Genomic DNA, 288358 nt, shown 5'->3' with positions numbered 1-288358 from the left:
AATCCTGATGCCTTTATTGTAAGATTTTTACTAACTTCAATTTCTTTACTGGTCATAGGACTTACTTCTTCTTGAAGTATGTTTTCCTAGGATTTTGTTCATCTAAGTTTAAAAAAAAATTTTTTTTTCTCTCTGCTCCATCTGTAGTTCTGTCCCCCTTTGCATTACTAATATTTTTTCTCTCCCTCTCTTCTCCCCCTGCCACCACAGTTTGTCAATTTTATTAGTTTCTCCCCTATATAACAAGCTTTTGGATTTGTTGGTTCCTCTATTGTACTTTTAAAAATAATTTTAAATGTAATTTATTTTAAAAATAATTTTTGAAAGTACCTCATTTTATTTTATTTTTATAGATGGCGTCTCACTGTGTTGTCCAGACTGGACTCAGATTTCTGGGCTTTAATGATCCTCTTGCCTCAGCCTCCCAAGTAGTCAGGACTACAGGTATATACTACTGTGCCTGGCTATTGTATTTTCTTGATTGTTGCTTTAATAATTTTTATATGCTTCCTTTTACTTTCTTTGAGCTCATTCTTTATTTTCTCCTGTCTTCAGTCGAATGGTTAATTATGTAATTTTCAGGCTTTCTTAATTTAAAATATAAGCATAGAAAGCTATATAAGTTTACCTTGAATTACCACCATTATTTTGTTTCCCACATCTTGATACATAGTATTTTTATTATTGTTCATTTCTTAATTTTTTTTTTTTTTTGAGACGGAGTTTCACTCTTGTTACCCAGGCTGGAGTGCGATGGCACGATCTCGGCTCACTGCAACCTCTGCCTGCTGCGTTCAGGCGATTCTCCTGCCTCAGCCTCCTGAGTAGCTGGGATTACAGGCACGCGCCACCATGCCCAGCTAATTTTTGTATTTTTAGTAGAGACGGGGTTTCACCATGTTGACCAGGATGGTCTCCATCTCTTGACCTCATGATCCACCCGCCTCGGCCTCCCAAAGTGCTGGGATTACAGGCTTGAGCCACCGCGCCCAGCCTCATTTCTAAATATTTTTAATACTTCTATTACAATTTCCTCTTTGATTCAAGTGTTGTTTCAGAAGTATGTTTAATTAAATTTTGAGGTAATTTTAGATTCACATTCAGCTGTAAGAAATAATAGAGATTCTGTGTACACTTGACCCAGTTTCTCCCAATTTGTAAAATTTCTCCCATTTGTAAAACTATAGAAAATATCACAATCAAGATATTGACATTAATGAGAAATCGGCTGTTAGTTTTACTGAGGATCCCTTGTATGTGATGAATTACTTCTCTCTCACTGCTTTCAAGATTCTCTGTCCTTTGCTTTCAACAATTTGATTATTATGTGTCTAGATGCAAATCTTTCTGAGTTTATCATATTTTGAGATTGCTGAGCTTCTTAAATGTATAGATTAATGTTTTTCATAAAATTTGAGGAGTTTTGGCCTTTTTTTCCTCCAGTATTCTTTTTGGGTGTCTCTTCTATTTCTTTGAGTTCCTTTATGTGTATGATAGTACACTTCATGGTGTTCCACAGATGTCTGAAGCTCTGTTCGTTTTCTTTATTCGTTTTCTCTCTGTTGGGGAGTCTCAACTGACCTTTCTTCCAGTTTGTTTTTTCTTTCTTCTAGCTTGAATCTACTATTGAGCTCTTCCAGTGAATTTTTTCATTTCAGTTATTGTACTTTTTAACTCTGGAATTTCTATTTGGTCCTCTTTTATAAATGTATCTTTTTTTATCAATATTTTCTTTATAGTGAGACAGTATTCTCATGCTCTTCTTTAGTTCTCTAGATATGGTTTCCTTCCCTTATTTGAATATATGTATACTATCTTATTTTAAATCTTTGTCTAGTAAATCCAGCTTTGGGGCTTCCTGGCGTTTCTATTCATTGCTTCCCCCCACCCAGGCCCCCACCAGCCCCAACTGTGTATAGGTTATTTTTCCTGTTTCTTTGCATGTCTTATAAGCTTTTATTGGAAACCAGATGTTTCAAATAATAAAATGTGGCAACTCTGGAAATCAGATTCCCCCTACTCCTCAGAATTTCTTGTTGCAGTTACTGTTGCTGCTGTTTGTCTAGTTACTGTCCTAAACTAATTCTGTAAAGTCTGTATTCTTTGTAATGTGTGTCCACTATAGCCTCTGCTCGGTTAGCTTAGTGATCAGGTAATGAATGGACAGATATTTTCTTAAATGCTTTGAATTGATAAGTCTCCCAGCTTTTGCCAAAAGTCTCTGTGTGTGTTAGGACATATCTATAAAGCTCCACCACACACTGGAAAACTCTGCTTTAGTTTTTACTTTCTTCTTGTGCAGACCCTCAAGGTCAGCCAATAGTGAGAGATTGAGGTCTTCTCAAACCTTTCCTGAGTACACACATAGTTCTGGGCAGGGACACAGCCTATACATGCCTGTGGTCTTCTGCATGTCCAGGAATATGATTAAGCTTTCCAAACACACTTACAAACTTCTTATTCCAGCTGGGCACGGTAGCCCATGCCTGTAATCCCAGCACTTTGGGAGGCTGAGGTGGGCAGATCATTTGAGGCCAGGAGTTCAAGACCAGCCTGGCCAACATAGCAAAACTCTGTCTCCACTAAAAATACAACAGTTGGGCATGGTGGTGTGTTCCTGTAATCCCAGCGACTCAGGAGTCTGAGGCAGGAGAATCACTTGAACCCAGGAGGCAGAGGTTTGCAGTGAGCAAAAATCATGCCACTGCACTGCAGCCTGGGCAACAAAGCAAGACTCCATCTTAAAAAAGAAAAATCTCATTCCTCACTTTTTCCTTGTAATCTTCTTTCCCCCAGTTGTTGTCACCTGAGGCACCTGAGATGTTAAACAATTGCCACTAATCGTTTTCAATAAACACTGCAGAGAAAAGGCTGTTCACAGTGAATGACCTCTGAGTCAGTTCCAATAAAGACCCGCTCTGAGAGCCCTTGTGGTTTCCAGGAAGCTGCCAGGCAAGTCAAAGAATAACTCATAGAAGATGAGCGTTTAGGGGAACTCCAATCCCATTCTGATCCCTTCAGTGACTGCTAGGTTGCTGGTTTTCAGGGTTACCGTGATTGCAAGGTTGTTGCTTTCCAAGGCTACCATTGAACTGCAGAAAGAGGGATGGCAATAGGACAAGTTAAAATGCCACAAAGCTTGCTCTTATGAGATTTAGCCAGTGTGTGTGTGTGTGTGTGTGTGTGTGTGTGTGTGTGTGTGAGAGAGAGAGAGAGAGAGAGAGAGAGAGAGAGAGAGAGAAAATGCTCCCCAGACTGTTGTGAGTCTTTGGTTAATTTTCAGAGTTCTAAAAATGTTGATTTTAACAATTTTTGGCCAGTGCTATCATTGCTTTTCTGGAGAAATCAATTTTCGGCAATCCATACCCCACCAATCTGAATGCAGCTCCTGTCATATTGACATTAATACAGTCAAGATACAGAACAATTCAATCACCACAAGGATCTCTTGTGTTTGTTCTTCTACAGCTATATGCATTTCCTTCCTATAACTGTTTTAAGCCCGGAAACTACTAATCTGTTCTCTTGTTATCTCAAGAATTGTATAAATGGAACTATGCAGTATATAACCTTTTGGGCTTTTTTTTATTCAGCATGATTCCCTGGAGGTTTATCCAGATTATTACCTTGATCAATAATTTGTTATTATTGCTAAGGAGTAGTCCATAATATGGATGTACCACTCTTTATTCACCCACTGAAGAACATCTGAGTTGTTTCCAGTTTAAGGACTTATGGATAAAGCTGCTATGAATATTCACGTACAGGCTATTATGTGACTATAAGTCTTTATTTCTCTGAGATAAATGCCAAGGAGTGCAATCGTTGAGTCATATGCCATGTACATATTTCATTTATTTAATTTTTTAAAACTGCCAATCTGTTTTTCAATTCAGTTCTACTATTTTACATTCCCATCAGCAATATATGAATGATTTGGTTTCTCTGCATACTTGCTAGCATTTGATGTTGTCAAAATTTTTTATTTTAACTAGTTTGAGAGGTATATGTTAATATTTTATTGTGGCTTAATTTGTACTTACGTAATGGCTAATGATATTAAACATCCCAACATGTGCTCATTTCCCAGGTAATTGGATTATCTTTTACTGTTGAGTTTTGAGAGTTCTTTGAAGAGTATATTCTGGATACTAGTCCTTTGTTAGATAAGTGGTTTTCTTCAGTTTTTAGCCTTTCTTTTAATTTTGTTAACAGGATTTAGTAGAAACAGTTTTTAATTTTTATAGAGTCCAATTTATCAATCTCTCCCTTTATTAATTATGTTTTGTTGTCAAGTCTAAGAAATTTTGCTAGTGCTAGATCTCAAATGTTTTCTCCTTTTTTTCTTAAAGTTTTGTAGCTTTATGCTTTACACTTAAGTATGTGATCTATTTTGAGTCAATATTTGTAGAAAGTATGAGACATATGTCAAAGTTCATGGGTTTTTATTTGTTTTGCCTATGGATCTTCAATTACTCCAGCACCATATGTTGAAAAGACTTTTTGTCATTGAATTGGTTTTGTACCTTTGTCAAAAATCAGACATTTTTATGTAGGTCTATTTTCTGTATACAGGATATAGAACTCAGAAACAGACCTGCATAAAAATGTCTAACTAGTTTTTGACAAAGGTGCAAAACCAATCACCAGGATACAGAACTCAGAAATAGACCTATATAAAAATGTCTAACTGATTTTTGACAAAGGTGCAAAACCAATTCAATGTATCCTGTTTCATTGTAATCATTCAGTGTAACCTGTATCCTGTTGATACAGGATACAGATCTGTATCTATCCTTCTCCCAATACCACACAGTCATGATTAGTGTAACTCTGTAAAAAGTCTTGAAGTTGGGTATACTGGTTTCCGCACTTTATTCTTTTTTCCAAATTATTCTGGCTATTCTAGTTCCTTCATCTTTCCATATAAATTTGGGAATAATTTTCTACCTTGCTGGGATTTTAGTAGAAATTTTATTAAACCTATATAAGAATTTGGGAAGTATTGACATTTTTAGAAGTATGTTTTTAAATTTCTAAATACATAGTTTCTTCTTCTTCTTCTTCTTTTTTTTTTTTTTTTTGAGATGGAGTCTCACTCTGTTATGCAGGCTGGAGTGCAGTGGCATGATCTCAGCTCACTGCAACCTCTGCCTCCCGGGTTCAAGCAATTCTCATGTCTCAGCCTCCCAAGTAGCTGGAATTCCAGGCACATGCCATCATGCCTGGCTAATTTTTGTATTTTTAGTAGAAATGGGGTTTCACCATGTTGACCAGGCTGCTCTTGAACTCCTGACCTATGGTGATCCACCCACCTCAGCCTCCCAAAGTGCTGAGATTACAGGCGTGAAGCCACCACAGCCAGCCTTATTTCTTTATGATTAACATCTAACTTAATTCTAGTGAAAATTAAGTGTAGTCAGAGAATGTTATCAATAATATAGCAATTATTTGAACTTTGCTGACACTTTATGGACTAGTATTTAATTTTTATAAATGTTCCACATGTGCTTGAAAAGAATGAATATTCCTTAATTTTTAGATGAAGAGTTCCATTGTGTTCTACTGTGTGATAAAAAATTAATCGTGCCAAACTGGCCCCATCTCTACCAAAAAATACAAAAATTGGCTAGGCATGGTGGCACATGCCTATTAAAGTCCAGCTACTGCAGAGGCTGAGGTGGAAGAATCACTGGAACCTGAAAGGCAGAGTTGCAGTGAGCCAAGATCGCACCACTGCACTCCAGCCTGAGTGACAGGGTGAGACCCTGTCTCCAAAAACAAAACAAAATAAAACGAATTAATTGTGTTATTCAAATCTTTTGTATATTTTTAATCAATTTTTTTGTATAGTTATAACTCCCTGGCATATTTTTTAAATTATATAAAAAACTTCTTGCTTCCTAATAATGGTTTTGTCTTAAAATCCATTTTCTCTAATGTTTGTATAACTACCTTGGCTTTCTTTTGTTAGCATTTATCTGGATTAGTCTTTTTCATCTTTTTACTTTCAACCTCTCTGTTGACTTATGTTTTAAGTGAGCCTATTGTACAGTATATTATTGGACTTTTAAATTTCATATTTCAGTGTCTCTGTCCTAAATGGCACATTTAGCTCATTAACTTTATTGTAATTATGATATATTTGGCCTTATTTCCAGCATCTTGCTTTGTGCTTTGTCCCTTTTTCACTGTATTCCCCCCACCACAGACATATACATATTTCTTGCCTCATTTTAGATTTTTGCCTCTCAATCAATCCTTCCTTCCTTTTCTTTCTTTTGTATGTATCTTCTTTCTATTGGTTTGGAAATTATACATTCTAATTTCATTCTTTTGTGGTTAAAATTAAAATTTTACCATGTGTACTTTAAAATGTCTTGAGCTAATCAAATCTGTAAGTCTTCTGAACAACGTAAGTCTCCCTCTGAGGTTCTGAATCTTCAGAGTCAACCAATTGCTGAGTTAAAATATTTGAAAAAAATTTGGCCAGACTCGGTGGCTCACGCCTATAATCCCAACACTTTGGGAGGCTGAGGCAGGTGGATCACCTGAGGTCAGGAGTTCAAGACCAGCCTGGCCAACATGGTGAAACCCCGTTTCTACTAAAAACACAAAAAGTAGCCAGGCATGGTAGTGGGCACCTGTAATACCAGCTACTTGAGAGACTGAGGCACAAGAATCTCTTGAACTAAGGAGATGGAGGTTTCAGTGAGCCGAGATCATGCCACTGTCCTCCAGCCTGGGTAACAGAGTGAGACTCTGTTAAAGAAAAAAAATTAGGCCTCAGTAAACCTGATATTTTTAAAAAGAAAAAAAAAATTGTATAATCACTTTTACATACCAAATATAAATAGTACAAGTGGGGAAGAGGATTTTAAAATTCATTAAAATGTATAAATATATACCCAACAAGGAAAGAAATATGGGAAGAGGTGACAGTCCCTATTCTGTAATTGCTTATGGGGCTGTGGTTGATATGTATGAATTTTCGTCTCTGTAACTTGTGTCATGTTCCCTTTGCCTTCACAGAGGAACTCAGTGAGTTGGAGTTTCTTACCAAACTCACCTCATAAGAATTACTTCCTTGGTAATTCTGTCTGTACAGGGATATAGCAGTCTTCCAGTAACTTTTTCCATTGGATGTGGTTGTTTAAGACCTGCTTCACAGTGGCAGACCTGAGTTCTCTAGAGATTTTTCCATCCCAAGGTAGAGGCTACAATGAGCCGTGATAGTATGGGTGAGAGAGTGAGACCCTATATAAAAATTTAAAAAAGATTTCCCCATCCTCACTTTGAAGCAGCAACCTTCTTTCCCGTGGTGGTCAAGATTATTCAGGACCAGTCATCCCAGTCATAATTATGACCTCCTTTATTTTTTTATTTTTTTATTGTTTATTTTTGCCTGTGGTATAAGAGCCCAAAATGACCAGCAGTGGAAACATTGTTTTGTCTTCTTACAGAAGCAGCTATCTCTTGCATCCCCAAATGCCAAGTCAACAGAGCCCCAAATCACGGAGAGCAGAGGCAACAATTCGATGAGTAATAAACACATTAGACTTAATCACGAAAGGCACTATCCCACCTCCACCCCATTGTTTCCATACCTGTGTATTCTAATTACAGGAGAAGCAACACATAGGCATACATTGGTTCATGATTCAGAACATGTCATACATCCTGCATGCCAGTGCCCCAACCTCATGAGGTGTTGGCCCAGGTGGAGGCACAATTGGCTCTTCAGCAGGGCCCCTGCTATTCTCTAAGGCAAGCTGCCACACTAGGCATTGTGGGAGCATGTGTTACTTATATTCAGACAATAGCTTAGTGTATCTTCAGCTATGGCTGGAGCCTCGTTCTGTGTTTTATACCTCTTACAGCTAATGCTAAAATGTTGCATAGAATGCCCAACTTCATAGCTAGGTAGCGGAGACGGTTCACAGTGGGCAGTTTTGATCTTGGCACTTGTGCATCCCCCCCAGATCCCCAGAGCAAGGCTAGAGCAGTTTTCCAAAATGAAAATAATCACTTGCTTATGAGACAATGGCTTTGCTCCATGACTCTACGGGCCTCTGCTGCAATTCCTAGTGAGGCCTGCCACAGATTCCATATGACATTCACAATTGCCACTCATTTATGGAACACCATTGGATCCACTGGCTCATAAATGCTAAGCAAAGGAGCTTCCTATGTACTACTGCATTATTTCAGGAAGCTTCTGGCACCTCAAGTTAGTGTGGTCCATTGTTAAGTGAACACCAAGGTGGGTCTGGGTTTTGGTTAACCAGCTGAGGAAATTGTTAGAACTATTCCCTGTAGCTAGCGTAATGAATCCAAAAGCGTAAGGACATCCACATCAGTAAATTCAGTCCCAAACTAAAACTACATTCCTCCTCAGTTGGTGCGTAGACACAGAATCCAGTTCTGCTATAAATGGGCAGTATCCCTATACTTATTTTTGTGTATAAAACTTTTTCTACATTTGACTTGAACTTTTATCTCTAAAAGCCTACTGGAATTTGCCTTAGTTAGGATTGTCTTTCTCTTGCAAGGAAAGGGGATAGATGGGTTTTCAAGTAGGGAAGAGACAGCTTCATCATATAAGGGAGAAGAGACTGCTTCAGTGGGTGATTAAAGTGGAAGTGAATTAAAGTTGAAGCTAAACACAGGAGGGTAATTTAAATGACAATCCCTTCCACCCAAGTCCTACTACAAATAGCACAGAATATTTTTCTAAAAAGAATAGAACACAAAGTCTGGAGGCAGCTAGTGTGATGTCGGCACCTCATCAAGCCCTCCTCATTCTGGAATTTGAGAACTTCATTGTAAAGCAAGATTCCTCCACCTTACCCAAAGCAATGTACCTGGCCCTCAGTGAGATGTCTTCTTTTCTATTTTTACAATATGAGTAGAAAACCAAGGATCACCACACATTGAGAAAGGTCTATAGTATACAAGTGGAAAATCAAAATTAAAAAATAGAAAAAAATCTGACACCAGAGACAATTCAGGAAATAGCTTAAAAACGACAACGAATAATTTGTATTCTCAAAGATACAGCTTTTTTTTAATTTAAAAAAGAGTTGGAATATTATAAAACAGTAACAAAGAACAAGAAAGATTTCTTGAGAATCAAAAACATGATTGCTGATTTTAAGAACATGATGGTAGCATAGTTTTATTAAAGTAGCTTTATTAAAGTTCACTTGGTATAAAATTATCTGCATATATTTAAAGTATATAATTTATAAACTTCGACATGTATATACCCATGAAATTGTCACAATCAAGATTATGAACACACAATCATGTCCAGAAGTTTGCTCATGTCTTTTTGTAATTCCTTTCTTTCATTCCTTTGAATCCCTGACTGGCAACCAGTGATATTCAAATGAAATGATACAGTATTACTCTGTTTTATCTGACTTATTTCACTGAGCATAATTATTTTGAGATTCATCCATATCATGTCATGTTTCAATAGTTAATTTCTTTTCATTGCTTAGTTGTGTTCAATTGTATGGTTATACCACAGTTTACTTATGCATTCACCTGTGGATACACATTTGGATTGTTTTCATATTTTGACCATTACAAATAAAGCTGCTATGAACATTCAAGAACAAGAATGGGGGATATATTGCCTTTCTCTTGGATAAATTCCTAGCAGTGAAATGGCTGAAACATATGGCAGGCTTATGATCCTTTTTTTAATAAAGAAACTTCCAAATTGTTTTCCAAAACTGTTGTTCCATTTTTACATCCCCATCAACTGTGAATCAGAGTTCTAACTTTTCTCCATCTTCACCAATACTTGGTATGGACAGTATTTTAAAAAACTTTTTGGGACAGGGTCTCTGCTATCCAGGCTGGATTGCAGTGGTGTGATCATGGCTCACTGCAGCCTAGACACCTAGGCTTAAGTGATCCTCTGCTTCAGCCTCCTGAGTAGTTGGCACTACAGGCATGTACCACCATGCCTGGCTAATGAAAAAAAAAAATTGTAGAGACAGGGTCTCATTATGTTGCCCAAGTTGGTCTCCAATTCCTGGACTCGAGCAATCCTCCCACCTTGGCTTCCCAAAGTGCTGGGATTATACAGGTGAGCCATTACACCCAGCCAGTAATTTTTAATGGTTTAAAACAACTTTATTGAATTGTTACATAATTTACATATCACAAAATCCGCTTATTTAAAATATGCAATTCAATAACTTTTTAGCATGTTCACAGAGTTGTGGAATCAACATGACTACCTAATTTTTTAGTAAAAGCCTCATCTCCATCAGCATTCACTCCCTACTCTTTCCTCTCCCTGACTCCATCTCCCATCCTAGGCAATGTCTAATCTGTGCTTTCTGTCTCTAGATCTGCTTATTCTGGACATTTCATGTAGGTTGCATAGTATACGCTCTTTTGTGTTTGGCTTCTCTCACATAGCATACTGTTTTCTTTTTCTTTATTTCTTTCTTTTTCTTATTTTTATTTTTATTTTATTATTATTTTTTTTTATTGCATTTTAGGTTTTGGGGTACATGTGAAGAACATGCAAGATTGTTGCATAGGTACACACATGGCAGCGTGATTTGCTGCCTTCCTCCCCTTCACCTATATCTGGCATTACTCCCCATGCTATCTCTCCCCAACTCCCCATCCTGCACTGGCTCTCCCTATTTCCCCCCAAAAGACCCCAGTGTGTGATGCTCCCCTCCCTGTGTCCATGTGTTCTCATTGTTCAACACCCACCTATGAGTGAGACCATGCGGTGTTTAATTTTCTGTTCTTGTGTCAGTTTTCTGAGAATGATGGTTTCCAGGTTCATCCATGTCCCTACAAAGGACATGAACTCATCGTTTTTGATGGCTGCATAGTATTCCATGGTGTATATGTGCCACATTTTCCCTGTCCAGTCTATCATCGATGGGCATTTGGGTTGGTTCCACGACTTTGCTATTGTAAGCAGTGCTGCAATGAACATTCTTGTGCATGTGTCCTTGTAGTAGAACGATTTATAATCCTTTGGATATATACCCAGTAATGGGATTGCTGGGTCAAATGGAATTTCTACTTCTAGATCCTTGAGGAATCGCCACTGTCTTCCACAATGGTTGAACTAATTTACCCTCCCACCAACAGTGTAAAGGTGTTCCTATTTCTTCACATCCTCTCCAGCATCTGTTGTCTCCAGATTTTTAAATGATTGCCATTCTAACTGGCGTGAGATGGTATCTCAATTTAGTTTTGATTGCATTTCTCTAATGACCAGTGATGATGAGCATTTTTTCATATGTTTGTTGGCCTCATGTATGTCTTCATTTGTAAAGTGTCTGTTCATATCCTTTGCCCACTTTTGAATGGGCTTGTTTGGTTTTTTCTTGTAAATCTGTTTTAGTTCTTTGTAAATTCTAGATATCGGTCCTTTGTCAGATGGGTAGACTGCAAAAATTTTTTCCCATTCTGTTGGTTGCCAATTCACTCTAATGACTGTTTCCTTTGCTGTGCAGAAGCTGTGGAGTTTGACTGGGTCCTATTTGTCTATTTTGGCTTTTGTTGCCAATGCTTTTTATGTTTTGGTCATGAAGTTCTTGCCTACGCCTATGTCCTGTATTGTTTTGCCTGGATTTTCTTCTAGGGTTTTTATGGTGTTAGGTCTTATGTTTAAGTCTTTAATCCATCTGGATTTAATTTTAGTGTAAGGTGTCAGGAAGGGGTCCAGTTTCTGCTTTCTGTACATGGTTAGCCAGTTTTCCCAACACCATTTATTAAACAGGGTATCCTTTCCCCATTGCTTGTTTTTGTCAGGTTTGTCAAAGATTGGATGGTTGTAGGTATGTTGTGGTGCCTCCGAGGCCTCTGTTCTGTTCCATTGGTCTATATGTCTGTTTTGGTACCAGTACCATGCTGTTTTGATTACTGTAGCCTTGTAGTATAGTTTGAAATCCGGTAGTGTGATGTCTCCCACTTTGTTCTTTTTGTTTAGAATTGACTTGGCTATGCGGGCTCTCTTTTGGTTCCACACGAAGTTTAAGGTGTTTTTTTTTTCCAGTTCTGTGAAGAAGGTCATTGGTAGCTTGATGGGGATAGTGTTGAATCTGTAAATTACTTTGGGCAGTATGGTCATTTTCACGATATTGATCCTTCCCATGAACATGGAATGTTTCTCCATCTGTTTGCATCCTCTCTTATTTCATTGAGCAGTGGCTTGTAGTTCTCCTTGAAGAGGTCCTTTACGTTCCTTATTAGTTGTATTCCTAGGTATTTTATTCTCTTTGTAGTAATTGTGAATGGCAGTTTGTTCTTGATTTGGCTCTAAGTCTGTTATTGGTGTATAGGAATGCTTGTGATTTTTGCACATCGATTTTGTATCCTGAGACTTTGCTGAAGTTGCTCATCAGTTTCAGGAGATTTTGGGCTGAGACGATGAGATCTTCTAGATATACAATTATGTCGTCTGCAAATAGAGACAATTTGACTTCCTCCTTTCCTATTTGAATACCCTTTATTTCTTTTTCTTTCCTGATTGCTCTGGCTAGCATACTGTTTTCAAGGCTCATCCATGTTGTTGCATGTATCAATACTTCATTCCTCTTTTAAACATTTTTAAATTTTTGAAATAATTGGCCGGGTGCAGTGGCTCATGCCTGTAATCTCAGCACTTTTGGAGGCTGAGGTGGGCAGATCACCTGAGGTTGGGAGTTTGAGACCAGCTTGACCAACATGGTGAAGTCAGGAGTTCGAGACCAGCCTGACCAACCATCTACTAAAAATACAAAAATTAGCTGGATATAGTGGTGCATGCCTGTAATCCCAGCTACTCAGGAGGCTGAGGCAGGGGAATCACTTTAATCCGGGAGGTGGAGGTTGCAGTGAGCTGAGATTGCGCCATTGCACTCCAGCCTGGGCAACAGAGTGAGACTCCATCTCAAAATAAAAAAAAAATTTTTTTGAAACAATTACAGATTCACAGAAAATTGCAAAGATAGTACAGAGAGGTCTGGTGTAACTTTCATCCAGTTTCCCCCAGTGATTACATCTTACATAATTATAGTGCAATATCAAAACCAGGAATTTGATATTGGCAAAAATAAAATGGTGTGTACCATTTTATCACATGTTTGGATTCATATAACCAGGACTGCACCCAAGATACAGAACTATTCTATCACCATCATGCTCTTCCTCATTACTTCTCTGCCCAACATTCCTTAGCTCTGGCAACCACTAATATGATTCTCATCTCCATAATTTTGTCATTTCAAGAATGTTATATAAATGGAATCACAGAATATGTGAGATTGGCATAATGAATTTCCCCTAATGTTCAAATAAAAACAGAGTAACTAGATAGTGAAACCAAAACCATGTAGATGATACTTATTACCAAACTAGGTGACAAACCCAGAAAATATCAGGGAGCAGGCCAGAACAACAACCCCAAACCTATGCAGTATCAGCATCTGTGTGAGAAGAAGCAGAGGAAAGATGGTGTTCCTGGGTGACCTGAGAAAATGAGAACCTCGAAGTGCTCCCAAAAAAAGTATTACTGGAAAGTGAACTAGGGCATTCTGAGAACAGCCACAGAAACCAGGAGGAGTTCTGCTCACTCCCCTAGCTGGCAAGTGTAAGGCCATCCCCAGAAAAGTTTGATAAGACTGTAGAAGTACAGCACCTTATTCTCATGAGACTGACCTCCCAAGACTTCCACATTGAGGAGAAACTGAGGAATGGAATTAAAATTGAGCGGGACAGGGACAATATCAGGACCCAAGAAAATAAGAAAGGGCAAAACGAAATTTGGAGGGACAGGGAGATAGAGCCAGAAAATCCAAGAAAGTAAGCTGCAATTTATTTGAACAGTACACAGAAACAGAAGAGAGAACCTTGTGAGACTGGAAAAACCTCATCTGAACCATACTGCCTTGTAAAAGTTCAGAAAAAGCAAATCTCAGATAAAAATGAGTAGCAGAGGCTGGGTGTAATGGCTCATGCCCGTAATCTTAGTGCTTTGGGAGGCTGAGACAGGAGGATCACTTGAGGCCTGGAGTTGAAGACCAACCCGGGTAACATAGCAAGGCCCTGTCTCTACCAAAAAAACAAAAATTAGTTGGGCATTGTTGCATGCACCTGTAGCCCCAACTACTTGGGATTCAGGTGGGAGGATTGCTTGAGCTAAGGAAGCCCAGGAGTTCCAAAATACATTGAGCCATGATCATGCCACTATATTTCAGCCTGGGAGCCTGGGTGACAGACCAAGACTCTGTCTCAAAAAAAAAAAAAAAAAATTGCAACAGAAAGTATCCAGATCAATTTGATACAAAATTATTATAATAAAAATGGAATAATATGTATAATAATATGCCTACAACTAACAAACACATACCAGGATGAGCCTATACAATAGATCAAAATTGTAACTTGTTCCTTTAAAACAAGCTAAAAGACATTAAAATAAAATAATACATGGGATAAAGAAAATCCTAAATCAGAACTAGAAAAACAGCATGAGTGACAAAATTCAGAAAATAATTAGAAGTAAAAGATTGTTTCATAAATGAAAACCAAATTAAAAGAGAGAATAAATATAACAGATGATGCTGTAAGATGAAAAGAAAGAACATTTGCAAATAAAAAGATAAAAAGGGATTTGAGAGAAAATAGCCAATATCGAAGATATCTCCTCTTAAAGATAAAGAAGAGCCACCATATGTGTAATAAGAGTCCCAGGGTTTTTAAAAAAAATTAGAAAATAGAGCAAGTACTAAAAGCTATAATTCAACAAAATCTTTCTGATTTTTAAAAAAATGATTTAAAGCTACATATTGAAAAGACTTCTCCATCCTCCTCTTGCACCTCTTCCAACACATGTTCTGTGTTGTGTAGTGCTGAATATTCTGAAATTCTAGGATCATGCTTTATTATTATTCCTCTGTGCCATTGCTCAGGTCAGTCCTATGCCTAAAATGTCTTTCACCATTTCTTCACTTGGCACCCTGCAATGTATCCTTCAAAACTCAATTCCAACGTCACTTTCTCTGTGATGTGTTACCTGAATCCTCTTTCCCCGCCCCATCCCCAGTTCTGGGTTACATGCCTTCCTCTGTGCCTTTATAACACTGTGTAAGTATGTTTTCAGAGTGGTGTCTATCATATCTTTACATAGAAAACTGTAATTATGTGCTTTTTTTTCCCCATACCTTCCCATGGCTAATTATGTGCTTATTGACTGTGTCCATTCCCTGTCCCTGACTGTAAGGATTCCAGGTCACAAACCTATAATTTTTTTTTAGATCCTCTTTATCTGGCACAATACTTAGCAATCTGTCACTGCAAAATGAGCAAAAGAGAATGAATTTTGTATAAGTTACTATTAGAAAGGTGAAATAGCTTGACTCTCTCATTTGTTATGATTTAAGGAGGTATGAGAAGAGAGCATGTAAATGTACATGGCCACTATAGTTGTATCAGAAACACCTTTTGCCTTAATCTAGCAAATAACATTATTACAACATTTTATCAGAAAAAGGTATTAAATAAAAACACAAAATTATGATAACATATTCTCAATGACGATGGAGGAAACAGTATGCACAAGCCAAAAGAATGGATTTTTAAATTTTTATTTTTTCCATAAGTTATCAGGGTACAGGTGGTATTTAGTTACATGAGTAAGTTCTTTAGTGGGGATTTGTGAGATTTTGGTGCATCCATCACTGGAGCAGTACACACTGCATCGTATTTGAAGCCTTTTATCCCTTGTCCCCCTCCCACTCTTTCCCCCAAGTAGCCTAGCTCACACATATCAGTGAGAACATACGAGGTTTACTTTTCCATTCCTGAGTTACTTCACTTAGAATAATAGTCTCTAATCTTAACCAGGACGCTGCAAATGCTGTTAATTCATTCCTTTTTATGGCTGAGTATTCCATCATATATATACCACAATTTCTTTATCCACTCATTGATTGGTGGGCATTTGGGTTGGTTCCACAATTTTGCAATTGTAAACATGTGTGTGAGTACCTTTTTTTTTTTTTTTTTTTTTTTTTTTTTTTTTTTTTTTTTTTTGAGATGGAGTTTTGCTCTTGTTACCCAGGCTGGAGTGCAATGGCGCAATCTCGGCTCACCGCAACCTCTGCCTCCTGGGTTCAGGCAATTCTCCTGCCTCAGCCTCCTGAGCAGCTCGGAGTACAGGCACACGCCACCATGACCAGCTAATTTTTTGTATTTTTAGTAGAGACGGGGTTTCACCATGTTGACCAGGATGGTCTTGATCTCTTGACCTTGTGATCCACCCACCTCGGCCTCCCAAAGTGCTGGGATTACAGGCTTGAGCCACCGCGCCCAGCCGTGAGTATCTTTTTAATATAATGACTTCTTTTCCTCTGGGTAGATACCCAGTAGTGAGATTGCTGGATCAAACAGTAGTTCTACTTTTAGTTATTTAAGGAATCTCCGCACTGTTTTCCATAGTGGCTGCACTAGTTTACATGCCCACCAGTGGTGTAGCATGTTCCCCATTCATTGCATCCATGCCAACATCTGTTTTTTTTTTTTTTTTTTAATTTTTTTGATCATGGCCATTCTTGCAGGAGTAAGGTGGTATCAGATTGTGGTTTTTGATTTGCATTTTCCTGATCATTAGTGATGTTGAGCATTTTTTCAGATGTTTGTTGCCTATTTGTATATCTTCTTTTGAGATTTGTCTATTCATGTCCTTAGCCCACTTTTTGACGAGACTGTTCGATTTTTTTTTCTTGCTAATTTGTTTAAGTTTGTTGTAGATTCTGGGTATTAGTCATTTGTCAGATGTATAGATTGTGAAGATTTTCTCCCACTCTGTGAGTTGTCTGTTTACTCTGCTGACTGTGCCTTTGCCATGCAAAAGCTCTTTAGTTTAAGTTCCAACAATTTATGTTTGCTTTTATTGCATTTGCTTTTAGGTTCTCGATCATGAAATCCTTGCCTAAGCCAAAGTCTAGAAGCATTTTTCCATTGTTATCTTCTAGAGTTTTTGTAGTTTCAGGTCTTAGATTTAAGTCTTTAATCTGACTTGAGTCGATTTTGTATAAGGTGAGAAATGAGGATCCAGTTTCATTCTCCTACATGGGGCTAGCCAGTTATCCCAGGACCGTGTGTTGAAAAGGGTGTCCTTTCCCCACTTTATGTTTTTGTTTGTTTTCTCAAAGATCAGCTGGCTGTAAGTATTTGGATTTATTTCTGGGTTCTCAATTCTGTTTAATTGTCCTATATGCCTGTTTTTATACCAGTACCACGCTGTTTTGGTAACTATGGCCTTATAGTATAGTTTGAAATCAGGTAGTGTGTTGCTTCCAGATTTGTTTTTTTTGCTTAGTCTTGCTTTGGCTATGCAGGCTCTTTTTTGGTTCCATATGAATTTTAGAAATATTTGGCATTGGTGTTTCTTTTCTTTCTTTTACTTTTTTTCTGGAGACAAGATCTCATTTTGTCTCCAGGCTGGAGTTTGGTGGCACAATTATAGTTGACTGCAATCTCAAACTCCTGGACTCAAGCAATCCTCCAGCCTCAGCCTGTCAAGTAGCTGGGGGCTACAGGCACGTGCTACCACACTTGCCTAACATTTGTATTTTTGTAGAGATGGGATCTCCCTATGTTGCCCAGGCTGGTCTCAAACTCCTGGCCTCAAGCAAGCCTCACCTGCCTTAGCCTCCCAAAGTGCTGGGATGACAGGAGTGAGCAACTATGCCCAGTCTGGAGAGATACTTTCACCTCTTCCCTGTTTCAGGCAGTCTTCAGTGTGGTCCATATTAAAGTCCTGCCTCCTACCTCATAAGGAAGCTTAGGAAGTCTTTGCAATAAAATAATAGGTAAGGCGTAGGTGGAAATTGGATATAGGGGGACCAGAAAAAAAATAAACCCTACTAGAACTAATAAGTGAATTTGAAAAATCTGTCAGTGCAAAAGATGATAAATTATTGCATTGTTAACTGTAATTAATTAATAACCTTTAACATTTAAAGCCACCCACTGTAATCTCCAACACCGTGAGGGAGTTGAGACACTGCAAGACCAGCAGGTTTTAGCTTCACCTTCTCAGTCATACTCAGAAGGCATAATGTCCTTGTGCAGACGCAAGGTCTTTCTCTCCACGGCACTCCCCAGGTGACTTGTGTGCTGTGACAGCACAGCCAATACTTTTGATAACTGAGCAAATGGTGGAGTGAGATGCCAATCAGTAATGTTGGTGAGAAATGTTTACCAGATGCCTGATCAATCAATAATGAAGCAAAACAGAAACAGGAACAAGATGAAACAAAAATTAAGGTATAGGCAGTTCATTGCCCCTTATTACTTCACTGGTGACTGGTCATGAGACCTCACCTCTCACATCCCACCATGTTCAGCTGCAATTATGCTTTAAACTTTTACTCTCTCTGACAGTGTCCTTTAGTTAATATTGAGGATTTGGGTTTCTTATTTTCTTAATTATTCTTTTCAAGGTTAAAGTCAAGCATATTTAGACTAAGCTTCTCTATGTATATTTGAAAGAGGCATTTTCTCACTCTGAAGCAGCCTGTCTTCAAAGCTGTAACCACACACCACGCATGCCTCCAATTGTTCTTTCTGAAGCAAGTTTTATTCTGTGTTTTTGTCTCTCTAGCATATCTCCTCTGAATTTTCTTTTTATGTCCTAGGCCTTATAGCATTGCTCTGTTGTGTGTTGAATTGAAATCCTAAACCCTAATACCTGTGGTTGTGACCTTATTTGGAAATAGGATCTTTGGAGACATAATCAAGTGAAGGTAAGGTCACACTGGAATAGGGTGGGCCCTAAATCCGATAACTAGTGTTCTTATAAGGAGAAGGAGATTTGAAGATATACACACAGAGGGAAGACAGCCATGTGCAGACAGAGATTGGAGTGATGCCGCTATAAGCCAAGAAATGCTAAGAATTACCCGCAACCACCAGAAGCTAGGAAAAGGCAAGAAAGAATTCTTCCTCCCTTCGAGCCTTCAGAAGGAGCACAACCCTGCTGACATTTGACTTCAGAATTATGTGCTCCAGAACCGTGGGTGAATACATTTCAATTGTTTCAAGCCATCCAGTTTGTAGGGATTTGTCATAGCAGCCCTAGGAAACTCATACTCACTCTTCACCTCCACTTGTCTAAATTAAACATGTCAGACAGAAACACTATGAATGATTTAGTGGGTTATCTTTATAAGAAGCATACTTAGGCTGGGTGTGGTGACTCATGCCTGTAATCCCAGTACTTTGGGAGGCCAACGCAAGCAGATCACTTGAGCTCAGGAGTTCAAGACCAGCCTAGGCAAAACCCCGCCTCTCAAAAAATACCAAAATTAGCTGGGCATCACGGTATATATGCCTCTAGTCTCAGGTATTCAGGAGGCTGGGGTGAGAAGATCACTTGAGCCTGGGAGGTTGTAGTGAGTTCAGATGGAGCCACTACACTCCAGCCTGGGTGACAGAGTGAGACCCTGTCTGAAAAAATAAATAAATAAATAAATAAATAAATAAAAGTATGCTTAATCAGAACCAGTGGTTATTTACAAAATCAATTACCTAAAAAGTCTATCAGATACATTTCTTTCTTTCTTTCTTTTTGAGATGGATGGAGTCTTACTTTGTCATCCAGGCTGGAGGACAGTATACACTTCTTACTAATACTGTTTTCAAATGAAATAAAAGTGTGATTGTTAAAACCATTCAGAACTCAAATTACTATACCTATTACTAATTCCATTTGGAACTCCATTACAGAAAGAAAAGGCAAATTGGAAGAAATTAGTTAAATTTTCTTTGATACAAGAGTTGTTGTCAGTTTAAACTCTCTAACAGAGCCAAGTGCAGTGGCTCATGCTTGTAATCCCAGCACTTTGAGAGGCCAAGGCAAGAAGATTGCATAAGTCCAGGAGTTCAAGACCAGTCTGGGCAACATAGTAGGACCCTGTTTCTACAAAACTAAAAATATTAACGAGGCATGGTGACACATGCCTGTAGCCCCAGATACTTGGGAGACTGAGGTGGGAGGATTGCTTGAGCCTGGGAGGTTGAGGCTGCAACGAGCCATGACTGTGCCATGCCCTCTGGCCTGGGTGACAGAGCAAAGCCCTGTTTTAAAAATAAAAAATAAATTCTGTAACAGAAACCTTTTCTTATAGAAGTTTCCTGGCTGGGCATGGTGGCTCACACCTGTAATCATAGCATTTTGGGAGGCTGAGGTGGGAGGATTGCTTGACGGCAAGTGTTCAGCCCAATCTGGCCAACATAGTGAGATCCTGTCTCATTAAAGAAAAAAAAAAGAGGTTTCCTTACTAAGGCTGCAAGAAAAATCAGTGAAAAAGCTATTAATTGACAAATGAGCACTGCATATAAATTTGGGCCAAACAGGCTGGAATTGTGAAGTTTGGGAAGTGTTTGCTCATCTATCTCCTGAAGTTGGTTCAGGAAATCAGCAACTGCTACCTCCATATCATTTGCTTTCCTTCTTTTTAAAACTCCATGGCAGTGTTTTGAGGATTAAAGAGGAGAGTGATGGTTATCCAAAAGTCAGAGAACACAACTATGAGACTAGGGACACTAGAAAACTAAAAATGTAATGGGCCTTTGCTGACTCAGGGAGATGATTTCCCAAGAGGGGAGAAAACTGGAACCTGAAAAATAAGTGATTTGGTAATGTGGCTGCTAAAATATGGAAAAACTAGAATGAATGGCTTACAGTTCTGTTTTTTTTAAAAAATGAAGTTAGGTGAGAGTTGTACGTGAAGAAGAATGAAAAAGCCAAACATTTCAAGTCAGGTAAGCATGTCACATAGGAGAAAATCTTGGTGACTTTGGGTTTGGCAGTGAGTTTTATTTTGTTTTGTTTTGTTTGAGATGAAGTATCACCCTTGTTGCCCAGGTGGAGTGCAGTGGCGTGATCTCAGCTCAACCCAACCTCCACCTCCTGGGTTCAAGTGATTCTCCTGCCTCAGCCTCCTGAGTAGCTGGGATTATAGGCATGTGTCACCATGCTCGGCTAATTTTGTATTTTTAGTAGAGATGGGGTTTTCCATGTTGGTCAGGCTGCAGTGAGTTTTTAGATACAACACCAAAGCACAATCCATAAAATAAAGGAAAGATAGATAAGTTGGACTTCATTAAAATTGAAAACTTCTGCTCTGCAAAGACACTGTTAAGAGAATGAAAATACAAACCACAGACTATAAGAAAATATATGCAAAACACCTATCTGATAAAGGATGTGTATCCAAAATACAAAGAGCTCTTTTTTTTTTTTTTTTGAGACAGAGTTTCGCTCTTGTTACCCAGGCTGGAGTGCAATGACGCTATCTCGGCTCACCGCAACCTCTACCTCCTGGGTTCAAGCAGTTCTGCCTCAGCCTCCCGAGTAGCTGGGATTACAGGTGTGCGCCACCATGCCCAGCTAATTTTTGTATTTTTAGTAAAGACGGGGTTTCACCATGTTGACCAGAATGGTCTCGATCTCTTGACCTCGTGATCCACCCGCCTTGGCCTCCCAAAGTGCTGGGATTACAGGCGTGAGCCACCGCGCCCGGCCTACAAAGAGCTCTTAAAACTCAGCAATAAGAACATGAACAATCTGATTAAAATACAAGCAAAAGATCTGAATGAAAACCTCATTCCATTAGCAATCATTCCAGATGGCAAATAAACATATGAAAAGATTCTTGATACATGAAAAGATTCACAACATAATATGTCACTAGAAAATTGCAAATTAAAACAGGATGCCACTATACACCTATTAGATGAGCTAAAAATCCAAAATACAGCAAATGCTGATGAGGATGTGGAGCAACAGGAGCTCTCATTCATTGCTGGTGGGAATGCAAAATGATGCAGCCACTTGGAAGACAGTTTGGCAGTTTCTTATGAGGTTAACAAAGGCTTATCAGACACTCCAGCAATTGCATTCTGTGTATGTGTGTGTGTTTTTATATATGTGTGTGTGTCTATTTATATGTGTGTGTGTGTGTGTGTGTGTGTCTGTCTGTGTGTATACAGTGATCCCTCAGTATCCACAGGGAATTGGCCCCAGAACCTTCCATGGATACCAAAATCTGAGGATGCTCAAGTTTCTTATATGAAATGGTATGAGATTTGCATATAATCTATGCACATCGTCCTGTGTGCTTTATTTTTTATTGTACTTACTTATTTTTTGAGACAGGGTCTCACTTTGTTGCCCAGGCTGGAATGCAGTGGTGTGATCACGGCTCACTGCAGCCTTCTCTGCGACTTAAGCAATTCTCCCAACTCAGCCTCCTGAATAGCTGGGACCACAAGCATGCACCACTACACCTGGCTAATGTTATTTTTTGTAGAAATGGAGGTCTCACTACTGCCCAGGCTGGGCTTCTGTATGCTTTAAGTGATTTCTAGATCACTTATAATACCTAATACAATGTAAATGTTATATAAATAGATGTTACACTGTATTTTTAACTTTTGTATTGTTTTTATTTGTTGTATTGTTATTTTTTATTGTTGTTCTTTGGAATATATTTAATCCCAGTTGGTTGAATCCATGGATGTGGAGCCCATAGATATGGACGGCCAACTATATTTATGATTTAGATCAAGATATATTTCAATATATAAATTTAAAAATCTTTCTTGAAGGCCGGGCGCGGTGGCTCAAGCCTGTAATCCCAGCACTTTGGGAGGCCGAGGCGGGTGGATCACGAGGTCAATAGATTGAGACCGTCCTGGTCAACATGATGAAACCCCGTCTCTACTAAAAATACTAAAAATTAGCTGGGCATGGTGGCACGTGCCTGTAATCCCAGCTACTCGGGAGGCTGAGGCAGGAGAATTGCCTGAACCCAGGAGGCGGAAGTTGCGGTGAGCCGAGATCGCGCCATTGCACTCCAGCCTGGGTAACAAGAGCAAAACTCCGTCTCAAAAAAAAAAAAAACAAAAAACCCCAAAAAACAAAAATCTTTCTTGAAATAAAGGAAGATTGACTCTTCTTTTCAAATCAAAGAATATACCATGGCCAGAAAATTTATTCAAACATATCCTATTAAATTATTGGACAAGTGATCTTTACTTGCTACCTGAATAAATAGTGTAAAAATATGGTTGTTGAAGATACAGAGTAATAGTATCTGTCAATTTGTTTTGATAAATTTTGGTTTTGTAAGAGTTTATATATTTTGTATATATATTTTGCATAATTTGTATATATGTATATTTTATATTATATATTTTGTATATGTGTGTGTTTTTATGTGTGTGCGTGTGTGTGTGTGTATACTTATTTGGCTCTTTATGTCCATGGATTCATCTAGCTACCTCTGCTTCTATTTAACATTGTACTGGACTGTTTTGCACTGATGTTCAGGGAATACAGTCAGGACAGTGCAGAAGTTCTGCTCTTTAGAGGAGTTGCATGGATGGATGTTGAAGAACCTCAAATCACCTTCCCAACTCTCCTACCAATATAACGTCTCCTTGACTGTTTGCAGTGAAGACTTAACCTGAAGATTGGTTTGATGTTACTGGTTTTCTGGTGCCCAGGTTTATATGGTTTGGCTGTGTCCCCACCCAAATCTCATCTTGAATTGTAGTTCATATAATCCCACGTCATGGGAGGGACCAGGTGTGAGATAAGTAACTGCATTATGGGGGCAGTTTCTCTCATGCTATTCTTGTGATAAATAATGAGTAATAGTGATGAGTAGTACTGATGAGATCTCATAAGGGGCTTTCCCCTTCACTCCGCTCTCATTCTTCTCCTTCCTGCCAGCATGTGAAGAAGGATATGTTTGCTTCCCCTTCCACCATGATTATAAGTTTCCTGAAGCCTCCCCGGCCATGCTGAACTGTGAGTCAGTTAAACCTCCTTGCTTTGTAAATTACCCAGTCTCAGGTATGTCTTTATTAGCAGCATGAGAACAAACTAATACACCAGGTATCTCTTAGTGTTTATTCTTCTGCATCACACCCTTCCCATCTTTCTCTCTCTGTCCTATCTTTCATGCACTCTCTCTCTCTCTCTCTCTCTCTCTCTCTCTCTCTCTAGCTCATTACTGTGATACTGTGGCTTCTGTCCTTCCCCAGTGTTCATTATTGGACAGAAGAGCTAGGGGATATGAGTTGACAGACCAAACTAAGACATCTGAGTAACACAACCACTTCAAAAGAGAAAAAAAACGGCCAGATGACAGATACCATCAGAAGGAGATGCATTAGAACAGATGAACCAAGAGTTTAGAATAAGCTATAATAAATACATTAGCAACATGATAATAATGGAATCAATATATTGTATATATACAATTCTGGGTTTCAGGGTTTCACTTTTAGCACATCAAATGTGGCATTCCATTGTCTTTGGCCTTCATTATTTCTGATGAGAAGTTAGCTGATTTTTCTACTCATGCTTCCCCGTATGTAGTTAGTATACACTGTTTTTCTTGGTCATTTTCCAGATTTTCTGTTTTTTAGTAGCTTGATTATGATGTGTTTTAAGAGTAGTTTTCTTTGTATTTATCAAGTTGTGTTGAGCATTTCGGATCTGTAAGCTTATATTTATCATCAAACCTATGAAATTTTTGGCCATTATTTCTCCAAATTATTTATTTCTCCAAATAATTTTTCTGTCCCGTTATTTATTTCTTCACCTTTTAGGAGCTAAATTGTGTGTATGTTAGATGATTTCATATTGTCCTATAAGTCACTGAAGCTTTGTATATCTTTTTTTTTTTTGAAACGGAGTTTCGCTCTTGTTACCCAGGCTGGAGTGCAATGGCGCGATCTTGGCTCACCGCAACCTCCGCCTCCTGGGTTCAGGCAATTCTCCTGCCTCAGCCTCCTGAGTAGCTGGGATTACAGGCACGCGCCACCATGCCCAGCTAATTTTTTGTATTTTTAGTAGAGACGGGGTTTTACCATGTTGAACAGGATGGTCTCGATCTCTTGATCTCATGATCCACCCACCTCGGCCTCCCAAAGTGCTGGGATTACAGGCTTGAGCCACCGCGCCAGGCCCCTTTGTATATCTTTTCAGATTTTTTTCTCTGTTCCTTAGATTGTTATAAATTTTATTGGTTTTTATTCAAGTTCATCTTTTCTTATTTTATCTTCAATATTCTATTAAGCCTATCTAGTGAGATTTTCACTTCATATATCATGCTTTTTAATTTTAGAATTGCCATTTGGTTCTTTTTTATAGTTTCTAGTTCTTTGTTGAAATTGTCCATCTGTTCATTCATTATGACTGTGTTTTCAAAATCTTGAAAACATTTATTATATTTGCTCTAAAATCTTTGTCTACTAATTCCAATACATGAAGTGTTTCAGGATTGGTTCTCATTGACTGCTTTTCTTTTGACTATGGATCACATTCCCCTGCTTGTTTTCAAGTTTAGAGTTTTAAAATTTTTTTTATTATACTAGTCATTATAGATAATACAATGTAGAGAATCTGGGTTCTGTTACCTTCCTCTAAAGAGCATTTATTTTCAGGCAGCTAACTTGGCAGGCATAAAATTCCAAATTCTGTGTCACCTGAGATGAGTGGCAGCTAAACTTTCTGCTCAGTTCTTTCAACTTCCTGTCTTTTACTTTCTGCTTGTTTCTTGCTGGGTTCTTTAAAGAATCCCCTATCTATGCACAGGTCAGGAGTCAGCCAAGGATTTGATTACATTTTATATGCACTTTTAAGAAGCCTCTGTGGCTTCTTTATTTCTGAGATTTTCTTTCTAAATCCCATTCTCTGACTTGTCAAACCAGTAAAACTTGCAGCTTTCTAGACATCCTGTGCTACCTGTTCTGAAGAGTACCCTCAGGCAACAGCCTCGTGATCACAAATCTTCCTCATTGCGCTCCCTTCTTCTGGTGATTTACTTGCCTCTCATTTCTGCCTGCTTTTGGTCTCTCCAGTGCCTTCCAATAGTTGTGTTTTTTATTTTGCCCAGATTCTATAAGGATTATAATACAATACTAGCGACTCTACCACTACTAGAAGCAGAACCTCTGACTTGGGATTTAAAACACTCAGGTGAAGATGTTGACTTGTCTGAAATCAAATTCAAACATCCACGGTAGAGACGTGCATTTGGTATTCATCATCATATAGATGGTATGGAAAGCCGTGAGAGTAGAAGAGACCATTTAGAGGGGAGCATGAACAGAAAAGGGCAACCAAGGAGAGAGCCACCAGCACTCCACCATTAGGAGATGCATAAGAGGAGCTGCTGGTGGAAGAGACTGAAAAGAAAAAACTGCGGTAAGAGGAAAACTTTGAGGAATTAAAAAAGAAAAGCTCTCGGCCGGGCGCCATGGTTCAAGCCTGTAATCTCAGCACTTTGGGAGGCCGAGGCGGGTGGATCACAAGGTCAAGAGATCGAGGCCATCCTGGTCAACATGGTGAAACCCCGTCTCTACTAAAAATAAAAATAAAAAAAAAATTAGCTGGGCATGGTGGTGCGTGCCTGTAATCCCAGCTACTCAGGAGGCTGAGGCAGGAGAATTGCCTGAACCCAGGAGGCGGAGGTTGCGGTGAGCCGAGATCGTGCCATTGCACTCCAGCCTGGGTAACAAGAGCGAAACTCCGTCTCAAAAAAAAAAAAAAAAAAAAGAAAAGCTCTTAAAGATTCAGTTTCTGTATTTATTAACTTGGAATAATAATTGCTGTGTAACAAAGTCCTGTTGTGTCATAGTTCCTTTTAGAACATGCATGTTCTTTATTTCTGGATTTTTTTTTAAATTCCAAACTCTTGTTCTTAGCTTTATCTGCCTATTTGTGCACAAGTATTTACCAGCGTTATGTCTCAGTATAATCACTGATAGTGCACATTATTATTGTTCTGGCTTTAATTCTCTACTAAAATTTAAATATATTTGAGGCGTTATTAGTAAGAATTTACAATGTTCTTTTGATTCTTAATATGGAACAAATTTTGCTGGATAACATTATGTAAACTGGCGATTTGATTTACTGAAAGTAAACCTAAGTAATGAAAATTCCTAAAAAATAAATAAATAATGAATGAATAATAATAATTGCTGTGTAATTAGTGTGAAGATTAGAAATTACATAAAGTAGGCCGGGCGCGGTGGCTCAAGCTTGTAATCCCAGCACTTTGGGAGGCCGAGGCGGGTGGATCACGAGGTTGAGAGATCGAGACCATCCTGGTCAACGTGGTGAAACCCCGTCTCTACTAAAAAAAATACAAAAAATTAGCTGGGCCTGGTGGCATGTGCCTGTAGTCCCAGCTACTCAGGAGGCTGAGGCAGGAGAATTGCTTGAACCCAGGAGGCGGAGGTTTCGGTCAACCGAGATCGCGCCATTGCACTCCAGCCTGGGTAACAAGAGCGACACTCTGTCTCAAAAAAAAAAAAAACAAAAAAAAAAAAAAACAGAAATTACTAAAGTACCCAGAGGAGCGCACCTAGAAAACATGCAACGAAAGGATAACTACCCGACCCATGTCTTATATCTGTTCTATTTTGCTTCCTTATTTCACGCGAATAGAATGAAGATCTCCCACATGCCTTACCAGGGGGTAGGTGGGTGCTGGGATGGAAAAGTCAGAGAGGGTCAACAAGAAGAAGCCAGATGAGATTCGGAAGGGCCTCCAGGGTGCCCATCCAAAGTGGACTCTGGATTGATCAGCATCAAAATGGGAGAAGTGAAACATGTTTCCACCACCCCCAAGACTCCATGTGTTTTCGTAACTGTTAAGTTGATTCCCTTTGGCTGTGGGCAGTACCTCCAGGTCCTTTCGGAGAAATGGCCTCAATCCACACAAAAGGAAGTAAAGCCTACAAATCAAAGTCAAAAGGCAGAGCTCTTTAAAATTTTATTTACTGGCCAGGCCCCATGACTCACGCCTGTAATCCCAGCACTTTGGGAGGCCAAGATGGGCAGATCACTGGAGGTCAGGAGTTCAAGACCAGCCTGGCCAACATGGTGAAACCCTGTCTCTACTAAAAATACAAAAATTAGCTGGGCATGGCAGCAGGCACCTGTAATCCTAGCCACTCAGGAGGCTTAGGCAGCAGTATCAGTTAAACCTGAGAGGCAGAGCTTGCAGTGAGCTGAGATCATACCACTTCACTACAGCCTGGGCAACAGAGTAAGATTCCATCTCAAAAAAAAAAAAAATGCACACACACATACACACACACACACACACACACACACACACACACAAACACACGTGTGTGTGTGTATTTACTGGCCAGGCACAGTGGCTCATGCCTTTAATCCCAGCACTCTGGAAGGCCAAGGCGGGTGGATCACTTGAGGTCAGGACTTCGAGACCAGTCTAGTCAACATAGTGAAACCCCATCTCTATTAAAAATACAAAATTAGCCGGACGTGGTGGTGGGTGCCTGTAATGCCAGCTACTTGGGAGGCTGAGACAGGAGAATTGCTTGAACTCCAGAGGCAGAGGTTGCAGTGAGCTGAGATCACGCCACTGTACTCCATCCTGGGGTTCAAGCAATTTGAGACTCCATCTCAAAAAAAAAGAAATGATTTACTATTTGTGTTAGTCTGTTTTTACACTGCTGATAAAGGCATACCCGAGACTGGATAATTTATAAAGAAAAAGGGGTTTAATGGACTCACTATTCCATGTGGCTGAGAGGCCTCACAATCATGGCGGAAGGCAAAAGGCACGTCTTACATGGCAGCAGGCAAGAGTGAGAGTGAGAGTTAAGCAAAAGGAGATGCTCCTTATCAAACCATGAGCTCTCATGAGGCTTATTCATTACCACCAGAATCACAGAGGAATCCCCTTCATGATTCAATTGTCTCCCACTGGGATCCTCCCACAACATGTGGGAATTATGGGAGCTACAATTCAAGATGAGATCTGGGTGGGGACACAGCCAAACCATATAACTATATTCCTTATTTTTATTATGTTATTTATTGGATTATAACCAAAGTATAAAATAAACACATGTGGGTCCATAGACATAAATTATTCAGAAAAATCTCCTATATAGCAATATTCCAAATAATTTATCTATGTATTCCCATCTCAGAGAATTGGAGTACACTCCCCTCCTTAAGTATGGGCTGTGCTTAGTGACTTGTTTCCAAATACTATAGTGCGGGAAGAAGGAGGAGAAAAATCACTTCACAGTGGAGAAGTCTGGCAAACACTACCTTAGCCGGGTAATCAAAGTGAACATCAGCAGGGCTAAGTCATATTAATAGGGCTGAGTCATATCATAGCCTTGATATGATGTGATGAAAAGGTTACTTTACCACTGTAGTTTTCCTCCCAAAAACACATTACCTGAGTCCAATCACAAGAAAAACATCAGACAAGCCCCAGTTGAAGGACATTTTACAAAATCCCAGACCAATACTCCTCAAAATCATCAAGGTCATTAGAAACAAGAAAAATTTGAGAAACTGTCATGCCAAGAGGAGTTTAAGGACACATGATGACTAAATGCAATGTGGCATCCTAGATGGGATCCTGGAACAGAAAATGAACATTACATAAAACTTTAGGAAGTAAGTTTTACCATAGAACTTTGGTAAAAACAAAGGAAATCTGAACAAAGTATGAACTTTAGTTAATAATAATGTATCAGGTTGGGTGCAGTGGTTCATGCCTATAATCCAGCATTTTGAGAGGCTAAGGTGGGTGAATCACCTGAGGTCAGGAGTCCGAGACCAGCCTGACCAATATGGCGAAACCCTATTTCTGCTAAAAATACAAAAATTAGCCAGGTGTGGTGGCGCATGCCTGTAATCTCAGAAGGCTGAGGCAGGAGAGTCACTTGAACCTGGGAGGCAGAGGTTGCAATGAGCTGAGATCACACCACTACATTTCAGCCTGGGTGACAGAATGAGATTCCGTCTCAAGAAAAAATATATATATATCAATATTGGTTCATTAGTTGTGACAAAAGTACTGTATTAAGATGTTAATAAAAGCCGGGCGCGGTGGCTCAAGCCTGTAATCCCAGCACTTTGGGAGGCCGAGGCGGGTGGATCACGAGGTCAACAGATCGAGACCATCCTGGTCAACATGGTGAAACCCCGTCTCTACTAAAAATACAAAAAACTAGCTGGGCGTGGTGGCGCGTGCCTGTAATCCCAGCTACGTAGGAGGCTGAGGCAGGAGAATTGCCTGAGCCCAGGAGGCGGAGGTTGCAGTGAGCTGAGATCGCGCCATTGCACTCCAGCCTGGGTAACAAGAGCGAAACTCCGTCTCAAAAAAAAAAAAAAAAAAAGATGTTAATAAGAGGCAAGCTGGGTGCAGGGTATATAGAAATTCTCTATATTCTTCTTGCAGCTATTCTATAAATTTAAAATTAAAAAGTCGTTCATTGTATAAATTTTTTTTTAAACGATGAGGTCTTGCTGTGTTGCCCAGACTGGTTTTTAACTCTTGAGCTCACGTGATTCTCCTGCTTCGGCTTCCCAAGTAGCTGGGAATACAGTCATGCCCCACTGTACCCTTAAAATAAAATAAAATATGTATATATATAATCTTAATATTGTACACAGAGAAGTTGTTTTGCGATCGTTTTATTCCTGGTTCTAAAAGAGGTAGCTGAAGTAATGGCTTCACCATTAAAAAAAAAAAAAAAAAAAAAAAAAAAAAAGGATAGGAACAGGCAGGGCTGGTGTGGACAAAGGCAAGCAAGCAGACTCCAAGGCAGGCAGAGATGGGGCCAATTAAGTGGGCAGAAACCATGGAAAGGTCTCAGAGAGAGAAGCAGAGAAACCCATATGCTATCCCCCCCATTTTCAAAAATCGATGCCTGGGCTGAACACATCGGTAGTCAGTGGGCAACACTGTTTTAAAAAAAGGAAAGATGGAAGGAAGAGGGGAGAGGCGGGAGAAAGAGAGGAGAGAATTTCCATTTATAAAAATTATTCTTATTTAAAACAGCTTTTTGGAATGTTAGCAGGATTTCACAATGCAGACATCTCAGATTGAGACAGCTTGATTGATTTCCTGATTTCCAGGAAAGCGGAGCTATCATCTTGTTCCTACTTCGTTGTTTACTGGCATAAATATGCAGTTCTTACAAAACGTGAAATGGCTGCGGAAGAAGTGAAATTTAATTCTTTTTGACGTATTGTTCCAAATCCTCTCAAAATGAAGAAATCAGTGGAGAAACTTTTTCTTTCCTTCACAAAAAAAGAACATGAATTCTGGACGATTTTGTTCCTTTGGGAGTTTGTACATGAAGTAAAAGCTCTGAGCCCATCAGTTGGGTCAGAGTCAGATGGGAATAAACAGTTCACCTCCGTGGTTTCGTGTTATACCTACATGGCCCAACCAAAAACTGGAGGGCAGAAGCCATGTTTTGTAGGTCCCAGTATTCTCAAGAGTGTTGACATAGTCCACAAGTGTTTTTGAGTATCCACTGATACAAACATAACAATAGTAAAAATCGCTTTTTTTTTTTTTTTTTTTTTTGAGACAGAGTCTTGCACTGTTGCCCGGGACGGAGTGCAATGGCGCGATCTCGGCTCACTGCAACCTCTGCCTCCCGAGTTCATGCAATTCTCCTGCCTCAGCCTCCTGAGTAACTGGGGTTACGGGCGCACACCACCACATCTGGCCAATTTTTTGTAGTTTTAGTTGAGATGGGGTTTCATTATGTTGGCCAGATTGGTATGCAACCCCAGCTCTTTTCGAATGCAAAAGACCTCGTGATCCATCTGCCTCAGCCTTCCAAAGTGCTGGGAGTACAGGTGTGAACCACTGTGCCCGGCTAAAAATAGCTAATATTTACTGTGCACTCTGTGTATGCACTTTACCCTCACTAGTCCTACAAGCTAAGCTCTTCCAACATTCCATTTTGGAGAAGAAAAATAAGGCTCAGAGGAGGAAAATACCCTGTTCCAAAATGCATAGTGTGATGAGCAGGCTTACATGCCCAGTTATTTGGTTAAATCGTCTAGATGTTGCTGCCAAGAAATTTTGTAGCTGGAATTAGCATTTACACTCAGTTGGCTGTAAGCAAAGCAGATTTACCCTCCTTATTGAGGGTGGGCCTCAACCCATCAGGAGAAGGCCTTAAGAGCAAAGCCTGAGGTTTCTAGAAGAAGGAATTCTGAGTCAAGACTACAACATAGAGATCTTGCCTGAGTTTCCAACCTACCCAGCCTATGCTATGAATTTCAGATTCAAGACAGCAACATCAACTTTTACCTGAATTGCTAGTCAGCTGGTCTGGCCTACAAATTTCAGACTTGCTAATCCCTGGCAATCTTGTGAGCCAATTCCTAAAAATAAATCATGATAGACAGATAGATGATAGGATAGATACATAGATATATAGATAGATATAGATGATAGACAAATAGATAGATACATAGATAGATAATTTTTGCAGGTTCTGCATATATCCTGTTGATTCTGTTTCTCTGGAGAACCCTGAATAATATACATGGCTAATAAGTGGCAAAGCCAGGATGCAACCCCAGCTCTTTTCGAATGCAAAGCTGAGGCTCTTAACTCCACACTCTGCAGATCTTGCCTAAAAGGCTGCAGATATCAGAGCTGTAATATAAGCAAGAACAGCTGTAACCCAGCTATGTTCCTACTGTGGAAACTGACACAGCCAGGCAGGGTATTGCATCTGGTGCTGTAAGCAAGAGGGGGCTATCTTTGGCTTTTGAGCAAGGTGATGAGGTGTCTCAGCATCATTAAGGCAGAAGAATCTGGTAGCAGAACAGATAAGCAAAGGAAACGCCTAGAAGGGGGAAATCATTGTGTATTATTAATATGATAATAGAACAGGTGAGAAGGGACCTAGAGTGGCCCACACAGAACAGCTGGGACTGGCATTATCATGGAGGGGTCCCTAGATGCGGGATGAACAGGGAAACAAGGCAGAGGCAGAGAGAGGTCTGCATGGTGACCCCGCTGAATGGCCAAGAGACAGAGGGCATCATGGGCCAGAGTAGGGGAGTCTGGTGGGAGAGCTGGTCTACAGAGGTTAGTTTAGAAAGGTTAAGTGGGAAGAGATGGGGTGGCCCAGTGGGAGGATTCCACAGAAAGCCTCCGGGGTCTAATCCAGGCTCTAGAGAAAGGATCACGCTGGAGGGCCAGTAAGGCTGCAAAGAAGGGAAAGCCACAGGCTAAAGACTTTGCTCTCTGAGCTAGGTCAAAAGCAGGAGGACGCTGGCCCAGTGGCCAAAACTGGGGAGATAGACCTGGAAGGCACTGGGAGGGGGTGGGAGTCAGTTACACCACTGAGATACAGGGGCTCCCTGTAGACCGGGGGTGGCGGGCATAGTGGAGAGGCGTAGGACCCAGGACAGGGAAATCCGTTGATCAGAGACTGTTGTGGAACATGAGAGAGTCCTTGTGGAAGAAGGGTAGATGCTGAAGGTAGATGTCAGGGTGTTTGCCAGGGAGTTGTGGGAAAACAGAGGTGACAAAACAGATGGTTTGGCAAGAAGGAAAAGAACCCAGATGGAAATAAGGCAGTAGACCCATTGAGGAAGGATTTAACTTGGAGATAAGGCGAGTGGAAAAAACAGCTACTGAGAAGGGGGAAGTAGAATGTCAGGAAGATGGAGTAATCGAGGAGGGAAGAGGATGTGGTAGAGAAAATAATAAAAAGAACAGTTAATGCTTGGCAAGCACTTCCTTTGTGCCACGCACTGTTCTGAGTACATTCTTTATCTTTATTTCTTTAGTGGTACAGTCCCCATTTTACAGATGAAGAAACTGAGGCCCCAGAGGCTAAGAACAGCATGTCATATATCTCCAGAGCTGGCACTTAACTGCTATGGTGTACCACACAGGGAGACAGCAGCATTAGAGAGGGGTGCCACTTCCTCTGATGGAGGATATAAAAGAAAGATTGCCAGCCTGGGCAACACAGCAAGATCCTTTCTCTACAAAAAATAAAAAAATTAGTTAGGTATGGTGGCATGTGTCTGTAGTCCTAGCTACTTGGGAGGCTGAGGTGGGAGGATTGCTTGAGTCCAAGAGTTTGAGGCTGTAGTGAGCTATGATTGTGCCACTGCACTCCAGCCTGGGCAACAGAGCGAGACCCTGTGTCTAAAAAAGAAACAAATAAGATTAAAAAAAACGAAAGGGTGAACTAAGCTCGAATTTCTAAAGCCAATGCCCTATCCTGCTGGCCTGGAGGAAATCCACCTGCAGTCGTTACTGGGACCCTTCCCTGGAAACTTACAAAACTTCTGCCATCTTATGGACCCCACAACCTGAAGAAAGCCCCCGTGAGCATGAGTCTGTATTGAAACCACTGAGATCCTGTGCCGGTTAAAAATGTTTGGGCCATACATACAAGCAGCCTGCCTCACAATGGCTTAAGCTAAAAAGTGATTTAGTTATTTCACATAGCAAGAGGCCTAGAGACAGGCAGTCCCAGAGAGGTTTCATAGCTCCCTGATGTATCCAAGCATTTAGGCTCTTTGCATCCTTCCGTTCCATCACACTCAGTGTGTGGGCCTTTTACCCTAGGCTTGCTACCTCATGGTTACCCCATGGCTGCCAGAGCTGCAGAGCTCATAAAACCATCTTCAGGGCAGGCAGCAGGTACAGACCGCCTGTATCTCCTTCCCAGATTTCCCCCAAGTTCACCTGGGCAGTCCTAAATGGATCCTAGCAAAGGGAAAATCACCACACTTCGTATAGAGCTTTCATGGGTCACCCTCTGGAGCTAGAGGGAAGGCCCACTTTCCCGAGCAAGCTGCATCTAGAAGAAAATGTGCGGTCTTTAAGGAAGATGGGAGATGGTTGTTGGGTGAGTAACCAATACTTCCGTCCCAGAAGACCACTGTCCCAGTCCACAGGGCTCTTTGGGGTCCATGGTCTGCCACCCCAGGTCACACTCCAGACACAGAAATTTCAGCCAAGATCAGGAGCCCCGGGCTTAAGGTCCAGCCTCCCCAAGCAACCCAGCAGCTCCCTCCTGGGCTTTGCCAGGGTGTTGTGGGGAGCTGGCACCATCCCAAATGAATATGGGGACACATGGGATTCTTTCTACCTCCTTCTGGTCAGGAGAAACATCCTATCTAAGCCACAGTGTTTCACAGCCACACCTTCCTCCCTTGCTCCCCATCTTGTCCCATCCCAGGGTCCTGGCAAAACATTCTCAATCATGAGACCTTTGGGAAAACAGAGAGGACTATCTTGTGGCAGCTCCTTCTCCTGACCAGTTAGCACAAATCTATCCCAAGGCGTAGCTACCTTTGTGCCTGTAGTGGTGGCAGGGGGAGCTCAGGAGCAGTAACAGGGAGCCAAAACCAGACATTCACCTCCATAGTGCCCATGCCACTGTGGCAGCAGGAAGAATGGTGTGGTGGTGGATTGGAGACCTGGGTCCTGGCCCTACTCTGGGCCTAAGTGTCTCCATCAGTAAACTTGTTCAGAGGGACCACTCGGGAAGAGTTCCACCCATTCTGCAAACTAGATCTAGAGGCCTCGACCAATTCCCTAACACAGGGGTCCGCAGCCCCCAGGCGGGGGGCCGATACCTGTCCGTGGCCTTTTAGGAATGAGTTGCACAGCAGGAGATGAGCCACAGGTGAGTATTACAGCCTGAGCTCTGCCTCCTGCCAGATCAGCCTTGGCACGAGATTCTCAAAGGAGCACAAACCCTGTTGTGAACTGCGCATGCGGGGAATCCAGGTTGCACGTTCCTCATGAGAATCTAATGCCTGATGATCTGAGGTGGAACAGTTTCATCCAAAACCATTCCCCACCTTCCATTCATGGAAAAATTGTCTTCCACGAAACCAGTCCCTGGAGCTGAAAAGGTTGGGGACTGCTGCCCCAGCAAAATGCCCAGTCAGACCCGTTTCTACCTGGATGGTGAGGTTGGGCAGTCCAGAGGAGTGAGGATGATGATGTGTGGGCGTCCAGGTTCAGTGCTGGGAGTTTCCAGTCTGGCTCCATGATCATAGAGGGTGGGGTTGGGGGGTTTGTTAGGAATTTGCAGAGGATATCTAAAGCCTCATTTCAGTAGCTAGAACAGGGGCTCATAACTGGGGTCCACGAACTACAGAATTCAGGCGTCTATGCACTTGGTTTGGAATAGAATACAACTTTATTTTCAGTCACTTCTATTTCCTTGGTTATGAACAAAGGTGGCAAAGTACGTTGTATCAGCAGCCCCAATAGAAACCACAGAGCTTTTCATATCCCTTTACGGTTTGCCACAGGTATCTTTAAATATCATTTAGACTCATCTCTACTTCAATTTGCCATTGCTTAATAGGCCCACCCCTAGATCTTGTTATTCAATATGTTAATAAAGAAATCTGTGTGCATAGTGTCAGGTTACGCTTTTTTTTTTTTTTTTTTTTTTTTTTTTTTTTGAGACAGAGTCTTGCTCTTGTCACCCAGGCTGGAGTGCAGTGGCATGAACTCGGCTCACTGCAACCTCTGCCTCTCAGGTTCAAGCAATTCTCCTGCCTCAGCCTCCTGAGTAGCTATTGATTACAGGCGCCCGCCACCACATCCGGCTAATTTTTAAAATATTTTTAGTAGAGACAGGGTTTCTCCATGTTGGTCAGTCTGGTCTTGAACTCCTGACCTCAGGTAATCCACTTGCCTTGGTCTCCCAAAGTGCTGGGATTACAGGTGTGAGCCGTCATGCCTGGCCCATGCGACACATTTTTAAAATATTTTGACAACTATATATCAGTATAACTAACTTTCTTTGTACTCCTACATATTTTATGTGTATGAAAATATTATTCTGAAATTATCTAGTGGTGTATGCCTGTAGTCCTAGCTACTTGGGAAGCTGAGGTGGGAGGCTCGCCTGAGCTTCAGGATGTCAAGGCTGCAGTAAGCCATGATTTCACCACTACACTCCAGCCTGGGCAATGGAGTGAGGCCCTGTCTCAAAAGAAAAGAAAATATTATTTTGAGAAGTGATCCACGGCACAAAAAATGGCCAAGAGCCCCTGGCTGAGAGGGTCCCTGTTGACACTCATGTGCCACCCACCCAGAGTGAGGACAGCTGCCCAGCTGAGCAGGGGCCTCACAGGAGGAACCAGAGCAGGAGAATCCCTGGCACCACCGTGGCTCCGGGACACACCCCTGGGTGCTCAGTGAAGAAGTGGGGACAACTTGCTGCCATCATCAGTTTGATGGAATGACCTTAGGCCTCTGCTGCCCATTGTGAAAGAGGAAAAGTCACCAGCCTCTTACCAAAAAGCTCAGGGAGATTTAGGGAGAATGTGGATATAGCACAGAGTTCACTGTGGAAAGAAGGAAGGGGAGCCTCCCAGCATTGGATCTTAGGGAATTGTTGCAACCAAATTTAAGGATGCAAAAGCCAAGAGTTGGGAAGAGATTCCTCCCTCCTCAGCTGTGGTTGCAGCACTGCTCAGGGCCATGGAAAAACAGCTTTCCACATTCCTAGCAGACAGCAAAAGCTATTTCAATGTGCCAAGTGAAAGTTGAGCCATGTCCTCATCCAAACTAGCCTCCAGCCTTGCACAGGCAGCTCAGGGCACTGGTGCACACTGGGCTCACCCTTATGGGGGCTGTTCCTCCATTTCCATCTCCCCTTGAGCTGCCCCTCACTGGGAGCAGCGCCGCCCCAATCCTCTGATCCTCTGCTGTCTGTTCTCATGGATGACTCAGGCCCCAGCAAAAACACCCTCTGTTCCTCAAAAGAGGGAATGGAGGGCACGTTTACTGTTAGGAAATGTCCCTCACCTTGCAGTCTGGCTTCCTGATCTCTCTGTTAAGATCTTTTTTTTTTTTTTTTTTTTTTTTTTTTTTTTTTTTTTTTTTGAGACGGAGTTTCACTCTTTTTACCCAGGCTGGAGTGCAATGGCGCAATCTTGGCTCACCGCAACCTCCGCCTCCTGGGTTCAGGCGATTCTCCTGCCTCAGCCTCCTGAGTAGCTGGGATTACAGGCACACGCCGCCATGCCCAGCTAATTTTTTGTATTTTTAGTAGAGACGGGGTTTCACCATATTGACCAGGATGGTCTCGATCTCCTGACCGTGTGATCCACCCACCTCTGCCTCCCAAAGTGCTGGGATTACACACTTGAGCCACCGTGCCCGGCTCTGTTAAGATCTTTTAAGCCACCCCATCAGCCACAGAACAAAGCCCATCCACCAAAGGTACCTGAGCCCAAATCCCGCCGCCCCCACCCTCTGCCCACCAGCTCCTCTGCCTCCAGGCAGTAGGAGAAGAGACTTGTTTCCTATCACACAGGCCATGTACCTAGTGGGGGTACCAAACACGTGGAACCCCCACCCCACCCCACCCCACCCCCAATCCTCCACCCCCAAACTTGCACTGAGCATCTCCACTAGGTTTTGAAGAAACTTCCCAGGTTTGAGAAAACTCTGTGGGAGGGGGCTGAGGTTTAATTCTGAAGTGGGGACGGCTTGAGAAGACACCTAGGGATGACAGGGAGGGTCTGGGAGTCTGAGAGAACAGAGATGATTCAGGACAGCAGCTCAAAGGTAAGCCTGGGGATGCCCACTTCTGCTTCCTGCTGTGTTCTCCGCCACCTTCCAGACAACATTGGCCTGGTCGGGGCAAAGAAGTGACCAACAGGCCTCTGGGACATCATTCACTCACTCATTATTCATTCATTCACGCGCAGATACTTGCTCACTGTGGGCAAAGGGAAGGGGAGGCCAAACCACACAGCACTGTAAATGCTGCCCACGGAGGGCCTGCAGCCCAGGGGGGTGATGGAGAACAGCTGCCTGGAGGGAGGCCTAAGGTAGAGCCTTGAAGGCCAAAGACAATGATGGATCATGGAGGGCCTTCCACACACAGGCACTAAAAGAAGGCTAAGCCTGCTTAGAGAGAGGCAGTATCTGGACCTGTGCACTGGGCTGCACTGGGCAAAAAAGGCTATGTGTCATGTATTGGGAGAAAATGGGTCCTGTGGTTAAGTATAGTTGGGAAGCGCTGAATTAAATGAGTTGAACGAATCTCTTTACTGCAGGACCTGCCAGGACATGTAACCTGTGAATATAGAATGAAGCTTATGATGGACTCCAGGACTAGTGTCCCATGGGCAGGCCACACTGACATAAGGACTATGGGAGGCAGTAGGAGCTGATGAGATTAAAGAGAACACAAGGGGCTTGGAATGCCAGGCCAAGAAGGCTGGACTTTTTCCTTGGGGCAGTGAGGATTCTCAGCAGGAGACTTAGAGGGAGCTGGACTCAAGGAACCTGCGGCAGTTTAGTAACCAGTAAGGTCAGGGCTGGGGCAGGACAGAGCCAGTCCCCGTCAAGGACTCCCCAACTCCTCGACAGCAGGGTCATTCTGTGGGAGAGAAAACAGAGACCCTGGACACAGCCAGCAGTAAGAGTCTCAGAGAGACTGGCGAGAAGAGGGAAGGCTGGGCAGTGGTCAAGCCTACTTGGGTTCCAGTCCTGACTCTACCACTTCCTAGCTGTGGGAATCTGACCCAATGTCTCTGGGGCCTCAGGGTATTTGTTGCTGTTGTTGAGATGGAGTCTCACTGTCACCGAGGGTGGAGTGCAGTGACGCGATCTCGGCTCACAGCAACATCCACCTCCCAGATTCAAGCGATTCTCCTGCCTCATTCTCTTAGGCTTAGGCAGGAGAATCACCACACCTGGCTAATTTTTGTACTTTTAGTAGAGACGGGGTTGATGTCACCATTTTGGCCAGGCTAGTCTTGAACTCCGGACCTCAAGTGATCCACCTGGCTCGGCCTCCCAAAGTGCTGGGATTACAGGCATGAGCCACCACAACCAGCCTTGTTGTTAATTTTTGTTGTTGTTGAGACAGAGTCTCGCTCTGTCGCCAGGCTGGAGTGCAGTGGCACGATCTTGGCTCTCACTGCAACCTTTGTCTCCTGGGTTCAAGCAATTTGCCTGCCTTAGCCTCCCACGTAGCTGGGATTACAGGCACCCGCCACCACGCTCAGCTAAGTTTTATGTTTTTCAGTAGAGACGGGGTTTCACCATGTTGGCCGGGATGGTCTAGATCTCTTGGCCTCGTGATTCGCCCACCTTAGCCTCCCAAAGTGCTGTGATTACAGACGTGAGCCACTGTGCCTGACCTTGTTTATTTTTTAGAGCAGTTTTAGGTTGACAGAAAGTACAGAGGTTCCCACGTACTCCCTCCCCTTCCCTCTCCCCAGGTTTCCTAATTAGTAGCATTTTGCATTAGTATGGCACAGTTGTTACAGTTTATAAACCAAACCAATACATTATTATTAACTGAAGTCCATAGTTTACTTGAGGGTTCACTCTGTGTTATCCAGTCCTATAGATTGTAACAAATACACGATATGTATCCACCATTACAGTGTCATACAGAAGAGTTTCAAGGCCTTAAAAACACTGTCTGGGCCTGCAGGGTAGCTCATGCCTATAATCCCAGCACTTTGGGGGGCCAAAGTGGGAGGATCACTTGAGTCCAGAATTTCAAGACCAGCCTGGGCAACATAGAGAAACCCCATCTATACAAAAAAGAAAAAAAATTGTTTTAATTAGCCACCTGCAGTCCTGGTACACCTGGGTGGCATCCACCTATAATCCCAGCTACTTAGGAGACTTGAGGTGGGAGGATGGCTTGAGCCCAGGAGGTTGAGGTTGAGTGAGCTGTGATTGTGCCACTGCGCTCCAGTCTGGGTAGCAGAGCCAGACCCAGTCTCGGAAAAAAAAAAAAAAGCTGTCTGAGCTTTTGTTTTCTCAGTTTTAACACCTGTAAGATGAGTGTGACGCTCCATCTGAAGCCCCTCAGCCTCCTACCGTAGGTTTCTGATGAAGGCCTCTCAACAAATCAAGTGGGACTGAAATCCACTAAATGTCTCGAACTATGGTCTGATATCCATCGGAATCACTAGGCTTGGGTCAGGGCTAGAGGGCCTCATTCAAATGCACATTCTAAGGTCTCAACCCTAGACCTGCTGAGTCACAAGCCCTGGGGTGGGGCCTAGGAATCTGCATTTTAACAAGTCCCCTGGTGCACAGGGAAGTTGAAACCCACTGTGCTCCTGAAGCCTCTGCACATGGAAATTTGTTCTGCCAGAGTTTCTCAGATAAAAACATAGAGGTTCTAGCCACTGGCAGGTCAAGGCTCTGGAGAGCCAGGCCATCTCCCAAAGGGAGGAGAATGGTTGCCATCAAGTCAGGCAAGAGCCCATTTCTGCCTGTGCAGCTCGCAGTCTCCAAGCCTGCTGTTGTTTCATATCTTGATTGCTTATCACTCACCCAAAATAACCTGAATGCAATCGCACCAGCTGCAGCTCTCTCCGCAATTCCCTTAATTTAGCAGCCAAACACATTTGGTTCCTTAACAGAGCGCTAGGCCTCAGCACCAGGCCCAGGAAGGGGCCCTCCCTCCCAGCTATCTGTAGTGAGTCCAACAGTTTCCCCCCCGGAATTCGTGTCCCCCTGAAACCTGAGAATGTGACTTTATTTGGAACTGGAGCCTTTGCAGGTGTGATTAATAAGGGTCGAGATGAGCTCATACAGGATTAGGGTGGGCCCCAAATCCAATGATTGTTGTTCTTAAAAGAGGAGAGAACAGAAGAGACAGAGATTGGAGGAATGCAGCCCAAGCCGGGAATGCCACGGTCTGCCCACTGCCACCATGAGCCAAAAAGAGCCGAGGAAGGATTCTTCCCTGGAGCCTTCAAAGGGACCACGGCCCTGCCAACACCTCCAGCCCAGATTTCCAGCCTCCAGAACCATGAAGGAATCAAGTTCTGCTGTTTCAAGCCACCCAGTGTGTGGTAATTGGTTAGAGCATCCCTAGGAAACCGAAGCAGCCCCCTGGCCTGGCTCAGCACCTGCTCAGCCCCACTCCAGCAGAAAGGAAAGGCCCCCCACTGCAGGCGATTCTCCAGATGGGCAGTTTAATGTGGCCCATTAGAATCAGAGCTATTTTCTCCCAACCAACATTTGAATTCTGCATCTACTAGGCTCATTTCCCACTCAAGGAGAAGGACCCTTCCTTCTGTCCTCTGCTTGAAAGCCTGTACTCCAAGAAGGGCTGAGTTTGGTCGTGACAAATAAATACTGGTCCTTGGGTAGTGTCTGGCCGGCAGTGCCGTGCGAGATGAGTCCCTACAGCTTCATGCCACTCCGGCGCCGCGAGTCCTTCCGGGCAATGGGGCTGAAGTTCACAATCTCCTTGTAGATGTGCTCTGAGAAAGGCAGCATGGTTTAAGGTGGGCAAGGAGGTGCTGAGGGCGAGAAGTCCACCCCCCTTCAGACAGAGCACCGAGAGCGAAGTCAGATCAAGGAGAAAGAAGCAGACAGGAGACAATGCCCATCAAGAAGGAAGGGGCAGGAGCCTCAGGTGGCAGGAAGGGCTGGCAGAGGCCAGGCACAAAGATGGGGGAGGCAAGGAAGAGAGTCTGTGGGTGGAGGCGAAGAAGCCCGAGGCCCCAGCTCTTACGCTTCCATTCATCCACTGTGAGTTTCTCGTGTTCTAAGGAATCATCAAACGGCTGCTGGGCTTCTGTCTCTTCCTCAGGGTCCCGGAAGGGTTCAAAGAAGGGATGGGCAAGGGCCTGAGCGGCCGTCAGGCGCTTGTCCACGTCCAGCTCCAGCATCTTCTCCAGCAGGTCCACGGCTGCAGTGGCAGAGCTGTGAGCCTCACACCAGGCCAGTGAGAGCCCACCCATGGGGGTGTGCTGAGAGGCCCCTGGGGAGGGGACCCTGAGACTCACCCTGGGGGCTGGCCTGTGGGAAGAGCTGAGTGAAATCCTTCTTGGGGCTCTGTGGCAGGGCCTGGATGTAGGATTTGGCCTGGAAGACAGAAAAGCATCAAATCCCTCAGGGCTCTGGCCTTAGCGTGTAGAGCAGGGATTTCAGAAAAGCCTCAGGGCAGGGCTGAAGGCTCAGGTCACGGTCCATGGTGAGATGAAGGTAAGAGCTCCTGCAGGGTAGGATGCTGTGGGAAGGTGCTGGCCAGCCTTCTTCCACAAAGGCCTCCAGTCCACCAGGCCCACGTCAGCCAAGCACACAGCCCAGGCCACCCTGGGTCCCATTTACCACCCACCGCTTTGTCTTTCAGCTTCTGCACGAACTCTGTGCCTGGTACCCCGGTCACTTTCAGGATCTGGGTCAGCTGGTCCAGGTCTTGATGGCAGGTTAAGGCTTAGCCTTGCTCTCCTTGTGGGTCTGAGACTGCCCCTCCCGCGACCCCACCATCACTCCACCCGGGCACTGTGGCAATGGGTTGTCCAGGCTCCAGCCCTGCCTAATCATCTCCAGCTCTCAGGAGGAGGCTCATTCTTCAGGGCTCAGGGCTCCAGAGGCCTTTCCAACATGGCAGGCTGAGCGGGGGTCCCTACTCAACAAATGCATGTGGATCATTCTTTTTTGTTTCCTTGTCTTCTGTCCAAAGGCCTGCCCTGCACACACAGGCACTCAGTTCATGTGTATGGTGCCAACATGTATTTTCCATAGTGGTAGAATTATAGGTGACTCATTTCTCACCATTTTGCTTATCCACGTTTTTTTTTTTTCCCCTTTTGAAACAGGGTCTTACTCTGTCACCCAGGCTGGAGTGCAGTGGCATGATCTTAGCTCACTGCAACCTCCACCTCCTGAGTTCAAGTGATTTTCCTGCCTCAGCCCGCTGGGATTACAGGTGTGTGCCACCACACCTGGCTAATTTTTGTGATTTTTGGCAGAGACAGGGTTTCACCATGTTGGCCAGGCTGGTCTCAAACTCCTAACCTCAGGTGATCTGCCCACCTCAGCCTCCCAAAGTGCTGGGATTACAGGCATGAGCCACCGCGCCCACCCGGCATTTTCTTTTTCTTTTTCTTTGAGTTAGGTCTCCCTCTGTCGCCCAGGCTAGAGTGCAGTGGCACAATCATAGCTCACTGTGGCCTCAACCTCCCAGGCTCAAGCAACCCTCCTACCTCAGCCTCTCTAGTAGCTGGGACTACAGGTGCATGCCACCATATCTGGCTAATTAAAAAAAAACTTTTAGAGATAGGGTCTCACTGTGTTGCCATGTCTAGTCTCAAACTCCTGGGCTCAAACCATCCTCCCACCTCAGCCTCCCAAAGTGCTGGGATTACGGGCATGAACCACCTCATCTGGCCTTATCTGCACTTACAAATTATTCTACAGGGAGTATGTATCACTCTCACATTAAGGAAAAAAAAAAAAAAAAAAAAAAAGACAGTTATTTAAAGTGTCTGCTGAAGGAAGGAATCCCTAGATGGAATCTGGCTTTTCCAGCAAAGGATACAATCTTTCCCCTTGAACAAAGTTTTCCCTGTCAGCATCTCCGCCATGATACAGCCAACAGACCAGATGTCCACTGCAGAGGGAGGAAGAGTGTCACCTGGGCTGTCTGACCGGGACCCGGCAGTCAGTCAGCACTGAGCGACCAGATGGCCCCAGGACCGCCCTCTCAGGCATTGACCACTGACCAGTCTGGTTGTAGTGCATCCAGCTGAGGATCACCTCAGGGGCCCGGTACCAGCGGGTCACCACGTAGCCAGTCATCTCGACATCTGCAGGCCGCGCCAGCCCAAAATCCAGGATCTATGGCTCAGGGGATAAATGGAAAAGGAACTTGCAGAGGGGAGGAGGCTCTGGGAGCAGCTTCCAGAGGCTCCCCTCAGGGAGGGCCCATCCCGCCTCTGGGCTGAGCCTGTGGCCCACTCACCTTCAGTTCACAATCCTCATTCACAGCCAGGTTGCCCGGCTTCAGGTCCTGGGGTGGGGGGGACAGAGAGTGCGTGCTAGGCTGAGGCAGAGATGGAGCTGGTCTTAGCTCCACTACCACCCAGGGATGTGACTTCAGCCAAGCCCCTTCCCGTTCTGGGCCTCAGTTTCCTCATGTGTAAATAAGGGTTGGACTAGGTGTTCTCTTGGGGCCCATCCAGGTCTAAAATGTTCCTGCTTCTGGAAGCCTGAAACACTCAGCTCAGGGCTCACTGTGTCTGCAGCAATTCCCCCAGGAAGTCCCCTGGGACACAGTGACTCTTTGGAGCAGGCCTTCCTGGGCCATGGCTGGGTCTGAAAATCTCCACATTCTGTGCTCCTGGGAAGCGTCCTACCCCTCCACCTTTCCCACTCCTTCCCACCCCCCTTCAGACAGAGCATGGAGAGTGAAGTCAGCTCAAGGAGAAAGAGCACCCAGGAGACGATGCCCATCAAGAAGGAAGGGGCAGGAGCCTCCGGTGGCAGGTAGGGCTGGCAGAGGCCAGGCACAAAGACGGAGAAGGCAAGGAAGAGAGGCTGCGGGTGGAGGTGAGGCAGCCCGAGGCTTCCAGAGAGTCCCCCACCCGGGGATGGGATGGAGCCTCTGAGGACCATGGCAGAGAAAGCACTCACCCTGTGCACGACCCCAGCTGAGTGGATGTACTGCATGGGAGAGAGAGAAGGGTGAGTCCATGGCCTGGCTGCCACATCGGGCACTTCAGGCTGGCTCGGAAACCTCCGACCTGTAACAGTGCGCTCCCTTCCAGCCTCCCCAAACCTCAGGTCTCGACACCCCCTCTGCCACCCTCCAAGTCCCCACCCACCTTAAGGCCTTTGAGCATCTGATACACCAGGTACTGGATCTTATCCTCACTGAACTCCATCCCCATGATCTTCTGCAGATCCGACTGCATGAAGGGCATCACCAGGTAGCTGGAAGGCATGACGGCTTCTTGGAACAGTCCCAGGTCTCACCTCAGCCCCAGGTCTGAGCTCAGAGGAGGGGCCTCAGGGCAGAACAGGGGGGCCAAAGAGACGCCCTCCAGTGTACAAAAGCCAGCCCCACCTCAGCCAGCCAGACCACTGCGTGGGCCTTTGGGCTCCTGGCTCCCAGCCTCCCGTGGCGAGCCGCCCAGCTGAAAGTTGGAGCGTGCTCTGGAAAGTCGCATGGAACTGTTTCTGCTCTTCAAAGGTACTCTCTCCTTGCCCTCTTCCACACCCCAGGGGAAGCCACAGCTAGGAGTCAGAAAATCTGCCAGTATTTCCTTCGGCTTCTGTCCAAATACTGTATCCCTCATGCCCAGCTGAGATGCCCCCACAAACAAACAACATGTCTACCTTTCCAAGAAGGAAACCGTTTCCAGGAGGGTGGAAGGGGGAGACGGGGAGGCTATTGCAGCCTCCTAGGGGATTGTACAACAGAATGAGGCCAGCAAAATGTAACCGTTTCTCAATGTAGTAAAGCAAAGTCCAGGATAAAGACAACTAATAAAAATTATAAGATAGGCCAGGGGCCATGGCTCCCACCTCCAATCCCAGTTCTTTGGGAGATGGTGTCTGGACAATAGCTTGAGGTGAAGAGTTCAAGACCAGCTTGAGCAACACAGGCACCTCATCTTTCTTTCTTTCTTTTTTTTCTCTCTTTGAGATGAAGTCTTGCTCTGTCGTCCAGACTACAGTGCAGTGGAGCAATCTCAGCTCACTGCAATCTCTGCCTCCTGGGTTTTTTTTTTTTTTTTTTTTTTTTTTTTTTTTTTTTGTATTCTTAGTAGAGATGGGTTTTATCATGTTGGCCAGACCTTAGGTCTCGAACTCCTGATCTTAGGTGATCTGCCCACCTTGGCCTCCCCAAAGTGCTGGCATTATAAGTGTGAGCGACTGTGCCTGGCCTGGACCTCATCTTTCAAAAAAAAAAAAAAAATTAGCCAGGTGTGGTGGCATGCGCCATTAGTCTCAGCTACTCAGGAGGCTGAGGTGGGAGGATCACTTGAGGCCAGGAGTTTGAGGTCAGGATGAGTAACATTGTGAGACCCCATCTCTATTTAAAAAAAAAAAAAAAAAAAAAAAAATGCTGGGCACAGTGGCTCAAGCCTGTAATCCCAGCACTTTGGGAGGCCAAGGCGGGCAGATCATCCCGGCCAACATGGTGAAACCACGTCTCTACTAAAAATGCAAAAATTAGTTGGTTATGGTGGTGTGCGCCTGTAGTCCCAGTCACTCGGGTGGCTGAGGCAGGAGAATTGCTTGAACATGGGAGGCGGAGGTTGCAGTGAGCTGAGATTGTGCCACTGCACTCCAGCCTGGTGCCTGGCAACAGAATGAGACTCTGTTTAAAAAAAAAAAAAAAAAAATCTGGACATGGTGGCATACACCTATAGGTTCACCTACTCAGGGGGCTGAGGCAGGAGATGGCTTCAGCCTAGGAGTTGGAGGCTGCAGTGTTTGTGCCACTGCACTCCAGTCTGGGGGACACAGCCCTATCTCTAGAATATCATAAATTTAAAATTTTTAAAAAGTTACCTTAAAAAATTATAAAATAGATTTTTTTTTTTTTTTTTTTTTGAGACGGAGTTTCACTCTTGTTACCCAGGCTGGAGTGCAATGGCGCGATCTCGGCTCACCGCAACCTCCGCCTCCTGGGTTCAGGCAATTCTCCTGCCTCAGCCTCCTGAGTAGCTGGGATTACAGGCACATGCCACCATGCCCAGCTAATTTTTAGCATTTTTTTAGTAGAGACGGGGTTTCACCATGTTGACCAGGATGGTCTCGATCTCTTGACCTCGTGATCCACCCGCCTCAGCCCCCCAAAGTGCTGGGATTACAGGCTTGAGCCACCGCGCCCGGCCAGATTTATTTTTTTGTAAAGGACATGCTGGAGGCATCTCCAGGAGACTTTGGGTGTTGGCAGCCCTCTCCTGCCTGACCACACACCTCCCTCGGGGCCCTCACCATGCCTGGTCCCCTGCTGTGTCTTTCACCTCCACTCAGGCACTGGTTCTTCCATCTTGGCGACAAACTTCCTGAAGCCTCTCTGTGCTACAACCACATTCCCTTTATTTTGCTTCTTCAACTGACCACCCCTTCTCCCTCTCTCACCACCAAACTTCTAGAAAGGGTGGTCCACACTCCTGGACTCACTCACTGCCTTAACTCCCAGTCCTGAGTTAACCCGGTTTCTGCTTCCCTCCTACTGCCAGACCACTCAGCTCAAGGTCACCAGTGAATACCCGACAAACATACCACGACTCTCTTTTCTTCTTATCTGACCTTTGGTCAAGCCGGAAACTCCCTCTCAATTCTCTGCTGACTCTCCTCTGCCTCCGATCAGGCCCCCTCAGCTTCTTCCACCTGCGGATCCTCTTGGATCTTCTCTTTCGTGTTGATATCTGAATCAACACTATCTTACCACGTTCTACAATTACCCGTTCCCGGGCATCAGCTATCACCCATAGGTGATTATTCCAGCGCAAATCCGCATCCCTAGCCCAGGCCTTCTTTTCCTGAGGTTCATATTTATTTGCGACTGTGATTAAGCATCGGAATGAATGTTCACAGACTCTTTAAAAGTAAAGTGTCTAAATGGAGCTCATTATCTTTCTCCCAAGACTCGTTCTTCCCCCACTTTGTATTCCAAGCAGGAACCTGCACATCCCCCCACCTCTGCCACCTCCCTCAGCTACTGCACCCCAACAGACTGAACATTGTGTCGGCCCTGCCTCCCAAATGGGGCCTCAAGTCTGCTCTCAGTGTCCCATCACCTCTACTTTAGATCCTGGTCTGGGTCACCAATGCTGACCTCCAGGCTCTCCCTCTGCCCCAGAGCTGCTTCCTACTCCTTTCTTGCTGCTACCCAAGTGCACCCCCCAAATCCCATCTGAACACATCACCTCCCTGCTCAAAATCCCCAGGTCTAGGATCAGTCTAGACTCAGCCTGGCCAAGCCAGCTGCTGGCCTCCACTCGCCACACTGACTTCTCCATCTTGTCCAAATAGTCCAGTCTCATTCAGACACTGCACAGGCAAAGCTATACATTTTGCAACTGAATGTTCTGGTTCTGTGACATTCTCTCAAACACACCCATCGGCTAGAGGCAGCCAAGGCTTCTTAATCCTTGCTTCATGCTAGAAAGAGTTCCAAGGTCCAGACTTGCGTCTGTGTCCCCAGGAAAGGCAAGTTGGTGCTAACCCTGTGAGGACTGGCAGATGTGTCTTCCTTGTTAAGTCTAGGTAAAAAGCAAAGTAGCTGTGTGGACTGCTCCCTGCCAGTCAAGCACCCCACAAAGTCCTTCCTGCCTTTTCCTGTCTGCCTTTGGCTAAAACCATCTTTCCAGAGAGAATCACACTTGACAGGCAAAGGCACAGGACTGGCAGGGAAGGAGGCTCTCCCTACCACACCCGAAACAGAGACCCTGGACCTACCCCCACCTTGCTCCCCAGCCCCGCTGATGCCCCCAAAACCAGTGCAGCTCAACTCACAAGTCGTGGAAGTTGCGCAGGGAGGATGCTGGGGTGAAGACATCCAGGAGCCCAATGACCTGGGGAAGAAGTCACCTATGAGGGCTAGAGAGATGCTACCTTCTCCTCCCACCGCCTCCTGGGCTCAGGCCATGCACAGGGCCATTCCCTCTTTCCTAATACACCACCTCCAGCAGGAGGCAGGTCTCCAACCTTCTTGGAAGCAGTAAAAAGGGCAGAGGCCTAGAGGAATCCCCTGGATTTGGAAGGAGTTTGCAATAAATGGCGACAGAGAGTCCAGCTGGAGCGAAGGGAAGGTGCGGAGAAGAATGAGGTGTGCTCATTGATCTCAAGTCTGGTATTCAGGGCAAGCAATGAGACCCACTCTCAACTCACATAGGCAGCGGGAAAGCCTGAAGGGAGGGTGGAAGGGAAAAAGGAGGGAACAGGGAAGAGGCTTTCCAGCCAGCAAACTCCCTGCCCCTGACCTTGGGTCTACAGCCACATCCATCCTTGCCTGCCACAGGGCTCGTTCAGAGCCAATGGCAAGGTCGCCCTGGCTGGAGGCCAGAAGGAAGGGGTTTGCTGGAAAGGGATGGGCTTAAAATGTACATAACATTTTGAAATCAGTCTTTGTAATGTCTGCCCTCCGATCTAGGTATCCTGGAGCAAAGCCTGGCTGCCAGGCCCTGAGCTGGGTCCCTGGTTTTCCCAGCTGCTTCTATCAGACATGATAGTCATATGCTCAGAGCCGGAGCCATGCTGCCTAGATTGAAACCCCAGCTCTGGTACTGACTTAACCACCTAACCTGTGAGCCTTGCTGGGCTTTAGTTTCCCCATCTGTGACAAGGAAGCAATAGTATTCCTACATCACCAGGACTAGACAAGTTCGTGTATGCAGAGCTCTTAGATCACAGGAAGCGCTATGTGTCCATTGCTGTTGTTGTTATCAGGGTCAGATGGACACGACACTAACCAGGATTCTAGTCCCAGCTGGCCACGAGCTCTCAGACAGGGAACCAATTACAAAGTTCTCCTGTGCCCATTTCATCGGGAGGATGAGACAGTCTGTACCTCACAAAGTGCATTCTGCCAGAAATACCCTTTGACCCCTTCCTGGAAAGTGAGCAGGGCAGGTCCCGGCACCCTCTCCTTTCAATACTGAGGTGAGAGGCACCATCAGGGGAGCAGGCAGGAGACTGTCCCGAACTCTCCCTCTCCGCTCTCTGTACCGGGAGGCCCCGCCTGCGCCGCCCCTGACTCCCCAGGGCAGCCCCCGCCCCCCTCCCCCAGGCTGCCGCCGCCGCCTACGTTCTCATGCTGCATGTGCTTCAGCAGCTGCAGCTCCCGGTAGGCGCGCTTGGCGAAGATCTCGGACTGGAAGGGCCGGCTCAGCTTCTTGATGGCCACCTTCTCCCCTGACCGCTTGTCGATGGCCGAGCTGTCGGGCACAGGCAGGTCAGCAGGCGAGGCTCTCCTCCTGGGCAATATCTCCCAGGCCGCTCTCACCCCTCCCGCTGGGCAGCTGGGCTGGGAGGGGGACGACGCCCGCCACCTAGAATATGGGGGAGCCGCGGGGCGCAGGGCAGGGGGTGGGAAGCCAGGCAGGAGCCGAGAGAGGGACACAACGCTGGGGGCAGCAACGTCTCCTCGCGACAGGATCTCCCCGGACGGGCGGGAGGCTCAGTCTCCCTGCCACTTGGCGAGCCACCTCTCCATCTTGGGGCCTCAGTGTACTCGTCTGCAACACGGAGGATCTGCCCGATGTACTCCAGGGCCTTGCAGGGGTACAGTCCTGGAGAGCCAGGCCCAGTCCCAACTCAACCCACAGAGACCTCACACAGCCGCCCGGTGAGAAAAGGGAGATGGCGGCTGGGCCGCCCCGGGGAGGGCGCTGGGCCTTGAGATTCTCGGTACAAGCGGCGCTGGCGAGGGGCCCGCCCAGGGCGGCCGGGACGGAAAGGGGAGCCCACGGCGCCCGCCCCGCCTCCCGCCGCGCCCCCCGCGCCTCCCGCGCCCCCCGCGCCCCTCGCGCCCCATTGGCCCGAGGGTCTCACCACACGGCGCCATAGGCCCCGCTGCCGACGTGCGTCGGGGACACGTAGGTCTTGGGCAGCTCCCAGACGGTCTTGTTGACGTCCTGCTTGTAGAAGCCCTTTTTCCGGATGAGGCTCATCCCGGGCACCCGATCTCCGCGGCCCCGGCGTGGCGGCTGCGTTCGCGGCCCAACGGGCTCCCAGCGCCCCGGCCCCCGCCGCGCCCGCCCCGCGCCGCCCGCTCCTCCCCCGCGCGAGGGCGGGGGCCCCGGGGCTGCGACGCTCCCACCTGCCGGCTCGTCCAGGTGCGCCAGGGCCGCCACGCCCGGGCCTGCCCAGCCCTGCGCTCCCGCGCTTCCGCCCGGCCCGACGGAGCCACCGCGGCAGGTCGCCCAGGCACCGGGTCGGGGCTGCCCTGCGGGACCCCGGTGCCTCCCGGCCGAGCGCGGGCCAGCGGCGGGGCTGATGGGTCCCAGCAGGAGCCGGGAGGCAGCGCTTCCCAGCTCCCCGCAGCCCCGGATCTCCGCAGGAAGAGCTCCCCGGGACTCTGAAGACACAGGAAAGCAAAGCAAAACCCCACAACCTCTTCCTTAGGGAACATGTCAAACATGCAGGAAAGAGGCGAACAGAGTAAGCCAGCGCTTCTCACACTTGAGTGTGCGCAGGAAGCTCCCGGGCATTTTATTCGATTAAAATGCAGATCCTGACTCGGTAGGTCTGGGGTGGAGCCGAAATTCGGCATTTTCTAGCCAGCTCCCAGATCAGAGGCTTCTGGACCACGTCTGATAAGAGGTTCTCATGAACCCCCGTGACCCCACTTCCTCAGCAACCTCAACTCATAATCGGTTTTATTTCGTCTACATTTGTCTCCCACCATCGATTTGAAGCAAAACGCAGACGTCATATCATTTTATTCATAAATATTTTTGTATCTCTAAAAGGTAAGGATTAAAAAAATATATCCACAATACATTCTTAGACCTAAAATTAATAGCACTAATTCTATAATGGCAAATATTCATGCAGGTTCAAATGTGCAGTTTTTGTTGTTGTTTGTTTTTTTGAGATGAAATTTCACTCTGTCACCCAGGCTGGAGTGTAGTGGCGCCATCTCAGCTCACTGCAACCTCTGCCTCCCGGGTTCAAGCCATTCTCCTGCCTCAGCCTCCCAAGTAGCCGAGGCTAACAGGCCACGCCACCATGCCTGGCTAATTTTTGTATTTTTAGTAGAGACAGGGTTTCACCATGTTGGCCAGGATGGTGGTCTCCAACTCCCGACCTCAGGTGATCTGTTCACCTCAGCCCCCTAAAGCGTTTGGATTATAGGCGTGAGCCACCGCGCCCAGCCCAAATGTGCAGTTTTGAACACAGTTTCTGTGGGCTTCCTAAGGCCCTTCAAGGACAATGACAAATCGGGGCCCTTGCCCCCCGTCTGGTGGCCTATGCAGCCCAAGGGAGATTCTATGCTCAAGTCGCAGAGGTCTCTGAGCAACAAAGTGGGGATGTCGGGGGAGGAAAGGGTACAAGGGCCCTGGATGCCCAGCCTTGTCCAACCCCTCTCTGGCCCAGGCATGGGGCTGTAGAAGGGGCGGGACCACTTGCTTCACTTAGTCAAAGGGATAGAAAGTGTATTGTACAAGGAAAGAAACTTGCTAGGGGCTTACAGCAAGCTGGGGGTCCACACTAGGGAGTCTGCAGCCCCCAAACTCTGTGCCCCAAACCCTCCCGGGCAGTCCTGCAGCATGGGACACAGCCTGGAAGACCATTCTGGGGTGAGGGTGGGGTGCAGGCTTCACCCAACAATGAGCGCTTTTATTTCAGGCGGGCAATCTGTCTTTTTCATTTCTGACATATGGCAGGAAATCAATAAATGTGTGGAGAATGAATGGAGGAGTCAGCCCATTAGATGTGAAAGAGTTATTTAATAAACACTTATGTTTGCCATGTGCCAGTCATTAAGTGTTTTATATAACTCACTTAATCCTGCTAAGAGGCCTATGAGTCAGTACTATGATTGTCCTCATTTTAGAGATGAGGAACCTGAGGTACAGAGAGGCTAAGTAATTTTCTCAGGGTAACACAGCTGGTAAGGGCAGCGCTGGGTGAAAGCAAGTATAGCCTGGTTCTAGGGTCCCCGCTCTTGGCTGTGAGGCTATGCAGTGGCTTCAAGTTGAGAGGATTGCTCCTCAAAGGCAATGGCCCTGCCCACATCATAAGGACATGTCTACTGATCAGACTGTGTCTCCCTCAGCCCATCCTGCCCTGGCGTATCTGATATTTTCCCCAGGCTTTTCCCTCTCTCACTCCCTGCTCTGGCCCTGAGACCCATGGGAGCCTAAGCAACAGGGTTTTGTGCCTGGGGGTGCTGCAGGAGTTTTGGACCTTTGGGTTCGGTGGCACCAGTGCAAGGTACCTTGATCTGTAGTTGGGGTGGGGTCCTGGAAGTCTGATTTTAGGCTGGACGCAGGCAAAAGAAAGGGAGTGATCTGGGAGACTCAGGTTTTCTTGGTTTGAGGATCCAGTAAAAAGGAGCTAGGATGTGGCAGCAGGTGAGGTTGGACCCTGTCGGCCGCACGTCTTCAACACCACAGCAGGGCAGAGGTGAGCCCGGGACTGTGGGGATACCCAGAGCGTGCTCATTGCCCAAGTGGATGCCATCTCCCGAGGACACGAGCAGCCACTCGGGCTGTGGCTCCAGTTGCTGTTGAGCAAGGGTCAGGAAGTGACTCAGGCCTCGACTCTGCTGACACTGACCCCTACTCTGGGCCTGACTGACCCCACGTTACTCAGCAGCCAGGCAACCTGGGGGGAGCCCTTGGAGGATCCATTCGGGGAGTCATGAAGGGGGGGGGGGAGGAGGAGAGGGTCACTCAGGTCATCCTGGATGCCCTGCCTCCTCAGCCTGAGGCTGTCTCTTTTTGAGTTCCAAGGACCCGCTTCTCCTTTCCAGACACCAACCCAACCAAGTTTGTCTTGTTGATTTCTGCGCTATGAATGTGGAGGCAGGGGTTCAAGAAATCAGCTTTGGAATGAGGCCTGCATTTGCATCCCTTCTCTGTCATTACCTGCCGTGTGACCTTGGGCAAAGTTTGGTCCCCTCTCTGAGCTTCAGAGTCCTCCTTGTGAAATGGGGATACTATTAAAGTATGACAAGCGTATTGAAAAGGCCTTAGGATTGTATCATTTCAGGTGTAGGATAAGTATATTCCTCACAACAACCCATTGAGGTAGGAACCTTCAATGCCTCCAACCAGAGATCACCAGAAACACACGTGTGGGTGAAGAAGCTGAGCAGATGACTCCTTGCAGTGAGGGAGAGCATGCACCGTGGGGATCACGGTCGTCCCAGGAAGGGTCATTAGAAAGGATTTAGTCTAATGCTGGAGTTGTGTTAGGCGATTTGGGAGGGGTGAAGGAAGCGGGGCTTTGTTCTGGGTTGATGCTGTCAGGAGTGGGGGTGACACTGTGATTGGGAGTCTTGATGCGTCTTGCCTAGAAGGAAAGCAGAGTAGAGCAAGGCTGAAGCTACTACAGCTGCTCAAGCAGCAGCCTCCACTCAGCTTAGCTCTATGGGAGGATTTGGGTCATTTCTGTGGTTTGGACAAAATTCATGTTTTGTCTGTGTTCTGATGTGATTATAGAGTAGTTTCACTTCTCTCTTGGTCTGTCCTGGTCAGGGATGGCCTTGTTCGCTGCTGATGTCTGTGAAATCATCTATGTTTAGCACAGCAAGACCGAATTGCGCCAGGCTGGACAGCTCCGAGCAACCAAGTCCTGGCTGATGGGACCAAGCAGCTCCCAGATGTCAGGGCTGCTTTGGTCTATTTCAATATGATCATTCCCCTAGTACACAGGGAGCGAACTGAGGCGCAGACAGGTTAAGTAATTTGCCCAAGGTCACACATAACTAAGAAAGTGGTGAACATGATCTTCATTCCCGGCATCTGGCTCCTAAGTCTGCACGTTTAACCACGAACTAGAATGCCTGGTGCCCAGCAAGTGCCTGAGAAGGGGCTGTTGTTGTACTGTCTTCCTAACTAGTCTGTGATCCTCTGGAGGCAGAGACATGGTGTGGGGATTGATGACTGGTTTTTTAGAGACTGAGGCAAAAGCCCCACATAACTATGAGGCTGTCGCATCCTCCATCCTGGTCTCTCGGACCCCATCTTGCCCCAGGAGCACAGCAGCCACCCTCTCTGTTCCAAATGGCAGGACGAGCATGAACATCCTCACGAGTCCTCTAAAGATTTGAGAAAGCGTGACACATCCGGGGTCCTCTGAGGGTGGGACAGGCCAGGGAGTCCTAGAGCTCTGGCCCCAGCTCTAGAGATTCCCATGCTCTTTGGGGCTTTCAGAACTCCATGAAACAAGCAAAACTGCAAGGAGGCAGAGAGACGCAGAAGAAAGACTGCACATGTTGGGGGCTCTGTGGCGTGGTGAGCTGTGTGATTTTAGACAAGTTAGTTGGCTCCTCTAAGCCTCAGTTTTCTCATTTGTAAAATGGGAGTGGGTGATAAGACCCACATCACAGCGCTGTTGTGAAGACTAAAAGAGATGACTCGAGGGCCGGGCGCGGTGGCTCACGCCTGTAATCCCAGCACTTTGGGAGGCCAAGGCGGGTGGATCACGAGGTCAAGAGATCGAGAGTGTCCTGGTCAACGTGGTGAAACCCCGTCTCTACTAAAAATACAAAAAATTAGCTGGGCATGGTGGCATGTGCCTGTAATCCCAGCTACTGAGGAGGCTGAGGAAGGAGAATTGCCTGAACCCAGGAGGCGGAGGTTGCGGTGAGCCGAGATCGCGCCATTGCACTCCAGCCTGGGTAACAAGAGTGAAACTCCATCTCAAAAAAAGAGATGACTCGAGAAGCGTCCAGTTCAGCCTGGCACACAGTAGATCTCGCCAGAGGCTCCTTCCCCAGTGGACTGTGTCAGCTCTGCCTGGGTACGCCAGCTGCCCGACCCCAGCCACTGCTCTTTGGCTGTCCAGTCCCTTCCCCAGAAATGATCCCCTCAGTGAGAGTCAGCTTAAACTCACATCCAACTCCTCTATTAAGTTTTTTTGCCAGATACTCAGCATAAGGATTCATTGACCCATTTATTCAACATATATTTGTTGGCCAGGTGTGGTAGCTCACGTCTGTAATCCCAGCATTTTGGGAGGCTGAGGCAGGAGGATCACTTGAGCCCAGAAGTTTGCGACCAACCTGGGCAATGTGGTAAAACCCAGTCTCTACTAAATTAAAAAAAAAAAAAAATTTTAGCCAGGTGTGGTGTGTGCTCCTGTGGTCCCAGCTACTTGGGAAGCTAAGGTGGGAAGATTGCTTGAGGCTGGGAGGTTGAGGCTGCAGTGAGCTGCACTCCAGCCTGGGCAACAAAGCAAGACCCTTTCTGTCTCAGTAAACAAATCAATCATTTAAAATGTTGATATTTAATACATTTGGTTGAACCAAATGTAATGGCAGGTGGTATTAGTGTTATGAAAAAATAAGGCAGAGTAAGGGTCTAAAAGACTAGTGAGTATTATTTGATCAGGGAAGGTCTTTCTGAGGAGGCAACATTTGAGCAGCCCTTGAATAGGTCTGGGAGTGAGCCCAGCAGACATCTGGGGAAAGAGCAGGTGTCTGCCTTCCAAACCCCTCAGGGGCACTTGACCCTGCAGACCAGGCCCTGCCCTGCCCCAGGCACCCAGCCTCATTCCTCCTGTGTCCATTACTTCCCTACTCCAGCAGCCTCTGGTAAGTCCCTCAGGGGACCAGCTTAAAGCACCTGGGACACTTTTCTGACCTCTGGAAAGTTTTTTTTTTGAGACAGAGTCTCACACTGTCACCCAGGCTGCAGTGCAATGGCACGATCTCAGCTTACTGCAACCTCTACCTCCAGAGTTCGTTCAATTCTCCTGCCTCAGCCTCCTGGGTAGCTGGGATTACAGGCATGCCCCGCTAATTTTTGTATTTTTAGTAGAGACGGAGTTTCACCATGTTGACCAGGCTGGTCTCAAACTCTTGGCCTCAGGTGATCCACCCGCCTTGGCCTCCCAAAGTGCTGGGATTACAGGTGTGAGCCACTGTGCTCAGCCAGCCTCTGGACACTTGACAGAGTGCCAGCCCCCTTCTGCGAGACCCTTTCCCAGACCTTGTCTCCCCATTACCTCTTTCCCTTCTCAGGGCAAGGGCTGGTCAGCAGACTTGGGGTTCAGGCAGAACATCTATCTTAGCAGCAAAAGACAAGACACCCTCTGCTGGGTGCAGTGGCTCACATTTGTGATCCCAGCATTTTGGGAGGCTGAGGTGGGCAGATCATCAGAGGTCAGGAGTTTGAGACCAGCCTGGCCAGCATGGTGAAACCCCATCTCTACTAAAAATACAAAAATTAGCCAGGCTTGGTGGTGCACGCCTGTAATACCAGCTACTCAGGAGGCAGAGGCAGGAGAATCACTTGAACTGGGGAGGCAGAGGTTGCAGTGAGCCAAGTTTGCACCATTGCACTCCAGCCTGGGTGACAAGAGGGAAACTCCATCTCAAAAAAAAAAAAAAAAAAGGCACCCTCCTTCTCAGGTACCCTTGTAAACTACAGTTTTTTTTTCCTCTGGGCCTCCACCTCCTCCTATCTCCCTGCCTCAGCTTTAGCACCCCCTGGTGGAGAATGGGGGTGGGGACCGCTCTAGGAATCGGGCGCCTCTCAGCCTTCTGGGGCCTGGAAGACAGGCTTCCCCTCTTCACACCTCCCTCCCCACAACATCCAGTACACACAACCCTTTCCACTCCACCCCTAAGGCCCGCCTCCCTTCACCCAGCCCACAGGCCAGCCCCCTCCACTCAACCCTCCAAAGATGTGGCTGGGGGAAGGTCTGGTGCCCAGGCCATTCCATTTGGTCTCTGCCTTGTCCTTGGTAGCATTCAGCATAATATTAATTAATCCTCATTGTCTCCTGTGAAATGTCCCTCTTCATTGGACAATGACTCTGTGGGGGTGAGGGAAGTATTCTGGCCACTGCTGAACCCCCTGGCACTGTGCCTTGCCCATAGTAGCTGCTCAGTAAATACGTAGTGACTGAATGAACCAAGGATTTTTGGGTGCAGGGTCCAACCCTATAGGGTTCTGTGAGCCCCTCCCGGCTGGTGCGGAGACGAGAAATTGCAGAAATAAAAGGCACAAGACATGGAGATCAAGAAAAGAGAGATTGGGCCCAGGGGTCCACTGCTACCCAAATCGGGGAGACCAGCAGTGGCCCCAAATGCTGGATGCTCTCATTTTTATTGAGCTGCAAATCTGGGGGCAGAGTAAGTAGGGCGTGGCAGTGGTAGGGTCAAGTACATCACGTGTCATTCAGGTAGGGGCTCAGGAATTTCTGGCACCCGAGGTAAGGTAAGGAGCATAATGCATCAGCACCTTTTCCACACTTACCAAGAAAGAACTAAAACATTAAGATTTACATTACTGCCGGGCGCAGTGGCTCAAGCCTGTAATCCCAGCACTTTGGGAAGCCGAGGTGGGTAGATCATGAGGTCAAGAGATCGAGAGCATCCTGGTCAACATGGTGAAACCCCGTCTCTACTAAAAATACAAAAAACTAGCTGGGCATGGTGGACGTGCCTGTAATCCCAGCTACTCAGGAGGCTGAGGCAGGAGAATTGCCTGAGCCCAGGAGGCGGAGGTTGCGGTGAGCCGAGATCGCGCCATTGCACTCCAGCCTGGGTAACAAGAGCGAAACTCCGTCTCAAAAAAAAAAAAAAAAAAAAAAAAAAAAAGATTTACATTACTATTACTGATGATCTTTTCTGAGACAAAAGGAACCAGGTGCAGAAGCAGAGCATGAGAGCGGACAGGGAGCGTGACCACTGGAGCACAGCATCACATAGGGACAGTTAAGCCCCCGGATGCCTGCGGGTCTACCTGACAGCCGCCAGGCCTTACCACAAGAGCTTGGAGAAGCGGAGTTTTCTCCCAACTCCTCTGGGGAAGGAGATGTCTCGGCCATTTTGGACACCTCCTTCCCTAGCTGGTTAAACAGCAGGCGCTTTCCCAGTGCTGGCGCTGCCGCACGGCCAACGTGCCCTCCAGCAGCCCTTACGCGGGCGTGACAGAGGGCTTAGAGCATCTGGCCTTAGTGTCATTCATTTCACAATGTCACCCCAGGTTCACACTTCCGACCTGAGAGGCATTAGTAAAGGAATTAAGATCACCTATGAATCACTAAGATCACATATGAAGACCTAATAACTACTATGGTTGTATTTCTGGTTACTTTCTTCTTCATTATTTATATGGAAATAGGCTGAGGCCTTTTGCTCCAGCCTCGGTGTTTATGGGATCTCCACCCTGCATTTGGGTACTAGCGGTAGGAAGAAGATGTGACTTGAAGACCCAAATGTGGGACCGAGTAAGCAACAGTAGGGGACTATGCCTGGCCAGCCTACCGCAGGCTGGGTATCTGGGATGTGTGGTTACTGTTTGGTCCGTTACAATCTGTCCTAGGATGTTTCTGGCTTTGCTTTCTTCTTCCCTTGCTCCCTGAGGCAAGGCCTAGAGGCGTCATCCTTGTGGGCCCTCAAGCCTGAGGCTGGACCTTGGTATGGTGGTAAAAGAACCAGAGTGTACAGGCCAGGCGCGGTGGCTCATATCTGTAATCCCAGCACTTTGGGAGGCCGAGGCGGGTGGATCATGAGGTCAAGAAATCGAGACCATCCCGGTCAAAACGATGAAATCCTGTCCCAACTAAAAATACAAAAAAAATTAGCTGGGCGTGGTGGCATGCGCCTGCAGTCCCAGCTACTCGGGAGGCTGAGGCAGGAGAATTGCCTGAACCCAGGAGGCGGAGGTTGCGGTGAGCCGAGATCGCGCCATTGCACTCCAGCCTGGGTAACGAGAGCGAAACTCCGTCTCAAAAAAAAAAAAAAAAAAAAAAAAAAGAACCAGAGTGTACAACCCGAATCTGAGGCCTCTTCTCTTGCCATGAATTCACACCAAACGTAAGCTCCAAAGCAGGATCCTCCCTGCGGACAGCCCTCCTCACCACTCCCACTGAAGATCCGCCTGAGCCAGATGCCCTCCCTTCGGAGCTGTCCTTCCCTTCCTTCCTTCCTTCCTGTCTCTCTCCCTCCTCCTCTCCCTCCCTTCCTTCTTTCCAAGCTTAACTCTAAACTCACATCTTCAAGGAAGGGTTCCAGAGTGAACTGCAGATCTGCTCACCCCAATAACCCTGTGTGTCCCTCTCTCCCCATGACCCCACCGCACACCTCTCCTTCCCCCGCACAGGCTTCGTGAGGTCCACATGCTTGAGTGTGCTTGTACCCCTGGGAGCCAGGGAAGAGGCAGGCGAGGACTGGGAGGCAGGGCTGAGTCCGAAGCTCGCGCCTCCATTTGTGGAGCACATGCCTCTGAGCTTCCTTATCAGTGAGATGGGAGAACGTCACTCACATAGCCAGGGACAGCAGGAGGGTTTCCTGAAGCAGCACCTGCCGGGTGGCAGGCATTGGGCGTGGTCCTCCCTCTGGTCCTTCAGGACTGTCGTGTGTCATCCCCCCACCGTCTCCTCATTACGAGCCACGCTCCCCTGCCTTACCTGGCCTCGTCCTCCCTCAAGTCCTGTGTACTTCCTTCCTCACATACTAGTTCACCGTCTGCGCCTCTCTACTAGAATGGCATGAGTGAGGTTGGTGATGGTAGGGCTTTTCTCTGTTGTGTTCATCACTGAATTCCAAGTAGCCGGAAGAGTGCCTGGCAGCCGGTGACTGGCTGAATGGCAGGGATGTGCCAGGGCTTTATCCACAGCAGCCTTGTCATCGCTGCGTCTGTCTGTGTGCAGCTGATATGCAGGCCCAGCTCCCCTTGGTGCCTGGGGCAGTCTCTGCCCTACTGACCTGACAAACCACAGTAATGGGGCCAGGTCCTGCCTGGACTCCTGTGCAGCCCGCCTCAGGCAAGGGAGGCTGTGCACCCCCAAGGCCACCTCCACATCCTGTCTGTCCAGGGCAGAGGCCACAGGATCTCCTGCTCCACCCTTCTGAGTAAACTATCCAATGTCAAGACACATAGATCCTCTCCAGGAGCCCTGTGAACCCTCGTCAGGGGCAGATAAATCCGAACTAGACTAGTAGGGCTACCTGCCTTAGCAGAGGTTTGGGCTCTGATTCCAGCTCTGTCTCTAATTTGCAGTGTGACCTTAGGTAAGTCAGACTGCCTCTCTGGATACATTCGTTTTCTATTACATGCATTTAATAAACATGGAAAGAGCACAAATTACTTGCCAAAAGTTGTTATAAGAGCTTTACATGTAAGGACTCTATGACATGGGTTAACAGTGTCCCCCACTTTAAGTATAACAATGAAGCACAGAGAGGTGAAGTGACTTGCCCAAGGACACACAGCTAGTACTAGAGGTGGGATTGAAGCCCAGGTAGTCTTGCCCAGGGTCAGTGCTAGTAACTGCTTTGCTCAGCTGTGCTGGCCGATCTTTTCTAAGAAACAAAATTAAATAGAAAGAACATTGGGAGACCCTATCTCTAAAAAAAATAAGAAAGAGTCACAGCAAGAGAGTGGCAGCACACACTGTCACCGTCAGCCCAAGCACAGGTGTGGCAAGAGGGGTGATAAGGGACTGTGGAGGGGAAGCCACCAGCTTGCCCCTATCCTGGTGACTACGCTTCCCTGACAAACAGCTTCTCCCTGCTTCTCAAGCCCTGCCTGGCCTTCACTCCCTCACACTTGCTCAAGGCTGCTCTTCCTAAGCCAAGGGGCATCAGATCCAACTTTGGTCACCTGGAAAGAGGGTGCACCCGCTGGGCAGCTTGAGGGCAGCACAGCTCCTGTGTGACAGGCAGTCAGCAGCAGCCCAGCTGCAATTAATCTTCCTGTTTCAGAACAGCCTTTCCCCCGCATACCGCCCCACCCCTGGTAGCGTTCAGTGGCCTCCAGGATAAAGTTTCAAGTTTTTAGTCTGTTGAAGAAGGCTTGCCGCCATCCGGACGGGCCCTGCCTTTCTTGCTGATCGGATCCTCCCAGGTGTCTGTGCCCAGGGAGCCTCCATTCCAGCCGTCCGCAAGCGTGCCTTCCTGAGCCCTGTCACCACGCCCTTGCATGAGCTGGTTGTGATCTATCTGGAATGCCATTCCTCTGCTTTGCCAAGGTTAGGGGGGATCCTCGTTCCTTACAACCTGCTCAGCAGCTCTTCCTGTGCCCTTAGACTTGGAATTGCCAGTTAACTTTCTTTTTTCTTTCTTTCTTTTCTTTTTTTAAAGACGGGGTTTCACCACGTTGGTCAGGCTGGTCTTGAACTCAGGTGACCTGCCCACCTTGGCCTCCAGAGTGCTTGGATTACAGGCGTTAGCCACTACTCCCGGCCGCCAGTTAACTTTCAAACAAACCTAAATTGTAAGCTCTTGAGGGCATGAGTGTCTTATTTTTCTCTATCCTCCTTACTTACTTGGTGACTAAGGGAAAGCCTTAATCCATTCAACCACATTTTGCCAAGCACCTGTGAAGACCCTGAGAATACATGGGCAAATGTGACAGTCCCTGCACTCAAGAAGCTCCTGCCCCAGTGAGGGAGGCAACAGGAAACAGTCACAACACTGTCTTCGGCAGGTGGGAGGGTAAACTGGGGCAAGCTTTTAGGAGAACCATTTGGCAATGCTACCAAAGTGCTAAAATGTGCACCTCGTTCATCCTGGTAATTTGATAGCCATCAATTTAGGGAAACAAAGTGAAGCAGAGGGACACACACTTATCACTGCATTGCTCATCATCAATAAAGAGAAGTTTCCAGCATCATGGGGGGTGGGGGTGCGGGGGAGAGGAGAAGGAAACACTGCCTAGATGAGTCGTCGCAGATTTGGAGAGTATGTTCGGGATGGCCTGCCTTAAAATACAAAGAGTAAGTGCTGAGGGTGAAATTCCCTTGGCCGGTGGGGGAGGCAGGAGGAGTGAAGGACCTTCTCAAGGCAGAACATTGAGCTATTTCACACATGCCATATTCACTTCCGATATTTTAAAAATAGCACATCATAGATATTCAGCATCATGACGGAAATGGTGGCAAACACATGTAGTTCTTACTATGAGCCACACACTAAGTGATCTGCATTGGTTAATGTACTTAACCCTCACCACCATCCTGTGAAGACAGCATGATTATCCATATCATCCCATTTTACAGACGTGATAACTGAAGCCCTGAATGATTAAGCAACCTGCTGAGGTTACACAGTGTCAGTGGTGGAGCCGGGACTCGAACCTAAGCTGTCCGGCTCGTGACCACTGAAGCCCTTTCGTGCCCCTCTCTTGAGTCCATGCCCTCCCTCCCTTCCTAGAGGTGACTCCCTACAAGTTGGTGTTTATTGTCCTTCTCTGTTTTAGATTTACTGTATATGTATCCATCTGTAAACGATGTCAAACTCGATCATTTCGCAGTCCCCTTTTTCACTTACGGTTGTTGGTGAGGTCTGCAAGCATGTGAGTCGTCTCAGTTTCTCAGCCTCGGCACTGCTAACATGCTTTTGCTGGATGATTCTCTGTGGTGGGGCCATCCTGTGCATTGCAAAAATGTTTAGCAGCATGCCTCACCACCCTCACCTCCAAGTGTGACAACTAAAAATGTCTCCAGACATTGCCTCATGTTCCTGGGACAGAGACAAAGTCAGGGGTCTGGGGGTGGTGGTGGTGAATCATTCTAGTTCATTTGCCTTCACTACTGTTTAATATTTTGTTGTATGAATACATACTGCCCTTTATTTCCTATTCCCCTATTGACGGACTTTGAGGTTTGTTCCCATTTTTTTCTATTATAAATGATGTTGAGTCTCTGTACTCTGTTCCTTGTGGACATATGAGAAGGCTTCTCTAGAATAATTACCTAGAACTGCAGCTATGTACAGCTTCTGCCCTCACTAAATCCTGCCAGATGGGCACCAATGTATGAAAGCTCTACAATTTTCGGATGGAAAAATTCATTTGCCTTTTCCTGAATGGCTTCTAGGTTTTGGGGCATGCTTTGAAAGCCTTTCTCCATTTAAATCTTTGATCTGTCTGGAAATGATTGTGGCTGAAGGAGGAAAGTGGCTATCCAGCTGTTTCAACACCATTTATTGACACAGATATCTGAATAATAATGCGTTTTAAAAGCGACATATTTTTCCAGATGTAGGAAATTTTCTAGGAGTTACACCAATCTGTCAACAGCTATTGTTTCCAGGTACTGCGATAATGAATGTTACCTATCCACCTTTAAAAATTTTCAACAGTAAATATGTTTTGTGTCATGAAAGAATAATAATAGACTAGTTAGACAAATTAATGTGCTAAGTGCTTTGACCCCAGTAATATCAGTACAAGTTACATAAACACTTGGAGGGGCACCTGACTCAACTGGAGGCTGGGGAGAGGGCTGGTGGGGTGGGGGCTGTTTCCTCACAGCGAAGCAGGATGGGGCTTGTTGAGGGCAGAGCGGCCACTCAGCTGTCTGCCTCCAGATAAGGACACTCCCCACCACAAACACTGTGTCAGCACCGTGATCAGATAGTCATTGCCTGTCTCACGGGGCAGAGCTGTGGGTGGCTGTTTCCATACAGGACAGTCGGCTCTGTCACGCTTGAGCAATGGCCCAGGGGAAATGGGTCTTTGTGTAATGGCGGTGGATGGTGACCGCACACCTCATGCTGGAAACACACAGTGGAGACAGCTGATCAGGTCAAGGTAACCCAAGAGGACACGCAGCCCTGGATGCCATGACAAATCCTATCGTCTGTCAGCTGAGTGCCAGGGAGGTGCATCAAAGGTGCACAGGCCCAGAAATGGCCTCCAGCAACAGGTGCTTAGAGGTTCTCTTCTAGGGGTGCCAGGGAGACGGTACAGTCATTGCTTCAGTGAACAACTCCATGGGGGCAGGGATTTGACTTTGATTGCTTCCCATATTCCCAGTGCCTGACAGATGGAAGGTACCTAAAAGATATTTGTAGAATGGCTGAATGAGGATGCAGGATACCATACGGCCTTCCAATTTTCTTTCTTTTTCCTTGATATTTTCATTTTAAAGTGGTAGACGGATGGGGAAAGAGTAGGAATTATCTGGATCATGGCCAACCATCAGCCACCTTCAATAATCTTTTGGTTCTTGTTCTAATTCATTAAATTGCTGTGCATCCAACTTGCATTACACAGCAAGACACAGCAAAGAGAATCAGAAGCCAATTCTTCTAACATGTATCTCTTCTTAAACAAGGAAATTCCGCACAGCACCATTTCTTAGGCAAGGGAGATAATCCATACATATTTAGTTTCTTTCTTCAGATGATCTTTGCTTCTAAAGACTATTGATTGTAAAAACAGGAAGCAAAAGACAAGGTGATTTGCAAGGGATTAAAAGCTGGCTTGGCCGGGCACGGTGGCTCAAGCCTGTAATCCCAGCACTTTGGGAGGCCGAGGCGGGTGGATCACGAGGTCAAGAGATCGAGACCATCCTGATCAACATGGTGAAACCCCATCTCTACTAAAAATACAAAAAATTAGCTGGGCATGGTGGCACGTGCCTGTAATCCCAGATACTCAGGAGGCTGAGGCAGGAGAATTGCCTGAACCCAGGAGGCGGAGGTTGCGGTGAGACGAGATCGCGCCATTGCACTCCAGCCTGGGTAACAAGAGTGAAACTCTGTCTCAAAAAAACAAAACAAAACAAAACAAAACAAAACAAAAAGCTGACTTAATCTCATTTACTGACTCTTGGTCAATAAGGACTGAATGCCTACTGTGGGCCAGGTACCAAGCACTGCTCTAATGGGACAAGGTCACTGGGTGCACACCAAAGTCTCCCTGGCACACCAAGGTGACAGGGCCACCATAGTGAACAAGGCATGTTCTGTCCTCAGTGACATGCAGCCTTATGCCAGTATTTGGCATTTACTGTATGCCCAGGGCTTTTCATATCTTAACTCATTTAGTCCTCACAACCCTATGAGATAGACTCCAAGAGACTAAGTAATTTGCCCAAGATTGTACCAATAGGAAACAGTGGGGTTGTGATTTGAAGAGCCCCACTGTCTGCTGCTGGTACAATCCTGGGCAAATTACTTAATCACATAAAGGTTCCAGAGCCTGTGGTCCTAACCTTTACGTGTTTTTCCTTTTTGAGCAGGTGGTACAAACAGCAGGCAATGATAAAGCAGTGTGATCGGTGCCACCACGGATCAATCCAGAAGAGTAAAGGTGCACGCAGAAGACACACCTAATTCAGCCTTGGGGATGGTCAGGGATTTGCAGAGGCAGTGAGGTCAAGGCTGAACAGAAGAATGAATACATTAGCTCAGAGGAATGAGGAAGGAGAAGGAAGAGGGTTCTAGAGAGAGGGACTCCATGCACAAAGACCAGGAGAGAAAGCGAGAGCACACAGTGACCTTGTCCCATTAGAGAGGTGCTATAGAGAAGAGCCAGAGGGAAGCATGTTAGTCTTCTGGGACATACAAAGAGAGTGCTGACTGAAGCCCTTTCGGCTGAAAGAGGGGAAAGGTAGTTTCTCTTCAGAGGACTGGAGGTGCATTTCTATCCCAGATGAGTAGAGAAGTAAGGGCAAGGGGGCTGGGACTAGGGAGAGAGACCCGGTGTGTGCACCGAGTGCCTAGCTGTGGCTGCCAGGGACTCCTCCCCAGTCTGGCCAGCAGCAGCCAAAGAGTCCTTATGGAAATTATGCTTACATTTTAAATTTTCTTTCAAAAAACCAAGAGGCATGCCTAACACCAATGCTGTAAGACTCTTTGGAACCAGGAGTCTTTCAGCATTGATACGAGGATGGTCTGTTGAATCCAGCCTGGGTTGTAACGTGGTTGCATGAGAAGGAGACATTACTTGTATCGAATACGCAAGAATGGAAATTACCTAATATGCAGCAGGAGTTCATTAGAATAACTACTTTTTAGTAGGGAGGTAAGGAAAGTACAGGGAAGGAGATGAAGGAAGGAAGGAAGACAACAGGGAGCCCGATCTGTCCTTTACTGTGGAGGTTTCACTTCTTAGGACTCCAGGTCTCCCAGAGTCATTTGGTCTGTCAGCAATTCTCAGCAGGTGCACTGAAATCTCTGGGGCCATTTTTGGTTATCACACTGATCAGGAGTATTAATGATATGAGCATGCAAGGGCCACTGTGCAGAGTGGGATTCTCAACAATAATTGCTACATATTACAAACATCCAAGAGTTGCTTACCAGTTTCAGAAAAATCATGACTGACAGCAGTCAGCCATGGTCTTTGGGTTGCCAAGACAACACAACTGTATCAGTATGCATTTGGAGCTGTCACATTCAAGGTGATGATATGAGTAAGTACAAGCATCTAACTACTTCATTATGTCTTTTATGTAATTATACTTGAGCATTTACTTTTTTTTTTTTTGAGACAGGGTCTCACTCTGTTCAGGCTGGAGTGCAGTGGCACAATCTCGGCTGACTGCAACCTCCACCTCCAGAGTTCAAGCAATTCTCCTGCCTTGGCCTCCTGAGTACCTGGGACTACAGGCATGCACCACCACAGCCGTAGAGACGGGGTTTCACCATGTTAGCCAGGCTGGTCTCGAACTCCTCATCCTAAGTGATCCACTCACCTCAGCCTCCTGAAGTGCTGGGATTACAGGTGTGAGTCACTGCATACTGCCCCAGATAACTTTTTTAAAAACTTTCTTTAGAGATGGGTTTCACCATGTTGGCCAGACTCATCTAGAACTCCCAACCTCAAGTGATCTACCCACCTCGGCCTCCCGAAGTGTTGATATTACAGGTTCGAGCCACCACGCCCAGCCAGCACTTATAAATGGAAATGAATTAGTATTTTTCTTTTGTCATTTATAATAGATATTTGAAATTGTGTGAATTATCTATGAATTTCACCTCAGGATTATAAAATAGATGTTATGAAATACTAGTTATGCAAAGGATAATGGATCTGATAAGAGTTTAGAACTACTGGTTTTTGTCAAGAATCTAGGCTGCGTCTATGGTTTTACATCTTTTTATTTTTTGCTGCAACTGACACTCAAATGTTGGTGGCATAATTTTTATTTTTAGTTGCAAAACTGAGGTTAAGGTTATTTCCTTATTTAACTTATTATAACTTCTAAACAAAGCACTTTCCTTAAACTACTCAAATAGGTCTGCAATATAACATTATCCCACTGGCTGAATACTTAGATCACACAGCCTATGGCTTCAATAATGGGTTTTTCAGAAACTGCCTCAGGACCATTTGTCCTTAGGAGCTCTATTCCCAGTTGGTTTTAGAGGTATACACTGTTCCCAGATGCAGAATGCTGCAAATTCACCCTGACAAGACAGCCTCGATGCCCAATGTCACCTCAAGTGAGATGTGGACTAACCAGTATCTTGAGGGTCCACAACATACCTGGCACATTGAAGCTTGTTATTTCATTACTGGCCTAAGAAAATCTTGTAGTCACACCCCAGTTTAATTACCAGGCTTTGTGGATAATAGCAAACAGCTTCTGAACAAAAGGTAACTTAATTTACCCAACATCTACCTCTACTGTTTGTTTTTAAAAAAACGATATGACCTTAATTCAGTACCAAACATACTTTCTTCTAACATCTTCCCTTTCCCCTAAAAATATGTATTTGAGTCTAAAAAGGCCTTTCCAATTTATACTTTCTCTCCAAAAAGTAGCTTGGCATCTTCACTCCAAGATGCCAAGCTTTAAAAAAAAATAATGGCCGGGTGCAGTGGTTCACGCCTGTAATCCCAGCACTTTGGGAGGCCGAGGTGGGTGGATCACGAGGTCAAGAGTTCGAGACCGTCCTGGTCAACATGGTGAAACCCCGTCTCTACTAAAAATACAAAAATTAGCTGGGCATGGTGGCGTGTGCCTGTAATCCCAGCTACTGAGGAGGCTGAGGCAGGAGAATTGCCTGAACTCAGGAGGTGGAGGTTGTGGTGAGCCGAGATCGCGCCATTGCACTTCAACCTGGGTAACAAGAGCGAAACTCCGTCTCAAAAAAAAAAAAAAAACAAAAAAAAAACAAAAAAAAAACAGAGTTCCACTCTTGTGGCCCAGACTGGAGTGCAGTGGCACGATCTCAGTCTGCAACCTCCACCTCCCGGGTTCAAGGGATTCTCCTGCCTCACCCTCCCAAGTAGCTGGGATTAAAGGCGCCCACCACGAAGCCCAGCTAATTTTTTGTATTTTTAGTAGAGACGGGATTTCACCATGTTGGCCCGGCTGGTTTTGAACTCCTGACCTCAGGTGATCCGACCGCCTTGGCCTCCCAAAGTGCAGAGATTGTAGGTGTGAGCCACCGTGCCCGGTCAAGCTACTTTCTTTTTTTTTGAGGTGAAGTTTCTCTTTTGTCGCCCAGACTGGAGTGCAATGGTGCAATCTCTGCTCACTGCAACCCTTGCCTCCTGAGTTCAAGCGATTCTCCGGCCTCAGCCTCCCAAGTAGCTGGGATCACAGGTATGTGCCACCACGCCCAGCTCATTTTGTATTTTTAGTAGAGATGGGGGTTTCCATATGTTGGTCAGGCTGGTCTCAAACTCCTGACCTAAGGTGACCCACCTGCCTCAGCCTCCCAAAATGCTGGGATTACAGGCGTGAGCCACTGCACCAGGCATTACTACTTTTAAGTTACAGCAGGTTAACAGGTGTTAACTTTTATTGTTTCAAGAAAAGAGGCTTTGGTGTTCTGCAAGACTAGGAGGGTCGAAGTGTTAGACTCATGGTTTTCAACCAGGGATGATTTCGTTCCCCAGAGGCCATTCGGCAACATCTCAAGACATCTCTGGCTATCCCAACTGGGGGAAGGGAGCATGTATGCTACTGCCATTAGTGGGTAGAGGCCAGGGATGTTGCTTAACACCCTGCACTGCACAGGGCAGCTTCCGCAACAAATAATTATCTGGTCTTAGATATCAATAGTGCCAAAGTTGAAAAATCCTGCTTCAGATCCTTAAAATACCCCCTTCTACTGAAGAAACCACCAAGCCCTCCCAGCTGGCTGGAGAATCTCACTACAAATTACTGGTGCAGCTTTGCTTGCCAGAGGCCTAATAGCTGGCTGCAATTTCCTTCCAGCAACTGTTCTCCTGCCTTGAAAGGTTGGGCTCTAGCCCTGGAAAACTGAAATACGAGACTGGTTCCCCAGGTCACATAGACTTTAAACACCTTTCTGATTAAAAAGCAAAAGAAAAGAAAGAAAAAGTTTCTTCTGATCACAAAACGACAACAAAAAATCCTCAGTGTTAAAAAAAAAAAAAAAAAGGTACACATTACAGAAATAGCATAAAAATGAAAGGGCACAATCCCACTACCTAGAGATGGTTAACACTTCAATGCATATTCATTTCCTTGCCATGCATTATCTATCAACAAAAAAGGGGGCCACTTACTTAGCCACTTACTTTTTCTCCTTCATGATGTATGCTGCACATCTGTCCATGCCTAGCTGCATGGCATTGCACTGCACAGATGGCCATCATATTCAATGAAATCCTTGTTGACAATTACGTGGATTACTTCCAATGTTTTGCTATACAAGGAATGTGACACTGAAAAACATACTTTGTGCACTTGGGAAGATCCCCCCCTTTTTTTTTTTTGAGATGGAGTCTTGCTCTTGTCACCCAGGCTGGAGTGCAACAGCACAATCTTGGTTCACTGCAACCTCTGCCTCCTGGGTTCAAGCAATTCTCCTGCCTCAGCCTCCCAAGTTGCTGGGATTACAGGCACCTGCCACCACACCCAGCTAATTCTTATATATATTTTTTAGTAGAGACGGGGTTTCACCATGTTGGCCAGGCTGGTCTTGAACTCCTGACCTCGTGATCTGCCTGCCTCAGCCTCCCAAAGTACTGGGATTACAGGTGTGAGCCACTGCGCTCAGCTGATCTTTTTTTTTGAGACAGGGTCTCAGTATGTTACCCAGGCCGGAGTGCAGTGGAACCACCATGGCTCACTGCAGCCTTGAACTCCTAGGCTCAAGAGATCTTCCCACCTAAGCCTCCCAAGCAGCTGGGACTACAAAGGCATGTGCCACCACATGTGGCTAATTAAAAAATTTTTTTTGAATCCCCAGCAACGTTGCTCAGGCTGAAGGCTTCTGAGAAGTGTAAATGTTAAGTTTAAAGTGCATGTATATCATTAAAACATATCTGTATTATAAATAAAAGGGGGCCTTTATTATTTGCATATTCATTAAGCAAGTCCTTGCAGCTACCAAATTGTATAGAGAAGTGAAAGTCATCCCGATGTGAAAACATTCACTTAATGAGCTATTTATAAAAAATTAGTCCCTCGTTGCTTCCTAAGTACCTGAACCCAGAGTATTTATCCTGCCCACTGTATTCTGATCTTCTGTTAGTCTCTATGGTTATATTGTAAGCATATGACAAATGACACAAATAGAATGCAACTTAATTGCAATAATCACAAATCTTGCAAATGGTGATGGATTTGCTGAAGTTGATAAATAATGCTAGAAAACTGCTCAAACCTCAAGCAAAAGCCCTGAAAAGTGAGTGACAGACTCAGACCAGTTAATAAAAGACAAGGGGAGGAGGTAATCACCAATAGATACTTATAAAAAAGAATGATGTGAGTATCCAAATATCAAGAGGCCCTCTGAAAACCGATGAAGCCCTCAAATGTTTTTGCAAAACTTCCTATTATGTTGCAAAAATCAAATGAGATTGGAAGATACAAAATCAGTTTCACTTCAAAAACAACTTGATTTCATTATTTATCAAAATACATCTTAAAACTTATGAACCTGCTTTTATCATTTTGTTCCATTTTCATGATTAAAGTCCCACTCAGACTTCCCCTATACCCCAGTATCCACCACATACTATGAAATTTTGGTCCCTGTTTTAAGTGGATTCACTTCAGGGGATCTTTCTCTGGTGTCAACTCTCTTTGAGCTGAGCAGGCTGTCTTCTCAGAAGCCTAGGAGGAAGGCTGCTCTCACGTCTGGTGTGTGAAGGCAAAATACTCCCTACAACTGTCTGATTCTTACAGGAGCTAAAGGACCCCACGTAACAACCAGGGTCCTTTTCTCTCACCTCCTTACGCAGTCACTGGGATTGGAAAGGAGTCTGTGCTTGGTCTGCCTTCTATCACTGCCTTCATTCCCAGCTGCCCGCCAGGGCCTGGGCAAAAACCCAGCCGCATGCTCTCAGTATCCTCACAGGCAGAGACCCACAATCCACCGTAGGACACCTGCTGGGTGTCATTCCAAGGACACCAAGAAAGGAAGCACATCAGCAGAGTGCCTGAGAACTCAGCTGTGAGACCCGAGGCTTTTCATCCCGTGAGGTTACTCGGTCGTTCTGAAGAGTGTTTTCAAGGACCATAGCCAGCTAAGACAAAACTGAGTCATAAAATACACCCACTTAAAAGCTTACAATACACACACACACACACACACACACACATATATATATACACACACACACACACACACACACACACAAACCCAACATTCTTTCTGGCAGTTTTGTAATAAAAATATATGGCTTATAGATAGTCTCAAATGTCAAAGATGGAAGAAAAAACTTGAACTTCACTTTATAGATGAGAAAACTGTAGCCCTGGGCCAAGGGTCAGCAGATTTCTATAAAGGGCCAGATGGTAAATGGTTGACATTTTGGAGGGTGTCTGGTCTCTGCTGCAACTCTTCATCTCTGTTACTGTAGCATAAAAGCAGCCACAGACGATACATAAACAAATGAATGTGGTTCTGTTCTCATAAAACTTTATTTATAGACACTGGAATTAAAAGTTTTACATTACTTTTCACATGCTACAGAAACTACTTCTTTTTTTTTTTTTCTCCCAATCATTAAAAAACGTAAAAGCCATTGTTAGCAGGCTATACCAAACAGGTGGTGGGCTGGATTTGGCCCTAGGCCACAGTCTGCTGGGCCCCATCTTCTCCGCCACTCTCAACACTTGAGTGTAGATAAGACAGGCCCTGGCACTTAGTATCTCATTCATTTGCTCCGGGCTTTACCCGTCCACAGCAAAGACCTAGATGCTCTTCACCGAAAAATGTACAACTAAGGAGTTTTTGATAAAGCTTCTGATAAATGTTGGGAGTAATATTAAGATCTGTCAGAAAAGTATGCCAGATCACAGTTTAAAGGATATTGATATAATGCCATACTGTGCAATAAATAAAAAACAATTAAGAGAAAAATAGAATGAACTTGAGAAACTCACTGAATTTGAAAAATAGGCTTTATTTTAACCAGTGGTATTGTTTGACATTCTATATGGCATAACTGATTACAGCCAAGTTCATGACTACAAATAAAATAGCAATTTCCCTCATTCTCTCTTTTGTTTTCTGTTCAGAGAAGTCAGGAGATGGGAGCATTATGCTCAGAAACCGAAGAGCTCTTCCGAGATCTCCAGTGTAGAGTCCAGGCTTCCGGAGCATGCAGCCTCCTAACACGTATGTGGTCACATGTGCAAAGACCTTTATTAAAAAATATTTAGAGCAGTATTTCTGTAGGAAATCACACTAGCATTTACAACCAAACATGGCTGATAAAACTGATCTTGCTGTGGATGGTGAGGATTTGAACTGCAATAAAGGAGGAGAGGCCTTTACGTTTGCTTTCCTTGAAAGGGAGAGAGTGCCAGCTGAGAGGGAATCACCATCAGTCTGCCTCCTTCCTTCTTGCTCCAGTTGACTCAGGGGGTCCACCCTGGCCCTCTGGAGTACATGTATCACTGCACTGACTGAGAAATGGGAACACCTTGGCCCAAATACAAGATTCTGTCACACAGCCAACACTGGAAGTGACTTTATACTTCCTTATTACACAAAAGGCTTAAGTATATGAGCCCTCATGAAGAACAAAATGCCTGAAATTCAGAAAGTTATGAAAACAACTCTTCTCCACCCCTGAGGATATGTCATCTTTATAAAGTTGCAAATACAAAATATTAAAATAATTTGCCCTTTCTCCCCATCAAAAGGAATCACATTCTCAAAGGATTCCTGCGATATACAAAATTCTGAAACAAAATTTATTTTTCCCCAAACCAAGAAGTCAATGTTAAGCTGCCAAGAAGACCCTTTTCCATAGAAGAGTGGAAAAGACACCTTGTTACTTTTTTTTTTCTTTTTAAAGTAACCATATTTAGAGAAAGATAGCAAAAGGAGTTTCTGGCCTCACTAGCTTTAATATTTTACTTTGATTTTCAGCATTTCTTAGCGTTAGTTATTGGGAGTGAAGAGAATAACTTGTTTCCAAAGTTTGGGATATTCCTGGGAAAAGCCCTGATCTTTCCCATGATAGCTCCCCAAAAATAGTTTGTTGAAAACAGATGGCATGAGTGAAAATGCTATACATCCATCTGTTCCTCTTTTCATGGTTTTCACATCAAAAGCACCTGAAGTATCAATTGTGTTCAACACATAACAGCACTAGGGGCTCAAGAGAGGATGATGTCACTTGCCATAACATCAGCTGAGGTGACATGGGATCTAAACTACCCAAGAAGTCTTCACTGGCAAACCTGCCTGACACCAGGGCCTCCTGAAGACAGCAGGACAAGCAGCTGTGCATGCTCAAATAGCAAGACGTGCAAAACACATCCTCACTCTGCTAGAAATAAAGAGTACACGGGAAGTACATGACATCAAGAACCTGCTTCTGACTACTGGGGCAGATATTCAAGAAACCTCTGCACCGAACGTGAAGGGTAAGCAGAGAAATGGCAACACCTGGGGGTGAGGGAGAACGAGAGACGCACATATACGCATGCGCTCACATGCACATATGGTTGCCTCTGAAGGCTGCCTGGTTACTCCAGGCCCACAAGCAGCCGTCCAATAGCCCTCTCGACTTGCCAGGCTCAGAACTTCAGCAGCTGCAGTCTTTTAGCTATCTACACTTTCTTCTCTCCTCTTAAGGCACAAACATATTTACAGTTTCAAATACATCTGTCAAGTTCTGAGAACCATACTAAGCAAGTTAATCACAGGCTAGTGCACAGAAGCTGGTTGGTCCTTTTTGGCTGTACGCGTCACTGAAGGATGGCGCCAGGTCTGAGGCAGCCAGAAGATGTGGGCCTTCTCTCCATGCCACTGTGGGATGTTGTCAAAGTCTACACCCCACCGTCAAGGTGGGGTTCCAGGAGGAGTCAAAGTGGCAAACGCAGGACTGGGACTGGGGACATTTCATATTTTTTTTACTTTGCATTGAACATATCCCTAAAAAGACAGCAGCTCTTGTCTGCCTGAGCTGACTCTCAGAAAGAAGAGCAAGGTGGAGGCTGCCCTGGAGCATCCACAACCTCATGTAAAGTCACTGTGATCATAGTTTGCTCATATTGTCTTACCCTCCCACAAAGACAGACACACACATGCACACACACTAACGCACGCACACACACCCCCTTCCACCATGGAGGAAATCTCTGCAACAAGAGGCACTTGAATGATATTTGGAGAGTTCCCGTGAAAAGGCCTTCCCCTCACAGTGAAGTGGGATCAACGGAACAGAAACCAGGTGCTCAGGACTCCATCTCTTCTTGGTCAAGGGGTGGTGGCACAAAGCTGATGACTTCGTCATACGTCAGACCTAGAAATTGGGAAGGAAAAGTAAGATGTGAGACTTCAGGCTATTCTCTTTGCTGGCAAGCACTCTGACTTGAGCTCTAAGCTCAAGATCTTTCGTCCTTGTCCAGGTAGTGGTATGATGGGCTACCTCAATGCTTGTATGTAATAAATATCCTAATGGAACATGTGGTCACACAGAAGTTCAAGGAGACATAGAAAAGAACCATTTTTTTTCTGTTTTTCATTGCTGAGTGCCTCTTTAAAGCTTTCTATGGATGTGCTCAAGAATAAAAGAGCACTCTCACAAGCTACAGCCACAGATGGTCTTGACTCTTTGGATGTAACTGTTCTGAACTTATGTTTATGGAAAGAATATGGGACTGGACACAGGATACATGGGTTCCATTCCTGGCTATGTCTCTAACTAGTTCTAAGTTAACTGATAAGACATAAATTCTCTTTGCCCCGGTTCTACTAATTGTTAAACTGTAAAAAAATCCTATTCTTTACTTAGCTCAGAGAAATGTAAATGCAAAGACTCCGAAAACCTCAAATCTCCATGCAAGCTCCTATGTGAGGGGCTGTGCATAAAATCGAACCAGATATAAGTATCTCAAAGGTCCAGAGAGTATCATTGTCTTCGACAGTTTCCACCAGAGAACATATTCATTCTGCATTAGAGACCTCAACTACAAGTGTTAGCAAGTTGATTATGACCATTCGGAGTTGTCTTCCCATTGCTTTTGGTTAGTGATTCAAGATGTTAATCCTCCCCTTAGGACTTACTTTTCCACTCATCTATAAGGAGGTCCCTGCTTTCAAAGGACTGATCGTAAGGATCGGCCACTGGTTCATCATCAGGATCATGGTACTGAGCAAAGTAGGCATGTGCCAGGGCTTGGGCTGCTGTAATTCTCTTGTCTGAGTCCAATACAAGCATCTTCTCCAGCAAGTCGACAGCTATCAGTGCCATAGATGGGAAGAAAAACAGTTTTTAACATGCTACCAAAAATGATGCCTCATTAAGTAAACAGTTTTGACCCTTCATATCCAAACAAAGAATTCTCCTCCAAAATGTCTACTCTAGGATATATTAGCCCTTTTCTCATGTGTATAGAGCTGTATTTTGTATGTCTTCAAAATTTTTATTTTTTGATTCTGGGGTACATGTGCATGGTTGTCACATGGGTCTTATCACAGACTGATGGGGACTGGGCTTCTAGTGGACCCGATATTTTTCTATCCTTGCCCTCCTCCTGTATTTTGTATTTTTAAAGAATATGTTACTAAAGAAGAATTTTTTTAATGACTGGGATTCTGTCTCAACAGGCTTTTGTGGAATGTCAATGTCAAACTGCTACCAGTGTAGTCAAGCTGTGTTAAAACAAAAGCCTACAGCTAAAGTAATCTAGAATAGGTAGGCAGGGCTGTTTTTGTGTTATTTTATTTTATTTTTTGTCCTCCTTCACTGTTTATTTACTAACATAAGGCAAATAAATGTTCATCAAACAGATCTTCAAACAGGGAATGAACTGGGGGCTTTACATGGTGATGAGGGTGAGACGTGGTATTTAAATCAAAGGGAATTTTATTTTTAAAGATTTCACTATGAAAAATTTCAAATATGCAGAAACAGTAAAGTAAAAACAATGGTAAAGCGAATATTCATATGCCCAGCATACAGATTCAACACTTAACGTTTTTATATTTCTTTATTTCTATGTATTTTTTCTGACATGACACTTTACCCTCCCCAATTATTTCAACACAAAAACATCTTCCTATATAATCATAATATCAGTTATCATCTCTGACAATTTCTAAATATCATCTAAAATCCAATTCATGTTAAAATTTCTCCAATGTTGTCTTTTAGAACTAGTTTGTTCAAACCAGGATTTAATTAGGAGCCTGCACTGCAACTAAATGGATTTCTTTAGTCTCTCGTAGTCTATAGAATAATCTCCCTACTTCTAAGCCCTGTTCTTTCCCGATTTTGATCTAAAGAGACCCTCTGGCTGTCCTGAGAATGGGCATTTCTAGGGATGTGTCCGATTTTGCTGCTTCTGCTGTCATATGTCTATACCCTGCTTTCTGCTAACCCCTGTACTTCCCCAAAACCAGAAGTTAGGTCAAAAATTTTGTTAATAATCAGGTTAAACATTTTTGGCAAAAATACAGATGATGCTGTGTATGTGACAGTGTATTCAGGCCATCTGTCCCACTACTAATGAGCTAAAATTGATCACTGGGTTAAGACGTTTCCCCTTTGAACAAACCAAGTGATCTGTGGGATATTTTGGTATCAGGTAAATATCTGTTCCTTTCACTTATGGTTTTTTGCATTCAATGGGTTTCCATCCCAAAAGCAATTATTTCATAAGGGGTTACAAAATGGTGATTTTTCTTTCTTTCTTTCTTTTTTTTAAAGACGGGGTTTCACCATGTTGGTCAGGCTGGTCTTGAACTCCTGACGTCAGGTGATCCGCCTACTTTGGCCTCCAAGGATCACGCCTTGATCCGCCTTGCTTGGATTACAGGCATGAGCCACCGCGCCCGGCCTCAAAATGGTGATTTTTCTTTTTCTTTTCTTTTCTTTTTTTTTTTTTTTGAGACAGAGTTTCACTCTTGTTACCCAGGCTGGAGTGCAATGGCGCCATCTCGGCTCACCGCAACCTCTGCCTCCTGGGTTCAGGCAATTCTCCTGCCTCAGCCTCCTGAGTAGCTGGGATTACAGGCACGCGCCACGATGCCCAGCTAATTTTTTGTATTTTTAGTAGAGACGAGGTTTCACCATGTGACCAGGATGGTCTCGATCTCTTGACCTCGTGATCCACCCGCCTCGGCCTCCCAAAGTGCTGCGATTACAGGCGTGAGCCACCGCGCCCGGCCAAAATGGTGATTTTTCTAACTCTATCTTTCAAATGAGTATGTTTTGTGTTTCAGCATGGCAACACTTGGGAGGATAAATACTGCCACATAACCAGTTATCACTATGGTGAAACAGGCTTTTGAGACTTTGCAAATTATAAATGTGGAGGGGGTGGGGGTGAGTAGTGAAGAAGACAGCTTCCTAAAGAGGTCTACTGCTATGTACACCGGAGGCCGTAAAACACCCCTGTTCCGCAGCTTGAATTCCAGAGTAAGTCATTGGAGAAATATGGGCTTCAGGAGGATACAGAAACAAAGTGAATATTCATGTGTCAATTCAAGCTCATAAGTTTACACTTTAGAGTACTAGGTGAATGCTTGGAGACTGTGTGTGTGTGTGTGTGTGTGTGTGTGTGTCTACACACACACACACATGAATATATATTCTTCTGATGGTCTTCTCAGAAAAAGAAACCTTATCAGCTGTTGACTTTATAATTAAACACAGATTATATGACAAGTCTCTGCCACCCCTAGGGAAAAAAGTACCATATTCTTATAACCAATAAGGTCAGGGGTAAGAAAAAGATTCCTCAAAGATCTTATTAGATGGGCATGGTGGTTTTTACCTGTAGTCTCAGCTACTTGGGATAGGGAAGAGGAAGGATCACTTGAACCTAAGAGGTTGAGGTTATAGTGAACTATAACTGTGCTACTGTACTCCAACCTGGGTGACAGAATGAGATGCCATTTCTTAAAAAACAAAAACAAAAACAAAACAAAAAAGATCTTGACAGATAAATATATACACTAACATCCATCAAGGGGTAATATAAGTTTTAATTCATGTTTTGGGAATAGCAGTGAAACAAAGTCAGTGGCTGACAAAATAGAGCTGTTAATATTTATATTGCTGACATGCTCCTGCTCAGTTAACATGCTGGGCACGAGCTGGTGATAGCAGCACTGTGCTCCATCTGCCCAGCAAGGGAAGCCTCATTATATGACATCACTGTTTGGCAATGGGCTGTAAGGCACATTTAAATGCTGAGAAGTACAGTGCTGAGCACCAGATGGACCAAAACCTCCATTCAACTCATTAGCAAAGTGGTATCCAGTTCTTTTGGAAGTTTAAACGTCATGATTTCAAAGAATGGGAAGACCTATCAGGACGTATGTGACCTAAATAAGCTGCTGGAACACAAATATCTCCCCTCTCCCCCCAAAAAATGAATTAACAAATCTTTTTGAGTCTGTTAACAGGGTGTCAGTGAGTACTGCCATGTTTAAAACTTAGGGGTTATAAATTGAAACAAATTCAGAACAGAATGGCAGACAACAGCTAACAAAACATCTTTTCCCAAAATCCTGTAGTAATTATGGCTCAAAGAGAGCTTCTCATAGATCCTTGAATTAGATAACAGAGCTCAAATAAATCACACAAAGCCAAGGAGAGCATGCCGGGGCAGATGCAAACCTAAACCAATCTCAGTAGAATCCTACCTACTCCTGATGAGACTGTGGATTCATCCTTGGGCAGGAGAGCGACCCTGCTGAGATATGACATACTCTCCGTCTCTGAGGCTGACAAGAACTCATCCACAACTGCCCAATATTTCAAAGAGCATGAGCATCTCTGCTATTATAAGAATTATCACAGCGACACTAAAATTCCTCTCCATAATCACTATGGGTGAAGTACTTAAAAAGGTAAAATCACCTAGCCTTCACCCCAACTTCTAAAGAGGTTAGCATGGCTGTCAGCTCTCAAAAAGATAAAACTAAACCTGAAGCATAGCTGCCAAGACCCTTAAGCAGAGAGATGATCCACACAGATGTAAAGAACTGCAGTGAGATTTTAAAACATGCCACACAATACAATCTTCAGAAAAGTGAGAAGGCGGATTATACCCATTATCATAGCATAGCTCCTTTCCCTATTGCAGGGAGGTCCCGGTCTGATCCTTCTGTGTCTGCCATTAAACAGCACTGTCCACTGTACTCTATTCTAGAGTCAGGGAATGAGAGCCTCAGGCAAAGCAGCTTTCAGGGGCCATCTGAAGCACACATCAGTCCTCCCCTTCAAAGAATATAGTCAGCCACACACAGTGGCTCATGTCTGAATCCCAGCACTTTTGGAAGTTGAGGTGGGCAGACTGCATCAGCCCAGGAGTCTGAGATTAACTTGGGTAAGATGGTGAGACCCTGTCTCTACAGAGAACTCTTTAAAAAATTAGCCAGGCATGGGGATGCATGCCTGTAGTCCTAGCTACTTGGGAGGCTGAGACAGGAGGATCACTGGAGCCCAGGAGTTCAAGCTTAAGCTATGATTGTGCCACTGCACTCTAGCCTAGGTGACAGAGCAAGACCCTGACACTACCAAAAAAAAAAAAAAAAAAAAAAAAAAAAAAAAAAAAAGAATAAAACAACTCATTTTTAGCCAAGGCAATACATATCTTCAGCTGCCACCATCACTTCCCTCTGCCAAGGATCTTGAAGGCAATATGAAGCCACTCTAAGTTTAGGCAGCAAATAACCTCCACAAAGAGGAGAGGATGGTTAAGCCTCTGAGAGGCAGAGAAAGAAGAGGGGAGAGGAAATGTACATGAGTGTGGAAAGTGACAGGATCTGCAGCAACAGCAGCTACCAGTAGAGCAGAGCACCTGCAGGGAGCTCCCGGGTGGCCCCTCTAAACACCCGCCTGCGCTTCAGTGGTTTCTACCCTCCACTCGGGGACATCATAAATCCACAGCAGTTGTGAATAAGTTATAGGCTTTCTTCTGCACCTGTTTCTTCTTGCCTCTCCAATCTTTTCTCTCAACATTCCCATTACTTTATCTCCTTTCTCCAATGTACCTGTCCACTCCCCCAACCCAAAGTTCTGTGATCATATAAACATATAAGCATCTCGTGATTAAAAACAAAATCTGACAACACAAACAGATAATAAAATCCACATTTATCACCTTCCAAGATTCAACTAATGATATTTTATTTGGTCAAAAGGAGAAAATCTTCTTCAAATCCCTAATTTATAGCATAACTAATTCAATATCCATGAGGTGAGGCTATGGTCAACTTACCCAGGGGATTGGCACCAATAAATACATTTGCAAAGTTCATCTTCGGCATCTGAGTCAAAGACTGAATATAGTTTCTTGCCTGTAAAAACAAGGGTTTTCAGAATGACTTTGTTCAATAATGTTACTGCCCTCAAAGAAAGAATCTTGGTCCTGCTAAGGAAGAAGTGTTAACTGACAAAGTCCATTAACGCCAATGTTTATAACTGTCTTTGATAAAACTTCTCCCTTGCTGCCATCCTATCTTCTCTAGTTATGATCATCACCTTCTTTATTACTGCTATCTCTCACAGTTGCATTTCAGGTGAATAAGAATATTAATCAATCAAATTCTCTTTCATTAGCTTTCTGATCACAGGATGAGTTTAAAAACCGAGGCCAAGATATATAAGAAGTGGCCCTTTCTGAGACAGCCTTCTTAAACAGCTAAAATTGGTAGAGGGGTTGGTATTCCCAAAGAAAGTCTTGGACCTGCAGTCTTTTGACAGTGCTGACTTCAGTAGGTGCTCTTAATACATCAAAGGATATCAACATTAAGCCTTGCTAACAAAGTAACACTGGCAACAAAAAAAGTTAATATAAACTTAATGTAACAGTCCTACCTCGTAATTGAGAGTGAAAATTAGAACCCACTACTTTAACACAGTACTTGGTTCCAAGTGAGAGTTCCATAAACATTACCTGCTATCCCACTATCACCTTCAGAAGCAAGGTCCGCTGTCTATCTTAACTACCTCTTTAAAATTCCTGTTTTAATACAGGCCAACAGTAAAAGTATGCATGTATATTTATGTTTATACATACACACACAGGTTATAAAAAGTTCTGGTTGCCCGGGCATGGTGGCTCACGCCTGTAATCCCAGCACTTTGGGAGGCTGAGGTGGGAGGATTGCTTGGAGGCTGAGGTGGGAGGATCGCTTGAGCCAGGAGTTTGAGACCAGCCTGGGTAACATGGTGAAACTTTGTCTTCAAAAAACAAAAAATGAGTCAGGCGTGGTGGCACATGACTGTGGTCCCAGCTATTTGGGAGGCTGAAGTGAGAGGATCACTTGAGCAGGGAGATGGAGCCCAGGAGGTGGAGGTTGCAAGTGAGCTAAGACTGTGCCACTGCACTCCAGCTGGGGTGGAGAGTGAGATCCTCTCTTAAAAAAAAAAAAAAAAAAATCTGGTTGCTCGGGCAAGTTTGCCTTCTGTATTTTATAATTTTTTTTTTAGAGACACAGTCTCTGTTCTGTTGCCTAGGCTGGAGGTCAGTGGCACAATCACAGTTCACTGCCTCAGCTTCCCAAGCAGCTGTGAGTAGAGACGTGTGCCATCATGCCCTAATTTTTAAACTTTTGTAGACCTGGAGTATTGCTGCGTTGTCAGGATGGTCTTGAACTCCTGGGCTCAACTGCTTCTCCCATCTCAGCTTTCCAAAGTGCTGAGACTGCAAGTGCATGCCACCACGCCCAGCCTTCACCTTCTAAGTTATTGCATGTTGAGTCAGGAGGAAAGGTCTGCTTTGAAAAGGAATAAAGAAGCTTTCTGATTTGAAAAGAAAGTTTTAGGAATTAAATACATAAATGGCTGTAATCCCTTTCTACTTGAACATGTAAATAAAAAGATGAAGGGAAAACAGGTAAGAGAACTAGCTCATTCAGAGAACAGTCATCCTTTAATAAAAATAAAAGGCTACCTGAATATAGCTGAAGTAGAAACAAAGCTGCTGGAAGGACCCTCTGTGATACCAACCTGGCTCCCCAAAATATTAAGGCTACCTTAGAAAGAAATAAGTGCTCCAATCTCCCCTGATAATAAAGCAAGAGTTAGACTAAATAGTTAAGAACAAAGAAGGCACCTAACCATATCAAAGTGTTCATATTTATTCTAAATTATTTTATCTTTTCTTTTAAATACAGTACCTATTTGTACTGAATACTTCAGTTTTTAATTTTTAAAAATAACCTTCTTTTGGTCATTAAAAAAAAGTGTATGAATCAGAAAGCATGCTAAACAGTTAACTACACTTCTGATGAAGGTCATGATAGTAGCACACCCTAGCTACAGGCATAGCACCTACAAAGAAACAGCCTCACGAGCACTAAATTCACAAAACCAAATATAAAAATAACAATTTTCCATTTACAAGCTTACTAGTTATATTCCCAATCTCACAGGACTGGATGACATTTTATCCCAAAAGTCAACATCTTGCAATAGCACACAGGTGGCCCTCGAGGCACATGCAGGCATTCAGTGATATTAAAAACCGTGTTGGTTATACAGTGGCAATAAAATGAGAATGTGGCTTCTGAATTCGACATCCCTGTACAGTCTCTTTGTTCTCACCTCATGGCTTGGCATCCTATTAATGAGATAAGCAGGGGGTGTTCCTGTCAGACGCATAATCTGCTGAAGCTGGTTAATATCTTAGATGCCTAGTCAAGGGCATTGTTAAACATACAGTGCAAAAAATTATTTTCAACTCAAGTTTTTAAAAAGGTCAAAAAGCCACCCCAAAACACACAAAGAAACAAAAACCCCACCCACCCTTCACCCTACCCGCGAGCCCAGGGCTGCATGTTTAAAGCATGCTTCTGTGAATGACATGAGTGACTAGGCATGTAGCCAGTGACTGGCCATGCAGATAAGAAAAATTACTTTTCTTTGGTTTTAGCATCATCTTTACTGTTAAATATTTTGGGTTCCCTGGAAACAGACTGCCCCTTGATCCAGGATGCCAGCCAGAGAACTGTTTTCAAGTACTGATGGCAAAAACCTGTTTTTTCACTCAACTTTGAACAAACAAAATATTCAACATATCCATTCCAGGAAGAGACTAAACTTTTTCAGCACAGGTTCTCCAAGGCACCACCCCTCCAAATTAAGATACAGGTGGGCATTTGGGTGAATAAGCAATGCCACATTTCAAAGGCGTTAGTTAGTGGTACATTTAAAATACTTGCCACAGACACAAAATGGTAAAGAAAGAAAGAGGAGATGGGGAGAAGGTTAGAGGCTAACGGCAAAGGCAAAATAGACGTCACAGGCTGCTGACAGTGTCATAGCATGCCCCATGATTTCCTCCGTAAGTCTCTTCAACAAGCGAACAGACTAACCTCACTTAACAAACAGCTGGAGGGAAGTCTGCAAAATACTCTGCAAGTATCTGACAAGGGCAGAGCTGAGATTTACTACATATGCAGGCACATACGTAAGCTGTTACTCTCTTTTAACTGTTCCATCAATGCTAACACAACTCGCCCTCTTTTAAAATATTGTAAGAACTGTTTATCATGTTCCTACTAAAAGCAGAAGCGATGAGATTTTAAAAATCTTCAGTGTAATTCAATAAACCCCTTTTCTCTTCCCTTTTAATTAACTACTAATTTCCTCGTTCGGGTGAAGCGTCATCTCCAATAAGCACTATGGCCAAGCAATTTTACTTCTTTGTGGCTTTCCTAAATAACTTTTCTACTTGAGTTCGTCCTCTGAACTGAACTTCCGAGTGGCCAGATGACTTAGCAGTAATCTGTTTAAGGCTGGCCATCGGAGAGTGAGAGCCATGTGCTCCACGATGCCTTTCATGCTCCCTAAGCACAAAGGCAGAGGCCAATACATTCCAAAGAGGATAGGAAATATGCTCTGATTTGTGGTCTTTTTAAGAAATTTAACAGACCAGATGATGGAATTCTTTATTTTGTCAGAAGTTTAGATAACAGAATTTAGAGTTACCTTTAACAAATCGCATAACGATCAATACTTTTCATGCCAAGAGAAATAACAAAAAGGGGCCACAAAGTAAACCAGCAATAGTAGACTACCAGTTGAGTCTTAAAATATGGAAATCCTGCCACCTCCCCCTTCCTTTCTGTGAATGATACCCGGCCTCTGTCTTTGTCTCCTTTAGTCAAACGGGTTAGTATATCCCCTTTCCTGTCAGGAGGTTAGGAAGATTATTTTTCTGGAGGAAAATGTGAATGAGCCAGGTCTTTGCTTTTTTATCTAATTTAATTAATTATTTATTTTAGAGACAAGGTCTTGCTCTGTCTCCCAGGTTGGAGTGCGGTGCACAATCACAACTCACTGCAGCCTCAAACTCCCTGCCTCAGCTTCCCAAAGTGCTGAAACGACAAACGTGAGCTACTGTGCCCAGCCTGCTTTTGCTTTAGTATGATTTTCTTGTTCTTTCACACTTTATTACAGATACTGGGACATCAACCAAATGACTTCTCTATCTTTGGCCTCCATCATGAATCATTTATACCTTTTCCTGTGGCTTATCCTAATAGGTTCTCAATCCATACTGCATTCTCTTACTCAGTGTTCAATTTCTTCATAATTATTGGCATCCCTACTTCACTCTTTCCAGGAGAATGAAAATAGCAGTTGGCTTTCTCTTTACAGCATTCCTTCACTAATGTCTTTTTTCCTTTTAATTTTAAAATCTCTGAACAGTTTTACTCACCTGGCCTTATTTTTCCATTCTGTTCCCATATATCATGTGCTTCTAAGATAAACAGGTACTTGGGCAATAAGATGAACATCAAATTAATCTTGTCTACCCCTTAGGATGTTTAAACCACTTTTATCCACTTGCCACAACTATGAAGGAGGAAAAAAAACCCCACTTTCTTACTTCTACACTCAATATGTTATTTTGATTAAGTTCTGTATTCTGGTATTCAATTTCAGTAGAGCTGTTGAAATGCATACTGTGCCTCATTTTACAGAGGGACCTACCATTATTAGGCTGTGCATCCAGTGTTTCTTTCTTAAAAATAAGTGATGGATTAATGACAGATAAATACTATTGTATTTACCCATACTTTGGTTTGAATACCTTGTGACTAATAGCACATATCTATAGGGCAGATGGTTGGGATGGAAGAAGAGACTAAGAAAGGGCTGCTAGGAGTCCCTCTCAGGAAGGAACGAATGTGCTTAGTCTCATCAGCACTACTTACTAATTGAGCTCCTTCCCAGCCCTCCCTCTGCCCTCAGGTCCTCTTACTAGCCAGTCTTTCTAAGCAAAACTTTTTTTTTTTTTTTAAGTAAGCATCAGCTGATATCTTTGATTCATTCTAATCCAGCTTCTACATATCATAAAGGGAAAAAAAATTCTTTAGGTTGACATTGTTGTAACACTGACAATGACTTTCAAAATACTGTGTAATCACATGAGATTATAGTTTGGATCATGTTATCAGAACATCTGGGATCTATACTCAGCTCTGCCACGTGACTCAGTGCATGACGTGGAAAAGTCACTGCCTTTCTGGGCTTTTGCTTATGTTAAATAAGTAAATGAAACAAAATTCAGAGTGGAGGTTGAGAAATACACTGGGTTTAGTGATCCTTTCAAGAAATGTACCAGATACATACCAGATGACGGTATTCTTTATTTTGTCAGGAAGATGATGAACAGTTCCAACTCATCTGCTTATGCCTGCCTCAAGCTACCCAGCAGTCTTCCCAACTGGGCAAAGGGCTCCTTCAGTCATAAATACTGAGAGGAGAATCCAGGAAGGCATAACCGGAGCTTGGCTCCATACCTGTTTTTTTCTTTTATTCAACTGCCTGGCAGCAGATAGAGGGAAAAGGGGAAAAGCTGGGCTTACATGGCTTCTCTTATGCCTCTGGCCCAAGAAAATGACCAAGAACAGGAAATCGTAGCAAAAGTAAGCCAGAATCACATTCCTATGGCTTCTAAGTCCCTGCTTAGAGGTAAGAAAGCACTAGTCCCAAAACCTTTCTCAGGTTATTTAACTTATAATTACAAGGCTATAGGAGGAAAATTTATAACCACATTCCTGTGGATCTCAGGTATCAGGAGTGGAGTTGTTTCTTCTAAGGGGTCTAGGGGCTGGGTAGAAAGGTACCTCTGTTGGGAACAAACACTTTACATGGCATGTGTCAGTATCTACTCTAAAACAATAAAAAGTAACTTCTGGAAAAGGGCAACAGTGTGCAGACAACGTACACTTTATTCTTTCAGCGATTAAGTTAAACTAAATACATGGTGAAGCTGAGGCTCTGAGAACACACACTAGAAAAAGTGAAAAAAGCTCTACAGTGTATGTGAAACTTCTGAGAAAGATGAAAGTCAAGGCTTGAGGACAGAGACACAGATTTTGCATTAATCTCTTGCAATTAATTAGAATCTCAAATCTCATTGCTTTACTGGGATACTATTGCCTACTAGAGGCTCCCATGATCTTAGTACGCACCCAGATAGAGAATAAAACACACTTGTGCATGCAAGTAGATACACATGCGTGCATGCACACACTCACACTCTTATACCTCACTCATCTGGGAAGTCAGCACACAAAGGGCATGTGTGCTTACAAACACAGTCAGGTCAAAGTACAGACTGGTAGAAGGCAAGTGGCAGAGGTTCCCAACAGGGCAGATAATTACAATCAAAGCATCAACTCACAGACTCTGAGGAGATTTTCTTCAAAAGCTCAGCCCCTGGGGTTCCAACGAGTCTTAAAATGAGCTTCAACTGATCAATATCTAATGGTGGACCATAAAGGAAAATGTTGGGACAAAATAAAAATGAAAAACAAACAATGACAAACAAAACAAAAACAAACAAAACATTCAGAGAACAGAAATGAAAGACCCCAAACCTAGCCAACACAGTGAATTCCTCTAGGTCAAGGCTCCTGCAGGATGATCACTTCACAGACATGCTCCTCCTGTACAAAAGATTCAAAATGCTACCACATATACATCCACCTTGTATTTATTTTGTGCATCTGTCAACAGAATGTATCAGTGAAGTGAGAGGTAGCATTAGCTGGGTTCTTAGCTGCCAAAGACAGCAGGTGAAAACACAAGAGCTTCACTCAGTCAACATGACCCTCCTCATCTGCCATCAAAGCATCAGTAACCAGTCCAGCAAAGAGCACTGGTAATTAGCGGGCCACAGATAAGAGAAAAGCAGCAAAGGCCGGGTGTGATGGCTCATGCCTGTAATCTCAGCACTTTGGGAGGCTGGGGGGGGCAGATCACCTGAGGTCAGGAGTTTGAGACCAGTCTGGCTAACATGGTGAAACCCCGTCTCTACTAAAAATACAAAAATTAGAACAGGCACGGTGGCTCATGCCTGTAATCCCAGTACTTTAGAAGGCCGAAACAGGTGGATCATGAGGTCAGGAGTTCAAGACCAGCCTGGCAAGAGACTGAAACCCCCTCTCTACTAAAAATACAAAAATTAGCCAGGCATCGTGGCAGGCACTGTAATCCCAGATACTCAGGAGGCTGAGGCAGGAGAACACTTGAACCCGGGAGGTGGAGGTTGCCATGAGCCGAGATCAGGCCATTGCACTGCAGTCTGGGCAACAAGAGTGAAACTCCATCTCAGAAAAAAAAAAAAAAAAAAAAAAAATGCAGCAGAGCACAGAAGCTAAGGAGGTACAAGTTTATTTATGAATATTCTTCCAAGTATGACCTAAAGAGCTTGTGATATGACAGTGGGAGGCCTGTGAGACCCCAAAGCCTGACCACTGGAGCACACCGTCTGGAAAGCCTCGCCTCTCACACTGGCTATAGTAGGCAGAGCACTGTGACAGTCGCCAGCAGAGGGCGCTCTCCCACTGCATGTTCTTTCAGGAGCACCGTAAGAACGCAAACACACAGGCGGTTTCAACTTTCTACAATGCAAACGAACTCACAACGCTTAACAAACTTCACACATCCCAAAGGCTCTAAATATAGGCCGCAATGCCAAAACTTTTATTCTGGTAGCCAACACTTCAATGTATGCTCAGAAGGTATGTGCATGTGTTAACCAGAAGACAAAAATTTGTTTGTTCTCTTTTAGTCTTACCTAAAAAGGAAATTAAAAAGAGGGGAAAACATGTTATAAAACAGCTTTTACTATTTCCTCTGAAAATGTTAGCCGTTTATCCAAGGGAGAAGGGGAGGATGACTGTGTTCTGACCCATCAGGTTTTTCACATGACTAAATCCTCTTGGCTTTAGGTCTCAGCTTCAACTTCACCTCCTTAGGGAAGCCTCCCCTCAACACTCTATCTACATAACCCCCCTACCCTCCAATTGTCTCTCAGCACCACGCTTGATAACATCATTATGCTTATCACAGCCTAGAATTACTTTATTTGCTTACTGTCTGCCCCCTGTACTGGTCTACAGCTCCCAGCCTAACATTTGGTACATGACGGGCAGTCAAAATATTTGAGGAAAAGGCAGAGCAGGATGAAGTAATTTTTAAATTATGATTATACATATAAAGGCAACATAGCAGCACTTAAAAACAACAGTCTCTATAAGCCATAGGTACCTACGTTATAGGAATTTCTTATGCAGTAATTTGACGCCTTGTCTTTTCTTTTAGATACGAAATCAGCTTAAATGGAAGAAAATTCTGGACTGGAGTCAGCAAACCCCAACCTCTGCCTGTTTTATATATAAAGTTTTATTAGAACACAGCGATGCCCATTCACTTATGTACAGTCTATAGATGTTTTCACATTACAACAAGCAGTTATCATATGGTTCCCAAGCCTAAAATACTTACTACCTGGCCCTTTCAGAAAAGGTGTGCTAAACCCCATCCTAGACCCAAACAACTTGTGTTCTTTAGCAAGCAAAGATAAACTAGAAACAAATCCACTCACACAAGTTATTTCTAAATTAAGAATAGTAGGGAATTTTGTCATCTGCAAATGGCAAAAATCAGTGTGTTGTGAAGGTTAAGATTTTAATACTGACTTCTCAGTTCAAGGTGTTGACAAGAAAAAAATTTTAAAGCATAAGTTCATGGGGACAGAACAGGTATGTGGGTGGGATGGATACTGTCTTGCTCTAAAATAATCAGATTAATTACAATAGAAATTAGTCAAAATATTCTTGCTGATTTAAAATGACTCAATTTACAAAAATTTGGTTCCCTCACACTAACACTCTTCAAGAATATATTTAACTGGGTAGCCAACACATGATAAAGTGAAACACATATGAGAAAAATCTTGACTACTTCAAATCTCAAACAGGTGGCTTTAAAATATATTTGCATCAAAAGTAATCTCTAAAATGAAGCTTTTGATATTGGTATTCTTGCTTAAGAGACTTCTGACTACTTACAATGACAGTCAATTTTTATACTCTCTCTAAGGAAGACAGAAGGTTCTTTGAGCTGTGAATTTCTCAGCTACCTGAACTTCACTCCAACCTACTTGTAAGAGTATGCAACTGCCATTAGTCACAGTGGCTCATTACGTCAATGAGCTGGGAAACCCTCTGTCTCCCACATCTGTTGGCATGAAACAATATCGGGCCTGAAGAATCAAGCCCCAGTTCTGCAGCCTCACACTCACAGCTGTCTGTGATTTGTCATCAAGCTTCTTTTCTGACTTTGACTCACACTATTATTCCTTAATGCACTCAATGCTTCAACTCACACTAGATATTCCAGGCACTTCTAAGCTTCCAAGTTCTTATTTATGTAACTCCGAAACCAGAATACTCCCCTCTCCTGTCCTGCCAAGCCTTTTCTATTCCTATTTACTCTTTAAAGTCCTATTCAAACAAGAACTCTGCAATGAAGTCTTCTTGGATATCCTGAGGTAGAATTAAGTTTCTACTTTTTTTTCAATAGCTTATCTATATTCTAGTGTATTTATCACTCTATCTTATTTTATAACCAGAGACAGTTGTTCAAGTAACTACTGTAACTCTCTTTCCACTGAGTCTGATCATTCTGGTTTAAAGGACAGGTCCCATCCTATCCCCAGAACCCTTCCACAGAGCGGCTTGATAAATACTGGTTGACTTGAAAAGAGGAGCCATGGCACATCCTTTTAGCACTCAGGAGGTGGAGTGTCTCCAGCCGTGGCACCGGCATCTGCTGACATTGCTGCCTCCAGCAGTTCTTTTGTCCTCTTCCCTTCGTCACCCCTACACCTTGGGGGTGAACTCTCCTGAAGGCTGTAAACACTCATTTGAAAAGGGAGAGCCGGGCCGGGTGCGGTGGCTCAAGCCTGTAATCCCAGCACTTTGGGAGGCCGAGGCTGGTGGATCACAAGGTCGAGAGATCGAGACCAACCTGGTCAACATAGTGAAACCCCGTCTCTACTAAAAATACAAAAAAAAATTAGCTGGGCATGGTGGCGCGTGCCTGTAATCCCAGCTACTCAGGAGGCTGAGGCAGGAGAATTGCCTGAACCCAGGAGGCGGAGGTTGCGGTGAGCCGAGATCGCGCCATTGCACTCCAGCCTGGGTAACAAGAGCGAAACTCTGTCTCAAAATAAATAAATAAAAATAAAAATTAAAAAAATGAAAAGGGAGAGCCACGAATCAGCAGAATCTTCTCAGAATGCCAAACAGTCTATTATTTCAGAGGAGTTAATTTCAGAAGGAAAATGGGTCAAGCCTGAACAAACAACATACACGGATCCTATTGGTAAAACTAGAACTTGGGACTCTGAAATGTACAACCAGAAAAGAACAGACTGCTGATGGCGTAGTGGTCATCCCCATGCTGCAGAGAACACTTCACTACGAGCGTATGGTTCTGGTCAAACAGTCCTGACCACCAATGGGTGGTTACTGCATAGAGTTCCCTGCAGGTCTCGCAGATGATGATGAAACCCCAGCAGCAGCTGCTATTCGGGAGCTTGAGGAAGAAACTGGCTACAAAGGGGACGATGCTGAATGCTCTCTGGTGGTCTGTATGGACACAGGTGTGTCAAACTGTACCACACCCATCATGACAGTAACCATTAACCCAGATGATGCAGAAAACGCAAGGCCCAAGCCAAAGGCAGGGGATAGAGAATTTGTGGAAGTCAGTTTTGTTTTGTTTTTTTGTTTTGTTTTGTTTTGTTTTTTTTGAGACGGAGTTTCGCTGTTGTTACCCAGGCTGGAGTGCAATGGCTCGATCTCGGCTCACCGCAACCTCCGCCTCCTGGGTTCAGGCAATTCTCCTGCCTCAGCCTCCTGAGTAGCTGGGATTACAGGCACGCGCCACCATGCCCAGCTAATGTTTTTTGTATTTTTAGTAGAGACGGGGTTTCACCATATTGACCAGGATGGTCTCGATCTCTCGACCTTGTGATCCACCCACCTCGGCCTCCCAAAGTCCTGGGATTACAGGCTTGAGCCACCGCGCCCAGCCGGAAGTCAGTCTTTTTAACCCAAGAAAGACCTATGGCACAGACTTGATGCTCTGGTAGCGGAAGAACATCTTACAGTGGACACCAGAGTCTATTCCTAGACGCTAGCACTGAAACATGCAAACGCAAAGCCATTTGAAATGCCCTTCCTGAAATTTTAAGGCCAAAGACAACACTGGCCATTTTTATAAACGAGACCACCAGGCCTTCTTCACAGACTTTATATTCAACTTAGTTTAATGTTGATTTGAAATTAGCTTCTTCATAAAAGTACAGAACACACACACACAAAAGAAAAGATGAGCCATATTATGCTTTTCAACTCAGCTCTACGCTGCTGCCTTGCCCTCAAAACCCAGAATGACCATACTCCATGGAAAAATACATAGTGTAAAATAAAAATCTTAGTAGCTAAAAGCATTTGCACGAAGGAAGTTAAAACATGCAAACCTCTGAAGAAATCACCATGGTTCTTCAAAAGCTGGCAAATCCACTGAAATACAGGCCAGTCTTCCAACAGGACCAGCTACTATAAGGCCACTGATTTGTCCAGAGTTAAGACCAGAAGGAGCTTCATGCAGCCATATAAGCAGAGCAAAGCAAAACTTACCATGTCATGACAATCAGTTATTTCCACAGTGAGCTATCCTTTATAATAGGTTTAGCCCTTCTTCCCTTAGGTAGAAAATGTTTTTACTATTAGTTTAAAATGTATTTTAATTGTAATGATCACAATGTCAAAATTTAAATCATACATCTCCTAAATCTTTCTAAAATAAATGAACAAAAGGACAACTTAGGCCTGAGATTACTCTTTTTGAGATGCTCTGTCACCCAGGCTGGAGTGCAATGGTACAGTCTCGGCTCACTGCAACCTCTGTCTCCTGGGTTCAAGTGATTCTCCTGCCTCCTGAGTACCTGGGATTACAGGTGCCCACCACCATGCCTAGCTAATTTTTGTATTTGTAGTAGAGATGAGGTTTCACCATGTTGACCAGGCTACTCTTGAACTCCTGACCTCGTGATCCCCCCCGCCTCAGCCTCCCAAAGTGCTGAAATTACAGGTGTGAGCCACCGCGCCTGGCCCAGGTTACTCTTTAGGCCAAGTCATTTTTAACAGAGCAAAAGTCAGTCAGAATGAACAAGTAAGGAAGAAAAAAAAAATCCTAAGTGTAACAGGATAATTCGAGGGAAAGTAAAAGAGGGACATTCTAGTCAGTTTTAAGTGGTCCAGGACACTCCTAGAAAACCTCCACAGGACAGAAAGTTGAAGATGAATAAAAGGACCAGTTGCAGACATATTTGCCATGAGCAGCCATTTTCAATGAAATAAATCCACACAGGGCAAAGTGGAGCACTAATCTTTGGGAAGGTAGGAAACGTTCCTGGTGATGGGCAGGATAGACAAAAATCAGACTAAGCCTAGCTTCTTATCTTCCAGGTTGTCAAAATAGCCATTTTCACTGTAACACAAAGAAAATGTCTCAAGGTACCCTTGGTTTATGGACAAATCTGAGGATTCTACTCTTTTTTGAGAAAATGTATTCGCAAGACAGAGAGGAAAAGGCAAATGATCTAATAAAATATTTTTCTTCTTCAATATTTATTAGAACACTTGCTTTTAGTGTCTCAAGTGAAACCGCTTTTTAAAAACGAGAGAATATTTGGCAGAGCACAGTGGCTCACACCTGTAATCCCAGCACTTTGGGAGGCCAAGGTGGGCAAATCACTGAGGTCTAGAGTTTGAGACCAGCCTGGCCAACACAGTAAAACCCAGTCTCTACTAAAAATACATAAAAATTAGTCAGGTATGGTGGCATGTGCCTGTAATCCCAGCTACTTGGGAGGCTGAGGTTGCAGTGAGCCGAGACTGCACTACTGCACTCCAACCTTGGTGACAGGGCAAGACTCCATCTCAAAAAACAAAAAAATAAAAAAGAGTATTTGAAACCAGTGACTCAAAGTGATGGGCAGATGTGAGAGAAGGATCTCTAGAAGCTTTACCTCTATTGCTGGTGGTTTTTTTTTTTTTTTTGAGACGGAGTTTCGCTCTTATTGCCCAGGCTGGAGTGCAATGGTGCGATCTCGGCTCACCGCAACCTCCGCCTCCTGGGTTCAGGCAATTCTCCTGCCTCAGCCTCCTGAGTAGCTGGGATTACAGGCACACGCCACCATGCCCAGCTAATTTTTTGTATTTTTAGTAGAGACGGGGTTTCACCATGTTGACCAGGATGGTCTCGATCTCTTGACCTCGTGATCCACCCGCCTCGGCCTCCCAAAGTGCTGGGATTACAGGCTTGAGCCACCGTGCCCGGCTTATTGCTGGTGTTTTAACTCACAAGCAGGACAGTATCAACAGGGGTGTTCATTATATTATTCTTTGTCTTGTAGTATGTCTGAAATATTTCAAAACATGTTTGCAAAAGACCAAAAGAAGAAATGAAAAAAAGCAGAATTAGGAAGCAAATTTAACATACGAAGAAAACTCCTGTAGACCAGGGGAGCAGCTGATAGCAAGTAGATTTCAATTTGGCTTCATTAACCCATAATATCTTAAGAGTACCATTTCTGTTAAAATGAAAGAAGGTTTAACACATAAAGGAAATTCACTTGATTATGTAGAAATGGAAAACAGCAGCAAGCCAAGGCTGTGATCTCTGGTAGGAAAACAATTATTTGATGACTAGCAGGACTATGAAATTTCCTCTCTTCCTTAGGCTGCAGAGTGTTAGTGTTGGTAGTAGAATTTTCAAAGTGGCTCATTCATTTCAAGATAGATCTATGGTATTTGAAATAGGTACTATACCTGGAAGAGACACTCTGTATCCTCCCTCCTTTCTAGTACAAAGTTCTGTTAGCTGTGTCCCCATGATATCCCTAGTCAACTAAGCTTTTAAGAAAGGGCTTCATTCTTTAGAAAATAGTAATAATATTATTAGGCCAGATAGAAGGGTTCTGCAAAATCACAAACAAGAATAATTTCTTTTTCTTTTTTTTTTTTTTTTTTTGAGATGGAGTCTTACTCTGTTGCCCAGGTTGGAGTGCAGTATTATGACCTCAGCTCCCTGCAACCTTCGCCTGCCAGGTTCCAGTGATTCTCCTGCCTCAGCCTCCTGAGTAAAGGACTGGGATTACGGGCTAATTTTTGTATTTTTAGAGTTGGGGTTTCACCATGTTGGCCAGGCTGGTCTCAAACTCCTGACCTCAGGTGATTCACCCGCCTCAGCCTCCAAAAGTGTTGAGATTACAGGCATGAGCCACTGTGCCCGGCAAGAATAATTTCTAATCTGATAATACATCTCGGCTTTAAGACAAAAATCTGTATTTCTTATATTTTTTTTAACTAAAGTTCTGGGATACATGTGCAAGATGTGCAGGTTTGTTACATAGGTAAACATGTGCCATGATGGTTTGCTGCACCTATCAACCCATCACCTAGGTGTTAAGCCCTCCACGCATTAGTTATTTATGCTAATGTTCTCCCTCTGCCTGCCCCTGCCCCCCACCAACAGGCCCCAGTGTGTGTTGTTCTCCTCCATGTGTCCATGTGTTCTTATTGCTCAGCTCTCACTTACAAGTGAGAACATGCAATGTTTGGCTTTCTGAGGAAAATGGCTTCGAGCTCCATCCTTGTCCCTGCAAAGGACATAAACTCACTCCTTTTTATGGCTGTATAATATTCCATATTATATATGTACCACATTTTCTTTATCCAGTCTATCACTGATGGGCATTTGGGTTGATTCCATGTCTTTGCTATTATGAATACTGCTGCAATCAACATACACATGCATATAATCTTTATAACAGAATGATTTATATCCTTTGAGTATATACCCAGTAATGGGATTGCTGGCTCAAATGGTATTTCTGGTTCTAAGTCTGAGGATTTCACCAAACTGTCTTCTACAATGGTTGAACTAATTTACATTCCCGCCAACAGTGTAAAAATGTTCCTATTTCTCTACAGCCTCACTAGCATCTGTTGTTTCTTGACTTTTTAATAAGCACCATTCTCACTGGCATGAGACAGTATCTCACTGTGGTTTTGATTTGTACTTCTCTAATGGTCATGTTGTAATGGTCATTACAACCATCTGTAATGGTCAGTGATGTTGAGGTTTTTTTCATGTTTGTTGGCCACATAAATGTCTACTTTTGAAAAGTGTCTGTTCATGACCTTTGTCAACTTTTTAATGGAGTTTTTCTTATAAATTTGCTTAAGTTCCTTGTAGATTCTGGATAATAGACCTTTGTCAGATGGATAGATTGCAAAAATTTTCTCCCATTCTGTAGGTTGTCTGTTCTGATGATATTCTGCCTTAATTTTATTATTTATCCAGAAACTCTGATGATAGTCTCTTTTGCTCAGCAGAAGCCCATTTGTCAATTTTTGCTTTTGTTGCCATTGCTTTTGACATTTTCATCATGAAATCTTTTCCCATGCCTATGTCTTGAATGATATTGCCCATATGTTCTTCTAGGGTTTTTATAGTTTTGAGTTTTACATTTAAGACTTTAATCCATCTTGAGTTAATTTTTGTATAAGATGTAAGGAGGGGATCCAGTTTCAATTTTCTGCATATGGCTAGCCAGTTCTCCCAACACCATTTAATAAATAGGGAATCCTTTCCCCATTGCTTGTTTCTGTCATGTTTGTTGAAGATCAGATGGTTGTGGATATGCAGTTTTATTTCTGAGATCTCTATTCTGTTCCTGTGCTAGCTTTGGGGTTTGGTTGCCTTGATTCTCTAGTTCTTTTAGTTTTGATGTTACAGCGTCAGTCTGAGACCTTTCTAGTTTTTTGACGTGGACATTTAGTACTATAAATTTCCCTCTTAACACTGCTTTAGCTGACTCCAAAAGATTCTAGTATGTTGTCTCTTTGTTCTCATTGGTTCCAAAGAATTTCTTGATTTCTGCCTTAATTTCATTATTTATCCAGGAATCACTCAGGAGCAGGCTGTCCAATTTCCATGTAGTTGTGTGGTTTTGAGTGAGTTTCTTAATCTTGAGTTCTAATTTGATTGTGCTGTGGTGTGAGAGACTGTTATAATTTCAGTTCTTCTGCAGTTACTGAGGAGTATTTTACTTCCAATTATGTGATCAATTTTGGCCTAAGTGTGATGTGCTGCCAAGAACAATGTATACTCTGTTGTTTCTGGGTGGAGAGTTCTGTAGATCTCTATCAGGTCCAGAGCTGAGTTCAAGTCCTGAATATCCTTGTTAATCTTCTGTCTCAATGATCTAATACTGACACTGGGGTGTTAAAGTCTTCCACTATTATTGTGTGGGAGTCTAAGTCTCTTTGTAGGTCCCTAAGAAGGTGATTTATGAATCTGGGTGCTCCTGTATTGGGCATATATATTTAGGATAGTTAGCTTTTCTTGATGAATTGAACCCTTTACCACTATGTAGTGTCCTTGTCTTTTTTGATCTTTGCTGGTTCAAAGTCTGTTTTGTCATAAAACAGACTTGCAACCCCTGTTTTTTTTCTGCTTTCCATTTGCTTGGTAAATTTTCCTCCATCCCTTTATTTTGGGCCTTGGTATGTCTCTGAACGTTAGATGGGTCTCTTGAATACAGCATACTGATGGGTCCTGACTCTGTATCCAGATTGCCATTCTGTGTTTTTTAATTGGGACATTTAGCCCATTTACATTTAAGGTTAATATTGTTATGTGTGAATTTGATCCTATCATGATGCTAGCTGGTTATTTTGCAGACTTGTTGATGTAGTTGCTTCATAGAGTCATCGGTCTTTGCACTTCAGTGTGTTTTTTACAGTGGCTAGTTTTTCCTTTCCATATTTAGTGCTTCCTTCAGGAGCTCTTGCAAGGCGAGCCTGGTCACAGTGATGAATTATCTCAGCATTTGCTTGTCTGAAAAGGACTTTATTTCTCCTTCACCTATGAAGCTTAGTTTGGCCAGATACGAAATTCTGGGTTGGAAATTCTTTTAAGAATATTGAATATTGGCCCCCAATCTTTTCTGGCTGAGAGGGTTTCTGCTGAGGTCCACTGTTATAGTCTGATGGGCTTCCCTTTGTATGTGACCTGGCCGTTCTCTCTGGCTGCTCTTAGTATTTTTTCCTTCATTTCAACCTTGGAGAATCATGACTATGTGTCTTGGGGTTGATCTTCTCATGGAATTTCTTACTGGGATTCTCTAGAGATTTCCTGAATTTGAATGCTGCCCTGCCTTGCTAGGTTGGGGAAGTTCTCCTGGATGATATCCTGAAGCATGTTTTCCAACTTGGTTCCATTCTCCCCAACTCTTTCAGGTACTCCTATCAATTGCAGGTTCAGTCCCTTTATATAATACCATGGTTCTCAGAGATTCTGTTCATTCCTTTTCATTCTTTTTCCTCTATAATCTTGTCTTTTTTCTCTAATCTTGTCAGCAAGACAGTCTTCAAGCTCTGAAATTCTTTCCTCCACTTGGTCTATTTGGCTATTGACACTTGTGGTTACATTGTGAAGTTCTAGTGTTGTGTTTTTCATCTCTATCATTTATGTTCCTCTCTAAACTGGTTATTCTGGTTAACAGCTCCTGTAATGTTTATCATGGTTCTTAGCTTCTTTGCATTAGGTTAGAACATGCTCCTTTAGCTCAATGAAGTTCATTATTACCTACCTTCAGAAGCCTAGTTCTGTCAATTCATCCATCTCAGCCTCAGCCCACTTCTGTGCCCTTGCTGGAGAGGTGCTGTGACCATTTGAAGGAGAAGAGGCAGTCTGGCTTTCTAAGTTTTCAGCATTTTTTCACTGATTCTTTCTCATCTTCATGAGTTTATCTAGCTTTGATCTTTGAGGTTGCTGACCTTTGGAGGGGCTTTGGTGGGGACCTTTTTGTTGATGCTGTTGTTGTTGCTTTCCATTGGTTTTGTTTTTAATAGTCCCCTCTTCTGTAGGGCTGCTGCAGTTTTCTGGGAGTCCTCTCCAGACCCTATTCGTCTGGGTCTCTCCTGTACCTGGAGGTGTCACCAGAGGAGACTGCAGAACAGCAAAGACGGCTGCCTGCTCCTTCCTCTGGGAGATCTGTCCCAGAGGGGCACCAACAGGATGCCAGCAGGAATGTTCTTATATTAGGTGTCTGGTGACCCCTGTTCAGGGGTCTCACCCAGTCAAGAGGCATGGACCCACTTAAAGAAGCATTCTGGCTGCCCTTGGGTGGAAGAGGTGTGCTGCACTGGAGTAAACACCACTCATCCAGACAGCCTGGATTCCTGAGAGCCAGCAAGGGGAAAGACTAAGTCTGATGATCTGTGAAGACCATAGCCACCCCTCCCACCAGGGGCTTCATCCCAGGGATATCAGCCTTCTGTTTGTAAAACCACTGGCTGGAGTTGCTGAAATTCCCACAGAGAGACCCCACCCCACAAAGAGGGATAGGTCAGGGTCCAGGGTCTAGCTGTCTGGCCATGATCTGCCACCACTGCTCTAGGGTTTGCACTGTGAATGGAGAATGGAGCTTCAACAATGACAGCCAACACTCCCCCAAGGAACTCAGTAGTCTTAGGTAGTCTCGAGTTAAGAGGCCCCCGAGAATCTGCATATCTCTGTGGTTCGGACCCAAGACCCTGGTGGCATGTGCTCATGAGGGTGATCTCCTGATTCACAGGTTGCACAGATCCTTGGAAAAAGAGTGATTTTCCAAACAGGGTAGCACAATTACTCACTGCCTCCCTTGGCTGGGGGTGAGAGCTCTCCTTGCCCTGTGCAGCTCCCAGGTGGGCTGTCACTCCACCCTGCTTTTCCTCACTTTCCATAGGTCACACCAACTGCCTAGTCAGTCCCATTGAGAGAACCTGAATACCTGAGCTGCCAGTACAGGATTCCTTCCCTGTTTTCATTCTTCTCGGTGGTAGCCTCTGACCGCAGTTATTTTTAGTCGGCCATCTTGTCCCCTCCCTGGTATTTCTTATGTCTTTAAAGGAAATCCAAGAATTGCTAACAATCAAGTACCAAAATAATATTTCAAGAAGGAGACTAATTACAAAACCCAAGAAAAAGTAAAACAGGAAGACAACTTGAAGAGATCTAAAAATGCATAAACCAATACCACTAGCCATGTGTAATTAAGTTTAAATGTAATCTAAATAAAATTTTAATGATATTTAAAATTCAGATTAAAATACACAGAAAACTTTGAATAGAAGGGGATATGGTTTGGATGTTTTGTCCCCTCCAAATATGTTGAAATGTGATCCCCAATGTTGTAGGTGGGGCCTGACTGAAGGTGTTAGGGTCTTGGAACCCTCAAGAATGGCTCGGTGTCCTCCCCATGTTAATGAGTGAGTTCTTGCTCTAGTAGTTCATGCAAAAGCTGGTTGTTTACAAAAGTCTGGCATCTCTTCTGCTCCCTCCCTTGCCATGTGACATGCCTGTTCCCCCTATTGCCGTAAGGGAAAGCTTCCTGAGGTCCTGACCAGAAGTAGATGCTGGCACCATGTTTCTTTTACAGCTGTGTAACTGTGAGCCAAATAAACCTCTTTTCTTGATAAATTACCTAGTCTCGGGTATTCCTCTATAGAAATGCGAAATGGACTAATACAGAAGAAAACTTCCCCAACATGATAAAGGGCATTTATAAAAACCCAAAAGCTAACATCATACTCAATGGGAAGAGACTGAAAGCTTTCCCCCTAAGACAGGAACATGACAAGGATGCCTACTTTCACTGCTGCTATTCAGCATTGTAGTGGAGTTCTAGACAGAGCCATTAGACAAGGGAAAGAATTAAGAGCATCTAAATTGGAAAGGAAGAAACAAAACTTTCTCTATTTGCAGACAACATGACCCTATATATAAATACGGAAAATCCCAAAGAATCTAGACGAAAACTGCTAGAGCTAATAAATGACTTGAGCAAATTCGCAGGGTATAAGATCAACAATCAAGAATTAGTTTTGTTTCTATATACCAACAATGAACACACCAAAGAAACTCCATTTATAATCGCAGCTAAAATAATAAAACTCCTAGGAAAAAATTTAACCAAGGTGAAAGACTTTACAACTGAAAACTACAAAACACTGCTGGAAAAAATTGAAGACTTAAATGGAAAGAAAGCCTGTGTTCGGCCGGGTAGGGTGGCTCAAGCCTGTAAACCCAGCACTTTGGGAGGCCAAGGCGGGTGGATCACGAGGTCAAGAGATCGAGACCATCCTGGTCAACATGGTGAAACCCCGTCTCTACTAAAAATACAAAAAATTAGCTGGGCATGGTGGCGCATGCCTGTAATCCCAGCCACTCGGGAGGCTGAGGCAGGAGAATTGCCTGAACCCAGGAGGCGGAGGTTGCGGTGAGCCGAGATTGCACCATTGCACTCCAGCCTGGGTAACAAGAGTGAAACTCCATCTCAAAAAAAAAAAAAAAAAAAAAAAGAAAGCCTGTGTTCATGAACAGGATGACATAATAGTGTTAAGATGTCATTATTACTTAAAATGATGTAAAAATATGACACAATCCCTATCAAAATTCTAAAGCTTTTTTTTTTTTTTTTTTTTTTTACAGAAATAAAAATGCCAATTGTCAAATTCATATGGAATTACAAAGGACCCAGAATAGTCAAAGCCATCTTGAAAAAGAAGAACAAAGCTGGAGGACTCACGCTTCCTGATTTCAAAGCTTACTATACAGCTACAGTGATCAAAACAGTGTGGTACTGCTATAAGGATAGATATATAAACCAATAGAACAGAATTGAGAGTCCAGAATTAAACCCACACATGTATTGCTAATTATATATATCAAATTTCTAAGAAACAAGTAAAAGGTGAATGAAACAAAAAACTAGGAGAAATCCTAGGGTACCATGTTGATTTGACGGGGGAAGTAATAGTCTCTTTATGCTGCTAGAATAACTGTGAGGGTTAAGAACCACTATGCCGGAACACAAGTGACTGTATAGTTCAGGCAGGAAGAGATAATGGGAAACATTTTCCTCTTTTCTTCTTGTCAGGCAACTAAAGCTGTCTTTACACAGATGGCAACTTACAAGGGAAGGTTAAGTATATTACAAATACAAATCCTTTGAATTCGACTTTTACAATTCAGGAGAGAACATCTGTCTGAAAAAGAACCAAGTAGAATACAAACAGATTACTAAAACCAAAATTTTGAAATGAATTCTCATGTACTAAAAAACGAACTCCCGGGCACGGTGGCTCACGCCTGTAATCCCAGCACTTTGGGAGGGTGAGGCCAGCAGATCACGAGGTCAAGAGATTGAGATCACCCTGGCCAACATGGTGAAACCCCGTCTCTACTAAAAATACAAAAATTAGCTGGGTGTGGTGGCATGCGCCTGTAGTCCCAGCTACCTGGGAAGCTGAGGCAGGAGAATTGCTTGAACGTGAGAGGCGGAGGTTGCAGTGAGCCGAGATCGCACCACTGCACTCCAGTCTGGCAACAGAGTGACATTCTGTATCAAAAAAAAAAAAAAAAAAAAAAGAATCCCCTATTAAAAAATTTAAACACCGGCCGGGCGCGGTGGCTCAAGCCTGTAATCCCAGCACTTTGGGAGGCTGAGGCGGGTGGATCACGAGGTTGAGAGATCAAGACCATCCTGGTCAACATGGTGAAACCCCGTCTCTACTAAAAATACAAAAAATTAGCTGGGCATGGTGGTGTGTGCCTGTAATCCCAGCTACTCAGGAGGCTGAGGCAGGAGAATTGCCTGAACCCAGGAGGCGGAGGTTGCGGTGAGCCGAGATCGTGCCATTGCACTCCAGCCTGGGTAACAAGAGAGAAACTCTGTCTCAAAAAAAAAAAAAAAAAAAAAAAAAAAAAAAAAAAATTTAAACACTACCTAGTTTAAACACTAGCTCACAGAAGAAAAAGACATAGGCACAAAGGAAAGACTTCCTACAGGCAGAAAGTTAGCGTTTAAAAAGGTCATGCCATCAGGGAATAGACAGTTAGCTGTCTATGAGACAGAATCATAAGGGCATAAGACCAACATTGCTTTGAAAACTTTTAACACTAGTCTGCCAAGGGACCCATCCTTTCCTACCTGTCAAAACAAACAAACAAAAAACCATTAATGATTCATAGGTAGACAATACAGTGGGGGGTGAAGGGGTAATGCTTTGCAAAGGCCATTACTGAAGATGATGGCTAACATTTACTGGCATGCTTGCTTTCCAGTTATTATCTGGCTGAATTCTTACAACAACCTTGTGAGTACGTATGATTATTATCATTTTATGGTTAAGGAAACTGAGAGGCGCACAGGTTAGAAAACTTGCTCAAAGTTACGTAGCTGGAAATAAAAGAGCTAAGATCTAAACCCAGGACGTCTGGCTCCAGAGCATGTGCTTAACCTGTATGCTATACTGTCTTTCTCCCTTTGCCACCTTGTGTGTCTACACAGGCATGGAGGTCTGTGACTGACTGAATGGATAGCTGGAGATACAAACACAAAAAGAGGAAAGGGAGGAGGGAACAGAGAATAGCATCAGGATAGCAGCTATTCCAGAGGACAAACCAAGGATGGGACTCTGAGATAAGTACCTGAGGAAAGGGGGAAGTATAAATTTTCCCTAATTCTCTTACCTTGGACTGTAATATATGTGTGTGTGTGTATATATACACACGTATATATACATATACACACATATATATACACACACACATACACATACACACCAAATTTGAGAAACAGATATAAGGTGAATGAAGCAAAGGACAAAGGAGAAATACTAGGTATTAAACTAACTTAAAATCCAGAGGTAGGGAGTAATAAGGTAAGCTAAGTACAGGGAGCCTGAAGTACAGGGAGCCTGTATCAATCCAGTAACATTCAGAGAGAAAGAAACAGCTTTAGCTGAGAAATAGAGGCTTTTTCAGTTCATAATGAAAGTACATTCTCTGTGACAGAAGATAGAACACAGGGGTAGGTATTACGGACATCACAGTCATTATAGAAGTATATCCCAAACTGTAAGCAAGTGAACTGACATTCTGGTTTATAAACTCAATGAATTTATTTCGGTAAGGGACTAAAATGGCTTTTAGATCTCTAGGCATAATAGATCGGAGGTAATTGTGGCATGTCTAATAGCCCAACCGAAACCACTTGAAGGCTAGTTAACTCAATTATATTTAAAAAAAAAAATCTCCAAAATTAATTCTAGACATAAGTTTTAACAATCTTTCTTACCTAAACATCTACCATAAGTAGAACTGATGAGAGTTCCAATAAATCACATTTTCATGACATTATTACTAAACCATGAAACAAGCATACTGCAGATAGAAAAGGAGCTAAAATAAAGGGGCTATGATAAACCATAAACTAGATAGTAAGTCTGGGAGTAAATTAATTGGTTTGGCTGCAATCTGAGATAAAGTTGTGCTGGGGAAAAAAAAAAAAGCACATGACAGGGTAACCTTGTCACTTCTTGCTTTTACTATTTGTTGTCAAACAACAAACATAACAAATAAATTGTATATCATTGCAGGTACCAAACATAGCCTTTTAAATACATAAAACAAACATAATAGCAAGACGCCCTTCAATTATAAACGGGTATCTTGTACTCATTAAGTGTTTATACAAGTAAACTAAACCTGTCATTGGGATCCAGAGCTTTTCATGAGTATGCTCAGGTCTCAGAACCACTGTGGGATGATTAATAAGGGTTTGTTGCAAAAAGATGACAGATTTGAAGGGTTTTTCAGCTTATGAGGAATTTTTTCCAACTCATGAAAGTAAACTGAAGCCTCTTTCTTGGCAAGGCAAGCTACTCAGTAAGAAGGAAGACCTCATAACATATTATCTGGACTATGAAAGCAAAAAACTGAGAGCCTTCCCTAGAGATAAGTAAAAGGAGTATACATCCATGGACACCGGAATACAAATAAGAAACAAGAATCCAAAACTTTTTAAAGGATACGGTCTGTGCCAGGAAACAATGTTCTTCCAGTCAACAGCTCGGCCATTATGCATCCCACTGACCAAATATCAACTGGCAATATTAAAGAGAAATAAAAGTACATGCAATGTCACTGTTAGTATACTTGGCAACAAATAAAACCATTACGAGGAGTGAAATATTCAAATTACTATTTAAAACCTCTGAGCCTCAACAATCATACTCATTTTTACAGAAATAAATGAGCTTATTAAGATCTTTACCCCACTAAAGGGCTGTTCAAAGGTGGGGTAAGTCAAAACATACTTAAGAGAACTAAGCTGTTGAAAAAGGGGCAAAAGAATGGTAGATTCTTCCAAGTAATATTGAGGGGTTAAAATTATGGACTCACTGTCTTCAGATATAAGTACTCAGAGAATAAATTCAAAATCTAAATAAATAGAAACCCAATTGCTAAATCACGAGGTTTAAAAGCTGTATATAAAACCCCACTTCCCCATCTTAGCAAGTGAAATATTTTCACTTGTAGGCTTTAAAAGGATCACTGAGGGAAGAAAAGATATTCCTTTCCCCTCCCATAATCTCTACTTCTGAGAATCCCAAATGCATCCAACATAGAATTAAATAAGGCCCTAAATAACCAGAGCAGGTAATACCTGTCTGGTTGTAATGCATCCAGTTCAGCATGATCTCAGGAGCCCTATACCACCTAGTGGCCACGTAGCCTGTCATTTCGTCATCTGTGTGCCGAGCCAGTCCAAAATCCAGGATCTAAAGGGCAGAAGAGGAACAGTCAAACTGCTAAGACTTATAAACAGGCAGGCGAAAACAACAACAACAACTCTGTTGCCTTTTAAAAAAGGAAAACAAGATAGCACTTTTATAAAGAGATTTCCTGGTCCATGCTTAGAGTGCATGGTAAACATACAGTGAGAACTCAAAAAACTGAAATTGCAAAAAGCAGAACAAAAATGTCACTCCTTGGTATTTAATCAAGCGCAATGAGAACTTATGTCCACATAAAGGTTTGCACCTGAATATTCACGGTTGCTTTACATAGTCTCAAACTCAAACTAAAGCAAATGTCCATCAGCAGGTGGATAGATTCAAAAATTCTGATATGTTCATAAAACAAAATACTATTAGCAATAAAAAGAAAAACAACATTGATACACACAAGAATAAAGAATCATTACACTAAGCAAAGGCTAGACACACAATACACACTATATGATTCCATGTACATCAAACTCCAGAAAAGATAAACCTAATCATAGTGTTAGAAGCAGATCCATAGTTGCCTTCAGCCAGAATTAGGGGTGGAGGGGTGGGGACTGACTAGGAAGGAGCACAACAGACTTTTTTAAGTAACAGAAATGTTCTTGGCCAGGAGTGGTGGCTCATGCCTGTAATCCCAGCACTTTGGGAGGCCAAGGAGAGCAGATCACAAGGTCAAGAGATGGAGACCATCCTGGCCAACATGGTGAACCCCCATCTCTACTAAAAATACAAAATTAGCTGGGCATGGTGGCATGCCCCGGTAGTCCCAGCTACTCGGGAAGCTGAGGCAGGAGAATCACTTGAACCCGGGAGGTGGAGCTGGCCATGAGCTGAGATCAAACCACTGCACTCCAGACTGGGGAACAGAGCAAGACTCCATCGCAAAAGAAAAAAAAAAGTTATTTATCATAAACGTGACAGTTAAGTGGATATATAATTTTGCCAAACTGTACACAAAACATTGCATTTTAATGGAAATTTTTTAAAGTTAAAAATGAAATGGAACAAAGCAAGTTCTAGAGCTACTTGCTCTTTAGAAACAATTCACTTATCTTTTATTTGAATTATTTTGAGTGGATAGGTTTCTGCCATTTTTCCTCTTAGAAATCTATTTAATCTAGTTATCACCTCTTCAGCATTGCTTACTTGGTATTTGACTATTATCTTCCTTTATTATGATTCATATATTAAATTTCTAATTTAACTTTATGTTAAAATAAAAACAAGTGATGCTACTTCTAATGTCACTTAGCTTACTGAGAAATGTTTTAAATTTCAAACTCTGATAATAAAAGCAATATGAATTTCAGATAGTCATGGCTCATAAATCTACTCCCTATGAAAGTTTGCCTGCTTAGTCAAACATATAATCTCAAAGTAAAGCAAACAATGACTACTGTCTCTTCATTTTACCTTCAGCTCACAGTCTTCATTCACAGCTAGATTACTAGGTTTTAGGTCCTAGGAAACAAGTACAGAGAAGACAGAATCAACTTTATAATGCATGATCAATTCTCTTCCTACAGGAAATAATGAGAAACTAGACTAAAAGACTTCATCCAGCTATCAAAAGACAATCACCATCCTACAGTCAAAATCTAGTCCACGTTAGCCTTACATAGAAAAAAACCTATACATCTTTCTTTAATCAGTCTAAACCTAGAGAAAAGTTGCAATCAATCAACATTTCAGTGGTTAAAGTAAGTTTAGATTAGGATCTTGGCTAAATGCCATTCTTCCACCCTCACCCCACTTCCCCAAAATAATGTAATAAAAGACACAATACATACCCTGTGAATTATGTCAGCTGAATGTATATACTGCAAAAGAGAAAAACTCAGTTATTCCAACCTTCTATTGTCATGTTATATATTTGCTGCATATTTTCATGAATCAGTAAGTACTACTAGTGTTAACAGTAAGATTAGAAATTAGCATAAGTAACTATCAGTATTGAGTACATTTACCATAACTATAATTTCCACAGCTACTGACTCTACTCAGTTGAGCTTTTAATCTATTTTCTGGTTGGTACTCTGGAGCTCAACAGGACTCAAAGCAGCTAAAGCTCAACAGGACTCAAAGCAGCTAAATATCAAAGATGGCTTAATTTTAAAATACTGTTTATCTGCCCCTCCAATAAATAAATAGTCTTCCTTGAGGATTTTTTAAAAATCTCAACATTACACTGACCAGATATTAGATTACATCAATAAATTACTGTTTAGATGTAAGAATGAAGAGTCCTTTTTTTTTGTTTTGTTTTGTTTTGTTTTCTTTCTATTTCTTCTCTTTTTCTGAAGAGTCCTTATCTTTTAGATATGCATACTGAAGTATCTGTGGGTGGTATTATATAATGTCTAGACTTGCTTTAAAATAATCCAGGGCTTGGGAAACATAATTGGCCATATGTCAATAACTGTTGTCAATGAGTGAATATGGCAGTTTATTGTACTATGACTTTTACTTGTGATTTTGTGTGTCTGAATTTTCCATAAAAAAGTTGTTTACTTGTTTATTTGTTTAAGCCCTAAAAGGAGGGGAGAAAGGGAGAATTCATTTTTAAAAATTATTATTTATATTATCTGTACCTTTAGACCTCGGAGAATTTGGTAGATAAGGAACTGAACGTGGTCATCCGTAAGCTTCTGACATTTCACAATGTTGTTCAGATCTGCCCCCATGAGATGGGTCACCAGATACCTAGAAATTAGTGAAAAGTTACATAACAATCTAGAACCCCTAAGAAAGCTCTTATCTTCACAAGACTTTTGTAATTTTTGTTGTTGTTGAGATGGACTCTCACTCTGTCACCAGACTGGAGTGCAGTGGTGCGACCTTGTCTCACTGCAACCTCCATCTCCCGTGTTCAAGCAATTCTCCTGCCTCAGCCTCCCAAGTAGCTGGAACTACAGGTGTGTGCCACCATGCTCAGCTAATTTTTGTATTTTTAGTAGAGACAAAGTTTCATCATTTTGGCCAGGCTGGTCTTGAACTCTTCAACTCATGATCCACCCCGCCTCCGCCTCCCAAAGTGCTGGGATTACAGGCATGCGACACTGTGCCTGGCCTGACTTTTTTAAGTTTTTAAGGGAAGGCCACCCTTCCTTTAAAATGGTAGCTGTACCACGATGACAGTTAAAAGTTAATAACCACTCATTTTTTTGGGAGGGGGGCAGGCGCTGAGGAGGGGCACCTCATTACCTCAGTTTCAACATCGCAATTTTTTTTTTTTAGAGGCAGGGTCATGCTCTGTCATGCAGTGGCATAATCATAGTGTCTCATTGCAAGCTCAAATTCCTGGGCTCAAGCGATCCTCCCACCTTAGCCTCCTGAGTAGCTAGGACTAAAGGTGTGCACCACTACACCCAGCTAACTTGAAAAACAATTTTTTTTAGAGATGGGGGTCTAACTATGTTGCCCAGGCTGGGCTCTAACTCTTATCTCAAGCAATCCTCCCAATTCAGCCTCCCACCATTACTATTCCAACTTAACTATCTGCCATCTATTCTAAACATTTCATACTCATTCCTACTTGACATCTTTTTCCAGGTTATCTCAAGAAAAAAGAAAACAGGACGAGCTTTGTGGCTCACACCTATAATCTTAGCACTTTGGGAGGTGGAAGTAGGAGTTTGAGATCAGCCTGGGCAACACAGGGAAATCCCACCTCTACAAAAAATAAAAGAGAAAAGAAAACAACAAAAGCAAAGATAGGAATTAGAAAGATACATGTGTCAATATCCGTTTTCTTAAAAATGTTATTCTTGCATGACAAATACACAGTATAACTTAGTGCACAGCTAGAATAAAGTATCTTGTAGTTTTAAATCCACCACTACATTTTTACCTCATTGTAAGCCTTCCACGTTATAGGTTCTAAAATAGGAGTATTTTTTGATTTTCAAACTCTAATTCTTTTTCAGGAATGACTGATAAAAGGATTTTGTTCATTAACAATATTCCTGCATTTACCATAAAGGAAGGAGGAACATGTTTTATCTGGAGGCAAGATGAGGCATTCCAGAACTTCTCCTCACAGGTGTGGTGCTGGTTATTAATCCCATCTTTCTGTAGTAAGATTAGGGAATGATTACATTCAAGTCCAGCAGGTTCACCACACATATTCTAGACACAATGCCTTAACCCACTCATTACTGTATGACACAGTTATGGAAAGATAAAAAGTAGATCGGTACTAAAAAGGCTGATTTTTTTTTTTTTTTTTTTTTTTTTCTCTTGTTTCTTTTTTTGGCAGACAGAGTCTTGCTCTGTCGCCCAGGCTGGAGTGCAGTGGTGCAATCTTGACTAACTGCCACCTAGGCCACCCAGGATTAAGTAATTCTCGTGCCTCAGCCTCCTGAGTAGCTAGAATTACAGGTACACACCACCACACCCGGCTCCGACTAACGTTTGTATTTTTAGTACAGGCTTCACCATGTGGCCAGGCTAGTCTCGAACTCCTGACGTCAGGCCTCCCTCAAATTCCCGCTACGGCCTCCCAAAGTTCTGGGATTACAGGCTGCACCTGGCTAAGAGGCTGAATTTTTAAAAATAAGGGTGAGGTTTTTTTGTTTTTTGTTTTTTGTTTTTTTTGTTTTTTGTTTTTGAGATGGAGTTTCGCTCTTGTTACCCAGGCTGGAGTGCAATGGCGCGATCTCGGCTCACCGCAACCTCCGCCTCCTGGGTTCAGGCAATTCTCCTGCCTCAGCCTCCTGAGTAGCTGGGATTACAGGCGTGCACCACCATGCCCAGCTAATTTTTTGTATTTTTAGTAGAGACGGGGTTTCACCATGTTGACCAGGATGGTCTTGATCTCTTGACCTCGTGATCCACCCGCCTTGGCCTCCCAAAGTGCTGGGATTACAGGCTTGAGCCACCGCGCCCGGCAGGGTGAGTTTTATTTACCGTCTAAGAATCATTTTTATTCCTGAGGTTGGGTAATAATATATATCAGCTGAACTATAAAGAATGCTGATTTCATTTCATTTCTATTTTTTTTCATGAATTTTGGAGGAAAGCAAGTCAGTAATTTAGATCTATTATTAATGTATTATAAGAATAAACATTCAGGACATAGGCATAGGCAAGGACTTCATGACCAAAACACCAAAAGCATGGGCAACAAAAGCCAAAATAGACAAATGGGACCTAATCAAACTCCACAGCTTCTGCACAGCAAAAGAAACAGTCATTAGAGTGAATCAGCAACCAACAGAATGGGAAAACATTTTTGCAGTTTACTCATCTGATAAAAGACAGATATCCAGAATTTACAAAGAACTAAAACAGATTTACAAGAAAAAAACAAACCCATTCAAAAGTGGGCAAAGGATATGGACAGATACTTTACAAAAGAAGACATACATGAGGCCAAAAAACATATGAAACAATGCTCATCATCACTGGTCATCAGAGAAATGCAAATCAAAACCACATTGAGTACCATCTCACACCAGTTAGAATGGCGATCATTAAAAAATCTGGAGACAACAGATGCTGGAGAGGATGTGGAGAAATAGGAACACTTTTACACTGTTGGTGAGAGTGTCAATTAGTTCAACCATTGTGGAAGACAAGTGTGGCGATTCCTCAAGGACCTAGAAATAGAAATTCCATTTGACCCAGCAATCCCATTACTCGGTATATATCCAAAGGATTATAAATCATTCTACTATAAGGACACGTGCACACGAATGTTCATTGCAGCACAGTTTACAATAGCAAAGACCTGGAACCAACCCAAATGCCCATCGATGATAAGACTGGACAGGGAAAATGTGGCACATACACACCATGGTATATTACGAAGCCATCAAAAATGACGAGTTAGTGTCCTTTGTAGGGACATGGATGAACCTGGAAGCCATCATTCTCAGCGAACTGACACAAGAGCAGAAATCAAACACCGCATGTTTTCACTCATGGGTGGTGTTGAACAATGAGAACACATGGATACAGGGAGGGGAGCACTACACACTGGGGTCTGTTGGAGGCAAATAGGGGAGGGACAGCGGGGGGTGGGGACTGGGGGTTGGATGGCATGGGGAGAAATGCCAGATATAGGTGAGGGAGAGGAAGGGAGCAAATCACACTGCCGCGTGTGTACCTATGCAACAATCTTGCATGTTCTTCACATGTACCCCAAAACCTAAAATGCAATTAAAAAAAAAAAAGAATAAACATGTGTGACCTACACATACAACTAATACACTATATTTATTCCTTTCTGTCCTCCAAGAGGAATGGAATTTTTTTCTCTGTCATAATTTCCCTGTAGGGCAGCCATGGTCAGTTCTCAATTTCATGAAGATCAACAGGACTTAACCTAGTGGTAACCTTAAGGGAAGATTTTAGCATTTCATATTTTTAAAACTTGCATGTTCCTACTGCCTTGAAGAAAGCATAGACTCTAAACATAATAAGTAAATGAGACTGAAATGTTTTTATTCAAGAGATGTTCCAGTCTCAACATAACATAACCAAAGGCACTAACTAGCACTTACTCTGTGTCCAGCACTGCAGTAAGCAGTTTATTATGTCCATGTCTCATGTACTCTTCCCAGTAACTCTGTGAGATAATGTCCATTCCCATTTCATTGACAAGGAAACAGAGACAGAACAAGGCTAAGCCATCTACTCATGGTCAAAAAGAGCAGGAATTTCAGGAGTTGAATCTAAAACTGTCTGACCCCACAGACCATGATCTTAATCACAGCACATATTCTTCCAACAATTCTTTCAGCTAATACAAAATTTACATCAAGGGAATGAACTTTAAAAAAATTTGTATAAATGTCACAATACTAGTGAAGCAATATATCTTGAGTAATTTCCTTAATAATTTTCAATTCTGTATTCACTGTCAAAGTTAATCTTAACTAATAAAGAAGGCTGGCAAGAACACAGCAATATTCTGCCCTAATCATAATCACTGTATTTTTTTTAACCCCAAATAGATGCATAAACTGAGGAAGAAAGAATCCAATTTCAGTCTTAAAAGACTGCTTCGCACATAATTATATTTTTTGACATTGCATAATAACAGGGTTATTCTTTCAACTTTCCTAAATAATTTTACAGAGAAGAAACAAACCTAACTTATCTTTAAATAAAATCTAAAAGTCCTAACTAATATGCCTGATCTAGTTCACAAAGGTGTTAGGCAAAATAACTAATGAAACCATAGCAACTTCAAGTACAACTATTGTGTTTAAATGGTTACCAGTGACTTAAGAAATCTCATGCAGCCAGAGGACTGACTGCATGGACCAAGTGAGAGAGCATGCTTTCAGTTAGAACATTTTACTACTATGTAATTTCTCTCAAATCCTTCCCCTCTCAGAGACCATATCCATTTTATCACTAAAACGTACAGAGTGAGGGTGAGACTGCCAAACATTATGCAAGTTTATAAGATTAATCAGTCTATACAGTAATAGTTACCAAGCATTACTACTAAGCTACGATGAAATAAATGTAAAGGCATTATTTATGGCAGAAGCATCTTGCAGGAACTAAATCACTATACATTGTTTCCGGGAGACCCAAAGACCAATCCATGACGACCGATTGTTAAATTCTAACTTCCACATAGAAAGATTTCCAAAATAAGTCTTGCAACAGGGAACAAAAACAAGCATCATGTAAAAATGCTGATGGTTTATGGAAGATGCACCAACTTCTAAAAATAATGAACAGGATGGGGGACAAGGAATATAGATGAACACATTTTAAGTAAGTACATTCCAAAAGAGGCATTAATGGAGAATCACATAGTTTCTACAGTATTTGTTTCTGGAAAGCATATTCAATTACGTTTTAGTAAAGACATGCCTAATATTGTCAATGTATGTAATACCTAAAGTAAATTAAGGAAGGTTAGACTTGAGAATGGTTGGAAAGCTATCTAGTTCTCACATCTTTACAAAGGAATTAAGTCAGCTGGACTTTATTAGGCTAAAAGTTTGAAAAGAATTTCACGGACTTATACAAATCTTGTTTTTTACTTTTCTGGTAAGGCTTGTCTCCTTTAAATTTAATCAAAGTATAGGAGAGCACAAATCACATTTCTCAAAGTGACTCCTGTAAGATGTACTGTGACAGCAAGAAGGAAGAACTCTCATAAATGCTTTTCAGTACTCTAGACACCACCCCATTCTATAGCTTCATTTCTACTTCTTGGATAATACCCAACTGTTAAGATCGGCGCCACCATCCCCGCCCATTTCCCCCAGACTCTTGGCTTTTTAAAGCATAGAAAAAATCAGACAGAACCTATGTAGAAAAAAAAGTCTTCTACATCTATAGACTGGCATCTCTTACTACTATTAATCCTATTCAAAGCAGTTACCAAAAGGCCCAAAAAAGAAAAGAAAAAAAAAAGCGTTTCGTACATAAACAGAGTACTTAAAAGAATCACAGGGATTGACAATTTGTAACCACAAGCTTCTGCAACTCACCCAGTGATCCCGGAGACTTATTACAGTCAATTCTCAACACAGGAGACAGAGTGATTCTTTTTTTTTTTTTTTTCTTTTTAAGACGGGGTTTCACCATGTTGGTCAGGCTGGTCTTGAACTCCCGACTTCAGGTGATCCGCCCGCCTTGGCCTCCAAAGTGCTTGGATTACAGGCGTGAGCCACTACGCCCGGCACAGAGTGATTCTTTAGAAATAAAAATCAGATCAGGACACTCCTTTCATCAAAAGGCTCCTTGTTTTACTGAGAGTAAAACACAAAATTCCTTTCAATGGCAGATAAAGTCCTACATAATCCAGTACACTGCCCCCAATTATGTCTCTGATTTCATAGTTTGCTCTTACTCACCTCCAATTGCTCCAGTTCCAATATATTATGCAGTCTGCCTCAGGACCTTTGCACTGACTGCCTCTTCTGCCTGGAATGCTCTTCCTCTAGTATCCCCAGGTCTAATTCTTCTACTTCTTCAAATTTTTGCTCAAAATTCATCTCAATAAGGCCTACCCTTACTACTCCATTTTAAATTCTATCTTTCTGCCGCCCTTGTACTCTTAATTCCCCCTTCCTGTTCTACCTTTTCTTTTTAGTCATAGCATTATTGTCTGCTAACACACTATGTAAATTCTCTTTTTATATGTTCACTGTTATTTATTGTTATCTACTTGCATAATGTTCATGGAGGACAGGGTTATTTTTTGTTCCCTATAGTATCTGAAGTACCAAGAACAGTGTCTGATAGATAGTAGGCACTCAATTATCACTGAATGACTCAGGACAACTCATAGAGCACTACTAGGAAGACAAGACAAGGGCTCATTTTATTGAAATATGTGTGCCAAAGATATTACCCAGAAAGCAGACCAGAGTGTTCTAATACAGGGGTAAAAGAACCATTCAGCAGCCAAGTAGGCAGCTTAGCAAGCTTATTCACAATAAATTATTCTCACTTGAAGCAAAGGTTACTAAAAGATGCCCTCTACATTACCTGCATCAATCAAACTAGACTCAATATTTTACCATACAGTCTACATACATTACAGGATGAAAACAGAAAAGCCAGTCAAAGGAGAGAGCACTGAGCATGCTTTCAGACAACCAAATCATCAACCAGTTATAAACAGTGACAGCACAAAGTCATTCATTCATTCAATCACTCCATCAACAAGTATGTATTTTTGGGCACTGGGGATGCAACAGTGGGAAAGACAGATACAGCATTTGGATGAAAGGAAGGCATCTATGAATATATAATCATAATAAAGCATGATTATAGCTATAAAAGGATATATGGTGCTAGAGAACACACAGGAGAGGTCCCCAGCACAGATTTAGGAAAGAGCAAATTAGAGATAGATTGCTGAAGGACTTAAACTCGAAGCTAGGCCTTGAAGCTTCTTTACCTTTTAAAACTAATCTGAGGGCCGGGAGCGGTGGCTCAAGCCTGTAATCCCAGCACTTTGGGAGGCCGAGGCGGGTGGATCACGAGGTCGAGAGATCGAGACCAACCTGGTCAACATGGTGAAACCCCGTCTCTACTGAAAATACAAAAAAATTAGCTGGGCATGGTGGTGCGTGCCTGTAATCCCAGCTACTCAGGAGGCTGAGGAAGGAGAATTGCCTGAACCCGGGAGGCGGAGGTTGCGGTGAGCCGAGATCATGCCATTGCACTCCTGGGTAACAAGAGCGAAACTCCGTCTCAAAAAAAAAAAAAAAACTAATCTGAGAAAAAGGTGGGATCTTATTGATCATGTCAGGCAAAAACTGAATGATATTTTCTTAGAGATATGTAACTTATTTAGATTTCAAATGTGAATTTGTAAAAATATCTACAAGGAGTTTCAACACCCACCATCCCCATTTCAGCAGACCTCTGATTAAAAAAATAAGTTGTAAATATAAATGTTAATAGTTAATTCATTAATCTTTTTCCTAGACCACTTCTCCTCCTATATTCACTATCTTGTTTGTTTTGTTTTTTTTTTTTTTTTGAGACGGAGTTTCGCTCTTGTTACCCAGGCTGGAGTGCAATGGCGCGATCTCGGCTCATCGCAACCTCCACCTCCTGGGTTCAGGCAATTCTCCTGCCTCAGCCTCCTGAGTAGCTGGGATTACAGGCATGTGCCACCATGCCCAGCTAGTTTTTTGTATTTTTAGTAGAGACGGGGTTTCACCATGTTGACCAGGATGGTCTCGATCTCTCGACCTCGTGATCCACCCGCCTCAGCCTCCCAAAGTGCTGGGATTACAGGCTTGAGCCACCACGTCCGGCCTTTATATTCACTATCTTGATCACCTAACCGAGTTTCAAGCAACTAGGCTAGGTATTTCTTTCAGCATTATTTCCAAAATGATCATGCTTATTAGCTAAATTAGGAATAGCCCTACATACATACATACATACACACACACACACACACACACACACACACGAATTCATTAATGCACAATTTTTATCTAAGTACAAAAGAAGAATAAATGGTTATTTTCACTTAACACTCCCCATTCCATACACATCTCGTTTCTGTACACTTTACATATTTCCTTCATTCTCTGTCTGAAATAAATTTCAGCTTCCACATCCCATCCCATTTGTTTCTTCAGACACAGTTATTACCTTCTTTAGAGGCTTTTCTCCACTAAGCTTCTCTAATATTCTGAGTTCATGCAGCACCCTGTTAAGTTGTCTAGACAGTACAGACTTGACTCAGCCCTTAGTTATTTAACGTAAGCGTTTCTTAATAAGAAATGCCTCATTTCTTTAATAAGACCATAGCAATTGGAAAACAGACAGGCCCTTAGTTTTGGCACCTTACATAGAACTTAACACAGTATTTACTCAATAAGAAGGAGTAGCAGACTTTCAAATAATAATCATAGCCTTAGATCAGGAAAATTTGATGAGAAATAGGTTTAGAGCCAAAAGACCAGAGAGAGATGCAACTTTGTATGTGATATTATACAATTAGGTTCATGTCTCTCAATCTCAGTTCCCTCATCTGAATATTAGAGATAATACCATCTACTTCACAGGGTTGTTGTGTCAAATGAGAAAATTTATGTGAAAGCCCTTTGTATCCTGTAAGATGTTACTGAAAAAAAGAAAGTTGGTACTATAGAACTGCCCAGCCACATGTTTTGTCAGTTTCACTCACATGCATAAGACCATGTTTTTAAAGAAAGGACATAGTTGGAATGCTGGCAAGAAGGCAAACCAAAAGAAATTAAAGTCAGATATTAACAACGAAAAGCATCACATTTCAGTTCCCAGAAAAGTCTTAAATCCATTTCAGATTTTCAGTTAGTATGCTCATCCAAAATATTTCCTAATGTGTTGAGGATCCAGGAGAAAACTGCCTCTGCTAAAATGGTATCTTTTTATCACACGTTATGGGATGTGCTGGAGTGGGGAGGAAGGGGGAAAGAGTTGTAACTATGTCATCCCACATAAAAGTAAAATCTTCCACCCTTTTTCCAATCTCACCTCCAGTTTCCAGTACCCTTTGATTTCTTCTCTCAAGCAACCTCCTTAATGAGGCTTAGCTTATAAAGGCCCAAAGACCTAGTCCCTCCCCATTCCAGCTTCATCTTTTGTCTTATACACCCTATTCCTACCAAACACACACACCTCTTCTGCCAGCTCTCTCTTGGCCCCTGAATGAACTTGCACTTTCCCCACCTTTCCAACTCTCCTTCATCCATTAAGCCCTCTGTGTACACATCTTTTTTGCAGAGGCTTTCCTGATAGATACCCCACATCTGGTTTAGGTAGCCATACCATGCAGTCCTTTAGTACTCTATACCTGCCCTATCATGGCAATTCTTGTGTTCACCTGTTTAACAAACAATGGAGTGCATATTACTGTTCTAAGTGCTCATGATTCAGCAAAGAAGAAAACAAACTCCATGCTCCAACAGAGCTTGTGAACAGAGGGAGAAGATAGACAATAACAAAATTTGCTAAGAACAAAGCAAGGTAAGGAGTAAATATTGACAGTGCAGGTACTACTTCAGTTAGAGTAGTAATGAAAGAAGAGCTTCTGATGAGAAGACCCTCGAGTAGAGTCCTGAAGGAAAGGAGACAGTCATGTAGGGTATGTGGGGAAAGTTTCAGGGCAATAACAGAAACTAGTGCAAAGGTCTTACAGCAAACATGGTTGCAATACTCAAAGAACAAAAGGCCAGAGTGACTGGGGTGGAGACAGAGTGGACAGAGGGCTAGGAGAGGTTAGATTAGAGAGTCCACAGGACACCAAATCATGCAGGACCTTTCAGATCTGACATGGCATTTTGTCTGACCATTTACATTGTTCTCTCCCATTAAGGGCCTCAAATGTTGTTTATTGCTGTATTCCTCAGAGACTATTACTGTACCTAGCATAAGGTAGATATTCAAATATTTATTGAACAATACCAAGTTAAAATATAAATCCAGAAACTTCCTTTGCCAATTCAGTGCTTTTGGCAATTTTTAAATAAAAAGCTAAACTTATTAGTTGAACACTCATTGTTATTAAGTGGAAGGAGAAGTGATCTCTCCTCATTGGCTTTTCCGGAAACAAAGGCTGCTGATTAGCCTTGTTGCAGGTCTTCTGTTCTACCCAGTAGAATCCAAAACCCCACTTCCATTTCCCTCTTCAAGAATGAAGCAGAGATAAGGAATTCAGTGTAAGAAGCCTGGGATGGGAACTTGTAAAATAAAGGAAAAAGTATCAGAATACTAATTTCCACTTAACTCATGACAATTCAGTTTCCATGAAATTTGAGGAAAAAGTTCTCAGGAGGAATCAAAAAATTCTTCATTGCCAACTATGCCTGTGCAAAGAACCACTACAGTTAAGAAAAAGGGCTGGGCATGGTGGTTCATATCCCAGCATCTGGGGAGGTCAAGGTGGGAGGATTGCTTGAGTCCAGGAGTTCAAGACCAACCAAGGCAACACAGCAAGGCCTCAACTTTACAAAAAAGTAAAAACAGCTGAGTCTAGTGGTGTGAGCCTGCAGTCCCAACTACAAGAAGGAAGAAAAAAAAAAAAAAAAAAAAAACTGCACACACACACAAAGAAAGGGCAATATTGTAGTAATATTTAATTACAGCTTGTTCTGGAGTTAGGTTCAAATATTGGCTATTTAAGATTTTTGCATTTCTACTGGTAATTATTTGCTATATACATAGGCACATATATGCGTGCAGTCTCTTGCCAAATATTACTATCAAGAAGCCAACAGAAATGTCCAAATGATTTCCAATCATTTAAGAGATCAAGATATATTATAGCTTTACAAAATTTTGCCTTCTGTAACCACATCACATGGTGGTCAAAAGCAACTCAGTATATCCATCTTTAACACTACGTTTTCCCTAAATCATCTCCATCTGTTAGATTCAGTAACTGTATATTGTTCCTAATGTTCAAAATGCACTACCTATTGGTCCTTTCTCAAAGGTATAGTCTTCATTTGTAAGAATTAAAATTTAAAACATAGGAAAAATCTGAAGTAGTCATGTACCACATAACAATGTTTCAGTCAACAGAGGACTACATGTATCACTCTGTCACCCAGGCTGGAATGTAATGGGGCAATCATGGTTCAATGAAACCACTGCCTCTGGGCTCAAGTGATCCTTCCACCTCAAACTCCCCAGTAGCTAGGACTACAGGCATGCAACACCATGCTCAGCTAATTTTTAAAAAAAATTTTAGAGAGGGGTTTTCCCTGTGTTGCTCAGGCGGGTCTCCAACTCTTGGGCTCAAGTGATCCACTCACCTCAGCCTCCCAAAGTGCTGGGATTACAGGAGTGAGCCACTGAGCCTAGCCTACAGTACCATATTTTTACTGTATGTTTTCTATGTTTAGATACACAAATACATAGCATCATGTTACAGTTGCCTACAGTATCCAATATAGTAATATGCCGTGCAGGTTTGTAGCGTAGGAACAAGAAGATATACCATATAGACGAGGTGTGTAGATCATACCATCTAGCTTTGTGGAAGTATACTCTGCTATGTCTGCACAACAACAAAATCACCTAATGACATATTTCTCAGAAGACATCCCAGTCATTAACTGATGCATGACTGTATATGACAAATTAAAAGTGCTAACTGAAACATAAAGAAACAAATACACGTACCACATGATTAAAAGCCAACTGTAGGCCAGGCACAGTGGCTCATGCCTATAATCCCAGCACTTTGGGAGGCCGAGGCAGGTGGATCACTTTTGAGGTCAATAGTTCATGACCAGTCTGGCCAAAATATAAAATCCCATCTCTACAAAAAATACAAAACTTAGCCAGGCGTGGTGGTTTGCCCCTGTAATCCCAGCTCCTCGAGAGGCTCAGGTAGAAGAATCGCTTGAAACTGGGAGGCGGAGGTTGCAATGAGCCAAGATCACCCACTGCACGCCAGCCTGGGTGACAGGATGAGACTCCACCTCAAAAAAAAAACAAAACAAAACAAACTGTAAATCTGAAAGTAATTACAGATTTTGCTAATTGGCATTTAAACATTTGTGTTCAAATTACAGCCTGCTCTAAACAGGCAGCTTACAGAATCACTCTAGCCTAAGTTATGTCTGGTTTGGCCAGAGTGTAGGTGTGTGTTTGTTCACTTGTTTTGTTTCAATGTGAATTGGAATACTTTTAGGAGGTGCAGATGTATTTTGCCACAGACCCCACCACTCCCACTTGTACAACAAGCAGCCTCATTTAGGTTCTTTGCGTGACCTTGAAGGTATTTAAATTTGCAAATCCTGCAACTGTGGGTGAAGATGTTTAGTTTCCATGCATATCCCAAAATAACTTTAGCAAACACTGAAATGGCTGGGCATGGTGGCTCATGTCTGTAATCCCAGCACTTTGGGTGGCCTAGGAGGGCAAACGCCTGAGCTCAGGAGTTTGAGACCAGCCCAGGCAACCATGGCAAAACCCTGTCACTACCAAAAATACAAAAATTAGCTGGACATGATGGCCCATGCCTGTAGTCCCAGCTACTTGGGGGACTGAGGTGGGAAGACTGCATGAGCCTGGGTGCTGGGGGTGACAGTGAGCTGAGATCTCGCCACTGCACTCCAACCTGGGTGACACAGAGCAAGACCCTGTCTCAAAAAAAAAAAAAAAAAAAAAAAAAAAAAAAACAACCCATGGAAATAACTATATTCCTGAACTACAGTGATTTTTTTTCAGTGATACAAATGTCACAAAAAAAGTAAACAATGAAATACTTTTCTAAGGGCAAACAGGTTCATTCTATTTTCAGAGACTTTCTATAATTTAAAACACTTTAGAAGTCAATGACCTCAATTTTCATCATTTTACAGGAAAATGCTGGGCCTATAATGGTAAAGTGACTTGTCTAAGGTCATACAGCCAACTGGTAACTTGGATGCAAAAGTGTTTTGAATTTGTTTACCCCAACCAGACACTTTAATCAAAAGGAAGGGAGAATATTTCTGATTATTCTGAACCTGTTCCAATACTCTGCTCAGTGTTCTGCACTTGGTAAGTACTCAACAAGTAGTAAGGAATTTGCTTCCAAGAAGTAAACTCAGTTCTTGTTTATAAAAAAATAGAATCCAGCTAGAGTTAAGTAGAAAGAACACATTCCTGCTCAACAGCCATTGTATTTGTTGAATGAATGAATGAATGAATGGTTGAATGAATGCATGAAACTTTAGTTCAAAGGTAGACTTGCAGTTGCTAGGTCCTTAATAACATTTAACCTCTTCAATAGACACTGGCCTTAATTAAGGTCTTTTCATATAGGATAAACAGGTTCTTAATCCAGTTCCAGAATGCCCAATTAGGCCAAAGTATAGCATTCTGCATTCTGCACAAGTCGGCAAATCATCATTTCCTTTGTTACCTAAGTCTATCCTCAGTATACCTAAAACTTTGGGATATAGCTCAGATCTAACTCAAATGCTTTCCAAAGTAATTCACAAACGCATTACTTTGGCATTTCTTCTACATTTAGGGAAACTATTTTTAAAAACCATTATTCTCCCGGGCTCAGTGGCTCAAGCCTGTAATCCCAGCACTTTGGGAGGCTGAGGCGGGTAGATCACGAGGTCAAGAGATCGAGACCATCCTGGTCAACATGGTAAAACCCCGTCTCTACTAAAAATACAAAAAAATTAGCTGGGCATGGTGACACGTGCCTATAATCCCAGCTACTCAGGAGGCTGAGGCAGGAGAATTGCCTGAACCCAGGAGGCGGAGGTTGCGGTGAGCCGAGATCGTGCCATTGTACTCCAGCCTGGGTAACAAGAGTGAAACTCCGTTTCAAAAACAAAACAAACAAACAAACAAAAAACCATTATTCTGCAACATTCCCTTTTCCAACTATAGCATACAGTAGGGCTCAAGAGACTGTAATAGACCTGCCCCTAGGTAGCATCCAGTAATCTCCGGAAGCCTCCATATTCTTGTACCAAGCAGGGCTGTGAGAAGAACAGTTTTTCTTAGTTACTGCCTATTTTTTTCCTTTGTTTCTAAAACTCATATTAGTAGGGTCAAGGTTAATGTGGCCGAGGAGATCTTGTAGGTGGACCAAATTCTCCTCTCTCAAATTCTACTCTCAGCCATACTATGTGCCAACTAAATTCAAATGGTGGAGAAATGTTTTTGCTGCCTTTCCTTCTTCCCTTTCCATTTCATCTTCTTTATTTCTTTCTCCCTTTCCTTAGACAAAACATACAAGTTCAAACATATCCCCTTTGTGTTCCATGGGAAAGGAGTAAGTGATGTTTGCGATCAGCCCAGGATAAGAATGGGAGAAACTGAAACCAGGATAAGGGTGAGGAGAAACTAGTTAGGTTCAGCCATGGGGACAATGCGGGAATGGAGGTTAAGGAAGAGAAGTCATGATCTTCAATTCTGTTTCAGCTTTCATAATAGTAACCCTTTCCATGTAGGAATGCCAAAATTTCAATTAGACCAAAAGTGTAACTGCATTTAAGGTTTTTTTTCTCTTTTATGGTATAGTGTATCTGTGAACTGGGGCAGACAGAGCTATGTCAATTCAGATACTAGAAAAGCTACTGGAGTAGAGCGCTCACACATGCACGGAAACACATGCTGGAATCTGTCTTGTGCTCACCAATGTGCAACCTGGGCATGTGAAGGCATTAATGACACAAGTGCCAACTCTTGCCAATGGGGTCTGGAGCCAGTGGATTAATGATCCCCATCTGAGGTGAATTATGTACAGCTTTTTAGATCTTGGCAGTTTTCAGCCCAATTGTCCATAGTAGTGACCAATTCAACAACATATCCTTATAAAAGCTTTCTCTCCTTCCCTATTTAATTTTCTCTAGCCCCCACTATTGGTTCCTGAGAATCCCAGGCTCTGCTTTCTAGGGATATCCCAGGCTAAAACAATAGAGGTGATTACAAAGCTAGGAGAAGAAGCCTTTCTCAGCATGTAGAGTCTGCCCCTTATCCCAGTGCCGAAATCTAATACTTCAAGATCAGCATGAAGTTCATCTCCAACATGCATGGGCAATAAAAGAGGAGGGAGCCTATATGGCTGGGGTTCCATTACATTCCTTGAAAAGTACCTTTAAAAGTTGGGACCGCCCAGACATAGTAGCATGTGCCTATAGTCCCAGCTCCTCAGGCGGCTGAAGTGGGAGGATCACTACAGCCCAGGAGCTTGATTCCAACCAGGGCAGTATGACAAGACCCTACATCTTTTAAAACAAAAACAACAACAACAAAAAAACCTGGGACAGACAATTTGAAAAGAAAATCCATAGTCGAAAATCCCTCTACTGCTTTCTCCATGGAACTTCTGTAAGATTTCAAGACTGACTCTTCAATGGGGTACAACCGTACCTGAAATGATGCAAATACTAACATGCACCGCCCATCACATACATCTTCTGGCATCCAACCCTACACCCAAAAAGAGTTGCATGATAGGAATAAAGAATTTTTTTTTCCAGTCTGTACGTTGCTAAATCGTTCAGGAATACAAATGGGCTATTAGTCTTCATTCTGTAGATCAGGAAGGCAAATGCAAAAGATTTACTTACACGTCATTGAATTCCTCCAGAGACCTTGCAGGTGTAAAAACATCCAACAGACCAATCACCTATAAGAAAACATAAAAATTAAACAGTAAATAAGTATTAAACTCACAATAGTACCCATCAGGTCTTAATCTTTTTTCTTTTTTTTTGAGAGTCAGGGTCTAGGCTAGGCATGGTGGCTCACAGCTGTAACCCCAGTACTTTGGGAGGCTGAGGCTGGTGGATTGCCTCAGGTCAGGAGTTCAAGCCCAGCCTGGCCAACATGGTAAAATCCCATCTCTACTAAAAATTCAAAAATTAGCTCGGTGTGGTAGCAGGCACCTGTAATCCCAGCTACTCGGGAGGCTGAGGCAAGAGAACTGCTTGAACCCAGAAGCACAGGCTGCAGTGAGCCGAGATCTTGCCACTGCACTCCAGCCTGGGTGACAGAGTAAGACTCTGTCTCAAAAAAAAGTCAGGTCTCACTCTGACACACAAGCTAGACTACAGTGACATCATCATAGTTCGCTGCAACTCAAGCAATCCTCCTGTCTCAGCCTCCCAAGTAGCTGGGACTATAAGCATGTGCCACCACCATGCCTAGCTAGTTTTTCTTTTTTTGTACAGATGTGTCTCACTAGATTGCCCAGGCTGGACTTGAACTCCTGGCCTCAAGCAATCCTCCTCCTGCCTCAGCATCCCAAAGTGCTGGGATTACAGGAGTGAGCCACCATGGCCTGCCAAGTCTCAATCATTTTAATAGGAACTAATTTGAAATCAGCTACCTCAGTTCAATAACATCACATCATATACTTAATAACTCCAACTAATTTTCTACCCAAATTATGCTTTTGATTTCTACTTGTTAACATCAATTCTCATATTAACCCACTTTACCATTAAAAATATTCACCTCTTTAGAATTTAATCATATGTAGTAAGTAGTTTATCAGAAGGCAATAAGATTTAGGGTTCCTGCCTTACATAGGTCCTAATGGTTTAATTAATTAATCAACAGGAAAAAAAAGGTCATACCTCTATGGTTATTACCATAGTATTGTTCTTAAAAAATGTAGTCTACAAAAAATTTCCATTTTAACTGTGCAGCCTTCAAAACTGACATTTTTAAAGCCTCAAAATATTCTCAGTATATTCTTGGTATTATTCACATAAAGTCTTAATGTTAAGATAATTTTCCTAATCATCAGGTATTTAACTCAGACAATTAAAAATGTTTTTTAAAAAGTCTACCTTTACACAGGGATAAAGCAAAGAGCTACGTAATACTCAATAACCCATGGTCTTTGAGTTTTTCTAATCATATATTTATACTGATTTATCCACATATAGCACCCTCCTTCCCCCATCTCCCATCCATTTTCCTTAAAACCCAGGTCATTCATTTCTTCGAAGTTAGGCATTGACAAGTCAAATACGAAATATTATAACTCATCTGCAATACGCCCAGTCATATTTGAGAGTATCTGGATATGAAACAATACTGTGGCCTCACTAGCACACTGTTCTAAACTGCCAACTTAAACACAAAGCTCTAAAAGTAAGATATGTTAACACTCAAAACATTATCATGAAAAAGATCTTCTAATTAGGATGTTACTCCACTTATCCAAATATCAGACTTTTTAAAAGCACCTTCAATTTTATAATTTGAACCTGAAAAGGGAGTGGTGGGGCACATACTTAGAATTCAAGAATAGCTTTTCAAGTCCATGCAGATTGTTCCAAAGGAAAGAGACAGAGTCACTTTCCGATCCTTACCCAGACAACAGTATACAAGAAAACCAAAATTACCCATAATTGTACCACCCATTATAACTATCATTAACACTTTCAGATATATTTCCTTTGATTCTTCCGATGTACATAAATTAAATTGGGATTATACAATGCACAGTTTATATCCTGACTTTTTACTTAATACTTAAATATTTAAATAATATTTAAATACAGCCTATCATTTGTGTATACCATAACTTAACCAATTTCCTATCTTTAGACATTTAAGAAATACTTCAAGAAAAATATATGTATTTTGCACATCTCATATTTTCTTTCAGGAATTAAATTTCAAGAAATAGAATTACAGAATCAAAGGACACCAATATGTTTAAGGATCTTAATACTGTCAAACTGTCCTCCATAGAGATAAGGTCAACTTACAATCCCACCAATAGTGTACCTGTGACCTCATTCATAATAGTGCTTTAAATTTAAGTTAAATCCATTTTCTTTTACCTTCTTCATCTAAACGGTAATTGTTTCCCTTGAATTTGGTACACTCCTGGCTTAAGACTTCTGGTCTTTTCATCACTCTTCCTTATACCCACTTCTACTTAAGGTAACTGAGGTCTAGAAGCTAACTTTATTCTCCTGTTCCAGTATTTTTTAATCAATGATTCTCGTTATCTGAGATGCTCTTCTCCTCAATATACTAAGAAAGTTTAAAACTATTTACACTGTTTTACACTGTTTGCATTGTGATTGTGAAAATCATCCTCATATGGAAATAAAATTAAATCATTAGAGATCTAACTTACACATGTAAGAGTTACCTCAAAGACAAAACAGTCAAAACTATTTCCAAATTAAAACCCCAATTTCAAAATGAAAACACAACAGACATTTTGGAACCAAACAGCTCTAAATTTTAACCCCAGTATCAGTTTGTGATTTCTTGGATCCAAGAGCTTGTATCTTCTTCATTCCAATAACCTTGACACTTAGAATGGAGACTGGCATTCAGCAGTTCAATGAATGGTTGTTACATAAATAGTAATTGCCAAATATATTTGGTTATCTTCTCTGAGTCCCGTTTTCCTCATGAAAAACATGAGGAAGTCCTTGCTTATTTTCACAGTACTGAGAGCAAGACTGAGCAGACAATGTGTCTGAAGGTGCCTAGCACAAAGGATTGACACTTTGTGGATCATCAAAATAAGTGGTGACCATAGCCCACACAGCTAAATAGAGAATTACAAAATAGCCAGGCGCAGTGGCTCACGCCTGTAATCCCAGTACTTTGGGAGGCTGAGGCGGGCGGATCACCTGAGGTCAGAAGTTCAAGACCAGCCTGACCAATATGGTGAAACCCGTCTTTAAAAAAAAAAGAGGGGGGGGGGGGAAAGAAGAGAGAGAGAGAGAGAGAATTACAAAATACAGTATTCCTAAGCAAAGTATCTGATGCAACTACTTCCATTAACAGAGTTTGAGACATAAAGCTAAACTCAATTATTCAAATGATTAAAAAGCATGACTGCAAGAAGAAAAATGAAGTAACCTGAAAAAAAAAAAAAAATACAGGAAAGCCAACTAGTAAATACCCTACCAAATTTTAAAAAGGGTAATATTTACAATATTTAATGTATTTAACATAAGCACACCAAAAATAACAATTTTGAAATCAAAACTACCCATGTTAAATCAAAGTACTTAAATTTTTGGTAAGTTTTTACAAAATACGCCTCCCTCCATTAATCATATTTATCAAGTATTAATCATAAAAAATACTGTAAAACAAAATTTCTCAGCATGAAAATAGATCTGGAAACTATTTATCTATTCATTTCTCTCTCTTTTTTAAAAAAAAATATATAATAACAGAGATTGGGTTTTGCCACGTTGCCCAGGCTAGTTCTCAAACTCCTGGGTTCGAGCAATCCACCTACCTTGGCCTCCTAAAGTGCTAGGATTACAGGCATGAGCCACTCACTGTGCCCAGCCATTTCTCACTTATTAAATGGAAATTTCCTTCTAATTGAAGTCATATTTTAGCCTATTTCTTTAACTCCTTCTGCTGTTACATGATTTCAGTCACCTCAAAGTAGCTCAGGAATCAACTTTTTTAAAAAGACATTTACAGGGCTGGGCAAGGTGGCTCACGCCTGTAATCCCAGCACTTTGGGAGGCGGGCAGATCACAAGGTCAGGAGATCGAGACTATCCTGGCCAACATGGTGAAACGACGTCTCTACTAAAAATACAAAAAAATAGCTGGGTGCAGTGGGGCATCCATGTAATCCCAGCTACTTGGGAGGCTGAGCCAGGGGAGTCACTTGAACCCGGGAGGCGTAGGGTTGCAGTGAGCTGAGATCGTGCCACTGTACTCTAGCCTCGTGACAGAGCAAAACTCTGTCTCAAAAAATAAAAAAAGAGAGAAAGAAAAAGAAAAACCATTTACAATACAAATAAGCAGCAAATATCTCTAATGATTATCCCGTGATGATCCAAAACCTGACAAATAAGTCACATTTTTATTAAATTAGCACACATCTCAAAAAACATACTTTAATTCAGTATCCAATCAAAGACAATATATAGCATATTTAACAAAAGCACACCAAAACAATCACTTGGTCTACAATGATAAGCTTAAAAATCTAAGGCTTCCTAATAAAATGTACAAAAGAATTTCTTTCATCATTTTTAAATTCTAAAATGTACAGATCTCTAGACCCACATATGGGCCATCTCTGTAGTGTCTGCCTAAACAGCAAAAGGATGCAGCTGGTAGCTGGCAGGCTGCCTCCCTTTAATCTTTCCTTAGAGTAGGTGCTAATGAGATCAAGGTCAGAAGTTCAGTCAGGAATGGGCCAACTAACTTTGCTCAGGGAGAAAATCTCACAATCACAGAGGGGATCCCCTAGCTTCAGTCACTCACCTAATAAATGTGTATCTGTCATTCATGATCACTAAGAGAAGAGACAACTCAAGATGAACTACCGATTGTAGGTCAGAGGTATTTTTGTGTAAAAGATCACATGTGCCCTCTAGCACCTGAAAATTATACTTGTTACCAACACTCAAAATGTTCACAAGTTTTAAGCTCCTATTGCTGCTGCCTGTGGGAAGTTTGGCCACCATAAAAACTGGATGATGACCCAAAACAGTAATTTTGTAAAAAAGAGGAAGAGGAGGGTAAAGGAGAGGAATTTCTCTGAAAACCCGCAATTAAACCTACTGGAAATCTTGCTTCTTTATTGGGTAAAACTACTTTTACATTGTAAACACCTAATAAATGTTTTTAAGATAGGCTAAAATGCAGGAATTTTTCTATATTGAATCAAGTCTTTTGGCTTCAAACATTTGCCAATGGAATAGAGAACTGTAAGACATTCAGCCATGTGCCTTATTTTGCTTAAATAACAAGTCACTGATATCTAGCTGACCATCTACTGTTAGAATTTAAACATCTTTATATTTAAAAATAAGACTGCTAGTAAGCAAGCCACTTATAAAACAATGTATGGAAATAAAATTTTATTTTTCCAATAACATGATCCCTAAACATTGGCTTAAACTGTTTAGAAGAAAAGCAAAACAATCAAGCATAGCATGGATAATCTCCTAAACCACGTGTTCCTAAATTAGCAGAGCCACATCAGTGAGATCCTAGGGCCTCCCAAAGGTGCTCTGGGGTTCTGTAAATGTTTGGCTTGCATTTTCTTTTCAAAATATCCTTTATACTTGCAGAGATGTGATACTGCCTCTGTCACATATAATAATTTGTAATGAAAAACAGCACACACATGCCAATGTGTTAAAAATCAAATGCAAACACATCCCTTAAAGCTGCCTGGCCACCTTGATTTTATGCAGACCTAGGAATAAAGTTTCTGCTGCCAGCTTTTTCCACATATCTCAACTTCTTGTAAACATGTCACTGATTAGGAAAGCTGCAGCTCCGAACTGAACATTCTTAAAACTCAGGTTTGCACATAGCTACTTATGTAAAATTATACTCAGGAATACAAGTGGTCTGTAGAAATAGGATTTTCTCAATAGTATACAATCAAAATAAAATGCGGAAATAAAAAGCAGAAGCTATGATTATAATGACATCCATAATCCAATTACAAATTTAAATCTTAATGTTCTCAATTTAGATGAAACTTGCACTAATGAAACAAGTGTATGCTAATGAAGAATCTCTTATCTGTGACTTTTTTTCTCACCACGAAGAAGCTAAATTACTGAAACAGTGTAGAAGTCAAACAATAAATTCACAGACTGTGAATTTTCTTCCACACAGTGACAAGCAGTACAGCCAAAGGACTCTGAAATCTCTATGGCCATTGTTTCCACAATGCTACAAACGTCACAGTACCTTTCATAAAGCAGTCACAGAAATTTTTAACTTGATTTTGAAACTCAGTAAAATAAGTGTCTTCAGTCAATTGTCTTTTTACTTTCAGTTAATATTCCAATCATATCCACTTATTTACCGTATTAGAATTTGTAAGCATCTTTGCAGAATGCAATGTTCTCCAATGACTAAATTGGTAAAAAAAGAAAAAGTTATATTTAACTTAATGTATCTGACATACTCATTAAAATACCTGAGTCTGGAAAAAAAAATTATTAACAAATACATAAAATAATAGCCATCTTTGATAGGACTTTCTGTGAGCCTAAGGCACTCTTCCTCAGATTTTTCCACTTAAAAATAGGCAAAGAATACACAACTTCTTTTAAATATTTTCTCTTAAAAATTCTTGTGAATTGGCCAGGCACGGTTGATCATGCCTGTAATCCCAGCACTTTGGGAGGCTGTGGTGGGCAGATCACCTGAGGTCAGGAGTTCGAGACCAGCCTGACCAACATGGAGAAACTCCGTCTCTACTGAAAATACAAAAAATTAGCCAGACATGGTGGCGCATGCCTGTAATCCCAGCTACACAGGAGGCTGAGGCAGGAGAATCGCTTGAACCTGGGAGGTGGAGGTTGCGGTGAGCCAACATCACCCACTGTACTCCAGCCTGGGCAACAAGAGTGAAACTCTGTCTCCAAAAAAAAAAAAATAAATAAAAATAAAAATTCTTGTGAATTTTGTGAACTTCACAATATATCCTTTTATTTTAAAATTTTAAAGTTCTTCCCCCCTCTAAAAATCCTTGAGTAAAACTAGAACTCCAGGAAGATGTGTCGTTTTTATTCCAAGTCTTCGATCTGACATAACCGAGTGGCCACTGACACCCCAGGACAAGAAGCAGGGAGCAACGTTTGATGCACTCCAATTAATTTCCATCTGCAGTAATTAAAACATTTTTCCCCAGCCTATTCAGGATCAAAATTTATTCTCCCTTGCATGAATAACTTACATTTTCATGTTTCATATGTTTAAGTAACCGCAGTTCTCTGTAGGTTCTTTTGGCATGAATGATGGACTGAAATGGTCTGGAGAGCTTCTTCACTGCCACACGTAATCCCGTTTTTGTGTCAAAAGCAGCACTAAGAAGAAAAAAAGGGGAAAAAAACTCACCATTAAAAAAGTATTCTAAATACCATTTTTGGGTATTTATAAGGCAATTTCCAAATTAAATGGGTCTAAAACAAAATACAAAAAAAGCATAAAGACAAAAAGCATTTGACCTACTATCCCACTATCCAAATAAAGCTTGTTATTTTCAGTGTTCTCTCCTTGTCTTTCTCTGCATCTAAATCAGGAGTCAGCAAATTTTTTTCTGTGAAGGGCCAGAGAGTAATATTTTCAACTTTGCAAGCCCTAAGACATGACCTCTGTCGCAACTACTCAACTCTGTGGCCGTAGCAGGAAAGCAGCCAGAAAATAAGTTTAAAAATGGGTATGGCTGTGTTCTAATAAAATTTACAATAACTGGCAGCTGCCTGATCTAGATGAGCCAACAGATTAATAAACGGAGTTGAATTCTGTCTTCCCTGCCTAGGCCTCACCGTCGCCTTGCCACATATGCTGCCTGATCAGAGTAGAAGCCCAGGAAACCGAGTCTTCAGGACAATAAATTAGCACAAGTAATTCTTTTTGTTTTTTGAGACGGAGTTTCGCTCTTGTTACCCAGGCTGGAGTGCAATGACGCGATCTCGGCTCACCGCAACCTCCGCCTCCTGGGTTCAAGCAATTCTCCTGCCTCAGCCTCCTGAGTAGCTGGGATTACAGGCACGCGCCACCATGCCCAGCTAATATTTTTTTACTTTTAGTAGAGACGGGGTTTCACCATGTTGCCCAGGATGGTCTTGATCTCTTGACCTCATGATCCACCCGCCTCGGCCTCCCAAAGTGCTGGGATTACAGGCTTGAGCCACCGCGCCCGGCCGGCACAAGTAATTCTTGAGCACCTACAAAGTACTTGGCACCTTGTAGAGCTAAAATGCAGTAGGAAACAAGTCAATAAATCCCTGCCTGCAGGGAATGGGGGAAGACTAGAACAGAACAATAAAATAATTTCAAATAGTGATGAATACTATGACTAAATAAAAGGGTAATGGATAAAGAGTGACAGAAAGCCAGTGGAGTTATGCCACTTTAGCTAGGATGGCTAGGAAGGACATTTGAGCTGGGAAGGAAATAATGTAATGATTATATTCCCTAGGTAAATATATAAGGAAAAGAGCTTAAAGCAGAAGAAATAACGATAATATTAATGTTTATTGAGTCTTTACCCACACATACAAGAAATTATTCTAAGCCCTTTACATTAATTTGTCTTAATTCAGCTTTTGTAATTCCCTAAATCCCCTATGAAATAAGTACTATTATCATTCCCCTACTTTACAAATAAGAAACTGAAGCACGGAGAGGTTAAGTAACTTGACCATTGTCACGAAGCTTAAAAGTGGCAGAGCAGGGAGTCTGGATCCAGAGCTTATGCTATGGACTGCTTGACTCTGCTACCTCTCAGAAGAGCAAGTGCAAACAAATGAAGAAAGAAACAGAGGTAGGAAAAGTATGGCATGCTGGAGTGAGTAACAGAAAGACAGAAGGCCTGTGTGGGTGGAGCACAGTGAGCAAGAGGAGAGTGGAAAGGGATGCCCTAAGAGATGCAGGCAGTGTCTAAATCATGGAGGACATCTACAGCAAAATGTGATGTGTATTTTTATTTTTAGAAATTGTCTGGGCCAGTTCCATTATGCCTCATCCTCCTGTTTGATTTGGTCTCTAATGTGTATCTAAGACTTTCTGATCATCTATTCCCCCCAGACTCTCTGCCTGCCAAACTTGCTTTTACAACTCTGTACCTACTCCAGTCCCCTTCCTTCTACTCCCAAACCTTTACACTATGCCCTCAATCTTCAAATCCCAATTTGTAATAAACTCATGTAAGTTTTTAACCTCTTTTCTGAACCTTCCCTCAATCTCTGTGAAACTAGGCCATTCCTAGAAGACACTGCTTCTCTTACACCCCTGCAATTAGAGATGCATTCTCTAATAGCACAGATACCTCCTGGCTAGCAAGTGGGTAAGAGTCTTCCTTGGCAACCATTACCACTTCAGGACCATTACTTTCTGTTTGTTCTATAAAATATCTCCTGCTCTCAACCCTGATAAACTATGCCTCTCTGCTGCTGTTATCCACTGACCTGAAATTTTCCATCATTTATTGAAAAGTTAAGTTTCTATCGGAAGATCTCTCTACAGTCCCCACTTCTGACATCATTCTTGGCAACTTCAACATCCAGGTGAAGGGCACACCCACCTGTTTCCTGACCTCTCTAAGAAACTCCACCACATCCAGCCATCGTCATGATCATACTCTAGACCTTTACTCCTACCAAAAACTGCCCCACCTACAAAATTCTGAAAGCCGGCAGCACTCACTTTTCATCACAAACCTAGTTACTTCTAGTTTATTTGTAGCCTGACTATAATAATTTGTTAACCTCATTGTCATTGCTTGTTTCCATCCTTCAGCCCTCTCCGTCTTCATTTCCCTTCCTGTTCCATGATTACAATCACTCCCTTGCCCACCCCCGACTTCTCTCTCTCTCTCTCTCTCTCTCTCTCTCTCTCTCTCTCCTTTATTTACTCATCTGGATAAAGCTTAACCTTGGGTAATCTCAATCATTTAATTCTCTGTAACTAAGGTTGAATGAAAAAGACTGCAGAAGCACATAGACTGGTTTCATTCTTAGTTTCTAACCTTAACCTCAAAGCAGCTCTCAATACTGCCATTTTCTTCTAGTAAGTTCATTTTCCTACTCGAAAATCAGCGCTTCACATGTTCTCTCTCAAACCTCCAACTCACCCTCTTTCCTCAAGAGTTGCCCTTGCCTTCACTGAGAAAACAGAAACCATCAAGAAGGGAGCTCCATTTGCCTACCCCCAAATCTATATACCCATCTTCTCCACCTTAACTCTTGCTATAACTAAGAATATGCCCCTTCTTATCAACATTCAAGACCACAACATATGCTTTGGAGCCACTCCCCTCATCTTCTCAAGCATTTCACGTCATTCCCCTTCTTCCTTGCATCATCAGTGTCTCCCTATCTACTGGACCATTCTCATCAGCACAAATGTGCTCTACTTGTTCACCACCTACAACCAACAACCAAAAGACTTCCTTTAATTGTTCTCTCTCACAGTTAAAATTCTCTCAAAAAAATTACCTACACCAGAGGTTCCCAGATCAGCAGCATCAGTTTCACCTGGGAATTTATAAGAAATGAAAATTCCAGGTACCACTCCAAGTTACTGAATAAGAAACTTTGAAGTGGGTCTAATCTGTATTTTATCAAGCCCTCCGTGTTATTCTAATGCATATTACAGTTTGAGAACCACTAATCTATACCTTTGCTACTCAAAGTGTGTTCCATCGGCCGGCAGCATTGGCATTACCTGGGAGTTCACTAGAAAATGCAGGATCTCTGCAGACAACTTAGACCAAAAAAAAAAAAAAAAAGAAGAAGAAAAGTAGGGAGAGGGGACAGGAGAGGAGAGGGGGAGGGAGAGGAGGGTGAGAGAGAAGAAGAGAGTGCGAGGAAGGGGGGAGGGGGAAAGAAGAGGAGAGGAGGAGGATCTTGGGCCCTGAAACAGAATCTACATTTTGACAAGATTTCCAAGTGATTATCTTCTCAAGGTCATTAATGACCTCTGGTACCAAATCCAGGGCCACTTTTCTAAGATTAGTAATTGACACAGTCACCACTTTCTCTAAATACTGTCCATTCCTTCCTGGAGTCTATATCGATATTTCTACTGGTTTTCTATGACCCCTCTGGCAGCTCCATCTCTGTCTCCACTGCATGTGCTTCTTCCACTCAACCTCTATACGTTGGAGTTCTTCAGGACATGGTTCTGGGCCCTCTTCTCTCTCCCACATTCTCTTTCTAGATAATCTCATCTATGCCCATGACTTTAAATTAAACGCCATCTACATATTGAAAACTCTCAAATTTATGTCTCTTGCTGAAATCTCTTCTCTGAGCCCTATGTGATGTCTCCATAAGACACATAAGCACCTGAAACATCGCAAGTTCAAAACACCCCGAACGATTCTTCTCCTTGTTTCTGTTATCTGGACTTCATCCTGCTGGAGCTAGACATTTGATTGTCATCCTTGATTTCTCCCTTTCCTCGGTCCCATTCAAATCTATTGGCAAGTCTCATGATTTTCACCTCCAAAATACATCTCAAAGTCAACTGCTCTTCATTTCACCACTACCGTATTAGTCCATGTCACCAGCCTGCTTCCTGTTTTGCCCCCTTCTAATATGCTCTCCAAATGCATCCAATACAGTCTTTTAAAAATACACATATGCCAGGCACAATGGCTCAAGTCTGCAATCCTAGCAGTTTGGGAGGCCAGAGCAGGAAGACCACTTGAGCCCAGGAGTTTGAGACCAGCCTGAGCAACATAGAAAGACCCTGTCTCTACAAAAAATGAAAAATTGGTTGGGCACAGTGGCTCATGCCTGTAATCCCAGCACTTTGGGAGGTCGAGGTGGATGGGTCACCTGAGGTCAGAAGTTTGAAACCAGCCTGGCCAACATGGTGAAAGCTTCTATTAAAAATTTAAAAAATAAACTTAAAAATTAGCTGGACGTGGTGGCAGGCACCTGAAATCCCAGGAGGCTGAGGCAGAGGTTGCAGTAAGCTCAGAGCGAGCCATTGCACTCCAGCCTGGACAACAAGAGTGAAACTCCATCTCAAAAAAAAAAAAAAAAATTAGGCATGGGCCACCATGCCCAGCTACTGGGAGGCTAAGGCAGGAGGATTACTTAAGCCCAGGAGGTTGAGGCTGCAGGGCACCATGATGACACCATTGCACTCTAGCCTGGAAGACAGAGTGAGACTCTGTCTCAGAAACGAAAAATAAAAAATAAAAATACAAATACAAATTAGATCACACCACTCCCCTGCTTCAAACCCCTCATGAAATCTCCTTGGCATATAGAGTAAAATGCAAATTTCTCATGATGGCCTACAAGGCCCAGGTGATCCGGCCACTAGTGACTATTCCACCTGCTCCTATGCTCTCTTTCCCTCTCAGCCACTATGTTCTGAATAGGCTAGCTCCTTTCAGTTCTTTTAACTATTCAGACAGGTTGCTCCTGGTTCCGATGATTTTCTTCTTCTCCACCCCCATCCCACCCCATAGCCAAATCCTCATTCTTCAAGTACAGGTTCCTGCTCAGGAACCTGTTAGGGACCTCTAAGAAGCAATTACTCTGTCATGACACTCTCACTGACTCCTTCCTTATCCCACATAAAGGAGGCTGGTAGTTCTCTTCTCTTCTACTCCCACTGTTCCTACAAACCCGTAAGTTAGTAACTTCGTCCCTCTCAAAAGTAGCAAGTATATGTATACAGTATTGATGGCCGTGCATGGTGGCTCACACCTGTAATCCCAGCACTTTGGGAGGCTGAAGCGGGTGGATTATGAGGTCAAGAAATCGAGACCATCTTGGCCAACATGGTAAAACCCTGTCTTTACTAAAAATACAAAAAATTAGCTGGGTGTGGTAGCACACACCTGTAGTCCCAGCTACTTGGGAGGCTGAGGCAGGAGAACAGATTGAACCCGGAAGGCAGAGGTTGCAATGAGCCGAGATTGCACCACTGTACTCCAGCCTGGTGACAGAGAGACTCAGTTTAAAAAAAAAAAAAGAAAGAAAGAAAGAAAACGTATAATTATCTCTAAACCCAGTTCTCTAAACTAGCTCTGGTGAGACTGAAAAAATGGCCATTGCTCCTGTGGGACCCAGCTTCTTCAACTTTCCACCTCAGTGTTTGCCTGATACCTACAAGCTGAGCACTTTTTTCTCTCCTCCATTAGAAGCCTGCTGGGGAGCAAAGAAGAGCAGCAGTTTTCTAGCTGATCTGACTGATTGAGCGTGCAAGTTCAATTAACTGGGGAAGAAGTAAGAAGCCCACTTGAGTTGCCCATCTATGCCACTTTGCATGCCAGCTTTACCAGTAATAAAGTCAGTATTTTTATCTCTGTTTGATTCCTCAATCTATTCAGCAAAAGGCAGGCTAGAATTAATCAGTACCCAACAGACCCCAACAATCACAACTTATTATTACATGTTTATGATATTCCAACAGTGATTAAATAAGAGCTGGGACTTTGGAATTAGACTATCTGGATTTTAATTCCAGTTCTGCCACTTAATAGCTATATAATCTTGAGAATGTTAATTAAATTCTTTCGTGAAATGAGTACTATGTTTATATTTAATCTGTAGGGTATTTGTTAGGATTAAATGTGATAACTTTTATAGTGGGTTTGGCAAGGAGCTTGGTCTGCAGCAAAGCTTAAATACTCCTCTCAATCACATTTGTAAAACTAGAGACACAAGTAAAACCTTGTTTTCATAAACAGCATCATAAAATGAAATTATTTTTATGATAAAGAGGTTCTCCAAACTAAAATTCAGGACATATTGTTTAACAAGGTTTTCCCCAATTGTGAATTCACATTAAGTCTTCCAAAATTATCAAATTAATTCATACTTTATAAAATCATTGGTATAGTAAAAAAAAAAACCGGAAATATAAAATTCATTAGAGGCAGTTATTACAATATTAGGATGTCACTGTCACTCATCTACTGCTGACTATGAACCCAGTAGGTAACACACAAGGATAATCATTAAATACACTTCAATATTTTGTTACACATTCATGCTTGTCTCCCCTTGTGTCACACACACATGCACACGCACACGCACACACACACACACACACACACTCATACACACAAATCTGGGTTACTAGATTCTTCATATATCCTAATATAATTCTGTTTAAACTTCTAAATTTATTAATGCATATCTTTCTTTATTCACAATGGATTTAAAGCAGACTGGAATTGTATACATAAAACCTGACAAAATGGTAAGTGATTAAGGGAAAATAAGAAAGTTTGTACAGTTAAGGTTGGCATATATCATGAAGTCCTTTCTAAATACCCATTAGAAGTAGAGCTCAAATTTGACTTGAAGTTCTTTAAAGCCATCAACAAAGAGAACACAATCAGTTAGGACATGAGTCGTAGGAGCCATACAATAAAAACCAACCAGGTACTCCAGAGAGCTAAAGGGAGGCATAATTATTCCTGTAATAAACCAGAGAAAAGTTCATTCTCTATATGTTCATGAAGGAGATGTGTAACGTGGTAAAAATGTCCTAATCAACATCTTTAAAAGAATAGTGGGTTTCAGATGATTTTCTTCTTAGAGCATCCATCAGTATAGATGGCTGTCATAAGGCTAAAATACAGTTCATTATTAGCAAAGATAGTAGTACAAAATAGTATAGTGTTGCTCTCTCTCTCTCTTTTTTTTCCTTCAAGGTCTCACTCTGTCACCCAGGCTGGAGTGCAGTGATTTAATCATGGCTCACTGCAGCCTCAACCCCCTGGGATCAAGCAATCCTCCAGCCTTAGCCTCCTGAGTAGCCAGGACTACAAGTAGTTGCCATCAAACCTGGCTAATTATTTTATTTTTTGTAGACACAGGGTCCCATTATGTTCCCCAGGTTGGTCTTGAACTCCTGAGCTAAGTGATCCTCTTGCCTTGGGCTCCCAATAAGTACCGGGGTTGTAGGCCTGCGCTACCACATCTGGTCTCTCTGACAGACTTAATCCAAAAGGAAATAAATCTTAAATACATTCAGAAAAATAGATAAGCTCCATATTCTTCAGACAATCCTCTAAAGATGACTGGAACTATCAATTAGCTTTTTGTTTGTTATGTTTTAATTTTTTTTTTTTTTGCAGAGATGGGGCCTTGCTATGTTTCCCAGGCTGGTCTCAAACACCTGTCCTCAGGTGATCCTCCCACCTCAGCCTCTCAAAGTGCTTAGGTTACAGGCATGAGCCACCATGTTCAGCTGCTAACTGAGCTTTTGGTATGTATAGAGATTTGGGAGCTTGTGTTTATATTCCATGACCGGCAGGTACCTGACTTGTAGATTTTTCTGTTGTAAGGTAATAGAAGATCAATAAGCTTAACATTAGCTGAGTAGAGAAAGGGAGACAACCTCTTAAGAAAGGTAAGGAGCTGGACAAGTGCCCATGTCTACAGAATATGAAAGTACAAATGACTGCACCATGATTTTTCTCAAAAAGCAATCTGGGTTTTCATCAACGGAATATGAAGAATAAGTAATCATTCAGCAAGTCTTTGAGTAATTTGTGGGGATAAGTGATTTTACAATTTCTTTCAATGGTCATAGATGACTTCTAAGAAGATAAATACAATTTGGTTTACTTTTGGAAGTTAATAAAAATATTTAAATATATTGAAATCTGTAGTAGACTGAATTAGCAAAGTCTCACTGATACATTAAATTCATATAAAGTGAGAAGAAATAATCTGCAAAAACATGACACCACTTCTCCAGACCACACAATTTTAGGTTTTTTTTTTCCCAACTGAATCAGGTTAATAATAGTCTTCAGCTGGGTGCGGTGGCTCACGCCTGTAATCCCAACACTTTGGGAGGCCAAGGCAGGTGGATCACAAGGTCAAGAGATCGAGACCATCCTGGTCAACATGGTGAAACTCCTTCTCTACTAAAAATACAAAAAATTAGCAGGGCATGGTGGCACGTGCCTGTAATCCCAGCTACTTGGGAGGCTGAGGCAGGAGAATTGCCTGAACCCAGGAGGCAGAGGTTGCAGTGAGCCAAGATCACGCCATTGCACTCCAGCCTGGGTAACAAGAGTGAAACTCTATCTCAAAAATTAAAAATAATAATAATAATAGTCTTCAAAACTTGCTTTCTAAATATTTCAGACCATTAACTTGGAACTTTCTCTTTACCTGTAGTACCTGGAACAAATTTCAACAAATGGCATACTGAAAATATTTTTCTGCATATATTACACTCTATTACAGAAGCCTAGGTTTTCTTCCTTCCATATTTAAGTAAATGTGTAAATATCACTGTTCTAATGTGGATGTTCTGTCCCACCATTTTGGAAATAATGTCATGAAAATAAAGGCAACTTTTATGCAAAAATTGGAACTTAAGTTTTGATTTAGGAACCTCAAAAAAAATTCTTCAAATCTAGTGAAATAAAAAAATTAAAAATTAAATAGATATATATATTCTTCAGAGTAGCAGGGGGATTTAAGATTGACTTTAAAAACTCAAAATTTAAAACAGCTTTCTTTTAATTATCTTTGTTAACTCTCAAGTATCTTGTTTCAATGTCAACATAACCATGTATTTAATCATAAAATGATTTCACCATTTGCAACTACATATACAATATTTTTAAATGAAACTTACTTTAATTTTTAATTTTTTTTTTGAGATGGGGTCTTGCTCTGTTGCCCAGGCTGGAGTGTGGTGGCATGATCATGGCTCAATGTAGCTTTGACTTCCCAGCCTCCAGTGAACCTCCTGCCCCAGCCTCCCAAGTAGCTGCTACTACAAAGGCACGCCACCATGCCTGGCTAATTTTTTTGTATTTTTGGTAGAGATGAAATTTCACCCTGTTGCCCAGGCTGACCTAGAAACCCTGAGCTCCTGAGCTCAAGCAATTCACCTGCCTCAGCCTGCCAAAGTGCTGGGATTACAGGCATGAGCCTGCAAGTTCCATATGAAAATAGAATGATTTTATAAGATATTTCTTGCTAGGCACAGTGGCTCACACCCGTAATGCTAGCACTTTGGAAGTCTGAGGCGGGATGATAGCTTGAGCTCAGAAGTTTTGAGACCAGCCTGGACAACCACGCTGGTAGTAAGACCTCATGTCTACAAAAAAATAAATTAGCCAGGTATGGGTGGCACCCACCTGTAGTCTCAGCTACTTTGTGTGGCTGAGGTAGGAGGATCACTTGAACTCAGGAGTTAGAGGCTGCAGTGAGCCACGACTGCAAAACTGCACTTCAGCCTGGGTGATAAAACAAAACTCTGTCCCCCAACCCAGCCAAAAAAAAAAAAAAAAAAAAAAAGAGGGAGAGATTTCTTCATTAAAGCTTTAAAACCTGATTGTTCCTGACCTCAGGAAACTAAGAAATCTAGCTAAGGAGTCAAAACGAACAGAGGCACACAAAATTAATTTACCAGACTTTTACAAAGCAATACATTTGTTTCCTCTAATCTATTCTTTACACTCCAACAAGACCAATTTTAAAACAATTTTCCTTAACAGTTCAAAACTCAAGAAACTCCAACAGCTCTCTAGGACCTAAAGAGCCATTTGTAGATTTTTTAGAAATGCAAACTGCCAGAGTCCCACTTCAGATCTCGTCCTTAATTTCTGGGGATATGTTTAAAAGCTCCACAGTGAGTCTGAAGCACAAGAATGAGAACCACAACTGGGTTCACCCTACCTGAGATGTTCCTCCTGTCAGGACAGTCCTTTTCATGTCTATTCTCTTGGTTTATGTTTTTTCTTGCCCGAAAATGTTCCTTTTCTCCTCTCCAAATACTCATCTTTCTAAATAATCTTCAAAATCTTTCCTCCTCCATGAAACCATACTAACCACTGTAACTCAACAATGTCTCCACTTCTCTGTAAACATCAATACCTTCATACATATATACATAATTTATTAATATTTTAGGTCTATTTCTTTTACACATTGATGGGCATTTAAAACTGTCTGATGGACAACTGGCAAATTTCCTTCACTACAGTAAATCTAAAACATATGCATCAATATTTATACCCATATATTTCAAACTTTCAAAATTATGTTGCCTTAATACCTAGAGTTACAGAAAACTTCAGGTAAATTGGTTCATTCCTCGATTGCAATTTTTATCCTACTGTCAATCATCAGTGCTAATGATGATATCAGCTTCACCTAAACTGAACCATTCAAGTTTCTAACATGAATCCCATTCCAAGGGAAGTTAGTACTACAACTCTGGGAATATAATCAAGAAGTATGCGGGATAGTAACCAAGGGAAAGCATGAAACATTACATCTCAATAGATTTAGAATCCAAAGCGCAGACATTCATGAGATTCGGTTTCAAATACAAATCTGGAAGTACAGTACATGAACAGGACCACTGTTGAGACTGTATCAGCTAATGAATTCAAAAGAATACACACAGAAAGAGAAAAGAAAATTTTAAGAATGGATTATGGAGCCGGGCGCAGTGGCTCACGCCTGTAATCCCAGCACTTTGGGAGGCCGAGGCAGGAGGATCACCTGAGGTTGGGAGTTTGAGACCAGCCTGACCAACACGGAGAAACCCCATCTCTTAAAAAAAAAAAAAAAAAAAAAAAAAAAAAAAAAAGAATGGATCATGGAGCAGAAAGGAAAAACTGACCAATGGATGAAATAGGAGAATTAGAGAAACACAAGGAAAAATCTGAATAGCAGAGTACTTTAAAGGGGTGTTTTTTTTTTAAAAAAGAACACATTAAATATTAAGATTTATACACTGTGACACTAAAGTTAATTACTGCCTCATAGCCTTAAAGTAACAAAAGCAGTAGCACTGATAATTCAGGAAACTGCATTGTATCTTCTAACGTACCAGAATAGATAATGTGCCTAAAGGACATTCTAAATCAAAGAAGGCTGATCTTCCTGAGTTACTGCTACCTGAGATCTACAAGATCTTCAAAAATGCAGTCTGTTAGTACCTATATTTTTAAAACTAAGCAAGCCTTCCCAGATGCAAGAAGCTTCAAAAACATACAGAAAATTAATTCACAATATACCACTTCTTGTTCCTTAGTTTATCCACAGCTCTCTTTGTGGTCTTCTAAATAGCATTTTATTTCTAGAAGTTTTAAAATGCTAAATACTGAAAAAGACCCGAGAGAAAGGACACAGAATACCAGAGAGACACTGGGGAAAATACTACTTATCTACCAACTTGGACCGCATGCTAATTTCTACCTACCTATCTACCTACCAACTTGGGACTTCATACTACCTACCTCCAACTTGGACTTCATGCTCATTTCTTCTCCAGAAAATTTCAAAACACCTTAAGTTGGGGCCATGATAATGACAAAAACAATTATTCATGAAAATCGGGTCTCCCTCACTAACTAGTTGTTGCTCAAATGTGCCAGTGATATACCTGGCCTCTCGTAAACATGCTTGTGCAAGTTCTCCCACACATTAAGCTTATCAAGTTATAGCCAGGACCCTGACCATTAGAAATGCTGTTACTCTCTTAGAAATAATGCAAATTGGGCCGGGCACGGTGGCTCAAGCCTGTAATCCCAGCACTTTGGGAGGCCGAGGCGGGTGGATCACGAGGTCGAGAGATTGAGACCATTCTGGTCAACATGGTGAAACCCCGTCTCTACTAAAAATACAAAAAACTAGCTGGGCGTGGTGGCGCGTGCCTGTAATCCCAGCTACTTAGGAGGCTGAGGCAGGAGAATTGCCTGAGCCCAGGAGGCGGAGGTTGCGGTGAGCCGAGATCGCGCCATTGCACTCCAGACTGGGCAACAAGAGCGAAACTCCGTCTCAAAAAAAAAAAAAAAACCAGAAATAATGCAAATCACGTTTAGGGAGGCCCAACTTATAATGCAGCAAGTATAGTATCTCTACCTTTATGCAGGTAGAAGGTTCACGTTATCCTATCTAGTTTTCACTCAGGGCCAATCAATCCAAACACATAGGGTTAAATAAGTGGTTCTCGACTAAAGGTGATTTTGCCCTCCCTACTTTCTCAAGAGATACGTGGCAACGTCTAGAGATACTTTTGGTTGTCACAACTGGGAATTGCTATTAGTATATAGTGTGTAGGAGACAGGGATGCTGCTAAACACACTACAATGCACAAGTGAGTCCAGAAATTATCCCACCTAAAATGTCAATAGGTTGAATTACTCTAGGTTTTACAGGTTGAGTATCCCTAATCTGAAAATCCAAAACCTAAATTGCTTCAAAATCAACTTTTTGGGCATCAACAATGACACTCAAGAAATATGCATTGGAGCATTTTGGATTTTGCATATTTTGAAAAAGATGCTCAACTGGGAAGTATAAGACAAATATTCTAAAATCTGAAATCCAAAATATTTGTGATTCCCAAGTATTTGGATAAGGAACACTCAACCTGTACTATATTTGGGAGTTTGCTGATGTTTTTCTGTTTGCTCTAGCATCAACATCATTTAATAGTGAGATTGCTCATTTCACAACAGATCACTCAAAGCATAAAGCACTTAGAACACTAAACTAGGAACCAGATAATGATGCAAGCCAAACTTATCATGTCAAATGAGGGAATGGCATAAGAAGTATACCAGTATAAGATGCCAATATCAACATTTCACTTCAACTTAATACTACCATCACTACTGAAGGAGGAAGACAACTAATATTTTCACCAGCATCTGGTAGCCTGGAGAAGAAAACACAAACAGAAATTATTCAAAAGCCTAAGTTCAAGAAGGTTTGAGCCAGCTAAAGTCTTAAATAAAAGATTTGACAGGGGAGAAAAAAAGAAACAGCTATTGGAGATATTAAGAATAAAGCAATTATTTCTGGGAATCAAGTTATACCTACTACAGGGATGAGAAAATACAAGAAAGATGAGTTCAATACGCACTTACATAAGCCAGACACCTCAACTGTCACAGACAAAATAAGGGTATGATTAGGGCCACAAAACTGTAGGTGAGAAGACTGTCACAACCAGAGACATAACCCCAAGTGGAAGTATAGGGATGGGTTAAGGATCTAAAGGACTTTAACCCACACAGTCCCTTATTCCTCCTAAAACATCCTCCCTGAGCCTTGGCAGATCAAAAGTTATTGTTTTGGCTTCTTGTGAACACATGCTGATGTCATCATTTCTAGAGCTGAATAATCAGATGGAAAGGCTTGTCTGACACAGATTTCCAACATACACCTTTGCATAAAATTACCTTAGATGTAAAAAGTGACCAGTATGTCAGTCTTAGTGCATTTTGTGTTGCTGTAACAGAATATCACAGATTGGGTAATTTACAAAGAAAAGAAACTTATTTTTCACAGTCCACGAGGCTAGGAAGTCCAATATCAAGGTGCTAACATCTAGTGAGGGCCTTCTTGCTGTGTCATCCAATGGTGGAAGGCAAGAGGGTGAGAGAAGATGAGAGAGGGTGACAGAGAAAGAGCAAGAGGGGACTGAACTTGCTTTAATAACAAAGCCACTCTCGTGATAACTAACCCACTTCCTTGATCATGACATCAATCCAGTCAGGAGGGCAGAGCCCTCATGACCTAATCTCTTCTTATTAGGCCTCACTCCCCAACACTGTTGCATTGGGGATTAAATTTCTAACATATGAACTTTGGAGAATACATTCAAACCACAGCAGTCACTCAATTTGAGACACAGAAAAATCTAAAAAGATCTTAAGAGAAGAATCAGCAATATAAGGTAGATTTCAAATGCCAACTTAAGTTGGAAGAATGCAGAAAAGCTGGAGGACTTCCAAAAGCCATCTTTGGAACATAAATATGTCCCCTCTAATACTTTTTTTTTTTTTTTTTTTGAGACTGAGTCTTGCTCTATTGCCCAAGCAGGAGTGCAGTGGTGTGACTGCGGCTCACTATAACACTGCAACCTCTGCCTCCCAGGTTCAAGTGATTCTTGCGCCTCAGCCTCCTGAGTAGCTGGGATTACAGGCGCATGCTAGCACACCCAGCTAATTTTTGTAGACAGTGTTTCACCATGTTGGTCAAGCTGGTCTCAAACTCCTGACCTCAAGTGATCTGCCCACTTCAGCCTCCCAAAGTGCTGGGATTACAGGTGTGAGCCACTGCGCCCAGCCTGGACTGATATTTTCAAAAGCGGGGACCTTCTTTCTTTTTTAAATGTCTGTAAACAAAACACCTACTATAGTGTACTAGAAATACTAAATTGATGAATTTATAAAAACAAAGAACACAACTGCTATGCTTTTTCTTCACATGCTCACATGTTGTGTAGTGTAGTGTCTACATTTTAAGCCATAAGCTTGGAAATGCAATCAATACATACTTTTGAGTAGAATGACAATAAGGCACACATACTCACACACCTTCCTTCATAACACAGGTATAGTGACTATACCACCAAGGCCTAAGAGAAATAAGTTTTGAGGAAAATAAGGAATCTGTAACCACTCATTCAAGTAACAGGAGCCAACATGTTCAGGGTCTAATGTTACTCAGACAGCAGGTCTAGACAAAATAAACATTTGTTCTATTACCTTTTTGTTATGTTGCCATGGGAATCTATGTGCAGGAAAACTTATTTTCTGCAACCTGATGACAGAGCAGTAACAAAGGGAGAGATCTAATGAAAAAAGGAGGGGGGTTTACATCTGTAAAGGCAGGAAGGACAATAAATAATACAGGTTTTTACAGGGTCACATGTCTGTAGGATCTTTCAATCTATACAATGAATTCAAGTTTAACAGAGAAATCCTTGGGGCCTCAAAGCCAAGACATTAATGACAGATAACAATGATCCAACCTCTACTAAAAGTATTTTAATAGGGAAAAGGCAGAGAAATGTAAAGCAGAAAAGGGGTCAAATTTTTAAAAAGGGCCAAATAAGATAATAAATGTTTAACTGTTGAAAGAAGGTAAAACTGACTTTTAAAACACGATCCAAAAGTAAGAAAAACCCTAGAAGCCAAAGAAGTTAAAAAACACTCAATCTGCCAGCAGACTAATCTTCCATTTTCAGTTAAACTCAAGAGCTAATCTCTGTTCCTTTCTTTTTGGCAATAAAATCCTGAAAAAGTAAAGTAAGCCCATGTTATTTAAAGAGCTGGACTGGAATATCCTATATTTCTAGGGCCCAACAAAAATACCGGCTCTGGCACTCTGGGACTGCTGGAATGAGAGCTGTGAGGACAGGTCAGGGCTCTGCACCAATTCATCCACAGTAGTGGTTTAGGATAGAATAGGTAAGTAACAGAAATGAGAGAATTGGGACCCTGGAGCACAGTGATCTGTTAAAACATGATTTAAGTCACAACCTTCCTCTGGTCATAACCCTCCAAGGCTTCCCCTTTCACTCAAAGGAAAAGTTACAGTCTTCATAAAGGCAAATAGGACGCTACATGATACCTGCACAACTGCAGCACCCCCTGCACACACACACTTTTCTACCTACATTTGGCCCCTGGTTCATTTAGCTGTATTGGTCTCTTAGCTATTTCCTGGAGCACTGGCCCTTGCCTCTGGGCTTTTACACTTGTAAAGTCTCAACCTAGAATGTTCTTACATCCTCACCCAGGTCCAAACAGTGTCACCTTCTTCAGGTTTTTGTTCAATTGTTATTTATCAATGATGCTTACCCTGTTCATCTTGCTTAAAAGTCCAACAGCCATCCTAGCATTCACTCTCCTTCCCTTGCTGCATTTTCTCAACAGCACTTATCTGACATACTATAATTCCCCCCCACCCCCGGAGATGGAGTTTCACTCTTGTTGCCCAGGCTGGAGTGCAATGGCATGATCTCAGCTCACTGCAACCTCCACCTCCTGGGCTCAAGCGATTCTCCTGCCTCAGCATCCCAAGTTCCTGGTATGACAGGCACCCACCACTACACCAGCTAATTTTTTGTATTTTTAGTAGAGATAGGGTTTCATCATGTTGGCCAGGCTGGTCTTGAACTCCTGACCTCAGGTGATCCACCTGCCTTGGCCTCTCAAAGTGCTGGGATTACAGGTGTGAGCCACCGTGCCCGGCCATACTATAAATTTTACTTATTTATTATCTACTTCCACTGCCATCCCCATTAGAATATAGCTTCCTTTTTTTCTTTTTGGAGACAGGGTCTCACTCTGTCACCCAGGCTGGAGTACAGTGGCAGGATCACAGTTCAATGCAACCTCAAGCTCCCAGGCTCAAGCAATCCTCCCACCTCAGCCTCCCAACTAGCTGGGACTACAAGAGTGTGCCACCAAGGTTGCATATTTTTAAATAATTTTTTAGTAGAAGAGTCTTCCCATCTTGCCCCTCTGCTGGTTTCTAACTACTGGGCTCAAGCAATCCTCCTGCCCTGGTCTCCCAAAGTGATTAACAGCGTGAGCCACTGCACCTGGCCAGAATATAGCTTCTTTAAGGTAGAAATTTTTATCTCTTTTGTTCATCTTTCATCTCCAGCACTTAGAGTAAACTATACATGGTAGGCACTCAAGGTATAATGAGTCCTGTCCTCAAGGAGACTACCATGAACCTATGTTCTTCCCCTTTCTCTCTACAATCTTGTACCCTGTAACACTCCTTTTAACTTTGTAACACAAAGTTCAAAAAAATGGCACTAAAATATATCCATTTACCCAAGGCCAAAACTTAGAAATCCTAGACTCCTCACTCTCCTATACCTCTTTCCCCACCACATTCAGCCTTGGAGCCAAGCATGCCCAAAACCCAGGATCCATTTGTCAAGTGCAGAATTTACAAACCACCGCTTCTTCTTCCCTAGAATAAACTATTAAAAGGCTTGAACACTGCACTGGAAAACTGGTTAATTTTATAAATCGTTAACACATACATACAGGCGTACCTCGGAGATACCGTTGAGTTCAGTTCCAGACCACCACAACAAAGTGAATATCACAAAAAAGAGAGTGACTGAACTTTTTGGTTTCTCAGTGCATATAAAAGTTATATTTTCGGGCCAGGTGCAGTGGCTCACGCCTGTAATCCCAGCACTTTGGGAGGCCAAGGTGGGCGGATCATGAGGTCAAGAGATCAAGACCATCCTGGCCAACATAGTGAAACCCCATCTCTACTAAAATATAAAAATTAGCTGGGCGTGGTGGTGCGCATCTGTAGGCCCAACTACTCAGGAGGCTGAGGCAGGAGAATTGCTTGAACCCGGGAGGTGGAGGTTGCAGTGAGCTGAGATCGAGCCACTGCACTCCAGCCTGGCGCCTGGCAACAGAGCGAGACTCTGTCTCAAAAGAAAAAATAAATAAATAATAAAAAAATAAAAAATAAAAGTTATATTTCCATGATACTGTAGTCTATTAAAGTATGCAATAGCAATATGTCACACACACACACACACACACACACACACACACACACATATATGCACACCTTAATTTAAAAATACTTTATTGGCTGGGCATGGTAGCTCATGCCTGTAATCCTAGCACTTTGGGAGGGCGAGGCAGGAGAATCGCTTGAGGTCAGTAGTTGGAGACCAGCCTGGCCAACATTGTGAAACCCCATCTAAAAACACAAAAATTAGCCAGGTATGGTGGTGCACGCCTGTACTCCCAGCTACTCAGAAGGCTGAGGAGGGAGAATCGCTTGAACCTGGGAGGCAGAGGGTGCCTTGAGCCAAGATCATGCCATTGCACTCCAGCCTGGGCGATACAGTGAGAGTCTGCCTCGAAAAAACAAATATTGTATTGCTAAAAAATGCTAAGGGTCACCTGAGCCTTCAGCAAGTCATTATCTTCTTGCTGGTGGAGGGTCTTGCATCAATGCTGATGGCTGCTGACTGATTAGGGTGGTAGTTGAAGGGTGGGTGACTGTAGCAATTTCTAAAAATAAGGTAACAGTGAAGTTTGCTGCACTGATTTACTACTCTTTCTTTCGTGATAGATTTCTCTGTAGCCTGCAATGGTGTTTGACAGCATCTTGCCCACAGTAGAACTACTTTCAAAACGGGAGTCAATCCTCTCAAACCTTGCGGTTGCTTTATCAACTAAGTTTATGTAATATTCTAAATCCTTTGTTGTCATTTCAACAATGTTAATAAGCATTTTCACAAAGGGAAGTTTCCACCTCAAGAAACTACATTATTTATTCATCCCTGAGAAGCAATTTCTCATCTATTAAAGTTTTTTGTTTGTTTTTTTGAGATGTAGTCTCACTCTATTGCCCAGGCTAGAGTGCAGTGGCACAATCTCGGTTGTCACTTGTTTGCCAGTGGCTCACTGTAACCTCCACTTCCCCAGTTCAAGCAATTCTCTTGCCTCAGCCTCTCGAATAGCTGGGACTACAGGTGCAAGCCACAACACCCGGCTAATTTTCGTATTTTTTGTAGAGGCAGAGTTTCACCATGTTGGCCAGGCTGGTCTCAAACTCCTGACCTCAGATGATCAGCCTCCCAAAGTGCTGGAATTACAGGTGTTAGCCACTGCGTCCTCCACTTTGCACTATCGAGTTATGCAAGGGAGACAGATTCTTTCCTTAAACCTATGAACCACCCTCTGCTGGCTTCAAAATTATCTTTTGCAGCTTTCTCACCTGTCTCAAATTTCATAAAATTAAAGAAAGTTAAGGCACTGCTCTAGATTAGGCTTCGGCTTAAGGGCATGTTATGGTTGGTTTGATCTTTTATCCAGACCACTAAAACTTTCTCCGTCTTCAGCAACAAGGCTGTTTTGCTTTCTAATCACTCATTTGTTTACTGAACTAGAACTTTTAATTTCCTTCGAAAACTTTTCCTTTGCATTCACAAATTGGCTGTTTGGTACAAGAAGCCTAGCTTTCAGCTTATCATGTCTTCCTCACTAAGCTTAATCATTTCTAGCTTTTGATTTAAGGTAAGAAACATCACCGTAACTTTCACTTGAACACTTAGAAACCACTGTAGTGTTGTTAATTGGCCTAATTTCAATATTGTTGTGTCTCAGGGAATAGGGAGGCCTTAGGAGATGGAAAGAGAGAACAGGTGGTTGGTAGAGCAGTCAGAACAAACACGTTTATCAATTAAGTCTGCCTATGGGGATGGTTCCAGACACCTCAAAACAATTACAACAGTAACATCAAAGATCAGTGATCTCAGATCTCCATAACATATAATAATAAGAAAGTTGAAATATTGTAAGAATTACCAAAATGTGACACAGAGACACGAAAGTGAACATCTGCCATTGGAAAAATGGTGCCAATAGACTTGCTCACCACAGGGTTGTCACAAACCTTCGATTTGCAAAAACAACAACAACAACAACAAAGCAATTATCTGTGAAGCACAATAAAATGAGTTGTGCCTGTACTTAATTTATGGGAGCACTGTGAAAGACAAACTACTCCTAATACTGAAAGTTTCTTTTACAAAAAACATTTCCAAGTTTAAAGAGGTTTTTGGTTATTTTCCTGATGAAACAGGTGCATGACTTCCATAGCAAGATGAAGAAATCCCTAGGTTCCATGAGAAGAAATCACTAGGTTCCAAGTCAGGGGAGCCCACTTTATAATGTGGCTTTTCTGAGCACTGCAGTAATTAAACCTCTTAGATAAGAACAAATCAGTTTTACACCAAATTTTACTGCAAAAAGCAAAATCTAATGTATTTTCAAAGGGCTGGAGAGGTAGTTATTTCTGTTTATGTCCTATACTTATGTAACACAAACATGTACAGACAGTTCCAATTTACATAAGTGTACACTAAAGAATTATAATCCAATAGGATTCATAAATTCAGGAATTAACTATTTGCACTGCCTAATAATTCCTTCAGCAAAAAATTTTAATCTGGGCAATGCGTACATTTTTGATTTATCAATTCGGAGAAAGAGACATGACTTTAATGGGTTAAGTCATTACCCCTCACATAAGCTGGGCAATGATACCAGTGGGATTGCTTTCCTATACTCACAGCTCAATTCCAAGTGACTCAGCAACCCCTTTTTCATAAGAGGAGGCAAACTGCATAGAAGGTGCCACCACATGACCTCAGCAGCCCACATCTATAGAAGAGGAGACTACTAAAGTTTTGAAACCCAAGAACCAAAACCAAAGCAGCACCGACAAGTATGCCATTCCTTTAAGGAATTAGTTCAGCTCCCCATCTATAAAATGGGGTTAATAAATATCAGCCTCCATGGAGCTAGTGAGAACTGATTAATAATGCTTTGAATGAAAATACTTTATAAACTGCAAAATCCTATAAAAATGTCAGTGAATTTGAAAGTGAGGGTGATCTACCCCAGTGAGTTCTTCCATCTTTGAATTCTAGGCCACAGGGGCTCAGCAATATCTGCACTCTTACCCATTAAAGGCAAACTCAACACAGATCATCTCCAAAACTGGGCTAGAGAGAAATCAAAAGCAGAGTACTCCTCAGCATCAAGAAATTAAAGTGGCAGAATTGAAAATCTGGAGATCCAGGATAAGAAGTTTATTTTAAATAAGAACCAGTGGAGGCTGGGTGTGGTGGCTCACGCCTGTAATTCCAACATTTTGGGAGGCCAAGGTGGGCGGATCACGAGGTCAGGAGTTCAAGATCAGCCTGACCAACATGGTGAAACCCCATTTCTACTAAAAATACAAAAATGAGCCAGGTGTGGTGACGCATGCCTGTAATCCCAGCTACTCAGGAGGCTGAGGCAGGAGAATCACTTGAACCCCAGAGATGGAGGTTGCAGTGAGCCACCAAGATCACACCACTGTACTCCATCCAGACTGGATGACAGAGCATGACTCCGTCTCAAAAAAAAGTAATGGAAAACTGTTAGTGGAAAAATGGGATTTGATAAATAAAAGAAAATGTCTTTATAGCCAACTTTGAATGAACTGTTTCTTAAAACAATCTTTATACATCAATAATACTAATGTTTGCCATCAATTATGTTTAAATACTTCTTATTGACTGACACTGGTAACATACAGGCAACTACCTTACTTTTTGGTTACAAAGAAAAGAATGGAAAGCTCAGCATGAATCCACTATCACTACTAGAAAAGTAAAGGGCATACCCTTCTCACTGATCAGGAGTCAAGAAAGTCACAGTTATACACTTAATAATAATGCAATTTTATGTATTTGTGTCCTGGGTCATTCTAAAAAAAAAACAAAGATTTAAAATGGTGAATGGCCATTAATAGTTTTAAAAAATGTTCGCTTCACTTATTTTTATTACACTAGAATAATCTTGTTCCACAAAGCACTTAGGAAGTTGGATTTGATTTCTTAGTAAATTTTGCTATCCTTTTACTGAAGCTTTTGTTATATACTTTCTACGCTGATAAATATAAAGTGCACAGCACAATGCTAGAACATAGTAAGCAACCCATAAAATGTAGTTTTTAAACCCACTAGGCTATAAGCTCCGGGAGAGAATGGATTGTCTTGTTTCTGTCTTGTTTAGCACTCTATTTCCAGAACCTAGCCTGCTACCTGGCCCATAGTTGGTATTCAATAAACACTGTTGAATAAACAGTTGAATATGATCCAAGAGTAATTCTCAACTCTCACCTCCTATTTTATGGTTACCAGTGCCCCACCTCCTCTCTAATCAACAGTAAGGTCCTGGAAAAACCATACCCCAGAGGAAAGGCACTTAAGTTCCTGTTTGTATTTCCTGAAACTCACCACAAAGATTCTCCCCTTCTGTCCCAAAACCCCAAAATCAATGCTTTGTAACAACGTATTCTTAAACAATTTTGCTTCATTTCCCCTCACAGACAATGCATAAAGTTCCTTAAAACTGCAAGACCTAGTCTAGTTCCCTTTACCCTTTAAAGAAAAGGCATATTTGTAAAATCCTATTTTGATTCACAGTTGGTTATCACACAGGCTGCTACTTGTTGTTTTACAATACTTAGTAAAAATTAAAATAATACAGGCTTAAAATAATTTGTAAATGTTACACATCAAAGCATACCACACTTTAGAGCAACAAAATTAGGAAGCTGACAAATATTTCAATGACTACTTTATTCATTGAAATATTCTATTCATTTATTTTCATTCTTGAAAATAAAATTCAGGGGCTGGGTGTGGTGGCTCACTCCTATAATCCCAGCACTTTTGGAGGCCAAGATGGAAGGACTGCTTGAGGCCAGAAGTTTAAGAGCGGCCTGGGCAACACAGTGAGACTCTGTCTCTACAAAATGAATAAATAAATATTAATAAAATAAAATTCAGAGTTTTTTTTTGGAAGCAGAGTTCAGGTCCAGTTCAAGAAGTCACACAAAAAGTTCTGTGCCATTACTTTATAGTTATAACTCCTATCTGACCTAAAACAGTAGTATCACCAACATGATTGCCTAATCCTTCTTATCAGACTTGAGTCCAAATTCCCTAAATTATTTGGATTCTAATGGACTGTTATTCCCTAAAATCAAATCTACTCTCAAAAAATGAAGATGAAGGTCCAGACACGGTGGCTCACCCCTTATCTCAGCACTTTGGGAGGCCAAGGCAGGCAGATCACCTGAGGTCAGGAGTTCAAGACCAGCCTGGCCAACATGGTGAAAAACCCTGTCTCTACTAAAAATACAAAAATCAGCCCGGCATGGTGTTGCACACCTGTAATTCCAGCTACTTGGGAGCCTGAGGCAGGAGAATCACTAGAACCCAGGAGGCAGAGATTACAGTGAGCAGAGATGGTACCATTGCACTCCAACCTAGGCAACAGAGTGAGACTCCATCTCAAAAAAAAAAAAAAAAAAAAAAAAAGTAACATATGCTCCAAAGTAGATTCTAAAAGAAGTTCCAAAAAATGTTTTCTGCCACACCTAAAAAGGTACTCGTAGAAAGAACAACTCCAGGCCAGGCACGGTGGCTCAGGCCTGTAATCCCAGAACTCTGAGAGGCCAAGGAGGGCAGATTACTTGAGGTCAGGAGTTTGAGACCAGCAGGGCCAACATGCAGAACCCTATCTCTACTAAAAATACAAAAATTAGCTGGGTATGGTGGCGGGCACCTGTTAATTCCAGCTACTCAGGAGGCTGAGGCAGGAGAATCACTTGAACCCAGGGGGCAGAAGTTTTAGTGAGCTGAGACAGTGCCACTGTACTCAAGCCTGGGTAACAGCGTGAGATTTCTTCTCAAAAAAAAAAAAAAAAAAAAAAAAGGACACTTCGAAAAACTACTCTGAATCTCTGAATAAAATAACATTTACTTGTAAATCTAAATTCTGTTATTTCATTTCAACATTAGTTATATTGGTTTATTGTCAATTGTCATATAATTTCAGTTGTATTTTCCTTCACCAATATGCTGTAGGTTACATCTTAAATTCCTTTAATAGAAATACTACTAAAGAAACAAGCAAATAACAAAACTCTGCCTCCCTGGAAAGACACACAAGGCATTTAACAGTGCTTGTCTTTAAGAAAGACAGTAGTCGCCGGGCGCGGTAGCTCAAGCCTATAATCCCAGCACTTTGGGAGGCCCAGGTGGGTGGATCACGAGGTCGAGAGTTCGAGACCATCCCGGTCAACATGGTGAAACCCCGTCTCTACTAAAAATACAAAAAATTAGCTGGGCATGGTGGCACATGCCTGTAATCCCAGCTACTCAGGAGGTTGAGGCTGGAGAATTGCCTGAACCCAGGAGGCGGAGGTTGCAGTGAGCCGAGATCGCGCCATTGCACTCTAGCCTGGGTAACAAGAGCGAAACTCCGTCTCAAAAAAAAAAAAAAAAAAGAAAGACAGTAGTCAGGCGCAGTGGCTCACGCCTGTAATCCCAGCACTTTGGGAGGCCGAGGCAGGCAGATCACGAGGTCAAGAGATTGAGCCCATCCTGGCCAACATGGTGAAACCCCCATCTCTACTAAAAATACAAAACTTAGCTGGGTGTGGTGGCATACGCCTGTAGTCCCAGCTACTCGGGAGGCTGAGGCAGGAGAATTGCTTGAACCCTGGAGGTGGAGGTTGCAGTGAACCGAGATCAGGCCACTGCACTCCAGCCTGGTGGCAGAGCGAGATTCAGTCTCAAAAAAAAAAGAGAGTAGAGTGGCTGGAGAACAAAAAGGAAAGAAGACTTTTCACTGAATACCTTTTTAAAGCTTTCAAATTTTATACAATGTCAATGTACTACCTATTTTTTAAAATCTGTTCAACAAAAGTACTAAGTGTCAGATACTGCTGGCTTCTATACCACAGAAAAGTATACCACTAAAGAAAAGTGGAGTTAATTTTAATGATACTTCACGATAAATCTGGATCTCCTGTTCCAGTTCAGAGCTAGTCACCAACAGTAGCAAACTCCTGCAAGCAATTCAACTGGAGTTTACCCAAACCCTCTATAGTTGACTTATTCTGCTGTATCGCTCCATTAAAATTTAAATAGCATTGAAAACAAAAACGTGATACTACAGAAATGAATGTGTCAATTCAAGAAAGAAAAAAATGGAAGGATATTCATGAGCCATAAAATATTAAAGGAGCAATGATCCAAATACATCTTTAAAAATTAGCAAATCAAGTAGATATATATATATATAATATGTATATACCGCATGTAAAATGCTGTAAATCAACTTCTCTCTCTCTCTCTCTCTCTCTCTCTCTCTCTCTCTCTCTGAATGTAAAATGTTGCAAATGCCTGTAAAATGTAAACTGCCATACTGTAAAAATGGGAGAAAGATGTCAGGCACGGCGCATTCTACAACATAACTTAAGCAGCTTGAACTAGAAAATGCAACATGATCTGTTGCTGGACACAATTGCACAATCTCAATTACCCAGAAGATTCTACCAAACAGGAAATTCATGATGTGACTTCAGGAAACACAGCAATCATATTTAAAGATTAGCACATCCAAAAGCCTGGAATTTGTTCCAAAACAAAAAACGATTTTACAGGCCCCTTTTCAAATCTTGCATAAAACACGAATTAGTAAAACACAGAAAAAACTAACAGTTAAATTTGATATTTAGTTTCAGATCCGTAGCTTTCAAATTATACAAAATCTAAAATACAGGGTATAAAACCTTGGAAGTTAGAGGGCAGTTAGTGAAATATTCCAAACACACTCATAGTGTAAATTAAAGCTAAAAAGTATTTCTTCCCTTCCTTTTCTATGTGAGTCCGTATCTTTACGAAAACCATCGTGTACCTCAAGCCATAAATGTAGATAATTCCCTGCAAACTCTCTGAGGAACTTTTAAACCACAGTATTCGCAGAAATTATCTCAAAAAGAAATTTACAATACCTCCCAGCACTGTTAACAACTTTTTGATCTTGAGGGCACCTTACAGATCTGAATCTTTCTTGCTCCAAATGAGAAAATTGTTTTGTCGAACAATACTTAAATGAGCAGTGGTATGTGACTAATCAGTGAGGCTGCCAGTTTCTCAAGCTGCAGTGTTCTTGCAAGCATTACCACCGCCGCCCCTCCACGGAAAGGAAATACGCTTTCAACTGAATCGGAAACACACCACTCAAGCTGGCACAGTGCTCACTGAGATAAAGTAGGTATTTTAAGCTCTATGGATCTAACTCAAGTGCGAATTCAAAAAGAACGCTTCTCAAGATGGGATTTCGACAGAGGTTTGCAAAAAAAGGAGGAAAAAAAAAAAAAAAAAGCCCGGAGAGAGCTCCCTTCCTGGTCAGTTTTGCTCAGACGACCGCAGTCTTCGGGTTGGGCTCTGCCCTTCTGCTTCTCCCGGGAGCTCCCCGAGCTCGTCTGCTCAGAGGACAGGCTCCGGCGCCCCAGCGTGGGCGCACTGCGGGAAAGGGTCCTTCCTGCTCCAGGTCGGTAGGGAGACCCCCAAGGAAGCAGCCCTTTCCCCGGCGCCTGCCGCCGAACAGCAACCTTCCGAGAGGGGCAGGCGCAGGGTGCTAACCAGAACCGAGCTCCAGCACCACCACCTACCTCTCGCAGCGGACCTGAGTGCTGCACACGGTGGACCGCATACCCGCGAGTACAAGGCGAGGGGTGCAGGAGGTGCAGAACAGGCAGGGCTCGAAGGGGCAGCAATGCCCTCCCCCGAGGAAAATTCCTGCCACTTGACGCAACGCTGAGCCGTGGGGCAGGCCTGACCCTCGGGCGCGAGGGGCCACCCTGACCACAGCAGCCCCAGCCAGACCCGGCGACACTCACCACACAGAGCCATAGGCGCCGGAGCCCACTGGAGACAGGTTCTGGTAACGCTCGGGCACCTCCCAAATTGTCTTGTTCAGCTCCTGCCGGTAGAACGTGGGCCTCTCCTGAGACATTTTCCAGCGGCAGTCGCCAGGCAAGAAGGTGGCCCTGCGGGGCCCCCGCCTGCACCCGCACCCTCTCCCCGACCCTTGCTGCCCGCCCAACCGGGCGGGGACCTCGCGCTGGTCGCCCGCGCAGGTGCGGCTGCCGCGACCCCGCACACTCCCGCGCGCGCGGCTGCTGTCAGCCGCAGCGGCTGGATGCGCCTCTGCGACAGGGGCAAGCCCCGCTAAGGGCAGGGACGCGCTCTGGCGCTCAAGGCTGCGCCCGCCGCGATCTCCCTGCACCTTCGCCCCGACAAGGCCGACTCCGGGCTGCGTCGCAGGACTTCTGTTCCAGCTGCGCCCGCTGAGGATCCAGTGGTCCCGGTTCCAGAGCCAGCAAACGAGAGCCTCCCGCTGTACTCTCGCGAGAACAGCTCCCGGGACTCTCCGCGAACCGAGATTTTACCCAATATGGAACCTCTCCGCGGGCGGGGCTTCGTGAGAAGAGAGGATGGGAGGAGCAGTTCTCGCGAGAAGAGAGCAACAACTGTTAGACCAGAGGCAGAAATTCCCAGGGACTGTCTCCTTAAGGGCGCGAAGGCGGACTAGGGAAGAAAGAGATAAGCGGGCAGCACACGCCGCGCGCGCCTCACCGTGGCGGGCAGGGCAAATACCTGGCTCTGTGGTGGGAAACGAGAGGGACAAATAGCATGTCGGGGAAAGAGCCAAAAGATCTTTAACTGAGAGTAGTTACCAGCAGCTGAGCACCTGCTCAACGGAACCCCCAAATTCCAAAAAAACACTTGCATAAAAAAGAGACAAGTTCCGGCCAGAAGGCTGTTGCATTCCCATCTGTTCAAAGACATGTGGTTACTCTTCAAGATGCTTGATGAAATCTGCCCCCAAAGACAAATGTCAACCCTGCATCAAAGCTGAGGCTCTCCATTCAAACTCTCCTAGTAGTTCTTAAACTTACATGCAGAAAAATCACTCTGGGAGTTTAAGATGCAAGTTCTCAGGACTCACAGGGAATCTAATTGGGTAGGTCAGAGGACGGCATCAAGAGCATGTATTTTTATAATACATCTTAGGTGGTTCTGATTCAGGAAAGTCTCTGATATCTCCCTTTGAGAAGCATTAAAAAAACCATTACACTAAAGACTTGAAACTGACTCCTATCCTGAAGAGCCATCAGTGAAGAGGATTTTAAGCATTTAACTTAGGCCTCTTGGAGTAAGAAGAATAGGGCAGGAGTCTCATCGAATTTAGGCAAATCAATTGACCTTTCCTGAACCCTTAGTTCCAGCTTCTGCAAAAGAATTTCTGCCCTGCATTCCCGATGAACAGAGTCATGTGTAAAAACTAAACAAGATAAATGTGAATGGGCAAGGCATTATAACCTCATGCCTACATCCATTATCAACCTACGCCTATGCTAAAGCTTGTTACAATGAGCAGAAGAATCAGATCCTGTCTCATTCTCTTAGTTTCTTGTATTAGAAATAACTGGGTCCAAGCCAGGACATTTCTCATCATTTCCCGTGATTATTCTATTTTGTGTCATACACACCTTGGAGGGCTCAGACTTTGCCTATCTTGTCCCAACATCTAGCACAGTGTCTGGAACATAAAACATGTCCCATATGTATTTGTTGAAAAATTATGAACAATGACCATGATTTCACTTTAAGAGGTGGTGCAGGATCCTCAGTCCTCCACAAGGCAAGCAACATAAAACCAAAAAACAGAGTCATGGGTGATTCATGAAAGCTGTTTTGGATCCAATGTAGCTTAGCTGGAATTCTCTTATCTATAAAAACATAATGCTTGAGAATGTTCCAAACTAGGGAGGCTAGGAAGCTTTCTAAGATGTAATGGAGGGTGAAGGGGAAGTAAGAGTAAAAACATGATTGTGAAGAAGAGAGGGATGGGGCGGGGGCATCAAGGGAATGAGGAAATGGTTACAAGGGGTGAGGAGGAAGGCTAGAAGTAAGAATCCTCAGAAATGCACGTTTTTATCCTACAAATTGGGATGATGAGGTGAGGACAAATAAAAGCGTAAAGATAAAGTAAGCAGTATATTTGTGTACTCATTCAACAAATGTGTATTAAATGCCTACTGGGTGCCAAGCACTTGTAGTTAAAAAGTAATTTAAAACTACAGTTGCTGCCTGTTTGGAGCTTACAATCAATGGAAGGGCAAATCATTCAACACAAATTTGTTGAACATTTCCTATGTCCGCCACACTGTTGTGGGCACTGATAATAAAACAGTTGTTGAAAGGGATAAAAATCCCAGCTCTCATGGGGGTAAGACAATTTACAAAAAGGAATACATAAAGTGAATAATAAGGTAGGCACTAACACAGTCATCAAACAAACAAGTGTAAAATTGTAACTGGGCCCAGCAGGAATACGAGGTGGAGTGAGAGACAGCGATGGGGACAGGGATAGAGTGCGAGGAGGGTAAAGGGAGTGAGTGCAGAGGGCAAGTCTGTGTGCAGAGCCGTGATCTGGGCAGGAGGGTGTCATCCAGTGCGGGGAACTAGGCTTGTGGGGCAGAGAGCCTATGGTTGGAGACTTAGGGTGACCCTCCTAGCCTCTATTTCCCTTTACCTCTTCTGACCTGAGGAAGGCTTAAGTCTTCCGGAGATGTTAGTGAATTACCTTCTGTGCAGTACACTTGTGCATTACTGCATGTTCAGAGCACGAGGCCGGGCACCAAGTAGGCCCTGGATCAGGAGTAGTAAAACCTCGGAGAGAGTAGCAGCGTTGGCGGACAGGTACCGAGGTTTACCAAGTACTGGCTCAGGTCTGAGGAGGGCGGCCCAGATACCCCTTTCCTGGCTCCCCAGCCCAGCTGTTTATGCTCTCCTTCCTCGTCCCCTCCCCCACTCTCATCTCCTGCCCACCCGGAACGCCGGCGGGATCGGCCGCAACGGTTCGGGAACCGCCGGTGTCCGCGTCCTCAGCGCCGCCAGCTAGGCGGGAACCGTGTGGGACCCCAGCGCCCCACTCCCGCCCCCGCCGAGGAGTCAGGTGAGCCGCTGCCGGGAGACGCCCGGGCGCCGGGAACTGAAGACGGTGAGCGCTGAGGCCAAGGCGGGTCCCCAGGCAGGGGCTGCGTCCGTCACCAGCAGGTACCCAGGTGTGCCGCATGGTCGGGCACGTCGCGGGCACTCAGTCAATATCTGTGGAATGAATGAATGAATGAATGACGGTCGTCCCTGGGAGCTTATCTCTCAGGTATTGTCTCTACTTTCAAAGGCCGTGTGGATGGCAATGACAAGACACCGTGTGCGCGTTTTGCAAGCTGCGTCCTTTCAAATTCTCCTATCTATATTGCCAAAAGCCCCAGAACTGAGGTGCTGCCTGCACCCCACCGCCTACCCCATCCGTTTCCTCCCGAGGCCTGACTGCCCAGCCGTTCCTCCTTCTTTCAGACCTCGCTCCTTTGGTTCATTTCATTCCCTGCGACTGAATCCCCACCCCCACCTCCTTACCGCTTTCTTTTCCTGTCAAATGCCATTTATGCGTCAGGGGCCCCTTCTGAAGCAGGTGCCTTCTCCAGCACCCCCACCCCAATAATGAGCATCTCTCCAACACACCCTGTTACTCTCTCCACATCGCATGGAAGGTGGTTGTCCAATGTTTGTGTGTCCAGTGGTCTCCGCTTAAGGACTGTCATTTTGTTAGTCATCCCCAGCCACTAGCCAGAGGGACTGAAGGATCTAAAGGCCAGGTTCTTTGCTCATACCTTTTCTGTACTCCCAATACATTCTCCATAAAAACATAGGTAGTAACGGGCTTAGGGTTGTTTCTGATGGAATTACAAATGCTTATTTCGAAATTTTCGAAGTGAATTTCACCTTTCCATGATTATAGAAAACATAAGAAGGCCGAGCGCAATGGCTCACGCCTGTAATCCCAGCACTTTGGGAGGCTGAGGCAGGCGGATCACCTGAGGTCAGGAGTTCAAGACCAGCCTGGCCAATATACTGAAACCCCGTCTCTACTAAAAATACAAAAAAATTAGCTGGGCGTGGTGGTGGGCACGTGTAATCCCAGCTACTTCTGGAGGATGAGGCAGGAGAATCCCTTGAACCTGAGAGGCAGAGGTTGCAGCGAGCCGAGTTTGCACCATTGCACTCCAGCCTGGACGACAAGAGCTAAACTCTGTCTCAGAGAAAAAGAAAAAGTAAAAGAGAAAGAGAGAGAGAGAGAGAGAGAGAGAGAGAGAGAGAGAGAGAGAGAGAGAAACATAAGAAAGTTAACAATATTGGGGGGAGGGGTGGGATGGGAAAGATATTTCTGCAACTAAACTAGTTTTCAGGATTTCATATCATTTGGGTCAATAGCCAAAAAATTCTATTGTATTTAAACTTTTTATTATTGACTTTTTTTTTTTTTTTTTTTTTTTTTTTGACAGAGTCTTACTCTGTCACCCAGACGGGAATGCAGTGGTGCGATCTCAGTTCACTGCAACCTCTGCCTCCCGGGTTCAAGCGATTCTCCTGCCTCAGCTTTCCAAATAGCCAGGACTACCAGCACGCCACTGCGCCCAGCTAATTTTTGTATTTTTAGTAGAGAGGGAATTTTGCCATGTTAGCCAGGCTGGTCTCGAACTCCTGACTTTGGGTGATTCAACCACCTCAGCCTTCCTAAGTTCTGGGATTACAGGCATGAGCCATGAGCCATGCCTGGCCTATTTTTTACTTTTAAAACACTCAGAACACAGATAATGTAAATTAAGAAATGGATGGATGGATGGATGGATGGATGGACGGATGGATCGATAAGTGTATATGGCAGGTGAAAGAGCTAGGCCAAAAGTGCTTGTATTTTAACAATGCCCCCAAACTTAGCACTGAAAGGCTGACTAAAGATAATCCATTATGTTTACAGTGGTATTCATACTTTAATTTTTATCAGAATCACCTGGATAGCTTCTTTTCTTTTTTTTCTACCTAGTGAGACCTACTGAATCAGAATCTCTGGGGGCCCAGCAATCTGGACAGCTTCTTAAAACAGACTGATGGGCCCCAGAGTTTCTGATTCAGTAGGTCTTGCTAAGTGGAGCGTACTCAACAGTAGGAGTTTCTGGTCATTGCATCTTGTTGGGAAGGGTCCTGCTAGTACATGAAAATGAGCCACTAGGGTTTCTTTTTTTTTTTTTTTAGACAGAGTCTCACTTTGTTGCCAGGCACCAGACTGGAGTGCAGTGGCACGATCTCAGCTCACTGCAACCTCCACCTCCCGGGTTCAAGCAATTCTTCTGCCTCAGCCTCCCTGGTAGCTGGGACTACAGGTGCACGCGACCACGCCCAACTAATTCTTTTTTTGTATTTTTAGTAGAGACGGGTTTCACCATGTTGGCCAGGATGGTCTTGATCTCTTGACCCCATGATCTTCCCGCCTCGTTCTCCCAAAGTGCTGGGATTACAGGCTTGAGCCACCACGCCCGGCCGCCACTAGGGTTTCTATGAAATCAGGAAAGACATAATGGAGCTAGAGAAATTCCAAAGAAGATTACTAAAAATAATAATAATAATAAGGAAACCATGTGTTTTCCCTTGTTGCTGTTAGCCAGACATTTGATGGTGTTCCTTAAAGACAACTTTCTACCTGCCCTTCCTATCCATCCTCACTGTGGCCACAGGAGTTTATCACTTGATAATTTCTCCTAGACTATTATAATATTAATGCTCTCCAACTGGCTGTTTTGCCTCAGTCTCTCCTACCTCCAGCACTGTCCAGTAGAACTTTTTGTGATGATGGAAGGTAACCTGCACCGTCCAGTAAGGTAACCACTAGCCATATGTTGCTGTTGAGCACTTGAAATCTAGCTAGTATCACTGAGGAACTGAATTTTTCATTTTATTTTAAGTTTAAATAGCCACATGTAGCCAGTGGCTACCACACTGGACAACTCAGCTCTAGAACATCATACTGGCACATTTCATCTTCCCAGAGTGCATCTCTGTGTGTATTACTACTCCTGCTCAAAGATTTTAAATAGGCTGGGCATGGTGGCTCAAACCTGTAATCCTGGCACTTTGGGAGGCCGAGGCACGTGGATCACCTGAGGTGGGGAGCTCAAGACCAGCTTGGCTAACATGGTGAAATCCCTGTCTCTACCAAAAATACAAAAATTAGCTGGGAGTGGTGGCAGGCACCTATAATTCCAGCTACTCAGGAGGCTGAGTAAGGAGAATCATTTGAACCTGGGAGGCGGAGGGTGCAGTGAGTCAAATTGGGCTGCTGCACTCTAGCCTGGGTGACAGTGCCAGATTCCATCTCCAAAAATAAAAATAAAATATATATATATACATATACACCTATGTATATATATATATATATATATATATATATATATATATATATACATATGTGTGTGTGTGTGTGTGTGCGTGTAAAGTAACTGATCATATTTTAAAGCCAGAAAATTCCACATAAAAATCTGGCATTATGGCTTCCCCTGGAAAAGATTAGATCTAAGCCATTCTGGGCCCCACATTGACCAATGGCAAGAATGGCTGGAGCTAAGCAGCTTCTGCTGCCTTTGCCAGCCCCACTGTTCCCATCGATCCTTGATGGTTATATTTTGCCTATTTTACACCAATCCTGCTTTAATGTCAAAAGTAAAAGGTAAAGGGATAACAATGTCCACTAATGATGGGATATAGGCGCCTGCCACCATGACAGGCTAGTATTTTTAATAAAGACAGGGTTTCACTATCTTGGCCAGGCTGGTCTTGAATTCCTGACCTTGTGATTCACCCGCCTTCGCCTCCCAAAGTCCTGGGATTACAGGCATGAGCTACCAACCTGGCCGAGTTTATGTTTTTTTTTATTGTTCAAAGCACAGAATATTAAGAATGGTTATACTTTCTGGGTTTTTTTTTTTTTTTTTTTTTTTTTGAGAGGGAGTTTCGCTCTTGTTGCCCAGGCTGGAGTGCAATGGCGTGATCTCGGCTCACTGCAACTTCCGGGTTCAAGCCATTCTCTTGCCTCAGCCTCCCGAGTAGCTGGGATTACAGGTATGCACCACCACACCTGGCTAATTTTGTATTTTCAGTAGAGACAGGGTTTCTCCATGTTGGTCAGGCTGGTCTTGTACTCCCAACCTCAGGTGATCCGCCTGCCTCGGCCTCCCAAAGTGCTAGGATTACAGGCATGAGCCACAGCGCCCGGCCAAGAATGGTTATATTTTCTCAGGGATGGATTCCTATCCATCCTCATTTACTCTACCTTTTCAATCTTTTAAAAGAGCAGGGTAATATAGGGTGTTTTTTTCTTTTTGAGATAGGGTCTTGCTCTGACACCCAGGCTGGAGTACAGTGGTACTACGATCCTGGCTCACTGTAGCCTCCACCTCCTGGGCTCAGATGATCCTCCCACCCTCATCAGTCTCCTGAGCAGCTAGGACTACAGGCCCATGCCATCACGCCCAGCTAATTTTGTTTCTATTTTTAGTAGAGACAGGGTTTCACCATGTTGCCCAGTCTAGTCTCAAACTTCTGTAGCTTTTCATTCTAGACCATGAGGCTACTAACTATATACTTGGCAGCCATTCAAGAAATATTTGTTAAGGGCCTGCAAAGTGAAAGGCATTATTTTGGGTCCTGGGGCTACTGCTGTGAACAGTCATAGTCCTGCCTCCTGGCTTTACATTTTATGGGGGGAACCAGACAATGGACAAACAGACAAATAATGAATCTAGTGCTGGCAAGGGCGTTGAAGAAAACTAAAAGGTGAAGGGTTAATGATGGCTGCTATTTTAGATGGAGGAGGAGTTAGAACACTTGTATTGAGCATTTAACCCTTCATATATGCTGGATAGTGAGCATTTTCAATGAAAATTGTTGATTGATACTGTCTACCTCTTGATCATTTTCCTGCAACATATCAACACAGTTGAATATAAAGAAAACTAGGCCTCCCAGCAGGACACCTGGGTTCTAGTCCTATCTCTAATAAGTACCAGACAGCAAACACTGTTTGAACTTCTGGGTTTTGTTGTCTCCATTTGAAAACTGAGAAGAATACACATAAAATTGTGCAACATTGAGAAAGAGTTTGGTACAACTGAAACCTGCTAGGCAAGTGTAAAGCATTTTTACAATGGAATTTTATTTCCTCAAAAATGTGCTGAGGATCTGGATTACTTAAAATGCTTTTTTATTTGATATCTTTCCACGCATCCAGGAATGGCACAACTAGAGAGGAGCGCCATCTCTGGCTTCAGCTCTAAGTCCAGGCAAAACCCGTTCGCATATGATGTTAAGCGCGAAGTGTACAATGAGGAGACCTTTCAACAGGCGCACAGAAGGAAGGCCTCCTCTTCTGGGAACATGGACATCAACATCACCACCTTCCGACACCATGTCCAGTGCCGGTGCGTGTGTCCGATCATTCAGCTGCCACTGAGCGGGGCAGGACTGAAACCTAACCTGACGCCTTTGGGGTCCACTTCTGTCTTTCTTGTCTGAGTTCTTGTAATCAGAATCCTGCAGTTTATTGTGTAATTTTTCTTCAGTCATTTTTGTGGTTTGTCTTGTAGCACCTTTTTGACTGTAAACTTCTTGGGCATAAAGACCATGGGTGTCCCTGCAGTATCTAAGGAGGATATTTTGTAATTCCATTGTTCAATCGACCACCACTACCAGACTCCTGACAAAAAATAAGAAAGCCGGCTGGGAGCGGTGGCTCACGCCTGGAATCTCAGCACTTCGGGAGGCTAAGGTGGGAGGATCACTTGAGGCCAGGAGTTTGAGACCAACCTGGGCAACATGATAAAACTCTGTCTCTACTAAAAATACAAAAATTAGCCGGCTGTGGTGGCGCGTGCCTGTAATTCCAGCTGCTTGAGAGGCTGAGGCATGAGAATTACTTGAACCTGGGAGGCGGAGGTTGCAGTGAGCTGAAATTGTGCCACTGCACTCCAGCCTGGGCAACAGCAAGATTCCATCTCAAAAAATATTAATAATAATGGCTGAGTACAGTGGCTCATGCCTGTAATCCCAGCACTTTGAGAGGCTGAGGTGGGCGAATCGCTTGAGGTTGGGAGTTCGAGACCAGCCTGACCAACTTGGAGAAACCCCGTTTCTACTAAAAATACAAAATTAGCCAGGCATGGTGGCACATGCCTGTAATCCCAGCTACTCAGGAGGCTGAGGCAGGAGAATCGCTTGAACCCAGGAGGTGGAGGTTGCAGTGAGCCGAGATTGTACCACTGCACTCCAGCCTGGCCAACAAGAGCAAAACTCCATCTCAAATAATAAAAACAACAGCAATAATAATAATAATAATAATAATAATAATAATAAGATAGCCATGATGAACTGATTAATGGTAGGGGAATGAGATTCTTCTAGTCTCATATCCAATAGTGCCCTCATGGTGGTACTCATGATCATCAAGGCAGAATCTACCACCACTACCTCTGATACACCCTGTGACTAGCTAGGTCCTGCAGTTCAGGGACTCTTAACCCGAACCTTCTAGCACTCTGATAAAGTTAACCAACCTCTTTCAGAATAATTTTTTAATGTTTTTTATTGTGGTGAAATATGTATAACATAAAATTGGCTATTTTGACCATTTTAAAATGTACAATTCAGTGGCATGATTGACATTCGCAATGTTGTGCAACCCTCACCACTATTTCCAAAACCTTTTCATCACCTCAAACAGAAATTCTGTTAAGCAATAATTCCCCATTTCCCCTACCCTCAGCCTGACTAACCTCTCTTCTGCTTTCTGTCTCTGTGAATTTGCCTATCCTAGCTATTTCATTTAAGTGGAATCGTACTATATGTTCGTCTTTTTGTGTCTGACTTATTTCACTTAGCATACTGTTTTCACGTTTCATTCACATCGTAGCATGTATTAGAACTTCATTTCACTTTATGGCTGAATAATACTCCGTTGTATTTGTATACCACATTTTGTTCATTTTGTTAATGGACATTTGAGTTGTTTCTACCTTTAGGCTACTGTAAATAATGCTGCCATGAACATTGGCACAGGAGATCTGTTTGAATCTGTTTAGGGACGTAACTAGGACTAGAATTGTTGAATCGCATCATACATCTGTAGTAAATGTAACTTTTTAAGGAGCCGCCAAACTGTTTTCCGCAGTAGCTGCACCTGCGTTTTCATTGGCAATATACAATTTCTCCATGTTCTCTCCAACATTTATTATTTTCCATTTTTAAAATTATAGCCAACCTATCAGGTGTGAAGTGGTATCTCATTGCGGTTTTTTTGTTTTTGCTTTTATCTTGCATTTTCCTGATGACTAAAGACAATGAGCATCTTTTGGTGTGTTTATCGGTTAACTGTATATCTTCTTTGGAGAAATGTCTATTCATTTCCTTTGTCCTTTGTAAAATTAGGTTGTTTGTCTTTTTGCTGTTGAGTTACAGGAGTTCTTCATATATTCTGGATATTAAACTTTTATCAGATATATGTTTGTAAATCTAATAAATTTGTAAATATTTTCTCCCATTCTGTAGGTCATCTTTTCACTCTGTTGATAGTGTCCTTTGATGTAGAAAAGTTTTTTGGTTTTTTGGTTTTGTTTTGTTTTGTTTTGTTTTGTTTTGCGATGAAGTTTCGCTCTTGTTGCCCAGGCTAGAGTGCAATGGCACGATCTCTGCTCACTGCAACCTCTGCCTCCCAGGTTCGAGCAATTCTCCTGCCTCAGCCTCCCGAGTAGCAGGGACTACAGGCATGTGGCACCACACCTGGCTAACTTTTGCATTTTTAATATAGATGGGTTTTTGCCGTGTTGGCCAGGCTGTTCTCAAACTCCTGTCCTCAGGTGATTCACCCATCTAGGCCTCCCAAAGTGGTGGGATTACAGGTGTAAGCCACCATGCCTGGCTGATGTAGAAAAGTTTTCAATTTTGATGAAATCCAATTCATCTGTATTTTCTTTTGTTGCCTGGGCTTTTGGTGCCATATTTAAGAAACTATTGTCTAACTCAAGATCATGCATATTTTCTTTTCTTTTCTTTTCTTTCTTTCTTTTCTTTTTTTTTTTTTGGAGGCAGATTCTCAATCTGTCACCCAGGTTGCAGTGCAGTGGCGCAATCTCTGATCACTGCAACCTCCGCCTCCCGGGTTCAAATGATTCTCCTGCTTCATCTCCTGAGTAGCTGGGACTACAAGTGTGTACCACCATGCCCAGCTAATTTTTGTATTTTTAATAGAGACAGAGTTTCACCCTGTTGGCCAGGCTGGTTTCAAACTCCTGACCTCAAGTGATCCACCCCACTTGGCCTCCCGAAGTGCTGGGATTACAGGCATGAACCACTACTCCCAGCTGAGATCATGCATATTTTCATCTATGGTTTCTTCTATGAATTTTACAGGCCTGGCGCGGTGGCTCACGCCTGTAATCCTAGCGCTTTGGGAAGCCAAGGTGGGTGGATCACCTGAGGTCAGGAGTTCAAGACCAGCCTGGTCTTCATGGTGAAACCCCATCTTAAAAAAAAAAAGAATTTTACAGTTTTAGCTTTAAAATGTAGATCTTTGATCCTTTTTGAATTAATTTTTGTATATAGCATAAGGTAAAGGGACAGCTTTATTCTTTTACATGTAGGCATTTGTTTTCCCAGCATAATTTGTTGAAGAGATTTTCTTCACCTAATCAATTATCTTGGCCAAATAATTTTTACTGCATAAAATAATCAGGATTATAAGGAAAACCAGTTACATTGAAATACAGTTATCTAAATATCAAAAATACCAAAATTGTGTTATTTAGTAATGTGGGTCTAATAACTACCATAATTTCAAAGGAGTGATGAATGTAACTAATATTTCAAGATCTCTGTAGCAATTGTAATGTAATATAGAAATGTTTGTGATTTCTACTGGTGAAAAAGTCAAGTTCTGCTGATACTACTGTGATTTGTTGCCAACATTCATAATTGAAGGAAATATTAAAGAGGTTAGTGAAATAAAGATGTAAGTTATCCTACATAATTTTACACATATCCCCAAATACTATCTAAAGACCACTTGGGGGTCCACAAACTTCAGGTCAAGAGTCCTTCATGACCTACATCATTATAGTAATCGTAATTATCCAAGTTGTCCTCACTCATATTCTGAATTTATGAGTCCCTCTTATCCACTGGTTTATCTCCCACAACTGGCACGTGTTGGTATGTTGACATGTTGGTGACAAGTATGGAAGGTCCCTACACAGTCCTGCTCCAGACTGTGCCCTCCTTGAGGCATTCTCCTTCGCCCATATCCTGACTTTTGCAAGTCGTGGTCTTGGATATCCCTCCCTAGTCCTCTCACTTCCTCTGCTCCAGGATGGGTCAGATACATGTGCCAAAGAGGGCATTTGGGGACAACATTGGCTTTGTCTCTGCAATGTAATAGCCTTTATTTTTTTTTTTGAGACGGAGTTCGCTCTTGTTACCCAGGCTGGAGTGCAATGGCACGATCTCGGCTCACCGCAACCTCCGTCTCCTGGGTTCAGGCAATTCTCCTGCCTCAGCCTCCTGAGTAGCTGGGATTACAAGCACCCGCCACCATGCCCAGCTAATTTTTCATATTTTTAGTGGAGACGGGGTTTCACCATGTTGACCAGGATGGTCTCGATTTCTTGACCTCGTGATTCACCCGCCTCGGCCTCCCAAAGTGCTGGGATTATAGGCGTGAGCCACCGTGCCCGGCTTTTCTTTTTTTTTGAGACGGAGTTTCACTCTTGTTACCCAGGCTGGAGTGCAATGGCCCAATCTCTGCTCACCGAAAGCTCCACCTCTTGGGTTCAGGCAATTTTCCTGCCTCAGCCTCCTGAGTAGCTGGGATTACAGGCATGCGCCACCATGCCCAGCTAATTTTTGTATTTTTAGTAGAGACGGGGTTTCACCATGTTGATCAGGATGGTCTCGATCTCTTGACCTCGCCATCCACACTCCTCGGCCTCCCAAAGTGCTGGGATTATAGGCGTGTGCCACCGCGCCCGGCCCATTTTTTTTTCTTTTGAGGTGGAATCAGCTCTGTCACCCAGGCTGGAGTGCAATGGCACAATCTCAGCTCACTGCAACCTGTGCCTCCCAGGTTCAAGCTACTCTCCTGCCTCAGCCTCCCAAGTAGCTGGGATTACAGGTGTGCACCACCACACCTGGCTAATTTTTTGTATTTTTAGTAGAGACAGGGTTTCACCATGTTGGTCAGGCTGGTCTTGAACCCCTGACCTTCTGATCCGCCTGCCTCAGCCTCCCAAAGTGCCAGGATTACAGGTGTGAGCCACCGAGCCCAGCCAATAGTCTTTTTTCCTAACTTTACCCTTATTGTAAATAAGTATTCCCAATGAAATTTCACCTTGCCTTCTTTCTACCTTCCTTACTTATTTAGCCTTGCCATCCAGACACTTAAATCTGACTCATTCTGCCTCCCATGAGCTTTATAGCAACTGTTACTCCCTACCTCTAAAACATCTCCACTTGTGAGTTTTAACCAGAAATGTAGCACAGCACAGAGGTTAAGAGCACAATTCTCAAGCCAGGCTGCCTGGTTTTGAATACTAGTTCTGTTTCTCAGCTATGTGACCTTAGGTAAGCTATTCAACCCAACCCTGCTGTGCCTCAGTTTCCTCATCTGTAAGACCAACATGATAATAGCACCTGCCTCATAAAGCTGTGAGGATTGAAAAAGTATTTGTGGCCGGGCGCGGTGGCTCAAGCCTGTAATCCCAGCACTTTGGGAGGCCGAGGCGGGTGGATCACGAGGTCAAGAGATCGAGACCATCCTGGTCAACATGGTGAAACCCCGTCTCTACTAGAAATACAAAAAATTAGCTGGGCATGGTGGCACGTGCCTATAATCCCAGCTACTCAGGAGGCTGAGGCAGGAGAATTGCCTGAACCCAGGAGGTGGAGGTTGCAGTGAGCTGAGATAGTGCCATTGCACTCCAGCCTGGGTAACAAGAGCGAAAACTCCGTCTCTAAAAAAAAAAAAAAAAAAAAAGTATTTGTAAAGCACATAGGAAATAGCACTAGATAAGTGAGTTTTTTAATGTAAATAAAATTATCTTTTAACCTCATCTCTTCCTTTCTGCAGAAAACTTATCTCTTTCCCCATTTTCTTCCTCTTTTGCAACTGCAAATCTCCACTCTTATCAAAATCTCCCCTGTGCTTTCATTTTGATTCTCCCATTTCTCACTTTTAAGATGTCTTAACTAAAATCCAGATTCATGTCTAAATCCAGATTCAAATGCTAGTACTATTCCCTCATCAGTTTCAACTTCTGTTCCTCTAATTCCCTCCTGAGTTCCTGTCAGTTTTTTTTTTTTTTTTTTTTTTAAGATGGGGTTTCACCATGTTGGTCAGGCTGGTCTTGAACTCCCGACCTCAGGTGATCCGCCCGCCTTGGCCTCCAAAGTGCTTGGATTACGGGCGTGAGCCACCACACCCAGCCAGTTCCTGTCACTCTTAAGTGACAAAGCCTCATCTCTCCATGTCTATTGTATTTTTCACCTTGGGGAAGAGCTTCAATGACTCTGCCTTGGATGGCTGGTCTTACCCTAAGTGACTGACACACGGAGAAGAAGGGAGACTGAAGCAGGTAAAGGAACAAATTGTTCCAGTACCATGCTCTACTCTCCTCCACAGAGGCTCATAATTAGAAAGAGCACACTTTGTACACCTGCCTCACACCCAACGACTCTCCTAAGAACAGCAATGTGATGTTTCTTCCAAACCAATGGTCTTGCTCATGGTTGCCGAGCAGCATTTCACAGCTGCCAATAGAAACTTTGGAGGTAGGAGAGTGGCTAGAACACTGAACCAGAAATCAAAGACTTGGTTTCTAGCCCCATGTCTGCTCACATTTATTCCTGTGACCTTGGTAAAGTCATGTTTATTTGGCATTAATTACTTTAGCAATAGTAATGCTCATAGTTGTGAGTAAAACAGGTTTTCTCAATCTCAGCATCATTGACATTTTGGACCAGAAAATTCTTTCTTGTGGAGAAATGTCCTATGCATTCTATAATGTTTAGCCTCTACCCACATGTCAATTGCAAGAATAAAAAATGTCTCTTGATTGGGCACGGTGGCTCATGCCTATCCTAGCACTTTGGGAGGCCGAGGAGAGCAGATCACCTGAGGTCAGGAGTTCAAGCCCAGCCTGGCCAACATGGTGAAACCCATTCTCTACTAAAAATACAAAAATTAGCTGGGCATGGTGGTGCATGCTGTAATCCTAGCTACTTGAGAGGCTGAAGCAGGAAAATCACTTGAACCTGGGAGTCGGAGGCTACAGTGAACCAAGATCATGCCACTCACTGCACTCCAGCCTGGGTGACAGAGCAAGACTCCATCTCAAAAAAAAAAAAAAAAAAAAAAAGTCTCTGGACATTGCCAAATGTACACAGGGGAACAAAACTGCACCTAGGAGAGATCTGCTGGGCTAAAAGATAATAAAGCCTTATTTTATAAAATTGTTTCTTTACATAAATAACACAGGACATTGTATTCCCCATTTTCTGCTAATTTCTACATGTCACAGGTCAAAGTAAGACAGAGTAAATGTTTGGTAAAAATTGTCCAGGCTGGGCGTGGTGGCTCATGCCTGTAATTCCCGCACTTTGGGAGGCTGAGGTGGGCAGATCACCAGAGACCAGAAGTTCGAGACCAGCCTGGTTAACATGGTAAAACCCGTCTCTACTGAAAATACAAAAATTAGCCAGGCGTGGAATCCCAGCTACTTGGGAGGCTGAGGCAGGAGAATAGCTTGAACTCAGGAGGCAGAGGTTGCAGCAAGCTGAGATCACTCCACTGCACTCCAGCCTGTGTGACAGAACAAGACTTGGTCTCAAAAAAAAAAAAAATAATAATAATAATAATAATTAGTGCCATGCTCTACTCTCCTCCACAGAGGGTCATAATTAGAAAATACACTCTTTGTGCACCTGCCTTGTACTTGGGGACTCTCCTAATTGGGAATGACATGAATGTGTTCACTGCCCTTCTATCTATCAATGTCCCATCTCAAAACACTGTCCTTGTCAAGAGAAAACAACAGCAGTCCATTTTTCTATTGAAAATGTGGTAGATTTAATTCTTCCCAAATATCCTATAAAAACACAGAACTGATTATATGCTGGATGTATATGACTTGGTTCTTGACATATACATAGCCCTTGCTTCTGAAGCTAAGGTGATTTAGTCCCCCAGGGAATATCTTGATGTCTGGAGACATTTTTAGCTGTTACAGCTGAAGGAGGGAGTTCTACGGATTTTGAATGGTTAGAGACAAGGGATGCTGCTAAACATCCTGTAATGCACAGGACAGCCCACCAACAAAGAATTATCTGGTCCAATATGTCAAACTGTCCGTAGTGCTGATAAGACTCTGCTATTTTTTGGCTATGTGGGCCAAATGCCTTTTCTTGGCTATGCAGGCATTTTCTTTGGAGAAACTAACCAAGTCTCTTCTCTCTCACAGCTGCTCATGGCACAGGTTTCTACGATGCATGCTTACAATCTTTCCCTTCCTAGAATGGATGTGTATGTATCGATTCAAGGATTGGCTTCTTGGAGACTTACTTGCTGGTATAAGTGTTGGCCTTGTGCAAGTTCCCCAAGGTAAGGAAGATAGAAAATCTGTTCATCCAAAGACAATAAATTAGACCTTGTCCACGTGCCCAGGGTAAAAAATTACTTGTGCTAGATGAATAGAAAAAAAAATGAATTTTATTCACAGCATTACCATTTGTTCCCTTATCTGCCAGATTTCTAACCTCTCCAGAGTGGTTCCAAAAGACTTGGTTTAGATTAAACCCCTGAATGCTTTCCACAGTACTTGCAACACCCACTCTTGGTTATTTTTTCCCTCAACTAGCTATTTCATACTTATAACTACTATACATCTCACTTGGCATTGACTTACATAGAAAGGTGAAGGATGGGCCAGGCACAGTGGCTCATGCCTGTAATCCTAGCACTCTGGGAGGCCAAGGCAAGCAGATTGCTTGAGCTCAGGAGTTCCAGACCAGCCTGGCTGACATGGTGAAACCTTGTCTCTACAAAAAGTACAAAAATTAGTGGGGCATGGTTGCACGTGCCTGTAGTCCTAGTTATGCTGGAGGTTGAGGGTGGGAGGATCACCTGAGCCCAGGAGGTTAAGGCTGTAGTGAGCAGTGATCACACCACTGTTCTCCAGCTTGGGCAACAAAGCAAGACACTGTCTCAAAAAAAAAAAAAAGTGAATAATAGGAAACATAGCATGCCAGTATCTCTTCAGCAAGTGACAAGCAATCCAGTGCCCACTCATTGGTCTTCCAAGCAGCAGTTCAGATGTAAGACAAGAAGATCACACAGATAGGAGTGGGAGCTTATCTGGGCTTTACAAACCTAATTTCCCAAATAGGAATCAACAACTCTTATAACAGTTCCATAAATATTGCTTCCAGAGTCCCACAAGGGGACATGTCCAGTTATAAGAGTCCTATTCTCAGAGAATCCCAAAGGTAGGATTTCCAACTGGATATTTATCTTTCATTCACAGTCCTCTTGGTCCAGATGGAGCATACTATTTGGGCTCATTTTTACCATAAGCAATTCTGCCTGGTAACACATCTGACATGCTACCATTATAAGGTTTCCAGGGAAACAGAGCTAGAAAGTTAACCCAAGGTCAAATTCATCCTCAAAAAATAGAATGAATTTTATAAATCCTTTACTCACAGTAGTTTATAGTTCCCTACATAGTCTTTAAACACCTCCATTTCTCTATTTTTCTGAGGCCCAACGGGCAGGGATGAAGCTTGTGATTGGGCAGGTTATAGATATCACAAAAGAGGTCAGCAAGATGGACAAGTTGTGGCTGAAATCCAAATCTAGCACAGCACTGTTAATTGGGGAAGACAGAACTTTTTAAATCTTTATTTACTTGTTTATAAATTTCAAACAGTAAAATTGCCTTTTTCCCTTTTGGTGTATAGTCAGATTAATTTTAACACATATGGCTGGGACCAGGGGCTCACACCTGTAATCCCAGCACTTTGGGAGGCCTGGGCAGGTAGATTGGTTGAGGTCAGGAGTTTAAGACCAGCCTGGGCAACATAGCGAAACCCCATTTCTACTAAAAATACAAAAATTAGCTGGGCATGGTGGAATGTGCCTGTAATCCCAGCTACTTGGGAGGTGGAGGCAGGAGAATCACTTGAACCTGGAAGATGGAGGTTGCAGCAAGCCAAGATCACACCACTGCACTCCAACCTGGGTGACAGAGTGAGCCTCTGTCTCAAAAAAAAAAAAAAAAAAAATGAGCACATATATAGACTTGTGTAACCACCACCACAATCTGGATGCAGAGCAGTTTCATCACCTCCAGAACTCTCTTGTGCCATACCTTTTGTCATATCCTCCTCCCCGATCTATAACCCCTAGCAACCACTGATCTGTTCTTCAGCACCACAATTCTGTCTTTTTGAGCACATCATATAAATGGAATCATACAGTATATGTACATTTCAAAGGCTGGCTTCTTTTATTATGCATTATGCTTTTGAGATTCACACAAATTGTTGTGTGTATCAATAGTTCATTTTTATTGCTGAGTAATATTCTACAATAGGGATATATCACAGCTTGTTTATCCATTCACTTGTTGATAGAGATTTTGTTTCCAGTTTTGGTCTGTCACAAATGAAGTTGCTATGAACATTCATATACAAGTTTTGTGTGAACATAGGTTTCATTTTACGAAAGTGGAGCTGGATTGCTGGTCATATGGTAAGTGTATGTTTAACTTTATAAGAAACCACCAAACTGTTTTCCAGAGTGGTTTTTGCTACCATTTTACACTCCCACCAGCAAAGTGTAAGAATTTCATTTCCTCCACATCCTCGTCAGCACTTGATATTGTCAATATTTTTTTAATTAAACTATTTTGAGATAATTATAGATTCACATGCACTTGTAAGAAACAACAGATAGAACCCATGTACCCTTTACCCAATTTCCCCAATGGTAATATCTTGCAAAACTGTAATTCAGTCTCACAACCAGGATATCGACATTGTTTCAAATAAGATAGAGAACACTTCGGCCACCACAAAGATCCCTCAAGTTGTCTTTTTTCTTTCTTTGTTTTTTTTTTTTTTTAAAGAGACGGGGTTTCGCCATGTTGAACAGGCTGGTTTCGAACTCCTGACCTCAAGTGATCCACCCACCATGGCTTCCCAAAATGCTGGGATTACAGGCCTGAACCACTGCGCCCGGCCAAGTTGTCTTTTTATAGCCACCACTACCTGCCTCCTGTCCTTGTCTCCTCTTACTCCCTACCTATCATGAATATGTTCCTCACTTCTATAATTTTAACATTTCAAGGAAGTTATCTAAGGGAATCATACAGCATTTAACCCTTTGTTATAGGTTTTTTTTCACTCATCATAATTCTGTGGGAATTCACCCAGATTGTTGTATATATCAGTTGTTTATGCCGGGTACGGTGGCTCACGCCTGTAATCCCAGCACTTTGGGAGGCTGAGGCAGGTGGATGACTTCAGGTCAGGAATTCAAGACCAACCTGGCCAACATGGCAAAACCCTGTCTCTGCTAAAAATACAAATATTAGCTAGGTGTGGTGGCAGGTGACTGAAATGCCAGCTATTCTGGAGGCTGAGGCAGGAGAATCGTTTGAGCCCAAGAGGTGGAGGTTACAGTGAGCCGAGATCATGCCACTGCACTCCAGCCTGGGTGGCAGAGTGAGATTCTGTCTCAAAAAAAAAAAAAAGATTGTTTATAACTTTTTTTTTTTTTTTTTTTTTTTTTTGAGATGGAGTTTCGCTCTTGTTACCCAGGCTGGAGTGCAATGGCGCGATCTCGGCTCACCGCAACCTCCGCCTCCTGGGTTCAGGCAATTCTCCTGTCTCAGCCTCCTGAGTAGCTGGGATTACAGGCACGCGCCACCATGCCCAGCTAATTTTTTGTATCTTTAGAAGAGACGGGGTTTCACCATGTTGACCAGGATGGTCTCGATCTATCGACCTCGTGATCCACCCACCTCGGCCTCCCAAAGTGCTGGGATTACAGGCTTGAGCCACCGCGCCCGGCATATAACTTTTTATTTTTGAGTAATAGACCATGATATCACAGTTCATTTAAACATCTACCCACTGAAGGATATCTGGGTTGCTTCCAGGTTTTAGTATTACACATATACATGATATGAACATTCATGTGCAGGTGTTTTTTGTTGTTGTCGTTTGTTTTGTTTTGTTTTTTTGAGAGGGAGTCTCACTCTGTCACCCAGGCTGGAGTACAGAGGCACAATTTCGGCTCACTGCAACCTCCGCCTCCTGGGTTCAAGCGATTCTCCTGCCACAGCCTCCTAAGTAGCTCGGATTACAGGCACACACCAACATGCTCAGCTAATTTTTGTATCTTAGTAGAGACAGGTTTTCACCGTGTTGGCCAGGCTGGTCGTGTACTCCTGACCTCAAGTGATCTACCTGCCTCAGCCTCCCAAAATGCTGGGATTACAGGCGTGAGCGACAGCGCCTGACCTCATATGCAGGTTTTTAAAATGAATGTTAAGTCTTCATTTATCGGGGATGAATGCTTAGGAATGTAGTTGCTGGAGTGTATAGGAGTTGCCTGTTGCCTTTTCCCACTAACCTGTTTTCCAGAGTGGCTTATCATATCACATTCCCACTAGCAATCTATGAGTGATCCGGTTGCTCTCTATCCTCACCAACATTTGCTGTTGTCACTATTTTTTATTTTAGCTATTCTGATAGTCATGCAGTGATACCTCACTGTGGTTTTAGTTTGCATTCTCTTAATGGCTAGTGATACTTACCAGCTTTGCATATGCTAATTTCCATCTGCATATTTTCATTAAATGGTTCTTCACTTCTTTTGCCCATGTTCTAGTTAAATTCTGTTTTTACTATTGAGTTCTGAGAATTCTTTGTATACTCTGGATACTAGTCCTTTTGTTTTTTGTGTTTTGCAAACATTTTCTCTTAGTCTGGAGCCTACCTTTTCATACTCTTAACAGAGTCTTTCAGAACCAAATGTTTTGATTTTCATAGTCTCATTTTTTTGTATCTTTTAATTTAGCCCTTCTAAGAAGTACGTAGTGGTATCTCATCATTGTTTCAATTCCATTTCCCTAATGGTTAATGAGGTTGATCATCTTTTTATGTGCCTAACTTGCTATCCTCACATATCTTCTTTGAAGGGTCTGTTCAAGTATTTTGCCTATTTTTCCATTGAGGTTTTATTTTTCTCTTGTTGTTAATTTTTGAGCTTTTGTTTTGTTTTGTTTTGTTTTTAGAGACAGGATCTTGCTCTGTCATGCAGACTGGAGTGCAGCGGTGTGAACATAGCTCACTGCAGTCTGGAACTCCTGGCCTCAAGTGTCCTGCCTTGGCCTCCTAACATGCTGGGATTACAGGCATGAGCCACCATGCCTGGCCTCAACACCATTTTAAAGAATATCCTCCAGTGAACTGTTTTTGCTCCTTTGTCAGAGATCAAATAGGCATCTTTTGTGTGAATCTCCTTCTAAATTCTCTTCATTATGTTACATTGATCTATGTGTCTACCCCTTTATCAATACCATGTCTTGACAGTGAGTTTTAAGGTTGGATGATGTCTTCCTCCAGCTTTTTTTTTTTTTGAAATTGTTGCAGCAATTCTTCCATATTCATTTTATAATCAGCTTATTTAAATTTGCCAAAAAAAAAAAAAAGGTTTTGTTGAAATTTTGATAGCTATTCTATTAAATCTATAGATCATTTCAGGGAGAGTTGGCATCTTTATGATGGTACTTCCAATCCACGATTATGGTGTCTCTCCATTTATTTAGGTCCCTTGATTTCTTTCATCACCCTTTTGTAGATTTCAGCATACAGATCCTATATATTTTGTTAGATTTATGCAAAAGTATTTCATTTTGGGGGTTTCAATGATGGTTCAGTCCCCAATTATTCATTGTTTGCATATAAAATATAATTGATATTTATGTGTTTTTCTTGCATGCTGAAACTCATTTATTAGTTCTAAGAATTTTTTGTAGATTTCCTGGAATTAACTACATTGACAATCATGTCATCTGCTAATAGGGACAGTTATATTTATTTCTTTTTCATGTGAATGGTCTTTATAACTTGTTATTGCTTCTTGTACCAGCTAAGACTTTCAATAATATGTTGAATAAGGGTGGTGAGAATAAACATTCTTTTTTTTTTTGAGACGGAGTTTAGCTCTTGTTACCCAGGCTGGAGTGCAATAGCACAATCTTGGCTCACCGCAACCTCTGCCTCCTGGGTTCAAGCAATTCTCCTGCCTCAGCCTCCTGAGTAGCTGGGATTACAGGCACGCGCCGCCATGCCCAGCTAATTTTTTGTATTTTTAGTAGGGACGGAGTTTCACCATGTTGACCAGGATGGTCTCGATCTCTCGACCTCGTGATCCACCTGCTTCGGCCTCCCAAAGTGCTGGGATTACAGGCTTGAGCTGCCGCGCCCGGCCTGAGAATAAACATTCTTGCCTTGTTCCTGAATTTAGAGGGAAAGAATTTAGTCTTGCACCACTATATTAGCTGTACAATTTTTGTTGATGCATTTTATTAGATGACTACTCTAGTTTGCTTAGAAATTTATCATAAATGAATGCTGTATTTTGTCAAATCATTTTTCTGCATCTATTGATGTGACCATGCAGTTTTTCTCTTTAGATGGTTAATATGGCCGGTTACATTAATTGATTTTTTTGGATATTGAACCAGCCTTACATTCTCAGAATAAGAGAGTATTCACACTAAGTTACTATATGTGCTTGTTGCATTCTTATAAAAAGAAATTTTCATGTGGCAGCTACAACCAAAATGGCCCATTTGTATTAATATAGTCACTTTATTTCTTGAATAAATTTTCTAGCATATTCCTATGGTGCTGCAATGAGACAGCTGAACTGTGGGAACTGATGCTTTAACTATGAGCCCTCTATCAGTTTCTACTTATATTTAAATAAAGATCAAAGTTGGAGGATACACACTGCTATATTAACAAGCCATCTGAGCCAGGCGCGGTGGCTCAAGCCTGTAATCCTAGCACTTTGGGAGGCCGAGGTGGGTGGATCACGAGGTTGAAAGATCGAGACCATCCTGGTCAACATGGTGAAACCCCGTCTCTACTAAAAATACAAAAAAATAGCTGGGCATGGTGGCACGTGCCTGTAATCCCAGCGACTCAGGAGGCTGAGGCAGAAAAATTGCTTGAACCCAGGAGGCGGAGGTTGCAGTGAGCCGAGATTGCGCCATTGCACTCCAGCCTGGGTAACGAGCGAAACTCCGTCTCAAAAAAAAAAAAAAAAAAAGCAACAACAAGCCATCTGTATCAAAGTAAGAATGGCATTAGAGTATACAAGTACACCTAGCATCTACCACTATACCTAGCACATAGTAGATGCTGAAAAGATATTTGTTGAATAAAAATGATTACATAGCCGGGTGTGGTGGCTCACACCTGTAATCCCAGCACTTTGGGAGGCTGAGGAAGGTGAATCACTTGAGGTCAGGAGTTTGACACCAGCCTTGCCAATATGGAGAAACCTGGTCTCTACTAAAAATATGAAAATCAGCCAGGTGTAGTGGTATGCACCTGTAATCCCAGCTACTCAGGAGGGTGAGGCAGGAGAATCACTTAGCTGCAGTGAACTGAGATCACACCACTGCATTCCAGCCTAGGTGACAGAGCAAGACTCCATCTCGAAAAAAAAAAAAAAAAAAAAAAAGACTACATAGCTCTATGAATGAATGAATCCAACCAGCTCTTAATATTTGATTAAGGAATTATATATTAGTTTAATTGATGTGAATAATAAAATAATTTATAGTGTGAATAATTCAAAAGTTGTACTTATGTTTGAATACTAATGACAAGAATTTTATTCAAATGGCACAAAAAATACAATGAAAACCTTATTAAAAGGGTGCTGGATCATGGCTGGGCACGGTGGCTCACACTTGTAATTGCAGCACTTTGGGAGGCTGAGGCGGGTGATCACAAGGTCAAGAGATTGAGATCATCCTGGCCAACATGGTGAAACCTCATATCTACTAAAAAGACATAAATTAGCTGGGCATGGTGGCGCATGCCTGTAGTCCCAGCTACTCGGGAGGCTGAGGCAGGAGAATCACTTGAACCCCAGAGGCAGAGGTTGCAGTAAGCCAAGATCACGCCACTGCACTCAGCCTGGGCGACAGAGCGAGACTCTGTCTCAGAAAAAAAAAGGTGCCGGATCTTCTTTACAGTAGAATTCCAATTTACAAATGTAGAATTAAAGAAGAATATACAAAATCACCTTTAGGGAAACACTATGGTACTAATTGTACATAAGATCTACCTAGTGGATGCTAAAACTAGTGGGTGAAAGTTTGCAAACTATGAAACAGGATTTGCATATTTTCAAAGTATCTGCCTCGAGATCTTTATTAACTACCCCATTACTTTACAATAGAAAACGTAGGAGAAAACAGCTTAACTGAGTGATCAATGTGAGCATCACCAGTAGTAAAATACATGGATATCATGAATCCTGTGATACGATGCATCAAGAAAGATACAACATCATTTCTATAGTATTCTTGCCAAAAGTGTATAACTTTAGTATAATCATGAGGAAATGTAAGACAAACCAAATTTGAGGAGCTTTTGACAAAATCACTGATCTATTAATACTCTTCCAAAGTGTGAAAGTCATGAAAGACAGGTAAAAATTGAGGAATTGTTGTAGATTGCAGGAATAAAGAGAAATAACAACTAAATAAAATGTGAGACTCTGGATAGAATCTGAGAACAAAACAAAAGACATTAGTGAAAAACCCAATGAGATTCAAATAAAGTTTTTAATTTCGAATGTTAATTTTCCGGTTCTGATCAATATACAATGATTATATAAAATGTTAACATTAGGAGAAGCTGTGGAAGGGATATACAAAAACTGCATTATTTTTCTAACTTTTCTGTAATTCTAAAATTAGTTTAAAATTTTTAAAAATTGTAAGATGTTGGGGCCGGGCGTGGTGTCTTACGCCCGTAATCCCAGCACTTTGGGAGGCTGAGGCGGTAGGATCATGAGATCAGGAGTTCAAGACCAGTCTGACCAACCTGGCAAAACCCTGTCTCTACTAAAAATACAAAACTTAGCCCGGTGTGGTGGTGCGTGCCCGTAATCCCAGCTACTCAGGAGGCTGAGGCAGGGAATCGCTGTGATTATACCACTGCACTCCAGCCTGGGCAACAGAGCAAGACTCTGTCTCAAAAAAAAAAAAAAAAAAAAAAAAAAAAGAAGCAGAAATAAAATTGTGTACAGTGTAACTATTAATATAAAGTTCAAAATGGGGACAAATTAAACTATATTGTATAGGAATATGTACACTACTGGTAAAGAAAATCAAAGAAATTATTACCATAAATGACAAAATAATGAATCCTTCTGTGGGGAGAGGTGGAGTTATAATCAAAGACCTGGGTGGTAGTTATGTGGGTGTTTGTTTTATAAACATTAAGTAAGCTTGACATCTATTAATCTATTTTAATGCATTTTCTACGAGTATGTTATATTTCACAATAAAAATGGGGATTACTAAATTAATTACCAAAACTATTACTCAACTAATTAGAGCAATTAAGACAGTACAATATTGCAAAGATAGACAATTAGGCCAATGAAACAGAAAAAAAGAGACACGTATAGGAATCACATGATGTGTATCAGATATGTCACTACAGAGACAGGCTTCTTTTCTTTTTCTTTTTCTTTTTCTTTTTCTTTTTCTTTTTCAAACGGAGTCTTGCACTGTCACTAGGCTGGAGTGCAGTGGCGCAATCCCGGCTCACTGCAACTTTGGCCTCCTGGGTTCAAGCGATTCTTCCACCTCAGCCTCCTGAGTAGCTGGGATCATAGGCGCATGCCACCATGTCTGCCTAATTTTTGTTATTTTTAGTAGAGATGGGGTTTCACCATGTTGGCCAGGATGGTCTCAATATCTTGACCTTGTGATCTGCCCACCTCGGCCTCCCAAAGTGCTGGGATTACAGGCGTGAGCCACCACACCAGGCTCTTTTCTGTTTTTTGTTTTTTTGTTTTTTTGTTTTTGTATCTTTAGTAGAGAAGGGGTTTCACTATGTTGGCCAGACTGGTCTCGAACACCTGACCTTGTGATCTACCCGCCTTGGCCTCCCGAAGTGCCAGGATTACAGATGTGAGCCACTGCCCCCCGCCCAGAGACAGGCTTTTAATGACAAATGATGTAAACCAATAGGGTCTTTACGTGTAAAAAACATTTCAGACCTCTACCTCACACCATACCCAAAAATCTACTCCTGGTTGATGAAGACCTAAATGTAAAAGTTAAAGCAAAAAAGACATTTTGGAATAACATAAGTGAATATCTTTATGATCTTCAGATAGAAAAAGATTTCTTAAACAAGACACAAAAAGCAAAAGGAAAAGTCCAAGGGAAAAAAACTGATAAATTTGAATTAAGTACAATTTAAGAACTTCTATCTATTCAAAGCTACTATAAAGTTTGAAAAACAGCTGGGTGTGGTGGTTCATGACTGTAATCCCAGCACCTTGGGAGGCCGAGGTGGGTGGATTACTTGAGGTCAGAGGTTTGAGACCAGTCTGGCCAACATAGTGAAACTGCATCTCTACTAAAAATACAAAAATTAGCCAGTCATGTTGGTGTGGACCTATAGTCCCAGCTACTTGGGAGGCTGAGGCAGGAGAATCGCTTGAACCAGAAGGTTCAAGCAATATTGTTCATAATAGCCCCAAACTGGAAACAAAGACAGGATACCATGAACCCTGGAGACAGAGAGAATGGGGAGGTAGAAACCTTGGATTCTGATGGCTTTTGAATTCTAGTTCCAGTCTTTGATGAAGTCTAACTGCCCTTTGTACTCTTTTAAATGAATTTCCTATTTTGCTTAAGCTAATTTGAGTAGGTTTTCTCTTTCTTGCAATCAGTAGAGGCTTGCCTAGAGAAAAAAAAATGTGGTGAAAAAATTCTACAGATTACAAGAGACTTAAGAGACTTATTAACCAATGTGAGGACCACATTTGGGTCCTAATTTAAACACACAGGTTGTAAAACAAAGCACAACATGTAACAGCAAATAATTTTTTAAAGGCCACCGCAAAACTCACCATACCTCTGGTTCAAGGTCTCTTGTGAGGTGGCAGTTTATCTCAGAGCTCTGCTGAGGCTGGAGAATCTGCTTCCAGGCTCACTCATGTAGCTGTTGGCAGGCCTGAGTTCCTCCTCATTTTGGCTTCTCCATATTCATAACACAGCAGCTGGCAGGACCCAATACAAAATAAAAACACAGGGCTCTTAGTTCAAAAATTATTCAGAATTTCAAGACAGCGACAGCAAAGCATTAAACCAAGTGCAGAGTCCTTCTAAGCCCAGGACTCTGTCTTGACTATATAGATTACAAACCTTTGAAGCCACCTCTGGCAGGTAGTGACCTGAATGAGAGAAAAACCAAGATGGAAACCAAAGTCTTTTTGCAACCAAATCTCGGAAGTGTCATCCAGTCATTTTTGTTACAGTCTACTCCTTAGAAACAGGTTAGGATACAACAAAGCCACAGCTCATATGAAGAAAAAAAAGAAAAGAAAGGAAGAAACAAGTTAGTAAGTTGGTTCCACACTTAAGGGGGAGGAAGTTGTACAAGGGCAAGAACACCAAATGGCCATTGTGGATCATCTTAGAGACCCTCTACAACAACAATCGTTTGTGAGATAATCAGGGAAATTTGAACGCTGAGTGGATAATGATGCTATTGCAGTTAAATTAGAAGAGTATTATCATTTAGAGACACATACCAAATTATCTACAGATTAAATAATCAAATGCCTTGGATTTGCTTCAAAGTAATATAGGGTGGGAGAGGAGTGGAGACATGGATTGGTTATGGGTTGACCATTGTTGAAGTGGGCATATATGTATTTCATTATAGTCTATTTTTGTATATGCTTGAAATGTCTTATAAAAAGGAGCCTTGCTTATCTAAGACAATAAATTGGCTCACTAAATTCATAACTGAATTTAGATGAGCATATTGGTATGATGTAAATTGAGGACAGACCCTTAGAGAAGGAAGTATGGGCTTGAAACATCATAAGGATGACACTATGCCTGTGAGTACATTCGCTTCGACATTTCCAAATTCACATGGTGCTTCTTAGAAAAGAAAGTAAGCAGTAAAGAAGGAGCTGAAGGAAGAGGTTGGAGTGATTGTGCTATAGAAGAGAACCAACACAAACCAACTTCAAGTCCGTGAAGTGTGATTCTTGCCTTGCTCTCCAGTTTTATCTTCAGCCCTGGAGAATTCCCAGGGCCTTCTTGCGCTAGACTAGGAGTAAGAATGGTGCTGCTTTTGATCTGTTGGAATTAGCGGTCTTATTGCTCTGGTATTTGCTTCACATGTTTAACATTAAGACCCTGCAGTGAAAGATGCTTGAGTCTATGATATTGAATTGAAATATAAAAGCATGTGGCAAAATAGGAAGATAAGCTGGGAATCAAAGAAGACAATAAAAAGTACTAATGAAATACCATTACCACACTCGGTCAGCTATACACATGGATCGTTTTTATTTTAAATGTTCTTTACAGTTTTTATTTAAGGTGACTTTTAAAGCCAAGCTACTTTTTCTTAAATTATCTTGCTTTTCAGGCCTGACACTTAGTTTGCTGGCAAGGCAACTGATTCCTCCTCTCAACATCGCTTATTCAGCTTTCTGTTCTTCGGTAATTTATGTAATTTTGGGATCATGTCATCAAATGTCTATTGGTGAGTTCAACACTGCAATACACATGTGGTAAATGAAGTTTCTATCCTGATCATATACTTATTGCTAAGGAACCCAACGTAATGTTATCTTTAAGACAGAAAGAAAGGAAGCAGAAGATAGACATTCTATCCATACAGTGTTCAGATTATAGAAATAAATATTTCTAGTGTATCATTATTATTGTCACCACCAGAAAACAGGCCAGCAAAATATTTCCCAAAGAAATTAAAGGGGGCCAGGCGCAGTGGCTCACGCCTGTAATCCTAGCACTTTGGGAGGCCGAGGTGGGCAGATCAAGAGGTCAGGAGTTCGAGACCAGTCTGGCCAGCATGGCAAAACCCCATCTCTACTAAAAATACAAAAATTAGCTGTGTATGGTGGCACACACCTGTAGTCCCAGCTGCTTGGGAGGCTGAGGCAGGAGAATTGCTTGAACCCAGGAGGTAGAGGTTGCAGTGGGCCAAGATCACTCCACTGCACTCCAGCCTGGGCAGTAAAGCAAGATTCAGTCTCAAAAAAAAAAAAAAAGAAAGAAAGAAAGAAAAGAAAAGAAAAAGAAATTAAAGGGCAAAGGTACCTTCCCTGAGAAATCACCACACATTGGAATCTGACTTCCCTCAACCCAGAAGATCCAGAAATGTTTGTGTCAATACTCCTAAAGTAGATGCTTCTTTAATCTGACCCATAAAAACCAAACTCCATAGGCTGACTTGTTATACAGCATGCCAGCTTATCAATTTACAATGAAAACAATTTCACAGCAATGAAAACACTGACATCCACAGGATGAGTACTTCCCTTCTCTGAGTCAAAAGTCCACCTACTAATTTGTAATTAGAAATAACTGGCCGGGTGCAGTGGCTCGTGCCTATAATCCCAGCACTTTGGGAGGCCAATGCAGGTGGATCACGAGGTCAAGAGATCGAGACCATCCTGGCCAATATGGTGAAACCCTGTCTCTACTAAAAATATTATAAAAAATTAGCTGGGCATAGTGGTGCACACCTGTAATCCCAGCTACTTGGGAAGCTGAGGCAGGAGAATCACTTGAACCTGGGAGGCAGAGGTTGCAGTGAGCTGAGATTGCACCACTGTACTCCAGCCTGGTGACAGAGTAAGACTCTGTCTCAGAGAGAGAGAGAGAGAGAGAGAGAGAGAGAGAGAGAGAGAGAGAAATAACTATTACAGAGGTCAGACTAGTTAAAGGTCATATAATCACCACATTTACCTCACCTAGGTGAGGCTGCATAGAAATCAAATCACAAAATTCCCCCATAAGTTTAGAAGGTCATTGCCAACATTTACTCAGTGATGTGCCTTTTCCTGGATTTCCCCACTGAACAAATGGCCAATACACCAACATTTACTATTCTGATTGACACATTCTTTATACATGTTTACATATTCAGTCGAATTAACATCCTGTCCTTCTAGATGTGAAGTGCTACTTTTCCTTTTTTTTTTTTTTTTTTTTTTGAGATAGAATTTTGCTCTGTCACCCGTGCTGAGCCACTGCGCCTGGCCAACCTATTCTTTATTATCATTATTATTATTATTATTATTATTATTATTATCTCTAAGTGAGAAAGTGCTTGTGGAACAAGCTACTCTTAAAAAAAGGAAAAGTACGCTGGGCACGGTGGTTCATGCCTGTAATCCCAGCACTTTGGGAGCACAAGGTGGGTGGATCACCTAAGGTTAGGAGTTCGAGATCAGCCTGGCCAACATGGTGAGACCCCATCTCTACTAAAAATACAAAACTTAGCCAGGCATGGTAGCGGGCACCAGTAGTCCCAGCTACTCGGGAGGCTGAAGCAGGAGAAGCTCTTGAACCTGTGAAGCCGAGGTTGCAGTGAGCCGATATCACGCCACTGCACTCCAGCCTGGGTGACAGAGCAAGACTCCGTCTCAAAACAAAAACAAAAACAAAAACAAAACAAACAAAAGAAGAATAGCTCGTGGCTAGACACAGTGGCACATGCCTGTAATCCCAGCACTTTGGGAAGCCGAGGCAGGTGGATCATCTGAGGTAAGGCGTTTGAGACCAGCCTGGCCAACATGGTGAAACCCTGTCGCTACTAAAAATATAAAAAATTAGCCAGGTGTGGTAGCAGGCACCTGTAATCCCAGCTACTCAGGAGGCTGAGGTGGGAAAGTTGTTTGAACCCAGGAGGCAGAGTTTGCAGTGAGCTGAGATCACGTCATTGCACTCCAGCCTGGGCAACAAGAGTGAAACTCCATCTCAAATAGTAAATAAACTGAATAAATAAAAGCTCGTGTCTTTACTCAAAATTCATTATGTGTTGATTTTACATTTGAACAACAAGAGAACAATTTTATTCCTACATTTCCAAGTTTCTGAGGAATCTCACAATCATTTCCAAGTATTCATAAGGGTTGTTAGAGATTTATTTCTGTTAGGTAAATTTTAAGTTAAGATTTGCCTTTGCTCCCATATGTGGTATGTCAATATGTGGACTAAACAAAATAACATTTGAAATAGGTTTAATTTAACTCAGCATCAGTATTCTTTGTCTCCTATTGTTATTGATTGGTTTATTTATTTATTTATTTATTTATTTATTTATTTATTATTTTTTGAGAGGCAATAGCACAATCTCTGCTCACTGCAACCCCTGCCTCCTGAGTTCAAGAGATTCTTCTGCCTCAGCCTCCCAAGTAGCTGGGATTACAGGCATGCGCCACAACACCCAGCTAATTTTGTATTTTTAGTAGAGACAGGGTTTCACCATGTTGGTCAGGCTGGTCTTGAACTCCTGACCTCAGGTGCTGCGCCCGCCTTGGCCTCCAAAGTGCTGGGATTACAGGCATGAGCCACCACACCCTGCTTGATTGGTTTGTTTTCTAATATTTTCTCTACCATCTCACTTTTAACCTTCTCTAAGAGCAGACACAGCAGCTGAGCCTGACACCCATTTCAGTCAACTTCTCATTCCACTTAACATGCCCACAATATGAAGGGACTAAATACCTAGACCACCATCATCTAAATTCCATGAGTTGGTCATGGTATGGGGAGCCACAGTTCTCTTTCCTGAACTTTCTTATTTCTCAAGAGCCACTTTCAAATGAGAAAAGTTATTCAAAGGAAGGACAATATGGAATTCAACCAAACCTTGCTTTTGTCAGTATCAGTTTATAGAAACTTCACATTCTGCCTAACGTCTTCTTCCACAGGTTCCTTCTTCCTGGTGAGTGCTCTGCTGATCAATGTTCTGAAAGTGAGCCCATTCAACAGTGGTCACCTGGTCATGGGATCTTTCATCAAGGATGATGTTTCTACCCACTCCTACCTTATGGGCTATAATAAATCCTTGAGTGTGGTGGCAACCACAACTTTTCTGACTGGGATTATCCAGGTAGGATCTGAGTCTTCAAATCCCTGAAAAGGAACTGAATAAAGGTGCTATAAACAGACCCCTTCCTTATATTGCTCCTGTGATCCACTGTAATATACCTGGACCTTCAGTGATCTGTTTTTTGAAAAATCAGAGGCTGTATGAATAGGCTGCCTCCTTAGTGACAAAGCTTCTCTCTCCTCCGAAATCATCTACCACTGATTTAGGATAAGATATTGAACATTCTCTTCAGTGCTTTCTCCTCTAAGACAAAGAGTCTAAGGGGTGATGGTCCAGAGCAGCGGTCCCCAACCTTTTTTAACCAGGGACCAGTTTCCTGGAAGACAGTTTTTCCACGAATATGGGGTCAGGACCAGGGAGGGTGGTGGTTTTGGGATGAAACTGTTCCACTTCAGATCCACAGGCATTTGATTATCATAAGGAGCATGCAACCTAGATCCCTTGCATGTGCAGTTCACAATAGGGTTTTCGCTGCTCACCTCCTGCTGCATGGCCTGGTTTCTAACAGGACATGAACCAGTATCAGTACTAGCCCGTGGCCCCAGAGGGTTGGGGACTCTCAGTCCAGAGTTCCACTTCTGACCTTATCTTTTTAAAAACTGCTTTGTATTCTTTTTTTTTGGACTGAGTTTTGCTCTTGTTGCCCAGGCTGGAGTGCAATGGCACGATCTTGGCTCACTGCAAACTCTGCCTCCTGGGTTCAAGCAGTTTTGCATCATAGCTGAGATTACAGGTGCCCACCACCATGCCCAACAAATTTTTGTATTTTTAATAGAAACAGCGTTTTACCATGTTAGCCAGGCTGCTCTTGAACTCCTGACCTCAGGTGATCCACCCACCTCGGCCTCTCAAAGTCCTGGGATTACAGGCATGAGCCACGATGCCCAGCCAAAAATTGGTTTATATTCTATCAACAAGAATAGCCTAATGTAGCTGGGCATAGTAGCATGTGCCTGTATCCTAGTTATTCAGGAAGCTAAGGTGGGAGTATTACTTGAGCCCAGGAGGTATAGGCTACAGTAAGCTGTGATCATGCCACTGCACTCCAGTCTGGATGACAGAGCGAGACTCTGTCTCAGAAATAATAATAATAATGGCCTCATAGGCTCACACACTATCTTTAGGTTAGTAAGCTATAGAGTCAGATCTGGAATCCTTTTTATGTGCTGACAAGGACCACAGCTAAAGGAATGACTCATTGAAATCTCAAAACTTATTTTGGCACTGTCTTTAATTTTTCTCTGAGGGTCTATCACCAAAAGTTCACCCACTGAACTAAAGTCACATCTTGCAGGTTTATTTCTCTTCTTTTTTTGGAGACGAAGTCTTGCTCTGTCACCCAGACTAGAGTTCAGTGGCACGATCTCGCTCACCGCAACCTCTGCCTCCCAGGTTCAAGTGATTCTCCTGCCTCAGCCTCTGGAGTAGCTGGAATTATAGGCACACACCACCACGCACAGCTAATTTTTTGTATTTTTAGTAGAGACGGTGTTTCACCATCTTGGTCAGGCTAGTCTCGACCTCCTGATCTCATTATCCACCTGCCTCGGCCTCCCAAAGTGTTAGGATTACAGATGTGAGTCACCGCGCCCAGCTTATTTCCTTCTCTCACTCTCTTTTTTTTCCCCTCAACTAACCCACTCTTTAGTTGATTTTCACTGATCTCCCGGGGACTGTCTTTCATTAGGTAAAGATTTATAGGGTACCTATAAAGGCAGGCTATCAAAGGGGGCAGACTCCAGCCCTGATGCTATGAGCTGCGTGAACTTTGGTAAATTATTTTACCTTGGTGAGCCTCAATTTCCTCATGTGTAAAGCAGGAATAATATTTGTTTTGCAGGGTTTGTAGGAGGATTAAGTGAAAAAATGCATGCAAAGTATTTAGCCTACAGTCTGTCACATCGTAAGCATGAATAGATTATAAATAGTGGCCACAGAGAAACAAATTTGATACTTACAGAGACCACATATTTAAAAAAAAAAAAGAATATATAGTTTCCTGTAGTTAAAAAGTTCAATCTTGTGGAATAAGACAAAATACAAGCAACCTTTTAATTATCAAGGGGCCTTATACATACTTTCTCTCCTCCTTCAAGCCTCAGCTTTTTTCATCTAAAAAAGGAAGAGGGCTGGGCATGGTGGCTCACATCTGTAATCCCAGCACTTTGGGAGGCTGAGTCAGGAGAATCGCTTGGGGCCAGGAGTTTGAGACCAGCCTGGGCAACAATAGGAACCCCATTTCTATATAACAAAATAAAAAATTAGCTGGGTGTGGTGGCACACGACTATAGCACACTACTACAGTCCTTATTTTAAGAAAACAAGGGCATAGAGAGGTTTTAAAAAATTGCCCAAGATTACATAGTTAGTAAGATAACAAACTGGGATTCAGTTTAGGGTTGTCTGATTATAGAATCTGTGCCCTAGAAAATCTTAAGTGCAAAGTCATATTCATATAAGAGTTTAGTGCCAAAAGAACATGAAGTAAATAAATAACCTCTAGTTGAGTTGAGGTTATCTGGGAGGGAAACATCTCTTTATTGAGCCCTCCCTTTCATTCATTCAACATTTAATACCAGCTTCCTATAAAAATGGCAGATAAAGCCAAGCGGAGTGGCTTATGACTGTAGTCCCAGCACTTTGGAAGGCTGAGGCCGGTGGATCATGAGGTCAGGAAGATAAAGACCCTCCTGGCTAACACAGTGAAACCCCGTCTCTACTTAAAATACAAAAAAAAAAAAAAAAAAAATTAGCCAGGCATGGTGGCACGCACCTGTAGTCCCAGCTACTCAGGAGGCTGAGGCAAGAGAATCCCTTGAACCCAGGAGGCAGAGGTTGCAGTGCGCCGAGATCATGCCACTATACTCCAGCCTGGGCAACAGAGGGAGACCCTGTCTCAAAACAAAAACCAAAACGAAAACAAAAAAGAATGGCAGGTAGGTTTCATTGCACAGGCCAACCCTGCCTGATTGACAGTGGCTGCCTAGAATATTATGTTAACAGGGAATGTGATGCCACATCACAGTGGGCAAGAAAGAGTTCTATGGTAATTGCAGATATTTGCCATTTACAAAGTGGAAGGCAGGGATAGTGTGAAGGTGAGGAATATATATTTGCAAATATGAGTGATATATATTTGTCACTATTTTCAGATCTGAACTAGGTATTTTACATGTGTGATGACTTTTAATCTATTCAAAACACTTTACATTCAGTATTATTCACATTTTGTAGATGAGGAAACTGAGATTCAGAAAGTTAACTTGCCCACACTCACACAACCAGTGAGTGGCTGGGCCAGGACTGAAGCCACATTCTCCAACCCCAGGAACCATGCTTTTTTTTTATCACACTCCTTAAGGAAGAGGAATTTTCCTGGGCTCTTGAAAGAGATGATGCAGGGCAGGCACAGTGGCTCACGCCTGTAATCCCAGCTCTTTGAGATGCCAAGGTGGGTAGATCACTAGAGGTCAGGAGTTCAAGACCAGCCTGGCCAACATGGTGCAGCCCTGTCTCTACTTAAAAATACAAAAATTAGCCAGGCATGGTGGTGGGCACCTATAATCCCAGCTACTCGGGAAGCTAAGGTGGGAGAATCACCTGAACCAGGGAGGTGGAGTTTGCAGTGAGCCCAGATTGTACCACTGTACTCCAGCCTGTGTGACAGAGCTAGAATGCATCTCAAAACAGAAACAAAAACAAAAACAAACACACAAACAAAATAGATAATGCACATGGATTGGCAGAGATGGGCAAAAAGGGGCTCATGCATATACACAGAAGTAGGAATCAGCCAATCATGCAAAAATAGGAAGCAGATTGGCCTGACTAGAGTGAAAGAACACAATGGGCAGCAATGACAGGAGACTAAGGGAGGCATAGTGCCTGGCTGATTGAAAGTTTTGAAACAAAAACCTTTTCAGGCAAAAGATTTATTGTTCCAAATTTGTTTGTTTTCTGAGAGCTTTTAGTGCAGTGGAGAGTGAAGTGACCATCACAGGCTATAAGACTTCTGTTTTGGGCCGGGCGCAGTAGCTCACGCCTGTAATCCCAGCACTTTGGGAGGCCGAGGCGGGTAGATCACGAGGTCGAGAGATCGAGACCATCCTGGTCAACATGGTGAAACCCCGTCTCTACTAAAAATACCAAAAAAAAAATTAGCTGGGCATGGTGGCACATGCCTGTAATCCCAGCTACTCAGGAGGCTGAGGCAGGAGAATTGCCTGAACCCAGGAGGCGGAGGTTGCGGTGAGCCGAGATCGCGCCATTGCACTCCAGCCTGGGTAACAAAGAGCGAAACTCCGCCTCAAAAAACAAAACAAACAAACAAACAAACAAAAAAATTGGCCCAGCATGTGTGCCTGTAGTCCCAGCTACTTGGGAAGCTGAGGCAGAGCATCCTTTGTGCCTAGGAGTTTGAGGTTATAGTGAGCACTGATTGTACTGCACTCCAGCCTGGTCAACAGAACAAGACCCTGTCTCATAAATAAATAAATTGGCAAAGGCTTGGTCTGATCACCTTGTCCCTGTTTTCCCCAGATTAACCTAGAGGGCAGTAGATTCTCAGGCAAGAACTTAAGTGCTCACAAAGAAGTGGGCTAGCACTTGTCGGGAGCCTCTGATCAGCACATAAGAACCCACATTATCAATTGTTGTTCGTTAGGGAGAGTTACCAAAGGAGCCTATCTTAACTTTCCTGCTGGAAACCCTTATATTCCTGGAGAGCACCATCGGTGCTACTGCTGGATTGAAGACATTCTGCCCCACTCTGGTTTTCTCTTCTCTGCAGCTAATAATGGGCGCATTGGGTTTGGGCTTCATCGCCACTTACCTTCCGGAGTCTGCAATCAGTGCTTACCTGGCTGCTGTGGCACTGCATATCATGGTGTCCCAGCTGACTTGCATCTTCGGGATTATAATTACTTTCCATGCCGGTCCCATCTCCTTCTTCTACGTGAGTAATTTCAGCTCTTACCCAGAGTTACAAATGCCACTCTTACCTCCAAAGAGAGGTGGACCTCAGTAGAGAGACTCCTGCCCATTCCGAAAGGAGACACAGCCAATAGGCAGCTCAGTCCAGAGGATACTAGAAATATTTTCCTTCATTGGAGTATTAGGGTCTTGATTAATTGCAGATACCAGTTAGACCATGCTTTCAGCTGACAAACCATTCCAGCCCTTTTTGTTTTATTTTGTTTTGTTTTTGAGATGGAGTTTCACTCTTGTTGCCCAGGCTGGAGTGCACGATCTTGGGTCACCACAACCTCTGCCTCCAGGTTCAATCGATTCTCCTGCCTCAGCCTCCTGAGTAGCTGGGATTAAAGGGATGTGCCACCACACCTGGCTAATTTTGTATTTTTATTAGAGGTGGGGTTTCTCCGTGTTTGTCAGGCTGGTCTCAAACTCCCGACCTAAGGTGATCCACCCACCTCAGCCTCCCAAAGTACTGAGATTACAGGCGTGATCCACTGTCCCTGGCCATTCTAGCCTTTTAAACTATCATTATATACATTAAAATTTGGCCTTTAAGTATTGTATCTATTACAATTCTTCTCATTACCTACCTTATAACAAACATGTATCCTAAAACATCTAAAGGATATACAATACTAAGTAGTTTTTCAATGTAAGAATAGGGCAGGAGCTAAGCTACAGTATATTATTTGAGAAAATGAATAACTATTGGCTTATAAATGGAATGTCTAGGTCCTGTTCATTATACTAAAACATACAGTGTATTCTCTCCTTATCCTTATTAAACATTAATGTCCCTCTTTTAACAAAAATGCCCACCCCCGTCATGCTTGCCCTCACTGTTCTGGTAATATCTATCAAGACCTTCGTGCCCAGAAACTCTGCTTAGGAATTTCTTTCTGAGTTAATCTACAGTGCCAGTTTCTAAACTTAGCCAATTATTATATCCCTGTCTAAGCCTCTGTAATTTTATTGTCTTTCAGAACATAATTAATTACTGTATAGCTCTCCCAAAAGCTAATTCCACCAGCATTCTGCTGTTTCTAACCGTTGTTGTTGCTCTGCGAATCAACAAATGTATAAGAATGTCTTTCAATCAGTATCCTATCGAGTTTCCCATGGAATTCTTTCTGGTAGGTGTTTTTGATGTCCCAAATTCATAGTTTGCATAATTTTAGTATTTTTTAAAAAACGTATTGAAGTGAATTGTGTAAAAGCTGAATATATTTTGTTTTCAATATATGCTTATATTTGTGAAAACATGCTTATTTTCTTTTAGCCAGGGCTGGGCGTGGTGGCTCATGCCTGTAATCCCAGCACTTTGGGAGGCCGAGGTGAGCAGATCACCTGAAGTCAGGAATTCAAGACCAGCCTGACCAACATGGTGAAACCCTGTCTCTATTAAAAAACAAAAACAAAAACAAAAAACTATAGCCAGGCGCGGTGGCTCACGCCTGTAATCCCAGCACTTTGGGAGGCTGAGGTGGGTGGATTAGAAGGACAGGAGATCCAGACCATCCTGGCTAGCACAGTGAAACCCTGTCTCTAAAAAAATAAAAATTAATAAATAAATAAAAATTAAAATTAAAAATAAAATTTAAAAACTATAGTTGACAAATAAAAATTGAATCTATAGTTTACAATGTGATATTTTGATATAGATCTACATTGTGAAATGTTAAATCAAGCTAATTATTATTTATTTATTTATTTATTTATTTATTGACAGAGTCTTGCTGTGTTGCCCAGGATGGAGTTCAGTGGTGCAATCTCAGTTCACTGCCACCTCCATCTCCTGGGTTCAAGCAATTCTCCTGCCTCAGTCTCCTGAGTAGCTGGGATTACAGGCGTGTGCCACCATGCCCAGCTAATTTTTGTATTTTTTTTAGTGCAGATAGGGTTTCACCATGTTGGCCAGGTTGGTCTCAAACTCCTGACCTCATGTGATCTGCCTGGCTTGGCCTCCCAAAGTGCTGAGATTACAGGTGTGAACCACCACACCCAGCCTAATTATCATTTTTAATTTGTTTCACCTTGCAGTCCTAGCAGCAGTTATTATTTTTGTTGTGAGAACATTGAAGACCTACTCTCTTAGCAATTTCAAGTGTACATTGTTAACTATAGTCACAATAGCACAATCGATCTCTCTCACAAAACAATTTTATCTATTGCCTCTTTCTCATAATATTTCAGAGACAAGGTTTTTTTCTCCCCTGTATCAAAGTAATATAGGCTCATTCTAAAAAGTTGAAAAAACATAAGGAAGTTTTAAAACGTGGTAGAAGCTGGGCACGGTGGCTCACACCTGTAATCCCAGCACTTTGGGAGGCAGAGGCGTGAGGATCAAGAGGTCAAGAGATCGAAACCATCCTGGTCAACATGGTGAAACCCTGTCTCCACTGAAAACACAAAAAGATTAGTTGGGCATGGTGGCACATGTAATCCCAGCTACTCAGGAGGCTGAGGCAGGAGAATTGCCTGAACCCAGGAGGCGGAGGTTGCGGTGAGCCAAGATTATACCACTGCACTCCAGCCTGGGCAACAGAGCAAGACTCCATCTCAAAATGAATGAATGAATGAATGAATGAATGAATGAATAAAAGAAATTGAGGTAGAGGAGATGTTAAATGTTTTTTCTAATCCATATCATTGGTAAGTAGCAGAGCTAGCGTTCACTGTCTAATAATAATGTTTATTGTTTCTTTCTTATTTTTATGTTTTTTTGTGACAGTCTCACTCTGTCACCCAGACTGGAGTACAATGGTGCAATCTCGGCTCACTGCAACTTCCACCTTACAGTTTTAAGCAATTCTCCTACCTCAGCCTCCCAAGTAGCTGGGACTACAGGCACTTGCCACCATGCCCAGCTGATATTTGTATTTTTAGTAAAGAAGGGGTTTCACCATGTTGACCAGGCTGGTCTGGAACTCCTGACCTCAAGTGATCCACCTGCCTCAGCCTCACAAAGTGCCAGGATTGCAGGCATGAGCCACTGTGCCCGGCCTCTTGTTTCTTCCCTAAAATCTGCTGATAAAACTTATCTTTTATAGTTATAATTAACATTTTACAGTGATAAAGATATTTTCATCAATAAAGCTCAGGTTTTCTCAGTCAGCATTTCTCATTTTAAGTTAATAGCTGAATTTTTGGGTGTCAGTGAGAATTATTTCCTTTTCAAGTGGTGGTCTGTGACAAAGATGCTTGAAGTTAACCAAGTAATCATGTGCTCCCTGCACTTCCCAGTCTCTCTTGCAATTAGGAGGACCCTGTGACTTCTGAGCCAAAGTACAGGTAAATAGGTGCAAGTCTCTTCTTCTTTCCTCCCCTGCTGTGATGATGACAGGAGCAGTATGTTAAGAAAATGGAATCCCCAGGTAAAATTAGCTCAAATACTTGGGGCATTGCTTGCAAAGAATATGCCTAAGAGACACCAACCTACCATGGACTAACTTCAATGTGTTAAAATGCTACAATCTCATGGCTTGTACATTGACACAGCATAACCCATCTTATGCTAACTAATCCAGGTCTATCCTCTTCAAGGTTGAAAAATACTGCTTTGGGACTTTAGACTAAGCTCTTTTTTTTTTGAGACCGAGTCTCACTTTGTCACCCAGGCTGGAGTGCGATGGTTTGATCTCAGCTCACTGCAACCTCCACTTCCTGAGTCAAGCAATTCTCCTGCCTCAGCCTCCTGAGTAGCTGGGCCTACAGGCGCGTACCACTATGCCTGGCTAATCTTTTTTTTTTTTTTTTTTTTTTTTTTTCAGTAGAGATGGGGTTTCACTGTATTAGCCAGGATGATCTCAATCTCCTGACATTGTGATCCACCCGCCTCAGCCTCCCAAAGTGCTGGGATTACAGGCATGAGCCACCGCGCCCAGCTAGACTGAGCTTTTTTTTTTTTTTTTTTTTTTTTGAGACGGAGTTTCACTCTTGTTACCCAGGCTGGAGTGCAATGGTGCGATCTCGGCTCACTGCAACCTCCGCCTCCTGGGTTCAGGCAATTCTCCTGCCTCAGCCTCCTGAGTAGCTGGGATTACAGGCACACGCCACCATGCCCAGCTAATTTTTTTTTATATTTTTAGTAGAGACGGGGTTTCACCATGTTGACTAGGATGGTCTCGATCTCCTGACCTCGTGATCCACCTGCCTCGGCCTCCCAAAGTGCTGGGATTACAGGCTTGAGCCACCGCACCCGGCCTTAGACTAAGCTTTTTTTTTTTTTTTTTTTTTTTTGAGACAGAGTGTCGCTCTTGTTACCCAGGCTGGAGTGCAATGGCACGATCTCGGCTCACCGCAATCTCCGCCTCCTGGGTTCAAGCAATTCTCCTGCCTCAGCCTCCTGAGTAGCTGGGATTACAGGCACGCGCCACCATGCCCAGCTAATTTTTTGTATTTTTAGTAGAGACAGGGTTTCACCACGTTGACCAGGATGGTCTCGATCTCTTGACCTCATGATCCGCCCACCTCGGCCTCCCAAAGTGCTGGGATTACAGGCTTGAGCCACCGCGCCTGGCCTAGACTAAGCTTTTTAATAACTGTTGACTACTTCTTGTAGAAGTGCATACTCTTCTCCTTTTGAATGTTTGAAAAGCTATTAATTCATAAACGTGGAAAGCTGAAAGGCTTGTTTTTCAAGACTTTTCGAAACCCTGAAGGCAGTTCCAGCAATCCCACTGTTGGGTATATATCCAAAGGAAATGAAATCTTATGTTGAATAAATATCTGCACTCTCATGTTCACTGCAGCACTATTTAAAATACTCAAGTTATGGAATCAACCTAAGTGTTCATCAATAGATAAATGGATACATGTGGTATATATAGGTATTAGTTGATAGACATGTAACAAAAAATGATTTTTAAAAATGTGGTATACATATACGATGGAATACTATTCAGCCTTTAAAAAGAAGGAAATCCTTCTCCTTAAAGTCTGGGTATTTGATTTAAAAATAACATAAAATAAAATAAAAAATAAAAAGAAGGAAATCTTGTTATTTGGGACAGCGTGGATCAACCCAGAGGACATGTTAAGTGAGGTAAGCCAGGCACAGAAAGGCAAACACTTATATGTGGAATCTAAAAAAGTTGAACTCATTGACGTGAAGAGTAAAATGGTGGTTACTAAGGGCTAGAGTTACTGGAGAGTGGTTTGGGGAGATCTTGGCCAAAGGATACAAAATTTCAGTTTGATAAGAGGAATAATTTCAAGAGAACTGCTGTACAACATAGTAACTATAGTTAGTAACAATGTATCATACTCTTGAAAATTGCCAAGAGAGTAGACTTTAAGTGTCCTCACCACACCAAAAAAGATAGGTAGGCTGGGCACGGTAGCTCACACCTGTAATCTCAGTACTTTGGGAGCTTGAGGTGGATCAGCTGAGGTCAGGAGTTCAAGACCAGCCTGGCCAACATGGTGAAACCCCACCCCTACTAAAAATACAAAATTAGCTGATCGTGGTGGTACATGCCTGTAATCCTAGCTACTCGGGAGACTGAGGCAGGAGAATCACCTGAAGCCAGAAGGCAGAGGTTGCGGTGAGCTGGGATCACACCATTATACTCCAACCTGGGCAACAACAGCAAAACTCCATTTAAAAATAAAAATAAAAATAAAAAGATATGTATGTGAAGCTCAATCCAGTCATTCTACAATGCATATATGTATTTCAAAACAACATGTTGTATATGACATATATGATTTTTATTTTTTAATTCTTAAAAATAAAACCTGGAAACAGTGCTCTAGAGCTTAGGGAACAATGTGTATATGGAGTTTGTAGGGGTGCGGCCGGAGGCAGGCAGCCTCTCCTTTTCATAGAACCCAGCCCAACTCTGGCACCTTAGGAGGCTGCAGCTTCAGAGTAACCAGCAGACAGCACCCATGAACAGTCTCGCTCTGTCACCAGGCTGGAATGCGGTGGTGCGATCTCGACTCACTGAAACCTCTGCCTCCTGGGTTCAAGAGATTCTCCAGCCTCAGCCTCCCAAGTAGCTGGGATTACAGGCGCATGCCACCATGCCCAGCTAATTTTGTATTTTTATTAGAGACAAGGTTTCACCACGTTGGCCAGGATGGTCTGATCTCCTGACCTTGTTATCTAACCGCCTCTGTCTCCCAAAGTGCTAGGATTACAGGAATGAGCCACCACACCTGGCCCAGCCCTCTCTTAAGAAACATCAGCACCAAGGATCATAGTGATGTTCCTTCGCGCAGTCTGTAAACCCAGATGTACCTGACACAGGCCTCAATCAATTCAGAAAGTTTATTTTGCTAAGGTTAAGGATGCACCCATGACACAACCTCTGGAGGGAAGTCCTGACGACATGTGCCCAAGGTGGCCAGGGTACGGCTTGCTTTTCTACATTAGGGAGACACAATAGATCAAGCAATACATGTAAGATTAACGTTGGTTTGATCTGGTAGAGGGGGACAACCTGAAGGGGTAGGAGCTTCCAGATCATAGGCAGACTTAAAATTTTTCTGATTGGTAATTGATTAAAAGAGTTATTATCAATAGAAAGGAATGACTGGGTTACGGTAAGGGGTGTGGAGACCAAAGCTGTGTCATGCCGATGACGCCTCCAAGTAGCAGGCTTCAAAGAGAATGGGTTGTAAATGTTTCTTATCAGGCTTAAGGTCTGTTTTCACATTAATGCTGGTTGGTTTTTCCTGAATTCCGAAAGGAAGGAGAGATATAATGAGACGGATCTGATCCCTGCTTTAATCATGATTTGAACTAGGTTTTTCAGGTTAACTTTGGAATTCCCTTGGCTGAGAGGAGGGGTCCATTCAGATGATTGGGGGCCTTAGAATTTTGTTTTTTAATACATTCATTTCTCCGGGTGCGGTGGCTCAAGCCTGTAACCCCAGCACTTTGGGAGGCCGAGGCGGGTGGATCACGAGGTCAGGAGATCCAGACCATCCTGGTCAACATGGTGAAACCCCGTCTCTACTAAAGATACGAAAAATTAGCTGGGCATGGTGGCACGTGCCTGTAATCCCAGCTACCCAGGAGGCTGAGGCAGGAGAATTGCCTGAACCCAGGGGAAAAAAAAAAAAAAAAAAAAAAAAAAAAAAAAAAAAAAAAAAAAAATTCATTTCATCTCAGCAGCACCAAAAAAAAATTTTTGTTTGTTTGTTTTTGGTTTATACAGCCTTGAAAGCAATCGACGTCAACCAGAGTTATAAGGGAAGGAGAGACGTGAGAGTGCAATGCATGTTGTGGGTTTGACTATGGCTGACAGATTGGTTTGTGAGCCACAGTCAGAATAGTCCTTTGAGTCCCAGGCGTGGTGGCTCATACCTGTAATCCAAACACTTTGAGAGGCCGAGGCAAGTGGATTGCTCGAGATCGGGAGTTTGAGACCACCCTAGCCAGCATGATAAAACCCCACCTCTACTAAAAATACAAAAAACTGAGCTGGGCATAGTGGTGCATGCCTGTAGTCCTAGCTACTCAGAAGGCTGAGTGAGGCAGGAGATTCACTTGAACCCAGGAGGCACAGGTTGTAAAGCAGGAAAGCGGCCACAAAACAAACCTCTGGAACACCAAACTGGGAAGGAAGGGGTGATTTATTTGGCCAGGGAGCAAGGCAGCATAGTTGCCTGACAGCTAAGCTCAGCTCACAAAGAAAGTCCCTGCCCTTTTAAAGGCTTATACTATAGAAATTACGGGTGAAAGGGTCTTGGGTGGTGGAGCAGGGTGGGGGTACAGTGACTTACGTGGGGGTTTGATTGTGTTTAAGTAAAAACAATGCCTTCCAGAAAGATTCCTCCATACCGTGCCTGCGGATCTATAGGAGGGCAATTAAAGGTGGTGTCTGGTCTGCCAGCCTTTACTTCTCCAATTGAAATGCAACGTGGACGTCAAGGGGGAGGTGGTCTTTTTTTTTTTTTTTTTTTTTTGAGACGGAGTTTCGCTCTTGTTACCCAGGCTGGAGTGCAATGGCGTGATCTCGGCTCACCGCAACCTCCGCCTCCTGGGTTCAGGCAATGCTCCTGCCTCAGCCTCCTGAGTAGCTGGGACTACAGGCACGCGCCACCATGCCCAGCTGATTTTTTGTATTTTTAGTAGAGACGGGGTTTCACCATGTTGACCAGGATGGTCTTGATCTCTTGACCTCGTGATCCACCCGCCTCGGCCTCCCAAAGTGCTGGGATTACAGGCTTGAGCCACCGCGCCCGGCCTGGGAGGTGGTCTTAAATGCTTAAGGGTGATTAAGGGTCTCCTTCCTCACTCCCCTCGCTTTAAGAATCTCACCTATAACATTAGTGAGAGTTTTCACTCTCATTCTCATTTTCATGATCCTCTGAAGAAACTTATTGATAATGATGCATATACTATATTTGTGATGTAGTTTTCTGGTTAACTACAGCAGTGATGAATCCTCTAATTATCTGAAGGAATAGGGGAAGCAAACAAGGGAGCAGCAAGCAAACACCTGTTATTATTACAACACTTATGATGAGAGTCTCAAATCCTCCTAAGGATGAGAACCAACCTCCAAACAAGGATTCAGGGTTAAATCCATGCCATACCTGCACAGGCATGTGTGCCAGTTTGGTCAGGTCTTTTACAATATCCTCAACTGCTTGATGCTGGTCATCTATGTGTAGAAAGCAGTCAGTTAGTTTGAATTTTTCACAGACTCCTCCTTCAGCTGCTAGCAGATACTCTAAGGCCAACTGGTTCTGATAAATTGCATTTCTCATTTGAGTTTCTTGTCAAGTCAAAAGGACAGAGCTTTGCCCATTTCATTAACGAGTATTTCCAAGGCAGCCTGCAGCTGGATGATCCAACTGAGCATATACATAGGAGTCTGGTGTCCCCGTGAGCCGTCCTCTGCCCATGTGGCTGGCCCATAATACTTAATAATTCTTTCCAGTGGACTACTTATCCTCCCATTCACCTGTCTTTACACTTCTTTTCTCCCAGGCAGAGTAGACTGGATGTGCTAACAGCCCACCTGTGTTGGCAGACAATAGGAAAAAGGAAGGCTTAATGATTCCCATGACACAGCTACCTGTCCATCTTTCAGGCAGCTGTACATATTCTCTATGACCACATAGCCAGTACAACCCAGCTTGGGGCCGTCCAGTCTCTCCAATATCCAGGATGATTCCAAGCATCATGTAATTTTGGAAATTTTAGGAGGGGGTTTTTCTCTGCATGGTTTGAGCTCCAGCAGGTTGCAGTGTCCACTGTTCCCTTATACAGTCGCTGCACTAGGCAGCTGAGCTTTCCAACCGGAATAGTGAAGTCTGTTCCTTCTCTGGACAAACTATTCTCCAATAATCGAAACCTTTAGAACCCAGAAACTGTTGTTCTGAATTCTTTGAACTGAGGTCAGGTCAGGAACAGGGTCAGAGGGTACTAACTCATGGGCTTCCCATGGTCACCTATCACCCCCCCCCCCATGGTAATTTCCCCACATACATAGCAAGAAGTGACATTAAGCGAATGGACCACATTTTTGGCAAGTTGAAGGAACAAGCTCTTTGTCTTTTTTGGAAGTTCCAGCACTGGCTCATTTAATATTTCATAGAAGAGCTGGTATACTGGCTGGGCTGAGCGTTTTTGGATTTTTCCCTGAATCTAGATATTGACTCTGGGATCAAGCCCTTTCCCATCAATTCCTGGCAGTACACTCTCCACTTTTTCCCATTTGGAGTCTTGAGGGTTTGTGATTATTAATTCTACTGGGTTACAAAGTCTTGAGCCTCAGGGGACATTACTCCCTGGAATGGTGTCCCCCCCTTTTACAAGGCAAATGGAATTATTTGTATTATTTTTCCAAGTGCCAGATGATGCATGACCAGAAATGCATTTACTGCACCAGCAGGTTTCCTGGCAGATGAACTTATGCTCTTTTGCATAACTTTGTTCCCATCTGAGGGAACCACAGCCCCCTGGATTGGAATGATAGACACTGATGGCTGCACAGGCATCAAACCTTAGGGTGACTTGTTTTGGGCTTCCCTTCTCCTCTGTTTTTGCTGTTAACTTAGTAGGGCTGTTCCATCGCCCTGTTAGGAGTTTAATTTCAAAAGTCGTATGCGTAGGGGGTTCTGATGGATTGTAGCAGGCTGTCCATCCCCTGGATTATACACCTTATGCTGAGTACCATTATAGAAACAGGTACCCTTCTGTGTCCCTGTACATTCATAATTACTGTAGAACAAAAGAATGGCAGTAACTTTCCACCCTACCTCAGTAACCTGGTGCACACACTGAGCATTCTCCAAAATCAGTTAATATTCCTACTGTAAAAGTCCAAATCTTGCCAGGCACGGTGGCTCAAGCCTGTAATCCCAGCACTTTGGGAGGCCGAGGTGGGCGGATCATGAGGTCAAGAGATCGAGACCATCCTGGTCAACATGGTGAAACCCCGTCTCTACTAAAAATACAAAACATTATTTGGGCACGGTGGCGCGTGCCTGTAATCCCAGCTACTCAGGAGGCTGAGGCAGGAGAATTACCTGAACCCAGGAGGTGGAGTTTGCGGTGAGCCGAGATCGCGCCATTGCACTCCAGCCTGGGTAACAAGAGCGAAACTTCATCTCAAAAAAAAAAAAACCTCCAAATCTTAAGAAGACTAAGTCCCACGATGATGAATTTCCTTATGCTTTGGCCGTGCACAGACCAGCTAGCTTCTGGGATGTGGCTGGAGCAGGGTTTGTTGTCCTTTTCAAGGTGATTCTGTAGTCGTTGTCTGGGTCTGGTCTAGCTTCCCAAGTTTCAGCTGCTGCCAGCTTGACGCAGCTGTGGTGGATCCAGGCTGTGACTCCCTCACCTTTAAGGATGTGGGAGTGGTCAGGATCACCATCTGGCATCCTTTCTGTCATGGCTTCAGAGGGACTGCATTTCAGTTCTTTATCCACATGTGATTGCCTGGTGAGAAAGGGGGAACTGGGGAGAATAAGCTTACAGGGCATCTTTCATTTACCCAGGTTGAAATATCCTGAGTGATTTTTCCTAGAGCTTGCAGCTGTTGTCTTAGCTCAGTGTTTCCCCACTCCTAAGGAGTTCCCTGGAGTGCTCGCGTATGCGAGGGGGACTATGATATAATACGACTTTATGGGGGGCTATAGGGAGTACATCTAATGTTGAATAACACCAAGGGAAGTGCCTGCACCCACTGTAATTCTGTTTCCTGACACATCTTCCCTAAGCTGTGTATCCGTTCCATCTTCTGCTTGGAGAAAGTCCTTTTCTTCCTGAATTTAACAGTCCTTTTTCTTTGTACAGCCCTCCATGTACTTGAAGAGTTAGAAAGGCATACACCAGAGGCCAGGTGTGGTGGCTCATACCTGTAATCCAAGTCCTTTGGAGGCCAAGGCGGGCGGATCACCTAAGGTCGGGAGTTCAAGACCAGCCTGACCAACATGGTGAAACCCTGTCTTTATTTAAAAAGAAAGAAAGGCATACCAGAAATTAGTATAAAAGTTCACAGTCTTTTTTTTTTTTCTTTTTCCTTTTTTTTTTTAAGATGGGGTTTCTCCATGATGGCCAGGCTGGTCTTGAACTCCTGACCTCAGGTGATCCACCCACCTTGGCCTCCCAAAGTGCTAGGATTATTATAGGTGTGAGCCACTGCGCCCGGCTAAAAATTCAGTCTTGTCTTCATTCAGTTCCAGGGCCCGGGTCAGAGCAGCAAGTTAAGCCTTCTGAGCCAAAGTACCCTGAGGCAGTGGCACAATCCCAATTACAGTGTTCAGAGTTACTGCCGCATAGCCTGCATACCCTTCTCCTTGTGGATTAACAAAACTGCCTCCATCCACACACAACTCCCAGTCTACTGCCATCCGTGGTTGATCCTGAAGAATCGGGCCTGCTGGAATAAACTGAGTCCAATACTTCAACACAGATGTGTTTAACTGGGCCTTCTGCCACTGGGGGCAAAGTGGCAGGGTTTAAGGTGTTGCAGACCTCAATGGTGATGTGGGGATTTTCACATAGCAGACTCAGGTATTTGGTTAACCTCGCATTTGTTAACCAATGATGTCCTTTGGTATTTGTTAGAGTCTATACCGCGTGGGGTGTTTTGATATTTAAATTTTGCTGCAGGGCTAGCTTGTGTTAGAAGAGCAGTTGCTGCCAGGGCCCTTGAACATGGGGCCCTCCTTTAGAAACTCCGTTCAGCTGCTTGGAGAGATAAGCTACAGGTCTGGGCCAGGGTCCCACTCTTTGTGTTAGAACTCCAACTGCCACTTTTTCCCCCTCTTTCTGACACATGCAGCGTGAGAGGTTTTGTTAAATTGGGTAACCCCAAAGCCGGGGATGACAAAAGTCTCACTTTCCTTTCCTGATAGGCCTGCCGCTGCTGGGATCCTCATTCAAAGGATTCCTTGTCTTCCTCCCCTCCCCTGCTTTGTCACTTTGTATAGGGGTTTGACCAGTGCTGCGAAGTCTGGAATCCGCAATTTACAGAAACCCACGGCTCCCAGGAGCTCTCTCACCTGCCTTCTAGTCTCAGGTTCTGGCAGGTTGCAAATGACTTATTTCCTTTCTGCTCCCAGGCTGCGATCTCCCTTCCAGATGGTGAACCCAGATATCACACTTGCTGTTGACAAATCTAGACTTTATTTTATTTTATTTTTTATTCAGACAGAGTTTTGCTCTTGTTACCCAGGCTGGAGTGCAATGGTGCGATCTCTGCTCACTTGCAACCTCCGCCTCCCGGGTTCAAGCAATTCTCCTGCCTCAGCCTCCTGAGTAGCTGGGACTACAGGCTGCATCTAATTTTTGTATTTTTACAAATACAAAATTTTACACCATGCCCAGCTAATTTTTGTATTTTTAGTAGAGACAAGGTTTCACCACACTGACCAAGGTGGTCTTGATCTCTTGACCTCATGATCCACCCTCCTCAGCCTCCCAAAGTGCTGGGATTATAGGGGTGAGCCACCGCGCCCAGCCCTGGGCTATCTTTTTAGACACTTTATTGCCACAGTCCTCCAGGTGCCGAAGTAAGGCATCTGTTCCTTTAGCACACCCGCCTGCCATGGGGTGTCCCAATAAAAGGTCACCAGCATATTGGAGCAGCATGCAGCCTAAGTCCTTAGCAAGAAACTTCTGAAGGTCACGGGCTACTGCCTTCCCGAAGGTGGTGGGAGAGTTCTTGAACCCCTGGGGAAGCCAGGTTCAGGTGTACTGGGTGGTCACACCTGTTTCTGGATTCTCCCATTGAGAATACAGAAATGCAAACAGTTCCTGACCCTCTGAGGCCAGTTCAATGCTAAAGAAAGCATTCTTTAAGTCCAAGCAAGTGAACCAACTATCCTCTGCTGACAATCCCAAAAGCATGTACAGGTTGGGTGCAAGTGGGGGCAAAGTCACTGTAGTCTGATTAATCAAACGCAAGTCCTGCACTGGCCTGTAGTCTTTGGTCCCTGGTTTAGTTAGAAAGGGTCTCCACCCCTCCCAAGGGACTGTGAGAGCCATGATAATCCCTGCCTGAGGCAGTTTTGGCTGAAGGGACCCCTTATCGGTGACGACGATAGCAGTAGCTCTTAGTTTGCCTAGCAAGTATCTCCCCAAGACGGGTAGCGGGCAGTCCGACATGTACAAGAACTGATGTATAACCTCACTGCCTCCCACCAAACAAGTTCGAGGCAGACAGAAAGACTGTTTCTCTTACACCCCAGTAGCTCCAACAATATTGGTTGTTTTCTTTGATGGGGGGGTTACAGGAATGTTATCAGGACCATGGGCTCTTTGGGGGCAAATGAGCCCAGCCCCCTTCAGTCTAGTAGCCCCTCCATTAGATTGAACAGAGCTCCTTCACTTTCACCTGAAGCCTCGTGCTTAAGATCACCCTGTTTTCCTGCTAACTGGGGGCACTTGTCCTTCCAATGTCCCACTTCCTTACAGTAAGCACACTGGTCACGCTGCAGGTGTGGGTGACTAGACTGGGTAGCTTTCCAGGAGCCCCCCTTTCCCTTCCTTTTTGGGGGCTCTCCTGTAATAGTGGCAGCTATCACAAAAAGTCAGTGTTTTGTCCAGGCTGATGCTCGTTTTCTCTAAGACTCTCTCTACGACTTACCACGTCTCTGTTCACAAACACCTGGTTAGCTATTTTCAGTAACTGTGATGTATTCATGCCTGCAAATCCTGCCTGTTTCTGCAATTTTCTCCTAGTGCCTTCTGCACATTGACTGACTAATGCCATATTTACCATACGTTGGTTTTCAGGGCTCTCAGGATCAAAAGGAGTATACATGCAATAAGCTTTACACAGCCTCTCATAGAACTGTGCCGGGCTTTCCTCTTTCCCTTGAATGACCTCAGAGACTTTATTGATGTTCGTAGCCTTCTGGGCTCCCTTTTTCAGTTCTTCCAGTAAAGCCTCTGTACTGGATTAACCTTTGCATGCCCTCTGGGATGTTTGGATCCCACTGGGAGTCAGCCCCTGGTAACTGGACCCTGGCATACTCTTGGGGGTTATGGTAATCTGCAAGAACATGCTCCTCCAGCCATTTATTTATTTATTTATTTACTTATTTTAGAATGTAGTCCTGTGTTGCTAACATCCTGTCAAAATTATTTTTGAAGTTTGAGTTTACTGTTGTCCACTTGAGTTGCCATTAAGCAGAATATATATCTCTGTGTGAATATGTCTGAGCACATATGTGAGCAAACACATGAATGAAGATTGTATGTTTAAATGGAGAGTCATTTGAATTCTAAAAGTGGCAGCACGTGTAAGGCAGTAATACAAGGAAAGCAGGCAGTTTTGAATGAAATTGGTGGTGACTGGTGAAGTCCCCCAATTTTCTATTTTTTCTATGGCAGGGGAAGAAAGGTAAGAGACTAACACTGGTTGTCTGCCTCCCACATGCCAGGCATTATGCTAGGCAATTTTCCAGTATCGTGCCTTTTAATCCTATTGGCAACACTAAATGGTAGAGTTATTATTATTTCTATTTTTTTTTCATTTATTTTTATACCTGAATCTCTTTTTTTTTTTAATAAGAAAAAGAATAAAGAAGAGGAAGAAAGAGAAAGAGGAAGAGGGAGAGAGGATGGGGGCATTGCTTTATTGCCCGGACTAGAATGCAGTCTAAATATGGGTATGCCTATAATTGTCCTTAATAATGGAGACATAAAAGAAAATGAGGGAAGAGAATAACAAACAAGGAGCCAACCAACATTTCGTTTAAACTTCTAAGTTGATATGATGTGATACTGATAAGAGTGTATATTTTGTGTATTTAAAGTGGAGAGTTCTATAAATGCTAATTACATTTACTTGTTCCAGATCTGAGTTCAAGTCCTGGATATCATTATTAATTTTCTGTCTCATTGACCTGTCTAATATTAATGTTGAAGTCTCCCACTATTATTATGTGGGAGTCTAACTCTCTTTATAAGTCTTGTATGTCTGCGTATTCCTGTATTGGGTGCGTATATATTTAGGATCTTTAGCTCTTCTTGTTGTTGCATTGATCCTTTTATCATTATATAATGTCCTTCTTTGCTTCTTTTGATCTTTGTTGCTTAATTGTAACTTCTGCTTTTTATTTATTTATTTTAGGGAACAAAAAACAACAAAAAAATATCCTCCGGCCATTTAGAAGTGGCTTGGAGTACTCTCTGCTGTTCGTCTGTGTTAAAAAGATACATAAGCAGCTGATTGCAATCAGCCCAAGTGAGGTTACGAGTCTGAATAATAGTTTGCAGTAGGTCAATGAGAGCTTGTGGCTTCTCGGTATAAGACAGGTTGTTATTTTTCCAGTTGATAAGATCAGCTGAGGTGAACGGCAGGTATGTGAAAACATGCCTTTCCACCATGTGGCTGTCCTCATCCACTCCTGTATACCTCTCCTCTCTTAAAGGCATCTGCACCCCTGCCTTAGGTCGCAGATGAGCTGCTGGAGGTGGGGCTGGAGTTCCTCCTTGGAAGCGGGCAGCTATGGGAGGAGTCTCTCTGCCTTCTCTCTTGTCTACTCTGGGTGGTTTAGGAGTGTGCAATTCTGGTGGGGGTGCTGAGGATTCAGGCCCAGGGGCAAGGAGTCCTTGAGGAGGAGTAGGTATTACCGGCAAAAACTCTTCTGCTGTCGGATTTGCCAGGCCCTTGGGAGTCTGTGTCTCTGCCACTGAATCTGCCAGGACCTTGGGAGTCTGTGTCTCTCGGTGGGTGGAGTGGGGTTTTTACCTAGCTGCCTGTCCCTTTGCCATTAGTATGGTTGCTGCCTGTCCTCTCAATCACAGTGGGGTGGGGAGGAGGCGGTGGTTTAGAATGAGCTACAGCCACGTATCTATATACAGGAATTGATCAGGGTGTCCTGGCTCACCACATGTAACCTCATGCCATAATTTGGAGACAAGAGACCTGTCTAGGCTCCCATCTGAGGGTCAATCCACCCCAAATACTGGCCAGTCTACTTCACATAAGGTCCTCAGCTTCCCTGGTGTCATAGTTACTCCATAATCCCCACTAAATCCCTTCTTGAAAATTTTCAGCATAGTCCCTAGAGGTCTATGCTCGCTATAAGTATGACCCAAGTTTTGCACCAAAAAAAAACAGTCCTCACAGAGAGTTAAGAGAGTTTACTCCACCCTCAGTTCCTGCCCAGCACGCACAACACACCGTCAATCACTTTCGCTTCAGGCTGGTTGGATCATCTCCCACTTGGGGAGTATTTCAGGTGCCTCTTGGTATCGGAGCATTCATTAATCCCCTCACAATGCCTAGATTGTGAAGGTGCCTCCTTCTAGCGGTTTGCGGATCACGCCTAATCCCGACCAACCCCACGATTCACTCAGAGCGTGGGGTCCCGTCTCATGGACCTGCAGACCCCACATTTCACAGCCGATGAGTCCAGTTGGGCCCCTCCAATCACTCACACAATCACACTCCTCCCCTGCCCAAATTGAAACCAAAAAAACAAGACTTAACAAGGTTAATTACAGAGAGAGCAAGCCAAGTACAAGAGTGCCAAATCCGGCACATGTGGGTGATCAGGCCATGCTTCCACCTAAAGGAGGTGGGCAAGTGTCCCAGAATCGATCCTACCGTGTTTCTGTTGTCTGGACACTCCAAGTACCGTTCCTTCTCGGTGTTCAGCCACCGGGTGGATCCACACTGCAGGGGCTTTCCTGCTGTTCTCTGGTGAGGCTTTCCACTGGGCCAATACCTGCCCAGGAACGCTCACCCAAGCAGGCGGGGGCATCACCCAAGCAGGCAGGAGCCCCCTGCAGGGATGCTCTGAAGGTCTAGGCAAAACTGCCTGAAAGGCTGTGCTGGCCGTCCGCCAACCAAAACTCCTGTCAACCTCTTCAACACCAAACGGGGAAGGAAGGGGTGATTTATTTGGCCAGAATCTTGGCTGTTAGGCAACCATGCCACCTTGCTCCTGGCCGAATAAATCACCCCTTCCTTCCCAGTTCGGTGTTCTAGAGGTTTTTTCGCAGCCAATTTCCTGCTTTATTTGCAGTGAGCCTAGATCCTGCCTGGTCAACAGAGTGAGGCTCCATCTCAAAAAAAAAAAAAAAATCCTGCTGGGTGTAGGGGCTCAAGCCTGTAATCCTAGCACTTTGGAAGGCAGAGATGGGTGGATTATAAGGTCGAGAGATTGAGACCATCCTGGCAAACACTGTGAAACCCCATCTCTACTAAAAATACAAAATTAGCTGGGCGTGGTGGTGCGCACCTGTAGTCCCAGCTACTCAGGAGGCTGAGGCAGGAGAATCGCTTGAACCCAGGAGGGTTGCAGTGAGCTGGGTGCAGTGGCTCATACCAGTAATCCCAGCACTTTGGGAGGCTGAGGCAGATGGATTACAAGGTCAGGAATTCGAGACCAGCCTGGCCAACACAGTGAAACCATGCCTCCACTAAAAACACAAAAAAATTAGCTGGGCATGGTGGCAGGCACCTGTAATCTCAGCTACTTGGAAGGCTGAGGCAACAGAATCGCTTCAATCTGGGAGGCAGAGGTAGCAGTGAGCCTAGACCACACCATTGCATTTCAGCCTGGGTGACAGAGTGAGACTCCATCCCAAAAATAAAAATAAAAATCCTGGGCCGGGCACGGTGGCTCATGCCTGTAATCCCAGCACTTTGGGAGGCCAAGGCAGGTGGATTACTTGAGGTCAGGAGTTCGAGACCAGCCTGGCCAACATGGTGAAACCCCATCCCATTAAAAAAAAAGAAAAGAAAGAAAACCCTTTGGAGAATGCTATAAATAATTACAATGCTCTATGGGGTGAGACAGGGGAGGAAACAGAGGTCCAGCAATAAAATAGGTGAAGGCTTAGAAAAATTCCAATTTAGGCATTAACCTTTTTTGTGACCTAATTTGTACTCATAGGCAATTGAAGCCTGCAATACACTACCTATACACATGTCAAGTCAAGTGATGGGGTCACAGTTTCTGCCATATAGCAGGGATTGGAGATGCAGATTATGTTAAAACATGCACTCTGAATAAAGAGAAAACCCAAACAGGCTTTGTGTGAGCAACATGGCTGTTTATTCACCTGGTTGCAGAAAAGGTTGTCAGCGAAGGGCAGTGGGAGAGGAGCCGGTTTTATATAGGTTTGGGGTGGGCCTTGGAAAGTTACAGTTTAGGGCGGTTCTTTGCAAGCTGGGAGAGGGTCATTAGTTTGCAAGCTGGGAAGGAGTTGTAGGGTGTGGAGTCAGGAGGTTGGCCAAGGTCAGTAACAAAGTCCAGTGGCCTTGTCAATTGGGACTGGAATAAGAAACGGTAGAGAATGTCTCGAAGCTAAGTAGGCGCTGCAGGGGTTGATCATTTCTTCCCCTTTTCATGCTCTTCCAGTTACTTTAGATTTTCCTGGAACTCATCTGGAGTGTCCCTGCAGGTCACAGAGGTTGACATGGCATCCATGGCACTATCAGTTAACCTAAAAGACTTTGCAGGTTAGAACTAGAAAAAGACCAAGCTGGGCACAGTGGCTCATGCCTATAATCCCAGCCCTTTGAGAGGCCGAGGCAGGTGGATCACTTGAGGTCAGGAGTTCGAAACCAGCCTGTCCAACATGGTGAAACCTCATCTTAAAATAAATAAATACATAAATAAAAATTTTAAAAATACATTAAAAAAAAAAAGGACTAGAAAAAGACCTCCCTGTTCCCCCCTAGCAGTGAGGAAAATGGGAGAGGGAAGATGGGGGCACCCATGGCCTAGGGTCTAAAATGCCTCTCACAGCACCCACCAAGAAACTACCAATATTAGATGTGCTGAGGAAACTGCACACATCTATCAATATGTCCTTAAGAGAGCAGACTCTGCTGGGCGAGGTGGCACATGACTGTAATCCCAGCACTTTGAGAGGCCAAGGCAGGCGGATGGCCTAAGGTCAAGAATTCAAGACCAGCCTGGCCAAGGTGGTGAAACCCTGTCTCTACTAAACATACAAAAATTAGAGGCCAGGTGCAGTGGTTCACACCTGTAATCCTAGCACTTTGGTAGTCTGAGGCGGGTGGATTACGAGGTCAGGAGATCCAGGCCATCCTGGGCAACATGGTAAAACTCTGTTGCTACTAAAAACACAAAAATTAGTTGGGTGTAGTGGCGCCTGCCTGTAATCCCAGCTACTCGGGAGGCTGAGATACAGTGAGAATTGCTTGAACCCAGGAGGTGGAGGTTGCAGTGAGCTGAGATCACGCCGCTGCACTCCAGCCTGGGTGATAGAGCCAGACTTCTCAAAAAACAAACAAGCAAACAGAAAAACAGAAACAATAATTAGCCAAGCATGGTGATGCATGCCTGTAATCCCAGCTACTCAGGAGGCTGAGGCACGAGAATCGCTTGAACCCAGAAAGTGGAGGTTGCACTCCAGCCCAGGAAACAAGACTGAAAATCCATTTCAAAATAAATAAATAAATAAAAGAGCAGACTCAAATATTTAGGAAAAATTTCAAGCCAACAACTGAGATCCAGGTAGAATATACTGACAATTCAAGGGTCCCTTGGCAATAAGAAATTATATATACTATATGTTCCTAATTTTTTTTTTCCTGAGACAGGTCTTGCTCTGTCACCCAGGCTGAAGTGCAATGGCACGATCTCTGGTCACCGCAACCTCCACCTCCCAGGTTCAAGCAATTCTCCCGCCTCAGACTCCTGAGTAGCTGGGATTACAGGCATGCACCACCAGACCTGGCTAATTTTTGTATTTTTAGTAGAGATGGGGTTTCACCGTGTTGGTCAGGCTGGCCTCAAACTCCTGACCTCAGGTGATGTGCCCACTTCGGCCTTCCAAAGTGCTGAGATTACAGGTGTGAGCCACCATGCCTGGCCACATGTTCATAATTTATGTGTATTTAAGCTGTATAGCAAACACAAAAAAAATGTCAGCAATGGTTGTCTTTGGATGCATTTGTTTTTCAGTGTTTCATGTTTTCTTCATTTTTCTCTGTGAGCAAATACTACCTTTATACTGGAAATAAAAGTTCCTTGCCATGTAAAAACCAAGGCTCTTCTTCTCTGATCCACGCTGGGATCCAGATTCTTCCTTCCATTCTAATCTGTAGGCTTCCTCGGGGTCTTCATCTGATAACAGTATCACAGGTTAGCCAACTGCTATCATTTTCAGCATCTGCTGAACTCCTACAGTAGATGCTGGGGAAAGATGTATGTGTCAGTAGGAAGAATGGGATAAAGCAACCGTATAACAGCTATTTAAAACCTGGGAATTCAGGTCTCTTGTGTCTGGTTTAATCTGCATTGATGCAGAGTCTGTATAAGCTATAACGGCTGCTAGGTTGTCTCTTTTTCCTCTAATTAAAAGTCAGGGACTAGAAGGAGAATTACCATTTTTAGCAGTAATGAAAGGATGGAAAAGCAGGTACTTGCTTTGCTACAGACTTTTTTTCTTTGTGCTATTAAATGTTGCTCCATATTATTAAGAGTTAATTATGTTTCTTTCAGGCCGGGTGCAGTGGCTCACGCCTATAATCCCAGCACTTTGGGAGGCTGAGGCGGGTGGATCACGAGGTCAAGAGATCAAGACCATCCTGGTTAACATGGTGAAATCTCGTCTCTACTAAAAATACAAAAACTAGCTGGGCATGGTGGCGTGTGCCTGTAATCCCAGCTACTCAGGAGGCTGAGGCAGGAGAATTGCTTGAACCCAGGAGGCGGAGGTTGCGGTGAGCCGAGATCGTGCCATTGCACTCCAGCCTGGGTAACAAGAATGAAACTCCATCTCAAAAAAAAAAAAAAAATTATGTTTCTTTCTCGGTATACCTCAACAAGCCCCTAAAAGGCATATCTGTATTACTACAATATGCCTGGAACTAAAAACTTTTGAAACTGAAAACTTGATACAGCCATTATCTGAAAACATGTTTATATTAATCTTCTTTGTTTTGTTTTGTTTTTTTTTTTTTTTAAGACGGGGTTTCACCATATTGGTCAGGCTGGTCTCAAACTCCTAACCTCAGAGGATCTGCCCGCCTCAGCCTCCCAAAGAGCTGGGATTATAGGCATGAGCAACATGTTTATATTAATCTAAATGTTTAAAGTTGGTGGGGAGATTCCCCACTTCCTGATAAACTCTGAAATACATTGGCCAGGCGTGGTGGCTCATACCTGTAATCCAAGCACTTTGGAGGCCAAGGTGGGCGAATCACCTGAGGTCGGGAGTTCAAGAGCAGCCTGACCAACACTGTGAAACCCCGTCTTAAAAAACGTCTGAAATACACATCTATTTATTTATTTATTTATTTATTTATTTTAAATCAGTCTCTGTAGAGACTGTCAAAAATTGCCAGTGCCGACTGTATTGCAAGTCGTCACGGCGGGGTATTGGGAAAAGTTTTCAATTAGCAATAATCGCGCCTCGGATAAACCTCATTGGCTACGATACTGCCACTGCATAAAGCTACATCTCTTTATTTAAAGAGCAGCAATGGGACAGGTTATTTCCCAAGTCATTCAGCATTTAAATGGATCAATCTACTGAAAGCCATTGAGATTCAAAGATATTAAATATTAAAACAAGAAAAAATAAATAAAGTTGGTGGGGAGTCAGAAGTTCAAGGCGTCCATTTGTTCCCATCATTATATCACAGACCAAGTTGTTTCGCACTCTGGCTACAATGTCAAAAGGAGCTTAGAGAACCAAAATAATCAGGGAAGAGCTGTGATGCGTGTTGCTCCGCTGAGCTAGCCATGCCTCCCTCTCTGACTTGCATGCACAGGGACTGCCACGTGTTTTATTTTCCGAGCTGCCAGAGGTTGGGGGCAGCTCTGCGCCTGGAAACAATGCACTATATATAGGTATTCATATGCCCCTCCCTTTTATTTATTTATTTATTTATTTTACGCCCTACAGATTATTGGCTTCACTGTGTTTGCAAACAAGATAAGCATGGCCACAGAAACCAGCGAGACGCTTATTGACATGATTCCTTATAGGTCAGTAATTCCACTTTCCAAAAGGGCTTTTCTCTTTGATACCCTCTCTTAGCCTCTGGCCACGCAGCCTGATTGATATTTTCTACTAGCAGTCTCTGGCCAAACCAAAATTCATTTGAGAACACAGAGGCTCACGAAAGGAGAAGGGTTTGGGACAACTCCTTGTGTCTTCTCTGGTCAGCCTCTGCCTCTCTTATCACAGCTGAGCCAATCCCCTTATCCAGGAAAACTGTTATATGCACTGAATACCAGAGAAACTCATATTCTTTTCATAACACCTGATAGGCCTTCCCAACTACCATGCCTCTCTGATTAACTCTCAAGGGGTGGACAAGAGATGCCTCGGGTTTTTTAGCCTCTTTCCTGCGGCTCCGAGCTCAGAAGGTGAATGTTTCTTCTGCCTTCACAAACTTAAGACTAAATTGGTGCTCTATGTTTATTTATTTATTTATTTTTGAGACAGAGTCTCATTCTGTTGCCTAGGCTGGAGTGCAGTGGTACAATCTTGGCTCACTGCACTGCTGAACTCTCAGGCTCAAGCGATCCTCCCACCTCAGCCCTCTGAATAGCTGGGACTACAGGCGCCCACCATCATGCCCAGCTAATTCTTTGCAGTTTTAATAAAGACAGCACTTTGCCATGTTGCTTGGGCTAGTCTCAAACCCCTGGGCTCAAACAGTCCTCCTGCCTCGGCCTCCTAAAGTGCTGGGATTACAGGCATGAGCCACGGTGCCTGGCCAGAATTGGTTCCCTTGAAAAATATTATTTTTTTCCTGTGGGTAGAAAGTGATCTTCAAATAGCCTAGCACATGCAGTTCTTAAGAACTCACAATCAATTTACATTATAATTCTTACCAGTGACTGTAATTTACATTATAATTCTTACCAGGTACCAAGCACCGCTCTTGCTTCTGTTAGGAATTTTTTTTTTAAACCTTAATCAGTGGTTCCCAAGTTTTCTCAGAAATCTAATTTAATTTAAAAAAAAAAAAAAAAAAAAAAACCCTTAATCAGATGAATCACATTAGCTAAGAAAGGCAATATACTGCAGTTTCTTGACTCACAGGCAGGTCTTTGAAGAGCATTGCCCATTTCCTCACATTGCATAATAAGGAATCCTGTAAAGAGTGAAGGATACTTGCTAAATTCCAGGATCACAAAATGTAGGCTTTTCTTTTTCTTTTTTCTTTTTGAGTCTTGCTATGTTATCCAGGCTGGAGTGCAGTGGCGCAATCTCAGCTCACTGCAACCTCCACCTCCTGGGTTCAAGTGATTCTCCTGCTGAGTCTCTCGAGTATCTGGAATTACAGGTGCCCGCCACCATGCCCAGCTGATTTTTGTATTTTTTGTAGAGACAGGGTTTCACCATGTTGGCCAGGTTGTTCTAGAACTCCTGGCCTCAGGTGATCCTCCTGCCTCCGCCTCCCAAAGTGCTGGAATTACAGGTATGAGTCACCACACCCTGGCAAATGTAGGCTATTTTGACATAACTAGATTAAACTAGTCTCATATCCTACCTAGTTCTCATTGAAATCTGATGATAACTGAATCAACTTGAAATTCCAGTCAATTAAAAAATGTGAGCAGACCCCACCTAGGTACTAGGGAGTACAAAGATAAGCAAGTCAGGGTCTCTGTCCTCAAGAAAAACATAGTAAGAACAGCAATGGGATTGCTGTTCTTTACACTTTACATATTTGTATTATTTCATTTGCTCCCCACAGTAATGCTTTGAAGTAGATATTGTCTTCTTTTATACGCTAAGTGAACTAAGGCTAGCCATCTTTTTTCTTTTCTTTTCTTTTTTTTAAGACGGCGTTTCACCATTTGGTCAGGCTGGTCTTGAACTCCCAACGTCAGGTGATCCGCCCACCTTGGCCTCCAAAGTGCTTGGATTACAGGCGTGAGCCACCACGCCCAGCCAGCATGCGGTCTTTAAATGACTTAGCACATTGCTCCTCAGTGGTAGAGCTACCATTTTTTTTTTTTTTAAGATGGGGTTTCACTGTGATGGCCAGACTGGTCTTGAACTCCTGACTTCAGGTGATCCACCCACCTCAGCCTCCCAAAATGCTAGGATTACAGGTGTGAGCCACTGCGCCCGGCTAGCAACCATTTGAACTCATTTCTCCTTAATTCCAAAGTCTGCAATTATAACCACTCTGTTATTCTTGCACAATATGCTTCTGTTATTAATGATGTCAAAACCACACAGCCAGGCTGGGCACAGTGCCTCATGCCTGTAATCCCAGCACTTTGAGAGGCTGAGGCAGGTGGATCACTTGATGTCAGGAGTCCAAGACTAGCCCGGTCAACATGGTGAAACCCTGTCTCTACTCAAAATACAAAAATTAGCCGGGCATGGTGGTGTGTGCCTGTAATCTCAGCTACTTGGGAGGCTAAGACATGAGAATCACTTGAACCCGGGAGTTGGAGATTGCAGTGAGCCGAGATCACACCTCTGCACTCCAGCCTGGGCAATAGAGGGAGACTATCTCAAAAAAGAAAAACATGCACAGCCAAGTTCTGCTTATCTTTTATCATAAGATTCAAAGGTACAGATGGACAAGTGAGCATTTAAAAAGTCTAATTTTAAGCATTGCTTTAAGCTTTCTCTTTCATTACGTATTTATCCAGGGTTGCTAGAGACTAGTAAGATTGAACAATTTAAGTTAGTTCCTGCTGTGTCCATGTCCCCATTTACCACCATTTGCTAACAAGAACTGAATGTTACAGAGAACAAAAAGGAAAAACAGTAGTTTATGTTGTTATCATGCTAGATATTCAAGCTTTACTAATATAGATTGGGGTATTTATTGTGTACCTCTTTGGGACAACCACATTCTTACCTAGCTTCTTATAAAGACAAAAAGGTGAAATATGGCCAGGCATGGTGGCTCAAGCCTGTAATCCAAGCACTTTGGAGGCCAAGGCAGGCGGATCACCTGAGGTCGGGAGTTCAAGACCAGCCTGACCAACATGGTGAAACCCCGTCTTTATTAAAAAAAAAAAAAAAGGTGGAATTTGATAATAACTTAAATGCCTACCTCTAAGTATTCAGTTATGCTTCTCCTTAGCTCATTACCAGGAAAATGCGAAGATGCTTGTAAGTTATAAATTATAAATAAGGAATTAAAATAGACATAGTTAGGCCACACATGGTGGCTCATGCCTCTAATCCCAGCACTGTGGGAGGCTGAGGCAGGCAGATTGCTTGAGCTCAGAATTTTGAGACCAACCTGGGAAACATGGTGAGACTCCATCTCTACAAAAAAAAAAAAAAAAAAATTAACTGGGTGTGGTGTCATGCATCCGAAATCCTAGCTACTTGGGAGGCTGAGGTGAGAGGATTTACTGAGGAAAGGTGAAGCTCCAGTGGGCCATGATCACACCGCTGCACTCCAGCCTGGGTAACAGAGCAAGACCCGGTCTCAATACCAAAAAGAAAGAAGACATAGTTGGCTGGTGAAGAAAATATTTAGCTCTTTGAAGTGTTAAAAGTAAATTCTTTTACTCAAAGAAAAAGTTTAAAATGCATAAACTAATAAGAAATTTTAATTAGATAAGGGATTATTTGCTTTGTGGAAATCTATATCACAAAATTTCTTGTAAAATAATTTTCCCAAAGATATTTACATGATTCATTTCATTGAATTTGGATTTTTTTTCTTTTTTTTTAAGACGAGGTTTCACCGTGTTGGTCAGGCTGGTCTTGAACTCCCGACCTCAGGTGATTCGCCCACCTTGGCCTCCAAAGTGCTTGGATTACAGGCGTGAGCCACCATGCGCAGCCTGAATTTGGATTTTTATATAATTCATCAGAAGTAAGTCAACTGTTGAGGCATACATATTTGTCTTTAACAAAGTGATTAAATATAAAAGAACGATAAACATTTCAAATAGCAAATCTTATCTGAAACACTTCGAAGAGTATTTTTTTCTGACTTAGAAAGTAATCTAGAGAAATGGAAAAGGAAGCATATTTGTGCTTCCAGATTCAACTTAAAGAATTACGCCAGTATGGATCTATGGAAAAACACCACTCCCCACAAATTATCAAGATTTCTTTTTCTTCTTTAGTCTGTTAATATTGTGCTTGATTTTTTTTTTCAAAATGAAATGTTTATTATTGTGCTCAAGGGTACAAAGACTACCAGTCTGTAAAAATAAAATCATTTTCAGTATTTTCGATCCAACTATTTGAATTGAGTTTCATTTAGAGGACACATTTTTAATATTATATTGCACTCAGTGGGGTTTGCATGCTGATGCTGAATCACCATGTGAATCTTTTTTAAAAAAATTTTATATATATTTTTATTGCATTTTAGGTTTGGGGGTACATGTGAAGAACATGCAAGATTGTTGCATAGGTACACACGTGGCAGTGTGATTTGCTGCCTTCTTCCCCATCACCTATATCTGGCATTTCTCCCCATGGATTTCTGACCGTTTTTGTTTTTGTGTTTGAGACGGAGTCTCGCCCTGTCGCCCAGGCTAGAGTGCAATGGTGTGATCTCAGCTCACTGCAACCTCTGCCTCCCAAGTTCAAGCAATTCTCCTGCCTCAGTTGCCTGAGTAGCTGGGATTACAGGTGCACACTACCATGACCAGCTAATTTTTTGTAGTTTTAGTAGAGATGGGATTTCACCATGTTGGCCAGGCTGGCCTTGAATTCTGGACCTCATGATCCACTGGCCTTGGCCTCCCAACGTGCTGGGATTACAGGCATGAGCCACCATGCCCAGCTGATTTCTGGCTGCTAAACGAATGCTTCATTCTGGGATAAACCCTACTTAGTCATAGTGTATTATCCTTTTATATATTAACTTGCTAAAACAATAAGAATTTTTGCATTTATGTTTATGAAGGATATTGGCCTGAGTTGTTTTTTGTCTGTTTTTTTCCTTGTACTATCTGTGTCTGGTTTTGGTATCAAAGTATGTTGATTTTTTTTTTTTTTTTTGAGCCTGAGTTTTACTCTATCACCCATGCTAGAGTGCAATGGCACAATCTTGGCTCGCTGCATCCTCTGCCTCTTGGGTTCAGGCGATTCTCATGCTTCAGTCTCCTGAGTAGCTGAGATTACAGGTGTGCACCACCACACCTGGCTAATTTTTTTGTATTTTTAGTAGAGACAGAGTTTCATCATGTTGGCCAGGCTGGTCTTGAACTCCTAACCTCAAGTGATCCACCTGCCTTGGCCTCCCAAAGTGCTGCGATTACAGGCGTGAGCCACCACACCTGGCCATATGTTGACATTATAGAAAGATTTAGAAAGTATTGCCTTATCTTCAACTTCTGGAAGAGTTTCTATAAAACAGGCATCATTTCTTCCTTAAATATCTGCCTATTGTTCACCCACTGGTATGGTCTCAAATGTCTCAAGACACCATTTTTCATGCATCCTTAAGGTTTTGCCTGTTCTGATGATTGCCATTGCAACTTGGCAAAAACATTGAACTACAAGACACAGCAGCATGTTCCCTTAATGGCTTTCATAACTTGGCTTGGTTTGCTGGCAGTTTTGGAAGGCTGCTGCCTCAATTTCTCCACTTGTCCCTATTGTCATTTAAAAAAAAAAAAAAAAAGATCAGGACTGCCCAGTAATAATAAGATGGTGGAGGTACCAAGGGTTCCTGCTATCCAGAAATAATTCCACTATTTTATTCCAGCTTCCTGTTTCCTACAACACCAGATTTCAACTTTCTTCCTGACATAATTTTACAAGCAATCTCCTTGTCTTTGGTGAGCTCCTTTGTGCTCATATTTCTGGGCAAGAAGATTGCCAGTCTTCACAACTACAGTGTCAATTCCAACCAGGTGAGAGGACTATTACCTCCTCTGATCCTTAAGTCTTTGTTCTTTAATCCAAGCCTCCTGCCAACATGAAGGCTGGAGTCTTTTTTAACCCAAGAGCAACTTGGACCATGGTTTGGACAGTAATCACAAAGAATTTTTGAGGGATGCTTAACTGCGAGGCCACTTGAATTAACTTGAGTGTTATTGCCCTAGAACAGATATGGCACAGAGAGGCCAGAAAATTATGGTATCGTGTTGTGAAGCTAAGAGAGTTTCACTTTTCTTAATTTTAGCTTGCTTTCTACCAAGTCCTCCAACCACATACTGAGGTGCGATAAGAAATGCTGCACAACATCCTGTAAAAACCCAGGGCTGCTAATATCATACAGTTGGCCTCCCAGAAATAGTTTTTGTCTTTTGCTTTTATTTTTTAGGGAAAATCTTCAACCACTCTGAATTTGGCCCTTTCCCTAGAACTCAAGAGGGAAATATGGAAGCAATAAGTGTTCCCATTTGGCGTTTAGGGTAGTACAAAAGGCACGGAGAAGAGCATTGTGCTTCTCACTGTCATCCTAAGCCCTGGTGATCACTTGAAAGAGAATAAAAATGCCAGAGTCTCATTTTCTCACCTTAAAAAAAGCACTTTCCTTGTGATGACTAGCTAAAATGATGATTCTGTTTAATCAAGAAAATCAGATGTGCCATCCTTTTGTTCTTTCTGATAATAGTTCAGTCTGTTATTTCTTTTTTCTTTTTTCTTTTTTTAGATGGAGTCTTGCTGTGTTGCCAGGCTGGAGTGCAGTGGTACAATCTTGGCTCACTGCAACCTCTGCCTTCTGGGTTCAAGTGTTTCTCCTGCCTCAGCTTCCTGAGTAGCTGGGACTACTGGCGTGCGCCAACATGCCCGGCAAATTTTTGTATTTTTTTGTAGAGACGGGGTTTCACCGTATTGGACAGTTTGGTCTCAAACTCCTGACCTCACGATCTGCCCACCTCAGCCTCCCAAAGTGCTGAGATTACAGACATGAGCCACTGCACCTGGCATCAATCTATTCTTTCAAGTGATCAAAACAACCTTATCTTCATATACAAAAAAAACAAAAAACAAAAAACAAAAAACGGTATACCTTCAGCTCAAAATAAAATCAGCATTCTTCAACAAAGAGGGGGCCTAAGACATCTGCCATTTCTTCACAGGATTTAATAGCCATCGGCCTTTGCAATGTCGTCAGTTCGTTTTTCAGATCTTGTGTGTTTACTGGTGCTGTTGCCAGGACTATTATCCAGGATAAATCTGGAGGAAGACAACAGGTGTGTTGAAATACAATTTGATCTCTAATACATAAACATATTTATATCAATTCGTATGTATATTCATAATAGGGAATTAAATGGGTTTAATTTTGTTGCTGTTTTAATGTTATGCTTAATGGGAAAGACCTCTGGGAAGAATTTCGATTCCATGCTTGCCTTAATTTTTGCTCAGATTTTGCCTTTAAAGTTTCTTGTCAATGTGAAACTTAAAGGTCATTTTCTATAGAAATATTATATGTGAGGCCGGGCGCGGTGGCTCAAGCCTGTAATCCCAGCACTTTGGGAGGCCGAGGCGGGTGGATCATGAGGTCAACAGATCGAGACCATCCTGGTCAACATAGTGAAACCCCGTCTCTACTAAAAATACAAAAAATTAGCTGGGCATGGTGGCGCGTGCCTGTAATTCCAGCTACTCAGGAGGCCGAGACAGGAGAATTGCCTGAACCCAGGAGGCGGAGGTTGCGGTAAGCCGAGATCGCGCCATTGCACTCCAGCCTGGGTAACAAGAGTGAAACTCCGTCTCAAAAAAAAAAAAAAAAAAAAAAAGAAACATTATATGTGAGAGGTTTCCATGTATTAGGTCACAAAACCCCACTTTCCACATAACATATCTAAAGGATAAGAATATTTCAAATAAACCGGCCAGGTGTGGTGGCTCATGCCTGTAATCCTGGCACTTTGGGAGGCTGAAGTGGGTGGATCACTTGAGGACAAGAGTTCAAGATCAGCCTGGCTAACATGGTGAAACCCCATCTCTACTAGAAAAAAACAAACAAAAAATAGCTGGGCGTTGTGGCACACGCCTGTAATTCCAGCTACCTAGGAGGCTGAGGCAGGAGAATCACTTGAACCCAGGAGGCAGAGATTGCAGTGAGCTGAGATGGTGCCCCTACACTCCACCCGGGTGGCAGAATGAGATTCCACCTCAATAAAACAAAATAAAAAACAAAAACAACAAAAGAATATTTCAGGTAAACTTACCATCATCTGCTAATGTTTTTCCCCACTATTGGAAGATGCATTCTCACACCTTGTCTGGGAAGCAATAATACAGCTCTACCCACCCTGGCAGCAAACAGAATTTTCATGGTTCGTCAAAGGGCATGGCAAGGGGCTTTCAGGACAAGGAGTCAGGTCTTTGTCTAGGACAGCCTAGAGAATGTTTAAATGTTCTACTTGTGTGTAAGAGAAAATTATCTAGGTCAGATTTTCTGCAGGTATTCTGTGCCAGTAAACTAAATGTTGAGGTGTGTGTTAAGCATAGCCGACTATGGTGATCGAAAAGACTGTGGAGGCAAAGTGTCTAATTGCAGGCATGAGATTTTATAAGTCTAATGTTCATGAATTTTGTTTTTTTGTTTTTGTTTTTGTTTTGAGACACAGTCTTGCTCTGTCACCCAGGCTGGAGTGCAGTGGCGTGATCTCAACTCACTGCAACCTCCGCCTCCCGGGCTCAAGTGATTTCCTGTCTCAGCCTTCTGAGTTGCTGGAATTACAGGCATGCACCATGATGCCCAGCTAATTTTTGTATTTTTGGCAAAGATGGGGTTTTACCATGTTGGCCAGGTTGGTCTCGAGCTCCTGACCTCAAGTGATCCACCTGCCTTGGTCTCCCAAAGTGCTGGGATTACAGGCATGAAGGACCATGCCTGGCCTAATGTTCCTGAGTTTTGAACTGACTAAATAAAAGTTACAACATGCTAACCCATCTCAACTATGTAGCGTGACAAAATGTCAGAGAGCTATCAGAATTGAAACAGGTTGCCCAGGGCATGAGTCAGCATTCAGATGCCAGAGAAACAGTGGCAGAGGTCAAAGACAAGCCTCTGCTGAAGAAACTCAGCAAAAGATGTAGCCATGGTCAGAAACTAATGTGTCAGCAGAATGAATAGTAAACTTTCACATGGAAAGACAAAGTGTCATAGTCCATGGGGCAAATATGTGGTGAAGCATAAGGTAAAAGCTAATACAATTCAGAAAGATTAGACAGGGGTGAGAGCATGGGTATACAGCAGGGGTATCCAATTTTTTGGCTTCCCTGGCCACATTGGAAGAAGAATTGTCTTGGGCCACACATAAAATGTACCAACACTTACAACAGCTGATGAGAAAAAAAAATTGCAAAAATATTTTATAATGTTTTAAGAAAGTTTATGAATTTGCATTGGGCTACATCTAAAGATGTCCTGGGCCACATGTGGCCTGCAGGCTGCAGGTTGGACAGATTGATCTAGAGTAGGACTACACTGGCCAGGTGCGGTGACACGTACGTGCCTATAGTCCCAGCTACTCAGGAGGCTGAGGTGGGAGGATCATTTGAGCCCAGGAGTTCTGGGCTGTAGTGCTCTGTGCCAATCGGGTGTCCGCATTAAGTCTGGCGTTAATATGGTGACCTCCTGGGAGTGGGGACCACCAGGTTGCCTAAGGAGGAGTGACCCGGCCCAGGTCGGAAACGGAGCAGGTCAAAACTCTGGTGCTGATCAGTAGTGGGATTTCGCCTGTGAATAGCCACTGCACTCCAGCCTGGGCAACATAGCGAGACCCTGTCTCTAAAAAAAAAAAAAAAGAAAGACTACATTGTACCAATTTTATGTGGACCAAGTTTTGTTTGTCACAGAGCTTCTTCCAGACACATTGGCCTTTTCCACTACTGCTTAACAGACAGAAGAAATTTGGGCTATGTTAAAAAGAAGACTGTTTCATACAAGCATGCAAAAACTTTGGAGTCAAAATGAGTTTTATAAGAGGAAATGGAAATGGCAATTCCAGAGATTAGTTCCACTAACTTTTTATGACATACTTTGTTTATACAGTATATAAGCATAAAGTGAATTTGGGAGACAAGATGTGCACAGCTAGAAAAAAACTAAATCACAGTTCAAGGAAAACTGAGTGCAAAATGAGGACAATTTTTTTTTTCAAGCAGCATAAATATTGCAAGAGGGAGAATGATGGCAGAAGTGGGATTTCGTGGAGTACTGAAAGGGGTTTAGGATATATGTAGACATGGCCGGGCGTGGTGGCTCACGCCTGTAATCCCAGCACTTTGGGAGACCGAGGCAGGTGGATCACGAGGTCAAGAGATCGAGACCATCCTGGTCAGCATGGTGAAACCCTGTCTCTACTAAAAATACAAAAAATTAGCTGGGCATGGTGGCGCGTGCCTGTAATCCCAGCTACTCAGGAGGCTGAGGCAGGAGGATTGCCTGAACCCAGGAGGCGGAGGTTGCGGTAAGCTGAGGATATATGTAGACATAAGGAGGAAGAAGGGCTTCAGTTCAGCCTCAGAGCTGTCTTAAAGGCAGGATTCCACTTGTGTGTGCAATGCAGAGGAAGTCTAGAGGAAGAATTGTTTTGCCAACTGCACTCACTGATTCTGGGAATAGAAAGGCCAGGTTTGGGGAGGGTTTTGGTGGATGATTGAATTTCCAAACCCTGAGCAAGCCCATTTTTAGCATTTTAGCCTGCTGGACAGAAGGTCTGCCTGAAAGGTAGCCTATGGCACTCATTTTGTTTTCCGCTGCCACCTTGTTCACATGCACAGCACAGTTCCTGCCTGTGACACCTCTCAATGCAGTGAGTGCAGCATCCCTCCACAGGGAGACATGTCCCTAGGAATGCTGCTAAGCCCTCCCTGAAACCTTGACATGCCCATTGCAAATTGCTGGCTCAAGCAGAGAGTGCTTCTGGCCCCTGGCCCTAAACACGGCAGCTGCCCAGACTATACTCTTGAGCAGGCATCCCCAAACATTTTTTTTTTTTTTTTTTTTTTGAGACGGAGTTTCGCTCTTGTTACCCAGGCTGGAGTGTAATGGCGCGATCTCGGCTCACTGCAACCTCCGCCTCCTGGGTTCAGGCAATTCTCCTGCCTCAGCCTTCTGAGTAGCTGGGATTACAGGTGTGCGCCACCATGCCCAGCTAGTTTTTGTATTTTTAGTAGAGACGGGGTTTCACCATGTTGACCAGGATGGTCTCGATCTCTCGACCTCATGATCCACCCGCCTCGGCCTCCCAAAGTGCTGGGATTACAGGCTTGAGCCACCGCGCCTGGCACATCCCCAAACTTTTTACACAGGGGGCCAGTTCATTGTCCCTCAGACCGTTGGAGGGCCGCCACATAATGTGCTCCTCTCACTGACCACCAGTGAAAGAGGTGCCCCTTCCTGGAGTGCGGCGGGGGCCGGATAAATGGCCTCAGGGGGCCGCAGTTTGGGGACGCCTGCTCTTGAGTTTCTAATCTGGACTAGAAAAGGCCTCTGAGACTCATTCATCTTCTTCATTCCACGGCAGTGGAGTTTCCTCTCCACTTCTTATCTCTGGAGGCCTTAAGATTTTTAAAAAAATTTTTTTGGTAGACAGGATCTCGCTAAATTGCCCAAACTTTGAGCCTCAAGTGATCTTCTCACCTGGGCCCCACAAAGTGCTAGGATTACAGGCATGAGCCACTGTGCCCCGCCCCCTGGGGACTTTTGATTCACTCTGCCTGAGAATACCCCATTTCTTCAAAGTTCCTTAGGACTGCAGAAAAGAGAAGTAGGGGGCTGGCTCTGAACCTCTAAAAAATAACCTGCCATCAAGGGTCACTTTACTTTTATTTTTTATCTGGCATAAATGCAAACTGTGTATATGTGTCTAGATTTCACTTAATTTCTTGCTATCTAGAACTCACTTCCCTCCAGTGGCTACAGCAAAACCTACCTGTCCTTCTGGCCACAGCCCCAGCCTGAGGCACTGGCAGGCCTGACCCATGGCAAGGGGACGTGAGGAGCCCTAGCAGGCCTGTGGCCAGTTGGGCTGTCCCCTGCTCCATCTTTCTGCTCGTCCCATTCTTACCACTATGCTTCCCTGCTCTCTAAGATTAGGTTTCTTTCATTGCCCCCTGATTTCCAAGGACCTGCCTTGCTCAGGCTCCCAGAACAGCTTTAAAAATGGGTTATAGCCGGGCACGGTGGCTCAAGCCTGTAATCCCAGCACTTTGGGAGGCCGAGGTGGGTGGATCACGAGGTCAAGAGATCGAGACCATCCTGGTCAACAAGGTGAAACCCCGTCTCTACTAAAAATACAAAAAGTTAGCTGGGCATGGTGGTGCGTGCCTGTAATCCCAGCTACTCAGGAGGCTGAGACAGGAGAATTGCCTGAACCCAGGAGGCGGAGGTTGCGGTGAGCCGAGATCGCGCCATTGCACTCCAGCCTGGGTAATGAGAGTGAAACTCCGTCTAAAAAAAAATAAATTAAATAAATAAATAAATAAATAAATAAAAATGGGTTATTGTAAAAGAAATGAATGTGTTGCACTCCTTTTATTTTCATTTTTTATTTTATTTTATTTATTTATTTATTTTGAGACGGAGTTTCGCTCTCGTTACCCAGGCTGGAGTGCAATGGCGCGATCTCGGCTCACCGCAACCTCTGTCTCCTGGGTTCAAGCAATTCTCCTGCCTCAGCCTCCTGAGTAGCTGGGATTACAGGCACGCGCCACCATGCCCAGCTAATTTTTTGTATTTTTAGTAGAGACGGGGTTTCGCCATGTTGACCAGGATGGTCTCGATCTCTTGACCTCGTGATCCACCCGCCTCGGCCTCCCAAAGTGCTGGGATTACAGGCATAAGCCACCGCACCCCGCCTACTCTTTTTAGAGGAAGCCAATGGGGCAGCGGAGAAAGGCTGGATTTTGGAGTCAGATGGTCGGGGAGGTTGACCCTGACTCCAGGCTTCCTAGGAGTATGTGACCTTGGGCAAATTAATTTTGCTCTCTGAGGCTCTAGTCTTCATCTGGAAAGTGAGGATAAAACAAACTTGCCCGTTGTGAGAATTAAATTAGATGCTGATACGTGCCTGTCACTTAAGAGTTCAAAAATCATCACTTCTACCTCAAGTCCCAAGTGCCTGAGCAGCTGTGCATCATCTGCTATTCTACTTCATGGAACCCCCTATACCTGGACCACTTGACGCCTGAGGGTCTGCATGTTGATTATGGTTGTGGCTATGGGAACTCACATGGCTTTGACTCTGGAGAGAAGGCAGAGTGAGTCTTTGTTCGAGAAAGCCTGGAAAAGTGATGGAAAATCTGGTCAAACAAAGGATGTATGCGATGTAAAACAGGCAGACAGTGCTTGCTGTCTTTAAACGCTGTTCAGTCACTGAACCTGAGCTTCTGAGAGCCATCGAGCATCTTCCTGAGGTTCAGTGCCACTGAGGATGGTCCTCTAATTCCAAAGCCCATTCCTATGAATGTGCAGCCAAGGGGGACACAATTATTGGCAAGCCTCCAACCCTCTCTGAGCAGCTAATTTTATGGGATTTGGTGTCTAGTTTGTACTCATTTTGACCTAGGTTATTTTTTGGGTTTTTTTTTTTTTTTTTTTTTTTTTGAGATGAAGTTTTGCTCTTGTTGCCCAGGCTGGAGTGTGGTGGCGCCATCTTGACTCACTGCAACCTCTGCCTCCCAGGTACAAGCGATTCTCCTGCCTCAGCCTCCCAAGTAGCTGGGATTACAGGCACCAACCACCACGCCCAGCTAATTTTTTTGTATTTTTAGTAGAGATGGGTTTTCACCATGTTGGCCAGGCTGGTCTCAAACTTCTAAACTCAGGTAATCCACCTCCCTCAGCCTCCCAAAGTGCTGGAATTACAGGCATGAGCTACCATGCCCCACCTAACCTAGGTTTTATACAACTTATTTTGATGTCTGCCTGCCTTTGTTTCCTCAAAAATGATCAGAAGAATTTTGGTGAAAAAAGTGGCAGAAAAGAAAATACTGATATATATTTCCTGTGCTAATGAAAATAGTTTTCTTCTATAGCATCAGTGAAGACCAACTGAAGCTAGAGCCAGAAATTAGATCCAGCAACAGGCTGCCATGTCGACTGGCTGGAGAGGCTCTGGGGTTACCTGTCTCAGCTCCACAGCATCTAAAATGCTTGCCTTCAGAGGTTTCTGAGTTTCAGTTATGGTGATCCATTTTCCTGAGTCCTTCCTACGCTACTCTCACATGATTCAGCCTTTCCACATCAGGCCACTCACTTTAGCTGTGAGTCAGCTGGGCTGGGGAAAGAAAGAAACAGGACATTGATTGCATTGATATTATTTTCAGCAATTCATTTATATGGCAAATAGCAATGAGTAGTGAGAGGGAACCCAGTGGGAAGGTATGTTCCCCCACCCCCCCCCAACGTAAAAAAAATACAGAGAAAAATTAGAGAATCATTGCCGAGTGGTCCTTTGGTAGATTAGAATTGAGACACTCTTGATTATAGTTTTTCCCCATCTCCTATTCCCATCACAGTGTAGAATGCCACTGCTTTATGTTATTTTTGTTACTAGGTGCTTACAAAATGGAAATTTACCAATAGAGGATACAATGAGTTCAAGACTATCCGGAGAGCATTGGGCTTATCAAGGAAACTAGGCTTCTTAGTTTTCCACTTTAATTTGCCAAGTGAGAATCACTGCTTACCAAGAGACACTGAGCCCAGAGTAGTCAACCCAACCGGGATAGGATCCAGAGCTGCTATATACAGCCTCGACTCATGTTTGTAGCTTTTTCTTTCTTTCTCTTTGAAGCAGAGAGAAACTAAAGCAGGAAAATGGGAAGTGACTATCTTTGTGTTTTTTGAGATGAAGCACCACTGAAGCTGCTAGATGGGCAGTTACCCAAGCAGCAAACAGGAGAGTGAGGGGTGGGAAATGTATTTATATGGGAAGTAGGATGGTTGGGATTTGAGGGCTTTTCTAAATTGTGCAAGGAGAGGTTAAACTTAGGAGGAGATGCAAATCAGATTTTAGGAGAACTTAGATTCATAGCACAGAGCAGTGGCAGTAAAGATTCAAACGCCCAGGACAGCGTGGAACGTTCAGGGAGCATCTTTCCATTCATTCAGGAAGTATTTATTGAGTACCTATACGTGTTTAACACTTTGTTAAGACTTGAAAATGTCAGTTCAACAAAAATACACTTGTGGTGAACTTAGCTCCTTTCGAGAAAAACTGACATGTTTCTTGCCAAGCAGAAGGCCTCAGTTGCAGGCAGGGACCAATACGTTCCTGATGGTTTCTCTCCAACCGGCTCTGTCTCCTCAGTTTGCATCTCTGGTAGGCGCAGGTGTGATGCTGCTCCTGATGGTGAAGATGGGACACCTTTTCTACGCACTGCCAAATGTAAGTAGAACTGATCAAATAACAGAGTCAACAACGACCAGGGCTCTGGACTGCTCCTTGGTTGTGTGTTGAGGGGAGGGCATCTCTGAGGAGAAATGCATTCCGATTATCCCCAATGGTTGCTCCAGCCTATTTCTAGTCCGTTTCATTCAAAATAATATTATCAGTATTACAGAGTTGAGGGTTAAATGATGTAATATATACACATACACACACACATATATATATATTTATATATAAGATCTATATGGTGCGTAGTTGGATAGATAGGTAGATGGATGGAATAGTGTTGGGCTTATAGTAAACACTCAAGAAACATTAATTATAGGGCCAGGCATGGTGGCTTGTGCCTGTAATCCCAGCACTTTGGGAGGCCAAGCCAGGGCAGATTATCTGCCTGATGTTAGGAGTTCAAGACCAGCTTAGCCAACATAGAGAAATCTCATCTCTACTAAAAATACAAAAATCAGCTGGGCGTGGTGGTGTGCGCCTGTAGTCCCAGCTACTCAGGAGGCTGAGGCAGGAGAATTGCTTGAACCCAGGAGGCGGAGGTTGCGGTGAGCCGAGATCGTGCCATTGCACTCCAGCCTGGGTAACAAGAGCAAAACTCCATCTCAAAAAAAAAAAAAAAAAAAAAAAAATCAGCTGGGTGCTGTGGCAAGTGCCTGTAATCCCAGCCTCTTGGGAGGCTGAGGCAGGACAATCATTTGAACCTTGTAGGCTGCAGTGAGCTGAGATCACACCATTGCATTCCAGCCTGGGTGACAGAGTGAGACTCTGTCTCAAAAAAAAAAAAAAAAAAAAAAAAAAAGGGCTGGGCACAGTGGCTCACGACTGTAATCCCAGCACTTAGGGAGGCCCAGGTGGGCAAATCATGAGGTCAGGAGTTCGAGACCATCCTGACCAACATGGTGAGACTCCTGTCTCTAAAAAATACAGAAATAAAAAAAATATTAGTTATTATTATCTTTTTTTTTTTTTTGAGACAGAGTTTCACTCTCATTACCCAGGCTGGAGTGCAATGGTGTGATCTCGGCTCACCGCAACCTCCGCCTCCTGGGTTGAAGCAATTCTCCTGCCTCAGCCTCCTGAGTAGCTGGGACTACAGGCACGCACCACCATGCCCAGCTAATTTTTTGTATTTTTAGTAGAGACGGGGTTTCACCATGTTGACCAGGATGGTCTTGATCTCTTGACCTCGTGATCCACCCGCCTCGGCCTCCCAAAGTGCTGGGATTACAGGCGTGAGCTACCGCGCCCGGCAGTTATTATTATCTTTAAATCTTCTTTTTATTACTTAAGCTATAAATTAAGCTTTGTAAGTCAGGATTCAGTGAAAAATGATCAAAATAGATTTCAGATGCCACACCAACACGGGCTTGGAAACTCACTGTGCATTCATGCCATCTGTTTTCCCACACTGCTTCCAGAAGGCCTTGTTCTGCATTTGTGTGAACTCAATCTTCCCATTGCTGCCACACTGCCTCTTGGTTAGTTAACAACACTGGAAGGCAGTTCTGAAAGTTGAGTCTTAATTCAGCATTCAGCTAAGATGCCTCTATATACAAATGTGTCATTTCTTCCCTTTGTGTGAAACTGAGCACCTTGTATTTAGAGATGCCAGGTGTGTTAATTAGTAGCTATAATCCTTCTGTTCTTAAGTTACAGTAGATCCATACTCAGTGACCATCATTTCCTTTTACGTTTTCTTCATGTTCCCATTAGCCATTTTTATTTTTGTAGCCATTTTTATTTTTTACGTTTAATTTTTATTTATTCTTTTTGAGACAGAGTTTTGCTCTTGTTGCTCAGGCTGGAGTGCAATGGCGTGATCTTGGCTTACCACAACCTCTGCCTTCCAGGTTCAAGCAATTCTCCTGCTTTAGCCTCCCAAGTAGCTGGGATTGCAGGCATGCCCCATCACACCTGGCTAATTTTTTTTTTTTTTTTTTTTTTAGATGGAGTCTCACTCTGTCACCCAGGTTGGAATACAGTGGCACAATCTCAGCTCACTGCAACCTCCGCCTCCTGGGTTCAAGCAAGTCTCCTGCCTCAGCCTCCTAAGTAGCTGGGACTACAGGCATGAGCCACCATTCTCGGCTAATCTTTTGTAGTTTTAGTAGAGACGGAGTTTCACCATGCTGGCCAGGCTGGTCTCAAACTCCTGACCTCGTGATCCGCCCAGCTGGGTCTCCCAAAGTACTGGGATTACAGGTGTGAGCCACCGCACCTGGCCATTTTTTTGTGTTTTTAGTAGAGACCAGGTTTCTCCATGTTGGTCAGGCTGGTCTTGAATTCCTGCCTCAGGTGATCCACCCACCTCGACCTCCCAAAGTGCTGGGATTATAGGTGTGAGCCACTGTGCCTGGCCAGCCATTTTTAGTACTTAGGGAGGTGGGAGAAGGTTTCTTTGCTGATGTAGCAGCTTGGTTACACACCAAGGTGGCTGTCCCTGAAGCTGGAATGGTTGTAAATGTGATCTCCATCCTGAATGCTTCCTTTCCACCTGGTGAATATCAGGTTTCAGTAGAGCAGGACCACCACAAGGCTGCTGCTGCCTTCTGCCCATATGATTCAAGGACCTTGGAGCCGAGGCATGAAACTGATGCAAGGAGGGTGGTACTGGTAAGCTCAAATTGACACACAAGTGTCTGACTCCCAGTAGACATCATCTCCAGAATTCAGTTTCTACAGCACCTTTGGTGTTATCACTCTTGGAATCTATTTTAGGACAGCCACTCACTAATTTACTTTGGACCTGGATATTTTTTTCCACCCAAATTTCATCTTGATGGACATGGGTATTTTTTCTTTACAACGGAATGAAGCAGAATTATAAAATTCCAAACAACAAAAATGATCAGAATTCACTGAAGCATAGTGATACAAGTTGGGACTCCTTTATTATAAACATGTTGGGGACAGAACAGCCCTTGCTTTTGGCTAGCCATGTACATCACATTAATTTTACAGCATCTAGTTAGCATGTTTCTGAGTGAGCAGCTGTGATTATAATAAGATCAATGGAAGAGTTGAATTACTATAGTAATAAGGTTCTATGAGTACTAAGCTATAAATGACTTCTTTCTCAAAAAACTGTGAATAGTTGCAAAACCCTTATTAGAGTCATTAGTGGTGCATTCGGGCTAGGATCTCCACTAGTTACCAGAGGACCAACACAAATTTTGAAAAGCGTGATACAAAATAATATATCCATAATATATCCATATTATATCCATATTATTCCAATTTTGTGTGGAAGAAAAATATAGAACATACCAATGGTTATCTCTGGAATAACAGAAATTATGTATGAGTTTAACTCGTTTTCACACCATGAGCATGTTTCACCTTAATATTCAGAAGTATAGGCTGGGCATGATGGCTTACACCTGGCATTAATCCCAGCACTTGGAGGCCAAGGAGGGCAGATCACAAGGTCAGGAGATAGAAATTAGCCTGGTTAACATGGTGAAACCCCATCTCTACTAAAAGTACAAAAAATTAGCCAGGCATGGTGGCACACACCCATAGTCCTAGCTACTCAGGAGGCTGAGGCACGAGAATCATTTGAATCTGGAGGTTGCAGTGAGCCGAGATTGCGCCACTGCATTCCAGCCTGGGCGACAGAGCGAGACTCTGTCTCAAAAATAAATAAATAAATAAATAAATAATATTCAGAAGGATGAAAATGTTGTTGTATATATTTTTTCTTTTACTTTTACTTTTTTCTTTTTTCTTTTTTAAAGATGGGGTTTCACCTTGTTGGTCAGGCTGGTCTTGAACTCCCAACCTCAGGTGATCCACCCGCCTTGGCCTCCAAAGTGCTTGGATTACAGGCGTGAGCCACTACGCCCGGCCTGTATATTGTTTTAGGAAAAGGTTTTGCTGGGCGCGGTGGCTCAAGCCTGTAATCCCAGCACTTTGGGAGGCCGAGACGGGTGGATCACAAGGTCAAGAGATCGAGACCATCCTGGTCAACATGGTGAAACCCCGTCTCTACCAAAAATGCAAAAAAAAATTAGCTGGGCATGGTGGCGCGTGTCTGTAATCCCAGCTACTCAGGAGGCTGAGGCAGGGGAATCGCCTGAACGCAGGAGGCGGAGGTTGCGGTGAACCGGGATCGCGTCATTGCACTCCAGCCTGGGTAACAAGAGCGAAACTCCGTCTCAAAAAAAAAAAAAAAAAAGAAAGAAAGAAAAGGTTTGTTTTCTCTCCACACTTTCTGCCTCAAGTCAAAAATCTTTCAAAAACACTATGAGGTTCAGTTTCTTTTCCTTCCCATCATGTTTCTTCAAATTGAAGAATGTTTGGAGGTTCTTGACTTGAAAGAAGATTGCATGGTGAGAAAGAAGTAATTTCTGCCGACTTCATCTTTGCTCTTCCCTCTTCTATGGACCTGTTGTATCCAACGGGTCTGGGTACCCTCAGAAAGCCAGAGTAAGTGTGGACTCAGCCATTCCTGGTGGTAGGATCAGTTCTAATTCCCAGGCAGAGAATATAGAGAAGAGGACAGCTAGAAAAAGGGTAAGAAACATTAAACCAATACAAGAATTTCGTGACCACAAGAAAATGTTTCTTTTTGTTTTTTGAGATGACGTCTCACTCTGTCACCCAGGGTGGAGTGCAGTGGCAGGATCTCAGCTCACTACAACCTCTGCCACCTGGGTTCAGGTTGTTCTCCTGCCTCAGCCTCCTGAGTAGCTGGCATTACAGGCACCTGCCACCATGCCTGGCTAATTTTTGCATTTTTAGTAGAGACAGGGTTTTGCCATGTTGGCCAGGCTGGTCTGAAACTCCTGACCTCAGGTTATCCGCCCACCTCAGCCTCCCAAAAGGAGACTGGGATTACAGCTGTGAGTAAAAATGTTTCTTAAAAGTAAATTAAATTCTACTTTGAAGCCCTGACAATTTTTATATCCTTATGCATATAAACCTTCATTTTCTCATATTTAGGAAACTTTCTCTCCATTAGAAAAGCAAACATGTTCATTTTCAAAACTTTGGAAAATGCAAAATAGATAAAAATAGATTAAAATGTCATTCATGATCACAAATCAAAAACTAACATTTTGGCATCTATCCAACCAATATTATTTTTCATAAATGGATATCACTTTGCATAGTTGTAACCTAACTGTATAATTCTATATTCTTGTTTTTATTTTTTTCACTCCGCTTCCCTATATTCTTGTTTTTATTCAATATATAGCATACTTTATTCTATAACATTTGACATTATTAGAAAATTATGTTGTCTACATTTTTTAATAAATAACAATGAGTAATTTTGTACATTTACTATTTTCTAGATTTAGAATAATTTTTTTTTTTTTGAGACAGAGTCTTTCCTCTGTTGCCCAGGCTGGAGTGCAGTGGTATGATCTTGGCTCACTGCAACCTTTTCCTTCCATGTTCAAGCGATTCTCATGCCTCAGCCTTCTGAGTAGCTGAGATTACAGGCATATACCACCATGCCCAGCTAATTTTGGTATTTTAAGTAGAGACAGGTTTTTGCCACATTGGCTAAGCTGGTCTTGAACTCCTGGCTTCAAGAGATCTGTCTGCCTCAGCTTCCCAAAGTGCTGGGATTATAGACATGAACCACTGTGTCTGGCCAAGATTTAGGATAAATTTCCAAAAGCAAAACAAAATAGTTGTGTGAAAGCATATCAGCATTTCTGGATATATTGTCAAGTGATTTTCCAAAAGGGTAGCATCCTATTATACTCAACAACCATGTATATGTGGTATTATCAATGTTTTATTTTCTTTTTTTGAGACAGGGTCTCATTCTTCCATTGGGCTGGAGCATAGTGGCACGATCACTGCTCATTGCAGCCTCCACCTCCCAGGCTTAAGTGATTCTCCCACCTCAGCTTCCTGAGTAGCTGGGACTATAATTACATCTACACCACAGCTGGCTAATTTTATTTTATTTTTTTGTGAGATGGCATCTCACTATGTCACCCAAGTTGGTCTCGAACTCCTGGGCTCAAGCCATCCTTCTACCTCAGCCTCTCAAAGTGCCGGGATTACAGGCATGAGCCACCACACTTGGCTATCAGTATTTAACATTTGCTCATTTAATTTGGTAAACAAAATGGTATTTCTTTAATGAAATCATTACAGTATATTATTATTTAACATGAAGAAAAGCTCAATTGGAATTGTTTTAGAGTTTCTGTGAGTGTTAAGTTCTCTTAATTTGTCATCCCATCTGAGAATGGTTTCTAGATAATGTTGGTAACGGGTATGTCCAGGAAACCAGACAAGGCAAGGCCAAGTAGCCAAAGGCTCCAGCTCCCATGGGTCTTGTTCCGCACACCAAAAGTAACACTGAAACAGAAAGGGATCGATGACTGTAACCTTTTTCTGTTTTTGAGATGGCGTTTCACTCTTGTTGCCCAGGCTGGAGGACAATGGCGCGAGCTCAGCTCACCATAACCTCCGCCTCCTGGGTTCAAGTGATTCTCCTGCCTCTGCCTCCTGAGTAGCTGGGATTACATGTGCCCGCCACCACGCCCAGCTAATTTTGTATTTTTAGTAGAGATGGGAGTTTCTTCCGTCTCGAATTCCCAACCTCAGGTCATCTGCCCACCTCAATCTCCCAAAGTGCTAGGATTACAGGTGTGAGCCACCATGCCCAATGACTAGAACCTTTAGCTTTGCTGCGTAAGATGTTAGAGCCTGGGCACCGGTGAGTGGTCAACTTGCGAGTTGGTAAAAATAATTTACTGACAATAGTATAGGTTTGAAAAAGGAAAGTTTACTAGAAGGGAAGAACACTGCAATAGGGTGCAGTGGGACACTTCAGCAAGAGCACTGAGTGCACTATGGTGGGTTTTCCTTAGGAGCATTCACGGACCTTAAGGCGGAAGCTTAGGGTGTAAAATGAGTTTCAGCACAGCATTCCAGAGATGTTTAGAAATGTTAGTTACTAGGCCGGACGCAGTGGCTCAAGCCTGTAATCCCAGCACTTTGGGAGGCCGAGGCGGGTAGATCACGAGGTCAAGAGATCGAGACCATTCTGGTCAACATGGTGAAACCTCGTCTCTACTAAAAATACAAAAATTAGCTGGGCATGGTGGCGCACACTGGTAGTCCCAGCTACTCGGGAGGCTGAGGCAGGAGAATTGCTTGAACCCAGGAGGCAGAGGTTGCGGTGAGCCGAGATCGCGCCACTGCACTCCAGCCTGGGTAACAAGAGCGAAACTCTGTCTCAAAAAAAAAGAAAATGAAATATTAGTTACTTACAAAAGTTGAAAGAGGCCTGGAATCACATACCAATTTTAGACAGTAGGGTAGTTTGATTACTTCTAAATTCCTAGATAAGGAGATGGCCTGTTGGATGGTTACCAGGTGGTCTTTGCTCCCTTCTAAATTGCTCAGATGAGAAGTTTTTGTCTCCCTGGGCTTGTTCAATAATTAGCATGTGATTTTCGCTTTCCACTTTCCTCTATTTACTCTTCCTCTCACTGTCTATGTGAGTGATGAACTACCTGAATCTAAAAGGGGCTATTGTAAGCTTTCCTAGCTGAATCAGTCAGGCCTTGACCTTGCCCTGACCTTGCCTTGTGTTTTTGGCAAATTATGGAGAAAAGCAAAGAAAAATGTACACAGCCTGGGCACGGTGGCCTACACCTGTAATCCCAGCACTTTGGAGGCTGAGGCAGGCAGACCACTTGAGGTCAGGAATTTGAGACCAGCCTGACCAACAAAGTGAAACCCTGTCTCTACTGAATATACAAAAATCAGCTGGACGTGGTGGTGCATGCCTGTAATCCCAGCTACTTGGAGGCTGTGGCAGGAGAATCGCTTGAACCCGGGAGACAGAGGTTGCAGTGAGTTGAGATTGTGCTACTGCACTCCAGCCTGGGCAATAAGAGTGAGACTTCATGTCAAAAAAAAAAGAAAGAAAGAAAAATGTAGAGACAAAATTAGCCATGAGTGGTGACATGTACCTGTAGTCCTAGCTACTTGGGAGGCTGAGTGGGGAGGATGTCTTGAGCCCAGGAGTTCGAGGCTGCAGTGAGCTGTGATTACACGCCACTGTACTCAAGCTTAAGCAAGAGCAAGACCCTGTCTCTAAAAGGAAGAGCAAATAAAAATACAGAGAAAATGTATTTGCTTGGACGATGAGTTGAAACATAGACAGGTCTTCATATAAAATATCAATGCAAAACGTCTCGAAGTGGCAAGGCTAACTTTTTGTGATTCCTTTGTGGGGATTTGGGAGTTTTACACCCCAAAGGGAAAACGAACCAGGATTTATCTTTTCCCCACAGGCTGTGCTGGCTGGTATTATTCTGAGCAATGTCCTTCCCTACCTTGAAACCATTTCTAACCTACCCAGTCTGTGGAGGGAGAACCAATATGACTGTGTGAGTACAGATGCCTGGGCTGAGGAAGGCGAGGGCAGAAGAGAGGCTGGAGAGAGGGAGAAAGAACAAAAGAGATCTGCCATGGACTTAAAGAGCACAAACAACTCTTTGATGCCTCATTTTGCTTAAAAAGGAGGGTTTTGCTTTAAAAAGGAGAATTTTGCTTAAAAAGGAGAGTCCAGGCCGGGCGCGGTGGCTCAAGCCTGTAATCCCAGCACTTTGGGAGGCCAAGGCGGGTGGATCACGAGGTCAAGAGATCGAGACCAACGTGGTCAACATGGTGAAACCCCGTCTCTACTAAAAAAAAAAAAAAAAAAAAAAAAATACAAAAAATAATTAGCTGGGCATGGTGGCGCGTGCCTGTAATCCCAGCTACTCAGGAGGCTGAGGCAGGAGAATTGCCTGAACCCAGGAGGCGGAGGTTGCGGTGAGCCAAGATCGCACCATTGCACTCCAGCCTGGGTAACAAGAGCGAAACTCCATCTCAAAAAAAAAAAAAAAAAAAAAAGGAGAGTCAAGGTTGTTGGCACATGGAAACAAGACCTCCTTCCAACTATGCAAAATTAAATGAAAGGGATTAAGTGGCTACAGTTACCTGCAAGTCTAGCAAAAAGGGTTTGTCATTCATTGCAAATTTGAATTACGTTTAATCCAGTTAATGTAAATGCATTTCAGGACAGGATTCTCCAATCCCAATAAGCGAAGGAGGTGTCTTGCTAGGCAGAATAACTGCTGAAACTCCCTCCTCTCTCTGGAGCACAAAACCAGAGATCAGAAAGGGGAATCAGCAAGAAATAAAAGGTAGAGGATAGAATGTGACGAGAGGAGACCCAAGAGAGACAGAAAATATGAAAGGGGGTAACTTTTGGAGCCAGATCCCTGAGGAGCTAAGGGGGGGTTCGAGCACAGATAGAGTGGTCCAGCACACAGATAGAGTTTCTATTCCAGGAGGAGACAGAACACTTCCAACTGGATGGAAGAGAATAAGGAAATGCTGAGTACAGATACTGACAAGTGGCAGGTGGTGAGGAAAGTAGATATTTAAAAGAATTTCAGCCTATTTTTCTTCTGTGAAGATGAAATAATGGAGAAGGTGGTGGGGTAGGGGCTTGAAAAAGTTGGTACAGATTTGCAATAACTCTTACAGGTCTTAAAATAGCAACTACCACTTGGTGAGTATTCTAGTTGAGTTTGCAAATGGTATTCCTAATCTCAACAAAGCCTATAAAGTAGACTTTATTACTATTTTGCACATGAGGAAACTGAAGTTTTGAGAGACATTTGAAGACAGAGGTGACCAGGGATGCATACAAGAATTGCTAGGCAACCTTGAAGGCCCTGTTGTTTGTGATGGCACCAGTCCATGTGGCTATGAATATTTCTCTAAATCCCGGGTGTATAAGGGAGAGGGTGAAGGTGAGTTGAGAGACAGGACTGATCATTTTCTCGGTTATACTTATTTTCATGATCTTCCTTTTCCCCTCATTCCCTTTTCCATAAGGCTCTTTGGATGATGACATTCTTATCTTCAGTTTTCCTGGGACTGGATGTCGGACTAATTATCTCAGTCGTTTTTGCTTTCTTCATCACCACTGTTCGTTCACACAGGTACTTTGTCTCAGGTAATAGGAGGTTAACCAAGGCAAGGTAAGGCAACTCTGACCTAAAGGCAAGTGCATTTCCTTTCAGAACGAAGATTCTTCTCCTGGGTCAAATCCCTAACACCAATATTTACAGAAGCATCAATGATTATCGGGAGGTAAGAATCCAAACTCGTCCCATTTCTCTCCCTAAGAGATAGGGTGGGCCCCACCTCATGCTTAGTTTTTCTCCAAAATCCCTTGCCCTTGTTTCCTGCACTGCAGTTACACATTTACAAAGGAGGGGGAATTGATGTACTCTGGTAGCGATGGGTTCTTTGTTTGGAGACAGAGTCTTGCTCTGTCATCCAAGCTGGAGTGCAGTGCAGGGGCTTGATCTTGGCTCACTGAAACCTCCACCTCCTAGGTTCAAGCAATTCTCCTGCCTCAGCCTCCCTAGTAGCTGAGATTACAGGTGTGTCCCACCATACCCAGCTAATTTTTTGTATTTTAGTAGAGATTGGGGTTTCACCGTGTTGCCTAGGCTAATCTCGAACTCCTGTGCTCAAGCAATCCGCCTGCCTCAGCATCCCAGAGTGCTAGGATTACAGGCGTGAGCCACCACACCTGGGCGAGATGGGTTCTTAAGTAGCTAAATTCTTATAGTATTGCAGCCAGTTAAAGATCATTTGTAAATGTACTTTAAGGAGAGTTCGGCCAAGAAAAAGAGAAGAGTAAGGAAATGGAGGGGGAAAGAAGACAGCCAGAAAAGCAGAGGGCAAAAAAGGAAGGAAATAAATTTCTAGTTCTTGTCTCTAATAGGGAAGAATACAGGCCAGGTGCTTTGGCTCACACCTGTAATTCCAGCACTTTGGGAGGCCAAGGTGAGCAGATCACCTGAGACCAGTGTGGCCAACGTGGTAAAACTCCATCTCTACTAAAAACACAAAAATTAGAAGGGCGTGATGGCAGGTGCCTGTAATCCCAGCTAGTCAGGAGGCCGAGGCAGGAGAATCGCTTGGACCTGAGAAGCGGAGGTTGCAGTGAGCCAAGATCATGCCATTGCATTCCAGCCTGGGTGACACAGTGAGACTGTCTAAAAATTAAAAATAAAAAAGAAAGAAGAATAAAGATTCTCTAGGAGCTTCTAAGGATGTATTATTCTTACTCCATAAAAGAACTGAGAAATTTCCCTCAACTTCACATTTTCTCTTACAGATCATCACCATTCCTGGGGTGAAAATCTTCCAGTGCTGCAGCTCGATTACATTTGTAAATGTTTACTACCTAAAGCATAAGCTGTTAAAAGAGGTAACTGCCGATCCCAGCACGTTGGGATTGGCTGAGGTGGGTGGATCACCTGAGGTTGAGAGTTTGAGACCAGCCTGACCAACATGGAGAAACCCCTTCTCAACTAAAAACACAAAATAAGCCGGTCTTGGTGGCACATACACCTGTAATCCCAGCTACTCGGGAGGCTGAGGCAGGAGAATCGCTTGAACCCAGGAGGCAGAGGCTGCGGTGAGCCAAGATTGCGCCATTGCACTCCAGCCTGGGCAACAAGAGTGAAACTCTGTCTCAAAAAAAAGGGATAACTGTCCTCCTGCCCACCTGCCCACCTTTCTCTACCTGGCCACTTTCCCCACTGGCATCCATCTCCCCCTCTTTCACCTTCTTTTCCACCATTCTCCCTCTGGATGAGACCTCTCATGTCTTTCAGGTTGATATGGTAAGGGTGCCTCTTAAAGAAGAAGAAATTTTTACCTTGTTTAATTCAAGTGACACCAACCTACAGGAACGAAAGATTTGCAGGTGTTTCTGCAACTGCGATGATCTGGAGCCACTGCCCAGGGTGAGAAATGCCTTTTCTTTCCTGTATTTTTCTCCATACTTTATAAAGGAGCACACTAGTCATTTCTTTAAAAAATCAAAACCTCTAAGAGATTTTGACTTTTAGATGGACCCTGGAGAATTCAGAAATTAAGACACAAGGTTCCTCTCATCTTGGAGACTTGACTGAAGGGAAAAAAAAAAAAAAAAGGCACAAAATTCTCCCTTGAGGTTCAGGCTTTCATATGAAAGTAGGTAGGAAGTGTTCTGACTTCTACTGGATGACCGGTAACCAGAGTACATGTTTCCTGTTGAGACTGTAATTCTGTAATTGTACCTATTTCCCTGGCTTTTAGCTGCCTAGCTTTAGATTTCTGAAAATAAGTGACTTAAAGATTGTTTCCTGATTCCAGCTAGGGCAGGGTCAAGGTCACAGGGCTTCTCGAGGATCTGCCAAGGTCTCCTGATGTCTCCCTGTGGCCAGGAAAATGATGATGGGAGATGGGGAAAGGAGCAGGGAGGACGACAGGCTACTATTTCAGATGGAAATTTTACAGCATCTGAAGGTTATTTTCACTGATGAGAATTACAAAGGGCTCATTATTTCCAACCCAGACTTGGTCTAAGTCAGGCGTCCCCAAACTACGTCCCCGTGGGCCGCATGCGGCCCCCTGAGGCCATTTATCCGGCCCCCCGCCGCACTTCAGGAAGGGGCACCTCTTTCATTGGTGGTCAGTGAGAGGAGCACAGTATGTGGCAGCCCTCCAACGGTCTGAGGGACAGTGAACTGGCCTCTTGTGTAAAAAGTCTGGGGATGCCTGGTCTAAGTAGTCCCTTCCCCCAAAGCAGGATTGCTCATTTCTAGCTTTTGGGTCTGTCAGTGGTCATCTCGTCTATAGTGCATGCTCTGGAGGGGCAGCTCTCTCTATACACAGGGATTTACACCCTCCCCCACAACACATAGACACAAATGCCTCCACATGCCACGCAGGTGCTTGCAAAACCCTGAGCATCCACTCTTGTGCCGACACACTCTAATGGAGCATAGGTTCTACTGAGCTCCTGGAAAATACCAACTTCCCAGCCAAGAGGTCAGAATTAACATTACACCTAATTTTTGTTTCATATACACACTGTGATGAGTATTGTAGAGAGAGCATTTACAGGACATTAGCAAATACACTTTAGAATAGAATAGGATCATCCAGTATTTATTCAGTTCCTACTATGTGCCCAAAAGTATGATAGCATGAAAAAGGAGGTTTTCTTCGCTATGGTTAAAAAAAAAAAAACTAAAATATGCCATGTTGGCCGTGCACAGCGGCTTACACCTGTAATCCCAGCACCTTAGGAGGCCAAGGCAGATGAATCATGAAGTCAAGAGATCAAGACCATCCTAGCCAACATGGTAAAACCCCGTCTCTACTAAGAACACAGAAATTAGCCAGGTGTGGTGGTGCATGCCTGTAGTCCCAGCTACTTGGGAGGCTAAGGCAGAATTGCTTCAACCCAGGAGGCAGAGGTAGCAGTAAGCCAAGATTGCACCATTGCATTCCAGCCTGTCAACAGAGTGAGACTCAGTCTCAAAAAAAAAAAAAAAAAAAAAAAGCCATCTTTTTTTTTTAGAGACGGGGTTTCACCATGTTGGCTAGGCTGGTCTCAAACTCTTGACCTCAGATGATCTGCCCACTTCCGCCTCCCAAAGTGCTGAGATTACAGGCATGAGCCACCACGCCCAGCCAAAATACGCCATCTTGACCATTTTCAAATGTGCAGTTCAGTAGTGTTAAGTATATTCACGTTGGTGCACAATCATCACTCCACCATTCAACTCTGGAATATTTTCAGTTTATAAAACTGAAACTTGATACCCATTAAATGACAATTCCAGCTGGGCACAGTGGCTTATGCCTGTAATCCCAGCACTTTGGTAGGCAGATCATTGAGGTCAGGAGTTCAAGACTGGCCTGGCCAACATGGTGAAGCCCCATCTGTATTAAAAATACAAAAATTGGCCGGGCACAGTGGCTCAAGCCTGTAATCCAAGCACTTTGGGAGGCCGAGGCGGGTGGATCACGAGGTCAAGAGATCGAGACCATCCTGGTCAACATGGTGAAACCCCGTCTCTACTAAAAATACAAAAATTAGCTGGGCATGGTGGCGCACGCCTGTAGTCCCAGCTACTCGGGAGGCTGAGGCAGGAGAATTGCTTGAACCCAGGAGGCGGAGGTTGCGGTGAGCCAAGATCACACCATTGCACTCCAGCCTGGATAACAAGAGTGAAACTCCATCTCAAAAAAAAAATACAAAAATTGGTCAGGCGCAGTGGCTCACACCTGTGATCCCAGCACTTTGGGAGGCTGAGGTGGGCAGATCACCTGAAGTCAGGAGTTCGAGACCAACCTGACCAACATGGTGAAACCCTATCTTTAAAAACCAGCAACAATAATAACAACAAAAATTAGCTTGTGGTGGCACATGCCTATAATTTCAGCTACGCGAGAGGCAGAGGCAGGAGAATCTCTTGAACTGGGGAGGTGATAGTTGCAGTGAGCCAAGATTGCACCACTGAGCTCCAGCCTGGCCAACAGAGCAAGACTGTCTCAAAAAGCAAAAACAAAAACAAAAAAAAGTTCCCCATTCTTCTTTTCTCTCATCTGCTGGTAACGTCCATTCTATTTTCTATAAATTTGACTATTCGAGATACTTCATATAAGTGGAATCATACTTGCCTTTTTGTGACTGGCTTATGTCACTTAGCATAATGTTCTCAAGTTATCCAGGTAGTTCTTTTTTTTTTTTTTTTTTTTTTTGAGACCGAATTTCACTCTTGTTACCCAGGCTGGAGTGCAATGGCACGATCTCGGCTCACCGCAACCTCCGCCTCCTGGGTTAAAGCGATTCTCCTGCCTCAGCCTCCCGAGTAACTGGGACTACAGGCGTGTGCCACCATGCCCAGCTAATTTTTGTATTTTTATTAGAGACGGGGTTTCACCATGTTGACCAGGATGGTCTCGATCTCTTGACCTCGTGATCCACCCACCTCCGCCTCCCAAAGTGCTGGGATTACAGGCTGTCCAGGTAGTTCTTTAAAAAAAAATTTTTCGACTGGGCGCGGTGGCTCACACCTGTAATCCCAGCACTTTGGGAGGCCGAGGCAGGTGGATCACGAGGTCAAGAGATCGAGACCATCCTGGTCAACATGGTGAAACCCCATCTCTACTAAAAATACAAAAAATTAGCTGGGCATGGTGGCGTGTGCCTGTAATCCCAGCTACTCGGGAGGCTGAGGCAGGAGAATTGCCTGAACCCAGGAGGTGGAGGTTGTGGTGAGCCGAGACCACACCATTGCACTCCAGCCTGGGTAACAAGAGCAAAACTCCGTCTCAAAAAAAAAAAATTCATAGAAGTTTTGAACACATACAAAAGTAGAGAGAAGTATAATGAACACTCGTCCCACATCAGCTTGAAGATTTATCAACTCATAGCCAATCTTGTTTCATCTATACCTCCACCTATCTATAGCCCCTCAGAATCACAGGATTATTTTGAAACAAATCATGGAGTTTTAAATCAAATTAGGAAGACAAGTCTCTATTAATGTGTCATATAAAGCTATTGCTGTATCTTATCAATCCTAAGATATTTTTCACATCTCTGACATTTAGATACATCATGGAATCTATGACATGTCATAGTTTAATTTTTAGTGCATGTTTTTTTCCTTTCAGAATGGTGGTGTATCTTAAAATTGACAAAATAGGTTAGTGAATCATGCAATATAGTATTCAGCTGTGTTTTAAACTGTATGTTTAGATTCTAACAGCTCTTAAGACTTCAGGTAAGGGGAGATTGGCATGAGCTCAAAAGTCAGAAAAACTTTATGGTAGCAGCAGACTGTGCTAGGAAATTTATGAGAGAATTTTAGATTGATGTTGGGTGGGAAAAAAGAGGATTCTCCGTCCATAGACAGGCTTGGACACTTTTTACACTGAGGTAGAAATAAATGTGGGGCTCTGAGGATAAGAGGCTTAGCCTGGGAAGTAAGGTCAGGCAGATAAGACATGAGGGGATTGTAAAAAGATAAGAATGTAGAGTAGACCGAAGGAGAGAAAAGGCAGCTCTCAGATGGCCAGACTCAATGGCTCACGCCTTGAAATTCCAGTTTGGGAGGCTGAAGTGAGCAGATCACTGGAGATCAGGAGTTCAAGATTAGCCTGGCCAACATGGTGAAACCTGGTCTCTACTAAAAATACAAAAATTAGCTGGGTGTAGTGGCTCATGCCTATAATCCTAGCTACTTGGGAGGCTGAGGCAGGAGAATCACTTGAACCTAGGAGGCAGAGGTTGCTGTGAGCCAAGATTGCGACATTGCACTCTAGCTTGGGTGATAAAGACTCTGTCTCAAAAAAAAAAAAAAAAAAAAAAAAAAAAAGAAAAGAACAGGTGGTTCTCAGAGAATTCCCTCTGCCTAGAGGAGCTCGCATTTCCCTGCCACTGGGCTAACCCTGGCCTGTTCCCCAAATGCCTGGCCCCAGTGACCTTCAAGCCTTGGGGACAGCTCTCTCCTTTGAATTGAAAACTGCAGTATTATCATCTATCCATGCCACTTTTCTTTTCTGCTATACAATATATACTACCTTATATAGTTTTTATCTTTAAATTTTAAAACTTTTTTCTTTTTGCCTCCACCCCCCTTTAAAATTTATTTCACAAGCAACATTGTTAGAATAACAATTTTTGCCGGGTGCGATGGCTCAAGCCTGTAATCCCAGCACTTTGGGAGGCCAAGGCGGGTGGATCACGAGGTCGAGAGATCGAGACCATCCTGGTCAACATGGTGAAACCTCGTCTCTACTAAAAATACAAAACATTAGCTGGGCATGGTGGCACGTGGCTGTAATCCCAGCTACTCAGGAGGCTGAGGCAGGAGAATTGCCTGAACCCAGGAGGCGGAGGTTGCGGTGAGCTGAGATCGCACCATTGCACTCCAGCCTGGGTAACAAGAGCGAAACTTCGTCTCAAAAAAAAAAAAAAAGAGAATAACAATTTTTTAAAAAATGGAAATATCACTCAGAATTATACCACTCTAGCAAAGGTATTTTTCTCATTATTCCATGTGGCTTGTAATTCTCATCTATATGTATTCTTATGCTTTTTTTTTTTTTTTTTTTTTTTTTGAGATGGAGTTTTGCTCTTGTTATCCAGGCTGGAGTGCAATGGGGTGATCTTTGGCACATGGAAAACTCTTCTCAGGTTCAAGTGATTCTCCTACCTCAGCCTCCCAAATAGCTGGGATTATAGGCATGTGCCACCACACCCAGCTAATTTTTTTTTTTTTTTTTTTTTTTTTTTGAGACGGAGTCTTGCTGTGTCACCAGGCTGGAGTGCGGTGGTGCAATCTTGGCTCACTGCAACCTCTGCCTCATGGGTTCAAGCAATTTTCCTGCCTCAGCCTCCCAAGTAGCTGGGATTACAGGTATGCGCCACCACACCTGGCTAATTTTGTTTTAGTAGAGATGGGATTTTGCCACATTGATCAGGCGGGTCTCAAACTCCTGACAGGTGATCCACCCACCTCGGCCTCCCAAAGTTCTGGGATTACCGGCATGAGCCACCATGCCTGGCTTTACTTATCCCTTTAATGAGCACGTGCACACTGCTGGGTAGAGTATGGTTCCTGTGAATGCAGAGTCCACATTTGCATCCTGCACATCGTTGTTTTCCTGGTCCTTGGGACTGGCTTAAGCTATAGCAGGCAATCTGGGCCTTAGGAGATTGACAGCAGTGAAAAGTAAAGACAGCCTTGCTGATGTAATTTTTCTTTTTTCTTTTTTTTCTTTTTTCTTTGAGATAAGGTCTTGCTCTGTTGCTCAATCTGGAGTGTGGTGGTGTGGTCACAGCTCACTACAGCCTTGACCTCCCAGGCTCAAGGGGTCCTCTCACCTCAGCCTCCTGAGTTGCTGGGACAACAGGCACATGCCAGCTTTTTCTTTTTTTGAAACGGGGTCTCATTCTGTCGCCCAGACCGATGTGTGCATTGGTGCAATCATAGCTTACTGCAACCTTCGCCTCCCAGCCTCAAGCAATCCTCCCACCTCAGCATCCCCAGTAGCTTGGACTACAGGCTCGCCAACACATCCAACATTTTTTTTTTTTCTGTATTTTTTGCCATGCTGCCCAGGTTGGTCTCAAACTGCTCAGCTCAAGCGATCCACCTGCCTCAGCCTTCCAAAGTGCTGGAATTACAGGCACAAGCCACTGCACCCAGCCTTCAAGTGCTTTTTGTCTTCTTAAGGAAGTCTGAAAGGAGACTGTGGCACTGATAAAGGAAGGAGGTGCTGAGACGAGGGACTGATGGGGAAAAAAAAAATACTTCACACAAGGTATTAGTAGGCTCTGGAGACTAACTAGGACCTAAGGATGAGGAAAAGGAATAAAACGAAGATGTTTTCAGTCTGGCTTACTGGGACAGGGACGAACATCAGAAGTTGGGAGGGGGATGCCGTGGGTGGTGAAGATAAGGAAAGATGACTGCGGTGGCTTCAGTTGTGAGCTTGAAGTGACAGATGTCCAAGTAAAAAATGCACAGCACCTAGTCGGGGGAGAAGTTTCATGAGAGAGGGACGTGAGCTGGCAGAGAGAAGAAATAGCATGGTTGCAAGCCCTTCCAGGCCTTGCTGGAGTCTTACTGCAGCGCTCCCCTAATTCTGTCATCCCAGATTGTTTACACAGAGCGATTTGAAAATAAACTGGACCCCGACGCATCCTCCATTAACCTGATCCACTGCTCAGGTTTTGAGAGTGTGAACACAAGCCAAACTTCATCCGAAGACCAAGTGCCATACACGGTATCGTCCATGTCTCAGAAAAATCAAGGGCAAGAGTTGGAGGAGGTGGAGAATGTTTCGCTTCCTAATAACCCATCAGGATACAGCTCGCCAGGGCTGCCTGATGCGGCGGAAAGCCGGGGGAGGAGCAGATCACTCATCCCTTCCTCAGATGCACCTCTACTGCCCAGTGTCCACACCATCATCCTGGATTTCTCCATGGTACACTATGTGGATGCACGGGGGTTAGTCGTATTAAGACAGGCAAGTACTGGGGAGGCCTCGGCAGAAGCTCTGATCCACCTCCTACCATCCCAACCCCACCCTGATCCCGATTGAATCCTGTTAGCCACTGATCAGCTGCTATGTGATTGCTAGATCACCAGAACCTTGTACACTGAAGGCAGTGTAAGGTCAATCAAAATGAAAAGAGAATGAACCAATTCTTTTTTCTTTTTTTTTTTTTTTTGAGACGAACTCTTGCTCTGTCACCCAGGCTGGAGTGTGGTGTCGCCCTCTCAGCTCACTGCAACCTCCACCTCCCAGGTTCAAGAGATTCTCCAGTCTCAGCCCCCCAAGTAGCTGGAACTACAGGTGTGTGTCACCACATCCTGCTAATTTTTGCATTTTTGGTAGAGATGGGGTTTCACCATGTTGGCCAGGCTGGTCTCAAACTCTTGACCTCAAGTGATCCACCCACCTTGGCCTCCCAAGATTCTGGGATTACAGGCGTGAGCCACCACACCCATTCTAAAATGAACAAATTCTGATGTATTGAACTGAGGTTGGTTCGGTAAGCATATCACATTATGATTTCTCAAGAAATAAAAAAGAGGACTCTCTAAACTCCACTGAAACAGCAATCTGAGCTATGCCCAGAACATCCTGGGATTCAGCTGCAAATGTCTTCAAGGAACAGGTCTGAATGCTTCAGAAAAAAAAGCGGCTCACCAGGAATTCTCCACGGTCCAGCTGCTCTGAGCCAGCACTGTAAAAGGCATTAGGCTGTCTTGTACTCCAGTTTGAAGAAGTTGGGATGAAATGACATCTCAAGCTTGGGGCCGCCTGTCCAGTGCCTGCAGGGTCTTCCCCACTTCCTTCCTCACTGACACACGTTCGGGTGAAAAGGACAGGGATGATTTCCCCTTGAAAAGCTGTGTCCGTGGGACCTGACTTCTTTTCTACTCTTGGGTTTCTCTGACAGTTCTTTCTCTCCCTCCTATATGGTACAGACAGTTTAGGTGCACAACAGCCATATTGATTTGTTTAATGACTCATAAGTACAATATTCCTTTTTAGCCAGCTTATCTCGGTTTACAGCATGCTGTCTCCCTCTTGGTGATGGCTCAGGTTTGAACATCCTGAACACTCACTGTGTTTGCGTACTTAAGATTTGCTCCTTTGGATGGTTTTCCTTCTTTTATCCTCAGATCCTGTTCTGTCATATTTTCTTATTCCTAAGGGAATATGACTGCCTCTTAAGTTAGTCCAGCTTCTCTTTGGTCTGGGGCAAGAGGAAGCTTTTCATAGCAGAAAGAACTCTGGTTCGCGGTCTGGGATGTATGCTCTGTCTTGGCTTTATGCTCACTGTCCATCTGACCCGTGGCAAGTTACTAAACTGCACTGGGTCTCGGTTTTCTTATCTACAAAATGAGAGGTTTGGGAGAGATTAAGAGCTTTCTGATCCATGAGATCCATTTATTTTTCAACCCTGTTTTCTGAGTCAATAAATCCTGTTTATAAGAGATTATACTTCGATAATCTCTTGTTATTTGGGCTTTTCCTTCTTAGGTTGTTCTGCTGGGCTATGTTCTCCTCTCTTGGTCTTGGGCTATAGTTGTCACTTTAGATTTTATTCAACCCACATTGCTGAGTGTCTACTACATGCCAGACAGAGTTGGACACATGTATTACACAATCACCATGTAATTTTCACAATTACCTTGAGAGACAGGCCATACTTTCCCTTAAGAGTCTGAGGCTCACAGCTAATAAGTGGCCTGTCCAGCATTGGAACTTTAAGCATCTGACTCGAGATCCCACTTTCTCTCTGTTCCATGGTACAGTTGTGCCATTATCTTCCTTGCTCCTCCTCCTTTTGTAGAGGTACCATATCTTTATTTATTTTATTTTATTTTTATTTTTTAAAGATGGGGTTTCACCATGATGGCCAGGCTGGTTTTGAACTCCTGACCTCAGGTGATCCACCCACCTCAGCCTCCCAAAGTGCTAGGATTACAGGTGTGAGCCACCGTGCCTGGCTAGGCACCATATCTTCTGGTCTTTGGCAGCACCCACCCACACCTGGCCCATGCTGATGACTTTCTGTTCCATCCCCAACATGGAGACGATGTCAGACACCTTTAACTTTCAGCCTTCAGAGATTCATGGTATACTTTTGCACTCTAAAAATACAGGTTTCAGCCGGGCACGGTGGCTCATGCCTGCAATCCCAGCACTTTGGGAGGCCCAGGCAGGCGGATCATGAAGTCAACAGTTCAAGACCAGCCTGACCAAAAATGGTGAAACCCCATCTCTACTAAAAATAGAAAAATTAGCTGGGCGTGGTGGCATGTGTTTGTAATCCCAGCTACTCAGGAGGCTGAGGCAGGAGAATTGCTTGAACCCAGGAGGCGGGGGTTGCAGGGAGCCGAGAAGGCGCCACTGCACTCCAGCCTGGGCAACAGAGTGAGACTCTGTCTCAAAATAATAATAATTAAATAAAAATACAGGTTTCTTCACTCCCTTTGTAATTGTTGTGTATAGTGCCTTATTGAAAGAAATTGTTCTGTTTTATTTACTTTATAATTGAAAACTGGAACCTAAGAAAAATCCATCAGTCCCTTCTTTATTTTTTTAAGAGACGAAGTCTCACTTTGTCGCCCAGGCTGGAGTGCGGTGGTTCAATCTCCACTCACTGCAACCTCTGCCTCCCGGGTTCTAGCAATTCTGCCTCAGCCTCCTGAGTAGCTAAGACTACAGGTGCATGCTGCCACACCGAGTTAATTTGTTGTATTTTAGTGGAGATGGGGTTTCACCGTGTTGCCCAGGCTGGTTTCGAACTCCTGAATTCTCCTGCCTCAGCCTTCTGAGTAGCTGGGATTACAAGCGCACGCCACCACACCCAGCTAATTTTTGTATTTTTAGTGGAGATGAGGTTTCACCATGTTGGTCAGGCTGGTCTCGAACTCCTGACCTCATGATCCACCCACTTCAGCTTTCCAAAGTGCTGGGATTATAGGAGTGAGCCACCACACCCAGCTGCAGTCCATTCTTATTGGAAACAAACACTCAGATTAAGCTTTTTCCTAATTCATGGCACTTTCCTTTTCCAGCACTTGGCATTTAGAGTCTGTTTGTTGTGGCCGTTTGCCAAATGACTTGATTTGTCATATGATCAAGAATAACTGTTTCCTCTTGGTACTAAAAGAAGCAGAGTCTGGTTTTGTGTGTGTGTGTGTGTGTGTTTTTGTTTTTGTTTTTGTTTTTGTTTTGGACACTTTAACTTAGTGCACAGGACTGGTGTCTACTCAATTTTAGAGTATTAAGGTTGATACTGATTTGCTCTGAAGTGAACTTCGAGATTTATTGCCCCACAGTGTATATATTGGCTGAAGTAAACTTGAGGACAGTAGCTGATGCTTACTCATCTGATAGTTAAACATCTGATGTTTTACTAAAATCAAATGCGACTTTGCAGCACAGCTCTGAATATGGCCCTCAGGGTTTCTGAAATTCCATTCCCTACTGCATCACTTGAGCATCTCTGAGCCACATCTTGCTTCCTCTGCTCAGTAAACTCCAGGGGGAAGGGGGTTCACATGCAAACATTAGGCCATCATGCCAAAATATAGTTGCTTGAGATGACTCTCGTGATTGTTTGCATCATACTTGTACCTGTCTCTATGCTAGGGCTTTCCTCCTGCAGACGTCCTCTCTTGACATATACTCTTTATCCTCTAGAGACTATGGGGAGCCCTCCCTCCTGCTCCCCACCCTCGCAAGAGACAGTCTGATTCTCCTTTGCATTCCCAGCACTTTAGATGTCTTCTGGCGTAGAAAAGTCCACTTGTCAAATGTTTGTAGAGCTGAATTGGGATGCAAGGTACATATACCCCCAGGCAAGTGAAGGACTAAAGGGACTTTAAAACTCAGCTAATTAGAAAGCCTTTCCTAGCATGTATGAAGCCTTCTGATACTGATTTTCTCTCCCCGCACAGATATGCAATGCCTTTCATAACGCCAACATTTTGATACTCATCGCAGGGTGTCACTGTGAGTACCCTTCACCCCGTGAGGGGGCTGTTTTGCACCCTGGATCCTCTGCTCCCCAGGTGTCTGACATTGTGTGTGTTCTGGGTTTGGTTTGTAGCTTCTGTAGTCAGGGCATTTGAGAGGAATGATTTCTTTGACGCCGGCATCACCAAGGCCCAGCTGTTCCTTAGCGTTCACGATGCCATGCTGTTTGCCTTGTCAAGGAAGGTTCTAGACGCCTCGGAGTTAAGCATCGATGAATCTGAGACAGTGATCCGGGAAACCTACTCAGAAACAGAGAAGGTCAGACAAACAGACACAGCATGGGGTTGGGGGAAGGGATTGAGGCTGGTGGGGGGTGGGTGAGGGACTCGTGGGGGCCAGGAGTCAGGATACCTGATCAGAAAGATGAATAATCTCCAGGAAAGATATTTAGTATGGCTGTGTGTTGAAATGCTCCCTTACCACCTGGTAAAAAGCAGTGGATCTGAGCAACCACGTGTCCCCAACTGTCATGGCATCGGGGTCCCATTCAAGATATTTCCCTAACTGAAGAGAGGGTTTGCCTGACCCAGAATAGACCTCAAGAATCCTTCCACAGCATTCTGGGCTAGTGTCTCTTACTAGTTGCTAAATATTTAAAATGTCTACCCTACCTATACCTTCAGAATTCCTCCCCATCCCACCCACTCTTGGGATGAATAAAACTAATGAACTAGCAGAGATTTAGATCTCTAATCTTGCCTAATACCTCAGTTTTATTACCTTTACATTGTAATATGAGATTTACTGGACCTGACCAAATGCAAAAGAGAATGATAAATAATCTGAATTTTCAGTATTTTATTAACACTGAGACCTCAGCCCACTTCAGCATTTTCAAATCAGCAGTACCTGTGTAAAGGTTTCCAAAAAAAGGAAATTAAAAACAGATGGGCACTAAAATATTATCTAATGACTAGAAATCATTTTTAAACAAAACCTCTGATTCTTTGACTTACTACATTTCAGTAATATGTGAACATTTTATGACAAGAAAAGTATTACCAGGGTAAAAAAATGTTATTAAAAATTCCAGGAAGTGGTGGGTTCGAGTGCAGTGGTGTTTACAACTAACGATCACAACCAGTTAAAGATGCTTTATTCGTTTTCCACTCCCACTGCTTCACCTGACTACCTTTAAAAAAAGAAAAGAGAAAACAAAATTTGGCTGGGTATGTTGGCTCAAGCCTATAATCCCAGCACTTTGGGAGGCTAAGATGGGCAGATCACCTGAGGTCAGGAGTTTGAGACCAGCCTGGCCAGCATGGTGAAACCCTGTCTCTAATTTAAAAAAAAAAAAAAAATCAATAAGTAAAGGATACGTATTTTACAAGATCCATGCTTGTCAAACACAGCCTTTTTCTTTTCTTCTTCTTCTTTTTTTTTTTTTTTTTTGAGGCGGAGTTTTGCTCTTGTTACCCAGGCTGGAGTGCAATGGCGCGATCTCGGCTCACCGCAACCTCCGCCTCCTGGGTTCAGGCAATTCTCCTGCCTCAGCCTCTCAAGTAGCTGGGATTACAGGCACGCGCCACCATGCCCAGCTAATTTTTTGTATTTTTAGTAGAGACGGGGTTTCACCATGTTGACCAGGATGGTCTCGATCTCGACCTGGTGATCCACCCGCCTCGGCCTCCCAAAGTGCTGGGATTACAGGCGTGAGCCATCGCGCCCGGCCTTCTTCTTCTTTTTTTTAACGTAATGTATTACTAATGATAACCCTTACTTTGCTGAAAATTATCACAGCTTATTCAGAACAACTTTTTCCCTGATAGCTAGGTTTGAACGTATTTTTTCTATTTTGCTCTACAGTCCATTCCCAATCATGAAATCATAGAATCTCACAACCATTGCATTGAAAGGACCCTCAGGGCTCACCCAATGTGAAGCAAGAATTCTCTTGACAGCATCTCTGATCAGAGGTGGTCCTTATGCTTAGAGACTTCCATTGGTTCTCAAACTTCAATATACATCAGAATCACCTCAATATGCTGTGAAAACCCAGACTGCTGGGGCCCTTTGTGTCCCAGTCCCCTGAGTTTCTGATTCAGTGGGTCTGGGGTAAGACCAGCAAATCTGCATAGCTAGTAAGTTACCAGGTAAAACTGACGCTTTGGGTCAGGAACTACACTTTAAGAACTATTGCCATAGGTATTAAACATACATCTTCCACTATCAAAGTCTAGTGTACCTGGTAATTTTGGGGTGTGTGTCAGACATTTTATTTGGAAAATGTTTATAAAAATAATTTAAGGCCTGAGATATTTTTCTTCCAGAAGGAATTTGATGATTTTGGCAGATACCTGAAGGCACTAGCAATCCATGATCTCCTTCATCAGATTTCAAGACTTGAGGTTTTCTAGGCCATTCACGTGACCCAAAGCTCAGCTGCAGTCTGTGTGACGGTTCGCCACGTAGCCCCTTCCTTGGCAGGCCTTGGAATCCAATGTCTGCAAGTCTAAGCCCTTAAAGCCATCAGAAGTGCTGATCAACATATATGTGCCACTTCCGATCATCAAATACCCTCAGGACGAAAGTGGCCACAAATGCCAGGTTCACGTGGCTAGATTTCCACCTTTTCCCAAATCTTGGCCTGGTAGTTCTTCATGATCTTGTTAGCATTAGGGTGCCTTCAAGTAAAAGTTTTAAAAAATACATTGAAAAAGAAATTTATCTGGTAGTTAAAACTAGTAAATTTAAAAACTAACTAGCAGTTAATAAAAAACAACTAGTTAACTAATAGCTACTAATAAAGTAATTGGTTTGAATTATGCAGGCTGCTTTTACTATAAATGGAAGTTTCTCTATTTTTTATTTATAATTATGATACTCAACATACCTGTTTTTAGATATTATTTAGCCATATTAATATTTCCTTTTTTTTTAGAGGGGGGGCACAGAGTTTTATTCCTGTTGCCTAGGCTGAGTGCAATGGCATGATCTGGGCTCACTGCAACCTCCACCTCCCAGTTTCAAGCGATTCTCCTGCCTCAGCTTCCCAAGCAGCTGGGATTACAAGCATGTGCCACCATACCCGGCTACTTTTTGCATTTTTAGTAGACACAGGGTTTCTCCATGTTGGTCAGGCTGGTCTCGAACTCTCGACCTCAGGTGATCGACCTGCCTCAGCCTCCCAAAGTGCTAGGATTTCTTATTACTTATATTTGCTTTTTATTTAGAAAGTCATTCCCACTTAGAAAGTAAATAAGACATATTTTCTTCTAGATTTTTATGTTTTTATTTTTTATATGTTATACTTTTTTTTCAGCTTCCTCAGGTTGAATATATATTATACTCTTTAATGTAAATACAGTGTATTTCAGTGTACAGGCATTAACGAGTAATCTTTATTTTTAATCTTTATAGCTAACTATTTTGGGCTATATACCATCTATCTTAGTTCATTAGTGCTACTGTAACAAAATACCTGAGACTGGGTAATTTATGAATAGATATTTATTTCTCACAGTTCTGAATGTGAGAAGTCCACGATCAAGGTCCTGGCAGTTCAGTGTCTTGTTCCATCTTCTCTCAGCAGCATCCTCACGTGGCAGATGGTGGAAGGACAAAAGGGCCGATGCAAGCTCCCTCCAGCCCTTTTTTTGTTTGTTTGTTTGTTTTTTTTTTTTGAGACGGAGTTTCGCTCTTGTTACCCAGGCTGGAGTGCAATGGCGCGATCTCGGCTCACCGCAACCTCCGCCTCCTGGGTTCAGGCAATTCTCCTGCCTCAGCCTCCTGAGTAACTGGGATTACAGGCACGCACCACCATGCCCAGCTAATTTTTTGTATTTTTAGTAGAGACGGGGTTTCACCATGTTGACCAGGATGGTCTCGATCTCTTGACCTCGTGATCCACCCGCCTCGGCCTCCCAAAGTGCTGGGATTACAGGCTTGAGCCACCGCGCCCGGCTCCTTTTTTTTTTTTTTATAAGGCACTAATCCATTCACAAGGGCAGGGCCCTCATGACTTAATCACTTCCCAAAAAGCCTCACCTCTTAATACCGCCACAATGTAGATTAAGTTTCAGCATGGGTTTTGGAAGCCACGCATGCAAACCATCGCACCGTCTAACCATCTATTGAATAAGCCTTCTTTTCCCGACGGATGTGATACGTTATTTTCATAAAATATTATATTCTTATGAAAACTAGAGTCTATTTCTAGCTTAGTTGTGGATTTCATTGTTCTGTATAGCTTCATTATCACAGTGGTTTTTTTGTGTTTGGTTTTGTTCTTTGAGACAACGTCTCACTCTGTCACCCAGGCTTGAGTGCAGTGGCACAATCTTGGCTCACTGCAACTTCCATCTCCCAGATTCAAGCAATTCTCTTGCCTCTGCCTCCTGAGTAGCTGGGATTACAGGTGCGAGCCACCACACCTGGCTAATTTTTGTATTTTTAATAGAGACGGGGTTTCACCACGTTACTCAGGCTAGTCTCAAACTCCTGACACTGGGTGATCCACCCACCTTGGCCTCCAAAAGTGCCAGGATTACAGGTGTGAGCCACTGCACCCAGTCACACTGTTTCTATTACTATTGCTATATAATATACTTTTATTCTTTTTCTTTTTTTTTTAATTTTTTTTTTTTTTTTTTTTTTTACATTTTGCCAATCACCAAAGGCACTAGACTGGATTTTTTTTTTTTTTTTTTTTTTGAGATGGAGTCTCCCTCTGTCACCCAGGCTGGAGTGCAGTGGCACAATCTTGTCTCACCTCCACCTCCTGGGTTCAAGTGATTCTCCTGCCTCAGTCTCCCAAGTAGCTGGGACTACAGGCCACCATGCCCGGCTAATTTTTTGTTTTTAGTAGAGATGGGGTTTCCCTGTGTTAACCAGGATGGCCTTGATCTCCTGACCTCATGATCCACCTGCCACAGCCTCCCAAAGTGCTGAGATTACAGGCATGAACTACTATGCCTGTCCACTGTATAATACACTTTTAACATTTGGTTAAGAAGTCCTATGTCATCAGTGTTCTATTTCAAAATTTGCTAAGTCATTCTCACCAGTTTCTTCTTCCAAGCCAACTTTTGAATCTTTTGTCAGGTCCCCACCCCTCAAAAACAAATTTTATTGAAATAATCATTAGAGTTGTACTAAAAATATATAATCACTTGAGAATTTATCTTTATAGTATTCATTCTTCTCATCCAGAAACATGAACTGTCTCTACATTTATTGTCTTCTTAAATGTTTCATAGTAAGGTTTTATGACTTTCTTCACATAGAGAAATCCTAGATACTTTATATGTTTTACTTTTTTGTTTCTTCGAGACAGGGTCTTACTCTGTCACCCATGCTGAAGTGCAGTGGCATGATCACAGTGCACCATAGCCTTGACCTCTTTGGCTCAAGCAATGCTGCAGCCTCAGCCTCCCAAGTAGCTAGGATTACAGATGCACACCACTACACCCAGCTAATATTTGTATTTTTGCAGAGATAGGGTTTTGCCATGTTGCCTAGGCTGGTCTCGTATTCCTGGGCTCAAGCAATCCACCCATCTCCACCTCCCAAAGTGCTGGGATTACAGGCATGAGCCACCACACCTGGCCATTTTCATTATATTTTTTCTTTCTTTTTTTTTTTTGAAGGAAAATGTGTATTATTTTATACAAAACAGTGTATAATTTAACCCAGTTTTGTGGCAAGTTCTTTAGCCTTTGCCTTTTCAAGCTTGGCGATGCGAGCCACAGACTTGGGACCCAGGACATTGCCTCCCCAGTGACGGCGGATCTCATCATATCGGTCATTGTAGTTGGTGCGGATAGCTTCCACCAGCTTAGCCAAAGCACCTTTGTCTTCCGAGTTCACGTGTGTGAAGGCGACAGTGGTGCAGGTCTTCTTGTGGACTAGACGTCCCAGTCTTGCCTTCCCCTTGATAACGCAGTAAGGGACTCCCATTTTATGACACGGGGCAGGCAAGAAGACAACGAGCTCAATGGGATCCACGTCGTGTGCTATCACCACCAGCTGAGCTTTCTTGTTCTCCACCAAGGTGGTGATGGTGTTAACTCCTGCTCGAAGGACAGGTGGTCTCTTAGTGGGGACGTCCCCTTTGCCAGCCACTTTCTTCTTGGCCCGGGCCAACAGCCTCTGCTTCTTTTCTTTCTTCGTCTCTGGTCTACACTTGTGGGCCAGCTTAAGCAGTTGAGTAGCTGTTTGGCGGTCCAGGGCATGGGTGAACTGGTTAATTGCAGGGGGCACTTTCAGCCGCTGACAGAGGATGGCTCTTTGCCGCTGCAACCTGATATAGCGGGGCCATTTCACAAAGCGGGTGAGGTCTCTTTTGGGCTGGACGTCTTGTCCAATTCCAAAATTTGTAGGCCTTTTCTCAAATAGTGGATTCACCACTTTCTTGGCCTCCTGCTTCTTCACGACAGCAGGGGCCGGAGCCACCTTCTTCCCCTTGGCTTTCTTCTTTCCTTTCGGCATCTTGGGCATCGGGAAGAGAGAGCTCTTTTTTTTTTTTTTTTTTTTTTTTAAGACGGGGTTTCACCATGTTGGCCAGGCTGGTCTTGAACTCCTGACCTCAGGTGATCCACCCGCCTCAGCCTCCCAAAGTGCTGGGATTACAGGTGTGAGCCACTGTGCCTGGCTTTCATTATATTTTTCTAACTGGCAACTGCTAGCATATAGAAAACTTATTGGTTTTAATTAAATTATTTGGCTAGTTTTGTGAATCATTTTACTATTCCAAAGAGGTTTCACTGTTTTTTTGTTTGTTTGTCTGTTTTTTTAAGGAGTCTTCATTGTTGCCAGGTACGAATGCAGTAGTGCAATCTCAGCTCACTGCAACCTACGCCTTCTGGGTTCAAGTGATTCTTCTGGCCTCAGCCTCCTGAGTATCTGGGACTATAAGCACTCACCACCACTCCTGGCTAATTTTTGGTTTTTTGTTTTTTTTTTTAAGACAGGGTTTTACCATGTTGGTCAGGCTGGTCTTAAACTCCCGACTTCAGGTAGTCTGCCCGCCTTGGCCTCCAAAGTGCTTGGATTACAAGTGTGAGCCACCACACTTGGCCTTTTTTTTTTTTTTTTTTTTTTTTTTTTTTTTTTTTTTAAGTAGAGACGGGGTTTCACCATGTTGGCAAGGATGGTCTCCATCTCTTGACCTCGTGATCTGCCCACCTCAGCCTCCCAAAGTGCCAGGATTACAGGCATGAACCACTGCACCTGGCCAAGGTTTCACCGTTAATTCTCCTGGGTTTTCTAAATAGGAAAATATTTCCTAAAAGTAATACTAGTTTCTCATGTTCCAATTGTTAGAATTCTTATTTCAATATCAGATATTATTGCATTAACTAGACCTCTCAGAACCATTTAAGTAATATTGATGAATCTTGTCTTACTCCTGAATTTAATGAGAAGTGTTCTTGTGTGTCTCTATTAAGACTAGTGGTGGCTGGGTGCGGTGGCTCATTCTTGTAATCCTAGCACTTTGGGAGGCTGAGGCAGGTAGGTCCCTTGAGATGAGGAGTTTGAGACCAGCCTGGCCATCATGGCCAAACCCCATCTCTACTAAAAATACAAAAATTAGCTGGGCATGGTGGTGTGTGCCTGTAATCCCAGCTACTCAGGAGGCCGAGGCATGAGAATCACTTGAATCTGGGAAGCGGAGGTTGCAGTTAGCCGAGATCATTACACTGCACTCCAGCCTGGGTGACAGAGCAAGACCCTATCTAAAAAAAAATTTTTTTAATAAAAGACTAGTGGTGACAGCTGGTTTAAGATGGACATATCAGCCAGGCTTAGTGACTCATACTTGTAATGCCAGCACTTTGGGAGACTGAGGCAGAAGAATCACTTGAGGTCAGGAATTTGAGAGCAACCTGGGCAACATAGTAAGACTAGATCGAGACCATCCTGTCAACATGGTGAAACCCCGTCTCTACCAAAAATACAAAAAATTAGCTGGGCATGGTGGCGTGTGACTGTAATCCCAGCTACTGAGGAGGCTGAGGCAGGAGAATTGCCTGAACCCAGGAGCGGAGGTTGCGGTGAGCCGAGATTGCGCCATTGCACTCCAGCCTGGGTAACAAGAGCGAAACTCTGTCTCAAAAAAATAAAATAATAAAATAATAAATAAAAATAAAAATCAGCCAGGTATGATGGTGTGTACCTATAATCCTAGCTTCTTGGGAGCCTGAAGTAGGAGGATTTCTTGAGCCCAGAAGTTTGAGGTCACAGTGAGCTTTGATTGTGGCACTGCACTCTGGCCTGGATGACAGAGTAAGACCCTGTCAGAAAAAAAAAAAAAAAAAAGATAGACATTATCTACTATTTTTGTTTTGTTTTGTTTTTAGAGACAGGATTTCACCTTGTTGGTCAGGCTGGTTTCGAACTCTTGACCTTAGGTGATCCACCCACCTTGGCCTCCCAAAGTGTTGGGCCACTGTGCCCAGCCCTTTTTTTTTTTTTTTTTTTAATCTACTATGTTTTTGTTTTTTGTTTTTTTTGTTTTTTTTTTTGAGATGGAGTTTCGCTCTTGTTACCCAGGCTGGAGTGCAATGGCGCGATCTCGGCTCACCGCAACCTCCGCCTCCTGGGTTCAGGCAATTCTCCTGCCTCAGCCTCCTGAGTAGCTGGGATTACAGGCACGCGCCACCATGCCCAGCTAATTTTTTGTATTTTTAGTAGAGACGGGGTTTCACCATGTTGACCAGGATGGTCTCGATCTCATGACCTCGTGATCCACCCGCCTCGGCCTCCCAAAGTGCTGGGATTACAGGCTTGAGCCACCGCGCCAGGCCAAAAAATAAATTCTTAATATAAAAATGTTAGTACATTAGGGAAGTGTGGTGGCTCATGCCTGTAATCCCAGCACTTTGGGAGGCTGAGGTGGGTGGATTGCTTGAGCCCATTCTTAATATAAGAATGTTAGTACATTAGGGAAGACTAGGAGAGGAGCAAGTTCTATTTCATGTGTATTGAATTCAAAATGCCTGGATTGGGCGTGGTCTCATGCCTGTAATCCCTACACTGTGGGAGGTCAAGGTGGATAGATCACTTGAGGCCAGGGTTTGAGACTAGCCTAGCCAACATGGTAGATCCCCTTCTCAACTAAAAATACAAAAATTAGTTGGGCATGGAGGCACAGGCCTGTAGTCCTAGCTACTTGGGAGGCTGAGGCAGGAGAATCACTTGAACCTGGGAGGTGGAGGTTACAGTGAGCCAAGATCATGCTACTGCACTCCAGCCTGGGCAACAGAGCAATACTCTGTCTCAAACAAACAAAAAAAAATCAAGATGTCTATTAAACATTCAAGTGGAGATGTCAAGAATGGAAGTGAATATATGACCTGCAGATCAGGGTAACGGTTATAACCAAAGAATCATCAGCATATAGGTTGTAATGAAAATTATGGGCCTACAATAAAAGTCCCTAGGGAGAGAGCATAGATAGAGAAGAGAAAGGTCCCAGAATCAAGCCCTGGGGCATACCAACATCTAGAAGTCCAGAAGAAGTACAGGAGACAGCAAAGAGACCAAGAAGCAACCAGGAAGGAAGGAGGAAAAGCAGAAGAGTATCATATGGTGGTTGAGAAGAAAATGTTTCAGGAAGGGTGAAGTGATTAATTTTGGGGAATGCTGCTACAAGGCTGATTCAAGGCTGATCTAAGTCCTTGTGGGCACCTGCTGTGTGACAAGCTCAGTGCCTGGTACTGGGGATATCAAGAACCAGGCCCTGTCCTACTACAAGAAGCTTAGAATCTGGGAAGGGGTAGGTTTGTAAATAAATAAAGCAATATGTTACTGGTACTATGATGGAAGTGTGAATGAGGTGTAGCTGGAACACAAAAGAAGCTATGGTCCTACCTGGCCATCTTGGCTCTGAATCTGGGGTGGTGACTAAGTGGATGTGGACAAGATGGAGGAGGACAAGTCAGGCAAAGGGAGTGGCATGTACAAAGCTGAGCAGTAGTCGGGCAACTCTGGGTAACTTTATAGTGAGAGCAAAGGGCGGGGACCACAGCTGGAATAAACCTAAAGAAGAATGGCAGGAGGCCAGGTCACACACAGCCTTACATGCCCTGTCAAGGATTGCACTGGGGGCTGGCAAGACAAGTAAGATCAAGAAGACAAGATGTTTCAGAATGTCATTAAGTCCACGGCTGGTCATGAAATCCAGCCCAGCAAGAAAAGCCAGAGAAATTCTAAGTTGGAAATTGATTGAGTCTGAAGAGTAGTGAGTAAATGAGAAACCAGAGGGTACAAGGAAGATGAAAAGCAGATTTATGGACAATGTCATTGGTATTTTAAAGAAAATTAAAAATATATATTTTAATAAAAAATAAAGGGTGGGTGCAGTGGCTCATGCCTGTTAATTCCAGCACTTTGGGAGACTGAGGCAGGCAGCTCACTTGAGCTCAGGAGTTCAAGACCAGCCTGGCCAACATAGTGAAACTCTGTTTCTACTAAAAATACAAAAATTAGCCAGGCCTGGTGGCACACGCCTATAGTCCCAGCTACTTGGGAAGCTGAGGCAAGAGAATCACTTGAATTCAGGAGGTAGAGGTTGCAGTGAGCTAAGATCATGCCACTGTACTCCAGCCTGGGCAACAGAGCAAGACTCTGTCTCAAAAATAATAATAAAAAGAAAAGTTGATTTAGGCAAGAAATATTTTTTACTCTGCAAGGAACACATGGTTCTATTACCTTAAGTTCTATTGTATTCTTTTTTTTTTTTGAGACAGAGTTTCGCTCTTGTTACCCAGGCTGGAGTACAATGGCGCGATCTCGGCTCACCGCAACCTCTGCCTCCTGGGTTCAAGCAATTCTCCTGCCTCAGCCTCTCGAGTAGCTGGGACTATAGGCACGCCACCGTGCTCGGCTAATTTTTTGTATGTTTAGTAGAGACGGGGTTTCACCATGTTGACCAGGATGGTTTCGATCTCTTGACCTCATGATCCACCCACCTCAGCCTCCCAAAGTGCTGGGATTATAGTTGTGAGCCACTGCGCCTGGCCAGTCCTATTGTATTCTGAAATTCCTTGACTACTCAAAAGTTAAATTTCTTTTTTTTTTTTTTTGAGACAAAGTCTCACTCTGTTGCTCAGGCTGGAGTGCGGTGGCACAAACACAGCTCACTGTAGTCTCAGCCTCTTGGACTCAAGCAATCCTCCTGCCTCAGCCTCCTGAGTAGCTAGGACTACAGACATGTGCCACCATGGCCAGCTAATATTTTTAATTATTATTATTATTTTTTTTGGAGAGACGGAAGTTTCACTATGTTGCCCAGGCTGGCCTTGAACTCCTGGACTAAAGTGATTCTCCTGCCCTAGCCTCCCAAAGTGCTGGAATTACAGGTATGAGCCACTGCATTCAGAAGAAAGTTTAATTAGAAATTTAACCCACCTAATTGTATTTCAGAATGACAACTCAACATATAAAATGAGTGGCAGTTTTCTAGGAAGTCAAAAAAATGTAAGTCCAGATTTCACCAATATCCAACAGCCAACAGAAGAGGAGTCGGAGTTGGATTTGGAGCTGGAGTCAGATCAAGAGGCTGGGCTGGGTCTGGACCTAGACCTGGATCGGGAGCTGGAGCCAGAGTCAGAGCTGGAGCCTGAAACAGAACTCGAGCCCCAGCCTGAGACCGAGACCGAGCCAGAGATGGAGCCCAACCCCAAACCTAAGCCAAGAGCTCGAACTTTTCCTCAGCAGCATTACAGGCCTGTGTATCATCCACCTACGGCTTCCACCCACTCTCAGACCCAGCCTTGGAAATGGTCAATGGGGAGGAGACGCCATCCTATGGATTCATACTCACCAAAGGACAACAGCAATGAAGACATCTAGGAGATGAACTGGAAATAAGGGGTCGGATAATCCTGGCAAATCCTCCCACCCAAAGAGGGGTCAATTGGTCCAGAGACATGGACTGGATACAAACTGGGCACATTGACTCCTACCACCTGCTGGCCTTCTTCCTTGCTCTGCACTGGGATCCCCTCCCAGATCATATCACTAAATGCTAACAATTATCTCTGAATTCCCTATCTGGGCTCCCCTCATTTCACCTTCAGCATATATTCTAGTCATGAGTTTCCTTCTTCACATACCCCACATCTCCGGGCTTTGTGCCAGACCATCTCTAATTTAATCCTCTCATTCCTGTTCCCCTTTCTCCAAAGAGCTGAAGCTCAAATAAAATATATAACTCTAATAACATTTGGATCCTTCCTGTACCTTCTCCCTTCTCTGTATTCTGTATCTCAAAGGAAATGTCAAATGAGAGGGTTCCCAGAAGGGAGTGGACGTGGTGGAGAAGAGATGAACAAGAAAAAGAAAAATTCAGTAGCATTTGTATTTTACACGCAAAGTATCTTCCCTGTACTATTGGGGAAATTGGGGAAATAGGCAGGTTCAGCCAGGCCAAAAGTAAGCCAGCTTGTGAGACTTGTGGTACAAGGTCCTGCTAAGCTGCGAGCAATTTTGCTGACATCCTTAGAGGTCAAGATCTTGTCCTGCCACTGGTTTCATAAAGCCAATTAGCTGTACCAACTGATGGGAGTTCCTTTTATGAGTTCCCTTTATGGAACTCTCCCTGGTATTCAGATTCACATTCACCACTACTTCCTTACAAGTTTTTAAGATATGTGCAATTTGGAATCTGTACTCTTGGTGTACCAAGGAGCTAAAATCTGTGACAGCCAGAGTCAGCCTAGAAGTTGGAAAAGTTAATCATTACTAGTTTTGTCCAAATCCATTCAAAAAATTCCCCCTTCCCCATTTAAAATATGTCTAGTATAAAACTATGATCAGAAGAAAAATACAGACCCCCTAGGCAAAGGTATATGAAATCCTGAATTTTGGCTGGGTGCAGTGGCTCACACCTGTAATCCTAGCACTTTGGGAGGCCGAGGCAGGTGGATCACCTGAGGTCAGGAGTTCAAGACCAGCCTGGCCAACAGGGTAAAACCTCGTCTCTACTAAAAATACAAAAATTAGCCGGGAGGGCCGGGCGCGGTGGCTCAAGCCTGTAATCCCAGCACTTTGGGAGGCCGAGGGGGGTGGATCACAAGGTCAACAGATCGAGACCATCCTGGTCAACATGGTGAAACCCCGTCTCTACTAAAAATACAAAACATTAGCTGGGCATGGTGGCACGTGCCTGTAATCCCAGCTACTCAGGAGGCTGAGGCAGGAGAATTGCTTGAACCCAGGAGGCGGAGGTTGCGGTGAGCCGAGATCGTGCCATTGCACTCCAGCCTGGGTAACAAGAGCGAAACTCCGTCTCAAAAAAAAAAAAAAAAAATTAGCCGGGTGTGGTGGCAGTGCCTGTAATTCCAGCTACTCGGGAGGCTGAAGCAGGAGAATCACTTGAATTCAGGAGGCGGATGTTGTGATGAGCAGAGATCATGCCACTGCCTCCATCCTGGGCAATAGAGTGAGATTCCATCTCAAAAAAACAAAATCCCGAATTTTATTCCCAACTCAAAAAACGTAACTCCTCCTGCTTGAGTACTGTATTTCTCTTATTTGTTAAATGAAATAAATCTTTGTTAAAATATAGATTTATTTTATCATAGAGATAGCATATACATTCACTCAATCCTACAAGCATTTTGTTAAGCATCTACTACAAGCATAGCATCTTGAAATGTGAGGTAGGTAAGACAATATTATCTTTATTTATACATGCATAAACTGAGATATAATATACAATATGACCTTGTAAATACAAAAAGAGGTAGAGGCCAAAGTCACAAGCTTCATTGTTTCATGTTTACTGAAGACATTTATTGAACACCTACTCTGTACTAAGCACTGTCCCAGGTGCTGAAGATATAGGATGGGTGTAGAATGGACAAAAATAATTACAAATTATGAAAAGTAATAAATTACAAATTGTAAAGGTGAAATACAATAAATTCTGGGGGGCATATCAGGAGGACCTGACCTAGTCTTGGGTCTCAAAGTTTTCCCTAAGACAATGACAAATGACTTGAGAGCTGAAGGATAAGTAGGAATTAGGCTTAAAGCAAGTTCCAATGACTGCTAGAAGGGCAGGACCAAATGGGGAACCAAGAGTGGTGACCGTGGATGAGAACAGAAGCTGAACATCCTGGGTCACAACTAGATGGAGCCTATGATACCAAGGGCCCAGCTAGAAATGTCAAACCAGGAATAAGTTGTCAGGATAGCCGGGACAGGCACAGAAATCTGCCAAAGCCAAGGAAACATTTCATATTTATAACAGGAGACAGGCCAGGCGTGGTGGCTCACGGCTGTAATTCTAGCACTTTGGGAGGCTGAGACAGGTGGATTGCTTGAGCTCAGGAGTTTGAGACAAGCCTGGGCCACACAGTGAAATCCCATCTCTACTAAAATTAAAAAAAAAAATTAGCCAGGCATACCGGCATGCACCTGTAGTCCCAGCTACTCAGGAGGCTGAGGCAGGAGAATTGCTAGAACCCAGGAGGCAGAGGTTGCAGTGAGCTGAGATTGCGCCAGTGCACTCCAGCCTGGATGACAGAGTAAGGCTCTTTCTCTTTTTTTTTTTTTTTTTATTTTTTTGAGACAGAGTCTCGCTCTGTTGCCAGGTGCCAGGCTGGAGTGCAGTGGCATAATCTCAGCTCACTGCAACCTCCACCTCCCGAGTTCAAGCAGTTCTCCTGCCTCAGCCTCCCGAGTAACTGGGACTACAGGCGTGCGCTACTACACCCAGCTAATTTTTATATTTTAGTAGAGACGCAGTTTCACTATGTTGGCCAGGATGGTCTCGATCTCTTGACCTCATGATCCATCCACCTCAGCCTCCCAAAGTGCTGGGATTACAGGCGTGAGCCACTGCACCTGGCCTGAGACTCTGTCTCTTTTTTTTTTTTTTTTTTTTTTTAGGCGGAGTTTCGCTCTTGTTACCCAGGCTGGAGTGCAATGACGCGATCTCGGCTCACCGCAACCTCCGCCTCCTGGGTTCAGGCAATTCTCCTGCCTCAGCCTCCTGAGTAGCTGGGATTACAGGCACGCACCACCATGCCCAGCTAATTTTTGTATTTTTAGTAGAGACGGGGTTTCACCACGTTGACCAGGATGGTCTTGATCTCTCGACCTCGTGATCCACCCGCCTCGGCCTCCCAAAGTGCTGGGATTACAAGCTTGAGCCACCGCGCCCGGCCGAGACTCTGTCTCTTAAACACACACATACACACACAGGAGACTAAGAAGTGCACAGACAGCCCAGTTTCTACAGACTGCCACCTTCTCACTTCAGTTCCCTTCTAGTCCCATGTATCCATTAGAGGAGAGTCTATAAACACAGAATCAATGGCTTCTGACACTTGCACCATTAAGTCACAGAGCCTAGACCTTGATCCTCTCCCCTACAACTGCACCGATCTATGTTAGTCTGTTTTCACACTGCTATAAAGATACTACCTGAAACCAGATAATACCTTTACAAAGAAAGGAGGTGTATTAGTCTATTTTCGTGCTGCTGATAAAGACATATGCAAGACTAGGAAGAAAAAGAGGTTTAACTGAACTTTCAGTTCCACGTGGCTTGGGAGGCCTCAGAATCACGGCGGGAGGTGAAAGGCACTTCTTACATGGTGGCAGCAAGAGAAAATGAGGAAGAAGCAAAAGTGGAAATTTCTGATAAAACCATCAGATCTCCTGAGACTATTCACTATTATGAGGATAGCACAGGAAAGACTGGCCCCCATGATTGAATTACTTTCCCCTGGGTCCACCCCACAATGTGGGAATTCTGGGAGATACAATCAAAGTTGAGATTTGGTGGGGACACAACCAAACCATATCATTTCACCCTTGGCCCCTCCAAATCTCATGTCCTCAAATTTCAAAACCAATCATGCCTTCCCAACAGTTCCCCAAAGTCTTAACTCATTTCAGCATTAACCCAAAAGTCCACAGTCCAAAGTCTCATCTGAGACAAGGCAAGTTCCTTCTACCTATGAGCCTGTAAAATCTAAAGGAAGTGAGTTACTTCCTAGATAAAAATGGGAGTGCCGGTAGTGGGTAAGTACAGCCATTCCAAATGGGAGAAATTGGCCAACACAAAGGAGTTACAGGCCCCATGCAAGTCCAGAATCCAGTGGGGGGAGTCAAATTTCAAAGCTCCAAAATGATCTCCTTTGACTACAGGTCTCACATCCAGGTCATGCTGATGCAAGAGGTGAGTTCCTATGGTCTTGGGCAGCTCCACCCCTGTGGCTTTGCAGGGTATAGCCTCCCTCCTGGCTGCTTTCACAAGCTGGTGTTGAGTGTCTGCAGCTTTTCCAGGCGTATGATGCAAGCTGTCAGATCTGCCATTCTGGGGTCTGGAGGACAGTGGCCCTCTGCTCACAGTTTCACTAGACGGTGCCCCAGTAGGGACTCTTTTGGGGGGCTCCAACCCCATATTTCCTTTCAGCACTGCTGTAGCAGAGATTCTCCATGAGGGCCCCACCCCTGCAGCAAACTTTGGCCTGGGCATTCAGGCGTTTTCATACATCTTCTGATATCTAGGTGGAGGTTCTCAAACCTCAATTTTTGACTTCTGTGCACCCACAGACTCAACACCTGAGGAAGCTGCCAAGGCTTGGGGCTTCCACCTTCTGAAGCCACAGCCTGAGCTATATGTTGTCCCCTTTCAGCCATGACTGGAGCAGCTGGGACATAAGGCACCAAGTCCCTAGGCTGCACACAGCATGGGGACCCTGGGCTGTGCCCATGAAACCACTTTTTCCTCCTGGGCCTCTGGGCCTGTGATGGGAGGGGCTGCCATGAAGGTCTCTGACACGGCCTGGAGACATTTTCCCCATGGTCTTGGGGATTAACATTAGACTCCTTGCTACTTATGTAAATTTCTGCTGCCAGCTTGAATTTCTCCCCAGAAAATGGGTTTTTATATTCTATCACATTGTCAGGCTGCAGATTTTCTGAACTTTTATGTTCTGCTTCCCCTAAAAACTGAATGCCTTTAACAGTTCCCAAGTTACTTCCTTTTTATTATTATTATTATTAATTATTTATTTTTTAGAGACAGGATTTCACCACATTGGCCAGGATGGTCTCGATCCATTTACCTCATGATCTGCCCACCTCAGCCTCCCAAAGTACTGGGATTACAAGTGTGACCCACCGCTTCTTGAATGCTTTGCTGCTTAGAAATTTCTTCTGCCAGATAAACTAAATCATCTCTCTGAAGTTCAAAGTTCCACAAATCTCTGGGGTAGGGGTAAATCCCACCAGTCTCTTTGCTGAAACATAACAAGAGACACCTTTGCTCCAGTTCCCAACAAGTTCTTCATCTCCATCTGAGAGCACCTCAGCCTGGACTTTATTTTATTGTTCATATTGCTATCGGCATTTTGGGCAAAGCCATTCAACAAGTCTCTAGGGAGTTCCAAATTTTCCCACATTTTCCTGTCTTCTTCTGAGCCCTCCAAACTGTTCCAACCTCTGCCTGTTACCCGCTTCTAAAGTTGCTGCCACATTTTCAGGTATCTTTTCAGCAATGCCCCACTCTACTGGTACCAATTTACTGTATTAGTTAATTTTCATGCTACTGATAAAGACATATCTGAGACTGGGAAGAAAAAGAGGTTTAATTGAACTTACAGTTCCACATGGCTTGGGAGGCCTCAGGATCATGGTGGGAGGCGAAAGGCACTTCTTACATAGTGACGGCAAGAGAAAATGAGGAAATGCAAAAGTGGAAACCCCTGATAAAACCATCAGATCTTGTGAGACTTATTCACTATCATGAAAATAGCATGAGCAAGACCAGCCCCCAGGATTCAATTACCTCCCACTGAGTCCCTCCCACAAAACATGGGAATTCTGGGAGATACAATTAAAGATGAGATTTGGTGGGGACACAGCCAAACCATACCAGGAGGTTTAACTGATTCACAGTTCTGCATAGCAAGGGAGGCCTCAGGAAACTTAAAATCATAGAGGAAGGCAAAGGGGAAGCAGGCACCTTCTTCACAAGGTGGCAGGAGAGAGCAAAAGAGGAACTGCCAAACCCTTTTAAAACTATCAGCTGCCGGGCGCGGTGGCTCAAGCCTGTAATCCCAGCACTTTGGGAGGCCGAGGCGGGTGGATCACGAGGTCGAAAGATCGAGACCATCCTGGTCAACATGGTGAAACCCCGTCTCTACTAAAAATACAAAAAAACTAGCTGGGCATGGTGGCACGTGCCTGTAATCCCAGCTACTCAGGAGGTTGAGGCAGGAGAATTGCCTGAGCCCAGGAGGCGGAGGTTGCGGTGAGCCGAGATCGCGGCATTGCACTCCAGCCTGGGTAACAAGAGCGAAACTCCGTCTCAAAAAAAAAACTATCAGCTGTGGTGAGAACTCACTATCATGAGAACAGCATGGGGGAAACTGCCCCCACGATCCAGTCACCTCCCACCAGGTCCCTCCCATATGGTAATTGCAATTCAGATTACAATTCAAGATGAGATTTAGATAGGGACACAGAGCCTAACCATATTAATGGTTAAATATTGGCTTTGATGCATGACCTCAGAAAGACCAACCAAATGCTTGACTATGTCTTTTAAAAATATTCTGGTATAAACTCATAGCATCCAGCCCCTCTCAAATTAATCAAATAAGGAAAATTGATTAACCAGTTATAAATAGTACAGCATTAAATAAAGGGTAAAGTGGGAGGGGTGCAGTGGCTCACGCCTGCAATCCCAGAACTTTGGGAGGCCAAGGTGGGCGGATCATGAGGTTAAGAGATGGAGAGCATCCTGGCCAACATCGTGAAATCCTGTCTCTACTAAAAATACAAATATTAGCTGTGTGTGGTGGCAGGCACCTGTAGACGCAGCTACTCTGGAGGCTGAGGCAGGAGAATCACTTGAACCTGGGAGGTGGAGGTTGCAGTGAGTCGAGATCACACCACTGCATTCCAGCCTGGGTGACAGAGCGAGACTCCATCTCAAAAAAAAAAAAAGAAAGGGTAAAGTGATTAACAATTCAACGTCTGGGCTGGGCGCGGTGGCTCAAGCCTGTAATCCCAGCATTTTGGGAGGCAGAGGCAGGTGGATCACGAGGTCGAGAGATCGAGACCATCCTGGTCAACACGGTGAAACCCCGTCTCTACTAAAAATACAAAAAATTAGCTGGGCATGGTGGCACGTGCCTATAATCCCAGCTACTCAGGAGGCTGAGGCAGGAGAATTGCCTGAACCCGGGAGGCGGAGGTTGCGGTGAGCCGAGATCGCGGCATTGCACTCCAGCCTGGGTAACAAGAGCCAAAACTCCGTCTCAAAAAAAAAAAAAAAAAAAAAAAAAAACAATTCAACGGCTAAGTCTTCCCAATCTCCCGAAATTCTTTTTTTTTCTTCTGTTTTTCTTTCTTTCTAAAGAAGATCACCTGAGATTCTAAGCCATTTCAAACTTTACCAAATGGTTTAGTTTGGATTAGTTAGTTTACTTTTCGCAGCATGGTCATCACAGTTTTCTCTCTCTAATAAGAAACGGGAGAAAAATTCTAAAGACTGCAAAATGGGTAAAGAATAAGTTGGAAAGTATAAACGTCTTGGGAGCACAAATACTTTCATTACTTTTCCTCAAAACAGCTTGTGTTCTACAGTAAATGGGGGTTGGGTTATGATGTTCATATGTGAAGATCTAAGTGGATTCCATAATACTACAAAAAAAGTAGGTTTGGAAGAGACTGTCAAAAAATAAAGTGACCCCAGGAAGCTGTCTCAATATGTGTTAAGTGTCACAAAGTCCAAGGACTCAAGTATACTGCATCTAGATGTGACTTATTAGCAGAAACAGAGAAAGCAATGGCATAATCCAAGGTTATCAATGATCTCAGGGCCACAGAATTTCGGGGCTTGGAGGGACCACAAGGGCTGACTAGTCAAGTTACCTAGAAGAAGAAACCCACATGGCTGAGTTCTGAGGTCTCTCAGCTTCAGACTGATAACTCCAAGAAGTAGTTTGGGTTCTACAAAGGAAACTCCAAGAAGTAGTTTGGGTTCTATCAAAGGAAAAAAAGCCTTGATCAATTAATTTTGGCTTACCGCTCACTCCCCTCTATCTAAATATGGCCTTAAAAACTGTTTTTCATATCTTTGAATCTTTTTAATCATTCATTCATTAATTTACCAACCCATTCATTTATACTTTTTTTAATTAAAATAATTTTTTTCATTCATTTATACTCTTATTCATCCATACATGTTTGGGTCAAATATTCAAGACAGTCCTTGCCCTCAAGATATCCATAATCTGAACAAGAAGACAGATGGAGAGAATATGCATACACAATACAATGTGATATGTACAACTCAAAAACTAAGAAACAAAAGCTACAGGGGCCAGGCATAGTGGCACTCACCTATAATTTTCTTGAAGAGCAAGTATTATTCCCCTACTTTTCTCTATCTCATATATTTCTTTGAAGAGGAAATACTATTCTGAGATACGGAAAAGTAGAAGGAAAGTGAATCTCCTATACTTCTGCTGCCTACAGATAAACTCTGTTAACATTCTGGGGTTTTTGCTTTAATATAAAGCATAGACTTTGGCATAATAGTGGAGGAATTCTCCTTTCTCCCTTCCCAGTGTTACAGAACTTAAAAAAAAAAAATCCAGCAAATCATGGGGTGCCTTGGTTAAATCTAAAAGAAAAATAACCCATCCTAACATGCATTTCTTGTTCTCAAGGAAATTAAGATAAATAATTTGAGAAACGGGGCCAGCTGCCCATACCTGGACATAGCCCTCTAGGCAGCTCCCAGACCTACGTGTTTTTTTCCAGTATCCTTTCCTTGGGTTTAATCAATTTGAGAAACTGTCAGGGCAGTTGACAGAAACTATGACCATTCCCTTACCCTCTCCAGTTTTTTTTTAGGAAGCTGCCCCTCCAGTCCCAGGGGAGGCTGTCCTTGGCCAACCTGTGACATCAGTAGTTTACCTCCAGATTTCTTCACTTAAGGAGTATTTGAGTGCTTGCAATGTACTGAGCCTTATGCCTGTCTGGGGTTTTACAGGATGACTTCTTTCTCTGGAGGAAGTCATAGGCTGAAGGGGAGAGTGCATGTAACTCAAGGACTATAATGCTGGGTCCACTGATCGAGTTGTTTCAGAGAAGACAGCTGTGAGGATGCGGAGGAGACAGGACAGGACTTCACCTCACCCTCTGCTGGGGGTACTGGGGGAAGTCCTGTGGATAGGGGACTTGAGGGAAGGATGTGCCTCTTCTGATCACAGATATCCATGATGCCCCTAACCTGCTATATCCACTGAAACCTGACACTGGTTTTCATTCCGCCTGTAGTATCTGACTCTGTGAGATCTCAACACATGTTATAAAGGATGCATAGGAGACAGAGCATCTGAGAAAATCCCTAATCTCTCACTCCACTGTTATGCTGGGCTGCCCCTTCTCTTCCAGATAACACATCTATTTTTATCAGTGCCCTACAGGCAGGCCAAGATAGAACAATAACACTCATTTATCAACCTTTGGCTGTGTGTTAAGTTCTGTTCTAAGCACTTCACAAAAGTCAACACATTACCCTGCACAAAAATCCTGAGGTAGGACTGTTATAACCACCCCCGGCTTTTTTTTTTTTTTTTTTTTTTTTTTTGAGATGGAGTCTGGCTCTGTTGCCCAGGCTAGAGTGCAATGGTGCAATCTCAGCTCACTGCAACCTCCGCCTCCCGGGTTCATGTGATTCTCCTGCTTCAGCCTCCTGAATAGCGGGTATTACAGGCACCTGCCAGCATGCCTGGCTAATTTTTGTATTTTTAGTAGAGACAGGGTTTCATCATGTTGGCCAGGCTGGTCTCGAACTCCTGACTTCAGGTGATCCACCTGTTTTGGCCTCCCAAAGTGCTGGGATTTCAGGTGTGAGCCACAGTGCCTGACCTATTACCTCCATTTTCTAAATGAGGAGATGAGGGTACATTTTCCCCCTGCCCTAGATTCTACCAAAGCCCCTAAGTTTAACATTTTGTCTGCTGCTTAGCATCTACAGCAGGGAGGATTCAGGATGAGCCCAGTAGTATAAATTTCTGGGCTGATTAGAGGCATGGTTGGTGCCACCAAGGAGGAAAGAGGCAGAGCTGGAATGAAGGACAACTCACATTAATGAGTGCATGAGACGCTGCAGATACTTGATGGGCATTATCGTATTTCATGGTCACTAACTCCTCTGCCTCTCCTGGAAGGAGGGCTAATTATTCTTTTTACCCAGGGGAAGACTCTAAGACTAGGAGTTTGCCCCAAAATCACAGCTATTCAATGTCACTGTCAGAATTCAAACCCAGGTTGGATTCCAAAGATTAGGCCTCTTCTCTGCTCCATGCTGCATCTTCGATTTGGAGAAAGGTAACCTTCTGGTGCCTTTGGACTGCCGAATCAGTGCAGCACTGGGTACCTCTGTCTCTTTGCCCTTCTTGCCTTCTCAAAGCACACAGCCAGAAACGTGTAGTTTTTACATTCTTTCATAACATCTCACATATCTTCATCAAGCATCAAGCATCTAGTGGGTAGGGTATCCAACAGCTTTCTATGTCCTACAAATCTAGCAGTGAACAAAAGTCAAACATCTCAGACTTTATGGAGCTATTATTCCATAGAATGGTGGAGCAGACAAAAGTAGCAAGCAAAGGAACAAACAAAATCAAAGGCCTCTCTTCCTCCCCAGTGAATCTCAGGTGCATCGCCAGTGGGTATACAAATCTCCCAGGGGTCCATGCAAAGGCATATACGGAAATACTGGTGTCTGGATTAAAAAAGTAAGTAACTTTAATGACCAAGTAACACATCTTTTTGTAAGTTAGGAAGCTTCCAATTATTTGTTTTCAACAAAATTGAATAAGGACCTCTTTGAATTGTCAGCTGATGGGCCATTAAAATGACTTTTCACTGTGATTGCCATGTGATTTTTTAGCACATTATTTGGAAAGAGTTCCAAAAGAACTGAATGCTATTGCTATACCAAAACCCTTTTCATCCCCATCTACTTGTTTTATGTAAGTTTTCTTAATTGAAAAAAAATAGGAATAGAAGGATGATGCAGGATTCGTTGATAGAAATCACATAGCATCACTTTGAAATGTATTTGCACTAAAATTTCATTCATTGAAAAATGACGCTATATATGTTACTTTGATTAATCATGCAATGATAATACTTGTGATCATAGGTAAGGAAGTTATTTTTGTTTGTTTGTTTTTTAAAGACGGGGTTTCACCATGTTGGTCAGGCTGGTCTTGAACTCCCAACTTCAGGTGATCCGCCCGCCTTGGCCTCCAAAGTGCTTGGATTACAGGCGTGAGCTACTACGCCCAGCCAGAAGTTTTTTTTTGTTTGTTTGTTTGTTTGTTTGTTTTTTTCTGAGACAAAGTCTCACTCTGTCGCCAGGCTGGAGTGCAGTGGCGTGTTCTCGGCTCACCGCAACCTCCGCCTCCTGGGTTCAGGCAATTCTCCTGCCTCAGCCTCCTGAGTAGCTGGGATTACAGGCACGTACCACCATGCCCAGCTAATTTTTCGTATTTTTAGTAGAGACGGGGTTTCACCATGTTGACCAGGATGGTCTTGATCTCTTGAGCTCATGATCCACCCACCTCGGTCTCCCAAAGTGCCAGGATTACAGACATGAGCCACCACGCCTGGCCCGCCTCCTGGTTTTAAGCAATTTTCCGGCCTCAGTCTCCCAAGTAGCTGGGACTACAGGCATGCACCACTACACTCAGCTAATTTTTGTATTTTTAGTAGAGATGGGGTTTCACCATGTTAGTCAGGCTGGTCTCGATTTCTTGACCTCACGATTCACCTGCCTCAGCCTCCCAAAGTGCTGAGATTACAGGCATGAGCCATCATGCCCAGCTGATAAGGAATTTTTTAGAGGGTTATGGTCTGAGGAAATGTTTTTACAAATTAAATTTCTATGTAAATGCACATTTGGGTGGCAGAAAAGTATGAAAGGATGATTGAAAAAGCCTTTCAAGCATAAACTTACCGGAGGATAAACTTCTGTGAGAACAAAATGGAGTAGAAAGACAAGTTCAAGGAGAAAAAGGAGTAATGCAGAATTTCTTATAGTTCCAAGAGTGCTTTTGCTTTATATATCTTTCTATATAAATGGATGATGGTACATAACAAATTGCTATATATATTTAAATTCCATTGGATGGCATTCAACACTGTGATATAACAGCTTTATTTTAAAACTTCAGATTCCTTTCCAATCTGTACGACTTTTAGTTCGTTTTCTTGCCTATTGTTTCTGGCTAGAACCGCCAGCACAGTACTGAACAGGAGAGGCAAGAGTGGACATCCACCTCTGGTTGCTGATTTCAGGGGGAGGGCATTTGGCCTTTCATCATGAAATGTGACGTTAGCTGTGGGTGTTTCACAGATGCCCTTGATCAGGTGGAGAAAGATTCCTTTCCATTCCTAGTTTGTTGAGTGTTTTGCCTAGGGCTAGTTTTTTTTTTTTTTTTTTTTTTTTTTGAGACGGAGTTTCGCCCTTGTTACCCAGGCTGGAGTGCAGTGGCGCGATCTCGGCTCACTGCAACCTCCACCTCCTGGGCTCAGGCAATTCTCCTGCCTCAGCCTCCTGAGTAGCTGGGATTACAGGCACGTGCCACCATGCCCAGCTAGTTTTTTGTATTTTTAGTAGAGACGGGGTTTCACCATGTTGACCAGGATGGTCTCGATCTCTCGACCTCGTGATCCACCCGCCTCGGCCTCCCAAAGTGCTGGGATTACAGGCTTGAGCCACCGTGCCCGGCGCTAGGGCTAGTTTTAAAGTGGGTAAGGGAGCATAATGCTTGAAAGTTCAAGTTCTTAGATGTCCTGTCCCTGCTATTTGTTACCCCAGCACCAAACACAGCGTCTGCTCAAAGACGGAGGGGCTCCATAAATATTTGTCAGCAAGCTCTCTCTCAATACTCCCCATTTGCATTATATGTGTGTATGTGTGTGTGTCTCTGTGTGTGTGTGTATACATAGATATATATATAGAGAGAGTTGTTGTTTTGTTTTTTGAGAGAGAGTCTCACTCTGTCACTTAAGCTGAAGTACAGTGGCACATTATGGCTCACTGCAATGACCTCCTGGGCTCAAGCAATCCTCCTGCCTCAGCCTCCTGAGTAGCTGGGTCCACAGGTACATCACAGCAGGCCCAGCTATTTTTACAATTTTTTTGTAGAGATAAGGTCTCAGTTTGTTGCCCAGGCTAGTCCTGAACTCTTGACCTCAAGCAATCCTCCTGCCTCAGCGTCCCAAAGTGCTGGGATAATAGGTGTGAGCCACTGTGCCTGGCTCCCCTTACATTTTATACCTCAGTGATACCATGCTGTTTTCTCTGACTGGAGTTTTCTTTCCTCTCTTTTGTGTGCAGCTGATACCTACTCATGCTTTCTAAATCTGTCCAGGCGTCACTCACCCAAGAGATGCCCCTTTCCTCGCCTCTCCTCAAAACCTGAGCTGAATGGGCCTCTTTTATTGTGCTCCCAGGGTAGCTTGCGCATCTACCATTGTGCATTGTATTTAGTTACTTACTTATACATCCACCTCTCACTACACTGGGTAGGTAATGTAGTGTGTGGTTGAGAGTGTGAATTCTAGAACCTGACAGCCCAGATTTGAAACGTTGCCTCTTACTACTTTGCATGATCTTGGTTGTGCCTTGGTTTTCTCCTGTCAGAGATTAAAAGAATTGTACCTATCTCGTAGAGTTTCAGAGTTGTGGGACAACCGTATCCAGTAAACAGTAATTGTTATCTAAGAATTAGCTATTAAGTCCTACAGAGCAAGGCCTATTTTTTTCCTTCTTTGCTTCTCACAGCCTAAGGGCTGAAGTGTAAATGTCTGTCATGAGGGTAAGTATGGTGGAAAATATTTGAAAGAAGGAAACAAAAAAATGGTTTCAACATTGCATAGCCGGTAGAAATCAGATGTCAAATGTGTAAGCCATGTTGTCCATTTCTATGTATTTCCTAAATTGACTTCAGTGGGACCCTGAGCTGCCACGATGGAGAAATTAAATCACAGTCCTTATAGAGCTTGTCTCTCGAGGGTCACATAAGAGTCTGGGAGGTTTACACACTGTTCGGAAAACAAAGTAAAGACTTTTGATCTTGATGGAGTCACGCTCTGTCACCCAGGCTGCAGTGCAGTGGTGCGATCTTGGCTTGCTGAAACCTCTGCCTCCCCAGGTTTAAGTGATTCTCCTGCCTTAGCCTCCTGAGTGGCTGGGATTCAGGCACCTGCCACCACACCTGGTTAATTTTTGTATTTTTAGTAGAGACAGGGTTTTGCCATGTTGGCCAGGCTGGTCTCAAACTCCTGACCTTAGGTGATCCACCTGCCTTGGCTTTCCGAAGTGCTGGGATTACATGAGCCACCGCACTCAGTCAGACTTTTGATCTTAAGTTCATTATTTTTATTGTCCAAGTCTTCATGACTCCTGAGACATGCTAAGTGTAGAAGAGCATCTTTGCTTGGCCTGGTAGCCTCGTAAGGCCCCCTGATCTTATGATATTCGTAATTTACCTGAAAATACTTTGGCATCCATCCTTGGAATCAAGGCAAGGAAAGTATATTCTAGGTAAGGATATTTAAGAAAGCTCTTCTGGGACTTCCAGAACCTTACTAGATCAAGAATGTTCCCATTTTGGTAACTCACATAGAGGGGACATGCAGTAAGACTTTCTTACATTCATTCCCCTTGTCTTGAACTCCCAGAGTGCTTTTTTTTTAAATTGGCATTTTAAAGAAATAAATCTACTTCTTAAAAAAAAAATACTCGGGCACATTAAATATTTTGGGAAAGACAGGATGACATTTTTTTTTTTTTTTAGACGGAGTTTCACTCTTGTTACCCAGGCTGGCGTGCAATGGTGCGATCTCGGCTCACTGCAACCTCCGCCTCCTGGGTTCAGGTGATTCTCCTGCCTCAGCCTCCTGAGTAGCTGGGATTACAGGCACACGCCACCATGCCCAGATAATTTTTTGTATTTTTAGTAGAGACGGGGTTTCACCATGTTGACCAGGATGGTCTCAATCTCTTGACCTCGTGATCCACCCGCCTCGGCCTCCCAAAGTGCTGGGATTACAGGCATGAGCCACTGCGCCTGGCCTCAGGATGACATTTGTAGGCACTAGTTACTTACTAGGTAACAAGCTAGGTGCAGCTCGTTGTTGTTTTCCCCCAGACAGAGTTTCACTCTTTTTGCCTGTGCTAGAGTGAAGTGGCGTGATCTTGGCTCACTGCAACCTCCACCTCCCAGGTTCAAGCGATTCTCCTGCTTCAGCCTCCCAAGCAGCTGGGATTACAGGTGCCCGCCACCCCACCCAGCTAATTTTTGTATTTTTAGTAGAGATAGGGGGGTCTCACCAGGTTGGCCAGGCTGGTCTTGAACTCCTGACCTCACGTGATCTGCCCACCTTGGCCTCCCAAATTGCTGGGATTACAGGTGTGAGCCACTGTGCCTGGTCACAGCTTGTGTTTTAATAAGCAACTTCCATTCCAGGAGTGGTTAGTAAATAAGTCAGAAAGCAACTGCAACAAAGTCATTCAGAGTCATTCACTGCCAGAGATTTTGCCAATGACAGCCCTTTTCTAAAATCCATTACACAAATTAACAAGGAACTCTTTCCACCAGTGAAAACCCATTTCTGATAACATCCGTGATAGGAATTGGGTTTGGAACAGTGTAACAAACATAAGGGAGACCCCATCTCTAGTTGCCTGATGCCAGTTGTGAGGGTGACAGAGTCCTGACTCTGGGATATTGTTGTCTTTGCTGTGAGCAAACCTTTCATTCATGCTGTGGCCAGAGCACCTAAAAGGACAGAAAGCTGGGACCTCAAAGAATTTACAGAACAGCTCATAGATGCTGTTTTATGCCTGCTAATGAGTGTGCCACAAACATATGTATGGCAGATTTTAGTCTGAAAGTTTTCTTTATGTCCTGGGAGTCGGCCTGTGGGGGAGGCAAATCCTCACCATGTCAAGTTTCTTTGGCAGGCATCATTCCCAACTCAAAAAAAATCTAAGAGTTGGGCACGATCAGCTTAGGAAGTCAGTTTGCAACACCTTGCTGCCTCCCCAGAACACTTCCAGGGAGCAGAAGAAGGGCCCCTACCTGCTAGGGAATCACCAGTCTCTAACCTCCTCATTCGTAGAGAATCCCATTCCCCTCCTAGCTACTGCCTCTATTCTCACCCCACCAAGCCAAGGCCTTTATTCTTTCATCTCCTTCACCCATGCCCCCCAATCTTTCACCCCAGCATAGTTTCTTTGTGCAACTTAAGCTTTTATAGAATGAAGCCAGAAATAGGGTCATCTCCAGGTGGCATTGGTTCTCCAGGGAGCAGGGTGCTCATGAGGCAGAGTTGGCCGGGTTCAGTGGCTCACGCCTGTAATCCCAGCACTTAGGAGGCCAAAGTGGGCGGATCACCTGAAATTGGGAGTTTGAGACCAGACTGACCAGCATGGAGAAACCCTGTCTCAAAAAAAAAAAAAAAAAAAAAAGGGCAGATTTACCTGCGTGGAAAACGCCAGCTGCTTTGGATGTCTGTCTGACTGCCCAGACAGGCCGTGCTGGATATTCTGTTTGGCCCTCCACATCCACTCTCCACCTTTCCCTACCCTACTTTATGCTCTTGGAGGCTGGCTTGTATGGACTACATCACCCAGGCTTCCTTGCCATTTAACTTCCAGCTGGGTTTTGTCAATGGAGGCACTCGTTTAAGAAGATGTGAGTCTTTATTTCCCTGCCCTCTCCCATTAAAGGGCTCATTAAAGGGCACAGCTAATGCCAAGCAGTCCTCTCTTACCACTACAGCTCTGTTATGGGTTGAATTTCACCCCCCACCCAACAAAACATATGTTGGTGTCCTAATCTCCAGTACCTCAGAATGCATCCTTACTCAAAGACAGGCTCTTTGCAGAGGTAATTAAGTTAAAATGACGTTTTTAGGATGACGCCTAATGCAGTATGACTGGTGTTCTTATACAAAGGGGAAATTCCGACAATGAGAGACACATTCACAGGGTGTGATGAAGCACAGGGGATGATGGTTATCTAGAAGGCAAGGAGAAGGGCCTGAAACAGATTCTCCCTCATAGCCCTCAGAAGGAACCACCTGCCAACACCTTGATTTCTGACTTCTAAACCTGTGAGACAAGAAATTTCTGTTGTTTAAGCCACCCAGTTTGTGGTACTTGGTTATGGTGGCCCTGGAAAACTTATTTTTTTTTTTTTTATTTTTTTTTTTTGAGACAGAGTTTTGCTCTTGTTGCCTAAGCTGGAGTGCAGTGGTGCAATTTTAGCTCACTGAAAGCTTTGCCTCCCAGATTCAATTGATTCTCCTACCTCAGCCTCCCTGGTGGCTTGGATTAAAAGCGTCTGCCACCATGCCTGGCGAATTTTTGTACTTTTAGTAGAGATGGGGGGCGGGGGTTCGTCATGTTGGTCAGGCTGGTCTCGAACTCCTGACCTTAGGTGATCCACCCACCTTGGCCTCTCAAAGTGCTAGGATTACAGGTGTGAGCCACCACGCCCGGCGCCTAGCAAATTATTAATAGTAAACCTCTCTAACACAGTGGTTTCCTAAGGAAGAAAAAATATAATAATAATAATAGTAAACCTCTCCCTGGGTTCTGATAACACCTCCTTCCTCTTCTCCCTTCAGGCCTATGGATAGTAAAAACTCCAGCCGTTGCTAGTCCCTGGATGTCCGACCATCCCTTGTTTGTTTCCCTTAATACCTTTATCCCTTCATTAAATTCTTTTCAATTAGCCTTTGAATGTGCCATGTGCTTCCTGATACCCAGGGCTATAATATAATTATAGATTATAGATTTTCCCAATATAGTTCACAAAACCATGAATCAAAAAGGCAAGAGAAAGTTTTGTTGGGGTTCTCCAATTACGCAGACAGCTATTGGAAATCTTAACTCATTCAAAATAAATCATCTAATTTCTCCTGCTGTCCATTTTGTCTCGCAGAATGTAGGGGAAGCCATAAAGAGATGTGCTGCTTTGGATTTAAGTCAGATCAAAACTTTAGACAAAGCATAATAATTTGTGATAATCAAGGCAGAGAATGTTGGATATGAGGAAGCATGTGAACTCAACTTTAGACATTCAGATTTCAAAAATGTCAAAGAAGCATTAGAGAAGATTCTAGGGCAGTCTTAAGTAAGTTAGCTCAAAAGGGATGGGATCTTTTCAGAAATTAAATTCTGATACTGCCCATGAGCAGCCAAAAATATGATATAATGGCTTATGGTTTCCGAATACCTCTACTTTTTTTTTTTTTTTTGACGGAGTTTCACTCTTGTTGCCCAGGCTGGAGTGCCATGGCGCGATCTCGGCTCACCGCAACCTCTGCCTCCTGGGTTCAGGTAATTCTCCTGCCTCAGCCTCCTGAGTAGCTGGGATTACAGGCACGTGCCACCATGCCCAGCTAATTTTTTGTATTTTTAGTAGAGACGGGGTTTCATCACATTGACCAGGATAGTCTCGATCTCTTGACCTCGTGATCCACCCGCCTCGGCCTCCCAAAGTGCTGGGATTACAGGCGTGAGCCACCGCGCCCGGCCTTACCTCTACTTTTAAAGGAACTTGTAAAGAAAAAACAGCTGATGGAGGAGGGGTATGCATGTAAGAATAGCTACCGCTTTTTTTTTTTTTTTTTTTTTTTTTGGTCTTTTTTTTCCCCCCTTTTTGTGGAGAAAGGGATCTTGCTATATTGCCCAGGCAGGTCTCTAACTCCTGGGCTCCTGCCTCTGCCTCCCTAAGTGTTGGGATTACAGGCATGAGCCACCATGCTTGGTCTATACTTTTTTTGTTGTTGTTTTTTAATTTTTTTGCTAACACTTTTAAGAATAGTTTCTGGGGAACCTGAGGCGAGCACATTGTTTGAGCCCAGGAGTTCTAAACCAGCCTGAGCAAAGTGGCAAAACCCCATCTCTACAAAAAATACAAAAATCAGCTGGATATGGTGGCAAGTGCCTGTAGTTCCAGCTACTGGGGAAGTTGAGGTGGGAAAATTGCTTGACCCAGGGTTGCAGTAAGCTGAGATTTCGCCACTGCACTCCAGCCTGTGTGACAGAGTGAGACTCTGTCACCAAAAAAAAAAAAAAAAAAAAATTCTGGAAAGGTAAAGCTCAGAATAGGCCAAGCTCTGCAAACTTGGGATAAAAACTGATTTTTAAAGTTACATTTAAAGCAAAATGCACAAAAAGGGGATGGTTTTAGAATACGGGGAATGAACAAACTTACTTATATGAACAGTTACAGAGATCTTAGAAAAGTGGAGAGCCAAAGCATGATGGAGGAATAGAGAAAAACAGATGGAAAAAAAGAGAAATGGTCAGTTCTGGGAACTCAGACCAGTGAACTTAACATTGACTCTGGAAGAATTCTGAAAATGAGTTATTAAACAGATGGTTAGTAAGCTCTTAGAGAAGCAATAGTCAATCAGAGTCAGAATAGATATGACTAAATCATGCCAAGCTGAACACATTTCCTTTTTTGATGGGTCTGCAATAACCAATTCAGACCATTTATTTATTTATTTATTTATTTATTTTGAGACGGAGTTTTGCTCTTGTTGCCCAGGCT

The 288358-nt window shown here is 43.2% G+C and overlaps 3 protein-coding genes, 1 long non-coding RNA gene, 1 other non-coding gene and 2 pseudogenes across 10 annotated transcripts; 2 read left to right on the top strand and 5 right to left on the bottom strand.

Annotated features, from left to right (window-relative positions):
* Positions 1-40017: 40017 nt before the first annotated feature.
* Positions 40018-51357, bottom strand: MAPK13 (mitogen-activated protein kinase 13). Of its 4 annotated transcripts, XM_039467814.2 has the most exons (12): positions 51165-51357; positions 50419-50548; positions 49128-49186; positions 45476-45584; positions 45285-45314; positions 44614-44661; positions 44375-44489; positions 44191-44262; positions 42985-43064; positions 42653-42731; positions 42379-42555; positions 40018-42124 (listed from the first exon to the last, which is right to left on the bottom strand). In XM_039467814.2, the coding sequence occupies exons 1-12, from the start codon at positions 51281-51283 to the stop codon at positions 42045-42047; spliced, it is 1098 nt and encodes a 365-aa protein (XP_039323748.1). In that variant the 5' UTR covers positions 51284-51357; the 3' UTR covers positions 40018-42044. The 4 variants fall into 4 exon arrangements, with proteins under 4 accessions (XP_039323748.1, XP_074254068.1, XP_074254066.1 ...); XM_074397967.1 differs by lacking the exon at positions 45285-45314; XM_074397965.1 differs by lacking the exon at positions 40018-42124 and having other exon boundaries at positions 42131-42555.
* Positions 51358-73349: 21992 nt separating this feature from the next.
* Positions 73350-159424, bottom strand: MAPK14 (mitogen-activated protein kinase 14). Of its 3 annotated transcripts, XM_074397969.1 has the most exons (13): positions 159277-159422; positions 158888-158970; positions 132058-132187; positions 124965-125023; positions 109038-109149; positions 108237-108266; positions 107860-107907; positions 106323-106437; positions 105688-105759; positions 88080-88159; positions 81657-81735; positions 76489-76662; positions 75446-75724 (listed from the first exon to the last, which is right to left on the bottom strand). In XM_074397969.1, exons 3-13 carry the CDS (start codon positions 132070-132072, stop codon positions 75657-75659), a joined length of 852 nt encoding a protein of 283 aa, XP_074254070.1. In that variant the 5' UTR covers positions 132073-132187; positions 158888-158970; positions 159277-159422; the 3' UTR covers positions 75446-75656. The 3 variants fall into 3 exon arrangements, with proteins under 3 accessions (XP_010332381.1, XP_010332380.1, XP_074254070.1); XM_010334079.3 differs by lacking the exon at positions 88080-88159 and adding an exon at positions 83987-84066 and having other exon boundaries at positions 73350-75724; positions 158888-159424; XM_010334078.3 differs by having other exon boundaries at positions 73350-75724; positions 158888-159423.
* LOC120363192 (ADP-sugar pyrophosphatase-like) lies at positions 91867-93060 on the top strand (annotated as a pseudogene).
* Positions 159425-161527: 2103 nt separating the features above from the next.
* On the top strand, positions 161528-268898 carry SLC26A8 (solute carrier family 26 member 8). The gene is made up of 20 exons (XM_074397964.1): positions 161528-162113; positions 167182-167371; positions 175454-175593; positions 187719-187835; positions 191035-191216; positions 196006-196170; positions 197174-197323; positions 218506-218588; positions 224264-224411; positions 225588-225701; positions 233784-233861; positions 242150-242245; positions 243747-243853; positions 243935-244004; positions 245044-245136; positions 245546-245677; positions 252378-252749; positions 256706-256760; positions 256858-257042; positions 268152-268898. The coding sequence occupies exons 2-20, from the start codon at positions 167184-167186 to the stop codon at positions 268578-268580; spliced, it is 2904 nt and encodes a 967-aa protein (XP_074254065.1). The 5' UTR covers positions 161528-162113; positions 167182-167183; the 3' UTR covers positions 268581-268898.
* On the bottom strand, positions 184434-213299 carry LOC120362803 (uncharacterized). Its single transcript, XR_005578613.2, has 3 exons — positions 213221-213299; positions 186186-186330; positions 184434-186011 (listed from the first exon to the last, which is right to left on the bottom strand). It is a non-coding gene; the product is annotated as an uncharacterized LOC120362803 (long non-coding RNA).
* Positions 217914-218054, bottom strand: LOC120363336 (U4 spliceosomal RNA). Its single transcript, XR_005578904.1, has one exon. It is a non-coding gene; the product is annotated as a U4 spliceosomal RNA (small nuclear RNA).
* On the bottom strand, positions 261422-264660 carry LOC120362800 (large ribosomal subunit protein eL8 pseudogene; annotated as a pseudogene).
* Positions 268899-288358: the final 19460 nt, after the last annotated feature.

Source organism: Saimiri boliviensis, chromosome 4 (assembly GCF_048565385.1).
Source record: "Saimiri boliviensis isolate mSaiBol1 chromosome 4, mSaiBol1.pri, whole genome shotgun sequence".
Lineage (NCBI taxonomy): Eukaryota > Metazoa > Chordata > Mammalia > Primates > Cebidae > Saimiri > Saimiri boliviensis.
The sequence above is the reverse complement of the archived record's forward strand: the minus strand, read 5'-3'. Positions and strand labels throughout refer to the sequence as shown.

What these genes read in the sequence shown, in the direction of transcription:
- MAPK13 (XM_074397965.1), bottom strand. Translation starts at nt 51,283, where the DNA reads ATGAGCCTCATCCGGAAAAAGGGCTTCTACAAGCAGGACGTCAACAAG. An exon ending in ATGAGGATTGTGAACTGAAG is followed by an intron (nt 44,490 to 44,613) that starts GTGAGTGGGCCA and finishes CCTGAGCCATAG; the next exon opens with ATCCTGGATTTTGGGCTGGC. An exon ending in TTTGTTCAAGGGGAAAGATT is followed by an intron (nt 43,065 to 44,190) that starts GTATCCTTTGCT and finishes CCTGCCATCAAG; the next exon opens with ACCTGGACCAGCTGACCCAG.
- MAPK14 (XM_010334079.3), bottom strand. Translation starts at nt 159,003, where the DNA reads ATGTCTCAGGAGAGGCCCACGTTCTACCGGCAGGAGCTGAACAAGACA. An exon ending in GGCGCCTATGGCTCTGTGTG is followed by an intron (nt 132,188 to 158,887) that starts GTGAGTGTCGCC and finishes TTTTCTTCTTAG; the next exon opens with TGCTGCTTTTGACACAAAAA. An exon ending in CAGCTGACATAATTCACAGG is followed by an intron (nt 107,908 to 108,236) that starts GTATGTATTGTG and finishes CTTGTTTCCTAG; the next exon opens with GACCTAAAACCTAGTAATCT.
- SLC26A8 (XM_074397964.1), top strand. Translation starts at nt 167,184, where the DNA reads ATGGCACAACTAGAGAGGAGCGCCATCTCTGGCTTCAGCTCTAAGTCC. An exon ending in ACCACTGTTCGTTCACACAG is followed by an intron (nt 243,854 to 243,934) that starts GTACTTTGTCTC and finishes ATTTCCTTTCAG; the next exon opens with AACGAAGATTCTTCTCCTGG. An exon ending in AGCATAAGCTGTTAAAAGAG is followed by an intron (nt 245,137 to 245,545) that starts GTAACTGCCGAT and finishes CATGTCTTTCAG; the next exon opens with GTTGATATGGTAAGGGTGCC.